Genomic DNA, 278,007 nt, shown 5'->3' with positions numbered 1-278,007 from the left:
AGAAATATCAGGCTTCTGAAAGGTATGTTCATTTCTATGTTTCAATACTTGGTTGGGCCTCCTTTTGCATGAATTACTGCATCAATGCGGCGTGGCATGGAGGCGATCAGCCTGTGGCACTGCTCAGGTTGTTGGAAGCCCAGGTTGCTTTGATAGCGGTCTGGTGTTTCTCATCTTCCATAGATTCTCTATGGGGTTCAGGTCAGAATCAAGCACAGTAACTCCATGGTCACTGAACCAGCTTTTGGTACCTTTGGCAGTGTGGGCAGGTGCCAAGTCCTGCTGGAAAATGAAATCAGCATCTCCATGGTGCTTGTCAGCAGAAGGAAGCATGAAGGTCTCTAAAATGTCCTGGTAGATGGATGAAAACACAGTGGACCAACACCAGCAGATGCCATGGCAGCCCACATCATCCCTGACTGTGGAAACTTCACACTGGACTTCAAGCAATGTGGATTCTGTGCCTCTCCACTCTTCCTCCAGACTCTGGGACCTTGATTTCCAAATGACATGCAAAATGTAGTTTGATCTGACAAGAGGACTTTGGACCACTGAGCAACAGCCCAGTTCTTTTTCTCCTTCTCTAACAAAAACATGTGCCTCTGGCCCGACCACAATCCCCTCAAGTACCAGAAAAATCCATTCCTTCCCCCCTCTCTTTCTCCACCTTTCAGAAAATGTGTGCTGAAACAGCCATTCTCAGATTTTCCCCTCATGATGTCATGTGGGGAGTTGGCCCTCCCCGCTTGGGAGAAGGTTATCAACATTTAAACAACATTTAAAGCCACAGGCACAAAAACAGCTCATTCTGAGCAGGGCTGAAACAGACATTCAAAATTCAATACTGGAGTGTTTGTTCAGTAACAGACTCAAAGGCATGTTTTAGGGACCTCTGAGACCAATATAAACTTGTCTTAAAAATTAAAATATGTCCCCTTTATGTTCTCAGATTGGCACTCTGTATTGGTGAGTACCCTAATACTTGGTCTGGTACTTGGTCTGAAGAAGGGTATCAGTGTATCCCTGGTAAAAACTCTGAATTTGCATTTAAGGAAGAAGTGGGCAATTCCCTTTACCAGCAGTTATCTTAACACTTAAACTGTGTTGAAACTGCAGCCAGCTCACTGAAATCACTCACTGCAGTAATAGTAGTAATGTTACCTTTGGCCTCCCTCAGTAATTATTATAATCCTCTGAACAAAGCCATGAACTGTCAGTTTCCATCTACATGCTCTGACAAGCCAACAGCTCTCTGCTGGAACGGACGAAAACATCAACAAGGAGACTTTAGAGCAGTGATACTCAACCTGTGGCTCTGGGGCCACATGTATTTTTTATTCCCCCAGAAAACCTTAAAAAGGTCAATTTGACTTCAGAATTATCCATTCCAAGTCACATTATTCAGGTTGTTTCCACACTTACACAGTAGGCTTTACTTGTCAAACTTAATCTTTTATTTCCCTTATTTTCATTTTTTTTGCTAATTTTATTCCATTTTTACTGCTTTTAGCCCATTTACCCCTTCTTGCCTACTTGTGCTACTTCTTGCCCATTTAAGCTGCCTTTTGCAATTAAATGACACTTTTTCCTATTTTACCACCTTCATGTCTGATCTTTGCCCATTTTCCCCTCCTTTTTCTGATTTTTGCCACTTTTTGTCTGATTTTTGCCCATTTTTTTTCATCTTTTTATCTGATATTTGCTCATTTCCCAACCTTTTTTTCTGATTTTGGCCACTTTTGGACAATTTTTGCCACCATTACCTTATTTTTTTGGGCCACTTCCCACCCATTTTTACCACTTTTTGCCACTTTTGGAGTATCATAAAAGGAAAAACCCAGCAAAGAAGACACAGGACTGTTGAGCAGCTAGAATCCTGCAACAGACAAGAATGAGACAACATTCCTCTCCTAAAACTCCAGCAACTGGTCTCCTCACTTCCCAGTTGTTCACAGACTGGTGTTAAAAGAGGAAGGGATGCTACACAAAGGTAAACATGGCCCTGTCCCTACTTTTTAGATAGTTGCTGCCATCCCATTAAAAATGAGCTAGTATTAACATTTCACACAGTGGCACAACTTTTTTGGCAATGGCGTTCTAGCTTGTCATTTTAGTGGACCACAGTCCTTGTCCTGGTATGAAACCACCAGGGGAGGATTGAGTTCTTGACGAAGGATATCCAGCTATGCTAAGCTAAGTGGAAATGTTCCCCTCTACAGCGTACTAACAGAGCTTTCTCTGGTTGATTTAGCAAACATTTATAAAGAGGAAAACTGGTTTTATGTTGGCAGTGAAAACATTACAGCTCAGCATTTTTGGACATATTTTGTGTTTTACTTCTGGAAAGGATGATGCATGATATCCATCTTGTTTTGGCAATATGTACTTGATGACAGTGCAACTACTGCCACGCTCAATGTTGTTCAGTTTCTTTTGTTTGTAAGATGTCCATGCATGATTACTAAAACCCAGAGCCACCCAAAAGTGATTGGTAAATGCTGAGGTCTACTGCCAATGATTAGAGATGAATTCAGCTGGCATTTAAAGAGGGGGCTGCAGGTTTACTCACGTAAGTGGTTATATAGTGAATATCTAATGCAGTGTTACTCAACCCTGCTTAAAGAGCCAAATTGTTAAAAAATACCTCTGCAAGAGCTACAATCTAGTGGTGAAAAGTGCCAAAAATGGGTTAAAGTGGCAAAAATTGATTTAAGAATAAGTTACAGGTGGCAAAAATGGTCAAAAATAGTAAAATGTGGCAAAAAATGGCAAAAATGGAAAAAGGTGGCATTCCATGGCAACAGGCAGCTCAAATGTGCAAGATGGGGCAAAAAAAAAGGCAAAAAGAGGAAAAATTGAAAATGGCATAAAGCAAGATCAACAAGGCAAAAAATGGGTGAAAAATGGCAAAAACTGATGACAAAAAAAGTTACGGATGGATGGCAAAATCGGTCAAAAATGTGGCAAAAAGTGAGTGAAAAGAGACTAAAGTTGACCAAATTGACAAAATGGTCAGGAACTGGCAAAGAAGTGGCAAAAAAATGGGTAAAAAAAATGGAAAATTTGGGTAAGAGTTGGCCAAATTGATAAGAAAACAAATGAGTTACAGGTGGAAAAAAAACTGTCAAAAAACTGTAAAAATGTGGCACAAAAAAAGTGAAAAGAGATTAAAATGGACAAATGTGACAAAATGATCAAAAGCTGGCAAAGAAGTGGCAAAAAATGGGTGGAAATTTGCAAAAATGGGGAGGAAAAAGTGGCAAAATTGATTTAAAAAAAATGAGTTACAGGTGGCAAAAATGGTCAAAAAACTGTAAAAATGTGTCAAAAAATGAATTTAAAGAGACTTGAATGGACAAAAGTGGCAGAAATTGGAAAAACGTGGCATTCAATGGAAAAAGACAGCTTAGATGGGTGAGAAGGGGCAAAACATGGCAAAAAGTGGGGAAAAAAATGCAAAAAGCAGGACAGAAAAAGAAAACACTGGTAAAAGGGGCAAAAAAGTGACAAACTTCGGCTGAAAAAGCTGTAAAATTAGATTAAAAGTGTCAAAAAATGGGGAAAATTGCAAATAAGGGCAATTAGAATATATATAAAAACATAAAAGTTGACAATTTAAGCCAACTGTACAAGAGTTAGAAACAAACTGATTAATGTTACTTAAAATGTATAATTTCTGAGGTTAAAGTTGACCTTTTTTAAGGTTTTCTGGGGGGAAAATATTTCAAATGAAGACATTAAAGAGACACAAATCATCACAAATGAGCCACATGTGGCTCAAGATCCACACGTTGAGTATCACTGATGTAATGCAAACACATGCAGCAGCCCTAAATCCCTGCTAGAAATAACTAAGTCAGAAAGTTTCAGACAAAGCCTTTTCTTCTACCAGGTTTTATCACAACACTAATTAAGGATGATCCTCATACAAAGAGCAGCTGATGGGTCAGGTTAACTGTGAGTCTTCAGCCTCTCAATCAGGTTAAATTGACCCTGCTGCCCCCAATTATCGAACCAAGATCGCTGGCTAAATTAGCTTAGTAACCATATAAATCAAGCCAATTGGCTGTATCTAATGTGAGCTGTGGTGATACAAACAAGAGTTTAGTTTGTGCTTCAGGTCACTGTGAGAGGTAAAACTGGTTTGGTGTCTGCTGTTTGAATCACGCTCCTCAGTAAACTTATCAGACCAGCTGCAGCTCTTCGCTCTAGGCTCTCCTCTCCACTTAATCCTCTAACCCCAGCCTCTCTTTGTTTCTCACCTGCTCTGACTTTCCTGATAGAGAAGTAAAAAGCATCAATCCACTTCCCTATAAAAGCTTCCTGTGCACCTAGAACACAATAATTCCCTTAACCACAGTTTAATTGTCTCAGGTCGGTGGGGAAAAGCATCTCAATGCATCAATTTTGTAATTCATGATGAAAAAAGCATCAGGTGGGAAAATATCAGATTTACTGGAAACCTAAGGGTACTCAGTCTTTAGTAGAGTCACCTTTGTCTGCAGTCACAGCTCTGAGTCTGTGTGGATAGGTCTCAGTCAGGCTCACACATCTGGACTCTGGAATTTTACTCCATTCTTCTTTGCTAAAACTGCTCAAGCTCTGTCAGGTTGCATGGGAATTAGGCGTAAACATCCCTTTTCAAGTCCAACTACAGATTCTCTGTTTGATTGAGATCTGGGCTTTGACTCAGCCACTCAAGAACCTTTTTGTTGTTAAACCATTTCTGTGTAGCTTTCTCTGTATGCTTCAGCTCCTTGTCTTGCTAGAAAATAAATCTTCTCTCAAGCTGTAGTTGTCTTACAGTCTGAATAAGATCGTCCTCCAGGATGCTGAGAAGCATCCCCACAGCATGATGCTGCCACCACTGTGCCTCACAGTGGGGATGGTGTGTTTGTGGTGATGTGCAGAGTTTGGCGTCTTGTCTGATGACCAAAAAGCTCCATTCTGGTCTCATCAGACCAAAGAACTTTCTTCCTCTTGACCATGGAGTCTCCCTCATGCCTTCTGGTGAACTCTAGTCCAGACTGAATCTGAGTTTTCTTCAACAGTGTCTTTCTCTTTGCCACTCTCCCATAAAGCTCTGACTGGTGAAGAACCGGCCAACAGTTGTTGTCTGCAGAGTCTCTCCATCTCAGCTGCTGAAGCTTGGAGCTCCTTCAGAGTAGTCATAGGTGTCTTGGTGGCCTCTCTCACTAGTCTCCTTCTTGCACGCCCACTCAGTTTGTGAGGACGCTCTGATCTAGGCAGATTAACACATGTGACATATTCCCTTAATTTCTTGATGATGGATTTAACTGTTCAGTGACTTGGATTTATTTTGTCTCCATCCCCTGACTTAACCAGCGACTGGACCTTCCAGACACAGGCGTCCTTATACTACAATCACCACAGACACACCTCTATTGAATAAGTCCTTTATGACCTACCATACAACAAGTCCGCCAGAGCATATCTTTACATTTTTACATGCTGTAATGATATTTTTTGGGGGTATTTGAATTGGCTATACATCAATTCAACCCTTAGAACCCAGATTTTAATTATATGTATGTGATAAGTCCATAGTAACAAATTAAGTGCAAGAAAACACAAGAAAAGTGAAGTGATTTTTTTTTACATATTTTCCTAAATACAGCGATGTCACAGCTGTATCCCTCAAAATTGGGATTGTAAAAATGTTCAGAAGATCATTTCAAACCATGTTAAAACAATAACAGGTGTGACTCAAGACCTGCAAGAAAACAACACATTTATAGCCTGGATTATATTATGTTAGACTGTTTTTGATGTGTGCGCTTTGTACTACATTTCTGCAATAGAATGAAGGATATTTCTAGAAGGAAACAGAACTCTGGAACACATTGAATGTGTAATATGTTAGAGCTACTCCTCTGGTTTTATATGCAAAAAGAATTATTGCTCTATCTCATTTGGTTACAATTCTACGTGCGGTTAAAAATAGACATGCAAATGGGAGTGCTGGCGATCCTGTAGGTTTTAAAGGGTTAAAGAGGTTGAATATTTATGCAGGGACTTATTTTACATTACATGTTTCCTATCAAATTGACATTCCCTTGTTGAAAACTGTTTCACTCTGACATTAAGGAGGGTTTTTGGGTTTTATTTATTTAAGAAGCCATATTATATTGGCTTCGTTTGATTTTTATAATCAATTAAATGGTTAAAAGTCCAACAGGTGGATGTTTTTCATAGGTGCTGTATTTTAGTGTTAAGGGCCAGGTGGAGGAAACATCCTCTTGTACATTCAGTCTTCTTGTTTGTATTTTTAACCTCAACTTTTATTATTTTTATTTTTTTGCACAAGATAGAAATGAGTTTGCTGATGTAGTTGTGTTGAGTTTATCCTCTTGGGATTGTAAATTTCAATTTCACAGTCTGCATCTGCAACCAAGTTATGAGAAGTTTTTCCAAACATAATCGATGTATTGGGAGAAATCCAAACACCAGCTACCAAAACAACAACAGATTCCTCCACTGGGGACCATAATTATCCAAAACAAGCATAAAGTCATTTGTTTGGGGTGTATTAAGTCAGGCGCTGTTGGTCACAAGTGGTGTTCAAACATGTAGTAATACAAGATTCTGCTTAAATAGTCAAATGTTGATGTTTGCTGTTTAATTGATGCAAATTTATCTTAGCAAATTACCAAAATATTAGAGGGGATTTTGCTTTTTTCTCAGGCTGTAGCAGGTTTGGATGATTGTGAGCTTCTTTCATTAATGGACAGTTATTAAACTTTGATGCTGTGTAAGATCTGCTCAGAAATAAAACCACTCAAATTGGTGTGATGATCAAATTAAGAAGAACTACCTTCTTATGAATACTTAATTATCTGTCTGTGTTTATATGAAAGTGTTTTATGGAGGATTTTAGCAGTCTTTGAGGAGCTGTGTGTTTCTGACTTCAAACATGTGGACTTCATTATAACTTCAGCTTTAAAGAACGCTGCAGCTCTCACTGCAGCTTTGGTTTCCTCCTCAGCCCGGACCTTTTCCCCCAGGGCCCTGTGCACATACTCAAACCCACGGATAAGACCAGTCAGATCATCAATAAAAAATCTGCATTAATATTACCTCTTTTATGTGCAAATGTGTGCCCATATCTGCCTTTAATTTTAATCGCACTAAAGATCTCTCCTTCATTTAAGAGTGAATCAGAGGAGGCTGAATGTACAGGATAGAAGGGATATGTGACAGATTAGGAGCCAGACTTATCTGCTATTGAGAGTAATTCCTCTAAATCCTAATTTCCAAGTGACAACCAGGCACCAGACAAGCAAAAGTCATAAATTATGTTGATCCAGCAGACTTCAGAACAGGAAATGAATTTTACTCTGAATCTCCAATCTGCAGACTGAAAGCCGAGTGTGCGATACTCATTCCTGCGACGAACTGCCACTAAATAACCCGGCCCTGTTCTCCAGCCCTGCATCTGTGAAGAAGCATGTTGATGGGAGGTAAAAGCCTGGATTACATTAGCTGCAGTTAATATAAATCTGACAGGCCAATATACAGTATAGGCCTGTATCACTCACTTTATCATGAGCTCCTGTAGCAACGTTATGCTGCTGAATAGTCCTTGAAAGCACTGAGGCACGGCGGAAAATATGCCAGACCTGACAAAAATTAAATGGATTATGATCATAAATTCATGTAATGCATACTCTCACATCTGTCATTTTCCATATGAGAGTAGCGGCACTGCAGCCACAGATGTACTAATATGTCTGTTAGTCCTGCAGGCATAGGTATTAGTTTATAATGTGACGCATGCATTCAGTATATAAAGTTGTTTCTTATGTCTAGAAAAAGTCCATTTTAATTGCTATACTAAATGCAAACTGATCTCAAAGCATCACAGTCATCCTTAAGAACTTCTATTAGTTTAATCAGTATCCAAACTGAAGTTATTTACTTTAAAGCAGGCCTGTAGAATAATTTTAAACTACTCGCTGAATTTCAATAGATTTGCACGATTACTTGCATTCTTAATTGCATGTTAAATAATTAATTAGTTTGAATTTCAAAGGAAGTTTTCGAGCCCATATTGAGAATTGGAACCAGTGTATTGATTTGTGAATCAAAGATGTATTATTTAGATTAGCCCTGCTCTGCTACTGCAGCATTGTTCTGTCAATTAAAGTGTTTATCACTGTTAAGAAATATGCAGGAGTGCATGTACAAAATGACTCTCTAAAATCTATCATAAGAGCATTTACACTATTCAGAAAATCAAGTACCTTGCTGCAGTCAAGATGGCCGACATACATCCAATCCATACCGGAAGTCTCAACTGGAAGTCCGTTCGTCTAAGGTTAGGCTTAGGCATTAAAACCCGAGTGGTGAGGTTCAGGGTAAGGCAGTGGGGAAGGTGATATATTTGAGATCCAGCACCAAGGGTTAGGCTTAGGCGCAAAAAAGACTGACAAACACTGGCAGCTGAGTCCAACACAAACAAGAAACTTCTGCTTGGGACTTCAGCAAGACAGCAAGAAGGTCCCTGGTTCACTTCCTGGTCAGGGCCTTTCTGTGCAGAGTTTGCATGTTCTCCCCGTGCATGTGTTTTCTCCAGCTTCCTCCCACCACCAAAAACATGCTCCTTAGGTTAACTGGTGACTCTAAATTGGCTGTAGGTGTGAGTGTGAGCATGCCTTATTGTTTGTCTCTATATAGGCAAATAAAAAGCCCCAAAAAATAATTTTTAAAAAACATTTTAACACTGGTACTTTATACTAATGTGTAAAATACAGATATGGACCAAAACATTAAGTACAGGACATAAAAATACAGTGCAAACCAGGATAACTTAGTCTGTCTGCCAGACAAAGGGCTTTTTAAAAATGCAATGACTCAGAACAGGCTTCCTACATAAAAGACTGGTGTGTCTGTGAAATGACTAGGACGGTGTCAGGGCTTTATTGTTAGACAGTGATATCACAGCCATTCTTACTTCCTGCAGCCAAACAGGCAGGTTTAGAGCTGCCCAGCTAAAGTGTTTGGTAGTTGCAGCCGACTCATGTTAGTCTTGTTGCCTGCTGGTCTTTCTATATATATATATATATATATATATATATATATATATATATATATATATATATATATATATTTTTTTTTTTATTTTAAGAGGAGGTGAGTGTTATTTTGAAATGAAAGACCGGCATAGCAAAAAGAACAGTGGTTTTGGTATGCAGTTATAAACAACACATCATCTGAAAACACATGCATTGAAATGTTATTGTCACAAATAATATCATTAGCTGATTATTACTGTTGTCATTCCATCCCCCGCCTTTACTCCAAGTTTCCGTGACCGCCCTACGGAGCAAAGTCAGTCATTGTGGAGAGCCCCATGCAGCCGCTTCTAACCATTATTATTATCTCCCCATGACCAGCCACTCTAGCTTGTCCGTAGAGAAATTAAACATGAGATTTCAGTGGGTATTCCACAGTAGTTCTAAATCAAAGCTCTTATTTGTATTCTTTGCTACATTCACATTTAAAACCACATGGGAACTAGGCTGCAGATAGACTATCTTGCTACTGATGTAGGCTACTCATCAGCATGCACAGTAAATACACATAGCATTGCACTGCAAAAGGCAGGGTTATACATTATTCAGGCAGCTCCAGTCGACTCCTCCAAACAAGGGACCAAATACTTTAATTTCACTGGACCTTTTCTTCTCTTCTTGTAAACATAGAAGAACCTCATTGTTGGAGGGGATTAATTGGTACTGATAAGAAAAGACAGTAAAACATAGCAATATTGTGAATTATCCAACACAGTGTATAGCTCTAAAACATCAGAGAGGGTCATGTAGCTGTTGATACTGTTTATTTGTGGGTGAGCGTTACAGTACGTTTGCGTGTTTAATCACATTATGCAGTCAGCAGGAAAGACAGTACTGGACACTTGGAATGACACAATAACAGTGTTTTCCTTCTCTGTTGTCCTTGTTAGCTTTAAGAACTTTCATTTCTGATTCTGATTTGCAGCTGCTGACTGGAGAGGCAACAGTTGTATACATAACCTCTAATGCATATGTGGTATGCCCAACAACAGGTTTTAAATCAATAAGATATCTCTGTGAAGTTACTGAACCACCAAGCACTTAGAGGTATTTAAATTCATATCCTTTTAAACCCAATATTAGCTGGCAGAAACAAATTGTAAATGTGAGGTAGAATTTACTTTTAAGAAATTTTTCTAGTCTTTTGAGCACTCATAGGACATTTACACCATTCACACAAACATCCATACAGGTACAGCAGAGGATGTCATGAAAAGTTCTATTAAAATTCATCTATTTAAGCAAATTAACATGAATACTGTAGTTCTAGTACATACATCCAACCATCCATCCATTCATCCATCTATTCGTGCATGCAACCATCCATCCATGCATCTATCTGTGCACGCATCAACACATCTTTATTGGTATAGTTCCAATCGTAACCACTATTATCTCAAGACACTTTACAAAGAGGGAAGGTCTACACTGTACTATCTGCATCCATCCTTCCATCCATCCTTCCATCCATGCATTCATTCATCCATGCATCCATCTATCCATGCATCCATCCATCAATCCATCCATCCATCAATCCATCCATCCATACATTCATTCATCTATGCATTCATTCATCCATCCATCCATCCATACATTCATTCATCTATGCATTCATTCATCCATCCATCAATCAATCCAACCATCCATGCATTCATTCATCCATGCATCCATCTATCCATGCATCCATCCATCAATCCATCCATCCATCCATCCATACATTCATTCATCTATGCATTCATTCATCCATCCATCCATCCATCAATCCAACCATCCATGCATTCATGCATTTATGTATTTATTCATCCATGCATCCATCTATCCATGCATCCAACCATCCATCCATCCATCCATGCATGCATTCATCCATCCATCAATCCAACCATCTATGCATTTATTCATCCATGCATCCATCTATCCATGCATCCAACCATCCAGCCATCCATCCTGATAAGATGCCTGAACCACCTCAACTGGCTCCTGTTGATGCAAAGGAGCAGCGGCTCTACTCCTCATTCTCTGTTAATGTCTTAACTCCTCGCCCTATGTCTAAAGGTGCGTTCAGACCAAAAGCGAATTTTGCCTTGTCCCGCGGCGATTTTACATAGAAAGTCAATGTAAAGACGCGAATTCTCACCGTGTGGCGTGACAGACTTGCCGACAGTTAAAGACAGGATGCTTAATGTGTTTTTTTTTTTTTTTTTTTTTTTTTTTCAAAAGGTATGCTATGGATATATTTCAACTAGATTATGTTTCCATTTATAAAGACTGCATTCATTTAGCTGTAGAAAAGTAATATTAAATGACCTTGTATCAAAAGTATTGGGTGTTTGAACACTTGGGATGGCATGGGACAGCTCTCTCTGCAGAGGTAGGATGTGAAGCTCTCCCTCAACCAGATGACCTCCTTTATAAGTTGTGGCAAAGAGTGAAGACCCTTTTGCATGATTGACCAGGTACCTGCAGCAGAGGAAACAAAAAAATTGACTGATAGTGATTAGAAGACAAGGAGTTATTGGTAGTTTATAGGCTACAGTATATTTGGTGTATTTAGTGCACCTATAACATAAATAAAGGACTAATTTATCCAAAATTCGTTAGAAAATAGGATAAAGCGGGGAGCGCAGATGGTCCAGTGGTTTAAGGCGGTACCCATGTACGCGGGCGGCCCGGGCTCGAATCTGGCCTGTGGCCCTTCACTGCATGTCTCTCTCCCCACTCTCCTCCCTGTTTCTGAATCCATCCACTGTCCTTCCTCTATCAAATAAAGGCATGAAAAGGCCCAAAAATAAATCTTAAAAAATAAATAAATAAATAAATAAGGATAAAGCACGTTGAGTAATCTTCCCACGGACGTAAAAAAAATTTTAATTTTTATATTTTTATGCCAACAGATGAACAGTAAAACAGAGTAATTTCGGCATCATTATGACTCATTTTCGTTGTATTTTAATGCCACTGTGTGAGATGTTGTGTGTGTCTCTCTGAAGGTCAGTGAAACTTAAACTCACCGTTAACAGACAGACAGGTGTCCTGCAGCTGTACAGGACCGTACGAGGGTGGTTTGTGTCCGTCAGAGAAATCCTGGCTCTGATCCGAGTGTTAAAATGAGATGTGAAGGCACACATGACGGGAATCCCTCACATATATATAGTTAAAAGACAGAGATACAGGGCTCTTTTCTGTTATGTTTGATCACAGCAATGAATGGGAGAAACAAACGCTGCGGGTATCTAGGAGACAAGTCATTCCCCCTCTGTCGCTTCCCGGTGTGGGGGCGAAAATTCGGCCCACTCAATTTGAGGACAGGGAAATATTTGCGTCGCACAATCAGGTGAGGCAAATATTTTTTTCACACTTGGTCTGAACGCTCAGCAAGGCTAAGCCCAGACACCCTCTGGGGAAAACTCTCATCAGCTGCTTGTATCAGTCTCACAGGTGAGGGTTGGGAGGTTGATCGACCAGTAAACTGAGAGCTTTTCCTTTTGGCTCAGCTTCCTCTTCACCGTAATGGACTTGCACAACGGCTACAGTACTGCTGACCGAAAGAACAAGATCGCCGGTTCAAGCGGTTGAAATGAGATAGTGTGGGGAGCTTGGACATCTGGGAGGATCTCGAAGTAGAACCGCTGCTCCTTTGCGTTGAAATGAGACAGTAGAGGTGGTTCAGGCATCTGATCAGGATGCCCTCTGGTCACCTCACTGTGGAGGTCTTTCAGGCACTTCCAACTGGAATGAGACCCCAGGGAAGACCCAGAACTCACTGGAGGGATTTTATATCTACTCTTGTCTGGGAGCACCGTGGAATCCTCGTGGAGGAGTTGGAAAATGTTGCTGGGGAGAGGGACGTCTGGGTTGGCTTGCTTAGCCTGCTGCCTCCGTGACCCAACCCCAGATAAGTGGAAGAAAATGGATTGGATGGAACAGCAGAAGACATTCATGTTTTCATTAAAATGGTAAAGAAAATGGGGACAAACGGGTTGACTAGTCCTATTCTTTCAGGGTTCAGTGTCTCGTCCAGGGACACTCCAACATGCAGCCTGCAGGAGCTGGAGATTGAACCCTTGACATTTTACTTTGAAATGACTGGCTCTACTACTGCATGGCTGAGTAAGCTGGCCCCGTTACCCTGCTGATGGTTCACCAGCTCGTCATTCACGTCATCTCTGTCCTTGAGCCTTTGTTTAGGGTTACAGCTGGGGATTAGCGGCTTTAGGTTACCCAAATGTGATTACTTGATCAGTTAAGGGTCAAAAAACAAACTATTTAAAGATTTCACCTTGGACTTCCAGTTTGGGACAACATCCTCTTAACATTTACCTAATGATAGATTGTGCTAGTCATGATTTCATCAGGAAAAATACACACAAGGAGCAGTACAGACATGCATTGTTCCCAGAAACACAAGTTTGTAATCGTGTATTTTTGGGATAACCCCTTGAGATAAATCATACAATTACACAAATATAGAGATAAATTCAAGATGGCACCACGTCCGGATGGTTTGGCCTCCCTGCTGTGAGTCACCACCCACCACAGTGTACCTACTGTACTCTAAAACAGGGTTTCTCATCCTTTTCGAACTTTCGAGGTGTTACAGTGTTGAGAATCCGTGTAGCGGTCTCGTGATACTTCTGGTTTTTTGCTATGAATGCCTATGTCACATGGTTGCAAGTACTGTAATGAACCATATATGCGTGCATGCCCACAATTCTCAGCTTTCCAACATCATTGGAATTTTTCTGATCGGACAAACTTTGACAGAGTTACAGTAATAATACTCCGGACATATAAAACACAGGGTTAAACTAGTAATTATGGGAATATCAAATGGTGAAATGTGATTAAAATGTCAAATGCCAAAAAAAAAAAGTGGTGGAAAGAGTTTAAACTGACAAAAATCTGGGTTAAATGGCAAAAATGTCTTAAAATTGGTTGGGAAAAAAACAAACAAAAAAAAGGGGTAACAATTGTTGTAAAGTGGCAACAGAGTCATTTTAAAAATATTCGTATTTTTTTTATGGCAACTGAGGGAAACTGATAACTCAGTGTCTCGTGACCCCAAGGTTGAGAACCGCTGCTCTAGACTGATCTATTTGGCTTTCACCTCTCTGCATAAACTGCCATTTTAAACTTAAGTATTAGAATCACTAACCAAGGGCATTGTATGAGGCCCGGGAATCCTCCGCTTTACTCATTTAGCTTCCAGGGCGTGTGCGTCATTCACCTCCCCCTCATCCCCTCGCCCAATTGGAGCTCAAGGTTCTGTCATGCAAACTACTTTTTGCCAAATCAAATTTGAATGGATTGGAGGGATGACAACCATTCCCAGTGAATGGATTTGCAAGGGACTTAGTTCCTTCTTGGCACACATCCCTGCCTCCAGGAGCAGCCATAAGACAGAGTGCCTATACAGCTGCTGCAGCACATCTCTGCTATCACAGCTGAAATAATTAATATTCCTGCAGTATATTTCATACATAATGTGATTGGATACATCCAGTGGAGATCTGGCAGACCTGCCTCTAATCTAGTTACTTCAGCATCTGGATTAAATGAGCAGCGAGCCAAGGAGATAGGATGATGCATTGTCTTTACACATATGTTATTATCAGAGCCTGTTTGTCTGACGAATGGAGGTTGTTTTCTCTGGAGAAATGGCTGGATGACTACCCTACAACATTACTTTGGACCTCAAAGGCAAAAAGGTTTACCCCAGATGCAATCAGAGAAAAGAGCTGCTGCATGAGTGATTTTTCTCCTCATCTCTAACAGTTTATGGAACGCAGAGTGTGATTGCTTCTGAAGTCAAAGCTTTGGAGACAGCCAGTCCTGTCCGGTCGTTCACGGCTGGTACTTTTAGTTGGAGCGAGCTGACAGCTTCACTACAGTTCTGCTGCACGACATGACAGCAATATGTTAGGCCAGCTTAGCTGTCACATTTCCAGATCCCATAAGCAAGCGGCTGCCCCACAGCTTCCTTCGTCTTTCAGGACGTCCCTGCTGCATCCTCTGAGTTCTTGTTAAGTGTAGCTGGAGGAGGTGCCCTACAAATGCTTGGCTGGGAACATGATGATTTTTTGATGCCCTCTGCTGGTGCCTTGTTGTTGCTAATTGATGCTTGTGGAGTTGTATGAATAATGCTGTAAGTGATTTCACCACTGAGTATCCCATCACAGCTGAACCCCCAAACACACAAGAAGGCCTTCTTATCACAGATTTCCACATCTTTCAGTCACAGATTTCCCTTTTTTATTCACAAAAGAATCAAACAGTAAAACTGAAAACTTAATTCTCAATGATCGGCTCAATAGGAAATAAAATAAGGCTTTGTCATGTTAATATTACTTAAGGACTGAATATTTATAACTCAGTTATGAACAGAAGACTCAAAAATGTAGCTTTCATTTTACTCAACACTGAGTCAGATTTGAGCTGAAGATAAAATCAGTCCTGTTGCCACAGAGCTGCTGCCTGATAAGATGAGAGGGACCTGGATGCATCGGAGGACCTCCACTTCACACCAGAAGTCGGATAAGCGCCCCCATTTCTTGTCTTCTAATACCGGAAGTCACTTGAACTGAACGGCTTCTTTGTTGTTTTCTATGGCGGTGTATTGCATTCACTAGAAGATTAAAAAACATACTCCTGTTTTATGACATAACTATCTCGTAAAAACAGGATTCCCCTGACGCTCTCCTGTGTGACTGGTTGCCGCATTTATCAGCCAGTAATTAGAGGTGCGGGGTTAAGAAGTAGTCAGAATCTTTCAAATCCTGGAAGATGTTGATCCAGTGCATATTGTTTCCTCAAAAATCCTCACCAGTCCTCTATGCGTCGGTTATGATAGCCTGAGCCATACAAATAGCATCTGCATAAAAACTCATCCACATGATCGTGTCTCAGGAATATCTGCATCTGCTCCACGTAGCAGTTCTCCGTCCCTAGGTCTGATCGAATTCTGTTTTTACCAGTTATCTCATAAGAATTCATTAAAATTTCATTAGCTTTAGATTTAGCTGTGTTAGCTACGTAGATACATTACCTACATTATCTACTTAGCTAACCTAGCTTCTTGAGCAGATTTACAGTGTTTTCATTTTTTCCCTGTAAGCACTGTTTACTCTGCTTTGTTAAAGGTTTTGTAGTCCCGGTCAGGTTCTTTCCTCTAACATTTGGTAGCCTAACCTAGGGTGACCAGAAATCACAGAGACAGTCCCTGTTTTTAGAGACCTGATGGAGTAAAATACCTGCCTAGATATCAGTCGTATGTTATTACATTGCTCAAATAAATCCAAACTGGAACCTAAATGAAGAGCCGTTTGGAAGCCAAAAGAGCCGACTCTTTTTGCTGAGCCGAGCCAAATGAACCGCATCACTGATAAGAGCTGAAATTCTCATCAATGAAATCTTTGTTTAGGCCAGAAGTAAGGAGCTAAACTAAAAGCTGGTGACTCCATTTAAAATAAAATTTACTACAGGAGTAATAAAGAAATAAAAAATTACAAGATTACAACTGGTGGCCCGGGGACCACATCAGGCCCCCCAAAGCTTCCTGTCTGGCCTCCGAAAGATCACTAAATTCAGAAAAGAAGATTTTAAGAGTATCCTTTTGCTTTAAATGTCTGCAGCTGTTAAATCCATCCCACAAACAATTAACACTGAAATAGTGTTAGAATGACTAACCATTTGATCTATTTTTACAGAAATTTACAGTCAAAATGGGGCGATATTTAAAAAATGGTTAATGTCGGCAGAAGTGTTGCAAAAATTGGCAGAAAAAAGTTCTGAAAAGAGGTTAAAATGTGTCAAAAATGGTAAAAGAGGAAAAAAGGGTGAAAACATCAAAAAGTGGTTACAAATGACAAGAAATAGTGCAAGAAAGTAAAGAAAAGGGGTTAAAAAGTGGCAAAAATTGAAGAAAAGTGGTAAATATTGATGATAGAGTGCCATAAAGGGGATAAAACATGCAGAAAAAGTGGTTTAAAAAGGGTTAAAATCTTTCAAAAATTTGGTTAATGAGGCGAAAAGGGGCAGAAAGTATTAACAATAGGTTAAAAGTGGGAGAAATGGTTTTATAGTGGCAAAAATTGTTGAAAAAAATGTAATAAAAGGGGTTAAAAGTGACAAGAAATAGACGAACGGTGGCAAAAATGATAAAACAGTGCCATAAAAAGGATAAAACATGCAGTAAAAGTGGTTTAAAAGGGGTTAAAATCATGCAAAAATTGGGTTAGTTAGGCAAAAAGTATCTAAAAGGGATTAAAAGTGTCAAAATGGGTTAATATTGGGGCCAAATAACAATCAGGGAGGGCCCATTCTCTTGGACTTTCAGGGGTCTGGCCAATCCTGTTGTCAGGCCTGTCTCCTTGTGGCCTGCTGCATTCTAGATAATAGAGATAGATCTCACTGGTAATGACTAGAAATGTCCTGTAGTTTAAAGGAAAATATAACTACTACTGCAATAATATTTCAATCAGACCAAAATGTTCATTTAACTTTTGTGTATTCTAAAGTCCGGCCCCCAGAGTTTCTGTTGAGACTAAATCTGGCCCTGGTGCAGATGGACTTGATGAACCCTGCCATAAAGCTTACGGATACGGGCCAAACGGAGCAGTACCACCAGAAACTGTGGGGGCAGTGTTGCTGTCACTAACCGATACACAGCTCTAGAGAGACATGAAGAAGAAATAACGATGGCAGAACTTTTTGATGAAAAGTTGTACGAGTTGGTTAGAAAGACTGCCTCCGTTTTTGTCTTAGTGCAAGAGGTACATTATCAATACCTCCTCCACAGTCGCCATGTTTGTTGTAACATCCATGCCAACGTAAAGGACGCATGGAAGTATGTGAGCGATGACGATCATCGTTTGAACAGGACGTATACATTTTCATACATAAAGGGAGTATAAGCCGACCTTTAGGAGCTGCCGTCCATCCCCCTCTTCTAGTCTTTTCTTGTTGTTGAATCCAGTATTAGTAAAAAAATATCTTTGGAAATCTGCTCTGTTATCTTGTTTAGTCAGACTATTTTAAATCATGATAAAACTTTGTTTAATTTGATGTTTATGACATCATATTTATCCTAAAACCATCTGTTTGTCTTGGATCACCTAACGTGACCCCATCAGTTCAGTCCTCAGCCCTTTTTTGCACCGCCTTTGTTTTGCAGAGGGGATTTTCATATCAGTAAGTGGGGACCGAAACAGAACACTAAATCCCTATTGTCTTTGTGATTTTATGCTTTTACACAAAAACAGCTGAAAAAGTAACAACACAGCACTTTCTATCACAGTGATGGATGTTTGCTGTTTATGCTGGACACTGCCAAGAGCATTTCTCAGCTCTTACACCATCTCTTTTATCAAGTACTAGTGCCTGAATAAACAACTAAAACAGGCGAATGAGTAGTTTATTTAAGACCAACCTAAACTCATGTTCTTATAAAAACATACAGAGAGATTGCGTTCAGTGTATACGGTTTTGCGTATAGTATGATGACATTATCTCTAAAATCTGCTGCGATTACTGGGCACAAACACCTCACTGCTTTGGTTGACTCTCTGCATAAAATCCCATTTCAGTGACAGCAGGCAGCTGTTCTCAATGACAGGCTGCTGATAAACTCACTGTAAGCTTCCTGTGCCAAACAAAGAGCAGACAAAGCAGCTCGCAGGTGAACACGGCGGAAAATAAAGCTGCTTTAGAGATGGATATTTGTCACCAATCATGCTTTGTGTCGGCTCCATGTGTCACTAGGCAACTGCTTGGCAAAAGAAGACAGAAGCTAGTAAAATGCTTTTTTTTGTCTTTTAAGTTCAGGACAGATTTAATACCTCAGGGGGGTCTATCAAAAATAAAGACACAGTAGTAAGGGAGTACACATTACTCTCAAATCACAATTTAATTGGCACAACTAAATAAGGTTTTTATCATGGGGCTGGATCCCAATTCAGAAACGATTATCAATTTATTTTAAACAACATTTGTTGGAGCTTTTCACATTATTTCATTCAGTTTGATCATTTTACTTTAATTATGTGTTTGGGGAGACTCAAGGATTAATTTTTGATATTGCTAATGTTATTGTATAGAGTATTTAGGTATTGATCAGGGATTTTGTTTAGATATATTTGGTGGTTTGGCAGAAGGTGACGTCTTTATTATGGGCAGGTAGGATAGGATGGGCCACAAGTTAGGAGCACACCTTTGTGAATAAACACCTAAGAAGCGGTATGTTCTGCATGGACATTAAAATTTTTAATCCTGAGTAAGAGCCGCTGTCCCCGGGCCTCAGTGGTCGGTTTGATTTTGAGTTTGATTGAGAGCAAATCGCCACTACAGTATTTTTAAAACAGTTTTTTGAAAAAACCATTAAAAAGTCCTTAACAATTTATGGGGCAAGGAACCATATATGGTCATTCAGGTCAACTTCCTTTGTGGCCTACCCCAAGCTCTATGGCAGTGATACTCAACAGGTGGCTCCCATGTGATGATTTGTGGCTATTTTATATCTTAATTTCAAATATTATTCACCCTGAAAACCATAAACAAGAGAAATTTTGACTTCAGAAATTATCCATTGCAAGTCACATTAATCTGTTTGTTTTCCACAATTATAATATTGTACTATTAGTTGGCTTTAATTGTCAACCAAATTTTCCCCTTTTGTTGCCACTTGTAATCCATTTTTATTAACCTTGCAAAGCAGATGGACACGCCCGTTTCCGTGTTTTTCCACTGTTGAATCCATCTTGCAAAGCTCCCATCTGAACCGTTTGGGCCCAGTTAGAAAGTGACAGGACCAATCAGTGACGAGGGGCAGTACTTTCAGGCACAGCAGAGTCGTGACGTAAACAAGCAGCAGCAAGAGGCCGGTGCAATTATGGCAGAAAACCTTAGCGTGAATGCTGCTAAAGCCCCAGTTTTATCAGAACTTTACGGCATTTCTTCTTTAAAAGAAGAACAAAGAACAGCAGTGAGTTGTTTTCTTTTCAAAAACGACAAAAGTCGACATGTCTATAGTTGCCATGTTTCTGTGCACGCGTGTAGCTGTGCACGCACAGCTTGATAGCGGCTACATCACGTGTTTTGTTGCTCTTATTGGTCCGTAGAGATATGACAGACAGAACGTTCATCCAATCACACTTTGAGTTTTTTTCAAAGCCTCTCCCTTCCCAAACGTTTCCTATTGAAGCTTTCCCAGATGGATGTGTGAAACACATCCATCTGGCGTGTCAGGTTACATTTTTACTGCTGTAAGCCCACTTTGGAAACTTGTTTTTGCCACTTTCATCTTGTTTTCGCCATTTTTCACCAGTTTTTGCCTCTTTTATCTTGCTTTTGCAAATGTTTGCTCTTTTTAGCACTTTTTCACCCACTTTTCACTCATTTAAGCTGTATTTTGCTATTGCTATGAAATAATCAAGGAACATTACGAGACAGAGTTGTTTTAGAGGCAAATGCAAAGCTGGTACTACACTCCAGACATGGCTGCTGGGCGGAGTGATATCAAAAGCGCACACCCAGTGGTTTACTCAAGAAAGTAGTTCTGAGTATTTGCTTCATGTGTCGTAAGTTACATAATTATACATTATTATCTCATAGCGTGGTAAATGTGCAGGTCACATCTTGTCCACGAGAGTGTTTTGGAGTTGTTGGATTGTGTATTTGATGAGTTTGATGAGAGAAAGCTGCAATACCATAAGACTCTGTAGCATTAGCTGAGCAGCTGACACCTCAGCCCCGCTGATCTAAAAACAGCTTGCACCAACAACTAAAGGTAATGAACCTATTACTAAGACTATGGGGATTATGGCAATAGGTGAATTTGCCAAAATGTTGCCAAAAATGGCAAAAAAAAATAGCAAAAAGCACATTAAAAGTGGCAAAAATGGGCCAAAAGCTGTAAAAATTGAGTTAAACTGGTTTAAAAAAGATTAAAAAGAAAGAAAAGGGGGATAATTGCAAACATATATGTTGACAATCAAGTTTGACAATTAAAGCCCACTTTTTAAGTGTGGGAAACAAACTGATTAAAGTGACCTGAAATGGATAATTTCTGAGGTTGAAGTTTCCCTTTTTCTAAAGTTTTCTGGGGGAATAATATTTCAGATTAAGACATTAAAGAGCCACAAATCATCACAAAAGAGCCGGATGTGGCTCCAGAGCCACGTGTTGAGTAAAGGCCGAACATACTCGAGCGTAATGTGAGCGAAGCGGTCTCCGCGTGGAATGTCCGCAGTCATCAGAGCTTCCATAGTCAAGCGCACCGCTGCGTAGTAGTTTCCTGTGAAATGTCGGTAAAATCCTACATTTCCCACAATTCTTGTGCGTTGTTGACATTTTTCTGTCATGGCGTCCTACACTGGTGATGCGGAAGAGGAGCTGCTCTGCCTGCTGGCTTTGCAAAGCAATAAAATTAAGAGACGTGGTATGTTCGACCATTAAATGCCACAGGAGACGAGGAAGTGGAGTATGCCATGTTGGTGAAGGACATGCGAAGTATTGATGTGGAAAAACAAGTGCGAAATGCAGGTCACTGTCACATTTAATGCGGGTCGATGTGAAAAATACATGCCGAGCAGTGTTCTGTGTGACACCAGTATGAGTAAAATTTGAGCTTTGTGCGCATGGACCTTGCGGATCTGCACTATGAATCTGCAAGGTCCGTGCAGCGTATGTTTCGCCCAAGTATGTTTGGGCCTTTACACTGCTTTAATGGCTCCCTAATACACTTGGAAGGTAATTATCGATTAAATTGCATAGTTGCCTAAAGTCACACAGTAGTCAGGTATTTGCAGAAGGTCTATGAAACATTTATCACTGTGCAGAAAAAGCAAAATAAGTCAGAGCTTCTGAGCTTTGGACTGCTGGTATGGAGAAAAACATCACTTAAATGAGTGATCTCTCATTTATCTTCATTACTGACACATTGTTGATGGCTAACGGACAAAATACTAAAAGATTAATTAATATATAAATAAAAATTGCCTGTTGTAATTGATCTCCCTGCGGCGTCAGTGAAACAGCCATATTTAATGCAAGGTTAATGGAGATGGAGAGGTTTACGAAAGGGCAGTCCAGTGTATTTTTGTTAAACCTGTTTGCAGTCTGAAGGGCGTTTTCACACTTTAAAATCAAAGCTACAGACTGTAATTCTTCATATAAGCATCTCTTTATTACTGACAAGAAAAAGTAAGGCAGAAAACTTTTCAAAGGCATGAAACAGTGAGACGCTTCATTGTTGTATCTTTATTTGCTGTCTTGGTGAACCTCAGTGAGGGTAATTAATGAAAACACTGAAGTCACATTTCCACAATAGGGATGACTAACAGAGCGAGATCATGAACAAAGAAGTGTGGGGGCTGAAGGACATATCTGTATTACACCTTTCATACCAGGGAATAATACTCCATTTCTTACTCATTCACAGATTTATGCACAATCTGTAAGTGAAAATATTAAATTTGACAAAGGTTTGACGGTAAAATCTTCTCCACTTTTCAGGTTAATGTGAGAAAATCTTTCTTTCACACCATTATGAATACATGTTCAAGGTTTGTCATGCATAATCGAAGCGCTGTCACACACAAATTATGGCTGAATTGCTGTTTCACTGCTTTTTTGAGATTGTTTTTAGCTTGCAAAATCACAAATGCGCCATGGGACTGCAGAGAAGCAGCTCTTTCTCGAACAATGACTCCTTGTTGCTACTTCACTTGCAAATATATGCAAATCCTGTAGACACATTATATTTGTGTAATTTCAGCTCAAAAGAAAATGTCCACTTTGTTGTGTTTTGGATTGCATTGTTTGCCCTACTTTCCTCCACACCAACTTGGCATGCCAGAGCTCCCACTCAGCATTAGCCCACGGTGTCTGGCATGAGACATGTCTGCTTCACGTTTTCTTTCAGCCTCCCTGCCATTATGCTTTCTAGGGCCCCAGTCAAACACGAAAGGCACGGGGCCCTCGCTGTACACGCTCACAGCCGGATCTGGAGTGTGATCCGCGCCGAGTCCACCGGGAGCAGATCACACTCCATGCATGTTTTTTAAACTCTTGAATTAATGAGTCTGCAGCAGGATTCATCATAGAGCGTGTTTGTGTCAAGTATCCTATAATAGCTGCCTTAGACCAGCTGTTCCATGAGCATGTAAACACTCACGGAAGTCAATTAACTTTTGCATATTAATAATCCACATACTAAGCCCATATTCCATGTGTCTTCATTTAAATGGCAATAATGAAGAGCAGCAGTAGCCTTCTACGACAAAGATGAGTGCTTTATTATTATTCTAGGAATGAGCAAACATCTCTTCCTGGCTGTATAATGTAGGCCAGCTAGGTAGAACCATATGAAAGTGTGAGACTTTGACATTAAAAGGGTGCATGTTGAATCATGAAGCACACATGCTTACATATTCTGCAGCAATGTGAGTGGGGGTAAAATATAAATGGCTTCTACAGATGTCATTGCTGCTCTGCAGTGAACAGAAAGCTGAAGAGAGCTCCAGGCTTCCTGATTGAAGGACCGAAACTACCTTTAAGACATTAAGATATTATTTTAGCATACCTGCTAGACATTGTTACATTAGTCTGACATACATTTTCCCAGTTATTATCATTAAAGCCTCTGGAAACCAGCCCGCCGATTTTGACCTTAACCCATAAGGACCCACCGTAACACAGGTGTCACATGACCTTTAACCCTCGGATCCTAGTATGTCCATTTTGAGGACATTCATCATTTTTATCATCATTATTTTGAGTTGATAGTCACATTTTTATAGGTTAAGGTGTCAAATTTGGCCAAAGTTATTATTTTTCTTCATATAAAAAAATGTGTTGCCCATTGAACGCTACTGATGCCAAATAGCTCCATCCATCCTTGCTTGTCCGAAATCTGGACAATAGACTTCCTTTAAAAACACGTTTTTTGACTGTGTGTCTATGGCACCAAAACAACATATAGCAACCTTTTCTATGCAGTCACTCAATCACCAGGGCTCTAAATTTCACCATTCCACAGTGATCCAGCAGATTTTAACCCCTGCGGCAACGCACATGCAGGACTTCTTCCATGGACTCAGTGTTTGAAGCACTATTTCACCCACTAAACATCATCAGAATTAAATGAAACGATTCGTGCCACTAGATAAGCCGTAAGTGGCATGCTGTAAGACAATTTCAACTTTGCCCCCACTTCACAGCAAGTGGATGGACATGCATGGGCATTCACAGGTCCTTTTGATCAATAGGAGAGAATATATCATATCTCAAATATGCAGTAAATTTATATATGCACATAATTAGCGTAGCTGCAGTCACATTTTGGTTAGAGGTGGAAATGTGCATGTTTGTGATTCATATCCTACATATTTCCTCTGATTTTTTTATGCCTGTACATAAAATAAACCTAACATGAACAAATGCATTCACTTGCATTTGATTTGGTAGAGGAGGAGGCTGGAGAAAAGGATGGTAAAACTGGCTTGTTTTTCATTCCGATCTCACTGAACCCAAGTCATCGGCATAGTAAACAATAACTGGCATAAACAGGGTGTAACTTTGTTTTTTGTTTTTTTGTTTTTTTGTTTTTTTTTTTGTTTTTTTTTGTGGTCAGAGTTGAAGTTGTTGAATTTGAAGAGATTTGAAGCAGTGAAAGTAAAAAAAAAAAGTTGAAAAATGATTCTTTTATTAACTTAGGTCCAATTTCTGGACATACTGGCCTCAACCATGCTTAAAATAACAAGGGAATATTCTGATGTGGTCATGTGATTGGTTTAATAATTTTTTTTTTTTAAGATTTATTTTTGAGCCTTTTCATGCCTTTATTTGATAGAGGAAGGATAGTGGGTAGACTTGGAAACAGGGAAGAGAGTGGGGAGAGACATGGGCAAAGGGCCACAGGCCGGATTCGAGCCCGGGCCGCCCGTTTACATGGGTAGCGACTTAAACCACTCGACCATCTGCGCTTCCCTTGGTTGAATAATTTAAAAGTGCAAAGAATAAATTAGGTGCAGAAAAAAGTGGAATAACTTGTGAAAGCAGTGCTGTAAAGGGTTCGAGAAAGGCAACAATGAGATTAAAATGGTAAAAAAAAAAAAAAAAAAAAAAAACTATCAATATGCAACAAGAGAAAAAATGTGAAGAAAATTGTTAGAAGTGGTTAAAAGTGACAAAAAAAGGGTTGAAGAGGCAAAAAAATCCAGATAAACTTGTAAAAACAGGTCAAAAACTGGCAAACATGGGTTCAAAAGGGAACAAATGGCTAATATACAGTAGCAGATTTTTTAAAAATAGGCAAATATGTGGAAAAGTGGCAAAAATTGGTTAAGGAAATGCAAAAAAAATGTGCCAAAATGGGTGTAAAATGGTGAAAAGCTGTTAAAAAGTGTCAAAACGGGTAAAAAAATAGATCCCCTGCTGGAGAGCACGGTGGTGGCAGCATCATGCTGTGGGGATGTTTCTCAGCAGCAGACAGAGGTCAAAATGAGTGTAGCAAAACAGGAAAATCCTGGAGGACAATCTTATTCAGTCTGCTAGAGCAGGGGTTCTCAACGTTGGGGTCTGGACCCCATTTGGGGTCGTGAGACACTGAGAGGGGGGTCTCCAGATGCCTTAAAAAAAACTAAGAACAATTTTGAATCACACTGTTGCCACTTTTCATTAATTTTTCCCAATTGTAACCAATTTTTATCACTTTTTCCCACCATTTTTTGCCAATTTTAACATATTTTTGCAACTTAAAACCCTTGTTTTTGGTCAATTTTAAACCCTTTTCACCACATTTTCTGTCTGTTTTTGCCACTTCTAAACCAAATCTTGCAACTCTCTGACTATTGTTGGCTCTGTTGACACATAATTGCCACTATTTAAGCCACATTTTTTGCCTGTTTCTGACTATTTCGGCCTCCGTTAACCCTTTCTTGCCAGTTAATATCAATTTTCATTCCATTTCACCAAATATCCACCTATTTTTGCCACTTTAACACCATTTGAGCCACTTTAAATCTCCTTTAACCACTTGATATGCCCATTTTTGGCAATTTAACCCATTTTTGCAATTTTTATTAAATTTTTGGCATTTCTGACCCATTTCTGCTACTTTTTTTCACCATCTTTACCACCATTTTTTGCCATTATTAACCAATTTTAGCTATTTTTAAAGTATTTTAATTCTGTTTTTAATGTGCATGGCTGAGGTACAGTGGGGGTCCCCGGGCTCTGGCACCTTTATTTGGGGGTCGCAAGCTGAAAAGGTTAAGAAACAGTGTGCTAGAGAACTACGGCTAGAGAGAAGCATTTTGGCCTTTAAGAGTTTTTAGTTTTTATTGTTTTGATTGAAAACAGCCAAATCATGTTTGATTCATAAGATCAATACCAAAGTAAAACCTTCAAGTTGGTGAAAACTTTTTATCGGCACTGTAAAAGTTCAGGAAAGACGCTGTCCTATTGGTACATTATTTTTCAGTTTTAACACTGTACATAACAGCTGCAGGTCTGCAGGTATTTATTTCAGCTCCCACAGACGTTGGATGATAAAAACAGCCTCATGAGCTCACAGAGATCTGCAGCTTTGCTGGAATAACACAAAAACCGAGCTGAGCGCTACAAATGCCTCCCAAAGCTGAGGTAATAATTTAGACGTGCCGCCAGAAGACAGGTCTTACTGAGCTCTTAGGAAACCGTGACGGCACCTCATCCGTCATCTGTCAGCCTGCCTTCAGCCCATCTCCTGGGCCCCGGCTGGAGAGCATCCTCCGTCTCTGCTCGGCCACATAGAAAGACACACACACACACAGGCTCAAATATGATGGATGAGAGGAGCGTGCACACAAGCCTGACTCTCTCAGCAGAGCACGACTCCATTTACACCTACAACATCGCGGCTGAGCGCTGTCTGCCTGCTGGACCGCACCGCTGTCCTCATCCTGACTTTTATGAACAAATGCAGACAGATGTAGGGCAGGCTGGGCTCCATTTTCACCCTTGTTCAGTGACTCGGTGGAGGCAGACATTTTCAAACAGCGAGTGCCATTAAGAAGGAAAACATGTATTAGCATACTAAAATGTTCCTTCCGGCATGAGAATAGAAAAGTTAAAAATAGTGAGTCACAATGAGATCTGCATCACTGTTACTTGACTGTAATCTGTCGAGTGGAAGCGTGTGCTCAACACTGAGTTTAATGCTGTTAAATTTAGACGAGTTTAGGCTGACGACTGTCTAAAATATTTAGAATCCTTTTTCTTTAAATGAAAAAAGTGGAAATGGCCTGTATTCTGCTACTTTATAGTCTTGGAAGCTTTTGTACTGAGTTCTCTTCGGCACTGTCAAACTGTCAAGATGACTTGTGTTATAATTTCACTCTTAAGTAGCTGTGATTTCCTCTCCTCTTTCTATTTTAACAGTGTATGGATTTGCTCTGAGGAAAATGTGCATTAAAAGTGCTTCATACTTCCTTAGCAGTTTGCGATTTGTTAAATGTCACAGCTCTTCTATCTAATATGCTTGAGTTTTATGAAACATTTCACAGCTACTTCTTTATGTAAAAGATACTGAGAGGAAATGTGACTGGAGCCAGATGTACTGAGTGAGGCTGAGTCACTTGTATGAATTTAAAGACCCTGTAAAGTGAAATCCAAGGTTTTTGTCTCAACAGTCTATACATGTGAAATATCTGAGATCTACATGTGACTGAATTCTGGATTTAGACTGTTAGAAAGTTTTTCACCTCTTTCCTGGCTGGGTTTAATGTGGGCGGGGCCAATGATATACAGAATTATATGGGATTTATTACACTCAAATACATGTCGGCACCTTGCTTGGCATCTGTGTAGCCACGGCAACACGTTGTCGTTGGTGCTGATTTATACGTCTCATGTAAAGAACGACATGCTGGACAGCTCACCGCCTCACTGGCTGCTCATAATGCCGCAATGCAAAAGCAGAAACCCTAAAACTGCATAAATTTGTTGTTTTTTCATTGTTTATGTGGAAGAAAAGACCGGCAGAAGGAGATGGATTTCTGGTTTCGTCTTCTTCTATGCCTCCTTTTCCTCTTGATTGCCGTTTGTTTGTGACGACAGCGCCCCTAGTGGGTCGAGGTTGTAGGTGTTCAGACCGTTTGGTCTGTTTGACCAAGATCAATGTGAATGAAACCAAACCAAAGGAAAGTGCAACAATGCTGCAATTTCCATTCAAAACAGACCGAGTCCCCCGGACTATCAGGTGTGAAAACGACCTCAAGGTGTTTTTCCACTGAAGGGAGTTTTGGACATCAGCCTTGCAATTCTCGAAAAATCTCATCTCGCAACACTCAAGGAGGCCGGACGCTTCAAGCCTGTTGGGTGTTGGTACGGTCATGATTACATCTACAACAAACAAAAACACAGAAGAAGACACACATAATAATTCTAAAATGGTGCAGAAAATACAGATATTAGTTCCAGAAAAATAGATCAGAATATAGGAGAACAAATATATGGAACTTATATTGTATAGAACTTACACAATATATTATGGGAGAAGGAATGATAGTTGTTATTTTTAAATATTTAACGCATTGGTGTTTGACTATTAAACTCACAACTTCTAATTTTATCTCATATTTTGATGTTTTAAACTCATGATTTCTTTTTTTATCTCATATTTTGATGTTTAACTCACAACTACTAATTTTATTTCATATTTTGATGTTTTAAACTCATGATTTCTTTTTTATCTCATATTTTGATGTTTTAAACTCATGATTTCTTTTTTATCTCATATTTTGATGTTTTAATGTCACAATTTCTGATTTTGTCTCAAATTTTGACCGTATTAAACTCAGGATTTTTTATTTTATCTCATATTTTGATGTTTTGAAGTCACGATTTCTAATTTCATTTCATATTTTGACTGTATTAAAATAATAATTTTTAATTTCATCACATATTTTGATGTTTTGAAGTCACGATTTCTAATTTCATTTCATATTTTGACTGTATTAAAATAATAATTTTTAATTTCATCACATATTTCATCCGTAGTAAACCCAGGATTTCTTATTTTAGCTCATATTTTGATGTTTTAGGTCACGATTTCTAATTTTATCTCATATTTTGACCTTATTTAACTCACAACTTCTTATTTTATGTCATATTTGATGTCTGAATAATTTAATAGAAATAAAAATTATTATTTTTAAATATTTAATGCATTTCCCGACAGGTTGGTGCAGAAGAAAAAAAAGACACCTGATTTGTTGACACGGCATTTGAAAAATTGTACAGAGAAAATGATGATTTTGTGTGTGTGTGTGTGTGTGTGTGTGTGTGGTTTCTAATCTTTAAACTTGAATGAAAAATAGTGATGAAATGGAGATCATGATCCAGCCATAAAAACAACCTGATATGTTTATTTGTTTTTGTTTTGTTTTTTTTACATGCCCACCCCTACATCCAAACAGGAAGAAAGTGAAGTGTAAATCAACCCTTGGATAGACACAGTGACACCCTATTTTTGAGTTGCTGTCCTTTATCGTGGGCTAAGTAGACGAAGGCGTACGCCGTCTGTCAGAGTAAAACCACGCTGCAGACAGAACCCTGCAGGCATGGAGGCTGCAGAAACGGTGGCATCATGTAAAGCCATCTGTCATGACTGGATGCACCAAGATCGTTTGATAGGAGCTGTTGGTGTAGCACAGAAAAGTCATATTAAGAACAATTAATGCTCTATATGTGAGTGTACTGTTGATCTTTAGAGAGAAATATCTCAATTTTAAGAGGTTAGCTTGGTTTTTAGGGGTTCGAACAAACATCCATTGCCGTTATTTTTATAGGAAGGATAAGCAGAGCATCTTCTGACCACAAGCTCCAATGTTTGTCCGTATAGCTGGAATAATCAGTTCATAATAAAGGAAACAGAATGGCAACCATCCACATGTTACACTAGAGGCTCCCCATCACATCCTGAGATGATGAAATATTAAATCTGTGGATTTATTCATCCAGAGTATTGTTTGTTTTCTACAGCAGGCACTGTAGAGGAAAAACAACATGAAGACAACAAAACAGAAACCTCATCAGAGCCTCACAATCCGTGTCCAAGCCAAGACCAGAACCAGAGACGTGAAGGATTACTTCAAAACCACCTTATTATGCAACATTATTATGATTTTTAGGAAAGTGGCTTGAATTTTATTCTATTTTTTTCATGTTTGATCCATTTGTCAAGTAAAAACTCTGGATATTGTGATCCTTGCTGACTGGCTGGGCTATATGACACCCCCAGTATAAAACATTCATGTTCCACCATCAAGCACCAGTCCTTAATGTGTGGTGCGTCTGTCTTAGAGGGGTACCTAATCTGTCAGCTACAATCCAGATCTTATTGTTCACTTTACTGAAGTTTTCTGGGGGAATACTGCTGAATGTTGTAGTGAGAGGCTATGACAGACCAGCTGGTTGGAGGGCAAAAGAGCAGCAGAGCTGTGGAGGTCCTTGTGAGACTGCAACTTCTTGTGGATTCAAACAAAAGAAGAGCGTGAGTAAGTAGGTAGTAAGAACTGTATTTTCGAAGCAGAAGCCAAAGGTCACCTGCAAACCGCAACCTCCAGTCCTGAAAAATGAAGCTGTTGCAGAAGTGCAAAAAAAAAAAAAAAAATGCAATACCACGAGTGTCCACTGGAGGCTGGCTGCAGGAACAGAAGTCCTGTATGATCACCTGTCAAAAAGTCAGTTCTTGCACTGACTGGTTTACAAAAAACCAAACGTGTCTCATGTGCTCTTACTGTAGGGGAGGGGGGATTTTTTTCATACCACAATTATTTTGATTATATTTTGGAAAAACCTTGCTTCACACTCATTAATTCATATTTGACCTTTTGAAGTCAAGATTATAAATTTATCCCAATTTTTGAACTTTTCAACTCTGAACTTCTACTTTTAAACTCATGATTTCTAATTTTATCTCATATTTTGATGTTTTAGAGTAATGTTTTTTTTAATTTCATCTCTTATTTTGACCTTTAAAACTCACGATTTCTGATTATATCTCATAATTTGATGTTTTAAAGTCATGATTTTTGATTCCATCTCATATGTTGACCTTATTAAACTCATGATTTCTGATTTTATCTCATTTCTAACGTTTTCAAGTCATTATTTCTGATTTGTTTTTACATTTTCTGACCTTCAAAAGTCATGATTTTGAATTTTATTTTATATTCTAAATTTTTATGCTCATTATTTTGAATTTTAGCCCATATTTTGTCCTTTAAAATTAATTATTTACACCTTGCCTTTAAAAACGGTATTTTGACTTAATTTCATGTTTTGACCTTTGAACTACTAAGTTTAACTGCTTTCCCCCAGATTGTTTAGTTTTCTTATCATTTTTACTTTTTTAAATCTCAGAATCTTGCATCATCAGTGCTCTTAGCGATGAAAACAAGGTTGACAGATTATGGTGTCATGTTGACCCTGTTAGGCTCTCAGGTCAGGTCTAAATTTAGAATCCGGCTCCTGCTGTGATTGAGGTCGACGCCCCTGTCTTAAAGCACGCCATACTGCCTCAGCTGATCCCGGAGAAAGACGTTTTTTGTGAGAAATGTGTGACAGTTTGTATTTGCATGCTGTGACATGTTGGTGAATCAGCACCACCTCATTTTACGAGGTGTCATTAGTAGGAGAGTCGCCTAATAAAATAAATATAAATGTACGGAGTGTAGTAAGACATTTCTGTTGGCTAATGAAAACATCAGTGAGGTGAAATTAAAATCTCTATGTAAATAAATGACTGATACACAGCCGTGACTGAGACTGACTCAGAACTCGGCTGGCTCACTTCCAGGATAAGATCTAATTAGATATCAGACTGAGATCATGACTGAGAGAAGGAGTATTTACACCGTTATGCTTACGGAGGATGTGTGGAGGAATGTGCTGAGACTTCAGCAGGAATATCACATGGTGTGGTTATGTAATCTGGACTACTCGTGTGTTTCAGCAGAAGGAGATATAAATATCTGTCTTTAAAACTCTACATTGACCTTTTCTCAAGACTCTCTCTCAACAGGAAGTGACCCTCTGATAAGCCCCACCCTCCTTGGTTACTGTTACTAGGTTAGACAAGATGTCTGAGGCTCCTTCATATTTCAAACAATAGAAAATAACCCATGATCCAACTGCTTTTATCCATCCTTAATGATTGAATTCATTTAAAAACTTGGCCTGAGTGAAAGATGATTCAGCCAATCAATTAATCCATAATCTAAATTAATTTATAATCTAAAAACCCTCTCTAAACCACAACCAAAAAAAAAAAAAAAAGTACAAAATAAAGTCAGTATAAAAGTATGATGTATGGCAGTGGTTCTCAACCTTTTCAGCCCGTGACCCACAAAATTAAGGTGCCATAAATCAGGGACCCCCACTGAACCTGAAGGTGGCTGAACACAGACGTGCACATTTAAGAATAGTCATGTGCAGAAAAGGCTGCCCATAAAGGGCAGATAAATAGGAGAGCTTTCTGGGGCCCAGCCAAACTGGGGGGCATGGTGGTCAGCAAAATCCTGGTCTACTGCAGTGTTACTCAACCCTGCTTAACCAAAGAGCCAAACTGTTGAAAAATACATTTGCAAGAGCCACAATCCAAGTGGTGAAACGTGGAAATTAAAATAAATTAAAGGTAGCAAAAGTGGTCAAAAATCAACAAACACTGGGAGAAAAGTGGGAAAAATGGGAAGGTTCCAAAAAAATAACTTAAAGGTGGAAAAAAAATCAGAAAAAAAGGTGGGAAAATGGGCAAAAAGTGGCATTTAATTGCAAAAGCAGCTTAAATTGGCAATAAGTAAAAACAATGGGCAAAAGGGGCAAATGCTAGAAGAAAAGTGGCAAAAAAAGGCAAAAAGTCTTAAAAATGGGAAGGAAGTGGCCAAAAAATTAAGTTAAAAGTGGCAAAAATTGTCCAAAAGTGGCCAGAATCAGAAAGAAAGGTGGGAAAATGAACAAATAGAAAAAAAAGATGAAAAAATGGGCAAAAATCAGACAAAAAGGTGGAAAAAAGTGGCAAAAATCGGAAAAAGATGGAGAAAATGGGCATAAAGTGAGACTTAGAGGTGGTAAAATGGGCAAAAGTGGCATTTAATCGCAAAAGTCAGCTTAAATTGGTGAAAAGGGGGAAAAAGGGTGAAAAAAAGAGGCCAACAATTGCAACTAAGAGCAAATGAGAGATTAAGTTTGACAATGAAAGCCTACTGTGTAAGTGTGGGAAACAAACTAAATAATGTGACTTGCAATGAATATTTTCTGAAGTCAAATTGACCGTTTTAAGGTTTTCTGGGGATTAAAAAAATGAAGACATAAAAGAGCCACAAATCATCACAAAAGAGCCACATGTGGCTCCAGAGTCACATGTTGAATATCACTGGTCCGTTGTAAAGTTAAGCTGTGATATCTATACTGTATATTTAACCTGAAAAATAACCCCTCTTATCTAAGGAACAAATATCTTTTTTAATCATTGTGTAGTAAATGGCCTTCTTAAAAATGTAAAAAAAAAATTATATTAAAATTACAAAAAAAAGGAAAAGGCAAAAATGGGCACAAATAGCGGTAAAAGGGAGTTAGAAAGTGGCTGTAAACGCTTCACATTAGCAAAAATTGGTTGAAGGTGGATGAAAAATTGATTTAAACTCACATAAAAATGTTAATCGAGAAAGAAAAAAGCAGATATTGGGAGAAATTTGTTAAACTAGCAAAAGTGGACATATTAGTGAAATGTGGTTAAAAGTGTCAGTAATGGTGTAACAGTGGCAACATTAAGCTTCAGTGGCAAGAATTGGTTTAGAGGTGGCAAAAACAGGAAGAAAAAGTGGTGAAAAGAGTTTAAAAATGGACAAAAACAGTTAACTGGCAAAAATGTGTTCAAATTTGTGTCGAAAAAGTTGACAATGGGTTCAAATTAATAAGCACAAAATATGAGACAAAAAGTCAAAATAATAAATTAAAAATGGTTGAAGTAAGAGATAAAAAGAATAAATGTAAAAGGTCAAAATAATAAATTGAAATCATAATGGTGCAATGCAAAATTGAAAATATGGAATGAAAACATATTAATTTCTTTTCACACATTTATTTTTATTTACTTATTTTTACTCTTTATTTTGTTCACTTTTTTTGACTCAAGAATATTTGATGTCATCAAGGTTAAGTTTACATTTTTATACTGGAGGAAATCTGCAGTCATATTTTAGGGCCAGTTATATCACCAATAGGATATGATCTTGCGGGCCGGGTGTAAGGGTGCTTTCACATTAGGGGCCCGGTCCTGAATCCGAGTGCACTTGAGCCCAGAGTCCGGTTCGTGTTCTTAGTGTGAATGCAAACGAACCACGCCCGGGCACTGGGCCGGGCCCAGGCCCAGGCCCAGGCCCACTTGGGAGGTGGTCTTGTGCGCTTTTCAAGTGGACTCTGGCACGGTTCGGATGAGATGTGAATGCCTGGATACGGGGCAGAGCGTCATATCAGCTTTATGATGTCATCGTAAAAACAATTTATTCACATTTTCCATTATAAAGTGTGGAAATCATCAGAATCCAGCCAAAAAACAGTCTGTTGTGACCAAGCGGCAACCTCCGGTCCTGAAAAATGAAGCCAATGCAGAAGTGCTAAAAAATTGCTATACTGCGAGCGTCCACTTGAGGCTGGCTGCAGGAACACCAGAAGTCCCGTCTGCACACGTTAAACAGCCGGTTTTGACACACAGAATAAACTGGTTTACAGCCTGGTTCAAAACACCAAACGTGTCTCATTAGCTAGTGTCTTATTGTGCTCCCACTGTACGGGGGTGAATTTTTTTGTACCACGATCGTTTGGATTATATTTAGGATGAAAGCTGATTGGCACGTCTCATTTGATTGACAGATAGCTCGGCAGGCAGAGGCTCTGTTTCTGTCAACTGGAATGCTAGCTAGCAGGCTGACAGTCGCGCTTAGTGGGCGGGCCGTTAGGTTGATCCAAACTTCGGTTGAGACCGCGATTTTAATATGGAAGCCTCCATGGATTGGCTTCAAGAGCTGTTTGAGTCCCCCTATTGTAAGCAGACAACTGATGTCACACAGGGTTTGTCCAGTTCTTTCTACAGTCTATGGTTGTGACTCACCTTACAGATGAACACAAGTTGGAGTCAGTGAGAGGAGGTGCAAAGGCAATAAAAGTCTCCTGTCACCTCAAAAAAACGCTGTATCTGCGCAACGTGAGCCCATTTATTCCTCTTAGCTGTCCTAGATGTGCAGAGATGAAGAGCGAAGTTGCTGGCATCTTTAAAGTGATTTTAATCATCCATGACTGCAGGATGGACTTTTTTGCTGGGTCAAAACAAAAACAATCTTCGCTCAGGTCATGACCCCAGTGCTTGCCATGGTAGCTTCTTCTTCTTTCTCCTCCTTTACGGGGTTGTAAACCAGCTACGTGCATACTGCCACCTGCTGTTTCAGACTGAGTAAATATGCAAGTGGGCCCGGGCACAGTTTGATGTTGCTAGTGTACAAGCACATGAGGGTGGGGGGGGGGGGATTGCGCCGCAGCACAGTTCGAAACAACTGGGTCTATTGTGAAAGTGCCCTAACTGTACCACAGGCCGGATTTGGCCCCCAGGCCTTGAGTTTGACACCTTTGATTTAAGACGAGGCCGATGAAAGATGAACAAATCTCTTGCAGCTTAGATAATCCGCTGAACTGGGCGGATGCCTGTCAGGTGTGAAATCAGTGCAGTGAAGTAATCTTCAGGAATATTCATATTTACTTAAATATGTAGTCTAACAAACATAAATGTGACTTAATTGAATTATCCGACCTGCTGAGGTCGTCAGATTTAATGTGTGTACAGAAATATCTTAAACGTAATATCATAATCCGTCCCACGCTCTCTAATAATTCCTTTGTAGCCACCTGAGTGAGTTTAGCTAATCCTCCTACTATTAATCTGCAGACGGAGTGCCACGCTTATTTAATTTGAAGATCTGACATTTTCTCTTCTTTCATATCGGGGATATGCAGGAGTAAGCTCCTAAAGAACCCAACCTGTTTTCTCTCAGCCGGTTACATAAACTGAAAAAAATGCCAAATCGATCTTAATGGGATCAGTTAGGATTTACTTAACAGCCCTTTAAACATTTTTTCCCTCTTATTGATCCTGGGAAACCGTATTCTGTCAGTTAGCCGTCACACATTTGATATAATTCTCGTGAAATGCTCCTTTTTTTTAACCCCTGGTTCCTTGTTTATTTAGATATTTATTCCTCCACTGGTTTTTTATTTCTTTATTTTTTTGCTGATCCTGCTCTTATCGATTGGCTGCACTCTGTTGCTGCTGAGAGAGATGGGTAGGTGGTGCGTGGGCGTTTTATGATCCGTCCTCATCCTCTTTCCATCCTGTAAAGTGCTTAACGACAATCAATCTTAACTCCCCTCCTTAGGAGATAACGTCGACCATGAGGTTGGTATTGATTTGTGAAGAGGCCTCCAGGTGGTCTTTAGTCATTCCACAAACCTCACCTACCGGCCGACGGAGAGAAATACTGATCAAGAAGGGATAGAGTAACCCAGGAGACATAACCACGATTAATCAAATTAGTTGGCCGGTGAATGGAGCCGTTAGATTAGTTGGCTACATAATGAATTGTGCCGCCCGTCTGATTGTCACGTAGATTTATGCTGCAGTCACCATTTGCAGGTGAGTATATCCTTCTTCTGACATCCTTACCAGGCTCCAGCTGCTGGATGAAGGCACAGAGGACTGTAACATCAGATCCCATGTATTGATTAATGCAACCATCTGATCATATCTGTCATCCATCAGCCGCTTTATAGGATTTCAAAGGAGAGAAACGCTCATGTAAAGGAGACAATTTTATCGCCAAGAAGCATTCATGAGCGCTGGCTCTGTCCCTTTCCCCCTAAACATTGATTTTACCAATGTGTCTGGCATTCAAGATGATTTTTGCTGAAAGATATGACTCTAAATTCTGCACATGGGTGAGTGATCAATGTTGCAGTAGACCGGGTTGTTAGAACCAATCCTACAAATGGAAGGTCACTGCTTTGGGTGCTTTATGACACCCGCTGTCCATTCTGATTAAGAAAGACATTGAACCGCCACGGCAGAGGCACCGGCAGTATCTTAACCTACCATTCTGGCCTTGCTTCAATAAATACACACGTTCTTTTGACTCTAATGAGTGTGGAAGGAAGATATTCCCTCTTCATGCATGATATGGGAGATTACAGTCCTCCAGCTGGTGAATTCATAAAAATTAAACCTGCAGACGAATATATCACACACACATCTCCAATCTGAAGCAAATCAAATCATTAAAAGCATTACTGAACAGCCTCTCATTATCATTCCTAATAACTTTAAATATTTCTTGCTTTGAAATGATGAATATATCAGCAGGGTAGCCGCAGGGTAGTAAAAGGTAGTTAAAGGTAGTAAATGAAATTAGCTCAAATAAAGGCCATTGAAAGGGAGTAAAAGGTAACAAAATTCATTTGACTTGGTAGTAAATTTTTCACCACCCCTTCAATATATTATGACTTTTGCATTGATCCTGAATTTTTGTTTTAAGTTCGTTTAACTGAAAAAAATCTAAAATAAAATCTGTGTGTGAGCAGGACAGCAGGACCTGGGTCAGCGTTGATAACCTTGATTGGTTCCGCTGCCCGATCTGTTGTGCGCATGCGTGGTGTCGGAATAGCATCGCAATGGGAAAATGTAAGTTTTCACAACTTTGGCTTGATGACCCGGCATTTAATACTGGCTTAAGCCGTTGTGGGGAATGACCGGGAAGCTTTTTGTAAAGTGTGCAAAAAAACATAAATGTAGGGCCCTATGATTTCAGCGTTAACGGAATCGCAGACAGAATCGCGGGATTGGTCAATCAAAACGGAATTTACAATTTAATGTGGAAATCGCGGAAATTGAATGAATTTGACTGAAATGCTGTGTTTTTTTTGTTTGTTTGTTTGTTTAGAAAGAGGAACGTACACTAAGGGAATATGTTCCCGGGAAACACTAAAGCGGGGCACAACTTGTCCTTCACTTACACTCACCCCGCCTCCTCCTAAACAATAACAGCGTGTCAAAGCGGCTTCATGAAACATCGGCGAACATCACGTAGCCCCATACGGAGCAGTACCATGGGACATAATGTTACACCTTCAAGAAAACTCATCCATGCTTCGAGTTATTTTACCTCACCACATCACCTGAGCGGTATGCTTCACCTCGTACGAGGCACACCGCTCAACCCTCAGAGGCTCAAAATTAAGTCGGACGGACTCGAGATTTTATGAAGTCTAAACGATGTTAAATTCGAGTAACAGTTATCTCAATAATTCATCCAGTAGATACTGTAGTTCCCTTTGGTTGCTTGATGAGACAATACGTGTCGGCATTAATGTAGCGGTCTGATATGAGGCAGACGGACAGACAGCGAGGGAGATGAGGAGAGAACCATTACAGTCAGGAGTAAAACAATGCAGCATCAAACTGCATGGACGGTTACAGACTGAGAGAGTAAAGAAAAGTTTAGGTAACAGGTTTACTTTAACCATTTAACTTTAATGTAACCTTCTTATTAAGTTACTATCACTCTGTGTTTGAGAGAACAGAAGGATTTCTTCATTTGCATTATAAACATGAGTTAGGATGTGATCATACGTGTGAATGTGTCTTGAAATGTTGGAATTAACTGACTGTTACACTGGTTATAGTTATTTTCTATCAAGGTTATCCAAACAACAGCTCCTGGGCCAGTTGTGGCCCTTTTTCAATAAATTTAAGGTTATTTCTATTTAATTAGTGAAGATTTGATTCATTGACATAAACAAGACTCTCTTTTTATGGTAAAAATTAGTGGAAAGGTTAAAAAAAAACGGAATTCCAAAAAAAAAATTAAAACGGAAAAAAATGGAATTTGGAACAAATAAAACGGAATTTGGCAAAAAAATAAGACGGATTTCAGCGGATTCGTGCACGGGGGGAGCAGCTCCCTATTTCGTTTTTCGGTGCGTCACAGAGCAGTGCAACTGCAAACACAAGCTCAGCTAAGAGCACAAGTATTGCGTGTTGGTAGTAAAAAATATTATAGAGGTAGTAAAAGGTAGTAAATTTAACTCTAGGATTCCTGTATAAACCCTCACACACACATCTCCAATCTGAAGCAAATCAAATCATTAAAAGCATTACTGAACGGCTTCTCATTATCATTCCTTATAACTTTAAATATTTCTTGCTTTAAAATGTTTTATATATTGGGCTCAGGAGTGCACTCTGTAGATTAAATATGACAGCATGCATGTAATGACCTGATTTGTCGTGTTTTTTTTTTTATAGCCGTATGAGCCGAGCGCACAGGGATGCATCATAACTCAGTGGGATCTGCTTTGCTTTATTGTGACGTGCTGCAGGGTTTATGTCAAAATAACAGGACACACTAAATTTACCTTAACTGCTGTCCCCCTGCAAGCTCCCCTCTCTGCTTAAAGCATTTGCATTAATCGCCATCCTCGTGCATTTTGCTCCGCTGTGGGTTGGCATGACGTGGTAAAACTGTCGAGGAAGTTACGTGAAGAGCCGTGAACACCTCAGCCCATTTTTAGAAGCTTCTCTCATGTTTATGCTAATGAGGCTCATTATAAAGCTTTTAAAGGAATCTGGGCCTGCACAGGAAGTCACACGACCACGACTTGGTTCACTCTTTTTGGAGGTCATTCAAATGGAGCTGGGACTCGGTGTAATTAATCAAAATAATGTATTCAGGAGAAACAAGGCCCATTGGACAACACTGTTCAACATCAAGGAGAGTATTTTCACTGCGTGCCAACATTTTTATATTGGCATGCAGGCTAAGACAGGTTTAAATAACTCTTAATAGTTTCTTTGTACACTTAATCTGGAAGAGCAATGATATTTTATGGTTTCATATCAGGTCCATCAAAATCTCAAGAGTTGAATAGTCACCTTTGATTTCTTATGACACCAATTTCAGACCTGAGATTCATCACAACATGACTTGAAACTTGTAGAAGTTTGCGACAGGCTGCTCTGCATCATTCTGAAATCTTCTTAGTTCACACCACTGTGACTGGAGGAGATGATGCATTGTTGCCATAGAAACAACTCTCATCTTTAATGGAGCACAGTTTCTGCTCATTCTTCAGTCACCACTCAGTCACATCTCTCTCTTTTTCATTCTCTCTTCCCGCTCTGATGATCAGCTGATCATGGGTGTTGACTCTCCCAAATTCTCAGCTAATCAGATTCGGCCACAACCCCATATGACCAATCATCATGCACCTGTCAGATTTTAAATCTGTCATTCTCTCTTTCACAGTCAGCCAGTTGTTCTGTGCAGATGCTACAACCCTCCTCCATCCCAGCCACCTCCATTCTCTTATTTAGCATCTAGTCCAGATCCTCACAGGTCTCCTGCATCCTGGGTTCCTGGGCAGCTTCTCAGAAGTCTACTCCTCATCTGATCCTGCATCTCTCAACACCACCACCAGTGTCTAGACTCCAAAGGGGGTATCCTATTCCTGCAGTTGACTTCACTACCCCTCCAAATTCATGATATCATCACAGTGGAGTCTAATTGCCAAGGACTTTGCACAATCCTCTTTCATTCAATTTGTAAAATAAATTATTGTCAAACTCATATTTAGTCTCTCCTGATTGAATTATCTTTACACCCATTTCAGAATGGCTGCACGCTTTCCTGCTCGCGTGTGTCGGGCGTGTCTGCCCTGGCTCCTGCCAGTGTGACTTTCACACACTAGGTGCATGTTTGCTGCATGCTAGCCACAAGTTAGCCACATCTCTCTGCTGTCAAAGCTGTCAATCTTTGTGAATCATAACTTAGTAAACCCCCCTACAAGTGACTAGATTCAGTGTGTAGTGGAAGTGTGTTGGGTACTTTTCAAAATAAAAGTATTCTGTACAAATGAAAGAGGTTTCTCTAAATAAATGCTAAACCGGGCTTTTATTTTGAAAAGCAAAAACCAGAAGTGCACTCATGCTGTGTTTATCTGACAGATATCTAGAGAATTATTTTATTAAACAGGTGCATTTAAGCTTGTGGCCTTCATCTAAGTCATCAATAACCTGACACGCCAGAGCTTCAGACCTCCAAACTTCATGTGGCCTTCAGATTAGCTCAAGAACAGTGGTAGAGAGCTCCATGGAATGGGTTTGCATGGACGAGCAGCTGCATCCATGCCATACATCACCAAGTGCAATACAAAGCATCGGATGCAGTGGTGTAAAGGATGCCGCAACTGGACTCTAGAGCAGTGGAGACACGTTCTCTGGAGTGATCAATCGCCCTTCTCCATCTGGCAATCTGATGGATGAGTCTGGGTTTGGCGGTTGCCAGGAGAACAGTACTTGTCTGACTGCATTGTGCCAAGTGTAAAGTTTGGTGGAGGGGGGATTATGGTGTGGGCTTGTTTTTTAGGAGCTGGGCTTGGCCTCTTAGTTCCAGTGAAAGGAACTCTGAATGCTTCAGCATACCAAGACATTTTGGACAATTCCATGCTCCCAACTTTGTGGGAACAGTTTGGGGATGGCCCCTTCCTGTTCCAACATGACTGTGCACCAGTGCACAAAGCAAGGTCCATAAAGACATGGATGAGAGAGTTTGGTGTGGATCAACTTGACTGGCCTGCACAGAGTCCTGACCTCAACCCCATAGAACACCTTTGGGATGAATTAGAGCGGAGACTGAGAGCCACGCCTTCTCGTCCAACGTCAGTTTGTGACCTCACAAATGAGCTTCTGTGAGAATCTTCAAAAATTCCCATAAACACACTCCTAAACCTTGTGGAAAGCCTTCCCAGAAAAGTTGAAGCTGTTATAGCTGCAGAGGGTGGACCGACGTCATATTAAACCCTATGGATTAAGAATGGGATGTCACTTAAGTTCATATGCGAGTCAAGGCAGGTGAGCCAATACTTTTGGAAATATAGTGTATGTTTATCTAATGGCATTATCACACTGACCATGACCGTTATAAAACGGCTGCACGGTGGTGCAGGGGTTTGCCTCACAGCAAGGTTTCCAGTTTGCTTCCCAGTCAGGGACTTTCTGTTGTTCTCTCCAGCTTCCCACCACCACCAAAAACATGCTTGTTAGGTCAACTGGTGACTCTAAATTGCCCGAGGTGTGAGTGTGAGCATGCCTGGTTGTCTGTCTCTAAATGTCAGGCCTGCAATTGACTGGCGACCAGTCCAGCCCTCCACAACCGCCAATGGGATAAGCGGTATAGAAAATGGATTGATGCTTTATAAAATCAGTTAAAGGGTTGAACATCTGAGGGGGTGAATACTTACTGTAGACAAAATGTTGGCAAGCAGCCATCACTGACGGCATCTGCAGGTTTTAATTTCCACATTTAACAAGACTATATATATTATCCTCATCAAAGATCTCAGAGAAAACCTTCAAAGCCCTCAGCTGCTCTACCAGTCGTTACAAACTTCAGCCTTGGAAAAAAAAGTACATGAGTCACAAGCTTTCTCTTTGTGAAGGACCCTCCTGTATAAGAGCAGACACTTGACTGGGACTGACGAGCTGCACAGAGGATGGAGATATTCTTTAGAAGCGCATCACCAGAAGGAAATACTTGGTGATATCTGGCCAGACTCAGTGACCTGTAGATGGCACTTAGTTGTTTATCATCAGATGAAGAATGACATTCTCTTGCACATGACTTTCTGTAATGACTACCAAAAGAAATGTCACAGTATGGCTTGTCTGTCATGGTTAAATGCAGCTGTTATTGATGAATGCTAAAAAAAACAACACAGCCCTTCATCACAGATGTTCAGCAGATTTTCTTTTTTCCATGTTTTTCCAGTATGCAATGAAGTTGTTGTAAACAATGGTTATAGTTAATATAAGAAAAAACATGGAGAAAGTCTGACTGACTTTTAACCCTACTATCCACACAGCTGTCACAGTCAGCAGGCAGCAACAGGGGCTCAGTTGCAACACCTGCTGAATATCACTAATTTCTTCAGTTTTATCTGAATAAACAAGTGTTTTTCAAGGTCATATTACTTGCTTGTTTTTTCTTCTGAAAACCCTCAAATGTGCTTAATGCATAAAGACTTTTGCGGAAAAAGAACACACTGAGTGTTTTTTATTGTCCTATATTGTTCAAACAGGGCGGGTCCAGGGTGGGGTTGGTGTGGGCATCCTTAAGGCAGCGGTAAAAAGCAGAGTTCTTCCAGGGAGGGCAAAGTGCAGCTGGTGACTTTCTGGGTTGTGTTGATAACCCTCCAGAGCAGTGATACTCAACGTGTGGCTCTTTTAGGTCTTAATTTGAAATATTTTTCCCCAGAAAACCTTAAAAAAGGGAAACTTTGACCTCAGAAATGTATCCCATTAATTAGTTTGTTTCTCAGACTTGTACAAAAGGCTTTTATTGTCAAACTTATTGTCCCATTTATCCCATTTTTGCCCTTTTGCACATTTTTTGCAACTTTACACCCAATTACACTATGCCATTAAACACCACTTTTTTCAATTTTTTTGCCCATTTTTGCCACTTCTTTTTGCCACTTTTTCCCACTGTTATCCTTTTTCACCTTTTTTTGCCACTTTTCTCCCATTTAAGCTACCTTTTGCCATAAAGTACCAGTTGTTTCCTATTTTTTGCCCCATTTTGCTATTCTGACTGCTTATTTCCCATTTGAGTCACTCCTCTCTCATTTTTTTGCCACGTTTTTGCCACATTTGCACCATTTTTGCCCCTTTTCACCAAATTTTCCCCCCTTTTCACCCATTTAAGCTGCCTTTTGCCATTAAATACCACTTTTTTGCCTAGTTTTGCAACTTCTTCTATGACACTTTTTTTCCCATTTTTGTCCTTTTTTGCTACTTTTCTCCCATTTAAGCTACCTTTTGCCATAAAGTGCCACTTGTTTCCTCTTTTTTGACCATTTTTGCAACTTTTAGCCACTTTTATCCCATCTTCCCTCTTTTCACTTTTCACTTTTAAGCAACCTTTTGCCAATAAATACCACTTGTTTCCTATTTTTTGCCCTATTTTGCCGCTCTTGACTGCTTTTTGCCCATTTTAGTCACTTTTCCCTCATTTCTTGCCACATTTTTGCTACTTTTGGACCATTTTTGCCACCTTTAACTTATTTTTATTGCTACTTCAAGCCGTTTTTGCCACTTTAAACCACTTGAGGCCAATTTATATTCCCTTTACGTACGAAAATGTATGCGTCCTTTTCAAACAAAGTTACCATCATTGTTCACATACTTCCATGCGTCCTTTACATTGGCATGGATGTTAATCAATACATCCACCAGGGGGCAGCCCAGAGTCAAAAGTTTATGACAACAACAAACTCAAAAACAAACATGGCGACTGTGGAGGAAGTGTTGATAATGTACCTCTTGCATAAAAAACAAAAACGGAGGCAGTGTTGTAGGAGGCCAACTTGCACAACTTTTTCTCAAAAAGTTCCGCCATTGTTATTTCTTCTTCTTTGTGTCTCACTAGAGCGACGTATCAGGTAATGACAGCAACACTGCCCCCACGGTTTCCGGTGGTACTGCTCCGTTTGGCCCGTATCTGTGAGCTTTATGGAAACGTGCAGAAATACTGACGAAATGAATGCAGAGCACGGACAGAAGGCTCCATCGGTATTGGATTCATATTTAACGTTCAGCATAAATGAGCCTTTAGTGGTTCTTGTAAATGTATTTTCAACAATTTGGCTGTTTGTATAAGCAGGGTTGAGTAACACTGCTCCAGAGCTTTTTTTCTCTCTGTGCAGAGCTGCAGTAGAAGAACACAAACAGCTTCTGAGTCAGGTTGTTCTTCCTGAAGATCCTCAGGAAATGGAGCCTCTGCTGCGCCTTCTTCACCATCACTGTGGGGTTAATGCTCCAGGTCAGGTCCTCCTCCACGTGGACATCCAGAAACCAAAAATCTGGGCCGAATGTCCGTTTTATTCCTCCTGAAGTCAACAATCAGCTCCTCTGTCTTGGTGGCGCTGAGGATCAGATTATTATCTGTTATTTGTCTAAAAACCAACTAATTTGCATAAAAGGCTCTTAGCTTCCAAAACACCCAGGGAAGGCCAAACAGATATTTCTCAATTTGCAATAAATAAGAAAGTCAATGCCTAAATATTTTCCTCTGAACTGCTCCTTGCTGAAAATATAACTAATTCAGAGTGCGTAGGTGCTGTGAGAGGAATTGGCAAACAGACTGAAGCTGTCAAGCCTCGATATAAAGATATATTCTTCATTCAGGTTGGCCGCTTATCTTTTCTTCAAATTAATTCACTGCATAAAAGAAATGATCAGCCGGAATAAGGCTTTTGAAGCATAGCATGGGAAGGTCAAAAAGTCAATGTGAAAGCCGTGCCCTGCTTTAATGGCAAAGTATGTCAGGAGATGATTCTCTTTGACCCACATACAGATAACTTTGTAAGAAAGAACAAGATACAAGATGTGCTTATCATGCTCCTCCGAAGAGCACAGGCACTCCAGATACTCTGTCTCTGACACCGGTGAAATACTGAAAAATTACACACCTTTCACAGGATTGTTTGGCTTCACATTTACACTATATTGCCAAACGTATTCACTCACCTGCCTTGACTCACATTTGAACTTAAGTGACATCCCATTCTTAATCCATAGGGTTTAATATGACGTGGGTCCACCCTATGCAGCTATAACAGCTTCAACTCTTCTGGGAAGGCTTTCCACAAGGTTTAGGAGTGTGTTTATGGGAATTTTTGACCATTCTTCCAGAAGCGCATTTGTGAGGTCACACACTGATGTTGGACGAGAAGGCCTGGCTCTCAGTCTCCGCTCTAATTCATCCCAAAGGTGTTCTATGGGGTTGAGGTCAGGACTCTGTGCAGGCCAGTCATGTTCATCCACACCAAACTCTCTCCTCCATGTCTTTATGGACCTTGCTTTGTGCACTGGTGCACAGTCATGTTGGAACAGGAAGGGGTCATCCCCAAACTGTTCCCACAAAGTTGGGAGCATGGAATTGTCCAAAATGTCTTGGTATGCTGAAGCATTCAGAGTTCCTTTCACTGGAACTAAGGGGCCAAGCCCAGCTCCTAAAAATCAAGCCCACACCATAATCCCCCCTCCACCAAACTTTACACTTGGCACAATGCAGTCAGACAAGTACCGTTCTCCTGGCAACCACCAAACCCAGACTCAACCGTCAGATTGCCAGATGGAGAAGCGTGATTGGTCACTCCAGAGAATGTGTCTCCACTGCTCTAGAGTCCAGTTGCGGCATGCTTTACACCACTGCATCCAATGCTTTGCATTGCACTTGGTGATGTATGGCTTGGATGCAGCTGCTCGGCCATGGAAACCCATTCCATGAAGCTCTCTACGCACTGCTCTTGAGCTAATCTGAAGGCCACATGAAGTTTGGAGGTCTGTAGCCATTGACTCTGCAGAAAGTTGGCAACCTCTGCGCACTATGCACCTCAGCCACTGACACTGCTCCATCATTTTACGTGGCCTACCACTTGGTGGCTGAGTTGCTGTCATTCCCAATGGCTTCCACTTTGTTATAATAGCACTGACAGTTGACTGTGGAATATTTAGGAGCCACGAAATTTCACCGCTGGACTTGTTGCACAGGTGGCATCCTATCACAGTACCATGCTGGAATTCACTGAGCTCCTGAGAGCGAGCCATTCTTTCACTAATGTTTGTAGAAACAGTCTGCATGCCTAGGTGATGATTTTATACACCTGTAGCCATGGAAGTGATTGGAACACCTGATTTCAATTATTTGGATGGCTGAGTGAATACTTTTGGCAATATAGTGTACATTTACAGCCACTGCAGCAATTTTGCCAGCTGAGTTATTTTGTCTTTAATCCACAAAGGGGCTTTAGTGTAATATGCATATGCAGAAATGCCACTTCAATTATCTGGAGCTGCTGTAATGAGAGGAAACGCGGTCCATTAAAGTTCATCCTCCTACGCTGCTTACTGTGATCACTGAGTACTAACAACATACAATGAAATGAAGATCGGAAATTAAAGAAACGGCCTCGCTGGGGGGAGTTAGATTGAGTCACAGGGGCTAACAAATTGCATTGGTATCAGAATACATTTTCCTGCCGTCCTGTAGAATTTGCATCCATAACACAGAGAGATGACATGAATAAAAGAGAGGAGAAACATGAAAAATTGAAATGCTTCTATACAGGGAACTTGGGGACACTGAGTGGTCTGCTAACATTAACAGTCACCTGATTTCAACCCATGAACGCCTTTGGGAAATTTCCTAGCCATGCGTTACACTCCCAGACAGACACGGTGAGTTATTTTTAACACTGAATGTAAGCTTTGAACCCCAGGTTGGTTTGGTCTGTTGAAAATTTCAAGATTACTCAAACAAGACCACCTTGTCTCTGCTGTGTCAACAACCGGGACTAAGACAACTGTTTTGTGTGATTGTACTGTGACATGAGAGAAAGAGAGAGGAAATTTAAGGCTTCAAGTCCCTGCAGGATGACTGCAGTTTGCTGTCATTTCAGATTCAGGTTAAATTTATGCGCTGACATGTCCACATATAGAGAGAGATATGTATAATCTGTACATGCCTCTCTCTCTATATATATAATTATGTATGTATACATGTGTGTATAGGTGTACATATAAATGTCTCCCCTAACCTTGCAAAGCAGATGGATACGCCCGTTTCCGTGCTTCTCACTGTTGAATCCATCTTGTTAAGCTCCCATCTGAACCGTTTGGGCCCGGTTACAAAGTGACAGGACCAATCAGCGACAAGGGGCAGTACTTTCAGGTGCAGCAGAGTCGTGACGTAAACAAGCAGCAACAAGAGGCCAGTGCAATTATGGCGGAAGAGCTTAGCGCGGATGCTGCTAAAGCGCCAGTTTTATCAGAACTTGACGGCATTTCTTCGTTAAAAGAAGAACAAAGAACAGCAGTGAGTTGTTTTTTTTTCAAAAACGACAAAAGTCGAGTACTGACATGTCTATAGTCGCCATGTTTCGCGTTATTCGTCAGTAGCTGTGCACACGCAGCTTGATAGCGGCTACATCACATGTTTTGTTGCTCTGATTGGCCTGTTGAGGTGCGACAGTGTTCATCCAATCACAAAGCCTCTGCCTTTTCTCAAACGTTTCCTATTGAAGCTTTCCCAGATGGACGTGTGAAACATCCATCTGGCGTATCAGGTTACTATACTGGAGGAAATCTGCAGAATCTGTGGGACAGTTCTAAGTAAAATATGATGTGACCCTGCAGGCCGGGTAAAACTGCACCACGGGCTGGATTGGGCCCCCGGGCCTTGAGTTTGAAACCCTTGCTCTCCAGTTTCAGATCAACAGATCAGTCCAACAACCCTGAGACCATTTAAAGTTTGAGCTGGAAGGCTGACCAAAATTTATGATGCGCTGAAATTCATCCAACCATCCAAGAGCCAAATTGTTGTTCATTTAGGCAATTTAAGTGACACCCTGACTCCTCTTAATGCTGCTTGTCATTCTGGGAAAAATGTGCTCAGTTCCTTAAATGAGTCAGGGTGGACCCATCTGGGGGTAAATTTGGGACTAATGCATTCAGACAATGATCCTATTCACCCTCATCTAAACACTAAATGAGGGGATTTCTCCTTGATTCATGAAGTTGATCCCTCCAAAAGAGCCACAGACACTCGGAGAGTCTGTGACTTTTTTATGATGGCACACTGAAGTGAGACATTAACCCACGTCTCTAAGTCGTACAAATGTTGTCCATTTAATGACTCCACCTGGTTTACCTTGGGTATCTCTTAGTTTCTCCTACAGCTCCAGGTAACGTTAGAGGCAGAGATTCAGGGTCTGTGTCCATTAATCTGGCAGTGCTCACAGGCAGGCATGCGTTTCTTTATATATATATATATATATATGTAATATAAAAGATGACCCCCACTCCTCATTGAAATGCCCATCAGATCTGTCCACATTTGTTTGTACTCTTAATGCTCACTGTTATTCAAAAACGAAGAAACAACTACCTAAACATTTATTCTCAAAAGGGCAGATTTCCCTGAGAGTTTTTCCTAAGAAACATTGTCTTTAAAAGTGTTCATTTAAGGAATTTTATAAATCTCTGTGGTCAATATAATGTGGCTTTTTTGACCAAAAAAAAAAGAATGCTATGTAAAATAAATGACTGCATGAATATTCACCCCTTCTAGCCAGTATTTAGTAGAGTCACCTTTGTCTGCAGTCACAGCTCTGAGTCTGTGTGGATGGTCTCAGTCAGGCTCAAACATCTGGACTCTGGATTTTACTCCATTCTTCTTTGATAAATTGCTCAAGCTCTGTCAGGTTGCACGGGGATCAGGGTGAACAGCCCTTTCCATGGCCAGCCACTAATTCTCTGTTAGATTGGGGTCTGGGCTTTGACTCGGCCACTCCAGAACATTCTCCTTGTTTGTCTTAAACCATTTCTATGTATGCTTCGGCTCATTGTCTTGGTGTCTTGCTGGAAAATCGAACTTCTAATAAGCCAGGGGTCATCAAGTACATCTACACGAGGGCCAGATTTAGTCTCAACAGAAACTCTGGGGGCCAGACTTTCAAATACACAAAAATTAAATTAACAATTTGGTCTGGTCTCTTTTCACAACTTTTTTCTGCCAATTTTTGCAACACTTCTGCCAACCTTAATCATTTTTTTTAAATGTCGACTAGTTTTGACAGTAAATTTCTGTAAAAACAGATCAAATGTTAGTCATTCTAAAACTATTTCAGTGTTCATTGTTTGTGGGATGGATTAAACAGCTGCAGACATTTAAAGCAAAAGGATATTCTTAAAATCTTCTTTTCTGAATTTAGTGATCTTTCGGGGGCCAGACAGGAAGCTTTGGGGTCCTGATATGGCCCCCGGGCCGCCAGTTGATGATCAGTGTAATAAGCCATAGTTCTACAAGCCTTCCAGGGCCAGCAGCTGAGAAGCATCCCCACAGCATGATGCTGCCACCACCGTGCTCCACAGTGGGGATGGTGTGTTCGTGGTGATGTGTAGTGTTTGGTGGCCTAAGGGCTTTCTCCCTCTTGACCATGGAGTCTCCCACAGTCCTTCTGGTGAACTCTAGTCCAGACTGAATCTGAGTTTTCTTCAACAGTGTCTCCCATAAAGCTCTGACTGGTGAAGAACCCGGCCAACAGTTGTTGTCTGCAGAGTCTCTCCATCTCAGCTGCTGAAGCTTGGAACTCCTTCAGAGTAGTCATAGGTGTCTTGGTGTCCTCTCTCACTCATCTCCTTCTTGCACGCCCGCTCAGTTTGTGAGGACGGTCTGATCTAGGCAGATTTACACATGTGACATATTCCTTTATTTCTTCATGATGGATTTAACTGAACTCTGGGGGATGTTCAGCTCACCCCTGACTTCTACTTTTCAATAACTTTTTCTCTGGAGTGTTCATTTGTCTCCATGGTGTAATGGTAGCCAGGAATACTGATTATCTGATTTAGACACATTCACTTCACTCCGGTGAGTCACTTTAAAGGGGTGAATATTTATGCAGTCACTTAATTTGCATTACATATTTCTGTTTAGTAAACTTGTAGAAGTCTGTTTACTTTGGCATAAAAGAGGTTTTGCATATTTTTCTGTCATAAAAGCCAAATTATACTGACCTTGAGTGATTGATAAAATCCATTAATGGGTAAAACGTCCAAGAGGGTGAATTATTTATAGGCACTGAAGTTTCAAATGACCACATTGGTCAAGGTTTATCATTCAGAATGTATGACTCTAGATAAAAAAAAGTTCTACCTTACTATCCAATGCTAAATTAGATATAACAAAAATGCTCACTGCTCTCTCTCTTGCTGCTTTATTCCTGAGATTTTGTTCATTTTGATAATGGATAACTGCAAAAACTTGCATTTTTACAGTCTCCTGAACTTACTGGATGTTTCCTGCCTAAGTTTTCAGGCAACTCAACAATCTTACAGCATACCAGATGACAAAGTGAGACCACCCCGTGGGAACCCTGTTGATTTCTATCAGGTCCAGCAGCCGGGGGAGTAAAAAACAAGCAAGGATGCTGGTGAGGCTTCCTGGTGAGCCTCAGAAAACAACCGCACACGCTTCCTCTGCGTAGTATGTCCTCCATCATTTCCATATCCATGAAACACAAAGTGGACAAGCTGGAGCTAACGGCTAAAAATCACTTTTGTAACCTGGAATACTCGAATGTGTGTCGTTTGTGTTTCTGTTTTTGTAACATGGCAATAAGGGCTTTTCTACCATGATTAATAATCAAACACTAGGAGGGGCTGTGCTGCTGAAGGCTGAGAAATAAAGGCCATATTTGTGTCTGTACACAGTAATGACAGATCTTTTAGCTGGAGCAGAACTAATGGCAGAAAGTAAACCAATGGTAGCTTGTGATCAGTTCACATCAGAAAATTCTGGATCATCTGGATTTATTTCCAATCATTTTAACAGAAAACAAGCTGACTTAACTGCAACAAGCTGACATGAGCAATGGGCTGAGATTTCCCTGAGCCGTACTGACAGGTCAGTGAGAAAAGGGCCAAAGTTACAGGAGAATAACCCTCGTAGAGAAGCAGTAGCTATGAACACCATGTCCTCACAGCATGCACATGTTAAAGGGGACATATTTCACCCCTTTAAGACAGGTTTATATTGTTTTTGGAAGTCCCCAAAACATGCCTGTGAAGTCTGTTGCTGAAAAAACACTCAAGTATCAGATTTTTACACGTCTAAAACCCCCTCTGTCTCAGCCCTGCTCAGAAGAGCTGTCCGACTCCACCCCTGACTCCGCCCCTCTCAGGAAATGTGGCTCTCCTCTCAGCTGGCAGCTTTGAGGAGGATCAGAATGAAGAGGGCAGAACTTTCTTCCAAGTGGGGAGGACCAACCAAACCAGGGGGGCGTGGCTAACTCCTACATGACATCATGAAGGGAAAATCTGAGAACGGCTTGTTTTAGTGCACGTTTTCTGAAAGACATTTCTGGTACTTGAGGGGATTGTAGAGAGGCCAGGGGCACATATTTTTGTTAGAAAAGCCTGAAAAAGGGATTTTTGCATAAAATGTCCCCTTTAAATACCATTTAACATCCAGCAGCATGTCATGCTAGCTACACACACTGCCTCCTTTAAGCCGTTTTTCCTTTGAACTCATCTTTGCCAGTTTTTGACCTGTTATCACAAGTTTATCTGGCTTTTTTTCAACCTGTTTTTTGCCTTAAAAACCCATTTTTGTTACTTTTAACTGCTTCACAATTTTCTTCACATTTTTTCTCTTGCATTTCTTTAAGATTTTTTTTGCCGTTTTAATCCCATTGTTGCATCTTTTAATCCCTTTACACAACAGCTTTCACAAGTTATGACACTTTTTGACACCTATTTCATTTTTTCCACCTTTAAATTATTCAATCAATCACATGACCACATCAGAAAGTTCAGTGTGCTTCAATCAGGGACTTTATTGGTTTAAGTCAAGAAAAAATCTCTGCAAGGTCTCTTAAAAGACATTTAAATCATGTGACATGTGACATTGCAATATGGCATGCTGCAATTTTGAAATCCGAAGAGGTGCAATATTTTTCCGTCCTGAAATTTGTGTCAAAATAGCAGTTTTACTTTTTTTTGCAGCAGCAGCAGCAGCAGAAATGCTCTGCATGACATATCATGCAGTCATTCAATTTTTTTTTGAATAGTGTAAAATAATCCTTCTTTAATTTTTTTTCTTAATAAATATGAGAATTACAAAAGCCCTTCAAGCACCAATTATATCCAGTTTGCATCAAAATCAGATAACTTTTAAAGACTTTTAAGCCCTTGTTTAGGAACAAAGAGATAAGAAATTATCGCATATCAAATCACAATATTGAAGAAAAAAAATTGCAACTAGATTATTTTCCAAAATCGTCCAGCCCTATTAATATTTATGCAGACACTTTTTTTATAGCACTTATTTTAATTAACTGGCCCTACTTTGTAGCAATTTGTTTTCACTAAAGAGGGTTTTTTTGTCAAATGTTTTAAAGCATATTGACTATGGTTGATTTATAAAATCAATAAAAATGTAAAACATCCAACAGGGTGAATATTTCTATAAGCAAATTTAAGCACGCTTGTCGGTGCAGGTAAGGTCAATTGTAATCGTCCATGGAGAATTTTGCCACAAACTCTCTTCAGACTTCACAGACTGGGCCGACCGTGTACTTAAGGGAAGAGCGGGCCCTCCTCGCCAGTGGAGATCCAGGTATCATGCTTCTCTAGATTTCATAACGCAGTCCCTCCGCCTGTCTTTAATGGTATTTAGGCCAAACGTGACAAGAATACTTCCCTCTTCAAAGTCAGTTGCACAGATCGTCTCCCGTTCATCGACTGCTGTGGTGGGGATGCAAAGGAGTCAAGCGCACTCAGCCTTTGCTCTCTGCGTGGGCTTCATCTTCTGGATATCTGTCTCTTTGGGGGCGGCCATTTTAATATTCAAACCAAGCAGAGAGAACAAGTGCAGAGGGACAGCGGCCATTTGAATAATTGAAGAGGCTCCGTAACGCTAGAGGATCCTCTCTCTCTCTCTCTCCACCATATTTTCCCTTCCATCTTTTTCTCCCCAGCCTGTCTTCTTGAAGTTTGTCCCAGAAAGCAGTCTGGGACATGCGCTACCACAGCAGCAGATCCAACGATCCCAACAGGCTGATGGAAGAAGATAGACAAGAAGGAAGACGAAAAAGGAGATGTCTCACTGCGAGAGGGGGAGAAAATATAGAGGGCAAATGCATTTTGACAGGAAAGTGGCGACAGACCAAAATGGCAGATAAAAAGAATCAACTGAAGCCATCTCAGCCCATAATTTGTTAAACACTTACACATAGCTTCCCCCATGTGTGTCCTGTAATTTGTTTCACAGCTTTGAAAGCTGAGCCGTCTGAATAAGTCAGTGAAGAAGAATCTTTTTCCTCTATAGCACTGAGCAGCTCTCACTATTCTGACTCACATTTTTCACCACTCAGGCAGCTCAATGGAGGAAATAAAGAGTGAAAGATATTGTGATTTTTGTCCGTCAGAAAAAGCTTTTGTGAGGATGTTTCAGAGTTCAAATTAATCTGCCTGAATTTCATTTAAGAAACCGAAGAAAAGTCAGAAAGAAAACAGATAAGATGATTTTAAAACCGTGCACAATTGTTCAAAAGTTGGATGCCATGGACAAAAGGGCAGCATCAAACAGTTTCTTATCTTTAAATCCTCCAAATGCAAACTCTAGAGCAGGGGTTTCCAACCTTTTCAGCCTGTGACCATAAAATAAAGGAGCCAGAGACCCCTACTGCACATTCAAGAATATTGTTGTGCAGACGAGGCTGCCCTTAAAGGGGGGGGGGGGGTGGTGGCAAAGAGGAGACCTTTTTGGGGGCCCTGTCAAACTGGGGCCCCAAGTAGTGAGAGACATCCTGGTCCACTGTTAGGTAAAGCTGTGATCGTGGTGATTTCGTTTGCACTGATCTTATTTTGGTTGGTTCCAGTTCCAGTGTTTTGGTGTTTGTGGTTAACTTCACTCTGCTACCTCTTACCTCCGATTTCCATATACAGCGTGTGCGCCGTGCACCAAAGCGCCGCAGGTTTGCTCCGACCGAAGGAGAGTGACCTCGCACACTGGAAGCAAGTCTAGAGAGCAGCGCCGCGCAGTCCTGATCGGCAGGAAGAGATCATGGGAGAACTGCGAGTTCATGCACATTGGCCTATTTTACCCTCTGGGGTTAATTTATCATCCTTTCCGGTATAAGTCCATGATATTGCTTCTGCCATTGAGTGAATACATTAGGAAGTTAAAAGGTTAAAGTTTGCTTAAAGGATCTGTGGTTTTATGCAAAATTCTTTGACTAATATCCCCAAAAATTAACTTTTCCTTGTCAATGGCGCCGTTGTAGCTCTGTGACCCACTGACCTCTCGGTGACCCTTTGCTCTCACTGATGAGAGCGTAATATTGATATAGTGATCATTTAGCATATCTGAAAAAAAGCTGCGCGAAGCGTTGGTCCAGGCACATGCCGCTGCCAGTCTGGAGCGCCGGCTATGGAAATGCTCTAATAGACTAGAGAGGGAGGGAAGTGCAGTACAATTCGCCGGCGTTCCGCGGTGCGCACGCTGCATATGGAAATTGGGGGTGAGGCTGCTCCCTCCCCCCCTTGCAATGAGGCTGATTGATCACACCTGAGTCCGCTCTGCAATCAAGCTCTCCTTAACACGACTGCACTGACTCGCCTCAGTGCCAGAGTATTGCCTGCTTCTCACAGGTGGTACCTCGGCTCCTTCTCTGGTTTTCTCTATGTGATTTTTATTAGAAATTCTAGTGACTTTTCTGTGTACTTGAGTCTAACCCTGCCTTGTCCTCCTTCTCTTCCAGTGCTTCACTCCTTGCTTCATGTCAGCCCAAACCCAGCGCACTCTCTCCCTGGAGCCCCTCACTACCTCAGACCTGTGGATCCCGCCTCCTCCTCACAAACCTTCATATTCAATAATAACTTTAATTAATAACTTTGTCAGTCTGGTTTATATTCTGGGTTCAAAAATCCACACCCACCACAGTGATATCCATATTTTATTTTTAACCTGATTACTAACCAATCTTATCAAAGAAACAAGTATCTTTTCATTCATTTGTGTCTCAGTATATAGCCACCTTGAAAATGTAAATCCCTTTTCTTAAAAACAGAATTATAATGGGTTAAAAATGTCAATATTATTAGAAAAGGTGGTAAAAATGGATTTTAAAAGTATCATAAATGTTATAAAGGTGGCAAAAATAGCCATAATATGGGTTAAAGTGGCAAAAAATGATGTAAAAGTGTTAACAGTGGCAATATTGCCTCAAAAGTGGCAGAAATTCATGGAAAAAGGTGGTGAAATGGGATTAAAACATGGGAAAAATTAGTTTAATAACTGGGATGAAAGAAATGGGTTAACTGAGGCAGAAAGTGGCAGAAAGAGGAACGTGACAAGAATAGGTAAAGAAGCGGCAAAAATTTTCAGAAAAAGTGTGGAGAGGGTTTTGAAGTGACTGAAAATGGCTCAAAATTGGTATAAATGGGCATAGATGTGGCAAATTTGGATTAAAAAGTATCAAAAGTAGGTTAAAATGAGGGAAGAATTAACAAAAAGGAATCAGATTATGGAACAATCTTGACAGAGAAACCAAAGAGTCGAAGTCAAACATGTTTAAAAGAAATATTAAAGCAAATATGATGAGAAAGTACCATAGACTGTAGAAAGAAGTGGACAAACCCCGTGTGACGTTAGTCGTCTGCTTGGAATAGGCGGTCTCAAACGGTTCTTGAAGCCAATCCATGGAGGCTTCCATATTGAAATTGCGGTCTCAACCGAACTTTGGATCAACCTAACGGCCCGCCCACGAAGCGCGACTTCCTGTCAGCCTGCTAGCGAGCACTCTGGTTGACAGAAACGGAGCCTCTACCTGCCGAGCTATCTGTCAATCAGTGAGACGCACCAATCAGCGTTCATCCTAAATATAATCCAAACGATCGTGGTACAAAAAAATTCACCCCCCGTACAGAGGGAGCACAATAAGACACTAGCTAATGAGACATGTTTGGTGTTTTGAACCAGGCTGTAAACCAGTTTATTTCTTCTGTCAAAACCGGCTGTTTAACATGTGTCTAGGGATGGCACAATTACCCGTTTTCATGATTAATTGCGGTATTAAACTTTACGATTAGTTAATCGTAAAGTTTCCTAAATACCATCAATTTCCATAATAGATTATGCCGGGAACTATATTGGTACGACAGCACAACTCTCCCGGAACAAAAACAAAGCTACACAACATCCGCGTGTCACCGCCTCCTGTTGCTTCATGCAGTTGCAGGAGGAGGCGTGTCACAGTCCCAAACACGCTACAGCATGGAAGAGGAAGAGCTGTTCTCTCCGAAAAAACTGTTGACGTCAGCCGTGTGGGATTTGTTTGGATACAAAAAAATAACCAGAGCGTCACTGTGGAAGACGGCTGGCCTAAAACATGCCACAAAAAAGTTGCCGTGAAATCAGGCAATACTTCAGCATCTGCAGGACAACCACCCTGCATTGTACGCCAAAGTAAAAGGTAAATAGTAACTGGGTTAAGTCATGTCAGTGTTAGGGATGGGGATCAAAACCCAGGTCCCTAAGGACCCGGTTCTGTGTTTTTGAAATACCTGAAATCAACGTGTTAGCTTATCGATGCTGCTATCGAGTCTCACAGGCTCTTTGACGTAACGTCATTGTAAGATAAGACTGGTGTAAAAACATACAGCAGTTCTTTCAAGGGGAACATAAACTAGAAGTGTCATGCATCACATCAAACAAGAATGTACCTTAAACTGTCGGCTCGAGGAAAAAAGACGCTGCCTGTGAGGCAGGCAGGCTCACATATCCCTCACTTCAGCTGCTCCAGGACAGTTTTCTTCTTCAGCTGCTCAGATAAATGCTGATAAATGCTCCAACACTTTGAGACAGTCCTGTTTGTTAGAAATAATAATCCAGTGTAGAAATCTGTGGTGGAATCGGCAGAATTGAAGTTAAATAGCGAACTTTACGAGCTGAAGACGGAAAATATGATGCGTTCAGGTAACCTCAGTAAATTAGACAACTGTATTATATATGTTATGATGTGTTCAAATGCCACATAAAAATGGAAAAATTTCGTTTTTGAAGAGAAACTTTAATAAATACAGTTGTGAATATGAAGAATGTGTTTATATTTGAGGGATATAAAATAAATTATGGCTTTTTAACTCAAACACGACTCAGCTAAGACCACTCGAGTGGTCCATTGAACTGGGATTATTATCATTTTTCTGGTAATTATTGGTTAGTTTACATTGTTGATAGGTTATTTTGTTGAGAGCATCCTAAGATAGAAATAAATTAAAACACAAGACCTATAAGGAGTGCTCATGTGATTTTACTTATTCATGGTCATGTGAAATTAATTGATACAAAAATAATTGTGATAATCATAAAATCACAATTCTTTCTCTGACAATAATCGCACCAAGAAAATCTGTAATCGTGACATTCCTACATGTGTCCAGATGGGACTTCCGGTGTTCCTGCCGCCAGCCTCAAGTGGTATAGCACTCGCGGTATAGCAAGTTTTTGCACTTCCGCATTGGCTTCATTTTTCAGAACCGAAGGTTGCCGCTTGGTTTCTCCTGAGTGGGAGTGGCTTCAGCTCATTCTACAGACACGCCCACACCATCCTCGAGCAGATTTTACTGCCTCGTTTTTCAGGATTTTGAAGCTTAATTTTAAATTTGACCTGGGGCTTCATAACACAGTGACCTGTCATATAACAAACCTGAATACAGATTTATTTCCACTCTACAGGGTCTTTAATCTTGACAAAAAATGTCTAATTTCTGCATTAATATTCAATTAATCATACAAATTCCACAAATATTTGATGGAAAAACATTGTAAAAGCCATGTGAAAACCATTTCCACTTTTCTGCTCATGCATTTGAAAAAAAATGTAATGGAAGCTGTCAAGCTGTCAAAAATGTTTCGAGCTCTCTGTGTTGATTGTCCCGCCTAGAAGTCATTTGTGGGCTGAAAATCTTCGGCAGTGACACCGAGTCTCTCTGCTGTATGGCTTCAAATTGGGCTAAATCAGACATACAGTATATTTATATTGTCCTTGTATGACAAACATTGTAATGAGGGAGTGCTTTGTCGAAGCTGCATGCGGTTGACGTTGATTTGATGGTGCAGATCTGCTGAGGCTTTCATTTACAGCAACACAAGCTGTGCATCCCCTCCCCTTGTTCTTTTATTTTTAATTTTCCTGCTCAGGAGATCTCGAGGAATTAAAATTCATATTTCATCAAAGCGTGAATAAAATGCTGATTACAGGAAATACATCAAATGCATCTGTAGTGTTTGCAGGAGAGGCTGGGAAAGTCTCTCTCTCTTATGTAACTGTTATCTCATTAATATAAGTGCAGCGTATGAAAAATGTTATTGAAGTTAAGTCCAATTAGGCGTCCGTATATGTTATGTGAAATCCACAGGGGCCCAGTTCTGTACACCTGGATCTGACTCCATCCAAGGCGATGAAGACTCACTCAGATGAGATTTCCACTGATTTAGCCTCTGAAAGCAGGATTATATTTAATCTATGTGAAATTGGCTCGTGTTTTGACAAGCTACCCTTTTAGTTATGCATGAGAGTAGGAAAGTTCTGACTCGCACACATGTAGGAGAATTTTCTGTGAGAGTGTGAAGATTTTTTTTCAGTTCAAGGCACTAAAACTCAAATTTAAACTGGAAAAATATTCATCTTCTCTGTTCTTGTCTTTGCTCTCGCCTTTCTTCCCTAATTAAATGAGGGATTGGAGCAACAGCTTGGTCCTGTAGGGGTGAGTGCTAGCCAATCAGGGGCCCTCATCCCGGCTCCTCTTCTCTGTCTCCTCTCTAAAGCTTGGGTTATTTTCTGCATTAAATCTTTGCTACACTGTATATTCGTGCTTTGCTTTGCAATACTCTGCCTTAATGCTGACCCATCAGGGTGGTTTCAGTGCCACTGCCCGGTCACGCTGACACGTCTGCTGCTTGTTTGTGTTCAGGAAACCATGGCTACTGAAACCACAGCGTCATGCTGGAGTTGAAGCCGATAAATATAAAGCAGCAGATGAGGAGACATCAGAGTAGATGAAGAATAGCTGCTGAATCAGCTAAGGAAAAAGACGGGGGAAATATTCTCTACTTATTCAGCCACAGTGTGACAACATGTGGATGAGGATGAGTGGACTCAGGATGTTTGAGGGGCAATGAGAAAATGACCTGAACACTAAAAGTTCTCTGAACATTTATGGTGAAATAGAAAGACAAATTTAAACTTTTTTAATCAAACCTCTTACACTTCCGTGATGAATAAGATGATGAATAATTAACTATTCAACCAGTTATTTCACAAATATGTACAGGTAAGATTACGGATGAAAATGATCTCCATAACTGCATTTTCTCTCCAGAACAGTGTTCGTCAACCCTGCTCAACCAAAGAGCCAAATTGTTGAAAAATACCTTTGCAAGAGCCACAGTCTAAGCAGTGAAGTGGAAACAGCCTGAGGTAGCTCTGGCAGTAGTAGTAGTAAAATGGGTGAGAAGTGACAACAAATGAGCAAAAAGCAGTCAAGAGTGGTAAAAATGGGCAAAAAATAGGAAGCAAGTGGTATTTACTGGCAAAAGGTAGCTTAAATGGCTGAAAAGTGGATTCAGTGTTTTGTGCCCGCCCCCTCCAATGTGGCTAATGTTATTATGCTAGTAGTTGAAAACTTTGAATGAACCGGTCCAACTGAGTAAAATATGGCGAATTTTGATATACGCCCATACGTGTTAGACCCGGAGTCTGATCCTGATAGTTTGGGGGGGGGGGCAGCAGCAGCAGTGAGGATAGAGCAGGACGTATCTGTTTGGTAAGTGTTTAATTACTCTGTTGCTAAGTGGCTAATGGCTAAAAGGCCTGGTGGGGGGGGTCTGTGCCACATGTTGAGTATTACTGCTTTAAAGGGTCCTTTATGAATCTTGCAGGCCACCTAGAGGGCACTTTGTTATTCCTGTCCACTTAGGGTGTTCTCACACTAGGCCATCCGTACCGTGCCTGAGCCCGTTTCAGCCTAAAGTCCGGTACGTTTGGCCAGTGTGAGTGCAATTGTTCCGTGCTTCGGCGCGGCACTTCGCGGCCCCGGCACGGAAGGACGAGGTGGGCCTAGGCACGTCACGGATGCAAATGAAGGAGCACAAGCACGGGAATGTGACATAGCGTAAAGTAACAACAGGAGGAAGCCCACACACAGCAGCATGCTAGAGACAGCAGGATCAAACAGCAGCTCACAGGATAACAAACAGGGGAGGGGGTCAAATGGGCTTCAGCACGGTTAGAATATGGCATGGTACGGATGGCCTAGTGTGTGTGTGCTCTTAGAGGGTTCCCTGTTCCAGTGTCCTCCCCACGTACCTAAGAAAAGCAGAGCCCGCCCACCCTCATGCTGGTGATGACACGGCTGGAGGAGTTACGTCCACAGGTTATCCATGCATCTGTCTGGACCATTCTTGTGTGCTAAATGTCTCAGGGATCCTGTTGGATTTTCTTCAGAGTTTGCACAAACATCCATGCTGACTCAGGGACTTTTTGTTTACATTTAAAGGTCAACATCAAGGTCACTGGTCCTTCTATTTACCCTGTAAGATTACTATGACCTCACCACCGCAGAAACTGCTCCAGCCCTTCTTCTGTCCCACCTTGCAGAGCATAGAACCATCTAGCAGTTCTATTTCTCCTGCTTTCTCGTTGCTTTTTCACGTGTGATGTTGGCACCAGGAATAGCTGTTTGGTGTGTGGGGCCCATTAGGGACCATGGGTAGTACCAGCAGTGTTACTACCTGAGGCTATCATGTATGAAGCTTGTATGAAGAGACTTAACAACCCTGGCAAAGTGCTGGCTTCTTCCTGCCCATCAGCCTACGTGCTTCAGTTGTTGGGGGGCATAACTGGTTTAAGGGTTTTCTCCGCTGCTTTAGCAGTGTGTGTTTATCTCAAATGGTGATAAAGCTGATCTAAAAACTGAAGAAAACAGGTGCAGATTCTTCACTGTCAGCCAAATCAAATATTATGACTAACCTGGCTAAGTCAGGAAATCTGCTCATAAACATTTAGCATTCAACTCTATACCGGCGCTTTTCTTAAAAGAGTCAGAACAAAAACAAACAGAATCAAGGACGGCTGAGACTTTAATTTAGACACAAATCAAATTTCTTAGGTATTCACTATAAATCTCCCACACACATTTTTCATCAGAGCTAAAACTCTGATCTAAATCAACACACTTTATCTGAAAGGAACAAACTTTGACTTCCACAAACTTTTATAAATGTTTCATTGAACATTAGAATTATGTTTGTTAATGTGATTGATAGATGAGAGATGAGACATTACATCAGGGTTCATCAAGAACATTTGCACAAGGGCCAGATTAAGTCTCGACAGAAATTCAGTCAATATTTTGGGTTTGATCTGGCTGGACCCCTGAAAATCCCAGAGAATGGGCCCTCCACAATTGTGGTTCAGTACTAGTATTAACTAGTTTTTGACACTTTTAACCCCTTTTTGCCTCTTTGACCAAAATTTTTGCAAGATTTTAACCCCTTTTGAAACCACTTTTTTTTTGCATTTTTTATCCCCTTTGTGCCACTTTTTAAATCAATTTTTGCCACTTTTTTCTATTTTTGACACTTTTGAACCCCTTTTTGTTACATTTTTTCAACAATTTTTGCAACTTTAAAACCAATTTTTGCCACTTTTAACACATTTTTGCTACTCTTTGCCTCTTTAACCCATTTTTTGCCATTCTTTAACCCATTCAAACCAGTTTTTCTGCATGCTTTATCCCTTTAGTGCCACTTTTTTATCAATTTTTGCCACTTTTTGTCTATTTTTTCCACTTTTTAACCCCTTTTCATTACTTTCTTTGCACAATTTTTTGTCATTTGTATCCAATTTTTGATATTCTTTACCCCTTTTTTGTCTTTCACCAATTTTTGCCACATTTGAACCTCTTTTCACAACTTTTTCTGACAATTTTTGTCATTTTTGCGACACCTCTGCCACCTTAATCCCTTTTTAAATATCTAATTTTGACAGTAAATTTCAGTAAAAACAGATCAAACATTAAGTCATTCTAAAGTTATTTCAATATTAATTGTTTGTGGGATTGATTTAACAGCTGCAGACATTTAAAGCCAAGAGATACCCTTAACACCACAAAATCTTCTTTTCCTCCTTCTCTGACTCCAATTATCTTCTAGGGGCCGACAGGAAGTGTTGGGGGGCCTGATATGGCCCCCGGGCTGCCAGTTGATGGTCAGTGCATTAGATAAAAGCAGAGCTTCAGTGTCTACATTAAAGACCCTGTAAAGTGAAATCCAAAGTTTGGGGGCAGTGTTGCTGTCACTACCCGATACGTAGCTCTAGTGAGACACGAAGAAGAAATAACAATGGCAGAACTTTTTGAAGTTGTGCAAGGCCTCCTACAACACTGCCTCTGTTTTTGTCTTTTATGCAAGAGGTACATTATCAATACCTCCTCCACAGTCACCATGTTTGTCTTTAAGTTTGTTGTTGTCATAAACTTTGACTCTGGGCCGCCCCCCCGGTGGATATATAGGTTAACATCCATGCCAACATAAAGGATGCATGGAAGTATGTGTGCAGTGACGGTGACATCGTTTGAAAAGGATGTGAACTTTTCGTACGTAAAAGGAGTACAAATGGGCCTTAACAGAGATATGAGCCAGAAAACGGCCTTTGTCTCCAGGAAGCTGTGCTCTGATCATGAGGTTGACGTAAGGTCAAGGGGCGGGGCTAATAGTGAGAGCTTTCATCCAGTCAGATTGTAACATTTTTTAAAAATGAGAGGATCGTATTTCTACTGAGTGGGCGTGGCTTGAGGAATCAGAAAAATCCCCCGTCTCTTTCTCCACCCCTCAGAAAATGTATGCCGAAACCAGCCATTCTCAGATTTTCCCCTCATGATGTCACGTGGGGAGTTAGCCCCGCCCCCAGGTTCAGTTGGCCCTCCCTGCATGGAAGAAAGTCCTGTCCTCCTCTCCTGATCCTCCTCTGAGCTGGCAGCTCAGGAAAGCCACATCCATTTCCTGAGAGGGGTGGAGTCAAGGGCGGACAGCTCATTTAGACAGCTCATTAACATTTAAAGCCACAGACACAGAAACAGCTCATTCTGAGCAGGGCTGAAACAGAAGGGTTTTTAGACGTGCAAAAATCCAACACTGGAGTATTTTTCAGCAACAAACTTCACTGGCATGTTTTGGGGATCTCTGAGACCGATATAAACCTGTCTTTAAGGGGTAAAATATGTGATCTTTAAAGTTTCCTTCTGAGGTAAATTTACATAATTTTGTAATCCTGTCTTTGCACCTGTTCAATAACTAAAGGTCTGCTTTGTATTGATAGCTTTTCAAACTAAAGGCGAGATCATTTTTCAGACCAACGAAAACAAAAGTTGTCCAGTGAATTGAAGTTTGCAAGCTGATAGACTGTAAAGATGTGGAGATTTACTTTAAAGGGAGTTTCTGTAATGTTTTAGATGCATTTATAATCAGGATTGGTGGGGAATGAATTTCTTGGTGTGTACATGCATATCCTGATGCGTTTACCAGGGAACATTGTGTGCTCATCTGCAGCCTCTGCCTTGCTCCTCTCTGCTTCTTCCTGTTTCTACTCCAGCTAGCATGGATTTAGATGAGCAGCCAAAAGTGGGTAAGGATTTATCTTTGTCAAAAACTACCTCTGCACCTGTATTTGGATTCATATTTCACTGTTTTTCTGCTGTTCTGAGCATAGTTTTTGCTGGGTGATTTCACATTAGAGACCTAGGCTGGGACAAATGATCCCAGAGTCCAGTTCATCTGATTGGTGTGAACACAAGCGTACCAGACTCCGGCGCTATGCCCAAGTCTGCTGGAGGGGGTGGGCATGAGTCACGCTCATGCATGGTCTGCAGGAGATGTGGACCATGCTGGTAGGCAAGCTGTGAAGGTGATTCTTAACCTCTCCTATTTCTCTCAAACTACCATATCTGTGCAGTGCCAAGATTATACAAGTAGATTTTTCAGAAGTTTTTATTTTTATCTAGTGTTGGCTTTTTGGTTTACTTTTTTCTGCTTGTGGGTAAGTTTAGTTTTTATTTTGCGAAAAAAATCAGCAATACAGTTGAGTTATTATTAGAGCATCGTGTAAGTTAAACAGGCTGGAGTCTGAACTGCTTGAACAGGAAGTAGTTTTTCTCCAAAATGACGTCTTCAATCTGCAGAGGGTCCTGCTGAAAATACGTCAGAGCAAGAAACTGACAAAGAGGCAGGTATGATGACGTAGTCCTGTTTCTGATTATGATGATGAAGAACCACAAGCACCAACAAAATTTCCTCTACAAGTTCTGAATTTTTGGGAAATTTTCCATTCCAAGATCCACTCAAATTCTCTAAATTTCCAGGAAAATTCTTCAACATCGAAAAGCTTAAAGCAAATTCCCCAAAATATCCAAACAAATTCCATGAAATTTCAATGGGCTCTATACATGAACTGCTTCTGCATTTGGCATCAGACCGCTCCCACACTTCCAGTTGGGAGAAGAGAAAGGCGTATGATGGCAATTTCGTTGCGGTTTACTCGCTGTTTGCATGAGTTACCTGAGCTGACTGTCAATGATGAGTTAAATTTAGCTGAAGATGTACATTGCAGCACGCAGCAACGATGCCCAGAAGTGCTTTTAACCTGTTTTTGAAACATCATTTTAGCATGTTTGGATGCCAAGGGATGATGGTAGAGTAAACACAAACAACAATCGAAACAAAAAACCCAACGAAACAGACAAATTAAGGCAGTAAAGGAGGGTTTAGATTCCGTTTTGGCTCAGCACATATCGTTGGACAGAAGTTGTAAAATGGTCTTATTTTCCACCGGAAATACGCCACCCCCTGCCGTGCATAGAGCCCATTAAAATATCTTGAAAATTTCAAAGGTCATTCCTTCCCAGAATTCCCAGTCAAATTCCCAAAAGCTGACAGATTAAATCCTCGGATTTCCAGGAAAAGTTTCTTTATGTGATATCTGGTTGTAGCTTTTAGGCAGTATCGCAAATAAAATGCATATAAAAAGTATTCACCCCCCGGATGTTTTACCCGTTTATGGAACGTATAAATCAGTCATGGAAGATATTATATTTATGCAGTCACTTATTTTACATTTATCTGTTTAAGTGACATTCCTTTGTAGAAATATGTTCATGACATTGATGCATCTTTTGTCAAAAAATGAAATTATATTGACACTGACATAACTGATTTATAAAATCAATAAAAGGGTAAAAACATCCATGAGTGTGCATACTTTTTTTATTTATCATTTTAAGCCCAAAATTGTCTCCAGCCAGGTTTCTGTCATGGTCATGGTGTAATGTTTCATTCTCAGTCTCCTCACATCGCTCCGACCCTCCCACCCAGCGTGGTTCCATCTGTGTTCATTGTGTTTCCTCTGTAATAGATCCAGGTGTTTCCCACCACCCTGCTGCAGATTGACTGTAATCACTCACACCGGGTACTTCACAGGCCCTCATGCTCGCTCTCATTAGATTTTTTATATGATCACAACAACATGTAATGCAGTACCATTATGACTGATTTATATTCATCCTCGTTCTCTCTCTTTCCCTGTCTTCATCTCTCAAAGCAGCGTGGCCCCAGTGACCACGGGCCACTCTGTCACGAAGCCGACTTTGCTCCATTATGTCATCTAATGAGACAGGCTGTTAGTCCCAGATTAAATGAATGCAAGCTCACTTCTATCTGCAGGATTCAAAGTCACTTCTAGCCCTGTCTTATCTGGAGCGGCACTTTGATAAACAGGCTTTGAAGGAAATTATCTCCTAGTTCCCTTTATGTTTATCTTTTTTTTTTTTTTTTTACATCTATGATGTTTCCATTCATATCCCTGATACTAAAGACACTGACACTAACTAACACTAACTAACACTTACTCCTGATACTAACTATCAATTAGTATTCTAATCTACCAATTTTAAACCCTATGCTTCTGTTTTGAACAACGCAAGCCATTCTGATGTGGAGCTAACCTGAAAACCTTCCATAGACAGTGTTTGGGAGAGGGCAGGATAAAAAAACTGGGAGGGTGATTGGTTGAACGTTCTGTCCGTCACATCTTTACGGGCCATTCAGAGCAACAAAACATGTGACATCGTAACCGCTACCGAGCAGTAAACTCCATAGAGAACTGCATAATGTGAACCATGGCGACTGTAGACATGTCAGTACACGACTTTTGTCATTTTTGACAAGAAAACAACTCACTGCTGTTCTTTGTTCTTCTTTTGACAAAGAAATGTCAAGTTCTGATAAAACTGGCGCTTTAGCGGCATCCACGCTAATCTCTTCTGCCATAATTGCACTGACCTCTTGTTGCTGCTTGCATACATCACGACCTTGCCACACCTGAAAGTACTGCCCCTCGACGCTGATTGGTCCTGTCACTTTCTAACCGGGCCCAAACGGTTCAGATGGGAGCTTTGCAAGATGGAACTGCCAGTAAGAAACACAGAAACGGGCGTATCCATCTGCTTTGCAAAGTTAACGTCTATTATTGTTGCAAAAAATTTTGCAAATGCGTACAAAGATTTGCAAATTTGTAAAAAATTTAGAACTAGAACTGGAGCTGGAACTAAGGGGCCAAGCCCAGCTCCTGAAAAACAAGCCCACACCATAATCCCCCCTCCACCAAACTTTACACTTGGCACAATGCAGTCGGACAAGTACCGTTCTCCTGGCAACCGCCAAACCCAGACTCATCCATCAGATTGACAGATGGACAAGCCTGACTGGTCACTCCAGAGAAGGCATCTCCACTGCTCTAGAGTCCAGTGGCGGCGTGCTTTACACCACTGCATCCCATGCTTTGCATTGCACTTGGTGATGTATGGCTTGGATGCAGCTGCACGGCCATGGAAACACATTCATGAAGCTCTCTACCACTGTTCTTGAGCTAATCTGTAGGCCACATGAAGTTTGGAGGTCTGTAGCCATTGACTCTGCAGAAAGTTGGCCACCTCTGCACACTATGCGCCTCAGCATCCGCTGACCCCGCTCCGTCACTTTATGTGTCCTACCACTTGGTGGCTGAGTTGCTGTCATTCCCAATGGCTTCCACTTTGTTATAATACCACTGACAGTTGACTGTGGAATATTTAGGAGCCAGGAAATTTCACCACTGGTCTTGTTGCACAGGTGGCATCCTATCACAGTACCACGCTGGAATTCACTGAGCTCCTGAGAGCGAGCCATTCTTTCACAAATGTTTGTAGAAACAGTCTGCATGCCTAGGTGATGATTTTATACACCTGTGGACATGGAAGTGATTGGAACACCCGATTTCAATGATTTGGATGGGTGAGTGAATACTTTTGGCAATATAGTGTACAATGGTAAAGCCATTGTCTCTGTCTGCTGCTATTACAGTTTGGTCCTGCTGATATATGATAATGTGACTGATAAACACTATAGAACCTATAAAACTAGTAAGGAGAACCAATCAGAAGGTTTCAGCCACATTAATGCTCCAGTTTTCCTGTTCTGCAGTATTTCTGAGAGAAACTCTTTGGCTGTGTTGAACTTGCTAGTTTGAAATAGCAGGTTTACAAAATGGTGTTATGAGCATTAATCATCATTTATTTTCAGCTGATTTTAGACGTGTGGGCTCGCTCTATCTGTGATAAAACCTTGGCATGTTCAATGTGAATTCATGAAAGTGTAAATTAGTTAGCATTGGTGCTCCAACTAACATGTGGTGTATGTTGAAGCACATATTGAAACCTTTGATAAGCTGCTGCTTTATTATCAGCCCTTTACTGGTTTGATTCACATTCATACTGTCATGGCTTCTAAACTGAGGTCTTGTTCATACTGCTGTAACGGGCTGTGTACATTTATGGAAGTGTTTCTGCAGGGCATCAGGTCAACAGCAGCTGCTATATTAAGCCTGCAGATTCTGGAAAACCTCCAGCTCATCAGAACTGCCGTGGTTGAGTACCCAAATATCCTGGTCAGAATTAAGTTATTTGGCATTTTTTCAAGCTAATGAGCAAGTTTGCTGGTTTCAGCTTCTCAAATGCACCATCTCTTTTTCTTTTTGTAATATTTTGATGAAAAGTCTTGAGTTTTTATCAACAAATTTCACAGATGAAGCGCACGTGTGATGCCAGGTTGGCTACTAGAATGTCGTGACAAGTGTTTTTCTGCTACTAAATGGAAAAATCAAGAAAAGAAAATGTTATTTTTGAGGTCCTAAAAACAATGTTTTGCATTTACAGTTCAACATTTAACTTTGAAAGGCTGTCAGCTGCATAGTTTGCCTGGTTTCTTTTGTCTTTCTATCAAAGGAATTAGGTGGATGCACGCGCAATGTGTATAAAAAGTATTCACCCCAGGCGGCAACCTCCGGTCCTGAAAAATGAAGCCAATGCAGAAGTGCAAAAAAATGCAATACCATGAGTGTCCACTGGAGAATGGCTGCAGGAACACTGGAAGTCCCGTCTGGACACGTGAAACAGACAGTTTTTACACTAGAAATAAACTGGTTTACAGCCTGGTTCAAAACACCAAACATGCCTCATTAGCTAGTGTCTTCATGTGCTTTCACTGTACGGGGGTTAATTTTTGTATGTCAATAGTTTAGATCAGGGTTCATCAAATATATCTGCACAAGGGCCAGATTTAGTCTCAGCAGAAACTCTGGGGGCCGGACTTTCAAATACACAAAAACTAAATGAACATTTTGGTCTGATTCAAACATTAGAATACAATAATACAATAAAATAACTTTATTCATCCCCAAAGGGAAATTCATTAATTCATTATTGCAGTAGTATTTGTATTTTCCTTTAAACTACAGGACACTTTTAGTCATTACCAGTGAGATCTATCTCTATTATCTAGAATGCAGCAGGCCACAAGGAGACAGGCCTGACAACAGGATTGGCCAGACCCCTGAAAACCACAGAGAATGGGCCCTCCCTAACTGTCATTTAGCACCAACATTAACCCATTTTGACACTTTTAACCCCTTTTTGATACTTTTTGCCTTTTTGACCCAATTTTTGCATGATTTTAACCCCTTTTAAACCACTTTTCCTGCATGTTTTATCCCCTTGGTGCCACTCTTTTATCAATTTTTGCCACTTTTTAACCCTTTTATTACATTTTTTTTTCAACAATTTTTGCCACTTTAAAACCCTTTTTCCCCCACTTTTAACCCATTGTTGGTACTTTTTGCCTCATTAACCCAGTTTTTGCATGATTTTAACCACTTTTGAACCACTTTTTCTGCATGTTTTATCCCCTTTCTGCCACTCTATTGTCAATTTTTGCCACTTTAAAACCATTTTTCCCACTTTTAACCAATTGTTCATACTTTTTGCCCCTTTTTGCCTCATTAACAATTTCTGAAAGATTTTAACCCCCTTTAAACCACTTTTTCTGCATGTTTTAACTCCTTTATGCACTCTGTTATCAATTTTGACCACTTTTCTTCTATTTTTGCCACTTTTTAACCCTTTTTCTCTACTTGCTTGCACTATTTTCTGTCATTTCTAATCAATTTTTGATACCTTTTGCCCCTTTTTTCCTCCTTTACCATTTTTCATCACATTTTAACCTCTTTTCACAACTTTTTTATGCCATTTTTTGTGCACTTCTGCCAACCTTAACCATTTTTTAGATATGGACTAATTTTGACAGTAAATTTCTGTAAAACAGATCAAATGGTTAGTCATTCTAAAACTATTTCAATGTTAATTGTTTGTGGGATGGATTTAACAGCTGCAGACATTTAAAGCAGAAGGATACTTTTGAAATCTTCTTTTTTGAATTTAGTGATCTTTCGCAGGAAGCTTTGGGGGCCTGATGTGGCCCCCGGGCCGCCAGTTGATGATCAGTGACCTAAATCTTGATTACTTGAGGTTCTTACACCGTAGTTTCCCTGTAGAGGTCAAGATTTCAGCTTCAGAAGCTTGTCGGCAGGCTTGTTGGTGGAGGGAGTGAGCTGCTCTGCTTTCATGGGTCAGGAAATGCTCGTTTGTCTGGCTGCTGTTGTCTTGTTCTGTTAGTATCCGGTAGATGCAGGTGAATCAGCATCAGATGCATTAATCTTCACGTCTTTCCTGCTGTTTCCTGCATGGCGGACTGGCTCTGTCTGTGCAGAGAAGTGCTAAAACCTCGACATGTTGAATGTGGATTTATTTGCGGATGCAGAGTGTGGAAATGGTCTGTTTTGGATGACTGGAGAGGGACTAACGCCTGTAGGTGGCAACCATACCTCATCAACAATTGAGTCATCCGCGCACGCGCGCTGACACGCACACGCTCGGAGCCATGAGATCTGCTGCTTTTATGCGTTAATGCCATTGATCCCTGATAATTAACGACCGCTGGGGTGATTTAAACGGGGCAGATGGACGCGCAGGCAAAGTGGTCAAAGTTAAAGTGGTCCCTGGGCGCGCTCACGCCTACGCACGCGCGCGCCTTACAGTATACCTTCTTCTTTCAGCCACACGCGCAACAGCAGCGCGCGCGCTCGCGGATCTGTGCCTGGAGACCGTGATTTTCAACGTGCTCGCTATTCAAGTCATGGACTGCAGCGAGCGGGGGAACCATTAGGAGCCGGTGGCAAAAAAAAAAAAAAAACCCGCTTTATTTGCAACACACGGACGATGCTGCTGCTGCTGCTGCTGCTGGGTCGGACACACGCTCCATGACAGGCGGGATTACTGCTAATAATCAACACGATCGGACGGCTTTGGAGGGGGGACAGCATCCCGAGGATCTACTTGACTGAAGATACTGTATGTGCCATATACTCTGCGATTTTTAGAGCAACCTTCTTCGTCCTGATGCGACGCGTGTGATGGTTGCAGTGGGACGGATATCCTTAATTTTGATCCAATAGGCGTTCTCAGGGTTTTGGTAGGACGCTTCTTTCTACGCTGACCTTAACACTGCTTTAAATAGGAGATTGTTAAATGTCTTGTCTGCCTTCTGATCCAGTTTTAACAGAGGATTAATCCGCGCGTAAACCCCAAAATTCAAGAAATAGTCCACTTTGGTTTGGTGGATTCTACACAGAGGAAGACCACCAGTGGGAGTCCAGAATCTGACTGGTTTGGGGGCCTGATACAGCACCCCAACCCCCCCACCCCCCCATCATTTAAAAAAAAACTCTGCAGGATTTCCTCCTCCTCACTCCAGAGGAATATCTTCCAAGTCCAGGGGGGTTAGAGAGTCCTGCTGGTTCCTCTAAGGGGGGGTGGTTTTCATCACATCCGAGGGAATGGTGCCACGCAACTCTTTCTGAATGTTTGGCGTTTTTTCGCAGGCGAGCATCTTGACTTGTGATCGAGAGAGACGCGGACTGCAGCAGCCCTCCTTTTTTCTCTCACATGGAGATTTGTGCCTCGGTCGTACTGCAAATCTTCCAAACGGGGACTGGGGCCCTGCTGGTTTTTCCTTCACTGCTGCTCTCAAGCCCGAGACCATTTATTCGAGAAAATGCGTGAGTATCCCACCGAATCCAGCCTCATTTGAGCCGTGATTTTCCTGCTGTCTGTTCCCATGTAGAGCGATTATTCATCGCCGTTTAATTGACTGGGATGCGCGCGTGGCTCACACACTTCAACGTTGAGAAATACTCAACCCTATTTCTCCTTATAGGTAGGGTTATGGTGTCTGTCGCATCCTCTTGAGCGCGTGAGAGTGTGTGGATGTCTGTGTGTGAGATGCACAGAGAGATATAGATGGAGATAAAGATAGACGGGGGTAGAGGGGGTGTAAGGGGGGTGACTGGTGCAACAAATAGTGCGTTCGAGCGCTTGCTGGAGGACTGGATGGTCTGTGGTAGTCCATGTTGCCAGCAGGACATTACTGCTAGAAAAGGGCCTACGTCATATGGTAATTCAAATTCAGTTCAGGTATTCTCAGCATACACGTTTGCAGCAAAAAAGAGCGCCGGATTGGCCAGGTGGGCACGCTGGCCCACAGGAAGGGCGCTTTGAGTTGGAAATGAGGAGAAGCAGAATCCTCAGGTCAAGCTAGGGCTGGGTAATATATCCGGTTTTTAAGATTTATCCATGTAGTTACAAATGACCCACAGGGGAAGGCAATCCGCACTGCTTTCCACATTATTATGCAAATGACATTTTTCTCTTATTTCCGGAAACATTAATGCAAATGACAGTCAGAGTATTTTTCAAGTTATCAGCCGTTAGAGCATAATTCAAATGTTTTTGAATAAAATTCATAATTATAACCATCATTTTTTAAAAATAAAACCTCAAAATGCACTGTTCCACATTATTAAGCACGACAGAGTTTAAAACTTTTTATAGGTTGTAAAGAAGTGAAAATGGTCATGTGTTGAATCTGCAGCATTAGGAGGTCATATTTACTGAAATCAAAGCTATTTCAATCAAAAACATCTGAACAGGCCAAGTTCCATGTTAACATAGGAGCCCTTCTCTGATATCTCCTTCACTATTCTTGCATCCATTGAACTTGTGAGTTTTTGGAGAGTTTCTGCTTGAAATTCTTTGCAGGATGTCAGAATATCCTCCCAGAGCTGCTGTTTTGATGTGAACTGCCTCCCACCCTCATAGATCTTTAGCTTGAGGATGCTCCAAAGGTTCTCAGTAGGGTTAAAGGTCAGGAGAGGATGGGGGCCACACCATGAGTTTCTCTCCTTTTATGCCCATAGCAGCCAATGACACAGAGGGATTATTTGCAGCATGAGATGGAGCATTGTCATGCATGAAGATGATTTTGCTATAGAAGGCACGGTTCTTCTTTTTGTACCATGGAAGAAAGTTGTCAGTCAGAAACTCTAGATACTTTGCCGAGGTCATTCTCACACCTACAGGGACCCTAAAGGGGCCTACCAGCTCTCTCCTCATGAATCCGGCCTAAAACATGACTCCACCCCCTACTTGATGACATCACAGCGTTGTTAGGACATGGTGGCCATCCACCAACCATCCACTACTCCTCCATCTGGACCATCCAGGGTTGCACGGCTCTCATCAGTCAACAAGACTATTTGAAAATGAGTCTCCATGTATTTCTGGGCCCACTGCAACCGTTTCTGCTTGTGAGCATTGGTTAGGGGGGGCTGAATAGTAGGTTTATGCACGACTGCAAGCCTCTGGAGGATCCTACACCTTGAGTTTGGTGGGACTCCAGAGGCACCAGCAGCTTCAAATACCTGTTTGCTGCTTTGTAATGACATTTTAGCAGCTGCTCTCTTAATCTGATGAATTTGTCTGTCAGAAAACCTTCCTCATTATGTCTTTATCTGCACGAACCCGTCTGTGCTCTGAATCAGACACTAATTTCTTCACAGTACGATGATCACGATTAATTTTTCACGAAATATCTCATGTTTTCATTCCTTGTCCAAGGCATTACACTATTTGACACTTTTCAGCTGCAGAGATCCTTTTCCTTTCCCATCTACCTGAAACCTGTGGCCTGCTTAGTAATGTGGAACAATGCATTTTGAGATTTTTATAAAAAAAACAAAAAATAACAGTTATAATTATGAAGTTTGTTCAAAAACATTTGAGTTATGCTCTAATGGCTGATGACTTGAAAAATATTCTGTCATTTGCATAAATATTTTGGAAAATCAGAGAAAAATGTCATTGGCTTAATAATGTGGAAAGTGGTGTATTGAACTTTCTCATCAAAAACTACACTTTCCCATTTTTATGTGACATTTGAACACATCATAACATATAGACATATAGAGTATATAAGAAAGGATGACCGTTGCTATGCAGATGAGCTGGGTCACCTGACAACCATTAGCAGAGTTGTTTTGTCGGGGGTGTGGCTAAGTGGGCATTTCCTGGGTTGTTAAGGTCACATGTTCTTTGGTCCATTGTTCTCTGGTGGGGGTGTTTGGATCGTTTGTGGGAGGAATCCGGCACTGCTTTGTATGCAGGTGATAGGAAGTGGGGACCAAGGACCAAGGAACATGGAACAATGTGCACTTTATCAATCTTGATGGATAAAGTGGACGTTGTTGTCCCAACAAGGGACTCCATGAGCTACACATGCTTTTCCGCCTGAACAGAAGAATCAACAAGTCAATAAAATAACAGAAACAAACACAATCCATTACTTAGCAGAAAGCACAGGAAAAATCTAAATTCATTACCAATACTGCAGAAACGATACGAGACAAGACAAGCTGAGACGAGGCAATGCAATGTGACAATACGATGCAATAGGAGACGATGAGACGCAACGATACGAGAAGATAAGAGACAAGATGACTGAGATGAGACAATACGATAAGCTTTATTGTTCCCCTGGATAAATTTGTGGTAGACTACCAATGCTGCACACATGCAGCTGCCAATGTAGAAAATTTGTACAAACTTAGTAAATGGAAATGTTTGGATGTCGTCTAGAACTTTGTTTTGCAATTTTTGATAATTGAACTAAAAAAATCAAAATCGGGTGTCCTACCAGCTCATGTGCAGACAGGTGTTGCCAGCTTTTATCATCATAGAGCTCACATTTTTTCAGAAGTATATTTCTCAGTCAAAAAATCAAAATTGGGTGTCCAGTGCCTCTACTTTTGTTAGCTATATGGCTTGATTTCTACTTGAATTATATCAAAATATATAATTCTGCTCCTGGGGAAACCATTCCTTTCTTTGCAGAAAAAGTGAAGGCATATATCACCATTCAGCCAAGAACACTGAGATATGATTTCAGATTCACATCATCCAGCCTAAGTTTAACAGAATATGCTCATGCACATGCCTCATGCACGCTCCCCCTTCTCTGCATGTTGACCCAGTGTGTCTGCAACCCCCCACAGCAAAGCCACCCTAGGGTGGTGTGCAGAAACAAGGCTGTAGCCCCAGAAGTGCAGGCTGCATTTTAAAAACCAAGATCTCCAGTTGTTGCTCTCGCCTTTTGAAAAGAAAGTGAATAGGAGCTGTCCATCAGTGGGAGGTGCTGAAATGCCCTGATGCTGAAAATACTCGTGTGTTGGCTGAAGTGGGTAGAGGGAGCTGCATTCTGGAGCAGACATCACATCTGAAATTGCTCGGTTCAGCTGCAGCCAAAAAGAGTTTTACACTTGAACCTGCACCAGTTTTGTCCTCAAGTGAACACTTTCACATTCACATCTGCTGATTTTACTACTTGCCTCTAAAATGAAGGACGTGCTCGGTCGCTTTAAGAACGGCTCTGGCATTCAGGGTTGGTTACAATTTCTGAGCCTATAAGATTATATCTGCCCATTATATTTCACCTACGGCCTGCTTGATAGAGTTGGGAATTAAATTCTGCACAGACATCAGCAAAGGGGTCAGTCCATAGTAGGAAGGTTAGTGTCTGTTACACATCTGCTTTATATTCCTTATTATCAGTAAAATGTCTGACAACTGTGAGAAAAACTGACTTTTTTAGTTGGAAACAAATCTTTTTCCAGATTAAACATGCACGTCTGTGGTTATAGAGTAGTGCTGTTGATCAATTTGGTTCCAGATCTTTACATTTGATGACAAAGTATTCAGATTCTATCACTGTGCTATTACTATGAAGAGCAACAGCCTTGTGCAGGTTGAACCCCCGTGTGGTTGATTCAGGGTTCAAGAAACTTCATAATGACATAATGATGGAGCAACCAACATAATTAACATTCATCCACATTAGACTGTCAGAAACATACATCTAAAGATCCAGAAGTAAAAGTGTAGCCTTATTTGTAAAGCATACTGCAGCGGGAATAATTATTCTACAGCACTGATCATCAACTGGAGGCCCGGGGGCCACATCAGGCCCCCCAAAGCTTCCTGTCTGGCTCCTGAAAGATCACTAAATTCAAAAAAAGAAGATTTTAAGAGTATCCTTTTGCTTTATATGTCTGCAGCTGTTAAATCTATCCCACAAACAATCAACATAGTTTTAGAATGACTAACCATTTGATCTGTTTTTACAGAAATTTACTGTCAAAATTACTCCATATTTAAAAAATGGTTAAGGTTGGCAGAAGTGTTGCAAAAATTGGTAGAAAAAAGTTGTGAGAAGAGGTTAAAATGTTTAAAAAATGGTAAAGGAGGAAAAAAGGGGCGAAGTGTATCAAAAATTGGTCACAAATGATAAAAAATAGTGCAAGAAAGTAAAGAAAAGGGGTTAAAAAGTGGCAAAAATTGAAGAAAAGTGGCAAAAATTTATAATAGAGTGGCACAAAGGGGATAAAACATGCAGAAAAATTGGTTTAAAGGGGGTTAAAATCATGCAAAAATTGGGTTAATGAGGCAAAAAGTATCAACAATTGGTTAAAAGTGGGAAAATGGTTTTAAAGTTGCAGAAATTTTAGAAAAAAGTAATAAAAGGGGTTTAAAAAGTGGCAAAAATGGATAAAAGAGTGGCACAAAAGGGATAACACATGCGGGAAAAGTGGTTTAGAAGAGGTAAAAATCATGCAAAAAATGGGTTAAAGAGACAAAAAGTATCAAAAAGGGGTTCAAAGTGTCAAAATGGGTTAATATTGGTGCTAAATGACAATTAGGGAGGGCCCATTCTCTTGGGTTTTCAGGGGTCCGGCCAATCCTGTTGTCAGGCCTGTCTCCTTGTGGCCTGCTGCATTCTGGATAATAGAGATAGATCTCACTGGTAATGACTAAAAATGTCCTGTAGTTTAAAGGAAAATACAAATACTACTGCAATAATATTTCAATCAGACCAAAATGTTCATTTGGTTTTTGTGTATTTGAAAGTCCGGCCCCCAGAGTTTCTGTCGGGACTAAATCTGGCCCTCGTACGAATGTTCTTGATGACCCCTGCCATAGACCTTAGTAGTGACCACAAGAGCTCAGTTGTCCCATTCAAATCCTCTATTATTAAAGTAATGGCCAATAATTTCAGTAGCAGCAGTTAAAAGCTGAAACTTGTGGATAATGGTGGTCTCCAATAATCACTGATGTTGCTTTTAAACTCTAGGACTGTGAGAAGTGCAGTTCTTTTCATTAGATTGCAAATAAACCCAGTTTCCTTTCAAACGAAGTTGATACAATACACTCAGGTAGACTGTGGTAACCCTTGGATGGTTGTGAAATTATGGCTAATAATCAAATCTGAAACAGCAGCTCAGTCTGAATGAGTGTCGTGACACCACAGAGGAGTGAGGAAGCGTGTCTTCTGCAGACACCAGAGACTGTGGAAAATATTAAATAAAGCTTGAGTGACGTCAGCATTTGATTACTGAAGAAGGCTGAAGAGGTGAATGTTTCTTATTTAAAACCATAGAAATGAGTCATAAAAATATTCAGCCCTGCAAAGACAAGAACTATTTCACCCAGGCTTTTGACATGTTTATGTCTGCTGTAAAAACTGGAATGTTATCATGGGGTGTATATATGAGTTGTTGTGCTTCTACAGCCACAAGTGGACACTCAAGGAACTTTATGGGTTTTTTTTTTTGCACCTTCATTGGCTTCATTTCTCAACCATGGAGGCTGCAGCTTAGTCTTATACTTCCCCCTCTCAGCCCTGTCCATGATGTTCTAAAGCAGGGGTGTCAAACTCAAGGCCCGGGGGCCAAATCCGGCCCGTAGTGCAGTTTTACCCGGCCCGCAGGATCACATCATATTTTAATAAGAACTGGCCCGCAGGTCTGAGGTCTGCAGATTTCCTCCAGTATAGAAATGAGAATTTAACCTGGAAGATTTAAAATATCCTTTGTTAAGTCATAAAACGGTGAAAAAGTAAAGAGTAATAATAATAATAATGAGATAGAAAATAAGGAATGAGGGAGAGAAATCAATTTGTGTTTTCATTTATTTTCAATTTGCATCTGAAAATTCTGACAAACTGTTTTTTTAGACTTTTTTTTTTATCTCATATTGTGAACGTTTAGATTACAATTTTAAATTTCTAGTCCTTTTTTGAGATTTCAAGATCATAATTTCAAATGTAATCTCATATTTTACACTTTTAGCCCTAACTTTGACTTTTAACCCCATGTTTTTGACTTTATAGACCCACAACTTAGAATTTTATCTATTTTGAGCTTTCAGATTCACAATCTTCAATTTTAAGTTCTATCTCGACCTTTTAAACTCAAAATTTTGTTTTTTTTGTCATATTTTGACCTTTCTAACTCCTAATTTTGATTTGTAATCCTATATTTTGACCTTGTAAACTCATGATTTTTTATTTTATCTTATATTTTGCACTTTTAAAGTCCTAATTTGGACTTTTAACCCCATGTTTTTGACTTTTTAGACCCACAATTTAGAATTTTATCTTACATTTTGAGCTTTTAGATTCATAATCTTCAATTTTAAGTTGTTTCTTGACCTTTTAAACTCAAAATTTTGTTTATTTTCATGTCATATTTCGACCTTTTAAACCATGATTTTGTATTTTATCTCATATTTTGACCTTTAAACTCATGATTTTTTTTTTGTTTTTTTTAAAGGTTTATTTTGGGCATTTTTGTGCCTTTATCCGATAGAGGAGGACAGTGGACAGAGTCAGAAACAGGGATGAGAGCGGGGGAGAGACATGCGGTAAAGGGCCTCAGGCCAGACTCGAACCCGGGCCACCCGTGCACACAGGGTGCGCGCCTCAACCACTTGGCCACCTGCGCCCCAAAACTCATGATTTTTACTTTTTATCTCACATATTTGCCTTTTGAAGACATTATTTGGACTTTTGATTTTGTGTTCTGACCTTTTTAACTAATATTTTGACTTTTTATCTCAGATTTTGAGCCTTAAACACATCATTTTGACTTTTTAAAATCTCAAAATCATCTATCATAAGTTTTTCTTGCCCTTAATGAATTACCTGTGATCTGATCATTTGAGCTTTTTTATTCCAAAAACTTGCACAGTCCTTGTCTACTGTATTGAATGACTTAGCGGACTTGCCTCTGGCAACATGGTGGCGACATCGGCGTCCGGCCATCCAGCCATTCTCCTTTTGCCATATTATGTCTGTGCAATGTGATACTTTAATTTGGATCATAAATTGATTTATTCAAATTAATGTTATGTAATCGCTGTGCTTGTTAGTCTGAAGAGTCACATATTTTTCGTCTACTTGTATTTCCTCATGTGGCGGACTTGCCTCTAGTAATATGGCGGTGACACGCGGAGAAAACAACGAAGAACACAGTAGTCACGTTCAAGTGACTACTGATATTAGAAGACGAGATATGGGGGTGCTTGTCTGACTTCTGGTGTGAAGTGGAGGTCCTCAGCTATGTGGGTCCCCAGTCATGTGATCCTGATGGGTCAGATGGGGGGACTGGAAATGAAGAACACCAGTTAGGAATGAATGGGACTGGAGAAAAGTTAGAACATTGATGTTCTAGGTGGACCTGCATGCTGTAGTAATCATCAGAAAAATTTCTACATACTCTGGGCATGAAAAGAGGGATATTTTTAAAAAGGTTCACCAAATTACATGGTATGGAGGCCATCAGTATCACGTATAACTCAGTCCTTCAGTCCTGTATGACAGGAGACAAGGGTCTTAAGGAGTCTTGTTGTGAGCTAAGAGGCTAGCTGTGCCCTGTTGACAGCTTCTCTCCCTCTCCTCTAGTCATGAACATGCTTTTAGTGGAAGGGGTGATATATTATTAAGCAAATCAGCCTTGTCGTTTCTACGAAACAGCTTTTTATGTGAACCACATGAGCTCGCTCCTGTGTGAAAGCCTGTTTTCTTCCCTCCATTTTTTTTGTTATTTAATACACATTTAAAAAGCCAAACTGGACGTAAATGAAGAGCTGTTGGGGAGTCCGTAAACCAGCTCTTATTACTGAACTGAGCCGATTCATCCAGATCTCTAAAAAGAGGCAGATTTCCCATCGTTGAATGGACATCAGCTGTTCAGGCTTGAAGTTCCACCGGCTCACACATGAGCGTTGTCTGACTCGGCTCCCCCAGGCTTTTAGACGGGGGCTCTAAATCCGTGTCTGCTGCCATCCTGCAATTTGCATGGTTGGTAGAGACACTCATTCATTCAACCTTTATTTAAATCTGGAGGAGTCACTGAGAGGGATGTTGAGAGTGCAGAAACAAGATGAACAGCACAATAGATTAATACAAAGTTCAAGTTAAAATATATTTACAACTTAGAAACAGACACACAAAGGCAGAATGATCTAAACTCATGTTAATAAGTGATTACAGTTTGAATGTTTATTGTAAAATGTTCCATGTTATTACAGCAGAAAAGCTAAAACCATTTTTTCCAGTTTAAATGTTCATCCTAGAACTCTGAGCATCAGCCAATCATGTTGAGTATTGATTATGAGACTGATTTAACAAAGATGTGATGTATGATGGCATTTTCCATCAAGGCTTTATAAATAAACAAAAACTAATGGCTATCACATCTGCCCAGCCCACTTTTTCATATATATATGAGTAGAGTAACTGTCACCAGTAATAAAACTAAGGGCTGAGAGATGAATGGACTTTAGGGGAGCCAGAGCGGAGGCAGAGGCATTCCTGTAAATAACGTCACCACAGTCTAAGACGGATAAAAAGATGGCTTCAATTGTACTTTTTGCTGAGCATGGAGATTTGTTTCTGTAATGGAATATGATTTTCTGATGTTATTCGAGTTAGACACCAAGATGTTTGTATTTAGAGACTCCTTAAAGCGGTGGTGCTCAGCCTTATTCTACCAAAGAGCCACACTGTCTTAAAGGGATACTGTGCTATATCCCTATAGCACAGATCATCAACTGGCGGCCTGGGGGCCATATCAGGCCCCCAAAAGCTTCCTGTCCGGCCCCCAGAAGATCATTAGTTTCAGAAAAGGAGGAAAAGAAGATTTTGTGGTTTTAAGAGTATCCTTTAGCTTTAAATGTCTGCAGGTGTTAAATCCATCCCACAAACAATAAATATTGAAATAACTTTAGAATGACTTCACATTTGATCTGTTTCACTGAAATTTACTGTCAAAATTAGATATTTAAAAAAAGGGATTACGGTTGGCAGAGGTGTCGTAAAAATGACCAGATAAAATGGAGAAAAGGGGTTAGAGAGTAGCAGAAGAGGTGATAAGTGGCAAATGGGTTTTGGAGTGGCAAAAACAGACAAAAAATGGCAGAAAATTTTGTGAAAAGAGGTTCAAATGTGGCAAAAAATGGTAAAAGAGAAAAAAAGGGCAAAGAGGATCAAAAATTGGATACAAATGACAAAAAATTGGGCAAAGAAAGTAATGAAAAGGGGTTAAAAAGCGGAAAAAAATTAGACGAAAAGTGGCAAAATGGATAAAAGATTGGCACAAAGGGGATAAAACATGCGGGAAGAGCGGTTCAAATGGGTTAAAGAATGGCAAAAAATAAGTTATAGAAGCAAAAAGTAGCAAAAATGTGATTAAAGTGGAAAAAATTGGTTTTAAAGTTGCAGAAATTGTTGAGAAAAATGGAACGAAAAGGGGTTAAAAGTGTCAAAAATTACTTAATACTAGTACTAAATCACAAATGTGGAGGGCCCATTCTCTGGGATTTTAAGGGGTCCAGCCAGATCAAACCCAAAAAATTGACTGAATTTTTATGTATTTGAAAGTCCGGCCCCCAGAGTTTCTGTCGGGACTAAATCTGGCCCTTGTGCGAATGTTGTTGATGACCCCTGCCCTATAGTCTCAGTAATAAGTTCGTTACCTTTAGTTGTCGGTGAAAGCTGTTTTTAGATGGGCCGTGCTGAGATGCCAGCTGCTCTGCCAACACAATGGAGTCTAACGGTATTCCGACTTTCCCTCATCAAACTCATCAAATACACAATCCAACAACTCCAAAACGCTCTTGTGGACAAGTTGTGACCTGCACGTTCACCATGCCATGAAATAATCATGGAACATTACGAGATGGAGATGTTTTAGAGGAAAATTCAACTACACTCCAGACACGGCTGCTGGGCGGAGTGATTTCAAAAGTGGTAAAAGTGGTTTACTCACGAAAGTAGTTCCGAGTATTTGCTTCATGTGTCATAATGTTACATAATTATACGTCATTATATCAGTGATGAATGTGCAGGTCAGCATAAAGGTGAATATTACAATTTGTAATAGCAGATGTATTGTATGTAATGTTAAGAAAACTGGACCAGTACAGAACAATCTTTTCCTAAAACAGCATGCCATTTACAGGAGTTCCACTTGAACACAGTATTTCCTTTTGTCCACTGCACAAACAATATCATAGGTAACAGATGCAAAAGCAGTCATAGTGCTATTTTTCCTTTTTGCCCTAAATGTAATTGAAATGATTGTGGTACAAAAAAATCGAGCCCCTGTACAGTGAGAGGACATGAAGGCATTAGCTAATGGGCTAACGGGACTGTTTTTTAAACCAGGCTGTACACCAGTTTATTTCTAGTGTAAAAAAACAAAACAAAACCAAAAAACCCATCTTTTTAACATGTCTTGTGTATGTCAGTGGTTCTCAAACTTTTCAACCCGTGACCCCCAAAATAAAGGTGCCAGAGACTGGGGACCCCCGCTGAACCTGGAGGTGCCATGCACAATCAAGAAAAGTCATGTGGAGACAAGGCCGTCCATTAGGGAGCCTTGTGGCGCCCAGCCAAACTGGTTCCCCATGGAGGTCAGCAAAACCATGGTCCATTGTAAAGATAAGCTGTGATATCCATATTTCATTTTTAACCCGAAAAATAACCACTCTTATCAAAGAAGTGTAGTAAATAGCCTTCTTAAAAATGTAAATCCTCTTTGTTAAAAAAAAGAATAAAAATGATTTGCTACTATGGGTTAATAATGGCAAAAAATGGTGGAAAATGTGGTGAAATTGGATTTTAAAAGTAGCAGATATGGTTTAGAAGTGTGAACAATTTGATAAAGATAGCCAAATATTTGTTAAAGTGGTAAAAATGGGTGTTAGAAGTGGTAAAAGGAAATAAAATGTGGCTGAAATTGATTTGAACTGGCAAAAAATAGTTAACAGAGAAAGAAAAAATAGGCAGACACTGGCAGAAATGAGTTAAACTAGCAAAAATGGGCATATCAAATGGTGAAACTGGGTTAAAATGGGAAAAAATTGGCGTTAAAAAGTGGTTGAAAGGCAGAAAAAAGTGGTGGAAAGTTTAAAAATGACAAAAATGGGTGTTAAATGATAAAAATCTGTAAAATTGGTGGGAAAAAATGATGAAAAGGGGTAAAAAAATTGGACAAAATTGGTGTAAATTGGCAACAGTATAATTCAAAAAATATTCTTTTTTTTATGGCAACTGGAGACCCCTTCTCAGTTTCTCTTGACCCCCAATGTGGTCCCGACCCCAAGGTTGAGAACCACTGGTGTACATGACTTTTGGTGGTTCTGCAGCCAGCCTCAAGTGGACACTTGCCACATGGCTTCATTTTTCAGGACCGGAGGTTGCCGCTTGCTCACAGCACAAAAACCTGAGCATTTTGATATTGCATCTCTGCAGAAACCACTTAATACCCCTGCAAACTGCAAATATCTGCAAACACGAGGAGTTTTTAGGCGGCATCATCATATTTTCGGATGAGATCTTGTTTAACCCTTAGATGCATAAGTGGGGTCAAAAATGACCCCAGTGGTTGTTTTTTTGCGATATGTTTGAAATTTTAATTTTTTATTGTTTAAGCTTTCATGTATTCCTCAAACAGGTTGTCTTTGACATGAGGCCATTTGGATTTGTATCTAATTGTTTTATTTTTGAAGTAATTGCATTTTTTGTATCAGTACCACATTTTTCCATACGTGGGGTCAAACATGACCCCAAGAATTTTTTTATGGAAGTTCAAAGGTTAACCCTAGGAACCTTTGATTTTTATCAACTGTGACAATCAGGTATACATTTACTGTCCATCCACACATCTAATTCCATAAAAACCATGATCTTCCAAGGTAAAAAAAATTCAAAATCAAGGTTTATAATGGCCAAAATATTAGATTAAATTTGAAATCATGAGTTTAAAAGTGTGAGATAAAATTTTAAATTGTGAGTCTAATAGGTAAGATATAGGATTAAAAGTGAAAGTAAGGTTTTAAAGGTCAAAATATGACTTAATATTTAAAATTGAGACTCTATAAGCTCAAAACATGACATAAAAACTTAAAATTATGAGTTAAAAAAGTCCAAATTTGAGATAAAATTCAAAATCATGAATTGAAAAGGTCAAAATATGACTTAATATTTAAAGCTGTGAAATTAAAAGGTTAATATATGAAATAAAAAGCCAAAATCATGAACACAACTTATTTTTTTCCACATTCCTGACTTTTTATCTAATTATTCTACTTTTTCTACATTTTATGACAAGGATATTTTAAATAATCAAGGCTAAGTTTAGGTTTTTATACTGGAGGAAATATGCAGACCTTACTGGGCCAGGTAGAACTGGACCAGGTCCTGAGGTTGACACCTCTGTTCTAGAGTGTCAGCCTCTAGTTAATGACATTTATGGACCTTGCTCTGATCAGTGAGAAAGATTTAGTTATCAATAACATGCTTCATTGGTGGTTAAACAGTTTGAAATACCTCTGAACATCTCATCATTTCCTGTAGTTTATGAAAATGATTCAATAATGTATCAAACCAAATCTTTATAAAAGACAGACTTATTATTATTACTAATCATTCTCCTGTTGGGATCATTTTTGGATGTTTTCCTTTTTTTACCTTTCTCAAAGCTGTTTTGTGATAAAATGTTAATGAAAGTGATAAATGAACATGTCAAACATGAAATAATTCTTTTGTTGACCAAAATATAATAAAAATAATAATTTTTAACCAAAATGAAAGAAATTTCTTTAGTTTACAGCATAAAACGCATTCATTCTAATTGGGGTCATTTTTGACCCTGCTCATGGAAGCATGGAGGTTTTTGGTAGGTCATGCATCTAAGGGTTAAGACAATGCCATTTATGTCAACATAGTTTAAAAAGTGCATCTAATTGAAATGTTGAGTCTCAACTGGGAACGGTTTATTTTTAGATCATCTACATGTTGACACGGTGCAGCTGGCTGTTTGCACAAGTGCCAATGTGACATTTGGTACATGGCTCATGCGGCTTTGACTCTGAACAGACTTATCTGTCATTATCTCTCCCAGAAAAGAATAGAGCGATGCATGTTGTGCAGCTGAAAAGATTTTTGGACCGTAACGCCCAGCCCTATCATGACTCACAGCTCAGTTCTTCTATTCAAACATTTAAAAGATTGTCAGAAACATTGTCAGTGTGCGGCTCGGCTTGTTTAGAACTGGTAACCACTGCTGTCAGACTTGTAAACAGGATTTCCATACAAGTCAGAGACCTGTCATGGCCTGTGGATTTAGAATTTGTCACCTTGTAATATTCCTGGGTCAGCGGGACAGAAAGACCAAGCAGAGGGAATGTGATCACTCTGACAGGCGTGGTAGGTTTTGGCACTTACCTGCCTGATGAGGGCCTGAATGGACGTGAACCGTGCCAGCACGGCTCACCAGAACAGCTCTGACAGAAGCCTTCACTGTGGGAAATAAGCACTTGGGCGAGTACATTTCTTTTCATGCGTGACACCCGTGTACTCAACCACTGGTTCAGAACAGGGTGGACAGTGACTCATCTAACCATCCAGGATTTTTTTCACTCCAGTAAACAACTGCTTTTGTTCTGCTGCAAAAAAGAGGTAATTTACCTGGGATAAGGGCTTTATGAGATGCAATTCCACCATGATATTACTCGCTACATTTCTCCAGCCTTCCAACACCTCAGACATGTAGTGAGCTAATTCATAATGCAGTGTCCGTTTTCACTTGAACCTGCAAATGATGCACAGATCTTTCAGTACAGGACTTCATGCATGAGGTTGAAGTTTCTGCTTATTTCCAGCACAACTGCTTCTGTGGAGCTTTTAGTGTGGCAAAACTGTTTGCAATTGCATAAATAGGCCTGCAGATGCATACACAGATCTACAAATGTGCATGTAATACGATCTTTGTATGTGTTCGTGGAGCATTTGCAAGTCATTTTGCAAACAAGCTGCACACCCTCTCAATCACCGTCATCAATCATTCCTCTTTAAATTCTTTTCTCCTTTCGTCTGTGAGCCACAGCCGCCACAGCAAGAAGAAACTAGGTCTGTTGGGGGGGTTCAGACACCACACGGAGCATGGTGGGATGTTAATTATGGATTAATTTTAAGGAACAGCCAAACATCTCTGTGGAGTAAACTCTTGCTGACCCTTAAAACTGGAATTATCATTGGAGGGGACCCTGAGATGACATGCATTTTGTCAGTTTAATCTCTGCACTTTGATTTTTAGCTGCATCATTGTAGACTCAGCGAGCAGCGATGACAGGCTGTAAACTTTACAGAATAAGTCTCTAAATGATTGCATAGTCTTTATTGTTCACAGGGTTTTTAACAGGAGCCAAATTACCCACGGAAATGTTTTCTATTCCAAAACAATTTGGCAAAACAAATCGGCAAAAACATTGAATAAAGCCGTTTCATGTCACATCGGTGTCTCCGCTGCCAAACAGGAGTCAAAAGAGGGAGTTGAGCTGTTGACGGCTTGTTTGTATGTGCCTGCGTTGTTTAGAGGTTCTTTCTTCTGTAACGGGGTTTTTAAAGTGTGGAAGAGTGAGCCTCCCCTACGAAGACCTTTTCCATTCAGTGGACCCCCATCCACAAAAAGGATTCAAATAGCAAAAAAGATTAAACAACATTTCAAACATTTACGTCTAATCTTTAAACATTTTTAACATTAGTATATTTTGGATATTTTGGTTTGCAAATGTCATTAAACATCTGCCTTCCCCTCTTATTCAGTTAGAATGCCATTAAATACCCCTTTTTCATATTTTTTTGGCCATTTTACAACTTCTTTTAACCTTGTTTTCCCCATATTTTCCACTTTTATCCATTTTTTGCCCATTATCACCTTTTTTTCCCTTTTAAGCTACGTTTCATCATTGAATATCCCTTTTTTCCAATGTTTTTCTAATTTCTGCTACATCTTTTTGCCACTTTTAAGCCATTTTTGCCCCTTTTTGAACCATTTTTTGCCTCTTTTCATCCATTTAAGCTACCCATTGCCATTAAATTCCACTTGTTTCCTTTTTCCCAATTTTTGCCTCTTCTTTTTTGCAATTTTTTTCCCAATTTTTGCCCTTTTTCACATTTTTTCCCACTTTTTGCACATTTAAACTACCCTTTGCCATTACATACCACTTGTTTCCTCTTTTTTTTGCCCATTTTTGCCAATCTTGACTGCTTTTTACCCATTTTAGTCAATTTTCACTTATTTTTTTGTCACTTCTCACCCATTTCTGCTACTTTCTGACCATGTTTTCATTTTTTCTCCCCATTTTTGCCCATTTTTTGCTGCTTTTTGGACATTTTGTCACCTTTAACCTATTTCTATTGCTACTTCAAGCTGTCTTTGCCACTTTTCACCTCTTAGATTGTGGCTCTTGCGAAGGTATTTTTCAACAATTTGGCTCTTTGGTTGAGTAACACTGCTCTATAGCATAGTCCCTATAGTAACTATAAGTCTATCCATTTTGCTCAATGCACAGCAGAGGTTTGTAAAGCAAATCAAGATATGGTTTATGGTCCCGCGCCTCCCCTGAAGCTCTGTGGTGCCCCCCCAGAGGAGGCCCATCTCACACTTTGAAAACCACTGCTCTGTAATTCTCTTTCACAAAGTTATTAATGGTAGCTGAATATCTGCAGAGGTCTAATGCTCTCTGCAGCAACCAAACATGTTTAACATGGAATTTTACGTTGAAATTGATGCGTCTTTGTGGCACTCTGGGTCCAAAAGCTTTAATTCCATAATCCTGATGCAATAAAGTTTTTCCAGGCTCACCCTTTATGGTGCAGAGAACCAACAATATTTGCCCCCTTTTCTGATTCCTGATTTGTTTTTTTGCATATTTATCACACTTAAATATTTCACATCATCAAACCAATTTTAATATCTCACAAATACAACCCAAGTAAATAGAAAATGCAGTTTCAAAGTGATTATTGTATTTATTATGGGTTAAAACAGTGGTGTCAAACTCAAGGCTCGGGGGCCAAATCTGGCCCGTGGTACAGTTATACCCGGCCCATCAGATCATATCATGTTTTTATTAGAACTGGCCCACTGGTATGAGGTCTGCAGATTTCCTCTAGTTACCTCCACCAAGGAGGTTATGTGATCGGGTGGGTTTTTTAGTTTGTTAGTTTGTTTGTTAGCAACATAACTCAAAAACTTATGGATGGATTTTGATGAAATTTTCAGGAAATGTCAGAAATGGCATAAGGAAGAACGGATTGGATTTTGGGAGTGATCCGGATCCCCTTCTGGATCCAGGAATTTTTTTAAAGGATTCTTCACTATTGGGAGATAGGGGCTAATGGCAGAGGTCAGCGCTCTCCGAGTGCTTTTCTAGTTTAAAAATGCAAACTCAACCTTGATGATTTTAAATATTCTCGTTAGGTTATATAAATGAGAAAAAGTAAAAAGTTAATATAAGAAAAAGTCAGGAATGTGGGAAAATACATTTCTGTTTTCATTTCATATTCTTCATTTTGCATCTCAGTTATAATGCAAGGTTATGGTTTTGACTTTTTATTTTATATGTTGATCTTTTTCGATCCACAATTTTGACTTTTAGTTTTTTTGTAACCGTTTAGATCCTCAATAATAATTTCTAAGTAATATTCTGACCTTTGAACTTGTGATTTTTATTTTGTGATTTTTTAATTTTCAATTAATTGCCCAGCCCTAGGCTATGGTGGAACCTTCTTCCAAGTGGGGAGGGCCAACCGAACCTGGGGGTGGGGCTAACTCCCCACATGACATCATGAGGGGAAAATGTGACAACAGCTTGTTTCAGCACACATTTTCTGAAAGGTGGAGAAAAAGAAGGAGGGATTCTGATTCTCGGAGGGATTGTGGACAGGCCAGAGGCACATATTTTTGCTAGAAAGCCTGATTTAAGTGTATTTTGCATAATATGTAATCTTTAAAGATAGTACAAAAAAAATCAATGAAACAGAAACAGTTTAAATGCGAAATAAGGGAATTTCAAGATGTGGAGTATTTAATCTTTTAAGTGCTAATATACTGAAATGTTAGCTAACACTTTTTAAAACTCCTAAAAATGTGCATCTCAGGTAGACTCATGTAGGTTTTCTGTAACTTCAGGTGGATTGTTTCACACATCCATTTGAGAAAGCTTCAGTAGGAAACGTTTGAGAAACGGCAGAAGCTTTGAAAAAAACTCGGAGTGTGATTGGATGAATGTTCTGTCCGTCACATCTCAACGGGCCAATCAGAGCAACAAAACATGTGACCTAGCAGCTATCGAGCTGCGCGTGCACAGCTACTGAGGAATAACGCGAAACATGGCGACTGTAGACATGTAAGTACTTGACTTTTGTTGTTTTTCAACTCACTGCTGTTCTTTGTTCTTCTTCTGACGAAGAAATGTTGTCAAGTTCTAATAAAACCGGCGCTTTAGCAGCATTCACGCTAATCTCTTCCGCCATAACTGCACCAGCCTCTTGCTGCTGCTTGTTTACGTCACGACTCTGCCGCGCCTGAAAGTACTGCCCCTCATCACTGATTGGTCCTATTACTTTCCAACCGGGCCCAAATGGTTCTGACGGGAGCTTTGCAAGATGGATTCGCCAGTGAAAAACACGGAAACGGGTGTATCCGTCTGCTTTGCAAGGTTAGGTTTTCTGCAGGCTTTTCAAAACCAAAGCAGACAAATCTGATCAGACGGGGAGAAAATATGGAGCTGTGTACAACCCTGGAACAAACCAGATGCTTCTTATTTCTTATTTTTTTCTTAAATGCCAAATGACCTTCTCAGTCAAAGCAGGATTTATTATTTATTTCCCCAAAACTCCTCGGGGTTACTGGTCAGCCAGAGGTCAGCGATGCTGCAGCCAAGTGTCAGTGATTTCAGAGTGACACGAAAATCTGCTTTTGATTTTTCACTTTTAGTTCCAGTATGTTCAGAAGTCATTCAGGGTTTTGAATTTCATCTCTTTACTGCGGCGTGAACAACCCTCTGACAGGCTCTTTCTATAATGACGGTGTTCGTTAAACTATAGCTATAGAATATGTGTCTGTGTGGATAAATGTCTGCTTTTCAAAGCCTTGGCTTCTCACCTGTCATCTGCAGAAATGCTGATTCATTTTCAGATTACTATCTTCTCTATCGCACTTATACTTTTGGAGATTGATGGCGGCAGTCAGTGTTTTTGAGGGATACGCTTTTCCATACAGGGGCACCGTTTTGTTGTTTCATCAATTTATACTGTCGCCTCGGCCTTCTGCATACTTCTCTGTGTGATATGAGGATTGGTGTTGGGAGTGGCGATAAATTACAGCTGAGGTTGTGTCAGGATAAAGTGAAAAACAACACAGTCCTTCCAGGCGTGTGCTATTTTATCTTAACTAAAACAGAGGCTGTTGTGCGCCCCCCCCCCCCATACGTATATGTGCTGTGTGTTTCTGTGCGACGAAAATAAGAGAGGCAGGAAGCAGCTTGAGATTAGAGCGACTTCCAGCCGGCTCCATTTTGATAGATAGCGCTCCGTATCTTACCAGTGGTACCTCCGCAAAACACGTGTTTGTGTCGAGTCAAGACACAGGCCCATCTAAACGAGTGAAGCTGCTCGGGTGTGAAAGAGACCAATGCATGCCAGGCTGGAGAGACTTAGTGTTCACTGTGGCAGCTTAAGTTATGCCTTTGTGCACCAGAAAGGGGATTATTCAGTGAATCCTGCTCTGTGTCATTCACCAGTCTGCATTTCCAAATCAACAAATATTAACGTAGTGATGTATGAAGAGGCTGCATCTGTCTGTGTGTGCCTACCGCTGTTCATTACCGCCGCGTGTCTTATCTAGACTGACAGCGTAGATGCCTGCAAAAAATCATAACTTATGGCACAAATGTCATCATGACACATTCACTGTTTTGACTGCAGCCGTTGGTGCCTTATTTCACCATCTGTGCATGTGTACTATGTGTCTGCTGTGGCCTGCAGCTATAACCAGCCATCAAATCCAGTGAGAGGCTCTGATAGGAAGAGTATGTTCAGGCTACGGGTGCCGTGTTTCTGCCTTTTCAGCATCCAGCCTCTTTCTCTAAATGCCATAATGCCCTTTATAGATTCCTCCACAGATCCCTAGCAACCTACACATCCACACTTGAGCAATAATGCTACAGTCAACATTATTTTCCGTGATTATAGGTATGGTGTTGCTGTGATGTGAGGCAAAGCTGAGTACCGCCCACCGCTCTGAACAATGCATAATCACAGTAAACAATGTCCTACAGGCAATCATGCCATTAATACAACACTTTCACTGCATTTTTGAACCGTTTTAAAACTTTTTCCTCTACAGTGAATATGATTAGAATGAAGGCATGCACAGCATGGTGCCAGTTCACAGGAAAGCACAGAGAGCTGAGCATCATGGGAGTTATTCCTGATAACGTGTAGGCTGGAATTGCATCTGATCCCAGGTCGATAAAACACTCTGAGCTGAGAGGCAAAAAATCTATGATTGTTACGTTTTCGCTCTCATTTTATAGGGAAATCAGTGAGCACATTCTCGAAAGATACGGTTGTTTATTCAGGTGTTTAATTAGAAAAACAGCCTGTGATCAAGAGGAGCAAGCTTTCTAGAAACATGCAGGTATAAGATGCTTGTTCATAGTTTATAGTTGCGGTATACATTTATAGGCATGCACAATATTATCAGTCTGGTATCAGTATTGGCAGATATCACAATTTAACACTAACACTCCAATCTAAAATCACAGAGCAGTTAATCTCAGTCCAGTCTGTTGTTAGCTGATGTCACTGCCTTTACTGAAAGTTAACAGTCAGTTAAATGCTGTTTTTTCTTTCATTGTGAGATAAATTTACCAAATCTATCAGCCACAGTGGTCTATGGATCATTTAAAGCATCATAAAAGAGATTTGAGACAGAAAACAGACTTTGTCTCTTCTCTGACACAGAGCCAGGCAGCTGCTCTCATCATAAGGTCAATGTAAGGTCAAGGGGTGGGGCTAATATTGATTGCATTGAGTACATTTTTTAAAACCTGACAGGATGGATTACTCCAGAGTGGGCGTGGCTCATTCAACAGACGCGCCCACACCATCTTGGAGAAGTTTTTTCCACCTAATTTTTCATTATTTTGAAGATTTAATTTTATGAACTTAGAGATGTTTTATTTGACTGAAATTTGACCTGAGGGTTCATAACGCTGTCGCACAGCAAACCAAAATACGGATCTATTTTCGCTTTACAGGGTCTTTAATTTGATTCTATATTGTGGGGATCTGCAGTACATTGAGAACATCTGTTAGGCTACTCAAAAATGCGGACTCATGGCAACGTAGACACTTCGCTGATTCATGGTGGGGTTGAAAACTGAATTTAATACAAGGACAGTAGCTCTAGTTGATTAATGCACTATTACCAAAGCTAGACAATGCCTATTCTTCATCAGAATATAGACACAGCTAATGTAAAATTAGACTTAAACAGCTTTTTATATGTTTATCTGATCATAGTGATACAGCCAGCACACCACCCTTTACTAAAGGTCGTACTCTGCCACAGACAGGTCACCAACTTACTGGACAACTTCCCCCATGGTGCAGAAGTTTTTAACAACAAAAACAACAATAATCCACCTGAGACGTGAGCAGAGGACTCCGGTGCCTGCTTGGCTTTCACATGGAGTATTTTGCCAACTCCGAGTGGGTTTTCATGTGTTTTGCACTGAAGACAGACTCACATTTATCCTTTTCAGACCAGTGGAGGGCTGCAGTGATGGTTCTTGGTCACCTCTCTTAGTAAGACCCTTCTCCCCCGTCTGCTCAGTTTGGACTGATGACCAGCTCTTGGAAGAGTCCTGGTTGTGTGAAATTTCTTCCATTTGAAAATTATGGCGGCCACTGTGCTATTGGGAACCTGCGGTACAGGATTTTTTAGAACAGTGTCAGGCTGCAGCAGAACATAATTGTAAAAAGGGAAGGGGGTCTGAATGCTTTTTGAATGCACAGTGCAACCTTTGACCCCCAAAATAAATAAGTTTAGCCTGTGGTTCTGTGTGCTGTAAGTTTGTGCCAATGCAGAAGAAAATCCCTCGATGTATTCTTGAAATTTTCTGCTTACAAGACTCGAGGCATGATGACCTTTGACCTCAAAAGTCTAATCAGCTTTTAAATGCAAGTCCATGATGGAATACAAAGTTTTCCTTTGTTCTCTCTGTAATCTAATAAGAAATAAATCATTAACCTTTGGCTAAAATCAAACTGTGCCCCAGTGCAGCATAAAGGTGGCTCTTACTCCATCCTAGAGGACAGCAGCTTGGATTCACAGCTGGTACAAACTGAGACATGGGAGGGAAAAAAAAGTATCAAAATGCCTGTTGAGACTTCAGAACTCATGCAGCCTAATCTGTTTTTGCTCTGTCCATCTGTGTGGTCAGTATGTTCCAAACAGGCCGATGTTTGCCAGGATATGGAGCTAGCAGCAGTTTGGAGCATAATGAGAACATGAATGGACAGAGAGAAGTATGTCGAGCTGCAGGAGACACTTTGAAGGTTCAGTGGACAGTTTGGTGCTGAGCTTTTACATCAAATGGTCTAGCTAGTGGGAACCACAATATTTATGCAGAAAAATCTAGCCCATGGTCCAACATGAACAAAAATGTCATCTTTAAAGAAGATAACATATCCAAACCCACGCTAGCATCCCTCTGAGGTCGTGTTTAAAGATGACAGTGTGTCTTAGGTATGAGCAGCACAACAGAAACTGAAGGTATGAAATAATCTTCAGCTGTGGACGAGTTGTGCACTAAAGACGATTCAGTAAAGCAGGATTATGATATGTTTAGTCACTCTGAGAGTTGTCACTGCATTCTGCTTAATCCAGAATTGTCAGGCTCATGGTTACACTGGAAGAGAAGTCAGATGTTCACAATAATGGTATTTGTCATCTTGAAATCATTAAAGTCCCTGTAAAGTGAAATCCAAAGTTCTTGTCTAAACACTCTAGATATGTTGGCTTTCAATGACTTTCAATGTCTTTTATTGAAAGTCATTGAAATGCTGTTTTTTGTTCATTGTGAGGTAAATTTACCAAATCTATCAGCCACAGTGGTCTATGGATCATTGAAAGCATCATAACAGAGATTTAAGACAGAAAACAGACTTTAGCTGGGTTTCCATTACACTTGGAAATGCGCAATAAATAAACAGCACATCTAAATATCTAATCTAACCTAAATAGAGCAATAAAAAAACTAGGAATGTAACACCTGAATTTTGAAAAGCCCTAAAATATCACTACAAAGTTTTTATGCTTTCATGAGGAGGTTTATCAGGCGTTTCGATATAGAAATATATCACGAAAGTGTAATGGAAAACACTTTTTCCGCATTTACAAGTCACGAGATATGACGTAGGGTGTCACATGACCAGTCACTCCGAGACAACACGGCGCTGTACGTGTGGGCAGAAGAGGAGACGAGACTTTTCTTGACATCACACTTAAACCCTTATATGTAGCGTTTGCCGTACGTATGGACTTCACCTCTGAACTATCATCCGTTGCCTTCGTCTTTTGTTCAAAATTATCAAGGCAACCGCTGTAGATGTGACCAAAACCCTACCAACACGCAACAGGTTTTAAGCGTCAAGCTTCCCTGCAGCTGATTCACGCGAGATGAGATTTTATGAGAATTGCAAGGCCTATGCCCAAAACTCCCTTCAATGGAAACGCATTCAAAGCGCAATTGTACTTAATCGAAATTTAAGAAATATCGCTTTAATTTTTGGAAAAACACCATCCTGGAGCAGATTTTACTGCCTCATTTTCATGATTTTGAAGCTAAATTTTATAAACTTAGAGACGTTTTATTTGACCTGGGGGTTCATAACACAGTGAGCTGTCATACAACCAATCTACAGATTCATTTTCATTTAACAGTATCTTCTTCTACTTAAAGACGTAGTGAACACTTTAACCTTTTTTTTCATCTGTACACTGAGGAATCTGTTTGAACTATGATAAAACACATCAATGTTGGTGTTTTATTATTTAATCATAGTTTAGAAGTATCTATGGCAGCTTAGACAGTTTATGCAGAAAATCTCAATCCAGTCACTAGCTCTATTCAGATATTCTCGACTCAACTGAAGTGACAAAGGCAGTGTACTCTGGTATTCATAGGGGTAATCCAGTGAGCGCTACAAAACATTGCACAGCTTAAATGTGAATCATGGTATTGCTGCTTCCTCTGTGAATAAAAAACAGCTTAACACCATAAGGAATTTCCTGGAGGATGTCCCGATGCGATACGTTACTGTTCTTTAAACTTTTTTTGGTTTGACTCAAAGCACTAATTAGAGACTCACAGATGGCAAAGAAAAAAAGAAACACATCTTTTCCCCTGCAAGGACCACAGGCTGCTTACACGTGCAGCACAATGAATCTATATTGTAAACCACCCACCAACAAAGTTTGCACAGCATCTGCTCATGCCGCCACAGAACACAACCGCACAGCAGAATCCCGTTTACACCAGAGGGAGCCATGGAAATGTGCCGTCAAGTTCAAACCTAGCGTAGGTGAAAGCAAGCCCTTGGAAAGGCTTTGCCTCAAAGCCAGGGCAAATCTCATTGTCTGCTTATCAGCCTCAAATTTACTCCGCCTTACTGAGATATTCCCTTAGAGAATTAGGGATAATAGCAGAAGTGATGACTGCCATGATGAGTCTCTATCTCTCTCATGTTCGATGCCTCCCCTCCTTCTTCGTCTCTCCAGCTTCCTCCTATTTATCGAGCTCCCCACATACTAATATACATCTTATCTGCCGCCAGTTCATTTAGCTTGGATGTCTTTGATGCCATTTTCTTAGCATTGCTGAGAGGCATGCATGCATGGACTTTCATGTTGCAGCTTACAAAGAACAGTGACTCATGATACAATGAAGGGAGCCACCAGATCAGCGTAAGAATTAAATTAATATCTAGTTCATTAATGCTTTGGCAAACAGTTCAGATTCTTGTTGCTGGAATACGTTGGATTGGCTTAATGGGCAAAGATGAAACCCTAGAAACTGGCTTCAAGTCAAACACTACTAAACCGAGAGGAGAATCTTGTAAAGCTGACAAGATTGCCTCTTTAGTGTGTGGCTCAGAGTCGCCTCTGCTACAAGTTTCCCTTTATGACAACACTTTTCCTTTAACCACAGCGTATTCTGGGCTCCAGAAATGCTGTTAGAACATCTTGTTCCCTCACTGCCATGCACTAATGCATTAATGGTGAACATCATTGTTTGCCATAAGAGCGTTTTGTCCTTCAAACTCAAAGGAAACAGAAAGAGAAAAGCTCTTATGATGTTTTTCTTTGTGTCTGCTCCCCTTAGTCATAACAAGAGAAAGCCCATTTTATTTGTTGTTAAATGTATTTACTTTTGTTAAAGTATCGTCTGCAGATGTACATGAAGGACCGCTACAACACAGTGTGACCTTTAACACCAGGGGTGTCAAACTCAGTGCCAGCAGGGGCCGGATTCTGAATTTTGGTCTACCCTGAGGGCCTAACAGGGTCGATATTTAACCTAAATGATTCTGAGACTAAAAGGTCAACATGATAAGTTAAAAACTCAAACTGTGAGATAAAAAGTCAAACATAACATGACATTTAAAGTCAAAATAATGTTTTTAAAAGGCAAAATATGAGGTAGAATACTGAAAGCATGATTTTTAACAGTCAAAATGTGAGGATTTAAAATGTAAAATTATGAATCTAAAAGGTAGAAATATAAAATAAAAAGTCAAAGTTACAAGTTTTAAATGTAAAAACATTACATTTAAAGTCAAAATAATGTTTTTTAAGGCAAAATATGAGATAGAATACTGAAACAATTATTCTTAACTGTCAAAATATGAGATAAAATTCAAAATCATGAGTTTTAAAGGTAAAAAATTAGATAGCATTCAAAGGTAGGAGTTGAAATGGTCGGCAAAACTGAGATAAAATTTAAAATCATGATATTTAACAATAAAAATATGAGAATTGCATTGAAATCATGAGTTTAAATTGTCAAAATATGAGATTAAATTTCAAATTCATGCGTTTTAAAAGTCAAAATCTGAATTAACTTTAAAAATCATGACTTTAAAAGGTCAAAATAGGATTTAAAATGTAATATTATGTATCTGAAAGGTTAAAATATGAGAGAAAAAGTCAAAGTTATGAGATTTAAAGGTTAAAATATGAAATAACTGTCACAAACATAACTTTTAGTCTGAGATGTGGAATTGAAAATATAGAGAAAACACACATTTCTCCTGTGTTCCTGGCTTTTTATCAAATCATTTTTACTGTTTACTTTCTCTTTATGACTCATCAATGATATTATAAATCATCCAGGTTAAGTTTAGATTTTTATACTGGAGAAAATCTGCAGACCTCATACTGGTGGTCCAGTTCTGATAAAAATATCATATGATCTGGTGGGCCGGGTATAACTGCACTACGGGCCAGATTTGGCCCCCGGGCCTTGAGTTTGACACCCCTGTTTTACACGTTTCCTGTGTCCTCTGTCTGATTAAGAAGTAGATGTCACCATCACACTGCAGCAGATCTGTGCTGTCTTTAGGAACCACAGAGAATGAACTAAATGGAGAGCAGGGGTTAAAAAGGGCCTTGGCAGACCAAGTGGCTCCTTGTTCACCAGCAGTGCATACTCATAAATCTGTGTAAAAACCAAAAGGAGCAAACCTTTTATACACACATTCAGGATTCATCAAAATTTACTCATCTGAATTTATCTCCAGTCTTATTTTTTAACTTCTATGACAGTGTGTTGGCTAAAAGAGGGTTTCATAAATCATCAGGCTGAAGAAACACCAGGAAAGCGTCCCTTTCTCTGCTGCACCTCTGACACTGTTGTTTGACTGTCTTCGGACGTCTTTTTTCTGTAGTTTCAGAGGCCATACTTCTCTCAGCACTACTTACAGCTCATTATTGCTCCCTTTGTTCAGGAAAACAGATCTGCAGGTTGATAACAATAAAACTGTCAGTATCCAGATCCTCACAGTGAAGAGACTGGCCAGATTTCATGTCCATCATCAGATCCATCTTGCCAAGTTTCAAACTGGTACACCTGTTCCTGGTCAGAGAAAGACCAGACCAGCCAGCATTATTAAAGAGAAACAGGCAATAGTTTCAGAGCAGCAGAAAATATAAAAACCACCAAAAATTACTAGACTTTTTTTGAGGCGTGGCACATTTTTAGATTGAGGGTGCTTTCACACTAGGGGCCTGGTCCCGGATCCAAGTGCACATGAGAAGTCCGGTTCGTTTTGGTTAGAGTGAATGTAAACGAACAGCGCCCAGGCACCACGCCTGGGCCCACTTGGGTCTGCCCTTAGGTGCAATTCAAGCGGACTCTGGCATGGTGTGGATGCAACCATTCAAAGCGCAATTGTACTTAATCGAAATTTAAGAAATATCGCTTTTATTTTGCGAAAAACTGTAATGAAAACTCAGCTTCTGTCAGGATGGATCCGGCGGGATTTTAATGGAGAGACAGAGACACAGGCTCGAAACTATTTGCCACCTTCTACGAATTTTGGCAGTGAAGGCAAATAAAAAAGTATCAGACCCAGTGTAAAATTTCCGAGTGCGTGACGTTTTAAAAATGCATCTGAAAATAACGGACCCAGTGTGTTAAGACCTTTACAGTGTGTAAAATAGCAGGCAGCATTACTGCAAAAATTATACAAGTAGACAATACATAGCCCAAAATATTGAAATATCTGCAGCGATTAAAAAATAACCGACTGTTTATATTTTGGACTAAAAGTAGAGTATTTCATGCTATTAATACCACTTCTCAGTGTAATAAATAATATTCCATTTAGCATTTATTTTGGACTAAAAGTAGAGTATTTCTGTGTGATTGAATGAAGCGAAGACAGAGGTTTTTAAACAACTGTAAAGATCGACAAGCCTTCAGTGTTTATTTATTCTTGATTATAACCACTAGAACCTAGAATTCTACGCGTCACTGTACTTTGTTTGTGTTGCTATTTTCTGTGCTGTCTTTTGTTAAACTGTAATCTTTATTTCACTGATCATCAACTGGTGGCCCAAAGCTTCCTGTCTGGCCCCCAGAAGATCATTAGATTCAGAAAAGGAGGAAAAGAAGATGTTTTAGAGGTTTTAAAGTATCCTTTGGCTTTAAATGTCCGCGGCTGTTAAATCAATCCCACAAACAATTAATATTGAAATAACTTTAGAATGACTTCACATTTGATCTGTTTTACTGAAATTTACCCCTAATTAGTAGATATTTAAAAAAAACAAGGGTTAAGGTTGGCAGAAGTTGTTCCAAAAATGAACAGATAAAGTGGTGAAAAGGGGTTAGAAAGTAGCAAAATAGGTGATAAGTGATGAAATGGGTGTTGGAGTGGCAAAAAGGGACAAAAACTGGCAGAAAAAGTGGTGAAAAGAGGTTAAAATTTGGGAAAAATGAATAAAAGAGTGGCACAAAGGGGATAGAACATGCAGGAAAAATGGTTTAAATGGGTTAAAGAATGGCAAAAATTGGAATAAAGAGGCAAAAATAGATTTAAAAAAAAAAAGTGGCAAAAACTGGTTTTAAAGATGCAAAATTTGTTGAAATAATGCAACGAAAAGGGGTTCAAAAGTGGCAACAATAGACGAAGAGTGGCAAAAATAGATAAAATTGGCACAAAGGGCATGAAACATGAAGAACAGTGGTTTTAAAGGGTTAAAGAACGGCAAAAAAAAGTTATAGAGGCAAAAAGTAGCACAAATGTGTTCAAAGTGGCAAAAATTGGTTTTAAAGTTGCAAAAATTGTTGAAAGATGTAACAAAAAGGGGTTAAAAGTGGCAAAAATGGATAAAATTGGTATAAAGGAGATAGAACATGCAGGAAAAGTGGTTTAAATGGGTTTAAACCTTGCAAAAATGTGGTTAAAGAGGCAAAAAGGGGTTAACAGTGTCAAAAATGAGTTAATACTAGTACTAAATCACAGATGTGGAGGGCCCATTTCTCTGGGATTTTCAGGATAATAGGGATAGATCTTACCGGTAATGACTAAAATGTCCTGCATTTTGAAAGAAAATACAAATACTACTGCAATAGTATTTCAATCAAACCCAAAATATTGATTTAATTTTTGTGTATTTGAAAGTCCAGCCCCCAGAGTTCCTGTCGGGATTAAATCTGGCCCTTGTGCGAATGTTCTTGATGACCCCTGCTTTATTTCCTTTAAGATTAATCTGCAGATTAATGGTAACAACCATTAGATGGATCCTTTTTGTTTAAAGATAATCTTAAAGAACAAAAACGCCTTCCTGAGTATTCGTCACACATGGAGCTCTGTCTTTCCTTGTAATGTTTCTGAGAACACAGCTGAAGCGAAAATGTGCAAGCTTGCCTAACCAGCACCTGCTGCTCGGACTTTAATTATCCAGGCGGGGGACACAGACACAAACCAAGGGGGAGTCCCAAGTCTTTATCTCATTCACACCTTGGTAATGAAAAGGACCAACAATAAGGACCGGTTAATAATGTTAGAGACTGTAGAGCTGCTTGTTTAACCTACCTACCACTTGTGGTGCAGCAGTATGTAATTAGCAGCTCCTGTCGTCTGATTGGATAAGAATGCATCACTGTCCTGGATACAGAAATACACACATTGTTTCTGCGTCCCATCGGGCTGCACAGTCGCTCTGTTTTTCTACTTTTCTTTCCGACAGCGTACAAGCGAGAGGGACAAGCAGGTCAGACAAAATTTAGTGCCATTATTCCTGCTTCTAAGAATAGAATCCGACCGAGGTTTTAAGAGAAAACATTTCTTCTCCTAAATGTCAACTTTTGGGCTCTGAAAAGAAGAAAAGAGCCTTGTTTTTAGCTCAGCTGCCACATATTGTTGTGTCAATATAATGGGTTTGGAAATGCTTTAAAGGGAAAAAGTTCAGCTCAGCCCAGAGAGACGCATGTACCTGCTCACACAGAAAAACATAGAGATGGTGGAGCTGCAAGCCTTTTTTATAACGCCTTCTCAAAAGATTTTCACTGTAGTTAGGTGTTCAAAAGATCTATTATTGATGAATTTGTTTCTCTTTCCTGACATACGCTGGCTTCAAATGGAACTGGTGCAGAAATGCATGAGAAAGGCTTGTCATATAAGAGGTCAGTGTATGGAACGTTTGCTAGGCAACAGCAACATGGACGTCTAAAGAGTGCTTGACCTGCTTTTAGCAGACGTGTTTTCATGATGACCTCGTCGGCCACAGTATATGGCAGATGGATGGCCGTTCTTCTCATTAGGCTACTGGACATTTCAGTGGACAATGGGCTCTATGCACGGCAGGGGGTGGCGTATTTCCGGTGGAAAATAAGACCGTTTCACAACTTCCGCCCAACTACACATGCTGAGCCAAAACAGAATCTAAACCCTCCTATACTGCCTTAATTTGTCCGTTTCGTTGTTTTTTTTTTTTTTTTGTTTCGATTGTTGTTTGTGTTTACTCTATCATCATCGCTTGGCATCCAAACATGCTAAAATGATGTTTCAAAAACAGGTCAAAAGCACTTCTGGACATCATTGCTGCGTGCTGCGATGTACATCTTCAGCTAAATTTAACTCATCATTGACAGTCAGCTCAGGTAACTCATGCAAACAGCGAGTAAACCGCAACGAAATTGCCATCATACGCCTTTCTCTTCTCCCGACTGGAAGTGTGGGAGCGGTCTCATGCCAAATGCAGAAGCAGTTCATGCATAGAGCCCATTATGTTCTGACATTTTTATTGTCAAGTTGACTTGTCTTTGTACAGCACTTTGACTGAAAGTGCTTTATAAATAAATGTATTATTATTATAATTATTATTGTTATCATTATTATTATTAATATTATTGATTATGCTCTAAATCAGGGGTGTCAAACTCAATCACAGCAGGGGCCAGATTCTGAATTAAGGTCTAACCTGGGGCCTCACAGGGTCCACATTTAACCATGAACTGTTAACCTCATTTTCACAGGTAATATATTATCGGGGGGAAAAACTAGCACTGATGATAGATGATTTTGAGATTTAAAAGTAAAAATGATTAGTAAAAAGGCTCATCATCTGAGATAAAAAAAAGTTACTTGTTCAAAAGTTGAAAACACAAAACTAAATGATAAAATAATGCTTTTAAAAGGCAAATATATAAAAAAAGAAAGTCAAAATTATGTTTTTAAGACAAAAATATGACTTAAAATTTAAAATGGTGCACTGAAAAGGTCAAAATATGAGATAAAGGTTGAAATAATAAACTGAAAAGGTCAAATAATTAGTGGAAAAGTCAAAATTATAAATCGAAAAGGTTAAATATGAGATTAAAAATCATTGTAATAATTGAAAAGCTCAAAATATTAGCAAAATAAGTGAACATTAAAAATTGGAAAATCCAAAATTATTAGATAAAGTCAAAATTATAAATTGAAAAGCTCAAAATATGAGATAAAAAGTTAAAATAATAAATTGACAGTCAAAATACGAGATAAAAAAAAGTCAGAATAAATGTAAAAGGTCAAAATAACAACTGACTGAAGTCATAACTGTACAATGCAAAATTGAAATATGAAATGAAAACAAATTAATTTTGTTTCGCACATTTCTTTCTAATTATTTTTACTCTTTTTTGTTTTTGTTTTTTTTTTCATTTCTTTGATTTAAGGATATTTCATATCATCAAGGTTAAGTTTACATTTTTATACTGGAGGAAATCTGCAGACCTCATAATTTAGGGCCAGTTATAATAAGAATAGGACATGATTTTGTGAGCTGGGTGTAACTGTACCGTGTCGATTTGGCCCCTGGGCCTTGAGTTTGACACCTCTGTTCTAGATGTTTCTAAAAGCATTAAGAGTAGACCAAAGTGAAATAATAGTCGTCACCTACTTAAAACAAATGTCACTGACTGTCTAATGTAGTAATTCACCTTTAGGGCGAGCACAAAGAGGCGTTAGACAGGACGAGATCTGAAGGCATGCAGAAGCCTTGATGTCTACCTCTCTGTCCAAATGAAAACCTCTTTTAAGCATCTGTGGCTACTCTTCAGCTGCATTTCCACCAGTTGGTCCGGTTTGATGGAGTACGGTTTAGTTTGGTTCGACAAACTAAACACCAAAATAGTCTGGATTTGTTTGACACATCCATCTGGAAAACCTTCAATACTAAGCGTTTGGGAAAAGGCAGAGGATTTGAAAAAACTCAGTGTCATTGGATGAACGTCCTGTCACATCTTTACGGGCCAATCACAGTAACAAAACATGTGACGTAGCCACAACTGGGGAGTAAACTCCATGAGGAGCTGCATGACATGAACCATGGTGACTGTAGACATGTCAGTGCATGACTTTTGTCATTTTTGAAAAGAAATCAGCTCAATACTGTTCTTTGTTCTTCTTCTAACAAAGAAATGTCGTCAAGTTCTGATAAAACTGATACTTTAGCAGCGTCCACGCTAAGCTCTTCCACCATAACTGCACTGGCCTCTTGTTGCTGCTTGCATACATCACGACTCCGCCCAAAAGTACTGCCCCTCACTCCTGATTGGTCCTGTCACTCTCTTACGGGGCCTAATCTGTTCAGATGGGAGCTTTGCAAGATGGATTCATTGTGGAAACAGTCCTCCATCATCCATCCATTTTCTATACCGCTTATCCCATGGGGGTCGCCGAGGGCTGGAGCCTATCCCAGCTGTCATTGGGCAAGAGGCGGGGCACACCGTGGCACACTGACTGCCAGTCAATCACAGGGCTGACATATAGAGACAGACAACCAGGCACGCTCACACTCACACCTACGGCCAATTTAGAGTAATCTAACGAGGGAGTCGGAGTACCCACACATGCACGGGACATGCAAACTCAACACAGAAAGGCCCTGACCAGGAAGGTCAGGCTTTTTGCTGTGAGGCAACAGCGCTAACCCCTGCAACCTCTACATTTAAGAATTCTGTTTGAATCTAAATCAAACCTCCACATTGAAGAACTTTTCATAAAACTTCATGTTCTTCATCCACTGCAACTTTCTTTTACTTCTTTGACGTCCTTTATTCTGGAACATTTGTGTCACTCATGGCAGGTCAACTTCAGTGACAATTAGAGTGAACAGTTAAGCCGTGTTTCCATCAGGAGGTCAGGTTTGATTCGGTTCGGTTTGGTATGGTTTGGTACGCTAAACCCCAAAATAGTTTGCGTTTCCACAGACACCCTTGCTCTCACTTGGTGGGCGGGCTGTAAAAGCATGCATGTCACAGACAGCGTGAGTCTGCTGGTCCAGCTGCAGAGTTATAGAAAGGATGAGAGACAGATATCAGTAGAGAATAAGCAGTAAACAGCTTTATTTCAGCTGAAAGTACTTTTTAAAAAAATAACTACATTTTAATGATGTTAACCGCTGTCAGTACAGATCATCAGCTGATGGAATGAGTGTACAGAGACGGTTTGAGTCGTAACGTTATGTTAATATATGAATTTATCTAGTCTAGAACAGTATATAGACAAAATATGAAAGTTTAGAGCTGTACTGTGAGAATTCGCCGTGTTAGAAGTGAAACAAATGTTCAGCTGGTGTTAAAATCAAGCTAGATTAAGTCAGAAGTCTGGGGTGCGCTGATCTCCTTTTAAAATAGTTTGCAGCCCGAAGTTTTACAAACACATTCACCAACCACAGAGCGATATTTTCACAGGTTACCTAACGTAAGAAGTAGATTATTAACTAGTTACAGAAGAGAATGAACTGTTCTAAGGCTTCGTATTCACAAAACTTAAGCATTAATTTAGGTTCTCATCATCACGGATAGACCAGGCTGATGTGAGCCTTTGGGCTCTGCTTTGTGTTCTTAAAATCAGGTCCAGATAAACACCAGGAAACTTGATTTGTGGCCAAATACCACTATCTATAGATTAGGAAACAGTTTGGATCTCCGTCGAGTCCAAATAATTCACGTTTGCAGCCCGGAGGCGAGCAGCTGAGTCGCGCGGTGAAGTGACGTCAGTGCAGCCCCTATTGTTGTGTGTTTAGCTCCACCTTTTTGGTACAGATAGGTAAGACTGGCCCCCCTACGGAAGGGTGCCGAAAAGTGGGACGGTACAGGTCGTTTTTTTGGGATCCTTTCCAACTTTTGCTCTATGGAAATGCAAAAAAAAGCGTGCCGTTCTGCACTGAACTGAGGCGGACTGCTTGGTGGAAACGACCTGTTAGAGGCCCTCCTCCATCCAATGTGTACTGTGGCTATCCTGGCCAGGTGGGACTTCTCTAACTGAGTCAGTAACTGCACTCATGGTGCAATAGTGTCTAATGCCCAAAGGCATTCTGGGAAAACTCTGCAGATTAAAGGATGATTGTCAAAACATTTGAGAAAAGAAACACTACTGTATTTCTTATTCTAAAATACTGTTAACTTAAATAAAACTGTGTAGTAACTCAGAAAAATAGAGCTGATATAGCTATTTTGGAATTTTAATGTAACACAACTCATGTTTTAACAAGCTTGGACTGTTAAGGCTCATGGTGTGGATATGAATTTTACAAGAATGGGATAAGCAGGCAGGTGGCTGTTCAGAGGGTTAACAGATGGACAGTCAACCTGAAAACCTGCCTCAGGCCATTGCTTTGGCTGGCACGGAGGCATGAAAAGACAAACAAAACCTTTGATTCCTCTCATTTTTGAGACTAAAGGTAACAGACATTCATTGGTTGCTAGATGCGAGGATATTAATACTTTCCTTGCTCAATTTTAATTGCAAATAGAATTTTTAGGTTTCAAAATTGTTGATCAGATTGAGTAAAAGGCTCATTTTGCATCATTGTTTTATAATTAAGAACAAACTCACTGACCCATGCATTATTACGTGTAAATTCTGCTGGACGCTGCCGTATACATGGCTATTGTGCCAGTTGCGGTCATGAATTTTCACAGAAACGATGAGTTGACCCCAGAAAGCATCAATATTTCTACTCACTAGATTGCCCTCCAGTGTCCCCCAGTCCTGTTTTGTCATCTTCGGGTGATGACATGTAGACTATGTACCATGAGTCATTTAATATTGCGTGTAGCAGCGGGGCTGAGGGGCATATGGCCACATTGGAGCCGAGCCATGCGGCTTAAGGCGGGGTAAACGGATGGGCAGACATTGCTGGTGCATTAGCTGTTCGACTCCGCATCATGTTTCACTGTTGTCTCTACAGCGAGTGCACTGTTTATCCAACTGCAGTAAATAAAACATTACAATCAGATTTTTTTTTTGCTCCATGTTAGAGAAACTTGGTGTTCTGAGGAATTAGGGCTGTTGCACTGTAAATACCATTTGTCAGTGCGTGAAGAGGAGAGAGACAGAAGGCGAGGGAGTGTGTTCGTATGATCCACTAAAATATCCTTGGCGACTCAAGACGATGCATTCACACATTATTCACGGACATTTTGTACCAACGCTAACATTCTGCTAAGGCTATGATCGGCCGTGATTGGCAAAATGCACCAGAGGAAATGCTGCTGCAGAGCTAGAGAGCTGACGACGGACTGTGTGTGTCGACTGTTGATTATGGGGAGAGCCTGTGGTTCCATCTATTTCATATTCATGAGCCAAATGGTTCACGTTGTATAATTCATGAACAAATTAGACGTTCAAAAACACCAGTGTGAGTGAGGCCGTATGCAGAATGACTCAAATATCCTACTTTAACCTGAATCTCATCCACCATTTTTGGTCTGATGCAATTATTTGTTTTTATTCTTTCTTTAACTGATCTTAAGGTGGCATTTCCTGCAGCAATGAGCTGCTGCAGCTTAATATAGCCCTCAGACTGAAGAGTCTTTCAGGTACTTCATCATGCATCTGCGTCCTCACAGCAGTCCCAGGCATCTACAAGCAGCGGTGAAGCAAAGACACTGAGTTTTCTAAAAAAGATATTTCCTGTTTACTGTATGAGAGCTTGAGAGACAACTGGCTTGTAAGAGAGCGGCTTTGTTCTGCCTCTCTGATCAGCTGGCTCGCTCGCAGTCGGGACGGAGCAACAGAAGTGTGTCCAATCAAGCTGAGCCCTGTTTTAAAAGGCCCTGCAGTCCTTGGGCAGAGGCCGCGTTTATGACCCAAAATCGAGGCAACGAGCCTGGCCTGCATCCAAGCCCTCCAGCTCATATATTCTGTTTGAGCATATCCAGTGGAAAGTGCAGCACCGCAAGGAGGCCTCCTGAGACACCTGAGCATGTGCAGCCCAGTGTTTGTGTGGCTAAACAGTGTGTAGTATGAGAGAAAACCTGGTTAACCTTCAGACCTTCAATGATTTTTTTAAGGGCAGACATGGATGGAAGCAGCAACAACAAAGAAATCACGTTAGGTGTACTGATCTGAGAAGGTGCACAACAGAGATGCCTCAGTTGATCGCCAGTAAACCCTTACCTGCAGATTTTCATTCAAATCAATATTTCTCACCATTGATCACCAAAACAGATCACCAGAAACTCTGTTTGTACAATTATATAATCTAGTTTAACAGCTAATGATTAAAGACCCTGTAAAGTGAAATCCTAAATTTGTATCTGAACACTCTAGAAATGTTGGAATATGGTTGCTGTAAACACGTGAAAACACTGAGATCTTCATGTGACTGAATTCTGGATTCAGACTCTTTCCTGGCTGGGTTTAATGTGGGCGGGGCTAAAACGTGGGCTGGTGATGTCACCAGCTTGTTTCAGCTTCTTGCCTTCATAAGGGTCATCAACAAACACAACGCAGAAGGACATATTTGCCACGTAGCTTGCATAGCTGCTTTGTGAGCTTAGCTTAAGCCATGATAGCTACGTAGCAACTTAGCTGCATTATCTTTTACTAAAATCTTCAGCAATGTGAGCTTTAGCAAATGTAGCTAAACCTAACATAGCTATGTAGATAACATGACTTACATAGCTGCTTGTGAGCTTAGCTTTAGCTACATTAACTAAGTAGCTGCAATAGCTACTTAACTCCATTATTTATAACCAAGTCATCTTTACCAACATGAGCATTAGCAGCGTGAGCTTTAGCAACATGAGCCTTAGCAAACGTAGCTACATACATAACATAACTTATATGAATGCTTTGTAAGCTTAGCTTTAGCTACATAGCTGCAAAAGCTACTTAGCTCCATTATCTATAACGAGTCGGCTTTAGCAATGTGAGCTTAAGCAACGTGGGCTTTAGCAAACAGCTACATACATAAGATAACTTACATAGCTGCAATAGCTACTTAGCTCCATTATCTATAATGAGTCAACTTTAGCAAACGCAGCTACAAACGTAACATAACTTCCATAGCTGCTTTGTGAGCTTAGCATCAGCTACATTAGCTATGTAACTATGGTAGCTACTTAGCTCCATTATTAAAAGATAAGTCAGCTTTAGCAAACACAGCTAAAACTAACATAACTACATAGATAACGTAACTTACATAGCTGCTTTGTTAGCTTAGCTTTCACTACATACAATAGCTTTTGCTACAAACATTAGGAACATAGCTGCAATAGCTACTTAGCTCCTTTATCTATAGCCAAGTCCGTTTTAGCAATGTGACCTTTAGCAAACGTAGCTAAAGCTAACATAGCTCCATAGATAAAGTAACTTACATAGCTGCTCTGTGAGCTTAGCTTTAGCTACATTAGCTACAGAGTTGCAATAGCTACTTAGCTCCATTATCTATAGCTGAGCCAGCTTTAACAAAGTGAGCTTTAGCAAACACAGCTAAAGCTAACATTGCTACATAGATAATGTAACTAGCTGCTTTGTGAGCTTAGCTGTAGCTAAGTTAGCTGTGTAAGCTGTGCAGCTATAGCTATGTGGCTTATGCAGCTAACGGAGCTACGTAAGCTGTGCTTGCTGCGTTACAGTGTTTTCTTGGAGCTGACTGATTCCTTGGCTTTAGTAGATGTTTTGTGAAACAGTGTCTCAGATGAATGGTCTGTGAGAGTGGCTGTCAGAGATGAGTGGTCTGCAGCCAGAACGTCTTGTTATTAATTCTTCGTTGGTGAATTAATATTCAGTACATACAAATTAAAAGGATGCATAATCATCGTCCTTTGCTCTTACGGTAGGATGTTTGTTCACTGGGAGGTCTGAGGTCTGTTGAACAAAGTAAGTTAAAGCATGCAGCGATGGAATAAGGATGACTTTTGAACTCTTTTTATGAGATTACGCTGCCACCTGTAGGAGGTCCCAGTACTCTACAGAGCTAAATAGACAGACCAGCCACAAAACCAGCTGATATGTCAAAACATGGAACATGATCAGCATCAGTCAAACTCCTTTATAGATGATTTTTAGCAGCAGCTAAAAGCTGACCAGGGCATCCTTAGAGTATTGCCACCATCTCATCTGCTTTCTGATCTGGTGATAACGGAGAGAAAGAAATAAATGTGCATCGCATTCACCCAAAAATACCCCTCCAGAGGAATTCTGTCACTCCCAGCCTTATTAAATACAGTGTGCTCAGTGTGGCTGGAAATTACCTTTGACTCCGTTTAACGATCACATTAAAAGCACCTCATTTACATTAGCCAAATGGGAATCTAAAGTCATTTTTTAGATTACAATGCGGTCGCTCAATTACTGTAATGGTTTGGATTTATTGCATATTTTTCCCATTCAGAGATCAGCGTTACACTAAACTGGGTCGTATCTCAGAGATGATCCCTCACCTGAAGGTCACAACCACAATTCAATGGCTTTGTTCACCGCAGATCTATAAGCAGAAATACTCTGGTTTCAATTGACTGTGAAATTAAGACCTTACAATTCCAAGGAGTGGCAGAACTCAATGTTTGAGGAAATCTGCAGAACAGTGAAGGTACTTTTTTTTTTTTTTTTAATAATTCAGAAGGTGAATGTCTGGAGATGTTCTGAGGCAAACTTTTAACCCGTGTTACAGATTCAAATACCAGCACTGGAGGACTCACGGATACCTGAAAATCTAGGAAAGTCCAAACAGCTGATCAGGATTCCTGAACCTTATCCACTGTTTGATTAACAAAGATGAGTGACTTTTTTTTAACACTTCCAGGCTGTTGGCACTGCTGTTATGTTGTCCTACATTTGAAAGGAGGTGGGTCACGACTCATAAGTGGGTCACAAATGTGTGCCTGGAATAAAAATTGTGGTTTATTTAATAATTTTATGATGATTTTGTACTGACTGTAATGGAACAATCCTTAAACTTAGGGCGAACATTGGACATTTCTTTTGTTGCTTTGCTTAACGAGTCTGATCACTCAGAGGCTTATTTGAAACGATTATCGAGTTTTATCAATACTGAGTGTGGAAGCTGTAGAGCTGTTTACCTCCCTGACTGCGATGCTAAAGGCAGCCTTACAGCTAAAGAATTTTCCTCCGACTTAGAGACAAAATTACAAAATTCCACTGTCAGAGTAAAATCATGGGAGTCTTGCTAAAGTCGCAGCTCGCTCCCATTGTCTTAGTCGTTAAATGTAAGGTGGTTATAAGACTCGATTTTAGCTGTTTTAAGGCGGTCTTTCTTCAGTCTTGGCATTACAAAAATATCAAGCGTGTTTGATATTAGCTGCATTTCCATTACCCTTAGAAATGAGCAAGATCTAAAAAGCGCAGTAAAAACTGTTACGGAAACACCTGAATTATGAAAAAACCTCTCAAATATTGCAAAAAAGTTTTTGGGCTCTCATGAGGAGGTTTCTCTATGGAGCCCGGGAGGTGACAAGAACTTTTTTTTTTTGTTTTAAATGATTTAGTATTGTACGCTTGAGATTCTGAGAAATTGCACGCACAAGATATGAATAAAATGCACTCTCAAGATAAAACGCACGTGCGAGATACTAATTCGTGCATGCATATTAAAAAAATAAACACGTTCATGTCCCCTCCGGGGCGCCATAGTTTTTCAGACATTCTGATACAGCAATATACCACAAAAGTATAATGGAAACACTTTTCAGTAGTATTCTGAAGTATCATCCGTTGTCTTCGTCTTTTGTTCAGAATTTTCAACGCAACCGCCGTAGATGCAACCAAAACCGTACCAACATGCAACAGGTTTGGAGCATCCAGCTTCCCTACAGAGGATTCACTTGAGATGAGATTTCGTGGGAATTGCAAGGCTCATTCCCAAAACTCCCTTCAATGGAAACGCATTCAAAGTGCACTTAGTCAGTATTTAAGAAATATCACTTTTATTTTGCGAAAAACTGTCATGGAAACCCAGCTATTGTCGTAAGTCTTCAGTCTGGTTGTATGCAAATTGTGTTTCTCAGTAACGCGACTGTCATCCACAAAAGGAGCTGGTGTTATGCACAAGCACATTAAAGGGATACTTTAACATTCTGGCAAATTCACCCATTGCCATAATTCCTATAGTCTGAGTAATGGGTTCATTACCTTCAGTTGTCGGTGCAAGCTGTTTCTAGATCGGCGCTGCCGAGTTTGGACCTGCTGTGCCAGCTCAATGTAAGCAGACGGTATTCCGGCTTTCCCTCATCAAACTCATCAAATACGCAATCCAACAACTCCAAAACGCTCTCGTGGACAAGATGTGACCTGCACAATCACCAGGCTATGAAATAACAATGTATAATTATTTAACATTACGACACTACTCTTGAGACTACTCTTGTTTTCATACGGTACTTTTATTCTGAAGCGTTACCGAGATAGTTCCTTGGTTGCTGCAGTAACAAGAAAAGTAGCTTCTGTGTTTAACTTTCCTTTCATTTGTACTTGATGTAAATGATTTTATAAATAAGATATATTAATCATGAATTTCCACCAGCTGCATGATGGGAAATAATCCCCAAAGGAATTGTATTCTAGTCTTGTAGTTAGTGGCCACCAGTCTTTGCAAAATCTTAGTCCGAGACTAAAAACTCAACAACTTGCTGACAAGTTGTCTCTAGATGTGTAAGAATCTCAGGTGTCAGTCTTTTTAGAGTTTTTTTAAAGAGTTTTAGCAAAGTCCTCTGGTGTAAGGCCGGCATTAGATGAACTACAGACTTGGCCTCACCTGGGGCGATGGGCAAGTGTGAGGCCTAGCTGCTGACAGATGGCCGGAGGCACTCTGCGGTGCATATATGAGTATCGATGGCAAGACCGTGTGAATAATACTGACATGCTCAGGACAGCAGGGATGGGGGGTCAGCTGTGCGATATTGAAATGGTCAGCTGCACGTCTAGAGGCACCTGTCGCACTTTCACAGGCCTGGGACCAGGTTTTTGTGGGAAAAATCACCAATTTTTGAACAAATCTAGCCATTTATAACATCCTGCAGACTCCACAGGTAGTCATGTTTTGTGTGATGGCTGACAGATTTTTGGACTTTTAACATCCTCAGACCCTGCATGCATGTATAAGGACATTATACTCTGTAGTAACACTTTCTATTGTTAGATTTTTGAGAAAATTGTCAGGCATACTACTACTACTAATACTACATACTGGCAAAATTTGCAATGAAAATGTCAGAGATTTCTATGGATAATTTGGAGATTATTTCTTTGACATTTTCATGGATTTTTTGAGATTTTGTATATAATTTTGTATATTTTTTAGATTTTAATTTCAATTTTTATTGCGCTGACATTTTTGAGTACTTTCATGAAATTGTGGACTTTTTGGGGGGGCATTTTTGTCTGAATTTGAAAAATGTACTTGTATTTGGGTGGATTTTTTTTTATTATTTTTGAATGATTTTCTTAAAAAATTTTTGTTTACTCACAGAAACTTAGGAAATTTGTTCTTTAATTTTTGGAATTTGACTGGGAATTGGGAGGCAGGGTATCTTTTGATATTTCTAGAATGTAATGGACTTTTCAGAAGAATTTGTTGGCATGTTTGGGGGGAATTGTCCATCATTTTTCTTGAAACCTTGGAAATATATTCGTTTTGGGGGGTTCGATTTGGGATTTTGGGTATTTTTCGAAAAATTTTAGAAATTTTAATTGAATTTTTAATACAAATTTAGGCTTTATAATAAGTTTATTTAGTACTTTTTGTGGGAAATTTAAAAATATGCTTAAGAATTTTTCACATAGATTCTGGTATTTTCTTTTGTGTCAATATTTGACGTCAATTTTTATCAGTATTAACTCCTGTTAAAAGACCAGGATGAGCTTTTCAAATTTATGTCCTAATTAAAATAAATAGGTGGAAGAATTAAAAATGCATTCAAACAAAAGCCCAGGTCTGAGGAGGTTGAAGACCCTGTAATGTCCTGCTCACCACACGCTGGCAGCCTGGGACCAATGGACTGGACCGGACAATGGGGAGGCTGTGGTGGGGTCAGAGACCTGGAGAGGTGGGGCATGGGGCTGGTGCAGGCCTGGATGATGGCCATCAGAAGGCCAGAGCAGAACAGGACCAAGGTTTTCATGGTGAAGTGCCAAACTGGCATCCTTTTCTGATATTGAGTCCTGCAAAAATACTGTAATACTGTCTTTGAAATGTCTGTTGTGCATGCTTATGAGGTACATACCCAACATATGAGGGTACAGTAATATGAAATCACACCAATATGTAGGACAAAGCCCACATTACATAATAAAGTGCATAAACAGGCCAGCTATATTTAGTCGTTGAAACAACTGCAGCTTTCAGCCAGCACTTCCATTATTCTAAGATTAAGTACATTGCACATACACACTAGAATGACTTCAGCACTAAGCTTCTTTGCGTTATACAAATTTCACTTCAGACTTTAGAGTCTTCTACTCTGCAAACTGCATCATCCATCTTCTGGATTATATTCTTTTCAAATATGTTAAAATCCAGAGAGTAAATATATTTATATATTTATCCTATTAGTAGTGAAACTTAAGCAGGCTTGGAGCCTGTTTGTGGAGGAGCTTCACTGTGATGGTTTGTTTTCCTCAGAGTGGATCTATGCCAGCATGGCCCACAGTTTTGCCTTCCTCATTGTGATCAATAGGTATTAGATTGAGACAAGTGTTTTGTCAAGTAGGTTGTTCTAAGAGTGACTGGCAGTTTTCGGCTTCACTCCGACATCAACATGAACCTGTGCTTCACCTGACTGAGCCAGCACACTCCTCAAACTGAATGAATGCACACGCCACTCACTGAGCTGTCACTGCTAAGTGCTTATGACTCTCAGATTTTTAAAAACAGCCTCTCTGGAGCCCTGGAGTTATACATCAAAACCTGTATCCGGATCAATCTGAGGAGGTCAGCTCAGCTGTTGGCAACAAGGTCCAGGGATCAAACCTTAGCCTGGGGTTTTATTTTTAATACCCTACATGATGTCCTTCTGTTTGCCAAGCTTTACATTTGTCACCGAAACTCCTGCACTTTAGATTAGCCCAGTCACTGCTTTATTAACTCAATGGGCACCAGTGCCAGTCGTTCCTGACAGGCCTCTGCTTTTGCACCGTTTCATCAAGGAAATATGTCAAAAAACTGTTTTCTTTGCAGCGGCAGCACCAAAACTCAGTTTCAGAGCACTTCTTACCAACAACTATTCTTGCAAGGCTACAAAAGAATTCCCTTAGTGTCCTTCAAGTCTTTTTAAAGACCCTGTAAAGTGAAAATAGATCTGTGTTTAGGTTTGTCGTATGACAGGTTACTGTGTTATGAACCACCTGGTCAAATTTCATTCAGGTAAAACATCAAAGTTTATAAAATTAAGCCTTTAAATCATGAAAAATGAGGCGGTAAATTCTGCTCCAGGATGATGTGGGCATGTCTGTTGAATGAGACACGCCCACACCATCCTCTCAGATTTAAAAAGCTACAATCTGGCTGAATGAAAGCGCTCGTGAGATCACGAGCCCACATATTGGCCTCGCCCACATGAAACCCAGCCAGGAAAGAGGTGAAAAACTTTCTAAAGCCGGTTACACGCCTCCTCCAGTCATTCTAATGAGGGGAGGGAGGCAGATGGGAAGCGGTTTTAACCGCGGTGGTAAGGACCCAGAAGCGGTTGCTGCCCATGTGAACGCGCACAGATTTTGCCCTGCCGCTTGGAGTTCAGCATGTTGAACTTTCTGGCGGCAGCCGCCTTGCAGCAGCCAATCGAATTGAATGAGGGAGAAAACCCGGAAATAGCAGGCTTCGCGGGTCAAAGCAAACAATGGAGGAGCTCATAATGTTGGTGTGGGAATATGCTGAGCTCTACAACACGTTCAACGCTCAATTTAAATATAAATACACATTCAACAATACATTAAATGCATTGTGATTTTAATTGTACAGTGTAAAAATGTGTGTGTGTGTGTATACACACACACACATTTCAACTTTAATGTAAAATTGTGGAACCAACCATTGAAACTTATTTTCTAGGGGGAATTATTTTGATGACGGAATAGTACATTATACATGTTAATATACAGAGGTTGTGAGGTACTCTGTGTTTTTGGGGAGGGGGCTTTGATGGACTTGTGGGCGGGCTCTGCTGTGACGTACATCGAAGCACCTCTACGTCATTGCCACCTCATACAGTGGCGGCAGCAGCCGCTTTAAAAAACGCTCTGCATTTCAAGGGTCTCCTCCGGCAGGAAGGTAGTTTTCAGGGTAGTTACCGCGTGGCGGTGTGTCACCAGCTTAACAGTCTAAATCCAGAATTCAGTCACATGTAGATCTCAGTGTTTTCACATGTTTACAGCAACCAGATTCCAGCATTTTAGGGTGTTAAGACACAAACTCTGGATTTCATTTAACAGGGTCTTTAATGTTCTTGTATAGAAATTTCCATATGGATTTCTAATATCAATTCAAGGAGCCAACTGATTGTCGATGCCATCTCTCTGGCACCCACAACCCAAATGAATGAAACACCCAACCTGCTCCCTATGTAGCCTCCCAGACTAGCTAATTAGCAACAATGATCAGGTGGGAGCAGCCATCACAGGTGCACCAAGTTTTCTAATGAGCAGGGTGGACTGGGACCAGGTTTTTGTGGGAAAAATCACCAATTTTTGAACAAATCTAGCCATATATAACATTCTGCAGACTCCACAGGCAGTCATGTTGTGTGCGACGGCTCATAGATTTGTTTACTTTTAACTTAAGACCCTGCGTGCACATGTAAGGACATTATACTCGGTAGTAACACTTTCTATTGTTAGAATTGTTGAGAAAATTGTCGTTGAAGTATTAGTAATTTACTTTAAATATTGGGAAAATTTGCAATGAAAATGTCAGAGATTTCTATGGATAATTTGGGGATTATTTCTGTGACATTATCGAGGATTTTTTAGAGATTTTGTATATCATTTGTATGTTTTTGAGATTTAATTTTATCTTGCATTGAAATTTTGGAGTATTTTCATGAAACTGTGGACTTTTTGGGGGGAAGAGGGGTGGCATTTTTGTGTGAATTTGGAAAATGTACTTGCATTTGGGTGGATTTTTAAAATTATTTTTGTGAACTGTTTGCTTCAAAACTTTTGGGTTTACTCACAGAAACTTAGGAAATTTGTTTTTTAATTTTTGGAATTTGACTGGGAATTGGGAGGCAGGGTACCCGTTGATGTTTCTAGAATGTAATGGACTTTTCAGAGGAATTTTTTGGCATTTTTGGGGGGAATTTTCCATCATTTTTCATGAAACCTTGGAAATATATTTGTTTTAGGGGATTTGCTTTGGGATTTTTCAGCTAACAACAGACTGGACTGAGATGAACTGCTCTGTGATTTTTGATTGTAGTGTTAGAGGGGCGGGGTCATTCTCTACTGTGACCAGCCTACATGTCTGCTCCGCCCACGTGAAACCCAACCAGGAAAGAGCTGAAAAACTTTCTAACAGTCTAAATCCAGAAATCAGTCACATGTAGATCTCAGTGTTTTCACATGTTTACAGCGACCAGATTCCAACATTTTTAGCGTGTTAAAACACAAACTTTGGATTTCACTTTACAGGGCCTGTAAGAGTAGGATCTCTAATATCAGCCTGTAGCTATTACAAAGATGAAAACTGTTAAATCCATGGTGTTTAAATTCCTCTGTGTGGGGACTCTTAATTCAAACTATGACAAAGTTGGATGTTGAAGGTAGCAGGGAATCATGGGAGTGATTCCCCACTGAAAACAAACTCTAAAGGGACCGTAGTGAAGACAAATGAGGGGAACATGGATGACAGAACACGGCTGATGGCAAAGAATGACTGTGGTCTATCAAAAGAAAACATTACAAAGCATCAAGGAGATGCAAGAACACAAAAGCAGCTTCCCTCGTGCTTCCTCATGTAGCAGCCTTTATGTAACATCCACTGTTTTCATGACAAAGACACACATGTGTCTGTCACAGCAGACAGGACACATCCTGTTACAACCACAGGAATAAAAGATTTCTCTGGCTCTGAAAACTGTTGAGGTTATGTAAGCGCTCAACTAGTAAATATATATCAGAGGATGAATCATGTTTTGTATTAACTTGGGTTGAAAATTCTACATACTGTATATCGGGGTTCATTAAGTACATTTGCACAAGGGCCAGATTTAGTCTCAACAGAAACTCTGGGGGCCAGACTTTCAAATACACAGAAACTAAATGAACATTTTGGTCTGATTGAAATATTATTGCAGTAGTATTTGTATTTTCCTTTAAACTACAGGACATTTTTAGTCATCACCAGTGAGATCTATCTCTATTATCTAGAATGCAGCAGGCTACAAGGAGACAGGCCTGACAACAGGATTGGCCGGAGCCCTGAAAATCCCAGAGAATGGGCCCTCCCTCACTGTCATTTAGTACCAATATTAACCCATTTTGACACTTTTTGCCCCTTTTTGATACTTTTTGCCTCTTTAACCCAATTTTGCACGATTTTAACCCCTTTTAAACCACTTTTCCTGCATGTTTTATCCCCTTTGTGCCACTCTTTTATCCATTTTTGCCACTTTTTAACCCCATTGATTACACTTTCTTTGACAATTTTTGCAACTTTAAAACCATTTTTTCCCACTTTTTGCCATTGTTGATACTTTTTGCCCCCTTTTGCCTCTTTAACCCAGTTTTTTGCATTATTTTAACCCCTTTTAAACAACTTTTCCTGCATGGTTTATCCCCTTTGTGCCACTCTATTATCAATTTTTGCAACTTTTTTCTATTTTTTTTCCAATTTTAACCCCTTTTATTACATTTTTTTCAACAATTTTTGCAACTTTTTTCTATTTTTTTTCCAATTTTAACCCCTTTTTATTACATTTTTTTCAACAATTTTTGCAACTTTTACACCATTTTTTCTCACTCTTAACCCAGTGTTGATACTTTTTTGCCCATTTTGCCTCATTAACCTAATTTTTGAAATATTTCAACCCCCTTTTAACCACTTTTCCTGCATTTTTCATCCCCTTTATGCCACTATTGTTTGCCACTTTTCCTCAATTATTGCCACTCTTTAACCCCTTTTCTTTACTTTCTTGCACTGGTTTTTTTGTCATTTGTAACCAATTTCTGATACCTTTTGCCCCTTTTTTCCTTCTTTACCATTTTTTGACACATTTTAACCTCTTTTCACAACTTTTTTTTCTGTCAATTTTAGCAGCACTTCCGCCAACCTTAACCATGTTTTAAATATCGACTAATTTTGACAGTAAATTTCTGTAAAAACAGATCAGATGGTTAGTCATTCTAAAACTATTACAATGTTAATTATTTATGGGATGGATTTAAGAGCTGCAGACATTTAAAGCAAAAGGATACTCTAAAAATCTTCTTTTCTGAATTTAATGATCTTTTGGGGGCCGGACAGGAAGCTTTGGGGGGCCTGATGTGGCCCCCAGGCCACCAGTTGATGATCAGTGTTGTAGCTTTAAGAGTCTGTGGCTATTTCCTCCATTGTGCAGTCACTTTGTATTTCTAAGGGAAACGGTGAATCCATTTGGGATAACGGCTGCCCCAGATGTTGTCTAGACATCTGTGTTGGTGGTATTAATGGTAGCATGCTTGATGTCCTGAGGGGTGTACTTCTGAGAGCTCAACCTAGATTCTGGATGTGATGAACCGGAGGTGAACTGAGTGGATGAGGGTTTGTAATGATCTGGACTGATATGAGAACTGACAGCAGGAGAGAGCCGGACATTTAAATTTGACATCAGCAACGTGATTGGCCGCCCCACGACTGTGGCAGACTCTGATTGGTGAAGGAGTAAACAGCAGTAATGTGCAGATGAGAGAAGCAGTGAGAGAGAGAAAGGTTTGAATGAGTGAGTCATAAAGACGAGCTTCCTGCTTGAACTTGCGCTGAGCTCTGAGAGCGTATGAAAGTAAACGAATCAACTTCTGAGGTTATTGAACTCTTTTTGAAGCCTTGAGTTTGGCATCGGTTTTCCTGGAGCAAGAGGTGAAGATATTTGCGGTGTTTTCAAAGTTCACACTTAAAAAGAGCCAGCTCTAAGTTCTGTTCACAGAGATCAAAATGAACTCGTTCACATTCATAGTTCACAATTTCAGCTAAACTCACAGTCCAAATAGTAGTCTACCTCACGTGATTATTCCCCTGCTGTGTCTTTGAAAGCGTTCTTCCTTGCAGGCGTCTTTACCTGAAAGTTTTATCAAAATGAAGGCCAAAATTTACTCTAAAAATCTCCTGGTCTGAATACCTGAAAGAGTTATCAGTTATCTGCAATTTTACTCCATTCTTCTTTGCTAAACTGTTCAAACCCTGTCAGGTTGCAAAGGGATGGGGTGTGTGCAGCTCTTCTCTAGTCCAGCCACAAGTTCTCTCTTGGATTGAGGTCTGAGCTTTGACTCGGCTTCTCCAGAACATTCCCCTTGTTGTCTTTGAACCATATCTGTGTAGCTTTCTCTGGATGCTTCGGCTCATTGTCTTGTTGGAAAATATATTTTCTCCCAAGCTGTAGTCCTCTTGCAGACTGAATAAGATTGTGCTCCAAGATTTTCTTGAGATTTTCCTTTGTAAGCCTTCCAGAGCGGGCTGCTAAGAAGCATCCCCACAGCATGATGCTGCCACCACCCTGCTTCACAGTGGGGATGGTGTGTTTGTGGTCAGTCACTTTAAAAGGAGGTAAATATTTATGCGGCCTCTTATTTAACATTACTGTCTTTTGTTTCATTGACTGCTGTGAAGAAATCTGCACTCATTTTAACATCAAAGAGATTTTTAAAACTTTTTTTGGCAAAAAGCCAAATTATAGTGACCATGATTTATAAAATCAATAACAGATAAAACAGCCAGAGGGGTGAACACTTTTTATAAGCACCGTACATCCACTGTTATTTATGGTTCATGCTTCATTGTCTTAAAGCTGTGTAACTCAACCCCGCTCAACCAAAGAGCCAAATTGTTGAAAAATACCTTCGCAAGAGCCACAGTCTAAGTGGTGAAAGTGAGTTAAAGTGGCATTAAAAATGAGTTAAACATGGTTAAAATGGTCAAAATGTGGCAAAAAATGGGTGAAAGGAGCAAAATAGGCATAAGTGGCATAAACTGGGTGAAAGGGGGCACAAATGGGGAGGAAAAGTGGAAAAGGGGTGTAAAGTGGATAAATGGGTGATAAGTGACAACAGCATGAGTTACAGATGGAAAAAATGGTCCAAAGGCAGCAAATATGTCGCAAGAAATGAGTGAAAGTGACTAAAATGGGCAAAAAGAAGCAGCAGAGTGGCAAAAACACAGGCAAAAATATGAAAAGGGGCATTTTAAAGCAAAACTCAGTTGAAATGGGTGAAAAGTGGCAAAAATGATGAAAAGGGGCAAAGGAGAGAGGTAAAAGTGGTGAAACTGTTGAAAAAGGGCTAAGAAGCCAAAAAAAAAGGTGAAAAACGTAGAAAAAAGGAAAACAAGAAAGATAAAAGTGGCGAAAAATGGTGAAAAAAGGCAAAGAAGAGAGATAAAAGAGGCAAAAAATGGTGAAAAAAGGCAAAGAAGAGAGATAAAAGAGGCAAAAAATGGTGAAAAAAGGCAAAGAAGAGAGATTAAAGTGGTGTAAAATGGTGAAAAGTGGCAACGAAGAGACATAAAAGTGGAAAAAATGGTTAAAAAAGGGGCAAAGAAGACGGATAAAAAGTGGCAAAAATGGTGAAAAAAGGAAAACAAGAAAGATAAAAGAGGCAAAAAATGGTGAAAAAAGGCAAAGAAGAGAGATTAAAGTGGTGTAAAATGGTGAAAAGTGGCAACGAAGAGACATAAAAGTGGAAAAAATGGTTAAAAAAGGGGCAAAGAAGACGGATAAAAAGTGGCAAAAATGGTGAAAAAAGGAAAACAAGAAAGATAAAAGTGGCAAAAAAATGGTGAAAAAAGGAAAACAAGAAAGATAAAAGTGGCAAAAAAATGGTGAAAAAAGGCAAAGAAGAGAGATAAAAGAGGCAAAAAATGGTGAAAAAAGGGGCAATGAAGACAGAGAAAAGTGGTGAAAAATGGTGAAAAAGGGCAAAGAAGAGAGATTAAAGTGATAAAAATGGTGAAAAGGGGCAAAGGAGAGAGATTAAAGTGGAAAAAATGGTGAAAAGGGAAAAAAAGAGAGATAAATGTGGCAAAAATGGCCAAAAAGTGGCAAAACAAGCTCCAACAAGGGCCTAAAGCAGCAAAAAATTTACAGACAAACAATAAAGGTTTCTAATGAAAGCCTCCTGTATAATTGTGGGAAACAAACTGATTAATGTGAACTGTAATGGGTAATTTTTGAGGTCAAAGTTTCCCTTTTTTATGGTCTTCTGGGGAATAATATTTCAAATTAAGCCATTAAAGAGCCACAATTCATCACTGAAGAGCCACGAGTTGAGTATCACTGTCTTAAACTTTATTTCCAAAGCATCAGTGGTAGTGGGGACAGAGATTGAGAAGCTATGCTCTTTTCAGATTTCTTTAACTTGAAAATAGACCAAACAGATTCCAGATAATTTTACGAGGATATTTTCCAGCCTAGATGGAACAGAGCTAGATATTTTAACAGATTTGATGGCAGTTCTCCCTCAAATTCTCATGTTTTTTTCTTGGTCTTTAACAGTTTTTGAGTAAAAAAAACAAAATTTGGGTGACAATAAATGCCATCACTGAGTTAAAGCTGCTGATTTGTCTGACATATTCTAAAGACGATCATGATCTGCTTGATAGTTGTCGGTTTTGCTCATTTTTGACGCATGTTGATAGAAAGACGTCAGCATGAGCGCGTTTGCACTCCTGCCTCTGTTTCCTTCTCTGGAGTGTTGGATTCGGTCGGGTTGAGTTGGATCCCAGTAGGTGTTGATTTTCTTTCACACATCTCTGAGCGACTGTTACACCATTCAGACTGCAACGCCATTAGTGGTGTGGAAAGCGTTCACTTTAATTACTTCACAGGAAGGAAAATTAGCAAAACACACAAGCTGTCAGTACTGCAGCACCGTGGATACACTTCAGTGACGTCTACTATTCACTCCAACAGGTCTGCCTTCATGGGTTATAGAGCGTTAGAGAAACGCAGTGTTACGCTCAGGGCTGTGTTTAAAAATCACTGAATTTAGCAAGTGAATCACGTGATTGCATTTCTAAATGCATGTTAAAATTCTATTATTATACATCTGCTTTTAGGATTGCTTATTCTGTCAAATACAGCATTTATTACTTTTATGAATTAACCCTTTGAAACCAAGGGGATCACTCCCATTTGCAAAATTTATTTTCAACTAACAAATGAGATAATAAGAGCAATAATTCTTTTTGCATATAAAACCAGAGGAGTAACTCTAACATATCACACATTCAATGTGTTCCAGAGTTCTGTTTCCTTCTAGAAATATCCTTTATTCTTTTGCAGAAATGTAGTACAAAGCGCACACATCAGAAACAATATAATATAATATAATCCAGGCTATAAATGTGTTGTTTTCTTGCAGGTCATGAGTCACACCTGTTATTGTTTCAGCATGGTCTTCTGCAAACACACGTCTGCTCAAAGTGTCTGGCACACTTAGAGATTTGATTTCACTTCTGTAAATAGTTTATTTTTTTTATAAAGATGCTGTTTTTCTTGCAAATTGAGCACAAGTTCATTTTATTTTTGTTCTTGCCACAGTTCATATAGATAAGTGTTTCAAAACTGAAGTTATGAACATACTCAAAGTATTTTGTGGGTTGAAATGAACTTGTGCAACTTTTTTACAATCACAGTTTTGAAGGATACAGCTTCGTATTTAGGAAAATGTGGAAAGAAACAAAAAAACGCTCTTCATTTGTCTTGTGTTTTTTGTGCTTTTGAGCAATTTAATTTGTTACTATAGACTAATCACGTATATATCATTAAAATAGCCTAATCTCATATATATCATTAAAATTTGGGTTCAAAGTGTTGTATTGATATACAGCCAACTCAAATAGTCAAAAAAAAAATGGCACTACAACATGTAAAAATGTAAAGATATGCTCTGGCAGACTTGTTCTATGGTAGGTCACAAAGGGTTAAGGTGGTTGCTCTCGACCTTTTCAGCCCTCGACCCCCAAAATAACAGTGCCAGAGCCCAGGGACCCCTACTGTACTTGAAGGTGGTTGAAAACAGCCATGAACATCCACTTTTCACTCATTTTTTGCCATGTTTTTGCCACTTTGGGACCATTTTTGCCACTGTTCACTCATTTTTTGGTCACTTCCCACCCATTTTTTGCCACTTTCTGCCCTTTTATGACACTTTTTCTTCTCATTTTTGCCACATTTCTCTCAGTGTTTGCCGCTTTTGACCATTTTTGCTACCTTTAACCTATCTTAATTGCCACTTTTCACCAGTTAGATTTTGACTCTTGCAAATGCATTTTTCAATGATTTGGCTCTTTGGTTGAGTAACACTGGACTAAATGAATCAGTCAACAGACTGAAATCTGCATAAAATAGAGTAAAATACAATACTGCTCCTCCCTTAAAAATGTCCAAACGGTATAGTACAGGGCTGCGAAATATTGCAAGTAAATTTAATTTAACCATAGAAAAAAATGTTGCTCACAAATGGAGAAATTATGTTTCAAAAATACATTAAAATGCATAGATATTTAAGAAAAAAAAAAAAAAAGAGACTCAACATATGTTGCTTGTCTCACCAGTTAAGGGGGGCTCTGTGTAAATTTTTCCATAAGTGTCATATCCAGCAGCTGCCCTGCTACGGTAGCTTGACTATAATGCATCTGAGAGGAGCAAAATAGCACAGGGCTAATGCATTTCATTCATGTAATGAATGTGTTTATTTCTTATGTTATTCTCATTGTGATAACAGGATGACAGCCTTCAACTTTGTCATGGCAGATGATTTATATGCAAGGAATCCAAACAGAAATGGTTTTACATGTAGAGTTCAGTCTCAGTTACCCCTGCAATAATATCTGAAGAGTTTCAGACCCATTTGCATCGTATTTTATTCTTCATACAAAGACGTACAATCATAGAAATGTGTGCTGTTCCCATGCTGCCGCCTTTGCTCCACTCTGTAGTGGAACAATGGATAACAACTCACTTTGTGTGTCAAATTTACTTAATTATTAAGAAGCTGCATATTCATGTGGAGCTCTGTATTGTGAGGTAAGACACAATGAAAAGAAATTTGCACAACAAAGGCCTGATCCATCAGCATCTATGGAGGCAGAGAATGTGGCAGTGGGCTCAGAGATGTGCAACAGGAAGGATAATTTAATTATTGAAAATCTTGTGGGCTCCTTCCTCCGCTTTCCCCTTGCGGTGTTCAAGGTTAATTGTCATAAGTTCAGGTCGATCTACAACCACAGCGTGAGGGAGGAGACATGAGCGGAGACCAAAAAATGTGATTTTATTAAGATTATTGTGCACTCAAGCGATATGTTCCATTAAGCATTGATTCTGCTGTGGAGGCCTCAATGTGCAGCTCTTTCTTTCTTTCTTTTTTTTTGTAAAAGTTGCAGCTTGTCCTCTTCTTTCACTGACATCACAGAGAAGAGTAAAAGCAATAGGACACATCTCCTGAAGAGTCTAAGGTAATCTGAAATGCCCCTTCAACCGTACTCTAATCGGAGGCGTTTTGCCGTGAGATTAACGAAGGTGTTTGGCATTGCAGAGGCGCTGCAGATAGATGCAGGCCATTCCAGACACCAGCATGTTAGCGTGTCTCAGCCGTTTAGAGGATTGCTTGTGTAATGCCATCTGTATTCAGGGGATGAACACCCACTTTTACACCAGGGCAGAGAGAGAGGAGCAGCAGCGACTTCAGCCAACATCTGTCGCTTTCCCTCTATCTTCCATTCACTCATCCGCTAGTCGCTTTCATCCACTTATAAATGGTGACACAAGACCGGATATGTTAATTGAAGAAACAGCTCACTCCTCAGAATGAATATGAAGGATAAAAGAGTTTGGGAACATGGAACATGAACTGCGACAAAACGGAACAATGATAGGCTGTTGACATCAAACACTTAGTAAATAATTTTTCTTCTGATTTATGGAGTGGGTTTGATGAAGTACAGGAAGTCTACTCAAAAAAAAAAACATATACAAGAAATATTTTATGCAGACATGAATTATTAAATAAAAGATGATACCATTCAGTCCAAGGTTCAAATAGAAAAAGGTGCAAACAGCTTTTTACTGTCTGCTCAGAAAATCCTCCTGTTTACCCCCACCCCTCCCATCTAAAGCTCTGGACGTTATCAGGAAGTAATGTCATGTGTTCAAAAACGGCTCCATAAATATCAAACTTCTTAGGAAATGAAGTGCAAACTAGAGATGCATTCAAGTCAAACAACAACAGAAATCACCTGTTTGGATTTCTATTTCTTTTTTGAAATAATCACTTCAGCAGAAAACCATAAACCAATAAAAAGTATTCACTCCCTTGGATGTTTTACCCTTTTATTGATTTTATAAATTAACTCATTGAGTGCCATAGACGTATATATACATCAAAGTGTTTTTTCAGCGGCTGGCACAAGGGGGCGCTCTCGCGCTCCCTGTGAGTAATTTTGGGGCTTCTGGGATACGTAGTCGGAACACTACAGTTGGAAGTGACGGTAGATCAAACGTCAGAGGTGGAGACCCTGGGGTCAAAGAGCAGAGCGATCGTTACAGAGGTAATCTAAGCTAAAAGTTCTAAAATAGACGCTGGAAGAAACTTTAAACTTTTGCCTAAGAAATTGCTGGCTCACTGAAACCGACACTGAACTTAACAACAGCGAATCCAGGGATCAGCGCTTTAATTCATCTGTCTATGCGGTCAAGAGACTAAAGAATGCTGCGAGGTCTCCCCCCGTGCGTCAGAGAAATAAGATAGCCTCTCGCCAGCTGGATGCATGCAGCAACAAGCAGGAGAGGACGTGGGCGTATCGGGGGTCCCGTGGAGGCCGTCCAGTTCCAGAGTGTGAATGACAGTGACTGGAAGCATTGTTATTTATTTTACAATAAAATAACATTTGTAATACAATCTTTAGATGTATTTTATGTCACTGAAGGCAAAATTATAACATTGAAATCACTGTTCTGCTTGACAGACTCTCTTTCACAAAAATGCATTTTTCTCAGCTTTCTAGGAAAAAAGTGGTCTTTTTGGTGAAACTAGCCTCTATTCAACTTCAGATAAATCAAAAATGGAACAAGCTTCAAACAAATGTTTTTTTCCATGATGAAATAGAGAGATTCTTCTTTCATTTGAGCTATTTGGTGTTTTCAGAATCATAGTACAAAAACTTTGGTTCAGTATGTACCTCGGTTTTGAAGTCACGGTTCAGTACGTTTTCGGTACGGTGATTGAAGAAAATAAATAAAATGTAATTTTAATTTTTAAATTAAATTGTATTGAAATAAATAGGCTGAATAAATTACATTTATATTATTAATAATGCTGTAACCTCCTTCCAAAAGTTCTTCAATGATTAAAAATATTAATAAATAAATACATTTTTGAGTTACTAGGTTATTTTCATTGATATATTGACATATTTATACCCATTCTTTAAACACCAAAATTTCCCAGCCCACTAGAATGCATCATCACACTACTGTGTTAGCTTGTTAAATATGCTAATTAGCGTCTTTCCTGCCGATTTCAACACAAACTTCAGCAATGGATTACTTTTTTAATCAGTGGGACCTTCTACAAAGTTTAGGAGAACTTTTGACAGCCCATCTTGGTGGATAAAGAGGTTAGAGCTGTGTGAAATCTGAGGATATCTCTACCTAGGACGCAGCTGCAGAGTCCGTCTCTCCCTCCTTTGAGGCTGACACATGAAGGTAAAATTAATTTGATTCACAGAGCCAGAGCACCAGTGTTATAATAAAAACAATCTTAAAGAACAGGAAATTCATAACCGGCTGGTAAGACTGCGGTTCCTCCTCTTTACAGTGACGTTCTTGTTTGAGTGGAGTTTTTTCAAATGCTTTGATTGGTCTGCTGGACAACGTGCTTTTAGCGTCACAGCTGCAGAATAATGTCAGCGCTACTGTTGTTGTTATGGTCCAGTGTTGTATTTTACTGAGAAACAAAGTGCTCCTAAACAGGACGCCTTTATCTGGGAATATTCAGGCTGTTGCTGTCGTTTGCTGTGGTTGTGTGGTTGCCAGGACAGTGTGACAGTGAGATGTTTTCTGGTTTTCCTTCTGTGTATGAGCTTGGCTCCACATGTATTCGTTCGGTACACGTCTGTAACAAATTGCAAAAAAGCTTCATAGTTCAGTCTTTACATTTTAGAGTTTGGTAGGACAATCTTTTGATTGCACATAGTTGTGCATTTTCTCACCTTTCTTCTGCTTGGAAATATTTTTTGTGCAGAATCTGGATCATTGTTGTCTGGATGCTGTCTTGAAAAGTGAAGTGTGTTATGTTGGATCTTACTGTTGGAGTGACTGTTATATTTTCTGCTTATTCTTCATAGAATTATGAAAAACAGAATAGCAGCAGAAGCATTTTGACTTGAACCTTATGAAGCGAACACTGCATGGTGTGACGTAAAGAAACTGGCCATTATATTTAGATCAGGCCTGCAGCAGAGACCCTACCCTCTCGTTTGATTTTGTCTTGACCTTTTGTTATCACGACATCAGGCACAAGATGAAAACGCTCGGTCTGCAGGAGAATCTGTACAGGAAAAATGTGCCCATTACAAAAAATTGCTTGTGTGCAATCACACCAGAACACACACATTTTTCTGCAGCTCTTAAGGTCGAGCGGTGGTGCTGGCGGTGACATTAATAACAGGGGCGAAGGTTGAAAACGTCCAGGAGTCAGGAAAGGTGCGACAGCCGTCAACATTGAAATAGTAAATGATCCATTATGCAGATCCGGATGATGCAGCCGTACACAAACTGCTGTCACTCGTTCCTACGTAAGGGATTTGTTTGTACAGCGTGTCTGTTATCGATGCTAAATAAGCTTAGGCAGCAAAAGGTGTGATGCTGGGAAATACAGCTTTCTGTTCACACATCAGGCACTCGCTCCAGTTGAGTATCTGAATGTGATGAGATTTTTTTATTTTATTTTGGCGGCAGCTTAAAAGACAAATCATCAGTGCTTTGCTAGACTGTTTTGCTGCTTATTGTCCCCCTTCATCCTTAAGTGCTTTCCATCTTTGGAAGGCAACACCAGTCTTCACTCTGCCTCGGGCTTACAGACGGTTATTTTTATCTAAAGTAATTTATGTTTTTTATGTCTGAACATTTTGCGTTTGTTAAATTCATCTGTGGGAGTTTGTTCAGTCAAGTAGCTGTTGGTGCTCACGCTCACTGCCCAGGTTTATCCCAAACCTGCTGCTGTCTGCGCTCCAGGAGAAGCAGAGGCATCGTTTTGTGTGCTGAACAGGAGTTTTTAGTTTCTACGAGACCTTTGAGATGCTGAATGCTGAGAGCAGCAAATGGGAAAGATTCCATGATCTCGATCCATTTTTATATCTATAGTGAATGCATTATACCTTCAAGTGTTGTACATTTGGGTTTTTGTGCAGCCTCATAGGTAGTTTCACAATGAGGCAAAGGTATGTTTGTCCCGGGCCTTGTGCTGCAAGGGGCCTCAAAGTATAGTCATTATAAGTGTGCATTAAATGTAAGGCAGGTCCATCTAAAAAACATTAGAATAGCATGTAAAAGTTCAATTTTTCCCTGTGAGTCACTTCAATATGTGGAACAAGTCCAGAAGATCAGAGAGGAACCCAGTCAGTAGGTCGCCATGTCATCTAGCTGTTGGCCCAGTGTGTTTCATCAAACTGACACTGTCAGCCGTCTAAATGCAGCTCAGGTTCCTCTCATTTCTCTTAGTCATTGCTGAGCTGCTTCTTCACCTTGATTGGAGTCCACCTGTGCTAAGACATGATTTGGAAAGGCACACAGTTCTTTACAGAGGGCCTCACAGCTGACAATGCACATCAGCGCAAAACCCAAGCCATGAGGTCAAAAGAGCTGCAGAGCTGCAGATCTTAGAGACAGAACTGTTGACAGGTACAGATCTTCTCAAATGGAAAAGGTTTGGCCCAACCAGGACTCTTCCAAGAGCTGGTCCCACAACCAAACTGAGCAATCTGGAAAGAAGGGCGTCAGTAAGAGAGGTGCCAAATAACCCACTCTGACTGAGCTCTAGAGATCCTGTGTGGAGATTAGGGATGCACCGATCCACTTTTTTTTCCGATAAATATGTGTCGATACCAATACTGATTCCGATATTTTTAACAATTATTATTGTTGTTGGTATAATGTGTAATGTGTGAGGTTACATGAGGCTGTAGTAAACCACCCAGCTCCTCTTATTACAAAGCAAAAAAAAAAAAAAAAAAGAATTTAAATGTATTCCAAACAAATTTATTTGAGATACTACTAAATATTGATTTACTAGTCAGTTAAACTAATTACCTATCATTTTTTATGAACATGGGCTTGAAATCCCTGTATATAATGCTTCTTAATGAACCTGCCGCCACTAGAGACCGCTGTAGCTTCAGTTAATGGCTGCAGCCTTCCTCTCTGACCCTTCACAGGATGTAAAAAATCAGAAGGTCATTGGTGGCTAACGGCTAAGCAGTTAGCGTATAGTAGGAAGACCGCGGTACGACAGTTTTCCAAAGTAGTAAATGGAAATAAAGTGGTATGTGGGCTGTCAAGGGTTAAGGCCCGAACATACTCAAGTGTACTGTGAGCGGATCGGACTCCGCAGGGAATGTCCGCCGTCATCAGAGCTTCCATAGTCACTGACGCGTAATAGTTTCCTGTGAAATTTCCGTGAAATCCTACATTTCCCACAATCCTTGTGTGTTGTTTACATTTTTCTGTCATGGCGTCCTACACTGACGAAGCCTGCTGGCTTTGCAAAGCAATAAAATTAAGAGACGGTGGAATGTACGGCCATTAAATGCCGCAAGAGACGAGGAAGGGGAGTATGCCATGTTGGCGGACATGCGAAGTACTGACGTGGAAAAACATTTTCAATACTTCCAAATGACACGTGAAAACTTTGATGATCTAGTTGGGTGCCTAGCCCCACTCCTTCTCCACTCTGGGACTCACCCCTCACCTGTCAACGCTGCACAGAGGAACAAAATGCAGGTCGGTGTCACATTTAATGCGGGTCGATGTGAAAAATACATGCTGAGCAGTGTTTTGCGTGACACCAGTACGCGGAGCGGAGTCCACGTGGTCTTAAATTTGAGCTTTGCGAGCACGAGCCTTGCAGACATCTGCTTTGAGTCCGTGCGGACCTCTGCAGAGTCACTTCGGCACCCAAGTATGTTTGGGCTTTTAAGCTCACGTATGACTACTCACCCGAAGTGAAAAGAGGCCAAATATCAAAGCACGATATTAATCTGCAAAGAGGAACGAAGGTGGCGGTGCTGGTGCTAGCCACGCTGTATTATCAGGCTAACGTCACACCCACTCTTCTTTCAGTCAGTTTTGACTATTCTAAGTATAGATTTACGTTTAATCAACTAGGTAATTATATCACTAAGAACATCCCTAACTAATGGGCTCTATGCACGGCATAGAGGCGTATTTCCGGTGGAAAATAGGGCCGCTTCACAACTTCCACCCAATGATACATGCTAAGCCAAAACGGAATTTAAACCCTCCTATAATGCTGTAATTTGTCCGTTTCGTTGCTTTTTTTGTTTCGATTGTTGTTTGTGTTTACTCTACCATCATCGCTTGGCATCCAAACATGCTAAAATGATGTTTCAAAAACAGGTTAAAAGCACCTCAGGACATTGTTGCTGTGTCATTTAACTCGTCATTGACAGTCAGCTCAGGTAACTCATGCAAACAGCGAGTAAACCGCAAAGAATTTGCCATCATACGCCTTTCTCTTCTCCCGACTGGAAGTGTGGGAGCGGTCTAATGCCAAATGCAGAAGCAGTTCATGCATAGAGCCCATACTAGCTCAGTTACACACAGACTGTCTGGTGTTAGACTGCGGTGCATTCATGGTCTACCACAAACTGTAGGATGGATTTGGATCGGTCACTTGGATCAGCGCCATCAGTCAGATATCCGATCTATTAATTACATTCATATTGGACCCAATACCGATATTGGATCGGATCGGTCCCATCCCTAGTGGAGATGGGACAAAGTTCCAGAAGGACAACCGTCCCTGCAGCCCTCCGCTGATCTGGGCTTTATGACAGAGTGGGGTCGGTGCAAAACACAAGATAGCCGGCTTGGTTTTCATTTGCAATATTCATTTGCAGCAGTTTATTTTAGATTCTAATGAAAAAGTAAAGAGTCATTCATGTGCACTCTCGCCATTTCAACGTCTGTTGAATAATAAGGGCTGCATTGAGTAGCCTGATGGAATACTTGCCCTGAATCCTGCTTCGTTTGCAGGCAGTAAGTTTGCATCATCTAATTAGTGATGCTTCCTCATCTGGTTATAGCGAGTAGTAGTCCACAAGCAGTAGGGATGGGTTTCTGTGTTTTTGAAACACAGATTGTTTTGGGAACGTGTAAATCAGGTCCCAAAACATGTTGTGCTTGGTTTTAGTCGGCCCAAAGGTAGGAAAACAGTTTAGTTAGGCAATTAGGATGATGAATGAAACTTCTGAAATAAAAATAGTGCATTAGTACTCAGTATAAATGCTGCATTGGGACCATTTGAGATCATTTTTCTTGATTATTTTATTTAGTAATGTTTAGTTTTGTGTTTTAAATGCATCTGCATTTGTGTAAACCTCTACACATGCAGTTATGTCAACTGAAAACGTGCAGTCGACGTGCACAGCTACGTCACTCCCCATAAAAAACAGGGCCACATTCATTTGATCCTGGAAAACGCCACGGGAACAAAAATACTGTCATGTCAATTAATTACAAACAGAAATAGGCCGTGCTGATCGCCCCCTGTTCAGTCTGCATGCAGGAAAAAAGAGGTGCTTGTTTGAGCTATATTTGAACAACAAAGTTGCTTGTTTTGGCCTTGTTCTGACAGCAGTGGGAAAGGTTGGAGTCAAAATAATTCTGGAGTTAGCGTGTGCCTGTGATGTGCCTGTTTATTCCAACCAATAGACTAATTGTCTCCCTGGCAGGTGGTTCAGATCAATGGCTGTAACCTCCAGCTCCTTTTTCTCCCATTATATCTGTTTACTACAGTTAAATATCTTTCTCTGGGTAGCTGCTGTGCATGAGGGAGGTATTATTCAGGCTCCTTATTTATAAAAGAAGACGGAGCGTGTGTGAGAATCAATCCTGAGTCAGACCAGAATACAGATGTGAGATGAGCCCCATTAAGAGACTTAAATCATTCCAACCATCTGTACTTACAACATGAAAGTTAATCCATAACTTAATGGTTTTTTAATACAAAACCAGTTTGCATTAAGTCAATAACAGCCTCTGGTTTCAGGCTTAGACGGCACAAGGCTGGTTTTTAGTAATTAGAAGGCCGCAGACAAAGACAGATACGAAGCCTCTCTCCATTCAGCTAAAAGCAATCATAGCTAGCAAACAAATATTTTAAAGCATCTCTTTTCAGGCAGAAAAGCCAGAGAACTGCAAGATATAGCGCATTCAGCCTGATGCTACAGTCGAAAAAAAATCTTTTTTTCATCCTTACTAATGTGAACTCAGTATCCCATCACGACAAAGACTAAACAGAATTTTAAAAAATTGTTCCTACATATTGATTGGAGTCCACCTCTACTAAATCAAATTGACTGAACATGATGCACATGGAGGGACGGTGAGATCGACAGGCGGATTGGTGCAGCTTCTGTGGTATTGCAGACGTTGTACCGCACCGTCCTGGTGAAGAAGGAGCTGAGCCGGAGAGCAAAACTCTCAATTTACCGGTTGATCTTTGTCCCAACCCTCACCTATGGCAATGAACTCTGAAAGAATAAGATCGCGGGTTCCTCAGGAGGGTGTCTGGGCTCAGCCTTAGAGATAGGGTGAGGAACTCGGACATCCGGAAGGATCTCAAAGTAGAGCTGCCGCTCCTTCACTTCGAAAGGAGCCAGTTGAGGTGGTTCAGGCATCTGATCAGGATGCCTCCTTGTAGACTTGTAGACTCCTAGGTAGACCTAGAACTTGCTGGAGGGATTATATATCTCATCTGGCCTGGGAATGCCTCAGAATCCCCCAGGAGGAGTTGGAAAATGTTGCTGGGGAGAGATCTGTCCAGGTTGACTTACTTATCCTTGCTGCCACCGTGACCCTACCCTGGATAAGCGGAAGAAAATGGATGGATGGATGATGCACAATGCATGCAGAGCAAAAACCAAGTCATGAGGTGAAGTAAACTGCCTGCAGAGCTCAGAGACAGGACTGTTGGCAGGCACAGATCTGGGGAAGGCCACAATTTTAGTTTTTGTTGCACTGAACGTTCCCAGGAGCACAGCGGCCTCCATACTTCTCAAATGGAAGATGTCTTGCAGAAACAGGACTCTTCCAAGAGCTGGTCAAACTGTGCAGTCAGGGGAGACTGGTCTTTGTCAGAGAGACCATCACACTCTTGGTCACCTCTCTGACTGAGCTCCAGACATCCTGTGTGGCGATGGGACAAAGTCCCATCACGGCGGTCCTCCACTGATCTGGGCTTTATGGCAGTGGTTAGATGGAGCCTCTCCTCACTGCATATGGAGTTATTTTGCAAACTCAAAGTGGGCTCTGGTCCACTAATAATGAGTCTCAGACAGTGGCTGGGCTTCCATTACAGTTTTTCGCAAAATAAAAGTGATATTTTTTAAATTTCGATAAAGTACAATTGCGCTTTGAATGCGTTTCCATTAAAGGGAGTTTTGGGCATCGGCCTTGCATTTCTCATAAAATCTCATTTCGCGTGAATCCGCTGCAGGGAAGCTTGACACTCAAAACCTGTTGCAGTTTGGTACGGTTTGCTTACATTTACGACGGCTGCCTTGATAATTTTGAACAAAAGATGAAGGCAACGGATGGTAGTTCAGAGGTAAAGTCCATATGTATGGCAAACGCCATGTATAAGGGTAGAAGTATGATGTTAAGAAAAGTCTCGTCTCTTCTTCTGCCCACACGTACCGCGCCATGTTGTCTCGGAGTGACTAGTCATGTGACACCGTACGCCATGTCCTGTGACTTGTAAATGCGGAAAAAGTGTTTCCATTACACTTTTGCAATATATTTCTATATTCAAACGCCTGAAAAACCTCCTCATCATAGCATAAAAAATTTTTAGCGATATTTTATGTTTTTTTTTCGAAATTCAGGTGTTTCCATTACCAGTTTTTTATTGCACTATTTAGGTTTTGCGCATTTCCAAGTGTAATGGAAACCCAGCTAGTGATGATTTTTGTGAGGGAATTTTGGGAGTGATTACATCAAACTGAGATCAGTCATCACACATTTTTAATCACATTTTCCCTCTTCTGACATCACTAGTAATGGGTGTTCTGCTTTTTAATCTGTGAAGCACTTTGAATTATTTTTTAGCATGATTTTTCTCTTTAAGCCACATAGCCTCACTCTATCCTAGACCATGATCTCCTAATCTCCCTCTCTGCCTACGATCTAGAGCAGTGATACTCAACATGTGGTTCTGGAGCCAAATGTGGCTCTTTTGTGATTATTTGTGGCTCTTTTATGTCTTAATTTTAAAATTTATTCCCCCAGAAAACCTTACAAAAGGAAGCTTTTTTTGCAGTTTTCTCCATTTTTGCCACTTTTCATCCATTTAAGGTACCTTTTGCCATTAAACACCCCTTTTTTCCTTTATTTTTTTTTGCCATTTTGCAACTTGTTTTTGGCACTTTTCAAATTTTTGCCTCTTCTTTTTGCCATTTTCCCCCATGTTTGCCATTTTCCAACATTTTTTTTTGCCACTTTTTGCCCATTTAAGCTACCTTTTGCCATTATATTCCACTTGTTTCATATTATTTTCCCCATTTTTGCCACTCTTGACTGCTTTTTGCCCAGTTTTGTCACTTTTCACACATTTTTTGCCACAATTTTACCACTTTTGACAATTTTTGGCCTTTATTTACCATTTCTTTTTGCAACTTTTCATCTAAATAAGCTACCTTTTGTTATTAATACCACTTGCTTTCTTTTTCCCAAATTTGTGCCTCTTCTTTTTCTATTTTTCCACCATTTTTTGCCACTTTTTGCCCATTAAAGCTACCTTTTGCCATTGATTATCACTTATTTCCTTTTTTTTTTTGCCCATTTTAGTCACTTTTCACTCTTTTTTTTGCCACGATTTTGCCACTTTTTGAACATTTTTGCCACCTTTAACTTATTTTTAATGCTACTCCAAGCCTTTTATTTATCTTTACTTTTCACCACTTAGAATTTGATTCTTGCAAAGGTATTTTTCAAGAATTTGGCTCTTTGGTTGTGCAGGGTTGAGTAACACTGAGAGTCAGGGTAATCTCTACCTGAAGAACATCTACAGTCTCCTCATTTTGGTGTTATCTGAGCATGCTTTAATTTGCAAACACATTCTGACTCAATTAATAAACCGAGTGCAATAAAACAGGTGGAAATCTCTATAAAATATGTGACAGTGTAACCTGTGCTTAATTATTCACTGTACATCCGCCTAATTAGCCATTTCCTCTCATATACAGTCCGATAAATATTCAAAGGTTTGTTGTTTATTTATAGGTCATGTTTCACATTTCCATATTCCTGTTTTGGATTCATTCCGGTGTCAGAGAGATCTCAGCCCACGTGCTTACTGCACCACAAGACTCCTGACAGCAAGTTGCACACTTTAAACGCGATTTATAAAACCCTGAAGCATGAGTACTGAAAAACAAGCCTCCTAAATATTATACACAGAAAACCGGTCTATCATTGCTCTTTCCATTTTGGAGCAGGCCCTGATTTTAATTACTATACATGGTGAATTAGCTAATGAATAATGAATGGATTCCTCACACTAAGTGCTCTGACTGCTAATGCTCTTGCAATTCTCTCCTTCACTCCAGAACCCCCCCTAACTCACACATAGTGCCAATGTTGCTTTCTGATTCTGTCTTTTTTTAGTGCCCCCCCTCCTCCTCCTCTCCGACTCCGATTCACACACAAGATTTCCTCCCCACATCTGCTTTTTCTCACTCTCCCTGAGATTTGATTAGATTTTCCTCTGTAAGGAATTATTTAGTGATGAGAGTAGAGAATGAGATGGGGACAGAGAAAGGCTCCCGGATAGAAGGGAGACAAGATAGCGGTTCTCGGGGGAGCGAAGCAGAGAAGGAGAAAGGTGCTTCGAGGAAAAAAGAGGCAGGAGGATTAAGGTGCAGTGGAGCTGCAGACATGCAGAGTGAGATGGAGAGACACAATGTACTCTGTGTGCATAACTTCAATTTCCACTGAGTTAGGGCAAATTTTTACAAACATACATCTACAATATGCTAAAATATATGTAATACAGGATTATACACGCAGATGGCTGCGTTTTTTATCCTGCTAGCCAGCTTGGAAGAAAATTTAAAGGCTCTGTGTGGATTTTTTTTCATGTCTGCATTGTCTGCCTCCAGTTCCCTCCCTCACTGCCAGCACGTTCAGGTTAGATGAAGTGGAAGCGCCTGTAGGTGTGAATGTGTTTGCCTGTCTATACGTGTTAGTGCTGTGACACACTGGTGACCTGTCTAGGATGGTTCCCACCCAGTGCATGATGGGATAGGCGCAGGCCCCCTAAGGCACCGCATGCAACAAGTCCCATATAAAAAATGGATCGGCTGACAGTATCACTATACATTATGTCATGTATGGTTAATAATTTAAAGCTGCTATGATTTATACATCCATGTAGCCAGCAGCTACTTTGCGAAAGGAACTTTGTGTTGCATGTAATGACAGCAGTTTTTTCAGGGGGTAGTGAAAACACAATCGTTATGCATATACTGATTTAGCTAATTTCTTCCTAAATAGTCTATCTAATTGGCACTCAAAAGGATTTTCCATTCCTCTACAACTATTTTTTAATCCAGGTTTCATTTGACAAAATTTCCAATGGCATTTTTTCCATCCATCCATTTTCTATACCATTTATCCCATTGGGGGTTGCAGGGGGCTTGAGCCTATCCCAGCTGGCATTGGCTAATAGGCAGGGTACACCCTGGACTGACTGCCAGTCAGTCGCAGGGCTAACATATAGAGACTGACAACCAGGCACACTCACGGACAATTTATGCCCCGTCCACACGAGTCGGAGTGTGGACGGGTGATGCAGTGATGCATGCACTGACGTTTGGTCTCAGGGTTGTAGTTAAAGGTCCAGGTTTCATTGCATGTAATCAGTGTAGGTTTTCTTCAGTTTGCTTGTGTTTTCCCTTTGATCAGGAGTCAGAAGTTTTGGCACGACTTTAGCACACACTTTTGTCATGATTAAATGCTGATCCAAAATTTTCCAAACTGTTCCTTTATCAATGGCGACCATTTCTGCTCTCATTCTTATCCTGAGTAGTTGAACATTTAGAATGATTTATTTGGAATTTGTTGAATGTTTTCAGAAGTTTTTGGTAGTTATGGGAGCCCAGAATGTTTTTTGTCTTGGACATTCTCTCTGCCTTCACTACATCGTTTGTTCCATTCAAACACACGTGACCAGGACGTGCAGAGCTCCTCATACACCTCAGTTAACGGACCAAAAGAGTCGGACAATTATTTTCTGACACTTTAGGAAAAACGTGCACTTCTAACTAGCTAGCTAGTGAAGTAAAGACGCCACTTATTAGAAAATTACAGCAGCTGTGCATGAATTCTCAACCTTTAATATAAAAGATTCAGTATGAACCAGCTGGTTTTACCCTCAAGAGCAGGAATGTTATTCCATAGCCATACCTCATAGATGACATGTCTTCACTCAGAACTAGATCTGCTCTACCATATACATTTATATTTACAAAAAAAAAGAGATCTGATATTTAGTAGATTTGTTAACTCACTGAAATAAAAACCAGAATAACAAACGCATGTGTCGGTTGTTAACAGGCATTCTTACGTTGGCCCAGTTGTGAGGGATTTTTATAAACGGCTGCAATGACTGGACTAAATCCCCTTTTTGATGCGTTTAGCTCCATCTAGACACAATAAAACATGCATGCATGCTCTATCATTCAATAAACCATAAAACCATTAACCGCATGTATGCAAAAGCAGCTGCAGCTTTCCTTGCTGCACATTTTGCATTAAACAACCATAAACACAACACGTTCATGTTTACAAATGTGCTTCAGCTAACATTAGTCTGAAGGACATAATCGATTCATGAAACCTAACAGGCCATTTGCATAATGCCTCACACATTCTTCATATATGAGAAAACATGAACACAACAGCTGACTTCTGCTAGCTTAAGGCCAAACATTAACTGTGTAATTTGTATTAAAAAAACTCACCAGTAATTGATGTTAAGAAGCACACATTTCTGGACGAACACAAAAGCATGGCCTTGGGTCAAACATGCTGAGTGTTGGACTTGAACGATCTTATGTGAAAGGGGAGAAAACAAAAGGCAACCTCAGATGAACAATAATCAGCAGCATGGCGGCCGGACAGCCCCGCCTCCGGCTAACCACGACTAAATATAAACAGTGTCAAACATGTAAAGATATCCTGGGGTTATGTTAACTCAGGATTAAAGCCTAAGGTTAGCAGGTTCAAGTGTGGAAGCAAACATGCAGTGTAGCATGAGCATCAGATTTAATGCATATTAGCAACCAGAGCGGGATCCACAAAGGGAAAATGCATGTCAGAGGTAAAATATGTGTCCTTATCCATGGAGAAAAATGATAGAGGCCTCTACTGCTGGAAATAAATACATAAAATCCAGTGTATTATTTTTCTTAACCAGGTTAGTCCCTCTGAGACCAGAGATCTCTTCCCAATCAAGAAGCTGCAGATTGACAAATCAAAACACTTAAAAACTGAAGTGTGCACACTTAACAAAAAAATACATAAATAATTAAACATCAGCTAAAATTTTAAGATCAGTCTGTTCCAACCAAAAGGTGCAGAAATCCTCAAGCCTTCTGTCTGAATTCAGTTCAGACTTTGGGAAAAAGAGGACTTTCCACTAAGTGAAATCCAAAAAGGAAGATCCACGAGGATTTGTGCACCGCTTTAACAGTGCAGACTCTAGCGCCGGATTGGAACCCCTTAATAGCGCATCTTTTGCCACGAATCCACTAAAGCAGCGGTGTCAAACTCATTTTTGAGTACTTTTAAGGCCAGGATTGTGAAAGTCAATCACGGATTCTGAATTCAGGCCTAACCTAAAAGCCAAACAAGCTCAGCATTTAACTATAAAGTGTCAACCTCATTTTCACTATTAGTAAAATATGAAAAAAGTATAAATAACACTGATAATAAATCATTCTGAGATGAAAAAAGTAAAAATGATAAATATAAAGGCTCAAAGTCTGAGATAAAAAGTAAAACTTGAGATTTAAAGGCAAAATAATGTTTTTAAAAGACAAGTAAATGAGATAGAAAGTCAAAATCAGAAGTTTCAAAGGTAAAAATATGACGTAGAATTCTGAATTGTGAATCTTGAAAGTCAAAACATGAAAAAAGTCAAAATCATAAGTTTGAGTCAGATTGTGAGATGCAAAATTGAAAATATGAAATGACAACATTAATTTCTCTTCGCACTTTCCTGACGTTTATCTAACTTCTTTTACTCTTTACTCTTTTAATTTAACAAGGATATTTCAAATCATGAAGGTGGAGGAAATCTGCAGACCTCGTCCACTTCAAATAGAAAGATCTTGTGATCTTGCCAGATTTGGCCCCCGGGCCTTGATTTGGACACCTGTGCACTAAAGAATTTGTCCTGATGAGATGGTAGCACTACAACTAGGGATGTTCTGATACCATTGTTTGCTTCCCGATACGATTCCAGTACCAAGGTGTTGGGTTTTAGCTGACACCGAGTCCTGATCTGATACCAGTGTGAACTTTTTAGACTGACTGTGCAGACTAGCAAACTATTTTAGACCTATATTTGACTCAGAACATGGATCAACAATTAGAATCATGATGTACAGCATCTCTGTGAGCCTAAAGTTGTTTTTCTGCTGATTATTGAGTTTTACTGTTAAATATTAAAATAATAATACAGGGGGCTGAATCACAGGCTCTCTCTCTCTCTCCTTTAAGCTCTATTCCGGCAGCATGACGTGATTATGGAACAGCCTGCTATTGGCTGACAGACCCTCACAAAGTGTGAACAATATGTAGGTTAAAATTCAAGTTAGCATTTGAGCTAGCAGCTGGATAAAAGATATTCAGTTTTGGGTTTACTGGTGTGCATTTCATCATTAAAATCCCCAAAAGTCTCACGAGTTCCAGGCTTGCTGAAAATGCTGCTGCAAGGGATTCAAAGGCATGAATATTAACTACTACAATAAATTGCTTAAAAGTGCAATAAACCTAAAAAATGAAAATTGTTTTTGTTTTTTCACATATATTTCAAAATACAGTAATACACAGCTGTATCCCTCAAATTTGTAAATGTAAAAAAGTTGCACAATATCCTTTGGAACCACAGGAAATTTATTTGAAGTCTGTTCATAACTTGCTTTCTGAGATATAGTCAATTTTGTAACCTGTAAAAAAAACGAGCCAGATGAGTAGTTGGACTCTTCATCTGATGCTGTAATTTGTTCGAAAGCTTCGCACCAGCTGTAAAACCATTTTGCGCGACCAGGTTTTTGCAGCTCCATAACTACAGATGTGTGGAAGTGTGTCAAAGGTGTGTGTGATGGATGTCTGGTGTGTGAGCTGTGTGTCTGAGTGTTTCAGGGGTGAAATGAGAGTGAGGGCGAGTATGTGTGCAGGCTAATTTCTTCTGTGTATTCCGCGGGAAAAAACTACTACCCGTGAAAATACACCACTTCCTGTTGTTGATGGGGGGAGCCTGTCAGGTAGGGACATGTAAGAATCATATGACAGGTCATGCCCACAACGTGAGGATGTTTATTTCAATGTAGGAGGTGCTGCACATACCTGTGGTCTCGTTTATGAAGATTTTAGTTATGTGCGCTTTATTGCATTTTTTTGCAAACCCATCACTGCAAGGAAAAAGCGCTCTGAAACATGGTGAATGTGTGAAATGTTAGTGTAACTCCCCAGATTTTATATGCAAAAAGAATGATCGATCTATGTTATCCGGTTTACAATCTACTGCCAATCAAAAATGAACATGCTAATCGTAGCGCCGGCGCTACGCTGGGTTTTATAGGGTTAAGAAGATCCAGGAAGATGCTGTGATCCAGGTTCAACAGCCTTGGAGAAGATTTGAAAACACAAGGTCTTAGAGGTTTTTCCTTGAGCATTGGAAGAGTTTGAGTCTGTAAAATGTATCTGAATGTGAGAGTGAACATCTTCCTGGCTGAAATTCACATTACCATCTGAAAATAGAGAAAAACGCTTGGACAAATATGTCTCTACCGTGTTTCGTTGAAAGGCTGACACTAGTTTGTGATTTATTGTGGCATTACAACATATTTCTGCTGTTGTCAAGTAGAATAATTTGCTTGTGAAGTGTAAAAAACCTTTAAACAAATGCACGAATAGAGAGAAAACCCAAGGACAAAAGAAGGACAATCCAACTGGGGAACACATTTTTGAGGAGGAAACAACTTCTGGCAAAACACCAATCTTTAACAGCTTATTAGCATGCCAGCTGAGACTCCTCGCTGTGAACAAATAATGAAAGAAAAACAAGATGGACTACCTACTGTAAGCTGTCAAAACTAGATGGAAGCAATCAATCAGCCATCAGCGTTGAGGAAACGAACACGACCCCATACCTAACACAGCCACAGCTAGTCGCCGGAGCAGTTGGCAGATAATAAAACATCATAAAACTTCCCTCAACACCATCAAGATAAGAGGTAATGATCATCAATGTACAACGCAACGTTAGAAAAGATCATAATGTTTGTGCTGCAACAAATCCCAGGCCTACTAAATGACCTTGCACAAGCAGAACAACAAAATGGCTCTGAGTGATGATTTGTGATCCTCATGGTAGATCTGAGCCTTTATGAGAGACCGTGTTTACAGTGTACATCCATCTTTTTACAAAATTGTTGACTGTCACTTGAATAATTGCATTTCCTCCGCTTTGATTTCTGACTGACTTTAAGACGCTCTCCCACCGAGCGTCATGCATTGGCTGCCGGAGTATCAAAGCAGATTAACGGAGGGAAAAAGGAGAGGAGGAGGGAGAGGAGAGGAGAGGAAGAGAAAAAAAAAATCAAAATCACACCGCTGAGAAAATGTCTCCTCTACGGCTTTCATTTATCGAGTCCAAATATATTTGATGGTGGTTATTTTTACACAGACCTTAATCCTCTGCTCACCCTTCATCGTGAGGTAGATAATTATAGTAATCTGGTCCAAAGGAATTTAATTTTCAAGCTGTGAATCGCTGCAGTGGGATGGACTAGGTACATTATGAAAGGAATGTTTAATGTCCTACAATATCAACAGTTAGGTGACAAAACATGCAGCATGGAGCTAAGCTTCGACTATAGCACTTCTTAAGATGATAATTAGCTCTAGTGGCACCAGAAGTGTGTACAAGCAAAGGATTATTGGGAAACTGAGGTATGTAAAGCCTAAATCCAGAGTTTTCTAAGTCACACTTCCTCTCTGTAAGCTGGTTGGTGGATCGTAATGGTTGCATATGCTGCACGCTCATACTTCAGAGAACACAACGTATCTTCACCGCGTTCCAAGTTATTATGCAAATGATCATTATCTGATTTTTCCTAAAAAGTCGATGCAAATGACCGTCAGTAGAATTTTCACATCATCAACATTATTATGCACAAGAGTTTCAAGGAGACAGGCCTGACAACAGGATTGGCCGGACCCCTGAAAATCCAAGAGAATGGGTCCTCCTTAATTGTAATTTAGCTCCAATATTAACCCTTTTGACACTTTTAACCCCTTTTTGATACTTTTTGCTTCTTTAACCAAATTTTTGCATGATTTTAACCCCTTTTAAACCTTTTTTTCTGCATGTTTTATCCCCTTTGTGTCACTCTATTATCCATTTTTGCCACTTTTTAACCCCTTTTCTTACATTTTTTTCAACAATTTTTGCCACTATAAAACCATTTTTTTCCCACTTTTAACCCATCGTTGATACTTTTTGTCCCTTTTTGCCTCATCAAACCAATTTTGAAAAGATTTTAACCCCCTTTAAACCACTTTTCCTGCATGTTTTATCCCTTTTATGCCACTCTATTATCAATTTTTGCCACTTTTCTTTTATTATTGCCACTCTTTAACCCCTTTTCTTTACTTTCTTGCACTATTTTTTGTCATCTGTAACCAATTTTTGATACCTTTTGCCTCTTTTTTCCTCCTTACCCATTTTTTGACACATTTTAACCTCTTTTCACAACTTTTTTCTGCCAATTTTTGCAACACTTCTGCCAACCTTAACCATGTTTTAAATGTCAACTAATTTTGACAGTAAATTTTTGTAAAAACAGGTGAAATGGTTAGTCATTCTAAAACTATTTCAATGTTTAATGTTTGTGGGATGGATTCAACAGATTTCTTTTCTGAATTTAGTGATCTTTCAGGGGCCGGACAGGAAGTTTTGGGGGGCCTAATGTGGCCACTGGGCCACCAGTTGATGATCAGTGATTTAAGATTTATTGCCAAGAAGCATTGTTACAACAAAGAAATAATCTACCAAACACAACTTTCCTTACTTTTTTTTCTGCTATGTCTAGATAAACCCATTTTAAAAAACAAACAAACAAAAAACAAAAAAACAATGAAATGTAGGTGTTAGAGTTTGGGACAGCCACCTCTAAATGCAAAGTGACACAGAAAGAAGCAATTTTTATATATTTAATTTAATGCCAATTGAACTAATGATTTTTGATTGAACAGAATATATCTATCTTTTAAAATATGTTTTTTAGAGTGGGACTGCGTTTTGCAGGAATTCGGTAGAATAGCTCATACACAATAAATAAAAATGCATTACAAATAAATGAACATGCACAGCAAACTAGCATGTGTGTCAATGCTGTTAGTGCTGGGTGATTCATTGAGTTTGAATTTCAATTACAGTTTAAGCTTCCATGATCATAAAATCAAGATAATCAACCCTGATGCATTCTTTTTTTTTCTTCATGTCTAGTAAACAGAACATAAGATTTACTCCATTTTTAACACCATCTCAAAAAGAAATCCAGGACTTGGTTATAAAGTTGGGAACAAGAGGAGTCGTGATATCATCATCTTCATTGAAGTCAGTCGTGCAAACTAAGCCTGGCTGTGCCGTATAATAAACCCAGGCAGGGATGTAGTTAAAGAAGAATTGTTGAAATGTTCCCATTGTTCTTTCTGCTCCAAATAGAGGACTAGGTGAATAGATTACCTTACAAGTAGGACACTCTAATGGTTCTCTCCTCATATCCTCCTCAAATGAAAATCCATCCCTACTTCTAGAGGCTTTGTGTCTTGTGTCGGGCATTTCTTTTGAAGATATTCCAAGTAGGAGAGATTTAAGATCCTCTCATTGTAGGCACACAGGAAACAGCCTGTGATGGGCACACTGCTCTTGTCCTGCCCTTGAGCAAGCCAGTGATTCCCTCCTGACTCAGTGCAGAGCTCAGGGGACGCCCTGTGTGAAGATGACCCATCATCTGACCTCCCCAGAGGGAGCAAAGTGAAAAGAGAGTTTCACTGCGGGGATCAATAGAAGTATCATATTGTTATCACTTTATTCAAGTCGGTTAAGCGATTTGGGAAAGAAGGGTTTAGCTTGTATTTAATCCTTTGGAAAGATATGCAGCCTTCTACTGTATGCAATTCTTACAGTGTGTGTAGCTATTGCAGGATTAAAAATAATCCTAATGGGAATATATGTGCATGATCATTTCCCAGTGTAAGTTGTAATTAAGAGTCTCACCTTAGACCTTCTTTTGCTGCAGAGTATTTATGTTTGAGAAGTTGCACAATATGAAAACATCAGCCTCCTTATGCTCTATTTACAAAGCATAATGGCATATTAATTCATCCTGGTGCTTCGTATATCTTTAGTGCACTTTTAATGCTTTCTGTTGCTGTTTGCATAAAGGCAATTATGCATAAACAGCCCACTTAAATTCTCACAGGTGCACACTTATAGAGGCATAACTAGATGATTGGATGCTGTGTGCTTTTTAGACTGTATAGGACAATTCATATGGCGAGGTCCATTAGCTATACAGAGGCTGTTCTTTCTTATAGCATTCATCTTTTTTCAAGGCAGCTTTTCCAGACTCCAAACAAGATTATGAGAGCTGGAGCCTGGCCTCGGAGTCGATACACATCTGAACTCAACCTGGCGTCTCAGGCTTTGTAATCCATCACTGTTGCATGGAGACAGTAGGGTCCACTTTTAAATTAAAGAAGCTCGCCATTACATATTAATACGAACAGTCGGAACAAGGCTTGCTAAGCACGTCGAGGAAGAGTCTTTCACTTTGTTTTAAAACAGTGGTTCTCAAAGTGTGAGGCGGGTCTCCCCTGGGGGGCGCCACAGAGCTTCAGGGGAAGCGTGGAACCATAAACCAGAAAAAAGGTGATTTGCTTTGCGAACCTCTGCTGTGCATTGAGCAAAATGGATAGACTTATAGTTACTATAGGGCACTGATCATCAACTGGCGGCCCGGGGGCCACATCAGACCCCCCAAAGCTTCCTCTCTGGCCCCCGAAGATCACTAGATTCAGAAAAGAAGATTTTATGAGCATCCTTTTGCTTTAAATGTCTGATGCAGTTAAATACATCCCACAAACAATTAACATTGAAATAGTTTTAGAATGACTAACCATTTAATCTGTTTTTACAGAAATTTACTGTCAAAATTAGTCGACATTTAAAACATGGTTAAAGTTGGCAGAAGTTTTGCAAAAATTGGTAGAAAAAAAGTTGTGAAAAGAGGTTAAAATGTGTCAAAAAATGGGTAAGGAGGAAAAAAAGGGGCAAAAGGTATCAAAAATTGGTTACAGATGACAAAAAATAGTGCAAGAAAGTAAAGAAAAGGGGTTAAAGAGTGGCAATAATAAAAGAAAAGTGGCAAAAAATGATAATAGAGTGGCACAACGGGGATAAAACATGCAGGAAAAGTGGTTTAAAGGGGGTTAAAATCACGCAAAAATTGGGTTAAAGAGGCAAAAAGTATCAAAAAGGGTTTAAAAGTGTCAAAACGGGTTAATATTGGAGCTAAATTACAATTGGGGGGACCCATGCTCTTGGATTTTCAGGGGTCCGGCCAGTCCTGTTGTCAGGCCTGTCTCCTTGTAGCCTGCTGCATTCTAGATAATAGAGATAGATCTCACTGGTAATGACTAAAAGTGTCCTGTAGTTTAAAGGAAAATACAAATACTACTGCAATAATATTTCAATCAGACCAAAATGTTCATTTAATTTTTGTGTATTTGAAGGTCTGGCCCCCAGAGTTTCTGTTGAGACTAAATCTGGCCCTGGTGCAGATGTACTTGATGAACCCTGCTATAGGGACGATGCAACAGAGCAGTGTTACTCAACCAACAGCTTGAAGTAGCAATAGAAATAGGTCAAAGGTGGCAAAATGGAAAAAAAAACAGCAAAAAATGGGCAAAAAGGGTGAAAATGGGAAGAAAAAGTGAAAAAAAATGGTCAGAAAGTAGCAGAAATGGGTGAGAAATGAAAAAAATCAGTGGAAAGTGACTTGAATGGGCAAAAAGCAGTCATGAGTGGCAAAAATGGACAAAAAAGAGGAAACAATGGGTATGTAATGGCAAAGTGTAGTTTAAATGGGCAAAAAGTGGGAAAAAACGTGAAAAAGAGCAAAAATGGGAAAAAATGGTAAAAAGAAAAGGTACAAATTGGGAAAAAGGAAACAAGTGGTATTTAACAGCAATGGGTAGTTTAAATGGACGAAAACTGTCAAAAAATGGTAAAAAAAAAAAGACAGGAAAAAAGAGCAACAATTGGAAAAAATGGATATTTAATGATGAAAGGTAGTTTAAGCGGGCAAAAATGGGGAAAAAGAGGCAAAAAGAAGTTTTAAAATGGCCAAAAAATTGTGAAAAAAGGGGTATTTAATGGCATTTTAAATAAAAGGGAAAGGCAGATGTTTAAGGACATTTGCAAACCAAAATATCAGAAATGTATTAATGTCGAAAATGTTTAAAGATTAGACATAAATGTTTGAAATTCTGTTTTTTTTTTCAATTTGAATCCTTTTTGTGGGTGGGGGTCCACCGAATTAATAATTTCTTCTTAGGGGAGGCTCACTCGTCCACACTTTGAAAACCCTGCTTTAAAAGACTTCTGTAATTTTTCTCCCAGCCAAAAATAAAGCTTATGTTAGCTAAAGCCTGGGTGGGCAACTTTGTAGCAACCAACCAGAATAAGCCAGATAATGAAACTATCCAACCAGAGAAATGTGTAAGCAGTTCCGTCCAAAACAGAGCAACATGCTCGATGCCTCTCTCATGGTGCAGGACCGGTCCAAGAGAAAGTGTGAGCAGAGAATTGCAGTTATGGTCGTCATTACTGAGTGGATCTGAATCGAGCTTCTCTGCCATTCTTGTGCTGCCGACTTGCCAGCTTTAGCTTGTGCAAACATAAAGTTCTGGCAAACAGATCAGCCATCAAATCATTACCTTTATGCTAAATCATGTGATTGGCAGAGGACGGATGGATGCTTTTCATTTCTGTCTAAAGGCGTGATGAATTGGTTGCTGTCAGAATGTAAAGAGAATTCAACACTGATCAACTGCCAATCATGTAATACTACTTGGTTTGATGTCTGCACACCAGGTTTTTTTTCTTACTTTATAAAAGACAACCACTAACGGTTTTAATTTCAGGCATTTAGAATCAGATTCAGAATTTAGCTTTATTGCTAAGTATACAGTGCCTATAAAAAGTATTCATCACCTTCGGTGTTTCAGAACTTTGTTGATACCATAAATCAATCATGGCAAATATAATAGAACTTTTTGCTAAAATACTTTTACAGTCTGCAGTCAGCTCTGAGTCTCTTTGAATAAGTCTCAGTCAGGCTCAAACATCTGGACTCTGGAAGGCCTGATCAGCCCTTTTCAAATCCAGCCCAAAATTCTCTATTGCAGGGGTGGCCCGGGGGGCCAAATGTTGCCCCCCCCCCCCCCCCACAAAATGACATCATGAGGGGAAAATCTAAGAACGGCTTGTTTCAGCACACGGTTTGAATTTTAACGGTACTTTAGGGGACTGTAGACGGGCCAGGGGCACATATTGTTGTTGGAAAAGCCTGAAAAAGCGATTTTTGCACTATATGTCGCCATTACATGATTGGTCGCAAGCATTCTAGATGGATATGCCTGAAAATAGTGTGAAAAATCCATCTGCTTTGCAAGTTTAAGAACATGTCTTTGAGAGAAACAGACTAAAGGGAGCGCCGTGACTTCAGAATGAACACAATGCTGAAAACAACAAACCCAGAGAGAGTTTGAGTTTACTCCTTTTTCAGAAAGGCACAACAATCTCAGACTCTAAACAAGATTATGAGAGCTGGAGCCCAGCCTTGGAGTCTTTGTTGACTTTGTTACAAAGGCTTTATTTTTTGTTCCTATATTTTTGTGTTTATATTTCACTGGATTGGATTTGGAGAGGAATAAAGAATAAATCAGTTTCATCAGCCCACATGTTTTCAGCCTTGCTGTACCTATTTGGATGTGTTGAATTGAAGTTTGTTGCTGTGTTGAGGTGTTTTTTTAGCCTTTGCTGTGAGTGTTGCTGGAGTGTAGATACACTATGTTCCCAAAAGTATTGGCTCACCTGCTTTGACTCACATTTGAACTTAAGTGACACCCCATTCTTAATCCATGGGTTTAATATGACGTGGGTCCACCCTTTGCAGCTATAACAGCTTCAACTCTTCTGGGAAGGCTTTCCACAAGGTTTAGGAGTGTGTTTATGGGAATTTTTGACCATTCTTCCAGAAGCGCATTTGTGAGGTCACACACTGATGTTGGACAAGAAGGCCTAGCTCTCAGTCTCTGCTCTAATTCATCCCAAAGGTGTTCTATCGGGTTGCGGTCAGGACTCTGTGCAAGCCAGTCAAGTTGATCCACACCAAACTCTCTCCTCCATGTCTTTATGGACCTTGCTTTGTGCACTGGTGCACAGTCATGTTGGAACAGGAAGGGGTCATCCCCAAACTGTTCCCACAAAGTTGGGAGCATGGAATTGTCCAAAATCTCTTGGTATGCTGAAGCATTCAGAGCTCCTTTCACTGGAACTAAGGGGCCAAGCCCAGCTCCTGAAAAACAAGCCCACACCATAATCCCCCCTCCACCAAACTTTACATTTGGCACAATGCAGTCAGACAAGTACCGTTCTCCTAGCAACCACCAAACCCAGACTCATCCATCAGATTTCCAGATGGAGAAGCGCGATCCATCACTCTGGAGAACGCATCTCCACTGCTTTAGAGTCCAGTGGCGGCGTGCTTTACACCACTGCATCCTATGCTTTGCATTGCACTTGGTGATGTATGGCTTGGATGCAGCTGCTCGGCCATGGAAACCCATTCACGAAGCTCTCTACCACTGTTCTTGAGCTAATCTGAAGGCCACATGAAGTTTGGAGGTCTGTAGCCACTGACTCTGCAGAAAGTTGGCCACCTCTGCGCACTATGCACCTCAGCATCCGCTGACCCCGCTCCGTCATTTTACGTGACCTACCACTTGGTGGCTGAATTGCTGTTGTTCCCAATGGCTTCCACTTTATTATAATACCACTGACAGTTGACTGTGGAATATTTAGGAGCCAGGAAATTTCACCACTGGACTTGTTGCACAGGTGGCATCCTATCACAGCACCATGCTGGAATTCACTGAGCTCCTGAGAGTGAGCCATTCTTTCACAAATGTTTGTAGAAACAGTCTGCATGCCTAGGTGCTTGATTTTATACAGCTGTGGCCATGGAAGTGATTGGAACATCTGATTTCAATTATTTGGATGGGTGAGTGAATACTTTTGGCAATATAGTGTATGTAATATGTGCAAATGTCTGCACATGCAATCATTTATGTTTTACTTTTCTAGGAATAAGCCACTCCATAGTCTCAGCATGCCACATACTGTATGTGTTAATGACTTCTCACATATTCATACACGCAGGGCAGAATTCAGAGGAGGGATTTCCAGTGAGAGACAGAGGCACACTGGTGGGCAGAAATCTTCAACAAAAGAACAAAAGACTGCACCACGTTTGGTGCCATCTGTTGTCAGTATCCCGTCACCCCAATGTGAACACAAAAGCTCCAGAGAGAACCGCCTCCAACTTCTTCTATCCAGTCAATTTGCAAACTAGAATGGCCAGAATTCATTGGCAAATAGCTGTGACTGAACAGGGGACACTCCAGTGAACTAATCCCTCCGAGCACTCTGCATTTTGCAGGGAGCGGCAACCTGCCAAGACTGGCCATTGAAGCTACATAGCTATTGTGTCATTTTTAATGCAGCGCTGTTGTCTTTCTGTATACGGACAATGAATGACAGAAAATTTGGCCTTTTGGAGGTATTACCAACGCGCCAGTGATAGGCCGCAGGAGGGCAGGAAACTAAATGGCTTCTACAAATTGCAAACTAAAGTAGTTTTTATCCCCAGTCATAAAAATGTGAAACTCACGTGTTATATCATTAAAAGACGACTCTCTGGCCCACTTTATGCAGCCTGTGAACCTGAAAGAACTCGCCTTTAATATGTTAAGACATTCGGAGAGAGCTAAGTCTCACTGATGAGGCATAAAATGTAAGAAAGGCATCCCTAAAATGTGCAGGCTTTTTTAGAATTAAAAATTTAATAATTCATCTTCAAACAAGACAAGTGTAACAAGTCCTTCAGAACCTTGCCTTGGCAGTGCCACATTGCAGCAGCTTGTTCACCTCCTTCACCTATCAGAAATCCACAGCTAAAGCAGTGATCTGTTTAACTAGTGTAGGAAGGCAGCTTATGGGGTCTGTGCAGCTCATTATCCCGCTGCTGCTGCTGCCGCCTGTGTGTACTCACCTACCTAAGCCCGAGCTGCCACCTGCTCTATGAAATGAATTTGTTTTCACAGTTTTTTAATCACCAAAGCAGAAAGGTTTTGCAGTGAGAGCATTAGTCATTATCTGTGTAACCAATTAAGATTCCCCCACGTGAAAATAGACCTCACTGTGTTCCTTTCAGCACGACTAGCCTCCACACTTCCAGGATAACCTTCAACGCAGGATTGGAGGATCTTGCAGATCTGTTTTTAGGAAAGGCAGATTGGTGAGCTTCACAAGTGACACGAATACTAAGAGCGCCCTCGCATTCAGTCAGTCTGCCACCCAGGGCATCCTGTCTTAATCCCTTTGCAGGGAGCAGACAGAGCCTTGGCAAAGCAGAGTGCATTTGAACATGGAGGTCCCTGCAGATTATTTAGCCCATGCAATTATCATAATGGAGGCAGCATAAGGTAATACGTGAACAGGAATTGAATTATCACTTGAAAGGTGTCTCCTTACCCTCCCGCTTTCCCTCTCCCCCGGAACTGGCACAAGATAGCAACCTTCCTCTGCTTACCTTGAAATTAAAGCACATGAAATGGCACATGGGGACTCTACACTTCTATAATATGATAATGTCTAACAGCATAACACAAGAGGTAATACAAGTGCAATTCCTTGAAAAGCTGCAGCACCAGGTGTTCTAGTTTGACACACAAACTTATTCTAACTACAAGAGATGAGCCATCTCTGAGAGGTGACATATTATTGCCCTTTCACTCCTTTAAACACAGTCTCCTGTGGTTTAAATGAAACATCTGTGCTGTGCATTGGTCAAAATGTACCATGAATCAAGCACCAGCCTCCTAAAGGCCCGAACATACTCGAGCGTACTGTGAGCGGAGCAGACTCCGCGCGGAATGTCCGCAGTCATCAGAGCTTCCATAGTCAAGCGCACTGCACAGCAGTTTCCTGTAAAATATCCCTGAAATCCTTCATTGCCCACAATCCTTGCATGTTGTTTACATTTTCTGTCATGGCATCCTACACTGACGAAGCCTGCTGGCTTTGCAAAGCAATAAAATTAAGAGACGGCAGTACGCATGGCCATTAAATGCCACAAGAGATGAGGAAGGGGAGTATGCCATGTTGGTCAAGGACATGCAAAGTATTGATGTGGAAAAACATTTTCAATACTTCGGAATCACACGTGAAAAGTTAGGTGTTCTACTTAGGTGCCTAGCCCCAGTCACCGCTCACCCGTCAACGCTGCACAGAGGAACAAAATGCATCTCAGTGTCACATTTAATGCAGGTCAATGTGAAAAATCCATGCCAAGCAGTGTTTTGTGTGACACCAATACGCTTTGAGTCTGCGCGGACCTCCACGGAGTCCGTTCCACCCGAGTGTGTTGTCGTGAAGACATAAGCTTTTATGTATCATGCATTATTGATATTTAATACTTAGTCTGGATCAGTAGGTCCTGATAAGTGTACTGACTCAACATTTTATATCAAAAAGAAGGAAAAAATTATGTCCTCATATCAGGACAGTGGATCTATTTTACCTTATAACACAGTAAAAACCCCTGTGTGTGACACAGGGGTGTCCAAAGTATGGCCTGGGGGACAAATAAGGCCCACAGTCCAATTTTAAAGCAAATTCCACAAATGAAAATAAATATGCCCACAGTAGATCGACTGTACCATATGCTTTAGTTTCTATACTGACAAGAAGAATTTCTTTTTTTTTTTCATGACTACATTGAGATACTGGGTATCATATTGACAGTCCAAAAATTTACACCACGATTCATAACACCCTGACGAATGAAAACAAAAAGATTACAGCACCCAACTAGAAAAGCACTCAGAGAGTGCAGACCTCTGCCATTAGCCCTATCTCCTAATAGTGAAACATCCATTTAAGAAATTCCTGGATCTGTCCCCATCTGCCCCCACCACGGCATTCGCCGATCACTCCCTCCCTCCCCGGTGAGGTGGAAAACATGGCGAGGCAAAGCATTGGTTTCGCTATGTGTGGACTGTCATGGTGTACGCATTGCCTGCTGGTGCCAACAGACGCACTGACAGTCTCTCCCATTGTCTCACTGGATGACTGGAAGTCATGTCAGAGGGTGAATATTCCTCTATTCCTCCCAGCATTGTGAGTGTTCTCGCTACAATTCGCTGTCTTTCTCTGTTACCCTCCAACTCATCTCCTCGACCGGGCATGAGTCTTTCAAACTCTATAAACTCTAAAACTTTGAATAGAAACATACCCAAAAATGCTGCTGGGATTGAAGTTACTCATGTCTGCTATCTCCTGGTGTAAAGTGGTAACAGCGCAGACCTCCACCATTAGCCCTATCTCCCAATAGTAAAGAATCTTTTAAAAAATTCCCAGATCCAGACGGTGATCTGGATCAGTCCTAAAATCTAATCAGTTCTTCCTTATGCAATTTCTGACATTTCTTGGAAAATTTCATCAAAATCTGTCCACAACTTTTTGAGTTATGTTGCTAACAAACAAACAAACAAACAAACAAACAAACAAACCCTGCCGATCACATAACCTCCTTGGCGGAGGTAATAACAGCATTCCTTTGCTTTTCTTTCTGCTTTGTCTCAAGGTCCGATTAACTGAGCATTTCATGCTAATCTTCATGCACCAACACTGCTATAAAGTTTGGCAGCTTTATGCAGTTTGCTCTTGAGGCAGCAGCTGTAAGACAAGTCAGATCGTTTTTTCTTCCGCCAGTGTCAGAAGTCCCGCCCCTTCTTGATTTTGATTGGCAAGTGAGGGAGAAGTGACACTGATGAGCGCAACACTGTTCCAAAGTTGAATGGTTTTCAACTGAGCGCTTTAAGTGCAAATAACTGTCTGTGGTCTCTCTAGGTCAGGGGTGTCCAAACTTTTTCCACTTGGGGTCACATACAGAAGTATATGGAGGGTGGGGCCACTTTTGTATATCTCACCTCGATAATAAAGTTAGTAAAACTAATCTAATGTTGGTTAGGATATGCTCAGTAATCGGGTACGCTTAAATGGCTCATTGGTGGCTGACAAGCCAAATTGCCAATCATTTTAAGGATTTTTGGGAGACCAATCAGATTTCTGGGTGCTCAGGTCAGCTCTGGCTTCCACTGGCCCCGCCCCTGGAACATCATTGGTGCATCTATTTGCTGCTTTAATCCATTAGGGTGATATAAATCAAGATATTTTTATTATTTTGAATGCCAATATTTTTACTATTTATAGTGTCATCTCAATCAGGTCCTGAAAAATAAACAGCTATAATCCTTGTCAAAATGTTTGTTCACAGTCTAAGCATGGTAGCACTGCCTTGTGCTGAACAATATAGTTCAGCAGAAGCTTCGTGCTCTATTAAGGGCCATATTTAATGCAATGTAAAGAATTTTTGGGGGGCCAATCAAAATGGGCCACGGGCCACATTTGGCCCCCGGGCCATAGTTTGGACACCTCTGCTCTAAGGTAGAAGTGGTTGTAGTTTGTTTTCCTTTTGTGGAATTTGTTAAAGTAACAATTTAAATTAAAATACAGAGACGTTAAGGAAATGTCAGGGACCAGCAGCATTGTAATTTATAATTTAGCAAAGTTGAATAAATGTGAAAGCAGTAAAAATGACTGCCATGGTTACTCTACGGTTAAAGTCTTGGATCAAAAATACTATCAAACAATCAAAAATACACCTATTAGTCATTTTCCTTCACTGTTTAGCTCTGAAAGTATTCCTTCTTATTTACTAACCAGTTACTGTTCTACTAAGCTTAAGGCAAAAAAAGGTCCCAACTAGCTTTTATCCATCAACAAATGGAGGTAACCAGACATCCATCTACTTCTCTTCATCACTAACTGTGAGGAAAGATGTGATACAGCTGACCCTCTGACCTGAGCTTAACCTTCGCCATCCCCTCAGGGCAGCGGCGCTCCCAGATGGTACGATCATATTATTGAAAATCATCACAATTTTAGATGACCAGGCTCATTTTCCCCAGCCTGCGATGGAATGAGATTAAATTAAAAAGAGAGGCAAAATTGAGAGCAATCAAACTGCCATCTGGAGTTATGTTCAGGCAGACAATCACAGCCAGGACCAAAACCTATAGACACATTCTCATTTATGTTCAGGCAATCAGCGACGGTATGATGCTCGAAAGCAGTACAAAAGACATTACTTTTAATCAATCCCTTGTTTCTGCAGAGGGATGTAATGACATTACCAGCCATCCAGAGGCAGGCTCTTTAACCTGAAGGATGACGACTGCAGCCTTGACTGTTCAGTTGTGACAACTCTAGTTTGTTTGGTTTTGTTTATTTTAAATGGTGATCTGACTTTATCTGACCTGAGAGAGATTCAAAGGTTCAAAACACACTATGAGAATTACAAAGATGTGCATGCATTTTTGAAGGGGTCATACTATTGAAACCCATGTTTTTCTGTTATGTCACAAACTTAATTCAGGTTGAGTGGGACAGTTAAACAAAAACAGCTTAAAGACCCTGTAAAGTGAAAATAAATCTGTATTTAGGTTTCTTGTATGACTGGTCACTGTGTTATGAACCCCCAGGTCAAATCTCAAGCTGGGTTTCCATTACACTTGGAAATGCACAAAATCTAAATAGCACAATAAAAAACTGGTAATGGTAACACCTGAATTTCGAAAAAACCATAAAATATCACTAAAAAGTTTTTACACTTTCATGAGGAGGTTTTTCAGGTGTTTCGATATAGAAATATATCACAAAAGTGTGATGAAATAACTTTTTCTGCATTTACAAGTCATGTGACGTGATGTACGGTGTCACATGAGAGACAACATGGTGCGGTACGTGTGGGAAGAAGAAGAGACGAGACTTTTCTTAACATCAAACTTATACCCTTATACGTGGCTTTTGCCATATATACGGACTTTACCTCTGAACTATCACCATCGTCTTTTGTCCATAATTATCAAGGTTACCGCCGTAGATGTAACCAAAACAGTACCAACACGCAACAGCTTTTGAGCATCAAGCTTCCCTGCAGCGGATTCACGCGAGATGAGATTTTATGAGAATTGTAAGGCCTATGCCCAAAACTCCTTTCAATGGAAGTGCATTCAAAGCGCAATTGCACTTAATCGAAATTTAAGAAATATCGCTTTTATTTTGCGAAAAACTGTTGATGTCATAAACTTTTGACTCTGAGCTGCCCCCCCTGGTGGATGTATTGGTTAACATCCATGCTAACGTAAAGGACGCGTGGAAGTATGTGGGCAGTGACGGTAACGTCGTTTGAAAAGGACATATACCTTTTCGTACGTAAAGGGAGTATAAATGGGCCTTAAGACTTCACACAGTGGTAGTTTTATGTCTGGAGTTGTACTCTAACATCATCTTTACAAAGATAAAATGATAAATGAAGAGTCGCCTGTTTGAATATGTTTTTAAAAATGTATGAGGCTCACTCAGCTCCAACATCTATCCATAAAAAACTAAAGATAATAAACACCTAACTAAAATGAAGCATTTTTGCAAAACAAAAACTAAACTAAACTAACAAACCAGCAGTCAGAAGGAATAAAAACTAAACTGAAATCGAACACAGAAAGTGAAACGGAATAAAAATAGAAACTAATGAAAAATCCAAAACTATTACGACCTTGAAACCAACACGATGAATGTCCTTCTGTCACCATCGAAGATAACAGATAGCAGTTGAGCTGAGAGGGACCCAACTGCAGTCAAGATGGCCGACATGGGCGTCGCTATACATCCAATCCATGCCAGGAGTCCCAAGCGGAAGTTTCTTCTTCGTGTTGGACTCAGCTGACAGTGTTTGTCAGTCTTTTTCATGCCTAAGCCTAATCCTTGGTGCTGGATCTGAAATATATCACCTTCCTCACTGCCTTACCCTGAACCTAACCACTTGGGTATTAATTCTTAAGCCTAACCTTAGACGTACGGACTTCCGGTTGAGACTTCCGGTATGGATTGGATGTATATCAGCCATCTTGTCTGCATCAAGGTACTCTTGGTTGAACCTGATAAGCAATGATCCAAAGCTTAATCAATATTTCACAATAAATAAGCATTAAATGAAGTGATTCAGTGTAAAATGATAGCTCAGATAAGGCAGGGATTGTGGAGTGTTTATGGCTAACTGTGCCGTTCCAGACCTTTTTAGCCTTTGTAGCTCATTGTTTAAATTTTATAGCAAGCTGTATGATCAGGTCAATATATCACTAGGCTTGATTTTGTGCCCCCTAGTGTCCAAAAATCGATAACCAAGCTTTAACATCAAGGGGTCCAATGGAGCAATTATATGACAGCATTCAGAAAAATCCAATTACATTGTTCTTGTACAATGTTCTATTGAACCGGCTGAAATGACTGAGAAATTGCATAAAATGCAGCATATGGAATCAAAACACTCTCAGGCTCATGTGGTCTTGAGTCCCTGCAGTTGTCATAGCATTATGGACCCTATAGTCGAGATCCATTCCCCCTTATACTGATGCCCTTGGCAGCCATCCATTCATGAAGCACTTTATCTCCACAGAGATGAGAGACCACCATAGCATGACCTCGCTTATATGTTTGCCTTTCCCCCCTGTGCAGCCGTCTTTCCGCATGGCGTGATAGAGCGTTTCATGGATTGTGTCTCCTGTACAATCAGAGTGATGTTACCTTGCAGCTGCTAAAAATGAAATATTGTGGCTTCACACTGTTGTATTTCAGCAATTTTGCCGGGATGGCTATAGTACATTCATTACCTTGAAGATGAAATATTGTCGCTTCTGCCAGTTGCACCTGAATGATCGCGTTGAGGCCACAGAAATTATTTAAATTGGTCTTCATTCAGAGAGGGAATCATGTTTCTCCATTTTCCTTTGGGTATCCCACTGTGTCACAGTGTGGCTACAGAAATGAACAAAAAAAAAGCTGGTTTGCATCATCTTTCCTGTGTTTTTGTGTGTGACCTACACAGAGCGCTGCAGCAGCGTCCTGTCATTCTTCTCACAGAGGAGAGCAGAGCGAAGAGAGGCCAGGCTGCCAACACACCTTGTTACAAACGCTCACTAAATGTGACTTCTGCCAAAAGTCTTTTGTTTCAAAGCATCTTTTCCACAACAACGCTCCCAACCAAACCACATGATAGAGTCAGGGCAAATAAGAGCACGTTTCAGGTGTTAACAGCGAGAGGAGACGACAGATGTGATCATAAGGTCCCTTCAGACATGATAACATACCAAGTGAGGCTGCAGCCTACAATTTTATATCAGTGATTTAATTTCCCAATTAACTTTGATATCAGTATTTTCATGTTTGCGCCTAAAAATAAAAGAAAACTGAAAAAGAGCACATCATAGTTTCCAGTGGTGGCTGGTCCATTTTCCTTCTTGGGGGGGGGGCTACAACAGAATCCCAGTTTGATATGTTATGGATGCAATGTTTATAAAAAGACTCTACTACACTGAGAGTTAAGTTATATTAATATGCCTTTTTACCTCCGCCAAGGAGGTTATGTGATCAGGAGGGTTTGTTTGTTTGTTAGCAACATAACTCAAAAAGTTATGGACAGATTTTTATGAAATTTTCAGGAAATGTCAGAAATGGCATAAGGAAGAACTGATTAGATTTTAGGAGTGATCTGGATCACTGTCTGGAACCAGGAATTTCTTTAAAAGATTCTTTACTATTGAGAGATAGGGCCAATGGCAGAGGTCTGCGCTGTTACCACTTTACACCAGGAGATGGCGGACATGAGTAACTTCAATCCCAGCAGCATTTCTATTCAAAGTTTTGGAGTTTATAGAGTTTGAAAGGTGCATGCCCGGTCGAGGAGACGAGTTGGAGGGTAACAGAGAAAGACAGCAAATTGTAGCGAGAACACTCACAATGCTTGGAGGAATAGAGGAATATTCACCCTCTGACATGACTTCCAGTCATCCAGTGAGACCATGGGAGAGACTGTCAGTGCGTCTGTTGGCACCAGCAGGCAATGCGTACACCATGACAGTCCACACATAGCGAAACCAATGCTTTGCCTCGCCATGTTTTCCACCTCACCGGGGAGGGAGTGATCGGCGAATGCCGTGGTGGGGGCAGATGGGGATGTGGTGGGGGTATCTGGGGGGTAGGGCTCAAAATGCCGCAAATAGTGACGGAGATCGGGAATGACAAACACCGCGGAGGTAGACACGTGGTAGAAGCCAATGGAGAAAAAGCACAGTCAATGGTGGTGGAGGCTGCCTGGTGATGTCAGAATATGCAAATTAGATGAGTAAATTTACTCCCAGAGACGTGGTAGAAGCCGTAGGAGAAAACTCACAGCCAATGGCGGTGGAGGCCGCCTGGTGATGTCAGAATATGCAAGTTAGATGACTAAATTTACTCACATCACAAAGTTTGGGTCATACTGAAGATTTTTTAAAGGATTGTTGACTATTGGGAGATAGGGCTAATGGAGGCCTGCACTCTCCGAGTGCTTTTCTAGTTTACACCTGCATTTATTTGGTTGGTGAACAAATTAAAATAAGATGGCTGTAATAAGGGAGGGACATCAGCAGCCACAAGTAGCTAACTCTTATCACAGTCAACTCAAATTTTTAACTTATCACACATCATCAACTCAATACATGACAAAATTATCTTGGTTTGTTTCCATTCTCAAATTTCTCATAATGAAGGAGTAATGCACTAAAAAAGCCACTTCCACATTCAAGCTGGAAATGGCCCCAGAATGCACAACTGCAGTGCTAGAGTGTATGTATTATATTGTGTGACTGTTTTGGTTAAGAGCCCCCTGCTGGTGGAATTTTGCATGCTGTGCGTTGACATGGCTGATTGACTAATCAGAGCCGTGGCTGCAGCTCCTTTCTCTCTTGCTGCATGTCTTCCCTCACTCTCTCTCCACATGTTCCCTGTCTCTCTTCAGCAGTCCTATCATAAAACAGGCAACAAGAAAAGGACTGATTTGAAGTTCTATTCTCTCTCTCTTCTGTTTGGCTCAGCGCCATGATGCAGGAGCTCATGCAAATAATGTGAAGGTCTCTGTCAGGATGGATGGACCCAGTGATTTCTTTTCTTTTTCAAGGAGCTTAGAAATCATTGTCGCTGCATTTGTTCTTCACAGTAACAGACCGTTTTTCCTCAAAATTAATACAAAAATATACAAGGTGTGCAACATTTAAGCACCTGATGGATTAAAGAAAATAGACTCCATGTGCAAAGACCTTAACAGTGTGCGCCACCAGTCATTTAGGCGATGCTGTGACTTTCAGGGTAGTGCAGGTCAAAAACATGGTTGGTAATATACAAAGTTGTGTCTTCTGCAGAAGTGCATCATTTTAGACTCAGCTCATGGTAAGTCTACCTTGATAGTTACGAAATGATGGCTTACAATCAAATATGGAAAACAGCATAGATATGATGTTTCAGCCAATGGTGATAGCAATTCAGAGCTAGTGGGCATGTCTTCAAGGGGAAATATTTTACCCTTTTAAGACAAGTTTATTTTGGTCTCAGAGGTCCACAAAACATGTGAAGTTTGTTTCTGTAAAACACTCCAGTGTTGGATTTTTGCTTGACTGCTCAGAACAAGCTGTTTCTGTGTCTGTAGCTTTAAATGTTACTGAGCTGTCTGACTCCACCCCTGACTCCGCCCCTCTCAGTAAATGGATATGTCTGTCCTGATCCTCCTCCCAATCAGGAGAGGAGGGCGGAACTTCCTTCCAAGCAGGGAGGGCCAACTGAACCTGGGGGCGGGGCTAACTCCTCACATGACATCGTGAGGGAAAAACTGAGAATGGCTTGTTTCAGCACACATTTTCTGAAAGGTGAAAAAGGGGGGGATTTTTCTGATTCTTAAGAGGATTGTGGACAGGTCAGGAGCACATATTTTTGTTAGAAAAGCCTGAAAAAGAGATTTTTGCATATGTCCCCTTTAACCCCTCTCCTCAAGCCTTGCCCATGGCTTTTCATTTAAGAATAGGGCATACCTCAGCTTAAATTACTCTTTAAGAATCTGAAACCAGCAAATGTTTCTTTCATTTCTGCTTGAAAAGGGAAGTTGTTTTATCTCTTTAAAACCTACCATTGTGCAAGTCTGCCAGGACATATTCTTACATTTTTACATACTGTAGGGCCATTTTTGGGAGTATGCTTATTTGCTTTACATCACTATATCCCTTATACCCCAAGTTTTAATAATATGAATTGACTTATGTACTACTACAATAAGTTGCTTATAAGTGCAATAAACAAAAAAAAAAAAAAAAAGTTTTTGTTTTTTTCACATACATTTCAAAATACAGAAATTGCACAGCCGTATCCCTCAAATTTGTAAATGTAAAAAAGTTGCACAATATCCTTTGGAACCACAGGAAATTTACAGACTGGGAGCATAACTTGCTTTTTGAGATATAGTCAATTTTGTAACCTGTAAAAAACAAGCCAGATGAGTAGTTGGACTCCTCATCCAACGCTGTAATTCGTTTGAAAGCTTCACGCCAGCTGCAAAACCGTCTGGTGCGACCAGGTTTTTGTGGCTCCATAACTACAGATGTGTGGAAGTGTGTCAAAGGTGTGTGTGATGGATGTCTGGTGTGTGTGTGGGTTGTGTGTCTGAGTGTTTTTGTAAAAAAGTAGGGGTGAAATGAGAGCGAGGGCGAGTATGTGTGCAGGCTAATTTCTTCGGTGTATTACGCAGAAAAAAATACAACTCTGGGGAAAATACGCCACCTCCTGTTGTTGGGGATGGGGAGCCTATCACGTGACATAAGAATCATGTGACAGGTCATGCCCACAACGTGAGGATGTTTACTTCAACATAGGAAGTGCTGCGAATACCTGTGGTCTCTTTTATGAAGATTTTTGTTATGTGCATTTTATTGTGTATTTTTACAAATCCATCATCACTGCAAGGAAAAAGTGCTCTGAAACATGGTGAAAGTGTGAAATGTTAGTGTAACTCCCCAGATTTTATATGCAAAAAGAATGATCGATCTATCTTGTCCGGTTTCAAATCTACCGCCAATTAAAAATGGATATAGTTTCTGAGTGCCGGCGCTACGCTGGGTTCTATAGGGCTAATAGTGGTGGATTAATTATTTCTCTAATATTATAATGCACATAACAGCTGCAGTGCTTTACAGTCTAAACATACCCTAGTTACAAGCAGAGATGTAGTTTAAATTTGGCTGCAGTGAGCAAGCCTGGGACAGTACTAAAAGATATATTTTACACATAACACCATCCTAAAGAGACAGAAATGTTTAAGAAATACCTCGGTTCTGCTGTTCTGAGGCTCGTCCGAGGCCATCATTCCTGCTCCCGTTAAAAGAATAGACTTTGGCTGATAAGTCAGCAGCAACCAACAGCCATGGAGATTTATTTCTCTCACACCAGCACTCTGCGCACTGAGGCCAAGATGGGGGAGGGGAGTCAGTCGCCCTTTTTGGGTTTTTTTTTCAGGTGGAGCCGTGGCGGAGAGTGAGCCTCTCTCCGTCTGTATGTCAGAATGAGACAGCAGCGGTGGTGGCCTCTGGTTATGATGTGCCCAAGTGAAAGATTTTAACACTGCCACCCCCGATAAACCCCCGAGACACACGCTAACAAGCATGCAAACACGCTCGCTGGCTGCAACAAAGAGGTTGATTTTTTTAAGCGTTGTATTTAAAGTCTGCTTTTTCTCCTTTGAACATGGAGCAGCACAAAAAGGAGGTCACAGCCAGGGAATCAAATTACAGATGAAACAAATGAAGTAATTATTGGTCATACGTGTGCATATGTGTGGACTACTAATGAGGAAATGACTAAAGAGCACAACACAACCCTGGTTTAAGCCCAACCCAGCATTGTATGGAGCTCACTATACCGTGCAGCTGCTGCTTAATTGAACTGATTATTTTCTTCATCGCAGTAATTATACTGCAGCGTAAAAGTTCATTCATCCTGTTGGGCCACAAATAACAATTTTCTCCATGCAAGACTGCCATTTCTCAGAATGAAAAATGAAACATGCTACTTGTTTGTTTAATCTGCTGTGTCTGATCTGCAAAGACCTTTCCTTCCTCTATGAGGCAATTATTATTTTTAATAATAAAGCCAATTTTCTTTTTGATTAATTATCCATACATAGGTACATGCTGTGATCTGTTATAAAAAGGCCTCTTTCATTTGACCCAGAGGCAAATAAACCCCCTAAATATGAGTTTTAATATCAAATTCAACCAAGTAGAACAGGAAAAGATCATTTTTTAGAAGCTAAACCACTTTATGAAATAGAGTGCTGCAGTGATGATGTATTTTTATAGGTCTTCTTGGTTTCATTGGCCAGAAAGTGTAATTTAAAGGCCCTGTAAAGTGAAAATAAATCTGTATTTAGGTTTGTTGTATGACAGTTAACTGTGTTATAAACCCCTAAATCTCATTTCAGTCAAATAAAACATCTCTAAGTTTATAAATCAAGCTTCAAAATCATGAAAAATGAGCTGAAGCCACGCCCATGAAATATGATCCTCTCAGGTTTAAAAATAAAAAAATCATAAAACAAGGGAAAGACTCAGGATGAAATCATGGCTGAAAAAAATAATTGGCAAAAATTGGTGGGAATGTGGCAAAAGGCAGCATAAACGTGTAAAAAGTGGCAAGAAAAAAAAAATTAAAATGATAAGAAAGGGGGAAAAGTTGCAAAAAGCAGGATAAAAGATGCAAAAACTGGTGAAAAATTGCAAAAGTGGGATAAAAGTGGGAAAAATTGGCAAAACGTGGCCAAGGTGGGCTTAAAGCAGTAAAAAATTGATTAAAAGTGGCAAAATTTTCAAGTTAGGGAAATGGAAATATGCTGACAAAAATTTTTGGCTGACTATTAAAGCCAACTATAACAGTGGGAACGAATGGATTCATGTGACTTGAAATTGACAACTTCTGAGGTCAAAAATAGCCTTTTTATGTTTTTCTGGGGGATTATATTTCAAATTAAGATATAAAAGAGCCACAAATCATCACAGAAGAGCCACACGTTGAGTTTCACTGCTTTCAATGATCCATAGACCACTGTGGCTGATAGATTTGGTAAATTTACCTTACAATGAACAAGAAAACAGCATTTAACTGACTGTTAACTTTCAGTAAAGGCAGTGACATCAGCTAACAACAGACTGGACTGAGATGCACTGCTCTGTGATTTTAGACTGTAGTGTTAGAGGGGCGGGGTCATTCCCCACTCATGACATCATCAGTCCACATATTGGCCCCACCCACATGAAACCAAGCCAGGAAAGAGGTGAAAAACTTTTTAACAGTCTAAATCCAGATTTTACTGCCTAATTTTCATGTTTTTTAAGCTTAATTTCATAAACTTAGAGATGTTTTATTTGACTGAAATTTAACCTGGGGGTTCATAACACAATTACCTATCATACAACAAACCTAAGTGCAGATTTATTTTCACTTTAAAGGCTCTTTGAGCTTATTTCTACCACTGACCTTATTTCAGACATCCCAGCGAAACTCATAATACATCCTGCTAACACTCTTCTGAGTTGTCATACCTGTACGTCTCTATAGAGATGGGTTGTTTTCATGCACTCAGTCAGCCATTGTTTTATTTACGGTAATGGGACTGTTTTTAGAATTGGACATTTTTGTCCTTAGCATGTCTAACATTAGAAAACCACACAGCAAAATACACATCTCTATGAAGTACTGTACTTCCTTTTTGAATTATTGACTGGCTGCTGAAGCTCTTTGGTGATATTCACAAACCTTTTTTATCTCTAAAAGATCATTCTGCTATTACTTTAAAGGTCAGTGAAACCATCAAAGACTAAACAAGCTCTCCATCCTTTAATCAACCAATGGCTATAGAGCTTTAGCATTTCCAGTCAACATCAGTGCACTCAGTTAATGTGTCTGGGGCTATTTTTAGCTCAGATTTTGGGTACTTTGAGTACATAACATACTGTGCTGATAAAAAAGCATTCCCCCCTTGGAATATTTTACCCTTTTATTGATTTTATTTGATTAATCATGGTCAATATAATCTGACTTTTACATTTTTCAAACTCTTCAATGTCAGAGTGAAAGGAGATTTCTTCAAAGTAATGCCAATCATATACAAACTGCAAAAATATTTCCCCTTCTAGCCAGTATTTAGTTGAGTCTCCTTTGTCTGCAGTCACAGCTCTGAGTCTGTGTGGATAGGTCTCAGTCAGGCTTAAACATCTGGACTCTGGATTTTTACTCCATTCTTCTTTGATAAACTGCTCAAGCTCTGTCAGGTTGCCCAGGGATGGATCATATCTAGCCAAAAATTCTCTGTTGAGGTCTGGGCTTTGACTCGGCCACTCCAGAACATTCCCCTTGTTGTCTTTAACCCATTTCTGTGTAGTTTTCTCTGGATGCTTCCGCTCATTGTCTGGCTGGAATATAAATCTTCTCCCTAGCCATAAGTCTCTTGCAGATTGTCCTCCAGGATTTCCATTTTACCCTCTTCCTATACACGCCTTCCAGAGCCGGCTGCTGAGAAGCATCCTCACAGCATGATGCTGCCACCACCCTGCTCCACGGTGGGGATGGTGTGTTTGTGGTGATGTCAGTGTTTGACATCTTGTCTAATAGCAAAAAAAGCTCCATTTCAGAACTTACCTCTACTTGACCATGGAGTCTCCCACATGCCTTCTGGTGAACTCTAAAAAAAAAAAAAAAAAAATAGGGTAGTAGAACAATGAGATCTGGTGGAAAAAAACAAGTATTTCCTGCTCTTGGCCATATATGGTAAAAGTGACACCAGAAGTTAAAAAATGGTTCAGGTACAAACGTAAAGCCCCAACTCTCAAATGAAGCCCAGACACCAGAAAATGCTTGATTCCTGCCTTATTGGTGTATGGATCAAAAGAAGTGGTTTGAATGGGTTTCAATGAGGACTTTATGCACACCAGGGATATCAACGCTATAAAAGAGATTTACTTTATTTATGTTGGACTCATTGTTGTGGCTGGGACAGAATTTTGGAAATTATGCAAAAATTAACGAAAAATACAATACATGATAAAATAAATTGTGAAAGAGGGCAGAGCTATTTCAAAAAACAACAACAGAGTGTGCATTTTAGGCTCAAGGGGTACCAGAGGGTTAACCAAACTGCATTGTTTTTTGTTGTCAATAGCAATGATTTGGTCCTGGGCTGAGTGCCACAAAAAACAACAGGAAAGTCAGAAAGTCTTTGAGATCCCCTGACATACTTTCTTGCCTAATGTCGTCTGTTTGGTTCTCGTTGGCTGTACATAACACTGTAAATTAATTAGCACCCAGGATCTGTGTCATAACGTCAAACACTGATGCAACAATCCAGCGATCCATCTGCCTCTCTGGGGCGTACAGTCTGCGTGTTAGACCCAGATGGCCTGTGAGGTTACAACATCAGCAAACACACAGTAAGGAAAAAAGTGCAGCAAACATATGCAAATGTAATGAATCAGTAATGTGCCGACTGAATTAGCAAGATGGCATTCAGCTCCTCAAACAGTCCTCTTAGAGGCTACAGCCTTTCTTCTCTATTGTTGTGACTGGATTATCAGATTTCCTATCACCCACTTTATCAAGATCTCAGTCATGGGATGAGCAGCAAACAGCTTTTATTTTCATAGAAAATGTTTCTGGTTGCTAGGGATGGGAAATATATAGCATTCATAAAGATATAAATTAAATATAGAACAATTAAAGACCCTGTAAACTGAAAATAAATCTGTATGTAGGTTTGTTGTATGACAGCTCACTGTGTTATGAACCCCTAAATCAAATTTCAGTCAATTAAAACATCTCCAAGTTTATAAAATTAAGCTTCAAAATCATGAAAAATGATGCAGTAAAATCTGCTCCAGGATGGTGTGGGCGTGTCTGTTGAATGAGCTGAAGCCACGCCCACTCAGGAGAAATACGATCCTCTCAGATTTAGAAAAGTTATAATCAGAGCAGCCAGAGAAGGGACAAAGTCTGTTTTCTGCCTCCAGTCTCTGTTCTGATGCTTTCAATGATCCATAGACCACTGTGGCTGATAGATTTGGTAAATTTACCTCACAGTGAAAGAAAAAACAGCATTTAACTGACTGTTAACTTTCAGTAAAGGCAGAGACATCAGCTAACAACAGACTGGACTGAGATGAACTGCTCTGTGATTTTAGATTGGAGTGTTAGAGGGGCGGGGTCAGGGCTTGACATTTACACCTGCCAACTAGCCAAATGCAGGTGGATTTAGGCCGTGGCAGGTGCCAGATTGACTCCAACTAGCCACTTTGGCCGGTGGAATTTATCAGTGCCGCAACCTGATAATTAGAATTTATGAAATCAGCTGCATTTCTGATTTTTTAAATAAAGTTAATTAACAGTAAGTGCTTTAATATTGATATAAACTTAATATCAATTAAAAAGGCAAATGGAGCATGTGTTTTATCTCATACCAGACGTACCCAATTTGGCGAATAGCACATAGTTTCCCAACAACAAATCTGTGGCTAGTGGAAAGGCTCAGTGGCTAGTAACTTTTCAAAAACAAGTGGCCACAGTGGCAAGTGAGCAACAAAAGTTAATGTCAAGCCCTGGGCAGGGTTATTCCCCACTGTGGGCTTGTGACAATATGAGCCCACATTTTAGCCCCGCCCACATTAAACCCAGCCAGTAAAGATATGAAAAATCTGCTAAAGGTCTAAATCCAGAATTCAGTCACATGTAGATCTCAGTGTTTTCACACGTTTACAGCAACCATATTCCAACAGATCTACAGCTTTAAGACACAAATTTTGGATTTCACTTCACATGGTCTTTAAAGTCAACTCAAAGCAAGCCGAATGGTGTTGACACACACACAACCAAACTTAACTGAGCATCAACCTGCTCCCTGTATAAGCTCCCAGAATGGCTGATTAGTAACAGCCATCAGCTAGGAGTGGCCATCTCAGGTGCACCAAGTTTCCCTAATGAGCATGGTGAAATTTTACCAGGAGTGTAAACTTCAGACTGAAAGAGCTGTGCAGCATCCACATGTCCTGAACTTTACTGGGTGCAAAAGAAGTCAGCACACAGGAGCAAAGTTTTGTCAAAGTTTTGATTGTATCTTATACACTGCTGCAACCTGTTATTGATTTTATGGTGATATTAGCATCTTCTACTTTTCTGAGGTTTATTAGTTGGCTGGACCCGTGTTGAATTAGATCAGTCACTTTAAAGGGGATAAATATTTTTGCTGTCACTTATTTTATGTTAATATTTTTCTTGAATTGACATTACTCTTAAACCGTTTTCAATTTGACATTAAAGATTTCTTTTTGTAAAATTTTTGTGTCCAAAAAGCCAAATTATATTGTCCATGATTGTTTTATAAAATCAATAAAAGGTTAAAACATCCACAGGGGAGAACACTTTCATTAGCACTGTATCAGATGCTTTACAATCAAGTTCTACACAGGAGACAGCCGTGCTTTCAGCTCAAAGCTTTGTCTGACAATGAACGTGAAAATTGAGATGTTGAATTCATTGCCACTAGGTATGAATAATGTTAATAAATCAGTTCCTTTTCATTGTCGGAGCTCTGTTGAGACATCCAAAGCAAGCCAACAAGCAAATATCAAAATAAAAATGTGACTGCAAAACAAGTTGTTCAATAATGCAACGTTTCTTGTTTTGTTTCATCCTCATTGATGTGTTTTCTCCCTCAAATTGACTTGTTTGGAGCAGTGTTAACATATTCCTCTCATAATTATACCATCAGATTATCAAACGGAGATTCTTTGTGAGTTTTGCAGGTGCTGCTTACATTCTTGATTGATAAACACTTGATTATTCAGGTCTTTGTACTGCAGACCAGGGTTTCTCAACATTGGGGCTGGGACCCGATTGGGGGTCACAAGACACTGAGAGAGGGTCTCCAGATGCCTTAAAAAAATAAGAACATTTCTGAATTACAGTGCTGTCACTGACACCAGTTTTGCCGAATTTTAACCCGTTTTCATCACTTTTTTCCCTCTAATTTTACCAATTTTAACACAGTTTTGCAACTTAAAACCCATTTTTGTCCATTTTAAACCATTTCCACCATTTTTTTCTGCCTGGTTTTGCCACTTCAAAACCAAATCTTGACACTCTGCCTATAGTTGGCTCTATTGGCACATTATTAGTGGGGATGCTGATATTCCCGTCGGCCATTTTGTTTATTATTATTCTTCCGCGCTGGCTCTCTCCTCCTTCATACTTTGTCGTATCAACACCGTTTCAACTTTAAAAAAATTCAGTTTTTTCGTCATTCAACTGCTATGACTTTTCTCATTTCTAACTTTTATAATTTCTAAAATGTAGCTATATTCATGCTATTTTCAGCTATTTCTATGCTTTCTCAGCCATTGAATGCAACTTTCAGCTACTTTTAGGCCAAAAATCAGCTATTTTAAGGCTACTTTCAGCTATTTTAGGCTATTTCAGCTTGTTTTAAGGCTACTTTCAGCTATTTTTTATCCTTTTTAAGCTATTGAATGCCATTTTCAGCTACTTTTATGCAATTTAATGCTATTTTTATGCTGTTATTAGCTATTTTTGTGCTTTTGGCTATTTTCAGTAGTTATTCCACAAGTCAGCTCTCAGCTGAAATTGCAATTTTGATCTAGTTGCCACTATTATCCACATTTTAGGCCACATTTCACATTTTGAAAGGCCCATTTTTTTCCAGTTTATGACTTTTCCTGCCTCAGCTAATCCTTTTTTGCCAGTTTGTATCAATTTTTTACCAAATTTCCACCCATTTTTGCCACTTTAATGCCATTTATGCCACTTTTGAACCCCATTTTACCACTTCATATGCCCTTTTTGCCACTTTTACCCATTTTTGTCATTTTTTTGGGTGATTTTTTGCCAACTTTATCTAATTTTGTGCATTTCTAACCCATTGCTGCTACTTTTACAATCTAATTTCACCACCTTTCTCACCATTTTTTGCCATTATTAACCCATTTTAGCTATTTTTAACATATTTTGATGCTATTTTTAACAAAGGGATCGTTTTTAGGAGGTCTACTTACTGCAAAAATGAATTAAAATGTGTTTCTTTGATTAGAGTGATTATTATTCAGGTTAAATATAAAATACCACAGCTAAACTTTACAATGGATCATGATTTTGCTAGCCCCCATTTTGGCTGGGCCTCAGAAAGCTCTCCCTAATGGACGGCCTTGTCTGCACATGACTATTCTTGAATGTGCATGGCTGTGTTCAGCCACCTTCAGGTTCAGTGGGGGTCCCCGGTCTCTGGCACCTTTATTTTGGGGATCGCGGGCTGAAAAGGTTGAGAACCACTGCTTTAGACTGCCAAGTGTAGTTCCCCTGGTGTATGGGAACGTCCATGCTAACACATTAAGCTAGTCAAAGTGGAGTCCTCATTGCACAACGCTGACAAGACTCGAATCTCTAAGATTGTAAGTCAAGTGCTCTGAAATGCTTTATATTACACTTCCCTTGCTGTGCAACCCCTGATTCAGACATATGTTACTCTAGCACTTCCCTGACAAACTCATTATAACAAATGAATCTGGCAAATCACAGTAGTGTCAGACGTAATGCCAGCGGCTGCCGGTGCAGGAGAAGGGAAAAAAAAAAAACTAATGGTGGGTGTGTTTTTATGTTTCTGGCAGGATTTTAGATGTAGGCAGTGAGCGCTTTCAGTGGCTCTGATTACATGTGGAGTGTGCCTAGATGGAATAAATCCACACAGTGTTGGACCAACAAATGGAGAATGGATGGTTGTTATTCCTGCGAAAATGTGCCATCTTTTGAGGTAATGAGGTAAATTACATCTAAATGTCTTTAATGAGAAATGCATAAGGCCAGAGCTAATTACTCTGACTGGTAAACATGCATCATCATTGCAGAAAGTTTTCCTTAATGCTTCAAGTGGAAATGTGGCTTTTTACAGACTTCTGGTGGACTCCACCAGTGTGTTTGTTCTCAGATGTTTGGACTGCAGCACAAGGTTGTTGTAACGGTGCAAATCAATCCAGACAAAAATGCTTTCTGCTCGTGGGAGGTCTCGTTCGATCTGACCCGCCAGCACAAGCTCGTCTCTCGGTATCTCCACGTCACGGCTGGCGCGGCAGCTCGGCTGGTGCAAACCCAAGCCACATGTAGAATCATTCCTACTGATTAAGTCAGGCACTCGTCCTCAGCGGAGAACATTTCCGACTCAGTTCACAATTTTCACAGTTTAGAAAACACCTGTCATAATACACTCTGTCCTCTTGCTCTCACGTTGACTGAGAGAGAGATATGATTAGCAGATTACTTGAGCTGGAAGAGTTGAACAGAGACAAAGAGAATACTTAGATCTAAGGACCCAGTAGGCGAGGATAATGCTTTTTGCGCCAGGCAAGAGTGCTTTGCTCTTGGCAAAGGCATTGAGTGCACCCAAGAAGGGTGTCTGCATTATATTTAATAACAGCGTGATGCACTGCTGGCATGTCTTGTGATTTTACAGCATGTTTTCAGTGTGTGGTGTATATTGATTAATTTGTAGGTTACCATATTTATGGGTAGAAAATAACAAGGGTTGACAGCAACACATAGACAATGCTGTGTGGAAGTGGGAGGTTCAGGCTGTGCGGTATGTGGATGAATGTCTTGGTCTATTTTTATCTTGAGCACACACGGGCATATTCCTAGACACTTGGGCTGCATGGGCTGATCTAATCGTATCTAATCTAAGATAACTGAGTAACGACTTTCTTGTTAGCCACTTGACTGGAGGGATAATGAATTCTGCTGAAGTTATGCAAGGACAACAGCTGACCTCTTCTCACTCTAGATTCACAGCATCCGATGTGATGATAGATCGGATTTTAATAAAAGTAAACAGCAATGCTGTGACTAAAAGAATTATTCATGAATCGATGAAATCAACAGGAAATGAATCGCAGATTAAAACAATTTCAACAACAGTCAATATTTCTGACACAAGGCGGTCATTGTGTTATCAGTGAGAATCATTAATCAGTGAGATTTATTGGATAAAATGCTGGTTTACATTAGGATAATGTCCCATTGAATTTATAAGGGTCTGTCTGCATTCTGAGCAGTTTTGAAATATCCAGCTTCAAAGATGTGGTGTTTAAAGACCCTTTAAAGTGAAAAATAAATCTGTATTCAGGTCTGTTGTATGACAGGTCACTGTGTTATAAACCCCCAGGTCATAATTCAGTCAAATATAACATCTCTAAGTTTATAAAATTAAGATTCAAAATCATGAAAAATGAGGCAGTAAAATTTGCTCCAGGATGGTGTGGGCGTGTCTGTTGAATGGGTTGAAGCCACGCCCACTCAGGAGAAATACGATCCTCTCATATTGAAAAAAAATGCTACAACCTGGATTGAGGAAAGCACTCACACCATTAGCCTGCCCCTGACCTTTTGTTGACCTTAGAAGAAGAGACAAAGTCTGTTTCTGTCTCAGATCTCTGTTCTGATGCTTTCAATGATCCATAGACCACTGTGGCTGATAGATTTGGTAAATTTACCTCACAATGAAGAAAAAAACAGCATTTAACTGACTGTTAACTTTCAGTAAAGGCAGTGACATCAGCTAACAACAGACTGGACTGAGACATTAAAAACAGAGCAGTTACAATCACAGAAAAAAAAAAAACAAATCTAGAGTCACAGAGCAGAAAGTCATCAGTTATAACTTTTACAACCTGATACATCATCCCCCAAAGCTTCAATCTACCTTAAAAAAGATATGGAGAGCCACGCGAATCAAGACATATATCTATTCTAATTCAATAGGCTGTTTGTTAGGGTGCTTAAAGCAGTAGATTTATTTCTTTTAATATTTTACTTTCATTTTCCAAGTAACAAAAATTACACAGACAACAACAGAAATCTATGTCTTACTAGTACAGCATTCTGGTACTCCCTGTTGTTTGTGTATGAATTGTCTGTGCTGATGATGGAGTATTTTTTTTTTCAGTAGGTTGAATCAATAGCAATGCCTGATATATAGAAATTTATATGAACTGTTCAGAGAGATGAGTATTATAGTGATTAAAGTTATGATAAAGGACATGAAAGGAGGAAGTTGAACATAGTTTTATTTTATCATCCATGCTGATTGGCCGAGAAGCCCCTCAATGCAGTGCACAATAAGGGGGCGGAGCCCGATGTGGGAGATGCCCGACATTAGACATCGCCCACTCAACGCTGCCTTACCCCTCCTCAGTGCCAAACGGCTCTGTCCTTCCTATCAAATGTTAGCGGCCCGCAACGTTTTTCCTTACTTTAATAATAAAAATCTGATTAATCAAACATTTTACGGTTCGTTCTGTCAGGTTTCAGGCAGGCAAAATCGAAAACAAAAGGAGAAGGACCCAAAATGCAGGATGAAACAAAAGACTGATTTAATGAAACCAAACAAACAAAAGAACTTACTTACAACTAAAACTCTAGGAATCAAAACTCAAAGTCCAAAAACCAAAGCAAAATCCAAAAGGAGCATGAGGAGATAACACTGGGAGTAGCAACAGGGAAGACATCTGACGAACCGACGCAGACACAGAGAGACACAGAGCTTAAATACACAGGGACTGATTAACAATGGAGGACAGGTGTGGACAATCAGACACAGGTGAACCTGGTGAAGGTAATCAACGAGGAGGGAAACTGAAGCAGGAAGCACAACTGAAATCACACACAAGGGAAGAAAACTACAAAATAAAACAGGAAACATGGAACATAATAAAAGAGGCAGACAAAGACTCAAAACTGGACTCAAGAAGCTAAACTACAGAAACACTGAAAACAGGAGAAAACAAAGAGCCAAACACAGGGAGGAAAACTGAACGTGAAACACAGGGGGTAAATCTAAACAAGAAGCACAGGGAATGTAAAACTAAACATGAACATAAGGCACAAAATACACAGAAACACAAGGACTACAAGAAACACCTAAGAACTATAACCAGAAACCTACAACCTAGGAAACCCAAATACAAAAGTAAAAGTTAGAAACAGAGAAATCACAGAACAAACAAAGGAAAACACAAGGAATCAAGAACTAAACACAGGAAATACACTAGAAAAACTCATAACCTGACAAATCAGAACCTGGATCATGACAGACATGATGTAACGACGTGGGTCAGTGGGTGATGATGACGCAATGACGTATAGCAAACGTCTGATTGGACAACATTGAGTGTCCAACGCTCAATAGTGGGTGGTGCCCAATGCTCAAAACTGGGCGGTGTCCAATGAGCGTTAACCTATGACTTTATGGATAGAACTTTTAAATTTCAAGATCTAAACCCCAAAAGTTCATAAAACTTAAAAGAAAAACTGGAGTAGTGTTTGGAAGTAGCCAAATAAAGAAAAATCCAAATAACTCAATTGGACAGAAATGTGAGATAGAACCTTCTAATTCCAAGGGGACACCGAGATCTAATCAGGCTGAGATAGCCGGTCCTTCTCTTTACTCCCCAATGAAAGCATTTCACAGGTTTGATAGCTTTTTCAGCACAGATATGTATTCTGAACAGATTTCTCATCGGCACTGAGGCAGCTTTTAAGGCATTGCAGAGCTTCTATCACTGAGACTCGAGCTCCGGTGTCAGGGACTTTTCTCGCCCTCAAAATATTGGTCCAATGACGCCAACAGATTGCACTGCCTCTATAGGGCTTTGTGTGTTTAATAACTCCAGGATCAAGGATTCCAATGAGTAAGGGGCTTACGAGGAAATCACAGGTCCTGTGCGAACGGGTGGCAGATGCTTAGTTCTCATTTTTCATTTTCAGTCTCCAGTGTCGACGCATCAGCTTCTGTGAAGTCTGGAAATCTGGGACAATCCAGGGTTAGGGAGTTAACAAAAAGCTTGTTATACTGCACAGATGGGCATTACTGACAGTTAATTGGAGCTGTTAATTTATCTTGCTCTTGTTCTTGGCGTTCTCTTGTATACTGTACTCAAAAGATCGCTTTCATTATCAATTAATCTCTTTTGATTATTTCTGATGAACAGTTGTGTCGATCGCTGAGCTAAAGATGGTCCAAAACTGCCTCTAGATAATTCCCAGAGCATTTTTTTCCTTTAAATTCTTGTTTAATTACAGCGCCAAAAACGGCCAATTTAGTATCATAGGAAATCTTCAGAAGCAGAAACTCAGATCATTCTTTATTCTTCAGACCACCAACACTTCCTTTAGCATACGGCTGAAGACACACGACACATGACCATGGTTAAAACATAATGTTAGGAAGCATATTAAAGGAAAATTAGGAGGATCCAGAGACTTTTGAGCAAAAACATATTTTTGGTCAAAGATATACAATTTTGTGATGATAGTTTACAAGAAAATAAACTCTGAATTTTAGAGTTAAAGTTATACATTAACCAGAAAAAAATCTCAAAATATCACAGTTTAAAAAGTCTTGAATTTAGAAATTAAAATCTAAAAGTTTTCAAATCATAAGTTTACAGCATTGTAAGCAGGCTCATAAACTACATTTTCACAAGTGCCGACATTTTCCTAAAGTGGAAATTTGGATGCTGAACTTTCATTTTTTATTTTATCTATTTATTTTTAAATTTACATTTTTTATTTTTTGATGTTCTGGTATTTCAAATACATGGGCCAGATGTGGCCATCGGATGGGCCAGGTGGATCTGGCACTGTGTAATTTCTAGAGGCTCTAAAGCCAGTTTTATGCTTGACACACTCACGAGGTTGCGAGTGTCTGTGCGTCGACTGTGACATCAAATATTAAGACACGCCCCTTCGCGGGGGTTCCACGCAGCCAATTTTTGTCTGTGCGTGCACATCCCCGAAATTTTTACAGATGCAGCGCACGTCAGAATGGCTGATTTTGAGGAGTTTTTGATGACAGAAGTCAGAAAATATAAACACCTGTATGATTGTTCTTTAAAAGATCACAGAGACTGCCATGTACTTCCTCATCTACCTCTTGTGTTGGGCGTACAATAATACTGTACTCCCCCTCGTCCTTCCTGTCTTGATTGAATGGCCGTATGGACCGTCTCCTCTCTCTTTTATGCTGTAACAACAACAGTAAACACAGCAGCTCCTCTTTGTGGTTCTCCATGATCAACAAATCTTCCTCTATGACTTGCATTAAACACGCTACAGACGTGATTCTTGAAGACACTGCTCCATAGCTTTTGGGAGATTATCAGTTTGCCGCAAAGAGGAAGGTATAAATACACCAGATGTTTCTGCACCATGATTCCACATCAGTTTTTGTCCGTGTGGCCGTATGCGCGGAAAGCATAACTGAGCCTTAACAAATAAGTCATTTCCACCAAGCGGCCCGGCTCAGTTCAGTGCAGAACGGCACGCATTTTTTGTGTTTCCATAGAGCAAAAGTTGGAAAGGGTCCCAAAAAACCAACCCATACCGTCCCACTTTTCAGCCCCCTTCCGTAGGGGTGCCAATCTTACCCAGCCATACCAAAAAGGTGGAGCTACACACAACAACAGGGAATTGTACTGATGTTACGTCAGCGCATGACTCAGCTGCTTGCCTCTGGGCTTCAAAACACAGAAGTCTGCACTGTGAGGAGCGGGCGAAAACGGGAGAAAAACAGACTAATGTCTGCCTAAATGGGAAATATTTGGACTCAATGGAGATCCGGACTGTTTCCTAGTCTGTGGATAGTGGTATCTGGCCACAAATCAAGTTTCCTGGCGTTTATCTGGACCTGATTTTAAGAACACAAAGCAGAGCCCGAAGGCTCACATCAGCCTGATCCATCCATGATGGATGAGAAACTAAATTAATGCTGAAGTTTTGTAAATACGAAGCCTTCTGTAACTAGTTATTAATCTACTTCTTAATTTAGGTAACCTGTGAAAACATCGCTCTGTGGTTGTTGAACGTGTTTGTAAAACTTCAGGCTGCAGACTATTTTAAAACGAGATCAGTGCACCCCAGACCTCTGACTTAATCTAGCTTGATTTTAACACCAGATGAACTTTTTTTTACTTCTAATACGGCGAATTCTCACAGTACAGCTCTAAACTTTTATATTTTGTTGTATAAACTGTTCTAGACTAGATATATTCACATATTAACGTAGCGTTACGACTCAAACCGTCTCTGTACTCGCATTCCATCAGCTGAGAATCTGTACTGATAGTGGTTAACATCATTAAAATGTAGTTATTTTTTTAAAAAGTACTTTCAGCTGAAATAAAGCTGTTTACTGCTTATTCCCTACTGATTTCTGTCACTCATCCTTTCTACAACTCTGCTGCTACAACAGCAGACTCGCGCTGACTTCACATTCATCACCTTTACAGCCCGCCCACCAAGTGAGGGCACAGGTGTCTGTGGAAATGCAAACTATTTTAGGGTTTAGCGTACCAAACCATACCAAACCGAACTGAATCAAACCAGACCTCCTGATGGAATAGAGAGATCAGTTCCTATATCACAGCCAGCCACTAGGGGGCAGTTGAAATATTTTAACAGATAATTCTGTGGCTGTCATATTGTCTATCACTGGGTGTGATGCTATTTGCAGAGTAGTGATAAGTGAAAAACCCAAGCAGAAAAATTGCACTCCAAAAATGGCTGAAGCCTAAAGTGGACACAGAAAAACCCAGCTTTTATCAAGAATTTACTGATAAATACATGTTTAACATGCTTTGTATTTGCTAGTAACAGCTGGCAGGTGGATTTCTGAAAAATGAATGGAACATGAAGCCATTCTGTTGAAACTGTTCCAGATGGCTTTCACACTAGGGGCCCGGTCCCGGATCCGAGTGCACTTGAGCCCAAAGTCCGGTTCGTTTTGTTAGTGTGAATGCAAACAAACTGTGCCTGGGCACCGGGCCGGGCCCACTTGGGGAGGTGGTCTCGGGCACGATTCAAGTGGACTCTGGCACGTTTCGGATGAGATGTGAATGCAACCCCGCTCGGATACGGGACAGAGCGCTGTATCAGCTTTATGACATCATCGTAAAAACTAAACTTCTTTTCACAGCGTGGCAGTTTGTTCACATTTTTCCTCAACAAAGGGTGGAAATCATCAGAATCCAGTCAATAAACGGTCTGCTGTGACTCACCTTACAGATGAACACAAGTTGGAGTCAGTGAGAGGAGGTGCAAAGGCAATAAAAGACTCCTGTCACCTCAAAAACCGCTGTATCTGTGCAACGTGAGCCCATTAAATCCTCTGAGCTGTAGTAGATGTGCAGATACGAAGAGTGAAGTTGCTGGCATCTTAAAAGTGATTTTAATCATCCATGGCTGCAGGATGGACTTTTTGCCAAAAATAATCTTCGCTCAGGTCATGACCCCAGTGGTTGCCATGGTAGCTTCTTCTTCTTCTCTCTCCTCCTTTGCGGGTTTGTAAACCAGCTACATGCATACCGCCACCTGCTGTTTCAGACCGAGTAAATATGCATGTGTGCCCTGGCATGGTTCGATGTTGCTAGTGTGAACGCAAGCCGGAAGGAGAAGGGGAGGAATCACGCCGCGGCACAGTTCGAAACAACTGGGCCTCATGTGAAAGCGCCCTCAGTCTCAGTTGTTCTTGGAGTTTTTTGGATAGCTGTCAGGAGTTTGGAAAAAAACATGATGTGACCCCCAAGCTGCCAGTTGATAATCAATGTTGTAAGGAAATAAAATTACAAGAAACCAAACAGAAAAAGTGGTTAAATGTTCAACTTTTCTACTTTATACTCTCAAAAATTCCAAATTTTGGTGCCTAGACATTTATTACTTTTAAAGTAAGAAAAATTTACTCATTTTTTTTGTTATTGTTGTTTTTTTAGTTAAGAACTTTTATTATTTTCTTGAAAATTAACAGATCATCTTTATTCTTTTTTTTCTTCTTGTATACACCTTGTCCAGTGTCATAATAGTTTAAACATAGATCTTTTTTTAAGGAGAAGCGTCTGTAGGTTAGGATTTTGTCGATGAAAACAACAAAAAATGAATGTGTACTTTATTCAAGTGGGTCCTGGGGGGGCTTCCATCTGTAGCAAAAAAATCACAGTGAAGATTCCCCACATGAGAATTTGTTAAAACTTGCACAATCATACATGACTTCAGAAGAAAAACAAACATGGAGGACGAGTGGAATCCTTGACTGGCTGTTCTGGAATGTTGCAGCAAAAGTCCAAAAAATGATGCAAAGTATAGGGAGAAATCTTGGCTGTGATGAAGGTATAGCTTTATTTTTGCAAACTACATAACAACTGGTTGGTGATGCAACCTCATCTGCTTGCTCTCTTGTGGATACTCAGTCAGAGGCTGTCAGACCTAGAACCAGCTCTGACAAAATAACCTTGTGGGCACCACACATCTGAGGGATGAACTCGGACTCGAAACACACAATGACACACAAATCCCAGAGAAGCAAATCCAGCCTAAAGTTGGAGTTATCATGAAATCCAATGTCAGCCTATTAAAGATCTTGCACTGAGCCATGATAAATACTAATATTTGTCATTTTTTTCCCCTTCTTTTGCAGAGAACACAACCAGCAGATGAACTATGAATGCTGAACACAATGATCTCCTCCCTCCAGCGCCAGACAATGAGAGGTCGTAGGCTGAAGGGGGCGCTGTCCAACCCCCTCTTTGTGCTGCTCTTGGCCCTTCAGATCCTGGTGGTGGCTGGGCTAGTTCGGGCTCAGACCTGCCCTTCTGCCTGCTCATGCAGTAACCAGTTCAGCAAAGTCATATGCACCCGCCGCAGTCTACGAGACGTCCCAGATGGCATTTCCACCAACACTCGCTACCTGAACCTCCAGGACAATCTAATCACGGTCATCAAGGTGGACAGTTTCAAACACCTACGCCATCTGGAGATCCTCCAGCTGAGCAAGAACCACATCCGCACTATTGAAATTGGTGCTTTCAATGGGCTGGCCAGTCTCAACACCTTGGAACTTTTTGATAATCGGCTCACGACAATCCCCAATGGAGCTTTTGAGTACCTGTCCAAGCTGAAGGAGCTGTGGCTACGGAACAACCCCATTGAAAGTATACCGTCTTATGCCTTCAACCGGGTCCCCTCGCTTCGAAGGCTGGATCTAGGGGAGCTCAAACGTCTGTCCTACATTTCTGATGGGGCCTTTAAAGACTTGAGCAACTTGCGCTACCTGAATCTGGGAATGTGCAACCTCAAAGAGATCCCAAACATCTTACCTTTGGTCAGGCTTGAAGAGCTAGAGATGTCAGGAAACCAGATCACTGTTGTCAAGCCCAGCTCATTTACAGGATTAAGTAACCTCCAGAAGCTGTGGATGATGCATGCCCAGATCCAAACTATCGAGAGGAATTCTTTTGATGACCTTCAGTCACTGGTGGAGCTCAACCTGGCTCACAACAACCTGACCTTTCTACCACACGACCTCTTCACCCCGTTGCATCGCCTAGAGCGGGTCCACCTCCATCACAACCCTTGGAACTGCAACTGTGATATCTTGTGGCTCAGCTGGTGGCTGAAGGAGGCGGTGCCTGCCAATACCAGCTGCTGCGCTCGTTGCCATTCTCCTGTAGCCCTTAAAGGTCGCTACATTGGGGAATTGGATCACAGCTACTTCCAGTGTGATGTTCCTGTCATTGTCGAGCCTCCAAGTGACTTAAATGTGACTGAAGGCATGGGGGCAGAGCTTAAATGTCGTACAAGCTCACTGACATCCATCAGCTGGCTGACACCAAACGGTTCATTGGTGACACACGGGGCTTATAAGGTGCGTTTATCTGTGCTCAATGACGGGACTCTGAACTTTACGAGCGTCACAATGCAGGACACCGGGACATACACGTGTATGGTGAGCAACACAGCGGGCAACATTTCTGCCTCTGCTGTGCTTAATGTCACCTCTGTGGAAAACAGCGGGGTGACCTATTTTACCACAGTCACAGTGGAGACCATCGAGACCCCTGGAGATGATAGCCAAACGCCACTTCCCCCATTTGGCTGGGTGTCATCATCAACAACAAAAGGAACTCCAGTTTCCACAAGGACCACAACACAGTATACCATTCCAGTTCTTGATGTGGATGGCGAGGGAGCCCTCAATGGCCTGGATGAGGTGATGAAAACCACCAAGATAATAATTGGCTGCTTTGTGGCCATCACACTCATGGCTGCTGTATTGCTGGTTATTTTCTACAAGATGAGGAAGCAGCATAACCAGCAGGATCCTGACGGGCCTGCCTCTTCCATGGAGGTTATCACTGTCGAAGAAGAGCTCGCAGGTGTCGCTGCCATGGAGAGACACCTATCTCTGCCCCCTCTAGAGCACTACAACCACTACAACACCTACAAGAGCACTTATCACCACCCGCCCATGCTCAGTACCATACACAGCTCAGCTACACAGGAACCTTTACTGATTCAAGCCTGCTCAAAAGACAATGTACAAGAGACCCAAATCTGATCTTGAGTTTGACTCAAATATACAATATCAGCAGTTTCATACTTGGAGTACAACGGACCAAAACATGAAGATAAAATAAATCAATGACATTGACTTGACGCAGTTAATGTCGATTATGTCGATAATACAGCATTTGGCAAAGGGACGACATATGATACTTTAACAAGTGTCTTTACAAAAACAAAGATTATTTATTAAAAGTATGTCTAGTGGCTAAATGAAGAAAAACAATTTGTGATAGCTTTTTAGCTCATTTTATTTCTCTCTATCTGTGTAATACTGCACAAAGGGAAAGAATGGTTTACTAAAAGGAAAATAATGTGTAAGATGCAGCTCATGTGAATCTACAGGACATAGTAGGATTTGGCAGTGTGCATTTTTTTAAACTGTTCAAACGTCTCAAAAAAGTTATCGCCAAGTGATAAAAAAAAAAAAACATGTTGGACCAAGCGCCTCTTCTCGCACTTTAACCACTCCTTTACAAAATGCTTCAAGTCTAAAAGATAAAACAATGAGGACATTTAATACAGGGGTGGTGGAAGTGATTACTCTTTGCAGTATTTTTTTCAAACTTTAAGGTAAAATGAGTTACAGGATCAAATAAAGTTTTGTCTCCTTTTTCTCACTCAATCTCTCTGCGAAAAAGGGTATGTGCTCTCTTTCGGTCACTGCACTTTCTGATCCATATCCTGGTTAAAACCAGACTGAAAAACAGGAGAAACTCTCGTTATTCTGTTTTTCACGAAACTTGGAAAAAAATGAAAATATTAACTTTTTTTCAGTTTTTGACCAAAAAAGGAAAAAACAAACACAAAAAAATGAACTGTTATTCCGTTCTTAACTGAAAATGAAAAAGTGGAAAAACAAGCCATTTTTCTTTTTTTTTCCTTCATTTTGGTCACAAAAAGGGAAAAATGAATAACAACATTTTTAAAAAAGGGGTCCATTTTTTTTCTTTTCAATTCCATTATTTTCTTTATTTAATGGAATTCTTGAGGAAAAGGAAGTCATGTGGCCACTGGGAAAGGTGAGCATTTCAAAATAAAAGTCTCCATGTTAAAACAAGAGCCAACCGTGTTTTACAGTTTTATAAAAGGCCAAAATTCTCTTTATACACTGTATGACAAATAATTTAAATTGTAAACGTACTGGCAATGTAATGTATTGTAATTTATTTACATTTTATTATCTTTTATTCTCAATTCAGGTCCATATATAGCAGGCCTTTGTCAGCATGCATTTGCTGATACATATGTGTATGTACAGTGCTTAACAAATTTATTTGACCAACCTAACCCCAACCAAAGTAAGGTTTATGCCATAGCTACCCTAAATTAACAGCATTAGTAATTACTATTCAATCATTTTTTAAGTTTCTGCAATGGTTAATACACCAACATGTGGAAGCTCTTTAACACAAATGATATTTTTAATGCTAAAACAGAATTATTATTGTTATCCATGAATTTTCAAATTTACTGATTTAGAAAAAACTGAAAAAATAGTAAAGCACATTATTATTTCTTGATTAGTATGTCAGATTATAGTTATTTACTTGCATTCCTGAACAGAAAAATTAGTTTTAGTGGTTGAATGTTATGCTTGATTCATTTCTGACTCTCAGAGAAGCCCAGTGAGCCGGCTCAAATTTGGGTGAATTCAGTTTGAAATTCCTCATTCCTGTTCAAAATGGTAAAACATAGAGAGCTCACTGAAAATGAAAGAGTCCGCATTAAAGCACTTCATGATGCTGGATGGTCTCTGAGACAAACATGACAGGTAGTCTAATAAATTTGTTAAGCACTGTATATATATATATATATATATATATATATACACACACACACACATATATAATTATACTGTTAAACACAATAGATGGCTCTTGATTTGACATGAAGGCTTTTATTTTGAAATGCTCACCTTTCCTAATGGTCATATGACTTCCTCAAGAATTCCATTAAATGAAGAAAACAAAATAATGGAATTGAAAAGAACAAAAAATGTACCCAGTTATTAAAAATGTTATTCATTTTCCATTTTTGTTACCAAAATGAAAAACAGAAAAATGGCTTGTTTTTCCAGTTTTTTTCTTCTTTGGTCATGAACAGAAAAACTGAATAACAGCTCAGTTTGTTTTTTGCTTTTTTTTTCCATTTTTGGTCAAAGACGTCTTGACGTAAGCAAGCAGCATCAAGAGGCCGGTGCAACTATGGAGAAAGAGATTAGTGTGGATGCTGCTGAACTTGATGACATTTCTTCGTTAAAAGAAGAACAAAAAACAGCAGAGTTGTTTTCTTGACATGTCTATAGTCTCCATGGTTCGCGTTATTCCTCCGTAGCTGCACACGTGCAACTCGGTCGTGGCTATGCCACGTGTTTTGTTGCTCTGATTGGCCTGTAAAGATGTGACGGACAAGGCGTATTTTTTTTTTTCCAAATCCTTTCCCCTTTCCCAAACACTTAGTTCTGAAGGGGTGACAGGTTACGTTCATATGTCATGCTCCAAAGTGTTTTGGATACTATATTTTGAGAGAAAAAAATATTCTGTAGCTCATTCATTTCTAAACCCTGGCTACGGCCCTGACAACAATCCTCAAAAAAATACTATTTTGTTCGAACTGTTCGCATATCAAAAACATGTCTGGTGTTCAAAGGCCTTAATAAGAAAATCAATGCAGTGCTTTTAATGAAATTATTCTATTAGACCATGACATTTCGTCGAAGGACGTTGCTTTAGTATTTATGGGTATTTGTTGAAAACCCTGTCATTTTCGATGCAGTTTATGAGGCACAAATTGGGTTTGTTTTCATTGCCGTCAAATTCTAGCTGTCATTCAACCCAAAATGAGATCTTTTAATGACACAGCTCTGGATGATATTGCAGTGAAGCCAGCATGCCTGAGGAGCACAGCAGCCAAATGAGTAAATGTGCATTTCCCCCGTGGCTCCAAAACAGCCATACATCGCTCACTTTAATTAAGACCAAGTTCCTGCTCCCACTCCTCCTTCCTACCCTCTACCTTTCCTTGCCTTCTATCTCTGAATCCTCCATCATCCCTGTCTCCCCTCCTCCGTGTCCTCTTGTGTCTTTGATTGCCTCCCTGTCACTTAGCTCAGGCACGTTCCTCACCCCTCGCCATGTCTCATTTGTCTCGCTTTATCTGCCGGCATGTGCCACACGACGGCAGAATATTGCTTGAGAAAATGAAGGGGAGCATAAGGCTGCGGTCCGTAGCCTCCTTCTTAACCCAGTAATGATGTACGTCCACTCAGTGTCGCGTTACCTTGCCATCACCCCAGGGTCACACGAGCTTGGGCGCTGATAGTCCATCTGTTACACAGATAAAGAGGCAAATGAGGCTGCTTTGTAATGTAGTGTGACCCTGTCAGGCTAACAGGGCCAGTGAAGCAGCTAGGATCCTCCTGCAACAAAATAAGGAGAGATGGGTTATAGCTCATTAATCTGTATCAGCAGTTCATTTGCAGACTAACAGAGGAAAGCTGATAACAAAACAGCATGAGACTTTTCCACTCTCTGTGTGCCTAACATCTAACGGGGGATAGAGGCCTTTGATATTGAAGCGACCCCTGCTCAGTCTCATTTTTGTCGGGGAAAAACACACAGACTTTGATGTTGCATCATTTATAGACCATCAAAAAATTGTCTCTCCTGTAGTCTGTTTACGCTCTGGTTTTTCATGTAGTCCTTTCAAAGCGGGAGGCTTAAGGACGGGGGAGGCAGGGATGAAAAGTGAAGAACAGTGGGTGGGGAGGGGGGGCTGGACCCACAATGGTCATGAAGGGTCTTCAAACAGAGATATTGCAGATATGAAGGCAGAGGAGAGAAAAAAAGATAAGGAATAAGGAGGCAAAACTAGCCATCAGACTGTCGCCATGGAAACAGTGACCTTGTGCAGAAAGTAAGAAGAGGTAGATATGCCTTTTGCTTTGGTCTCTGTGCAACAGGCATATTTAATTTCCCACCGAAAAGCGGATGATAATCGATGAAGCTCTGATATCATTACGAATGCTTCAGATGAGGTTTGACCGACGAGTGACGTCACCTCTGCAGCGCCGTTTCGCTTACTTAAATGAAATAAATCACCACATGGAGTGAGAAATTTTGTAATTTTACTGTCCAGCAGTTCTGCTCGCCTTATTGATTTCCATCTCTGTGAGGACAGCCGCCATAGCTTTTAGCACGAGCACGTTCAAGCGTCGTTACACACTAAAGTGAGCCCCTGTTTTTCATCTCTTAAATGTATTTTTCTCATTTTCCACAATGACGAACGAGCATTGAGCAAAGCTGGTCCAAACAAAATACAATCACGTAAGACGAGGCTGTAAACGGAGCAGGAGGAGAGATCTCTTCGGCGTTTCTTCAAACGCCAAGATTATCAATAATGAGTAAACCATTCTTTCCCTTTCCACTGTTTTCTTTTTCAATGCTCAATTCCTTTTCAATGCTTTTGGTGGCTTAATGATTCAATGTTGACGCTGGCTACAGTGAAAAAAAAGGTTGAGATTTTTTATATATATATTTGGGGATGAGGCTTTCTCAGAGTGAATGGGATATCTCTGTGTTGGTATTGAGCAGGATGGCTTTATTTGAACACCAGTATGAAATTAAGAGCGAGCTACAGGAGGTTGGACTTGAAATACCAGCAGAGTGAGCTTGATTTTTGTGCAAAAACCAGAAGCCAAGGTGATCAAATTCTTGTGTGTTATTCTGCCAACTGTCTATGTACGGGGGAGGGTTACTGTATGTGGGACAATTCTCTCTCATTTTTGGAGAGAATAATCATCAAATGGTTAAATTTCTACAAAAAAATATTTTCAAAAACATAAAGCAAAAAAAAAATCTTCAGATCATAATTTTACATGTGCTTCAATTGTTAAAAAAAGACAAAAAAGCAAAACAAAAAGAAGAAAAAAAAAACACAAGAGACTGTGCTTGTAAGGAGTCCAACTAATTTCTCTGAGGATGATGTTCAAATATTGATACCTGAGATTGTAGTTCATACTGTACATGAATACAAATAAAAATTGCAATTCTTTTTTCCATTAGATTCCCGTGAATGTCTGAGATGTCGTCACCATCTTTGCCCTCTGTGCACATAGCAAGGTTATAATAGTTTGGGATTTTTCAGTAGTTTTTATTTCTATTTCATTTTCAATTTCTGTGTTCGATTTCAGTTTCGTTTTTATTAGTTTTGAATGTAGGTTTGCTAATTTAGTTTTTATTCATTTTAGTGTTAGTTTTAGTTTTCTACAGATAGATGTCAGGGCTGAGTGACCGTCATACATTTTTAAAAACATATTAAAACAGGCCACTGTTCACTTATCTTTTTTTTAACTTAAAGACCCTGTAAAGGGGAAATGGATCTGTATTTAGGTTTGTTGTGTGACATGCCACTGCACATGCACAGAGAAATTCAAACATAAAGGATTACCAAGCAGCTCCCCGAATGCTGAACTGGGGGAAGCACGCTGTAAAGAAATGCACTGTCGTCTTTTTTACCAGGTCAGAGGAGGGAAGACGATTTCTATACGAGGAAAAGGAAGTGATCCGTCTGTATTAAACATGAGAAGTTGGATTCTTTATCTCATATGAATCACTCCATCTGTCTACCAGAATCATTTCATGCATCCAGGGCAATTCTGAGAATGTCATAAACAATGGCACAAAAGCTCTCTGCACTGACTGCATATGATAAACAAAGAGCCTCACAGCAGAACATTGGAGAGTATTACATCAAAATACAAGAGAAAGAGTAGAAAATGCACTTTTCAGTATGTAGTAAATATTGAATAAGAGATGCACAGATTGCAATTTCTTTGGCTGATGTACAGTTCTGATGCTTTTCAAGGTCTGGCCTTGTTTATTTAAAAAACATATATATAACTGACATCAAAACTAGACATTAGTGATGCACAGATGCATCAGTTTAACATTGACATCAAATCAAAACAAATACGTAACCCAATTTGTATTGCACATTTTAAAAACAGATCCACTAACGAATAGTGTGGCTTTTTACATGTTTTAAACTCCAAAAATGACAAAAAAAAAAAAAAGATTACTACAGATACTCTGAGCACAAGCAAAGGGGAGATCCATGCTAACTGCACAAAAAAATGTACACAAACTAGTGACGGGTCGTTTGTGGAAGAGCCGGTTCAAAGAGCCGGCTCTTTTACTTGAACAACAGAGCCACATCTTGTTAGAGAGCCATTTTTATACCTCCGCCAAGGAGGTTATGTGATCGGGTGGGTTTGTTCGTTGGTTAGTTAGTTAATTAGTTAGATTGTTAGCAACATAACTCAAAAAGTTATGGACAGATTTTGATGAAATTTTCAGGAAATGTCAAAACTGGCATGAGGAAGAACTGATTAGATTTTGGGAGTGATCCGGATCACCGTCTGGATCCAGGAATTTTTTTTAAGGATTTGTGACTATTGGGAGATAGGGCTAATAGCGGAGGTCTGCGCTGTTACCACTTTACACCAGGAGATGGCAGACATGAGTAACTTCAATCCCAGCAGCATTTTTGGGTGTGTTTCTATTCAAAGTTTTGGAGTTAATAGAGTTGAAAAGATGCACGGCCGGTCGAGGAGACGAGTCGGGGCGTAACAGAGAGAAAGACAGCGAATTGTAGCGAGAATACTCACAATGCTGGGAGGAATAGAGGAATATTTACCCTCTGCCATGACTTCCAGTCATCTGGTGAGACCATGGGAGAGACTGTTAGTGCATCTGTTGGCACCCATAGCTAAGTCAATGCTTTGCCTCACCGTGTTTCCACCCCACCGGGAAGGGAGTAATCAGTGAATGCCGTGGTGGGGGGCACATGGGGACAGATCCAGGAATTTTTTAAAGGATTCTTCACTATTGGGAGATAGGGCTAATAGTGGAGGTCTGCGCTCTCTGAGTGCTTTTCTAGTTATTATTATTATCATTATTAATATTTTTAAATAAATTGTGTGTCTGTGTGTTATTTGATTGGTTTAGTAGGAATGATTTTTGATCCCCTACTATACACACTGAGCATTAAAGACCCTGTAAAGTGAAATAAGATATTTCTCTAATAGTCCCACGAGGGAAAAATTCTAATTTTCCAAATCGAAAGTTTGTGTCTTAACACTCTAGATATGTTGGAATATGGTTGCTGTAAACATGTGAAAACACTGAGATTTACATGTGACTGAATTCTGATTGGGTTTCATGTGGGCGGGGCCAAAATGTGGGCTCATGATGTCACCAGCCCACAATGAGGAATGGCCCCACCCCTCTAACGCTACAATCTAAAATCACAGAGCAGTTCATCTCAGTCCAGTCTGTTGTTAGCTGATGTCTCTGCTTTTACTGAAAGGTAACAGTCAGTGAAATGCTGTTTTTGTGTTCGTTGTGAGGTAAATTCACCAAATCTAACAGCCACAGCGGTCTATGGATCATTTAGAGCTTCATAACTAAGATTGGAGACAGAAAACAGACTTTGCCTTTTCTTCTAAGGTCAACAAAAGGTCAAGAGGCAGGCTCATGGCATGAGTGCTTCCCTCCCTTCAGATTGTGGCAATTTTTAAGTCTGAGAGGATCTTATTTCCCCTGAGTGGGCGTGGCTTCAGCTCATTCAACAGACGCACCCACATCATCCTGGAGCAGATTTTACTGCCTCATTTTTCATCATTTTGAAGCTTAATTTCATTATCTTAGAGATGTTTTATTTGACTGTCATACAACAAACCTAAATACAGATTTATTTTCACTTTACTGGGTCTTTAACAATAATGCACTGTGAGACTGGTAGGAACTCAGCATTATCTGACTCTGCTGCCATGTGTGCCTCTCATCTCCTATCAGAAAAAAATAAATTATTTTGTTAAAAAAAAAAATCAAACAGAAAGTGAGTGGAAGTATTAGAGGAGCAGTTGTGAGTTTGAAATATTATTCTATATTTTACTGTAAGTGATCAAACATCTGTCTATTCTAATTATAGACAATGTCGGTGTAAACGTGTGGTGTGAAGTTGGTGGTCTGTTTTAGTCTGAGCTGCTGTTAATTCTCACCGTAAGAAAAAAATGTTTAAATTAATCAATTAATAAAATATTGATTTACACAGAAGGAAATGTAATGGCACACAGAGTGGCTTCTCTTAGCTCTAACTGACCAGTGACTGATTTCCAAACATATCCAGTCTCTGAATACCACAGCCAGCTAATAATCATCTTATTTACCAACAGGTGCATCTGAGAATTGTATTTTCCTTTTTTCTATCTTTCCCTGTGCCGGTGGTGAAGGGGACCGTCGCACACAGTCCACGGAGAAGGAGCCAACAGAATCACATCATCTGCAACAAGCTTTTTGACAAAGTGTTCCTGACTGAAATAGGTATCCATATCATTTAACTAGTGTTATATTAAAGTTCATAATTCTAGGATTGTAACATCTGTGATACAAGCAGCATGGTTGCAAAACAGAAACTGGAAAAGGCAAGAAGAGAGAGGCCAGGGAACAGCCTTTGCATATCCTCCAGTACAGTGTTACTTAACCCTTCTCAACCAAAGAGTTAAACTGTTAAAAATAACTTTGCAAGAGGCACAATCTAAGCGGTGAAAAGTGGCAAAAAATGCTTGAAGTAGCAACAAGTTAAGTTAATGGGGGCAAAAAATGGTCAAAAAGCAACAAAAATGTGTGAAAAGTGTCAAAAGTGGGGAGGAAAATGTGGAAAAAGTGTCAGAAAGTGGCAAAAATGGGTGAGAAGTGACATAAATAATGAGTTACAAGTGTCAAAAAATGGTCCAAAGGTGGCACAAATGTGGCTAAAAAATGAATGAAAAGTGACTAAAATGGACAAAAGCAGTAAAGAGTGGCAAAATTAGCAAAAAGTAGAAAACAAGTAGTATTTAGTGGCAAAAAGTAGCTGAAATGGGTAAAAGTGGTGAAAAAGGGCAAAATGGGATAAAAGGGGCAAAAAGAAGTTGTAAAAATGAGCAAAAAAAGAGGAAACAAGAAGTATATAATGTCATAAGGTATCTTGAATGGGTAAAAAGTGGCAAAAACAAGGTAACAAAGGGCATACATGGGATAAAAATGGCAAAAACAAGTGGTTTAATGGGAGAACTAGGAAAAAAGTGGTATTTAATGACAAAATGTAGCATAAATGGGTGAAAATGGGGAGAAAAAATGGTGATACAGGGCAAATATGGGATAAAAGTGGGAAAAAAATGGGTAAAAGTTGCAACAAAAGTGTCAAAAATGGGCAAAAAAGTAGTATTTAATGGCAAAAGATAGCCAAAATGGACAAAAAAATGGCATAAAAGTGGCAAAAATTGGAAAAAAAAGTAGGAAAAAGGTGGTATGTACTGGCAAAAGATAGCTTTAATGGATAAAAAGTGGCAAAAACAGTGAAAAAGGGCAGAAAATTTTCCCTTTTTAAAGGTTTTCTGGGGGGAATAATATTTGTGATTAAGACAGAAAAGAGCCAAATGTGGCTCCAGAGCCACACGTTGAGTAGCCTATCCCTGCTCTAGTAGGTCCATGCTTGTGTGCCTCCATGGATGGCTATCTTAAATCCACATCTCTCAATGTTATTTGCGTCAGTTGCTGTTTGCAAGGCATGAAACTTGCAGCTCGTGTTCGACTGAGTCAGGCATGGACTCTGATGAATTCTGACTACTGGCTGGACACCGATTGTGACCAAAAAGGCAGAAAATTCCGGTCACCAGCAGGTCAAACGCTGCACTTGAAATTAAACTGAGTCTGCTAGAAACAATAATGATTTGTGCCAAGATTACAACAATACATTTTAAATGGCTGCTTTTCATTATGACAACCCGATAGCCACAATGGCGCACGGCCACAATTGCCTTTGGGATTGCTTCATTTCACCCTCAAAGTGCTTCCCAGAAAAACGTTTTCAGGCCATTGGTGCAGGCGTTATTAAAGCATTTATTGGTATGTAGTCAATCTAGAGCCCTGGGTTGTCCTTTGTAACAAAGGGATCATTAATTCATTTAGTAACTGATCACTTTATTCAGAAGGTGACGCACTTAGCTTCATTGAAATGATGCTGATTCAATAGTGAGCCTGAACAATGCAGGCAGTTATAGTATATTTATGCCGTATGTGGGAGATTAAAGTATTCTCGCAGGCGCTGAATCCGATGATTTGTGGGACAAGGTGTAGGTTTAGAATTAAATGTGCACATCATTTCACATTCCTTTATTTTTCAGTACACCATCTTGCGTCAGTGCGGGTACGTCATTCGGATCCAGCTCCACATCCAGAAAAAGCAAGTCCCATTTTCTGTGAGTATAATCTGACAATGTGGGAAGAAAAGACCAAAAATAAAGAACCCAGACTGCTTTTCTCTGGCAGGGCTGCTGCGTGTGCTGCAGTCACATGCCTGGATGGAGCACCGGTCAGCCACAGCTTACCAATCAGCTGCAGAAAAAGAGATGTGGACATTTTTCTCTCTGAGTTTGGTCATTTTTTTTAGTATGATTGTAATCTCAAAGACTGCTATTTATCAGTCAAGCCTTAGATGTTTGAGCTTGCTGTGGAACATTAATGCACAACATGTGAGCTTAACAAAGAGAGGAGCGTACTTTCAGAGCAGATAAGAGGAAAACAGGGCTTTTCAGAAATACACAGCAGGCTGTGACACAACAGGCTCCATTAGTGTTCCTATGTTGCTACAGGAAACAGGTAACCAATTGATCAGAATCCTGCATTCATACTTGAAAATGCATCCAAGGCCTGAAATCTATGAAAATGATTTGAGACAGAAAACAGACTTAATCTCTTCTCCGGCACAGAGCCAGGCAGCTGCTCTGATCATAAGGTCATCGTAAGGTCAAGGGACACGGCTAATAGTGAGAGCTTTCCTCCAGTCAGATTGTAGGATCGTATTCCTCCAGAGTGGGCGTGGCTTCAGCTCATTTAACAGACACGCCAACACCATCCTGGAGCAGATTTTACTGCCTCGTTTTTCATGATCTTGAAGTTACATTTTACAAACTTAGAGATGTTTTATTTGACTGAATTTGACCTGGGGGTTCGTAACACAGTGAGCTGTCATACAACAAACCTAAATACAGATTCATTTTCACATTACAGGGTCACTCATTGAGTGCCAGCCCTTTTATAAAATGGAAAGTGGCTTGTGCCAGGGTTTTTGGTCATTTTGAGTCATTTTTCAAAGACCAAAAGAATATTTTGTACTTTGATTCTCAAAACACCAAATAGCGAAATGAAAGAAGAAACTCTCTATTTCATCATGGAAAAAACGTTTGTTTGCAGCTTGTTCCGTTCTTGATTTATCTGAAGTTGAATAGAGGCTAGTTTCACCAAAAGACCACTTTTTTCTAGAAAGCTGAGAAAAATGCATTTTTGTGAAAGAGAGACTGTCAAGCAAAACAGTGATTTGAATGTTATAATTTTGCCTTCAATGACATAAAAGGCATTTTAAAAAGTGTATTACAAATGTAGTTTTATTGTAAAATAAATAACAATGCTTCCAGTCACTGTCATTCACACTCTGGAACTGGAGGGCCTCCACGTGACCCCCGATACGCCCACATCCTCTCTTGCATGTCCCCTGGCACTGCCTGTAAATTATAGAATTAATATAATAGCTATATAATATGTTTTTTTATATATAATATAGAATTTTTTTGTTCTTACCTCTTTTTCTGCCGACGGTGTTGTAGAACTGCATGGGGCTTGCTCTTCTCTCAAGTCTGCTTCTGAAATCACAGGAGCATGAGTGATGGTTTCATTAGATAAATTTGGCTGAATAATCAGTGGGTTCCTAACGTTAACTTACCTCCATCGCTCTGGGATGGAGAACAAGATCTACTCTGCTCACTCAGCAGCCATTCCTCAGAGTCTGGGTCGGAAAAGTTCGTCACTGAAATGTCGTCGCTGTATGCATCCAGCTGGCGAGCGGCTGCCTTATTTCTCCGACGCACGGGGGAGACCTGGCGATATTCTTTAGCCTCTTGGACGGTGAGGATTTGCTGTCGTTAAGTTCAGTGTCGGTTTCAGTGTGTAAGCGATTTCTCAGGCAAAAGTTTAAAGTTCCTTCAAGCATCTACTTTAGAACTTTTACCTCCGTAACGATCGCTCTGCTCTTTGACCCCAGGGTCTCCACCTCTGATCTCTGTCGCTCTGATCTACCGTCTCTTCCGACTGTAGTATTCCGACTATGTATCCCAGAAGCCCCAAAATTACTCACAGGGAGCGTGAGAGCGCCCCCTTGTGCCAGCTGCCGATAAACCACTTTGACGTATACATACGTCAACCGCACTTAATGAGTTAATATGTATGAAATATGACATTTAGAGTCTGTGAGTTTATGTAATTTTGAATTGCCATTGCTAAAAGTGGTCAAAAGAATAACACTAACTCAGGTGAGTGCTCACAAGACTGATCTTCTGACCTTTGAGCGTTGAATTAAAATTCTACTGCTAATTTGCATTCCCTTCTGAAAGCATGAAAAATGGCTGTTACAAGGCGACATGACAGAGTGATGAAAAACTGCAGAGAAGAAACACATTTGTCAGCAGCTCACCCAATCTGTCTCAGTGAGACGGGTTTGATAGACGGGGCGATTTGTTTGGTTCTAGTTTATAAATTCTTCTGCTTCTATTTTTACTGTCAGATGGCAGCAGAACACAAAGCCCAACTGTGCACCTGTAACTTAAATTAAAAGGAGGTTTTTATACAGAGCACCATTCATGCATTAAAGTAGGGCTGCTCACTTATGGTGAAAATCAATCATGATGGTTCTGATTGAAATTAAGGTTGAGATTATTATTTGTGCATGAATTGCAAATGATTACATAAATTCATCATTTTCAAATTCATCAACACACCTATGACTACTCTGAAGGAGTTCCAAGCTTCAGCAGCTGAGATGGGGGAGACTTTGCAGACAACAACTGTTGGCCGGGTTCTTCACCAGTCAGAGCTTTATGGGAGAGTGGCAAAGAGAAAGACACTGTTGAAGAAAACTCAGATTCAATCTGGACTAGAGTTCACCAGAAGGCATGTGGGAGACTCCATGGTCAAGAGGAAGAAAGTTCTGAAATGGAGCTTTTTGACCATCAGACAAGACGCCAAACACTGACGTCACTACAAACACACCATCCCCACTGTGGAGCACGGTGGTGGCAGCATCATGCTGTGGGGGTGCTGCTCAGCAGCTGACCCTGGAAGGCTTGTAAAGATAGAGGGTAAAATGAATGCAGAAAAAATATAGGAAAATCCTGGAGGATGAGGCTGCAAAAGAAAAACGGCTTGGGAGAAGATTTATTTTTCAGCTAGACCACAGGTGTCAAATTCAAGGCCCAGGGGCAAAATCCGGCCCATGGAACGATTATATCTGGCAAAGATCATATCAAATTTGAATTATAACTGGCCCACCGGTATGAGGTCTGCAGATTTCCTCCTGTATAATAATGTAAACTTCAACTTGATTATTTAAAATATCCTTGTTCAGCCATAAAAATCTGAAAAGTAAAGAGTAAGAACGATTTCATAAAAACTCAAAATGTGGGGAAAGAAATTAATTTATGTTTTATTTCATATTTTCTATTTTGCATCTCAAGATTGCAACTCAAACTTATGATTTTGACTTTTCATTTCATACGTTGACCTTTTCAACTCAGAATTTGGACTTTATATGTCACATTTTTATCTTTTAGATTCCATATTTATATTTTAAGTCACATTTTGACCTTTTCAACTCCTTACATTGGCTTTTTAATCCCATATTTTGACTTTCAAACTCATGATTTCAATTTTTTCTCATATTTTGACATTTTGAATGATTAATTTCTACTTTTTATATCATATTTTGACCTTTTACACTCCCAATTTAAAAATTTAGTCATATTTTTAACTTTCTGTCATCATTTTAAATTCTAACTCCCAATTTTAAATTTGAGTAATATTTTTATTTTTTTAGTCATCATTTTGAATTCTAGTTTACATTTTGACATTTACAACACCTAATACTGGCTTTTTCATCCCATATTTTGACCTATCAGACTCACAATTTAAATTTTAAGTCATATTTTGACCTTTTTAACTACTTAATTTATTTTTAATCCCATATTTTGACTTTAAAACTCATAACTTCAATTTTTCCTAATATTTTGACATTTTAAATTAATATTTTAACTTTTATATCATATTTAGACCTTTTAGACTCCCAATTTTAAATCTGAGTAATATTTTAAATTTTTTAGTCATCATTTTGAATTCTACTTTACATTGTGACATTTTCAACACCAAATTTTGTCTTTTACATCCCACATTTTGACCTATCAGACTCACAATTTAAAATTCTAAGTCATATTTTGACCTTTTCAACTCCTTATTTTGTTTTTGTAATCCCATATTTTGACTTTTAAACTCATGATTTCAATTTTTTTCTCATATTATGAATGAATAATTTGTACTTTTTATATCATATTTAGACTTTTTGGACTCCCAATTTAGAATTTCAGTCATATTTTTAACCTTTTAACTCATATTTTCAAATTTTCAACTCCTAATTTTTGGCTTTTCATCCCATATTTTGAACCATCAGACTCACAGTTTAAATTTTAAGTCATATTTTGACTCTTAAACTCATGATTTTCAAATTTGATCTCATATTTTGACCTTTCAAACTTATAATTTCAACTTTCTACTCATAAAAACATTGTTTTTCTATTTTTAATGTCACGTTCTGATCTTTTGTACTAATAAGTTGGAGTTTTTATCTCAGATTTGAGCCTTTTAACTTATCATTTTTACTTATTTTTGAATTTCCAAATGATTTATCAACAGTGCTGGGGTTTTTTTTGTTCATATTTTATTACTGGTGAAAATGAGGTTGACAGTTATGGTTAAATCTTCACCCTATAAGGGTCTCTAATTGAGTTTGACACCTTTGAGCTAGACAATGAGCTGAAGCATACAGAGAGAGCTACACAGAAATCATTAAAGCGTGGTGTTATTCAGAAACTTCCACACATTTTTCCTCTGAATGATCCTACAGGAAAACTGAAACATAGCTCACAACTTAGACGAAGAAGTGTGACAAGTTCACAGGCTCATCAAACTTTAAATCTCACTCAGCAGCTTTTTCTGCTCCGAGGCAGAATCACAATTCAAGGAAGTAAAGATGGCAAAGATTATTCTATATGTTCTGCTACATACCTTGTCAAGCTGTGAGTTTAAGTCCTTAAGGTGATAGTTACGGCACTGAAACTTTCCTGTAAACATTCCAGGAGGAAGAAATGGAGAATGTATCTTTCTAAGCTAGGAGTTTATAACACTAAACACTATATTTCCTGCTGCTTACACTTACATAAATGTACTGTTATAATCTGCAACTAATGCAAAGTCACTTACTGTAGAAAAGAAAATAAAGATGCAGCTGCTAGGCGAAACATCAGTAGAAATGGGAATGTGAGTGAAGTGTAAAATAAGGTGATCTGAAGTTAAAATGAGCTGGGAAAAAAAGAAAAAAGAGCAAAGAAATGCAAAAGGAAGTTTCTGGTGCAGGCAGGGAACAGAGAGCTGCTCTTGAAGCTGGGACTTTTATGTGCTATCTGGGCCCAGGTGCTCCAGATGTGGCCAACACTGCAACCGGGCTCCTCTGGGACTTTAAAGACAACACACACTGAATACAGAAACCGACTCAGCAAACAAGCAGACCAGGCAGGGGCCATCACTGTTTGCCATTGTATTTAAAGAGGAACTGAACAACAGCTGAGGCGCATTGACCCTGGAGTAAAAGCATGCCTTTAGAAATTCATGGACAGAGCCAGGAAGGCTGAAACACAGCCGCATGCTCTCTCGAACCATCACTTTCAGCACTAAAATCATATCTGTGCTGTTTGTGGATTTGATTATTAGACATAATGCCATGACTATGCAGGGTAGACTTAGGTGGCCTTCACACTAGGGGCCCGGTCCCGGATCCGAGTGCACTTGAGCCCAAAGTCCAATTCATTTGGGTAGTGTGAATGCAAATGAACTGGGCGGGATTCAAGTGGACTCTGACACAGTTCGGATGAGATGTGAATGCAACCGTGCTCGGATACGGGACAGAGCGCCATATCAGCTTTAGGACATCATCGTAAAAACTAAACTTCTTTCCACAGCATGGCAGTTTGTTCACATTTTTCCTCAACAAAGGGTGGAAATCATCAGAATCCAGTCAATAAACGGTCTGTTGTGATTCACCTTACGGATGAACACAAGTTGGAGTCAGTGAGAGGAGATGCAAAGGCAATGAAAGTCTCCTGTCACCTCAAAAACCGCTGTGTCTGCGCAGCACGAGCCCATTAAATCCTCTGAGCTGTAGTAGATGTGCAGATATTAAGAGTGAAGTTGCTGGCATCTTAAAAGTGATTTTAATCATCCATGGCTGCAGGATGGACTTTTTGCGGGGTCAAAATAAAAATAATCTTCGCTCAGATCATGAGCCCAGTGGTTGCCATGGTAGCTTCTTCTTCTTTCTCCTCCTTTGCAGGGTTGTAAACCAGCAACATGCATACCGCCACCTGCTGTTTCAGTTAGAGTGAATTTGCAGGTGCACCCGGGCACCGTTCAATGTTGCTAGTGTGAAAGCAAGCCAGGGGAGGAGAGGGAGGAATCGCGCCGTGGCACGATTTGAAACAACTGGGCCTATTGTGAAAGCGCCTTTCCTGAGTGTGACACAACAGCCAAGACAAAGTCAGCACCGAGGGGAACGCCAACAGAATGCCACATCTACTTTTTTTAAACAAATTTTTGTAATGGAAAATTGTGTCTTAATCTTGTAACCTTGTATTTACCCAACCTAAATCTTTGCCCTAGCTTGAGAGTAATGAAAATAATGGCTGGGTTTCCATTACACTTGGAAATGCGCAATAAAAAACTGGTAATGGAAACACCTGAATTTCGAAAAAAAACATAAAAAAAAGAGATATCGCTAAAAAGTTTTTATACTTTCATGAGGAGGTTTTTCAGGCGATGTAGAAATATATCACAAAAGTGTAATGGAAACACTTTTTCTGTGTTTACAAGTCACAGACATGACGTACGGTGTCACATGACCAGTCACTCTGAGACAACATGGCGCGGTACCTGTGGGCAGAAGAAGAGATGAGACTTTTCTTATAGGGGCTCTATGTAAGATTTAGAAAAATATCAGCGTAGCAACACCGCCGGCCATTAGGCGAACTACAACAACACTGTGTTGCACGTCCACGACTGCGCACTCCTTGCTCATGAACGATCCTCCGGTTTATCAGCTGATACACACGCAGACCAAGGTGATTTACCGGCATCATGTCTACAGAGGAGGTAAGTGACGTAACACTTGAAAGTTCCACGAACTAAAAATGAAAAAAGTATATCTGAACCTCTAGTGTGGACACAGCACAAAATTAAATATTGGTTCATATGAGGCGATTAAAAAAGGACGATATTTTCGCGACCATTTCTATGAATGAACAACTTCACTACTTAGTGCAGCATTGACCAATTTTATTGTTTTTTTATGTGTGTAATGTGTAAAGTGTATTGAATGGGACACGTTTTAGAGCAGAAGCAACAGGGCTAACATTGCTTAGCTCTGATAATGGTGCCTCGACCACGGATATCAGATAGCTGACATTATGTGTTGAAGATATTTTACAAACTAAGTATAAAATAATAAACTCAGTAAGTTGAGTCCAGTGCCAGGAAGCAAGAAAAAGATGCAATATTATCCGGAAAACACTAAATGAGCAACGTGACATTCTGGTTGTTTGAATAGCATCTTCGTAAGCAAGCTAACGTGATGTAGCATATGGTTTATACAACATAAAACACTACATTGTATTTCATGGTCCAGAGTGATGCCTTACCTTTTCAACAGAAAGACGGCCATCTCTGGATCGGTATTTATCCTGAACGCCGAGCGAAGCTCCCTCCATTTCTCAAATGCTCTACCGATATTTATCCTCGATTTCCCCCTGCGTCGGTCACACTCTCTTTTAGCTTGGCGGGCTTCAGCAGATAAAACTATCTTAGTTTTTTATGTTTTCGCGGAGTTTGTGTGGGTGTTTGGGCTGAGCTAGCCAGTCGTTTACTCGCGGAAGCAGCCTTCTCCAGTCAACACACCATTGTCAGGTATAAACAGAGCAAGGGGGTGCACGCATTACGTAGTACCCAACGTCACTTCCGTTTAGATTTCACGGAAAGAGAGTTCTTCACAGAGAAATGACTCCACAGGCTTTTACAGGCAAACAAGGAAGACATAAAGAGCCTCATTCTTCACATCGGGATAAAGTGTGCACCATTATATACTCAAAGTGGGAAGTTTTAAAGCAAAAATTTTACAGAGAGCCCCTTTAACATCCTTCGCTGCAGCAGATTCACAAAAGATGAGATGTTGCAAGAATTGCAAGGCCTATGCCCAAAACTCCCTTGAATGTAAATGCATTCAAAGCACAATTGTACTTGATCTGAATTTAAGAAATATCGCTTTTATTTTGTGAAAAACGGTAACGGAATCCCAGCTAACGTCTGACCAGGTGTTCTCTCCTAGGGGAAGTTTTGGGGGCAATCAAGTGTGGTAAACAAAATGATCTTTGATCTGAGGGTTTCTAGCCCAGGAGGGGATAAGCGTGGAGATACGTGTTGGACGAAAGGTTCGAGGCACTCTGTGGCCACTCTGTGGTCATGGTTGGTGTGTCCACCTGCAGGTGTCAAAATAAATCCAGAAAGTTTTCCCCTGCCGATGGTTGTTGGCATCTTAATTTTGCTGTCTTTTCAGAAATTCCCACCACAAATTTGCACTCATTTAACCAAATAAAAGCAAAGGAAGAGTAGGAGAACACTGTGGCTTCTGGGCATCTAGAGATAAGCTCAGCTTTGTCTGACCAGGATCTGTTTTGAGCTCAGGACTGATATTTTTATTGCTGATTTTTATGTAAGTTGTTCTTTTTATTGTGTTATTTCTATGTCTGACTTTTAGGCTATTGAACTGGATCTTATTTCACTGTCTTTGTGTGCTCCTGCTGCAAAGCTAATTACCCCTCGTGGGGCATTAAATCTGAATTATGTATCTTTAACATCATATTCACCTAATGCAAACTGTTAAACTGTGTCACGGGGAATAAATGTGGATAAATTGGCATAATTCTTCATATCCACAGTAATAAAAGTGATTATCTCTTACCAGGTGATTTAACTAGGCAGCTAAAGATAACTGGGTAAGATATGTCACATCTTAAAGTGGAATCCCAAAAATACATGAAGACTAATTTTCAAACAGTGACTGATCAGTGCTGTGCAAGGCTGCAACATCAGCAAGGAGGGGGCAGAGTCATTTTTTGGGCCAGAATCATGGGGAGAGACCCCTATAGGCTCCCTGAAGGTGTGAAAATGACCTCCGAAAAGTACATGGAGTTTCTGACTGTTTTCTTCTATGGTACAAAAAGAAGAACCATGCCTTAAGTGGCAAACTTATCTTCATGAGTGGCAATGCACCATCTCATGCTGCAAAGAATCCCTCTGTGTCATTGGCTGCTATGCGTATTAAAGGAGAGGAACTCATGGTGTCTGTTTAGCTACAAGAGCAAATGTCCCCTTAAAGAAAACACTCTGTTCTAAGAGGAGTCACCCAGGTTAAATGGACCCCGAGCAAGCTGTGAAACAGATGGTTTCTCACTTGACTGCTGTAGTCTATAATCGAGCGTCTAATAACACCTGTTACACATATAAAAGGTGGACACACAGAGAGGAGAGGTTACAGAGCTGTAGGGCACTCAGACTAAAAAGGTTTGGGGAGAAAAATCGTGTCTAAATGGTAACTTCTGCTCTGGCCCCGTTGCCTCAGGCACAAACAGTGTAACTGCAGCATCTTGAAGGTAATCAGGCCTGGAAGCTGCTCAGCTGTTTGCTGCTTTCCTTCTCTCATTTACTGTAAATGATGGAAATGTTCGAAAAATGTGGTTTGAAGGGAATAGTACAAAATTAGAGGGAATCAGCGCACTAAAATCGGTCATTTCTATGTGGTTAAAAATTGCTCATATTTGGAGAAAGTGCATACTTGTCATTAGAAGTTAATAATAAACTGTATTACAGAATTAGGAGCTGCACGGCGGCGCAGGGGTTAGCGCTGTTGCCTCCCTGGTTCGCTCCCCAGCCAGGGCCTTTCTGTGAAAATCAAACCATATTAAGTCAGAAATCCTGGGTATGCAGATCAGGTTTTAAAATAGGCTGCAGACCAAAGTTTTACAATTATGTTCAACAACCATAGAGCGATGTTTTCACAAGTTACACAACTTCAGCATTAAATCCATGTTCTCCTTTAGGCTCTGCTTTGTGACCGTCAAATTAGATCCAGATAAATTTCAGGAAACTTGATTTGTGCCCACATATCAATACTAGATTAGGAAATAGTGCGCATCTCTGTCAAGTCCAAATATCCTTGACATAGCCCAGATAAAGTAACCTGAACCTGAACTTTGACCTCAGAAATTATCCATGAATCAGTTTCTTTCCCATGCTTATACAGTAGGCTTTAATTGTCAACTTTTAAATTTGTCTGTATATTACCATTGCCCTTATTTGCACTTTTCCCCATTCTTTGTCACTTTTCACCCATTTAAGCTGCCTTTTGCCATTAAATGCCATTTTCCCCCCAAATTTTTGACACTCTTTACTGCTTTTTGCCTGTTTCAGTCACTTTCCACTTATTTTTTGGTCATGTTTTTACCACTTTTTGACCAGTTTGCTACCTGTAACTCATTTTTTTGGTCACTTCTCACCCAAATTTTTCCAATGTCTGTCCCTTTTTGCCACTTTTCAACCAGTATTTGGCATTTTATGCCTATTTTGCCCATTTTCACCCTTTTTTGCTGCTTTTTAACCATTCTGCCCCCTTTAACTTATTTTTTATTGCCACTTGAACCCATTTTTTTGCCACTTTTCACCACTAAGGTTGTGGCTCTCGGAAAGGTATTTTTCAATAATTTGGCTCTTTGGTAACCTGACACGCCAAATGGATTTGTTTCACCCATCCATCTGGGAAAGCTTCAACAGGAAATGTTTGAGAAAAGGCAGAGGCTTTGAAAAAACCAGAGTGTGATTGGATGAACATTCTGTCTGTCACATCTCTACGGGCCAATCAGAGCAACAAAACGTGACGTAGCCGCTATTGAGCTGCGCGTGCACAGCTACTGAGGAATAACGCGAACCATGATGATTATATATATGTAAGTACTTGACTTTCGTAGTTTTTGAAAAGAAAACAACTCACTGCTGTTCTTTGTTCTTCTTTCAACAAAGAAATGTCACCAAGTTCTGATAAAAGTGGAGCTTTGGCAGCATCCACGCTAATCTCTTCCACCATAATTGCACCGGCCTCTTGTTGCTGCTTGTTTACGTCACAACCCTGCCGCGTGTGAAAGTACCGCCCCTCATCTCTGATTGGTCCTGTCATGTTCTAACTAGGCCCAAACAGTTCAGATGGGAGCTTTGCAAGATGGATTCGCCAGTGAAAAACAAGGAAACGGATGTATCCATCTGATTTGCAAGGTTAGCTCTTTGGTTGAGCAGGGTTGAGTAACGCTGCTCTAATTATTGACCTCAATCACACCAAGATTGATTCATTAATGCTGACAGTCCTTTTTTCACGAAAAGTCCTTATTAAAACTTTTTATTGACCAACACTAAACTGTCGACTACATCTAGAGATTGAAATGAACTAAAAGTCCCAGCCTAAATCTGACAAAGCTTTCTAAAACAGCCTTCTTCCACTGGATGAACGCTGAATCTGATAAAGACCAGTCTTTCTGGAGTTAAATTGTTCGTCTCACAGCTGTTAGCGAGATATTCTGTGTTTAAAGGAGATAAGAAACAACAGCATTCATCGTGGTTTCTCTGGAATATTATAGCTGCATTCCTCACAAACTATCTGGATTTGTATTTGCTTATTGAAGTTCTATCAGTGAGCGTCAGAGAGAAACAGATGTAGGCCAAGGCCTAAAATTGTGTTTCCGGCTCTGATAGTTTCCTCTCAGTATAGTTTGGCATCTCTCACAGTTTTGGCAGCTTTTATGCCCAAAGAAGCTCCAGACATTTGTCTGCACAGACTGGATAAGAAAAGGAGCCAAGTGTCTTATGATTTCACGGAGACGAGAGGAGGAAAGCGTTCATGTGGCCTCATTGCTCACTCTGTTACTGTGTGTAGTTTGTGTGCAGGCCACCAGATGCTTTTATATTTGGTTTGATTAATATGCTAGTTAATGGATAATTTATCACGATATTTGACAGGAGCAAACAGCTGAAAAACTGTGAGGAAAATAAAACATTAAAGGATGACAGCATTCCCGCTTCAAAGGCTCGTGTCACTGCAGAGACTTTGAGGTGTAGTGTTTTTATGCCACATTTAAAAGTCTGTTCCCTTACAGTTAAAAAAGGAGCATATTATTTCTGTTAGCATCTCAACACAGGGACCTATAATTGGAACATATATGGTCTAGCCATACAATGCTTGTCTCTAAGGGACTGCAATTACAAGGCAGAACAAATTGCTGCATGCTGCCTTGACAGCAGCAAATCAACATCCACCTACTGCAAAGACAACGGGTGCAGCCGCGAACGATCCAAACGTGGGATTTGAGCAAGCTGGCAGAAGCAGCGGGCGGCGTGTGGTTTCTGCGTGAAAGTGATACACGCTCAACATGCCTGTTCGACTCATGTGGGCTGGAAATCTTAAATATGTGTTGCAGCTCCAGAAATGAGAGACAGGGCTTATAAAACGGCATGCTGATGTCAGCCAATGTTGCCCTTTGGGGTGGAAGAAGACATCTGCTTTCCTTAATCTGTAGCACTCTGTGTGGTTGTTCCTACAAAAACCACCAGCAGGCAAAATCTGACAAGTCGAGAATCATCTGATGAAAAATAATTATTTTATTTATTTAGTTCTTTTAAGTGATAGTACAAAGTGCCTTCCAGAGGAGGGGGAGGAAAGATGACAGTTTGTACATATTGTAAGATACTGTGCCACAAATGTCTTCCTCTAAATCAGTGTTACTCCACCAAAGAGCCACATTGTTGAAAAATACCTGTGAAAGAGTCACAATCTAAGTGGTGAAAAGTGGCAAAATGGCTTAAAGTAGCGATGAAAATACATTAAAGGTGGTGAAAAAATGGTCCAAAAGTGGCAAAAAGGTGGCAAAAAAATGAGAGAAAAATGACTAAAATGGGCAAAAAGCAGTCAAGAGTGGCAAAAAAAATAAGAATCAAGTGGTATTTCATTGCAAAAGGTAGCTTTAATGGTTAAAATTTGGTAAAAAGGGGCAAAATGGCTTGAAGAAGCGAAAAAAAAAAGTTCAAGATGGCAAAAATGGTCCAAAGGTGGCAAAAAAGGTGGCAAAAAACACGAGAAAAATGACTTAAATGGACAAAAAGCAGTCAAGAGTGGCAAAATCTTGTAAAAAAAAAAAAAAAAAAAAAAAAAAAAAAAATAGGAAACAAGTGGTATTTCATTTCAAAAGGTAGCTTTATTGGGGAAAATATGGTAAAAAAAAAAAAAAAAAGGGTCAAATGGCTTGAAGTAGCGAAAAAAATAAGTTCAAGATGGCAAAAATGGTCCAAAGGTGGCAAAAAACACGAGAAAAATGACTTAAATGGACAAAAAGCAGTCAAGAGTGGCAAAATCTTGTTAAAAATTTTTTTAAAAAAAATAGGAAACAAGTGGTATTTCATTACAAAAGGTAGCTTTATTGGGGAAAATATGGTAAACAGGGGCAAAATGGCTTAAAGTAGCAATAAAAATAAGTTAAAAGGTGGCAAAAATGGTCCAAAGGTGGCAAAAGCATGGCAAAAAAATAGGAAACAAGTGTTTTTAAATGGCAAAAGGTAGCTTTAATTGGCGAAAAGTGGTTAAAAAAAATGGTGAAAAGTAGCAGAAAAGTGGCAAAAACTAAGAGAAAAAATGACTTTAATGAACAAAAAGCCATCAAGAGAGGCAAAATAGGGCAAAAATAGGGAAAAAAGTGGTATTTAATCACAAAAGCTAGTTTTAATGGGCAAAATAAAGTGAAAAAAGGTTGAAAAGTGGAAAAATGGCTTGAGGTAATGATAGAATAAGTTAAAGGTGTCAAAAAAATGGGCTAAAAGCAGTCAAGAGTGGCAAAAAAAAATAAGAAACAAGCGATATTTCATTGCAAAAGGTAGCTTTAATGGTTAAAATATGGTAAAAAGGGGCAAAATGGCTTGAAGAAGCGAAAAAAAAAAAAGTTCAAGATGGCAAAAATGGTCCAAAGGTGGCAAAAAAAAAAAAAACAAGAAAAATGACTTAAATGGACAACAAGCAGTCGAGATTGGCAAAATAGGACAAAAAACAAGGAAACAAGTGGTATTTAATTTCTAAAGGTGGTTTTAATGGGGTGAAACGTGGCAAAAAATGGTAAAAAAAAAAAAAAAAAAAGCAGGAAAGGGGACAGAAATGGGATAATTGGGAAAATGAAGTTTGACAATTAAAGCCCTCTGTTTTTTTAGTCTGGGAAACGACCTGATTAATGTGATTTATTTCTGAGGTTAAAGTTTCCTTTTCTAGGGTTTTCTGGAGGAATAATATTTCAAATTAGGACACAAAAGAGCCACACGTTGAGTATCACTGCTCTGAATCTTTCGTGTTACTTTTTCATATTTGAATTCATTCTGAATCTAAATTTGTCAGCTCTTCCTCACTCTTTATATACAGACACACAAAACAAACAATGCATAATGTGAAACGGCCCATAGAGCACATTATGGCAGTTATTTCCCCAGCTTGCACTGAAATCAGAATTGCTTTATCTCACAGAGAGCAAGCAGGCAGGCGCAGTGTGACCCGGTTAATTGGTGCTGAAAAATTGGGAGTGACTTCTACTAGACAAGATTGTCGCATTAGGCCGGGTACAAACTGTTACAAGGCCTCATGTGTGGCGCGCACAAGTCAAGGAGCAGATTAAACATTAGCACATCCAATATAGCATATACAGGAAGGACTGAAATAAGTCTCATTGTGCCGCTGCTGCAGCCCTGGCAGAGTGTCAAGCAGCGCTGGCACAGTCATGAAAGTGCACTGTGCATCCAGGTTGACATGTGGGAAAAGCTGCAAAGGAAGAGTGCAGATATATCGTGTATGTAGGTGGAAGGGTGAGTAACTGTTACCAAAACAGCCAAAAGAAAATGTCAGAATTTCATCTGTTCCCAGCTTTTAAAATTAGATTTGCAGCTTTATTTCCTTCAGTCTTGTATCAGTGAAAAGTTAATATTCGAACAAGAACAAGCTGTTTCAGGCAATCAGTTTTGTCCTCAATGAACTGCCATGAGTTGCACAGCTATGAGGCTGTAAAAAGTTGTTTCCTTCTCCCTCCCTGATTTCCTATTTTTGCATTTTTGAAAACATTTTAATATCCCAAAGGTAATCTGGTTGAACACAAAATGCAGCTTTTAAGGGATGATTTCATGTTTTACCCCTTTAAGACAAGACATTATCGGTCTCAGAGGTCCCCAAAACATGTCATTCCCAAAGGGAATGACTCTTCTATTTGGACGAGGTGAGTTTGTGTGGCTTTTTCCTGTTTATAAATGAAATCATTATTTGAAATCTGCATTCTGTATTTGTTCTGGTTATCGATGTCTAATATTTAAATGTGTGGAAAGAAGCAGAACGTAGCCCAGAGAAACTGGGTTTGCCCGTTGACTGAGCGGCGGGCTTTGAGACTGGCTGTCTGTACCTTTAGTTTTATTTTGAAATGGACTGGATAGTTTGTCCCTTCCTGACTTCCTGTCTTCTCTGTGAAGCTGGACACATTCACCAGAGGCCTCACTGGGATAATAACAGCCATCCCCAGAGGAATTTGTCTATGAATTATGATTGCCGAAAGGTTCAGGGATTACATTTTTATATGCTCTAGTACTGGGATGTCCTTTGTTTAATTCAAAGTTCTTAAGCTGGTATCTGAAAGTAAACAAAGAGGCTGAACTATCTCTGGATGAATCACATCATACAGCATTAATTCATGGATTACTAAGAAAATTGTCTTAGTATCAGCGTTTATTTTGTCCACAGATCTGCAGCCTTAAATGCACTCTACACCCTCTGGACTTCCTGGTTGTGCTCCGTCAGAGTCAGAGGAGCGTGTCTGCTGCTGCAGTGGCAGCTGCTGTGAGCTCAGATGCACCACGAGTGTCTTATGCTAAACATGTGGTTACCTGCGTTGGCAGAGACCGCTGGCAGTGGCAGCGACAGTCTGCCCTTTTCCACGCCTTGATGAGCTGGCAGGCCTCTTCCTGACTGTTCAGCCGTTTCAAATGACAGGCAGCTCCCTCGCTGCTGCTCCTGCAAAATAAGAGGGCTAATGTAGCGGCAACGACCACCAGATCCACCGATTGTTTATGTCGTTATAACTGCAAAGACAAAATGATTTATTGATCAGCTCTCTTGCTCTTACATACTTGATAAATGCCTGAGTTGGTTCAGTAAGCTGTATACCGATAGGTCAAATGCTGGGTTAGCAACACAACAACACAAATACTGACTTACAACCTCGCTGAGTGCAGGCAAGGCTGATACAGAGGTCACAGTTCTATATTTATCTTTTTTCACATTAATGTTGTATTATGTGTCCTAAATGTTAGTGGTGAAGACGGCATTAGAAAATAAAATTTTTAAAAAATAACAGACCAGGGATACTCAACGTGTGGCTCTTTAGTGATTATTTGTGGCTCTTTTCTGTCTTAATTTGAAATATTATTCCCCCTTTGACCTCGTTTCCCAAGTTTATACAGTTGGCTTTAATTTTCAACATTTATTTTCTGTCAATATATGTTCATTACCCTTGTTTGCAATTTTTGGCCATTTTTTCAATTTTTACTGCCTTAAGCCCGCTTTGGCACTTCTTTTTGGATCTTTCTGCCTCTTTTATTCTGCTGTTTGCTATTTTTCCCCTTTTTTGTACTTTTTTTGCACAGTTTAACTGCCTTTTGCCAGTAAATGGAATTTTTTGTCCCTTTCTGCCATTTTTCCCCACCTTTTTGCAGCTTTTTGCCCATTTTCCTGACTTTTTGCCTAATTTATTCGTTTTTCCTCAAATTTCTTTGCCACGTTTTTGCCTTTTTTTTTTTTTTTTCATTTTTATTGATTTCTCACCCATTTTTGCCTCTTCTTTTTGGATCTTTTTGCCTCTTTTATCCTGCTTTTGCAACTTTTCTCCCCTTTTTGTTGTTTTCTTGCCCAGTTTAACTGCCTTTTGCCATTAAATGCTACCCTTACCCCCATTTTGCCAATTTTTTCCCACCTTTTGCAGCTTTTTGCCCATTTTCCTGACTTTTTGCCCATTGTATTCGTTTTCGCTCGATTTTTTTGCTACGTTTTTGCCATTTTTTTCATTTTTACTTTCTTAAGCCCACTTTTGCTGCTTCTTTTTGGATCTTTCTGCCTCTTATATCCTGCTTTTTGTTATTTTTTCCCCCTTTTTTTACTTTTTTTGCCCAGTAAGGCTGCCTTTTGCCAGAAATGGAACTTTCCCAGAATTTTTGCAAATTTTTTCCCACCTTTAGCAGCTTTTTGCTTATTTTCCTGCCTTTCTGCCCATTTTATTTGTTTTTGCTCTTTTTTTTATTGCCACGTTTTTGTCTTTTTTTTTTTTCTTTTTTTAATACTGCCTTAAGCCCACCTTTGGCTTTTCTTTCGAGATTTTTTTTCCTCTTTTTTCCTGCTTATTGCTATTTTTTCCCCTTTTTGTACTTTTTTTGCTCAGTTGAGCTGCTTCTTGCCAGTAAATGGAACTTTTTTTGTCCATTTTTGCCATTTTCTTGCCACCTTTTACAGCTTTTTGCCCATTTTATTCTTTTTGCTCAATTTTTTTTGCCATGTTTTTGCTGTTTTTTTTTTTTGTTTTTTTTTCCATTTTTACTGCCTTAAGCCCACCTTTGCCTTTTCTTTTTGGATCTTTTTTCCTCTTTTATCCTGCTTTTTGCTATTTTTTTTCCCATTTTTTTAATACTTTTTGGCCCAGTTTAACTGCCTTTTGCCATTAAGGGGAACTTTTCCTCCCATTTTTCCCAATTTTTACCCACCTTTTGCAGCTTTTTGCCCATTTTCCTGACTTTTTGCCCATTGTATTCATATTCGCTCAATTATTTTGCCATGTTTTTGCCGGTTTTTTTTTTCATTTTTACTCTCTTAAGCCCACTTTTGCTACTTCTTTTTGGATCTTTCTGCCTCTTTTATCCTGCTTTTTGCTATTTTTCCCCCTTAAATTTCTTGGCAAATTCTAGACATTTTAAAAAACATTCTCCAAAATTCCACGAAAATGACGGAAATATTCCAATCCCCTTAAGTTTTCTAAGAAAAATCCTAAAAATTCCAAAGGACAGTGCTGAACACCCAAATTCCCAATGCAACTTCCCAAATATTTGTAATATTTTCCTCATATTCCCATGAAATGCATAAAAAATTGAAATCAATTCAAGGCAATGAAACCTTTCAAAATATACAAACATATCCTGCTAATTTCCATAAAAATACTTTGATCATGTCCAAGCAAATTCCCTTAAAATATTCAAAAAGCTTATAATCCCAGCATTTCAAGCAAAAACCTTAAACTTAAAGGGACATTTTGGACATTTATGACATCAATTCTAACACCAAAAATGACTGCTATAATGTAGGAAAGCCAAAATGTAATGTCCTCATATGTGGATGCAGGGTCTAAGGAGGTTAACTTACTTTTATTACCACTTTAACCATTTTTTTGCCACTTTCATTACCAAGATGTGGCTCTTGCAAAGATTTTTTCAACAATTTGGCTCCTTGGTTTAGCAGAGTTGAGCAACACGGACTTAGACAAACCAAATTTGCATAAAAGAAATAATGAGATTCAAATTAAAACTGCAGAAAAGCTCAAACTTAAAAGCATAAAAACTCAAGGGACATTAAAAGGATTAAAATCCTGCATTTTCAAATGTAAGAGTTTAAAGATGTTTTTTTTTTTATCTCCCCTGGCAGGACTTCCAGAGTCATTTGGTCCTGATGGCACAAACCCAATCACCTATACTGTACATGGACCCGCGCCAGGAATTTCAAATATCCAGGAGGGGGCTCGGCTTGACAATCTCAGATCACAGCTCGTCTTTTAAGGGAATTAAAACATTGGAGAAATGGCCCATCCTTGTCGAGACTTAAAAGGAATCTGTAAAATCTCCGAAATCTATTGAATGGCTGAGAGGCAGCCAGTGTTCAGACGGGGGACAGTGCTAATATGGTGCTTGGAAGAGCGTGCCTCACAATCTACAGCTACAGCACAGCAGGTGGGATGGAGAAGAGAGGATTACAGCAGTAAAGACAAGATGATATCCATTTAAAGCCACGCTGGGTGTCGAACATTACTGAGATAAAAAATAATCTTTGTACTATTCTTGGGTTGTTAAAGGAAACATGGCTGAATCAGCCTTTTAGCAGATCAATCTGGCTTCACATATTCAACTTAATGTAATAATCTCAGAGATTTTCATTAAAATAACTGTCAATTAAGTCACTATCTCTCTCCAAATGCTGTAACAGAGGAGTGATGGAGTCTATGGTGCATTTGCATTTTTACAAACGGAGTATCGGGTGCATTTGCAGCTGTCCGCAGACTTCAAGAAAGCCTTTAAATGCACTTTGGGCCCTTCATGTTCAGTGTTACTTTTATCAACTAAGAAAAAAAGACTAAAAACAATCACTAACAACCCTTTTATGATGAGGAAGGCTGGGCTTAGACAAGTAAAAAATAGATTTTTGATGCTTAACTCTTAGAAAAATGGGGTTTAGTCTTCATCAAGGAGACAAAATGAGATCAAATATTGGTGCTAGACTGTCAGGCATTCACAAATCCATGGTATTTCTCTACTGTGCATAAAATCTGTCAAAACATAACAAGATAATACATGAATGTAAGTGTTTCACAGCCATATCAGTATGGGAAAATTAATTCAGCTAAACCAAATCTTAAAAGAATAATGTGGAGTTCCACAAGGTTCAGTTCAAGGACCTCAGTTATTTATAAGGAATAATATTGACACTAATTGATTTTACTCTGGAGGTAATATTCAGAAATAGTTAAATGACTTACGATGACGATAAAAAATGTTAAGGTAAAGGGGCAGACTCTGACGTATTGAATTTAAATGATGTTGAAATTTTTGAAATGGATGTCAGAAATCCAGAATCAAGTTTTTGATTTGTGGAAACAACATGAGTGTTTTTATCTGTCCTAGAAAATATGGCGCAGTAGAACAAGCAGAGGAAATGAATTGAATCGATCAAAAGTCCTAACTGGTCCGTCCAAATAAAGAAAACAAAATCCTTTCAGTTGCCACTGAAGGACCGTGGATTCTCTCAGCCTTGTCATCAACACTTCCATGTGATTTCTGCTGAATAAACTGTAAGCCATTCTCCAAAAGTACAAAGTGTACCAAATGTTTGCCCACTTGCATGGAAACTTCAAATGCTGATGGTTCTATATTTTTACCTCCGCCAAGGAGGTTATGTGATGGGAGGGGCTGTTAGATTGTTAGCAACATAACTAAAACTTAAGGACGGATTTTGATGAAATTTTCAGGAAATGCCAGAAATGGCATAAGGAAGAACTGATTCAATTTTGGGAGTGATTCGGATCACCGTCTGGATCCAGGAATTTTTGAAAGGATTCTTTACTATTGGGAGACAGGGCTAATGGCGGAGGTCTGCGCTCTCTGAGTGCTTTTCTAGTTTGAAGAGTGAACCACATTTCACCATGCATGCCTCACTCTGCACTAAACAACATTTCTCAGTCCTTCAGCAACTGTCTCCTCTGCTTTAGAAACTAGTTAGCTTTTGAAAAGTTCTCCTTACTACAGCTAACAGGTTTTCACTGTAGGAGTCCTGAGAGAGCTCGGCATATGAAAGGGCACAGACACGCCTCCTAGGGCGGATATATATGGCTATGGAAATTAACACGCCATTCATTTTCTGCAAAGTGGATTTCATTATATGCAATTTGTCAGAAATATCCAAGGCAGACTTCCCATGAGCCACCTGAGTGTGTAAGGATGGTATGTGCATCTGTAGGAGACAAAAGTTCATGAGACATCAACCTGAGTGGTTGGGTCGGCCCCATTCATCCATCCACTTTCTTCTGCTTATCCAAGACCATGCAGGTCGCTCTGGCAGCAGGTGATGCAAGTCCACCCAGACATCCCTCGCCCCAGCCAGCGTTAATTTTGTTGATTAATTATTTTCGTTAATAGCCTTTTTTCCCCTGATGAAAACGAGACAGTAACTAATAAAAACAAGTGCACATGGACAAAAAGTAAAACGAAATTAATTGACACTTTAGTCAACAAATAAAAACAAGATGAAAATGTGTGACAGCGACTTTATCCAATCAGACCTAATTTCGTCATGTAGAAAGTAGGGGCAAGTTAGGCATGTATCCAATCACAGCTACTTTGGCTGTGTGGAAAGGGGGGATGAGATACGAGGGAGATCCAATCACAACTGCTTTTGCTGCATGGTGGCGGGGTAAGTTGGTGAGAGATCCAATCAGTTGACTAAATTTACTGTAAATTTCATCGTTTAAAATGTTGGGAAGTTTCATCAACTAAAACTAGACTAAAACTTAAACAATTTAGATGACTAAATTATGACTAAAACTAAAAGATATTTTGGCAAAAGACTATAACTAAAACTAAATTAAAAAGTGCTGTCAAAATTAACACTGGCCCTAGCCATATTTTCCAACTCTTTGTGGGGGATTTAGAGGAATTCCCAGGTCAGATGAGATACATAATTCCTCCAGCCAGTCTTTGGTCTCCTCCCAGTTGGGTGCGCCCCAGGACCTCCACAGGGGGGCAACCAGAAGCCATCCTGATCCGATGCCCCAAAATTTCGCCTCAAAAGCTGAGCCCCACTACCCAGCATAGGCTGCGTTGCACCCTTTTGCACCACTCTGCCTGTAGATCTCACGGTCCCATTCAACCCTCACTTGTAAATAACACCCAAAGATACTTAACCCTTTACCTACTGAGTCTAAAAATGTCAATTTGGACACATTTTGTTATTATGGCTGTAAAATAGTCAGGAAATGCTTTAAGTCTGAGAGCTTTGGTCCCTTTTTGCAGGAGTACTTCAACTTGACTTTTCAACATCTGGTTAATGATTATTGCACATTATATGGAATTGTCAGCAGTTTAAAAGAAGAAAAACAAAAAAAACTGATTTGTTTTTAATGGCTTTTATGAGAAGAAATGTTGTTATTGCTCATGAAGTTTTGATTTGACATTTGAAATGTGAACCTATACATGTTTAGGACAATCAGCAGTCATTTTTGGAGTCTAGGACTCTGGGTGTGCAAAACACAGAGCAAAAGATAACTATATACATAGGCCACAATTAGTGCAAATAAAGGTGGAAAAATGCATTTTCAACATTCTCAGTAACATATTGTTATTGCACATGACAGACACGCACAAATGCCACTATCTAACGCTTATACAGAGCTTAACAAATGTATTAGACCACCTGTCATATTTGTCTCAGAGACCATCCAGCATCATGAAGTGCTTTAATGCACACTCTTTCATTTTCAGTCAGCTCTCCATGTTTTACCATTTTGAACAGGAATGAGGAATTTCAAACTGAATTCACCCAAATTTGAGCCGGCTCACTGGGCTTCTCTGAGAAGTCAGAAATGAATCAAGCATAACATTCAACCACTAAAACTCATTTTTCTCTTCAGGAATGACAGTAAATAACTATAATTTGACATATTAATTAAGAAATATTAATGTGCTTTACTATTTTTTCTGGGTTTTTTTTTTTGTAAATCAGTAAATTTGAAAATTCATGGATAACAATAATAATTCTATTTTAGCATTAAAAATATCATTTGTGTTAAAGAGCTTCTACATATTGGTGTATTAAAAATTGCAGAAACATCAAAAATGATTTTGGTAATTACCAATGCTGTTAATTTAGGGCATCTGTGGTATAAACCTTACTTTGGTCAGGGTTAGGGTGGTCTAATAAATTTGTTAAGCACTGTATATACCACACATCATATATTGCAGGAAAGCATATATTCTCAGCTCCCTGTCAGTGTTGGAATTTTTTAGATTGAGCAAACTTTCGAGGAGTTACAGTGTTGAGAATCCATGTAGCGGTCTCATGATACATCTGGTGTTTTGCTATGGTGTTTTGCTATGAATGCCCACGTCTTATGGTTGCGAGTACTGTAATGAGCCATATATGTGCGCATGCCTACAATTCTCAGCTTTCCAACATCATTGGAATTTTTCTGATCGGACAAACTTTGACAGAGTTACTGCAATAATACCACAGACAGATAAAACACAGCACCGGCTCAGTAGATAAAGGGTTAAACTCCTTCACTTGGGCCAAAGACACCCTCCTCACCTGGAGGGAGAAATCTATTGTTATCCAGCAGAGAACCATGGCCTCAGATTTGGAGTTGCTGACCCTCATCCTGACTGCTTCCACTCAGCTACAGTCCCAGTGCCTGCTGGAAGTCCCAAGCTGAAGAATCCAACAGAACAACATCATCTGGAAAAACCAGAGATGAGATTCCGAGGTCACCCATCCGAAAAACCACCTGGCTGCACCGAGAGATCCTGTCCAGGAAATTCACAAACAGAATTGATATTGATACTTAATTTTAAATACTTAGAGATTTTTCTTGACTCAAATGTGGCCTGGTGGTTTTTAGCACAGCCATCTGTCATACAAGAAACCTGAAATACATTTTTTGTTTAGTTGCACAGATGTTAAGAGCAAATTCTTAGAAAATGCATGGTTCTGAGAATTTTCTTTCACTAAGAGCTCTTTGAATTTTGCTCCAGCTTGCACTGCTCTGTAATAATCTTGTCTTTTACTGCTGCCAGCGAGGCTAATTCCAACTACTCTCGATAGCTCACACGCCATAGGAGTCTTTGTTTGTATAGTTCAATCCTACGTCATCAGGGAGTAGAAGGTTTAAAGGTTGCAGGCCTAGATTTAATCATGAATACTGCATGCATGTAGGGGATGGAACCAGCAGGAAAGATGTACTGCACTGGAAAACAAAAATGACATATTTCATATTTGCATTAACGATAGGTGATACATTAAACGACACAAACCAAATGCATATAGGGACTTCTCACTCTTTCATTATTTCTTCAGGAAATTTGTGATTCAAGGCTGTTTCACCGTTATAATTAGAGTGTATGTTATTACTATGAAACTGCGCTGCTGCCAATCATTTTTCCCCCTTTTCCAGTATGCCATACTACTGAATATGTGGTAATGTATTCACAGTAAAGCCAGTCGGAGGTTGTTTAGGTTTTGATAAAAGCATTACATTTAGTGAACTGCTGGGTAATGTCCTTGACAGGCCTGCAGACTGAAATTCCTCTATATTAGTCCATAATACAGCCCATATATCTAATGGACTATTCACAGACTATCAAATATTGTTTTTATGTAAATATTAATATCCTAATGGAGCCACGAGCTGTTGCCTAGCAACAGCTGCTGTAAGTAGAAGAAGACAGAGGAGTGGTGGGAGGACAGACGTTGGACAGAATTTTTAAAAGGCAGTGGAGGAATACATAGAATATCAAATAAAGTGTTCACTTTTTTACAGGGAGGTTTTGCAACAGAGTTACAACAGTGGGTTCAAACTCCAACAGGATTTAAGAGGGGGGAAACGGTCAACTCTAAACGCAGGGGAAAGGCCAGAGCAGTTGTTAAATGTAGCTACTGGACTAGAACGGGAAAACAAACATTCAAAAATTACTAGGCTAATTTACATGGGTCATCTTTACCTCTGTCACAGTGCTATAGTAGGGATCATCAATATATACATATACACATATACCAGGATGGTTGCAGTGTTTACATTCTGTTGGTTCACATTCATGATTATCACACAAGCACAAACAGGATCCTATGGACATGCACCAGTGAAGAGATGTCAGAGCTAAGGCCTTTGCACACTGAGTCTGTTTATTTCCTCCAAATTTTTCACGTTAAAAAAGAAAATCGAGCTCATGTTGTTATAATCACGTTTGCACACTAAAGCTGAAATTTTCACCCGTCATATTTTTTCGGAACAGGTTCGATTTCATGCAAAATTGTCACTTTCTAACCAGGCCCAAACTGTTCAGACGGGAGCTTTGCAAGATGGATTCACCAGTGAGAAACATGGAAATGGGTGAATCCATTTGCTTTGCAAGGTTAGAGCCCAAAACCCCACTGCACTGCCAATGATCCCACGTGTTGTTCATAGATCTCTATGGAACAAACTGTGATCAGACGCTGACCTTCTTCCCGATCTACAGACAGCTCCTGGTGTTTATATCCACTCCAGAACATTTTTTATCCAGGTGCAGAGAGCGTTGTTTATTCAGAGCTCCGGTACCACAAATCCACATTGCTGAATCCATCATAACATGACTCTTTATTATGCTACTCACGATGAGAAAATGAGCTGTGTTGTTATCAGTCTTCTATTCTGACACCCAAAGACAAACTTTCCTGTCGGACAACATGATTATCTTCCACTATCTGCTTTCCTTGAGGCCTCTCGTCTTCAGTGATGTTCATGGATCTGCAGTCTTTGGAAGCCCATTTCTTTATTTGATTAGCTAGCTTAGTTGTGGTTTAGTTGACAAACCCAGGTCTGCTGCACTCCGGCAGTGTCGCTTGAAGACTACAGCTTGGTCTTGGCCTGTGGTAATGTTAGCATGTTTGCTAATGCACAACTTTGGTTTTATGTAAGCGATGAGGCCTGTGTCTGCGTTTTCACTAATATTGAGTAATCCCTTTATTAATCATAGATGTTACCTGGGATTAACTTGCTTTTATTCTGATGTTACATTGATGTATTAGCCTGTTTAGCATATTTTCATTTCTGATTTCTTATATTCTGTTCATGAGTTCAGAGAAAAGGCCGGTATGAGGGTTGAACAGTGCAGCACTGACCTATGACATGTATGACAAAACAGAAGCATCAGATGTTTATTAAAGCAGCTTTTTCTGAAGTCTGAAACATCAAATCTGTGCTTATCTACATTATTCCTGTAAATTCACATTATTAATCTGCAATTTAATTCCTGTAACTATTAATTAAGGCCTTTTATTTTGAAAATATAATGGCTTCTGGCAGAGACTTTTCAAAATAAGTGTATTTTCTGCACTTCTACTTGATATGTTGTGAACTCACCTCTGACAATAAGTTAGTCAGTCAGGACAGTGAAAACTCACCATGACACTTACCTCTCAACCAGTGGTTCTCAACTGGTGGGTTGGGACCCACAAGTGGATCGTGGAGCCCTTTCGGTGGGTTGCAAATGTGTTCCTAGAAATAAATTTGCATCAAAACTGTAAAAAGAAACCCCTCTTACAAAACAAGCTTTTTTTTGCCCCTCATCTTTGATTTGTAGCATGCTTTGCACTTTTTCATTAGATCTGGGCTTTCAAACTCAATCACAGCAGGGGCCGAAATCTGAATTTTGGTCTAACCTGAGGACCTAACAGGGTCAAGATTTAACCGAAAACTATCAACCGTGTTTTCACAGGTAATGAATTAAACAGTGATGATAAAGGATTTTAAGATTTCTAAAAAAAAAAAAAAAAAAAAAAAAAAAAGGCAACTTTATAAATCCTAAAGGTCAAAATACAAAATTAAAAGTCAAAATAAGGTTTTAAAGGCAAATATATGAGATAGAGACCTAAAATCATGAGTTTAAAGGTCAAGATATGATATAAAACACAAACTAAAGACTTTAAAAGGGCAAAATAAAAGATAAAATTCAAAATTGTGACTCTTAAAGGTTATAATATGAGATAAAATTCTAGATCAGGAGTTTAAAAAGTGAAAATATGGGATTAAAAGTAAAAGTTAGGAGTTTAAAAGGTCACAATGTGAGAGAAAAGGTCAAAATTATTAATTTAAAAGGTCAAAATATGAAATAAAAGTCAAAACCCTAAGTTTAGGTCATAATCTTGGGATGCAAAATGAAAATATGAAATGAAAACTCAAATTAATTTCTTGCCCTCATTCCTGACTATTTCTACTCTCTACTTTTTCAGATTTTTATGACTTAACAAGTTTTTTTTTTAAATCTTCAAGGTTAAATTTACATTTTTATACTGGAGGAACAAGGGAACGTATGTAACATTATGTGACATTTTGGCCTGCTGGGGGGACGAATCCTCCCCAGTCCAGCCCTGCCTACAACACTCTGAAGACACAAACCCTGCAAACAACGTTTGGTTCGGGTTGATGGCCATGGCGGAGGTCTGACAAATGAATATGGCATTTTTAAAAAAGCTTTTATTTGGAAATCTTACAACAGATTGCTTTGTCACTGCGCCAGATATATTGTGGGGTCTCCAACTATCCCTCTAAGGTGGAATGAGTTTGTGGTAACAGGGAGTTTCTTAAATATTTCAATTTAAATTTTGGCAGTTATTACCTCCGCCAAGGAGGTCGTGACCTGTAGGGTTTGTTAGTTTGTTAGCAACATAAATCAAAAAGTACTGGACAGATTTTGATGAAATTTTCAGGAAATGGCATAATGAAGAACTGATTAGATTTTGGGAGTGATCTGGATCACCGTCTGGATCCAGGAACTTTTTAAATAATTCTTCACTATTGGGAGATAGGGCTAATGGCGGAGGTCTGTGCTCTCCGAGTGCTTTTCTAGTTTTAACAGTTATTTGCATAGTTTAAAGACTTCCTGATTAATTGAGACAAAAAAAAATATGATCATGCTTGATTTAAGATTATACTTTAAAGTTACACACTAAAAATAAGAAATTAACTTTTAAAACAAGATAAATTATCTAACGCTTCTGCATCTAAGTTTATAAATCTTGGTAAGCACCAAATGATTTGCAGACAGACTGTTGAAATGGCTCTTCATGGCTCTTTTTTTAACATGTGTGGATAAGATTATTATTTGAGATGGGAAGCATCTGTCTTTAAAAATACCCTCCTACATATGGCCTCAATGTCAGCCCTGAATAACTGGAAACCAGTCTCGGGTTTACCATCCTCCTGTGACTCTGAATGGGGTATGCAGTTTGCATGGCTGATGGATGGAAGGATTACATTAACATTCAGAGCAAAGGCTCTCTTTTTTAAAAAGCCTTTAAAAGTCTACTCTTGGATGTGTTTACTTTCACTGCATTATTAATAAATGAGATAAATAAATGTACCAGAATCTATGTGACTGATGTGCTTAAGTATCACTGAGGAAATGCATTATGGGTAAATGTGTTGAGAATTTGCAGTGATATGACCTAAACTGCAGGGTTTCATATCTCCTCAGCCTCCACACATCCTGCCAAACATGCTCTAAACTGTGCAGCAGCATTTATAAAATGGGAAATGCCACTCAGGATGTACTGTACACCCCTACTGTAAATCCATACGTACTGATATCAAAATAATCCCTTCAAAGCCACAGAGAGAGAGAGAGTGAGAGTGCACAGGAGAGTGAGAGGCAGAGGAGAGGTAAGTGGGATCACAACTCAGCGTTCACCTCCAGAACTTGGAGTAAGCACTTTTGTGGTGTTAGAGTCTGGAGCGTTGCCAAGCTCTAACCGAAGACCTCAGCACCTCTTGAAAGGATTACATGCTTTGACATTTTGACATTTGTATACATACAAATTACATCTCCCCTTGCTTTCTTTGTGGTTTTGTTTCCTGCCAGGTGCACATGCGAAGCTGAGCACCTTGGGAAAACTATGCAGCCATGAATTCCCGGCCCTTTCCTTGTTTAGCAGAGGAGTCTGGGATGGACTGGCGTCACTGTGAGCCGGATTCTTTTTAGTGGTCGAAGCGGTATTAGCAAGCTGGTCTAGTGTGCTTCTGTTTTATTGCCACTGGGATGTTTAACTGTTTTCATTTCAATGTGTTTGTTGTTGGTTTGCAGGAACTCTTTAATGAAAATGGTGAGGCTAGAGCCAGGCCATGAACTCAGAGTTTTAACTGTGGATTCAATAACAAACCACTAAAAACAAGCCTTTATGCTTCAGTCTCTCCTAATGTTCTCTGTTCCTCTAGGTCAGTGGTTCTCAACCTTTTCAGCCCCCAACCCCCAAAATAAAGGAGCCAGAGACCGGGACCCCCCCCACTGTACCTGAAGGTGGCTGACCACAGTCAAATACAATTTGGAACAGTCATGTGCAGACAAGACCGTCTACAAAGGGGATAAATGGGAGAGCTTTCTGGGGCCCTGCCAAACTGGGGACCCCTGGAGGTCAACAAAACCATGGTCCATTGTAAGTTTAAGCTGTGATATCCAAATTTCATATTCAACCTGAAAAATAATCACTGTTATCAAAGAAAAAATATCATTTTTTAATTGTTTGTGTAGTGTATATATATATATATATATTTATATATATATATATACAGTGCTTAACAAATTTATTAGACCACCACCCAAAGTAAGGTTTTTGCCACAGCTGCCCTAAATTAACAGCATTGGTAATTACCAAAATCATTTTTTATGTTTCCAATGTGTAGAAGCTCTTTAACACAAATGATATTTTTAATGCTAAAATAGAATTATTATTGTTATCCATGAATTTTCAAATTTACTGATTTACAAAAAATAGTAAAGCACATTAATATTTCTTGATTAATATGTCAAATTATAGTTATTTACTTGCATTCCTGAAGAGAAAAATGAGTTTTAGTGGTTGAATGTTATGCTTGATTCATTTCTGACTTCTCAGAGAAGCCCAGTGAGCCGGCTCAAATTTGGGTGAATTCAGTTTGAAATTCCTCATTCCTGTTCAAAATGGTAAAACGTGGAGAGCTGACTGAAAATGAAAGAGTCCGCATTAAAGCACTTCATGATGCTGGATGGTCTCTGAGACAAATATGACAGGTGGTCTAATACATTTGTTAAGCACTGTGCGTACTCCACTTTTGTCGTTTTTGAAAAGAAAACAACTCACTGCTGTTCTTTGTTCTTCTTTTAACAAGGAAATGTCATCAAGTTCTGATAAAACTGGTGCTTTAGCAGCATCCACCCTAATCTCTTCCTCCATAACTGCACCAGCTCTTGCTGCTGCTTGTTTACATCACGACTCTGCGGTGCATAAAAGTACTGCCCCTCGTCACTGATTGGTCCTGTCACTTTCTAACCAGGTCCAAACGGTTCAGATGGGAGCTTTGCAAGATGGATTCGCCAGTGATAAACAAGGAAATGGGTGTATCCATCTGCTTTGCAAGGTTGGGGGGGGTAGTGTGTTTGTGGTGATGTCAATGTTTGATGACCAAAAAGCTCCATGTCGGTCTCATCAGACCAAAGAACCCATTTTTACTGGATCGTGGAGTCTCCCACATGCCTTTTGGTCAACCAGTCAAGGTTTAATAAGAGTTTTCTCCAACACTGGCTTTCTCTTGCCATAAAAAACACTAAAAAGCCATCCATCCATCTTCTTCCACTTATCTGAGATCAGGTTGCAGGTGCAGCAGCCTAAGCAGGGAAGCCCAGACTTCCCTCTCTCCGGCCACTTCGTCCAGCTCTTCCCAGGGGATCCCAAGGTGTTCCCAGGCCAGCCAAGCAACATAGTCTCTTCAGTGTGTCCTGGTCTTCCCCGGGGCCTCCTCCCAGTGGGACTTGCCAGGAACACCTCACCGGGGAGGCGTCCAGGAGGCATCCGGACCAGGTGCCCGAGCCACCTCATCTGGCTCCTCTCAATGCAGAGGAGCAGCAGCTCTACTCCGAGTCTTTCCCAGATGGCTGAGCTTCTCACCCTGTCCTCAACTTCGCCTTTTGACTCAGCTCTTTCTTCACCACGACAGGCCGATGCAGAGACCTCATCACTGCCGACGCCGCACCGATCCGCCTGTGGTTCTCCCGCTCCATTCTTCCTTCACTAATGAACAAGACCCCAAGATACTTGAACTCCTCCACTTGGGCAGGATCTCTTTCCCAACCTGGAGAGGGCATTCCACCCTTTTCCAACTAAAAAGCCAAATTATATTGAACATTACTGGTTTGTAAAATAAAAATAAGGATAAAACAGCTGAGGGGGTGAATACTTTCTATAGGCACTGTATACAAACACTGTTATTAAGTCTTTAATCATGTTAATTATAGCACCTTTTAAATAAAAAATACACCATCTCCATCTTTAGGAAAAAAGTCCACGTCTTGTGGCTCACACATACTTCCAGGAACTAAGAGAGTAATAACTGTAATCATGTCTAACTGAGCCAGCTGGTCAGGGCTAAAGGAGGTGATCTACTCATAAAATAGTAGCATTATCAAATGTATGTTAAATAGAGGGGGAAAGGAGACCCAGCATTTGGTAATGACACAGCAATGAGGGAATGTAGACAGGTGAGTCGACTCCAGAGATGATCTCCTGTGAGAGAGAGAGGAAAAACAAGTCAAAGCCGTACACTTAATTTTTGGCACTTCTTGTCGAGTCATGAGAAATCTGGGGGGGGGGTGTAATTGAAAGGCGTGCCTTGTTCATCTCCACTGGTCTGTACACACAGCGGCATTGTAATTTATGGGACCTTTGCCCTGTATGTGTGTGCACCTCTGAGTGGCTGCGTCTTTGTGTGTGCTCCTTGTTATCTCTGTGATGGATGGCTGGTGGCCCACACTTAATTATTTTGGTGCAATGTTAAACGTTAAGCAAGCTAAGGCTTAGTCGGTGCATGGTGACTCCAGATGGGATCACAAGGACTAGAACATTCCATTTATCATTTATTCTGAAGGATCTGTTTATTATAGGAAATATTTTGCAATTAAAACCTCGACTGTCTGTTTTTGCCGCTGCCCTGAAGGTGGGGGGTGTACTGCACTATAAGAGATGTGTGATAATTCTGCGTTAATGAAGTCTTTTTATCGTACTGTGTTTAAAACATCCTGGCTTCAAGACAAGCAGCCGAACGAAGAAAAATCCCCCTACATCTAATGCAGCATTAAAAACACTCAGTTGCTTTCTGAATCTGCCAGACTCCTGCAGATCTTGGTGAGAACCAATTTCCAACATCTGTGGGATGTGAAAAAGACAAAAAAAATTAACCTGTAGGAAGCCAGTATGAGTGAAATACCTTTCTGAGATCTAACAGTCAGAAGTTAACTTTTACTGAAATCTTAACAGTGGAAAATATTGCATGTTGCTGCTCTTGATGCAGCTTTATGGATATTCAGATGCGGTTGACCCTACAGAGTTAGGGTTGCAAAAAAAGGTAAGCATGGTACAAATATTACTGCTGATTCCAGAGAAAATCCCAGAATGCAGAGCAAGATTTCTGTGATTCTCTATGTAGAGAATACAATTTTATAATTGAAAAGCACTTCAGTAGGAAAACCTCTTCCTTTCATATAATACAATATAAATATATAAATAATCATCAATACCTGTCTGACATTAGTGACAGAGCACCTTAAACACTGATTAACATTTCAGCAAAGTTAGGATGATTAACTATGGATAGAACTCCTGCTATTATACACTTACATGCATTAAGATCCATCCATCCATCACTCCATCCATCCATCCATCCATCCATCCATCACTCCATCCATCCATCCATCCATCCATCCATCCATCCATCCATCCATCCATCCATCCATCCATCCATCCATCCATCCATCCATCACTCCATCCATCCATCCATCCATCACTCCATCCATCCATCCATCCATCCATCCATCCATCCATCCATCCATCCAACCATCACTCCATCCATCCATCCATCCAACCATCACTCCATCCATCCATCCATCCATCCAACCATCACTCCATCCATCCATCCATCCATCCATCCATCCATCACTCCATCACTCCATCCATCCATCACTCCATCCATCCAACCATCCCTCCATCCATCCATCCATCCATCCATGCATCCAACACTCCATCCATCCATCCATCCATCCATGCATCCAACACTCCATCCATACATCCATCTTCTTCCTCCACTTATATGGGGTCAGGTTGCGGTGGCAGCAGGTGCAGTTAGTCAGTCCAGACATCCTCCTCCCTTGCAATGTTTTCCAGGCCAGATGGGATATATAATCCCTCCAGCAAGTTCTGAGTCTGCCTCGGGGTCTCCTACCAGTTGGACGTGCCCGGAAGACCTCCACATGAAGGCGCCCAGGAGGCATTCTGATCAGATGCCTGAACCATCTAAACTGGCTCATTTCGATATAAAGGAGCAGTGGCTCTACTTCGAGATCCTTCCAGGTGTCTGAACTCCTCACCCTATCTTGAAAGCTGAGCCCAGATAACCTGACATGCCAGATTGATGTATTTCACACATCCATCTGGTAAACCTCCCATAGACGGCGTTTGGGAAAGGGCAGAGGCTTTGAAAAAAAACTCTGAGGGTGATTGGATGAACGTTCTATCTGTCACATCTTCACGAGCCAATCAGAGCAACAAAACACCTGACGTAGCTGCAATCGAGGAGCAGAGCAGTTGAGCCGAGGAGTAAACTCCATTAGAACTACATAACGTGAACCATGGCGACTGTAGACATGTCAGTACATGACTTTTGTCGTTTTTGAAAAGAAAACAACTCACTGCTGTTCTTTGTTCTTCTTTAAACAAAGAAATGTCATCAGGTTCTGGTAAAACTGGCGCTTTAGCAGCATCCACGCTAATGTCTTCCACCATAATTTCACCGGTCACTTGTTGCTGCTTGCTTACGTCACGACTCCACCGTGCCCTAAAGTACTGCCCCTCGTCGCTGACTGGTCCTGTCACTTTCTAACCGGGCCCAAACGGTTAAGACGGGAGCTTTGCAAGACGGATTTTCCACTGAGAAACACAGAAATGGGCGAATCCATCTGCTTTGCAAGGTTTGCAATGTTGTGCTGTGACCAACACAACTACACTGCCTGACTTGTGACAAATGCTGGTTGAAGAATGCAGAGTGTGACCTACTGCCTTATTTTGCCCCCATCTGCCAGATTTAGTCTTTCATGCATTTTAATCAAGGTGTTCTAAATGATCTGAATGACATTTTTGCCATGTGATAGAATGTTTGATTCGTGTATTTTCAGCAAAATTATCCAAAGTTTATCACTGTTATCTTTTATCAAGATTGTTTGATGATCAAGCCAAACTCTGGCAGCTAACTGAACCTTTTTTACTAAAATGCTTTGTCCCTATTTTCCCACAAAATTGGAGGAAGTCATGGGGTACAGCGGCATTGTTGGTGAGATAATAATCATCACAAGTTGTTGTCTGTCATAGCATGGTGCACACATCAGGGTGCACACAGTCAGTGTAAGTAAACAGCTTGGCATGCTGCTTTAACCGCTGATGTGCAATGAGAGGATAAACTGTACATAATAATTATTCCGCCTTCCATTTTACGTTTTCAATCAGAGCCAGTGGTTAAGTGCTTTGTAATCATGTGCTTCCTTCACATTAAGTGTTTTTTTGCAAAGTGTTTTGTCATGATAATCAAAAAGCAATCATGCTTTCATGTTTCTTACAGTTTTGTTTTTAACTGCATGGTACCAAAACTTAATCTGCAGACGCAAGTGACATTTTCCGCTTTCCCCTCATGCAAATCAGCACATGAAAGTTTCAAACTTGAAATGAAAGACAGATTTCTCCATAGAATTAATTAAATGTGATACTGCAGTTTCCTAAGAGCCCACATGCAAGTAATAAAGCAAGTTTGAACCAGCTAACAAGCACTTCACTACACTTGACTTGCCCCTGCTGAACAAGCTGTCTGAGCTTTAACAGCTGCCACATCTATGACACCGCCGTAAGTGTCCATAAAGGTCGTCTAAAGCAGGGTTTTCAAACCCAAGGCCCGGGGGCCAAATCCGGCCCGTGGTGTAGTTATACCCAGCCCACCAGATCAAATGATAATTTTATTTAAACTGGCCTACCAGTATGAGGTCTGCAGATTTCCTCCAGAATCAAAATGTCAACTTAACCTTGGTGATAATATCCTTGTGAAGCCATAAAAATAGAAAAAGTAAACAGAAAAAATTATTTGATAAAAGGTCAGGACCGTAGGAGAAATTTGCGTTTTCTTTATATTTTCAATTTTGCATCTCACACTAAAAGTTATAGTTGTGACGGTTTATTTCATATTTGAACTTTTAAATCTCACAACTTTGACTTTTTCTCTCATATTTAGATTCATAATTTTATATTTTAAATCCTATTTTGACCTTTTAAAGTTATGATTTTGAATTTATCTCATGTGTTGACCCTTTTCAATTCATAAATGACTTTTATCTTGTTTTTTTAACCTTTAAAACTCATGATTTTAATGTTATTTCAGATTTTGACTTTTAAAACTCATTAAATTGGAATTTAATCTCAAATTTGACATTTTAAACTCACGATTTTGATTCTTAAAATAATGATTTTGATTTTTTTTTCTCAGTTTTAACGTTTCTCTCATTTTTTTACCTTCAAAGCGTTTAATTTTATTTAATAATTTGAATGTTAAAAATCATGATTTTTGACTTTAATCTCATATTTTGACTGTTAACCCTTTACCTACTGAGTCTGAAAATGGCGATTTGGACATATTTTGTTATCATGGCTGAAAAATAGTCAGGAAATGCCCTAAGTCTGAGAGCTTTGGTCCCTTTTTGCAGGAGTACTTCAACTTGACTTTTCAACATCTGGTTAATGATAATTGCACATTATATGGAATTGTCAGTAGTTTAAAAGAAGAAAAACACAAAAACAGATTTGTTTTTCATGGCTTTTATGAGAAGAAATGTTGTTATTGCTCATGAAGTTTTGATTTGACATTTGAAATGTGAACCTATACATGTTTAGAACAATCAGCAGTCATTTTTGGAGTCTAGGACTCTGGGTGTGCAAAACACAGTGCAAAAGATAACTATATACATAGGAGACAATTAGTGCAAATAAAGGTGGAAAAATGCATTCTCAACATTCTCAGTAACATGTTGTTATTGCACATGACAGACACGCACAAATGCCACTATCTGACGCTATTTTTAGAAAACTATACACCACTCTGGCTCGCTCTCCTTTTACTCTCTCCTTCAGTCTCCTTTCTCGCTCGTCTTCTGCCAAAGCTGCCGTTTTCGCGATGCTGTTCGACATTACCGTAATATATGTACCACACATCAAATATCGCCGGAAAGCACAGATTCTCAGCTCTCTGTCAGCGTTGGAATTTTTTAGATTGAGCAAACTTTCGAGGCGTTACAGTGTTGAGTATCCATGTAGCGGTCTCATGATACTTCTGGTGTTTTGCTATGAATGCCCACGTCATAAGGTTGCGAGTACCGTACTGAACCATATACGTGTGCATGCCCACAAGCTTTCCAACACCGTTGGAATTTTTCTGATCGGACAAACTTTGACAGAGTTATGGTAATAATACTCCAGACATATAAAACGCAGCGCCGGCTCAGTAGGTAAAGGGTTCAAATCATGATTTTGACTTTTAGTTCATATTTTGACTGTCAAAAATCATGGTTTCAGTATTCTATCTCATATTTTACCTTTAAAAACACTATGTTGACTTCAAATGTGATGTTTTTACCTTTAATATTTTTAAGTGTGATTCTTTATCACAGATTTTTAGGTTTTAACTTATCATGTTGACCTTTTAATCTCAAAATCATTTAGGCTCAATATTGACCTTATTGGGCCCTCAGGTTAGACCCTAACTCAGAACCGGGCCCCTGCTGGGATTGAGTTTGACACCCCTGGTCTAAAGCCTTCATCAAACCCGGTCTCTTATGCTTAAAGTCCTGGTCTTTCCACTCGGATGTGCTACAGCTAACAATGTTTGCCTGCAATGAGAAGATAATTAACACCTGAAGATGGATCCACCAGGGATCAACATCATTTTTGTGATAAAAGCTTTAAAAACAAAAATAACAAGCTTGTTTTTGTAAAGAACACATTAAAAATTTGGCAAAACAGCCATTAGGGGCACGCTGATCTTTAAGAAATTCCAAGTAAACACATTAAAGTGCTGGTTTAGAGCAAGAGGCCGGACCACTGAAGTAGCAGCACCTGCTTGAGATCAACAAGGATCCTTAAAAATATGATTATTAATATTTTGACATTCAAACTTTGACAGAGTAGAGCACCCATAAAAAGAGTTTGAAACAAAATGGGATCAGTGTGAAGTAGTGCTTTGACGTTTACCATTTGATGCATGATTCACATCCCACTCCACTGTTTCTGCCCCTTTGTCTCCATTCACAGTTTCGGGACAAAAAAGTCTGATAAGAACCTTTTAGAACATAACAAAAGCAAAGCACTAACAAGTTTAAGCATACAGCAAAAGCAAGCCCAGAGAGGATAATCTGGAGATAGCCTGGGCTGGCCTGTAGAGAGGGGCTGTTGAGCAGCCTGGGATAAAAAATGTGTTTTATTTATTTCAGTATCATCATAGAATCAAAAGAGGCCGGATAAATTAGTGAACAGACTTCAACAGGATGCTTCCTAAACACTTCAAATCAGGTGTCCAATAAATATAAAGAAGGACAAAGGAGGCAGGATGAGGGGAAACAACTCCTAAAATGTTATTTTCAAAGAGAGATGGGTTCATGTAAGAAAAGAAAGCAGGGACAGAGAGCAAGAAAAGAATGACGGTGAAGAAAAAGTTGGAAAAAGAGCAAAATGAGGATGACGGGGAAGAAGAAAGCAGGGACAGAGAGCAAGATGAGGATGAAAGAGGAGAGGAAAGCAGGGACGGTCTAAATCAAAAATTCAGTCACATGTAGATCTCAGTGTTTTCACATTGACACCAACCATATTCCAACATTTCTAGAGTTTTTAGACAAAAATTTTTGATTTTACTTTACAGGATCTCTAATGTTAAAAAAGTACATTTTAAACCCTTATGATTTAGGCATATGTGAATAAAATATTTCTTTATTATTTTTCATGAAGGCAGGGCTTTAAAAGAACAGCAGACTTGAACAACTGTCCTTAAGAAATGGATAAGAAAGTCCTTGTACGTCATGACAATGACACAGTCAACACTATGAAATAAAAAAGTAGGTTTATTCTTTTTGATAGTGGAAAATGGCTTTCATTGACTCGAGAAAAATAATTATTATACTTAATCGCAGACCTGGACGATGGCCATCAGGAGGCCAGAGCAGTTCAGGACCAAGGTTGATGTGGCGAAGTGCCCGACCTGAATATTATTATAATGAACACACTTAACCCACAATTATAAATCTTTTGTAAAAGGTTGTGAACTAAGGTGGGCTGAAAATGAGTCCCACTGCAGCCCTAAACGTAGGTGTCTGTTTTGTTGTCTCTGATTTATTCTATGTATAAACTTGGTGCAGAGCTGAAGTTAAAGCGTTACCTTGCCTTGCTTTAGCTCTGGTGGAGCGAGTGGGATGCTGCAGCAGAGGTCATCTGAGGTAACAGAAAGGAGACATAGGTTAATGGATGCCTTGCTGAGAGTGTGACCTGCTCTTTTGGTTTAAAATGTAGCTGTCAATTCTCTAGAGATCCCAAAGATTCTTAATTTAACAAAGTCATTGACCCCTAAAGTTCTCCGAACTTCCTCACTTAGTGTAACATCCTGTCTGTACACAGGGAGATCCTGCAGAGGATGAACTATATGATCCTCCTACAGGAGCTGAGGTCTGCCCTCTTCAGGGATATTATAGTGGTATAATTCTACACAGCCAATACAGCACAATCAATCACCACCTCCTTCATAACTGCCTGAATCCCCCGCTACTTCTGCCAGAGCTGAGAGCAAACTGCAGTGCATCATGATGTGAGAGGAGAACTGTGACGTGGCCCTGCACTAGAAGCGTACAATACCTCCGAGCATGCGGGGGAGATCTTCACTGATCTCGTCAAGATGTTCAGGGAGCTACCAATGAGAACACGGCAAAAATAAACATGTTTAGAAGTGCTTTCAATAATCAAAGTCTTCAAATTGTGTTCTTGTTCAGTCTTAAATCAATGCTATAAAAAACTTGAGCAACAAAAAAAGATAAACAGTTGAAACATGCACCCACTTTTCCACAGCTTTGGACCTTTGCCCTGTTTTGCATTTTCCTGAGCGGAGATGCAGGCTGTGGATGTACATCCACGTAGGAGGATTTTGTTGAGAAAACTTTGCTGGAATGAGTAACAGGCCTGGAAAAAAACCCTCGTTCCACAAAGATAAAAGAAAAAAAGATAGATTTTGAAGCAGACTGTTCATTAAAGAGAGAGGAGTGTGCCTACTGTACGTAAAATAAGCACCTTGGCTGGAGGATGAAGTGTAATATATTAGTGATTAGAGGTTAATAGTGTCCTCCCGGGAGGCCAGACGCAGACTGAAGGTGAAAACCAATTTAAGGGCGTTGCTGTGAGCTGAACCGCACGTGTCTCTATTAAATGATTCTCCTCTTAATGTACAAATCTTCAAGATAAAACCCAGAGAGTAGGTATTTCTTAGAAATATAGAAGTCTGAAATGATTCAGCATATGAGGAAAATGAGCTTAAAGCGCTGTAGGCAGAAGACCTTGCTCTCTGCAGGGTGACCTCTCGCCTTTAAGAGAAGTCTCAAAAGGGTTTTTGAAGATTCTTTCAATCTGCTTTCTTGTGACCAAGTTGAGCATGCACTGAGAGTAAAAGGGACCGATTTAACACTGTGCAGGATGCATTTAGGACGGAATAATGGAAGTGCTAGGTAAAGTTTTAAACAGGGAAATGCAATATCAAAGTAGTAGTAGTAGATTATAAAATTGAGCTTCAAAATGATGAAAAATGAGGCAGTAAAATCTGCTCAAGGATGGTGTGGGCGTGTCTGTTGAATGAGCTGAAGCCACACCCACTCCGGAGAAATACGATACTCTCTGATTTAAACAATGTTACAATCTGAACAGAGGAAAGCTCTCATTATTAGCCCTGGCCCTTGATTTTAGAGGCGGGGCCATTCCCTGCTGTGGACTGGTGACATCACCAGTTCACATATTGGCCCCGCCCACATTAAACCAAGCCAGGAAAGAGGTGAAAAACTTTCTAACAGTCTAAATCCAGACATCAGTACCATGTAGAGCTCAGTGTTTTCACATGTTTACAGCAACCATATTCCAACAGATCTGGAGTGTTAAGACATACATTTTGGATTTTACATTACAGGGTCTTTAATTTGGCAGTGGAAACGTATCAAATCATGGACTTTTTCCTACAAGGGATGGGGTTGCACAGTGGTTTCGGTCCTTAAGTACTGGTGAGACCTAATGAATGAGTACTTGCTAATCATAAAAAATAAAACTGATCACACATAGACCTGGTGACCTGCTATGATTCTGTATCTGCGGTTTGCTGCTCATCAGTACTTCAAATCTCATCTCTGTATTAAATAACACGCTGTAATGATGGAACTGAAGGTAAAAGATCGACACAGAGCTCAGGAAACGCTCGCTGACAGGCCTTACCTCTGATATCAAAGTGGCCAGTCAGCTCGCAACCGCCAGTGCTGCCCACTCAGTGTGGCCCGAGCAGTAGTAGGAGTATCTGCCCACACTAGTCTCGCCAGTGCCAGGGCGCCTCACATCAGACAAGGCAGTGACGGCAATCCCAGCCAGTGCCCTCGACACTAGGTAAGTGGGAGTTGGGTGCCGGCCCAGAAAAACTGGCTCAAGTTGAACCGAAACAGCTGAGAACTGGTAGACCTCAGCACCACCAGCACCGTTCAACCGTCCTGATCTACACTTGTTGCGCAGGGATTTTCCAGCAGCAAGGGTCCCAAGGGCTTTGCCCCGCCACCTTCATGTGGCATGCAGCTCATCTAATGGCTGCAGCATCAGGAGCACTGCCCCCCTTTGGAAGTGTTCTTGCACATTGTAGTTTAAAGGCAGGGTTACGGAAGTAAGGGAAACCGCCCCCTTTCAGCTGTGTTTGCAACTGCCCTCACCTGATGATGCCAACTATTAAATGGCAAATAATAGGTATTATTAAACAATGAGACTTCTCTCATGAGGATAAAACCAGCTGGTTCACAGTCACACAGAGTGTTCTATGTGAAAGTTTGGGTATTCACACCAAACTGCTGCAAGTTTCCAGTCAGTGACGTCTTTAGGTGACTGCTACTGACTGAAGTGTTTTTGCTAAGGCATCAAGACAAGGCAAGGCAAGGCAAGTTTATTTGTATAGCACATTTCAGCAACAAGGCAATTCAAAGCTCATCAGAAAGTGATTAGCTTAAAAGTTAAGTTGCATTAACTTAAAATTGTTGGCGAATTGAAAAAACAGCAGCTGACTCTTTGGGTTCATTAACTGAGGTGTAGGGAAACATTGCATGTCATGGTCACGTGTGTTTTTAAATGGAACCAAAGATTTAGTGAAGACAGAGAGGATGTCCAAGACCATCAGCACTCTGGGCGTCCATGCAGATCAAAAACGTCCAAAAACATGGTTTGAAATGATCAACGACTCAGGATAACAATGATAGCAGAAATGCTATCAAGAAAACTTCTGACTCTGCATGTTTCCTGACAGAGATTATCTGGAGAACGGGGCGCTCGGAGTCTGGAAGGAGGAGGACGCGGAGGCAACACAACGCCTACAGGGGGAGGCGGCAGAGACGGCGTTGTGCGAGAAGGCAGAAGTGGGGCAAACGAGTCGGGCTGTAGGCTAGGCTAAGAGCTGCCCCACACAAACCAGACGTACCGAGCATCTTTCTCATAAATGCCTGCTCCCTCGCCAACAAGATGGACGACACAAGGCTGTGGATATCTTATCACTGCTTGGACAACTGTGTCTTGATCATAACTAGATATGCATGATATTTGATTTTTGCCGGTATCTGATATGCTGATATTTACAGATTCATTTTAGCCGATACAAATATTGATACTAATATTTAAATATGTTTACATCATTAAAAATGCAGTCATTTGAACACAATTTAAGGTTAGAGAATAATAATAAAAAAAAAATTCTTAAAACACTTTAAAGTTTAAAGAATGAAGATGAATAAAGAAAAAGATCTCAACTGACAGTATGCCTTTTGGTCCAGCCTAAAACTCCACTCATTTACCAGATTTTATGAACCATATATACTAATATTCACAGCCACAATATTCGATGTAAATATCGGCAGAAATTTTGAGATCTGCCAATACCGATATCAGGGCAAAAATATTGTGCATACCTAATAATAACAGAGCCCTGGATGCACGAAAACATTCCAGACCTAGCCGTGGCACTAGTAGGCCGCACAATGTGCAGAGCGGACCAGATGTGGGGTACCTGAAGAGGGGGTTGTTGGCTCTCCCCTCTGTCCCCTTAAAGACATCTACCAGAGTTGTCTTCACAAGCAGGCCTCCAGGATCCTGATGGACCCCTCGTATTCTGGACGCTGAGGCTGTGTCCGAAACCACGCACTCATTCCCTACTCCCTATCTACTCTACAGTGAGCTTCATAAAGTGGACTATATAGGGGACTCAACTAACCTTGCAAAGCAGATGGATACATCCGTTTCCTTGTTTTTCACTGGCGAATCCATCTTGCAAAGCTCCTATCTGAACCGTTTGGGCTCGGTTAGAAAGTGACAGGACCAATCAGCGACGAGGGGCAGTACTTTCAGGGGTGGCAGAATTGTGACGTAAAAAAGCAGCATCAAGAGCTGGTGCAGTTATGGAGGAAGAGATTAGCATGGATGCTGCTAAAGCACCAGTTTTATCAGAACTTGACCACATTTTTTCATTAAAAGAAGAACAAAGAACAGCAGTGAGTTGTTTTCTTTTCAAAAACGACAAAAGTCATGTACTTACATGTCTACAGTCGCCATGTTTTGCGTTATTCCTCAGTAGCTCCGCACGTGCAGCTCGATAGCAGCTCTGTCATGTGTTTTGTTGCTCTGATTGGCCTATAGAGAATGCCAAACAGAGCATTCATCCAATAACACTCTGAGTTTTTCAAAGCCTCTGCCTTTTCCCAAACATTTCCTATTGGAAATTCCCAGATGGACGTCTATCTGGCGTGTAAGGTTACACTGCAAAACACAAAAAATGATTTCGGACACTACTCTGGCCGCAGGAAATGACATCTCACAATGAAAACGTTTATCAATAACAGCTCGTAGATTTCCATGACAACAGCCGAGGATCAAAATTAACGGTAGAATTTCACTGGAAACTGACGCTAACGTAACGTTTTTTCACAAAAAAATAAAAATACTAATAGATAAAAAAGTGTTGTCATTAGTGGTACAATAGTCTGCATTTTTGTGTGTATTATCACTTATTTTTCCATAAAGATGAAGGTCTCATGTCTTGTCATCTTCATAGGGAGAAGAAAAGTTACTCCATTGTGACTTTATAACATTTTCTTACTGATTAAATACTTAAAACCAACCAAACAGAAAAGCTTTAGAGAAGTTTTCATGTGTTCCTGTGCTCCTCTCATGTTTGACAGCAGCAATCATGATGCATGATGGGAAATATTGCTAGGCTAGTGACCATCGGTCGTTCAGAATGTGTTGTGTGATAGAATGAGTGCGCTGTATAGTGAATAGTGAGTGATTTCAGCAGCCTGTCTGTTCAGCATCACCCACACTGACCTGCAGCACCAAGCATCTTTCTCACGGGTGCCCACTCCCTCGCCAGTGGGATGGACGACGTGGGGCTGCAGTTTTCTAACCACCGCTTGGACGACTGAGTTTGTGGCAAAAGGGGAGACTGCCAAAAGAAATGTTGTTGTATTTTTACCATGCAGTAACAGTAAACTATTTATCTATCTGATCAATGAAGACCTGAATGCAGAATTGACATATTTTAACCAAGAATGGACCAACAAATTTGTGTTTAACATGTATTTTATTTGCTAATACTGGCTCGCAGGTGGAATCCTGAAAAAGTCATTCCTGATTAAATTGTTCCAATCTCAATTATTTTGGAAGTCTATAAATAGTTACAGGGAGTGACCCTTAACCAGCTAGGCAAGCGACAAATGCTGCGTCATTCTTTCAAATATCTGTGCATTTTAATGTATTTTTAATCATAATTTCAGCATTTATGTTTTCACTATGGTTAAACTGAATTTACTTCCATTATTCCGCAGCACTGGACTTCACCATTCGGATATTTTTAAGGAGGAGCAGAGGCCCCCCAGTATTTTATTTGATACAAATTTCAGTCTGACCGATTCGTTCAGTCACTTTTGATTTAATAATGACACTTGTTACTAAGAAAAATGAATAAAAACACTCTTTCATTGCAGGCTTCTCAGGGTCCCGGTTAACCAGTACCCTTTTCCCCGTGCTATGCCCATGCAGGCAGGGAGTATTTGATTTTAGAGTTGATGTTTGTCACTGTGTGTAATTCGGTCGCCGTCACAGACCAAAGCCAGTTCTCTGAATATGTAAACAACAGTTGGGGACTGTAGCTTTTAGCAAATAGTGCTTGATACTGCTCTTGGCTCTGACTTCTTTTTCCCTCTGATCAAACTCACATTTGGAGCATGATAGAACAAAAAGCCTGCATGTTTGCAGTGACTTAAAACAAACGTCTATACATTAATCTAGACCCAGTGACAAGTGTCGTTGAGTGTTCTGAAGCCGTTTGTGTTTCCCTCCTCAGTGAGCATGCTTATAAAACTTTTTTTTTAAACTTTATCAAATTCAGGTTTAGTTTTCATAGTAAAGAGCTGAAACAGCCACATGAGTTTAGTTAAGCCAGTGATACTCAACCGAATGGAGTTAGACCATGCAAAACCTCCATGAAAAATCACTGGTCACTGAACCAGGTTGCCTGACTAGTAGCTGCAGTGCACAGGTGTCTGAAGGCTCATCACCAGGTGTGTCGATCTTGATGGCCAAAGATAATCTGCAGCTGGGACAGCTAACGAGCTGCAGCTGTGACCGCCTGCTAATCTTAGCTGGATTAAAATTCAAGAAGTGGACCGAGTTAGAGTTTTACTTTTAATTTGACTTTTTTGAGTAAAATATTTTTACTCTGGGTAAAACACACCCCAGATTTTCCTGTGTAGAATCCAGAAATCCCTGAAATAGAACCTGTCTGAAAAAGTGAAGTAGGATAAGGCCTTAGACCAGAGGTTTTTCTTCATTCATATTAAAAAAATAAATCCAGTCCACGAAAACTGCCCAGGAATTTATTGGCAGTAAATTTATTTATCACTATGATCATCTCTTGATGGGTTGTGGCTCTATTAAGGCTTCATTTTAAATATTATTTCCCAGAAAACCTTAAAAAAGGGAAATTTTGTTGCCCTTTTAACCATTGTTTGCCACTTTTCATCCGTTTACGCTACCTTTAGCCACTAAATGCCACTTTTTTTGCAAGTTTTTACCCATTTTTGCCATTTTCTTAAATAACATTTTTTGCCACTTTTATCCCATTTTTGCCCATTTAAGCTACCTTATGCCATTAAATACCACTTTTTCCTACTTTTTTGCCCATTTTTTCCCTTGTCTTTGCAAAGTTTTTACGCATTTTTTAACCACTTTCATCCCATTTTTGCCCCTTTTCACAATTTTTCTCCCCATTTTCACCCACTTAAGCTACCTTTTGTCATTAAATACCACCTTTTTCCTAGTTTTTGCCCATTTTAGCTACTTTTTTGCCACTTTTATCCTGATTTTTGCCTTTTGTCACCATTTTTCCCACCACTTTTCACCTATTTAAGCTACCCTTTACCATAAAATACCACTTTTTTCCTATTTTTTTGCCCATTTTTGCCACACCTGACTGCTTTTCACCCATTTTAATCACTTTTCACTCATTTTTCTGCCATGTTTTTGCCACTTTTGGAACTTTTTTTGCTACCAGTAACTCATTTTTTGTCACCTCTAACCCATTTCTGCTGCTTTTTGACCCTTTTTGCCACCTTAACCTTATTGCTACTTTAAGCCGTTTTTGCCACTTTTCACCACTTAGACTGTGGCTTTTGCAAAGGTAATTTTCAACAATTTGGCTCTTTGGTTGAGTAACACTGAGTTAAGCCAATAGAGAAAACACAGTAAACTGTGTCAAGATTAGAAAATAAAAGTAACAAAACCGTTAGAAATGCCTCAGAAGTAAATGTTTCATAACACTTTTCTGTGTGCAGCTGAGACTCGGCAGCGTTGTGATGTAAGACACATTTAGAGGCAGGCAGAGGGACGGCCGTGGTTTGAGGAGGCAGACATACCTGCTGTGCTGCTGCAGCCTAATTACAGTAATGCCGGCATTACTGCCGTCTGAATCCTTTCACCTCAAACTGTGTGATTTCTCTGCCTGTTTCCCTGTGCTCCTTTAACAATGCTGCACCATTAAAACCTCCAGAGGTCAGCTGACAAGAATCATTTGTTAACAATGGATGTACTGCATAATTAACCTCCTAATGCACTAATGTTTTAAATCATATTTTCATTCCGAGGTGCTGCTGTGACTCTAAACTCTAAAAATAAAGCTCAACAGCAGATGTTTAGTGTGCATATTCTCTTTTACACTGCTGAACTGAAGTTTAATGACTTTATTATCATCTATCTGGAAAAAGTTGGTTGGTGCAGATGTTGATGGCATCTGTACACACAATAAGTACAGACCAGTGATTCTCAACGTGTGGCTCTTTGGTGATGATTCGTGGCTCTTTTATGTCTGAATTTGAAAGATAATTCCCCCAGAAAACCTTAAAAAAGGGAAACTTTGACCTCAGAAATTAGCCATTGCAAGTCACATTAATCAGTTTCTTTCCCATGCTTTTGTCTGTATATTTTCATTGCCCTTATTTGTAATTTTTTTGCAGCATTGAATCCATTTTGACTGCTTAAGCCTACTTCTGTCACTTCTTTTTGCCACTATTATCCAGGTTTTACCCCTTTTCCCCAGTATTTGACCCTTTTCTCCTGTTTTTTTTGCCACTTTTCACCTATTTAAACTACCTTTTGCCATTAACTACCACTTGTTTCCAATTTTTTTTTTTTTTGCCCACTTTTGCCACTGCTGACTGCTTTTTGCCCATTTTAGTCACTTTTCACTCTTTTTTTGCCACTATTATCCGGGTTTTGCCCCTTTTCCCCCAGTATTTGACTCTTTTATCCTGTTTTTTTGCCACTTTCCCCCATGTAAGCTGTCTTTTGCCACTTTTCCCCCATTTATTGCCACTCTTTGCTGCTTTTTGCCCATTGTCCCACCTTTTTGCAGCCTGTTGCCCATTTTAGTCACTTTTCACTCTTTTTTGTCATGTTTTTCCACTTTTTGACCATTTTTGCCACTTTTTCTCCACATTTTTGTCATTTTAAGACAGTTTCTGGCATTTCATGCCTACTTGACGCCTTTTCACCCTTTCTATAGCCACCTTTCATCCATTTAAGCTGCTTTTAGCCACTAAATACCAATTTTTAGCAGGTTTTTACCCATATATGCCACTTTTTAAAAATTCTTGCCGCTTTTGTCCAATTTTTGCAAATTTAAGCTGCCTTTTGCTATTAAATACCACTTTTTTCCCTACTTTTTTGCCCATTTTTGACACTTGTTTTTGCAACTTTTCACCCATTTTTTATAACTTTAATCCCATTTTTGCCCTTTTTCACAATTTTTTTCTCCCCATTTTCACCCACTTATGCTACCTTCTGTCAGAAAATACCACTGTTTTCCTAGTTTTTGCCCATTTTAGCCACTTCTTTTTGCCACTTTTATTCCACTTTTGCCTTTTGTCACCATTTTTTCCCACCACTTTTCACCTATTTAAGCTACCTTTTGTCATTAACTACCACTTGTTTCCAATTTTTTTTGCCCACTTTTGCCACTCTTGACTGCTTTTTGCCCATTTTAGTCACTTTTCACTCATTTTTTTGCCACTATTATCCTGTTTTTTTGCCACTTTTCACTCATTTAAGCTGCCTTTTGCCACTTTTTTCCCCATTTTTTTGCCACTCTTTGCTGCTTTTTGCCTGTTGTCCCACCTTTTTGTAGCCTGTTGCCCATTTTAGTCACTTTTAACTCTTTTTTTGTCATGTTTTTGCCACTTTTTCACCATTTTGCCCACTGGGCTACCCTATGTTTAACGTAATTGTTTCAAGGAAAATGCGGTTGGCGGTACACACAGAGACAAAATGGTAAGCGTTTACAGATCTGTACACTCTTGGACCTGGTTTCAAGAAGTTGTGATTATGGCCTCCCAAAACACCGTGTCCGTGTGGATGAAACAGCGATAAGACAAAAAAACGTATGCGTATACTCCTGTATTTGTCCCGGCGTGGACAAGGCCTCATTGCCTGCTGAAGGTCCCCAGCTGTGGAGGCCAACTAAAACCACATCATCTGCAAACAGTGGAGACGAAATTCCGAGACCCCCGAAACCAGGAACCTTCCTCCCATTGACTGCAGCTTGAGATGCTGTCCATGACTACCACAACCAGAATCAGTGATTGCAGAATTGCCGGGAATGCACAGAGAACTCTCCCTTGGGACCTGATGGCTCACTGCAGCGGCGCCTATGCCCACGGAGGAATATGCCACGGATGTGTAAAACAATCCATCAGGTATCAAAACGCTTTGAGTTTTACAAGTACAACATTAAGTTTAGAATTCTGGTGTTGTTCTATCCCTTGTTAACATCATTAAAGTTGTTATGAGGGTGTCTGGGACAATGAATTTTTAATTTGCTCTTTTGTTTGCAGGATTTCTTTTTGTCTTAGAGCCTGTTTATGAAAATGTCTGCTGTTCCATAACATTGCAATCTATACAAAATAGCTAGAGGACAATTATTTGAGTATTTGCTCTGACAATGCAAACAGAATCTTCAATTTGACTTTCCCTCAGTGATTTAGCAAAGTTTGTCGCCTTTTCTTTGCTCTGTTAAAGTCAAACAATTGTGTCACTGTGTTGACTAAATGATTCAAAATGTGCACCATGCTGAGACTCTTTCCCTCGGTCATTTTGTCAGCCAAATTCAGCATTTTAGCGTTTTATGTTCAGGGACATTGGAACAGCTTGTTACTCAGTTTTAAAGAGGCGAGGGAACAAAGTGCTGTAGTGACACAGGGTCTCAAATTGGGGAGTATTTTGAATAAGTTTGCAGAATGCAATGGGATGAAATAAACATTTTGGAGCCAGAGGATGCCGTAGCTTTCTGAATGAGGGGTTTACATCTGACTGCAGCAGTCTCCATGGCCTGAAAGAGCCGGTCTGAGCTTTTCCTGGTGGGCTCTACTAACTAAGATAAGGATATAATGTTGAAAATGGCTGACTTCCAAGAGATGAGTGGAGTAAGCTCCAAGCCAGAAGATGTGATTTAACGGGGAAGTGTGAAACCCAGGGAGTCACTCACTCACAAGGCTGCCTCATTCTGTTGCACTCAGAGGACAGCGAGGGAAACTGGAAATAATGCTTTTTGTCATGCGACGCGGTGCAGACGCACTTTGACAATTTGCATGGCATTAAAATACTTGAAGGGGAAACAGATTTGATTTTTGGCAAAGCAGATGTATGTTTTGGTACAAAGCTGTCCATGTTCCGTCTCATCTCTGTCTGCTGAGAATCTCCTGGTATTTTCATTATCAGATATTTACCCGTGAGCACCAGCGTCTCTGAAAAAACACAATCAGGACCCAAAGGCTTGCTAGAGAAAGATTCAAACAGACTCAGAGGAAGCTATTATGTCGGCTTGTAGGTAAGCAGCCCAAAAACACAGTCAAATATCCTGCTGTGTCTATAGTGTGATGGGGATGGGGATGGGGGTTATGTGAGTCTGCATAGCACACTTGTCAGGATTGGCAGATGAATAAGGGATTGCAGATAAGTTGTTCTGAGTTGAAGGGAAAGCTCTTATTTTGTAAGCAGGGTTAGATGAGGTAAAGTCAGTGCATTATCTACAGCAGTACTCAACCATGCCCTGCTCAGGAGCCACATGGACATTTCTGCAAGAGCTGCAATCCAAAAACACCCCTCTCCTCTTTGGAAAACTGTATTTGAAAATAGGTTTGATAGTCTTGGTTTATTAAGGAATGAAAAGTTTGATGCAGAGTGCACTAGAGGTGTGGATCCTAGATTGAATCAATATTGATGCCCTTATCTGTACTTAATAATCCTTATTGATACCACTATAACGCTGGGCCACCTTAAATTAATTGGGTATAATTATGACAAGTGTCTTTACCCGACAACTGTAGTTTTTCAAGTTTGTCTCTGAAACCAATGGACCACAAAATTCTTTTAAGCAGACTATGTAATTTTTTTGACCTCTCCAGCACTGTTTTTAAAGGTCACATATTTGACCCCTTTAAGACAAGTTCATATTAGTCTCAGAGGTCCCCAAAACATGCCTGTGAAGTTTGTAGCTGAAAGAAACACTCCGGTATTGGATTTTTGCGTGTCTAAAAACCCCTCTGTTTCAGCCCTGCTCAGAACGAGCTGTTTCTGTGTCTGTGGCTTTAAATGTTGAGCTGTCTGACTCCACCCCTGACTCTGCCCCTCTCGGGAAATGGGTGTGGCTTAATGCAGGGGTATCAAACTCGATCACAGAAGGGGCTGGATTCTGAATTAAGGTCTAGCCTGAGGGCCTAAAAGGGTCCACATTCAACCAAACTGTTAACCTCGTTGGATTGGTCTGTAGATGGCTCTAGTTGCAACAGTTAAACAGATAAAATCAAGCTAGCTTAAGAAAGACATTCTAGTTATGTTGACTTATTTTAGAAATACACCCTAAATTTTCCCAAACAAATTTAACAGATAAACTTGAAGAAAATAAAGGAAATGCATCGCTGAAATATGTAGATATAACAGATCTTAAGCTTCATAGTTTCTCTATGTAATAGTTATGTTACAGCCGCCATCTGGGGATTTTACCTCCTCTCCTTGTTGAGTGTGTGTGTGAGTGTTTCCGTGTGTGTACGCACACGCCTGATTGGCCTGGAGATCCTGCAGCCCAATCCACCAACCAGAGGGTAGCGCAAAGGATAAAAGGAGCCGGCCACCAGAAGACAGCAGCAAGCTGTAACCAGCCATGCTCGCGTGCCTCTCGCTTGTTGACATTGTTGTTAAACTATTATATCTCTGTAACCTTGTTGAGGCACTAGTTTTGTGAATTTCTGGTAGCTAAATTAGTTCTGTTACACACCTAGTTTTATCTGTTGGTTTGGGTGCTGTTTTGTATTTCCTTTTGTAGTTAGAGCAAAGGTTTTTGTTTTCTTTTTTTGGTAAAATCAGTAAGTTCTAATAACTCTAGGTTAGAGTCTCTTTTAGTTGTCATTTTGTCACTTTTACACAGCACTCTTTAGTCCTTAGTTGCCTCACTTTTGTTTATTGTCAAACCAACTTTACTTTTTGTTAATAACTTTATTTAAACCTTAAACGTCTGGGTTTTTATGTTACTTTCCTTTCCCCGCACGAGCTGGTCGTTACATAAATGGGGGCTCGTCCGGGATCAAAATCCGTTAAAGGAGACCCTGAAACTAAAAGTTATTGTTAATTAAAAAGGTAAGATTGTGTTTGATTAAAATTTTTGCGTGTGTAATTCAGTAAGTTCCAAAATGGCGTCCCTTGATCTTGAAAGTTTCTTGGCAAACCCTTCGCTTGATCAAATTAATAAATGAAGGAAAGATCATTTGATCGCGATAGCTTCCTACTTCAATGTCTCTTTTTCTAAACCAATTCTAAAGAAAGAATTAAAATCCTTAGTCATAGGTAAGTTGGTGGAGTTGGGTGTCATTTTGTTGCCGGTGCTTGATTTACCTGTGTGTGCACCTGGGTCTGAGGGGGATGGTAGCCTCAGACCTGCAGCTGAGGAGAAAGCTGCTGATTATGCTGTCCAAAGAGAGACTGGTGAGGTGAGTGAGTGGCCCAAAACTCCGTTTACCTTGCCTCGCTACGACCCTCTCTCCAGCACTCATTCTCTGGGTGAAGCCAGATTAAAAATCCGCCTGGCAGGACTCCAGATGGAGGCTGAGAAAAAGCTGAGAGCCGGCAAGCTCAGCTTAAACTGGAGATCTGGAAAATGGAGATCGAGGCCGACAAAGCAGTCCGCCTGCATCAGCTGGAGCTGGAAGCTCAGCAAAGAGAAACTCCAACACTGAGTGCATCCATGGATGCAGGTGTGTCTCCTCCTTCCACCAACTTTACCTGTGATTCATTTGATATTGGTAAAAACATTTCTCTTGTCAGTCTCTTGTCTTGTCGGTTTTGGTATTAGAATTGGTAAAAAACAGTGTCCATTCAAGTTTAGCGTATTTGTTTGTTTAAGGGAATTGGCTTGGAAGGTATCGGGTTTTTTTATGTCAGTTTAGAGGATATTGTATATTTCAAAGCGTTTCTTTTTCTGCATCTTTTTTTTTTTTTTTTTTTTTCAAAATATGGGAAATTTATTACCAAATTTTTGGGGAACTGGGACTTTGGGTTTTGGGATTGTCCTTTGATATTTTCAGGATTTTTTTTGTTTTTTTTTTTTGTTTTTTTTTTGTTTCCATCATTTTCATGGAAATTTGGAGAGTGTTTTTGAACATTTCTCAAATTGACCCCGCCCCTCTAACACTGCAGTCTAAAATCACAGAGCAGTTCATCTCAGTCCAGCCTGTTAGCTGATGTCACTGCCTTTATTGAAAGTTAACAGTCAGTTAAATGCTGTTTTTTTATTCACTGTGAGGTAAATTTACTAAATCTATCAGCCACAGTGGTCTATGGATCACTGAAAGCATCAGAGTAGAGATTTGAGACAGAAAACAGACTTTGTCTCTTCTCCGGCACAGAGCCAGGAAGCTGCGCTCTGATCATAAGGTCAATGTAAGGTCAAGGGGCGGGGCTAAAAGTGAGAGCTTCCCTCCATTCAGATTGTAGCATTTTAATTTGAGAGGATCGTTTTTCAGATGAGTGGGCGTGGGTTCAGCTAATTCAACAGACATGCCCACACCATCCTAGAGCAGATTTTACGGCCTCACTTTTCATGATTTTGAAGCTCAATTTTATAAACTTAGAGATGTTTTATTTGGCTGAAATTTGACCTGGGGGTTCATAACACAGTGACCTGTCATACAACAAACCTAAATACAGTTTTATTTTAACTTTACAGGGTCCTTACCTCAGTTTTACACCTATCATTGATTGAATTAGGCTGATGTGCCTTTAGACTCTGCTTTGTGGACTTAAAATCAGGTCCTCATAAATGTTAGGAAGCCGGATTCATGGCCACACATCAATGCTAATCACTCACAGTGTTTGTATTGACCAGTTGAGGTCAATTATCCCTAATTTAAGCAGATAATAGTTTTTTTTCCTCACACTTTTGTCTGTTTCCTCTAAAGCAGACCTGTGCATGCCGCCTATTCTTAAATCCTACCCCTCCATCATAATCAAAACTCAAAGCTGACTCAATCATTTGCAGCACAAGCCTGCTCTCACTATTAGCCTCTGATAAACAGAACAGGCCTAAGACTTTAAATAAAAGAAACCTAATCTTATCTTTTGTTTTAGTGTTTCTGTCTGCATTTGAGTCTTTGTAAAGTGGCCACTCGCAGGCTACAGAACCTTTTTTTCTCTAATGTGGGTGGTGAAGAGCAAGTCAGATTTTCTATTATCTTCAAATCAAAAAGGCTGTTTACTTCATGGTCCATGTTTGCTTTTGTTTGAAGGCTGCAGTGCTTCAGTTTTCCAGTCCAGTGCTCAGCGAGGGATGAAGAGCTTATCCATCAGAGTTCACAAATATCTGCTGCACTTGATCACAACATGAAAGACTGAAGAGGTCTCCAGGCTCGGAGAGGTAGAGAAACTTGTGTGTGAGGGAGGGTGAACCCTGTCTTGTCAGCACTGGTTAAAAGTCTGCAGCTTTATAGGAGTGCAGTGTCAATCATTGTGAGGCACAGCTGACAGGGTCAACTGATCTGTTATGCAGTATGTGCACTTTTAAGGCAGACCCACGGGATGTGCCAAGGGTAACTTAAGTACAGCCTGGCTGTTTGAGGGACTACGGATGACCTCCAGATCTCATCTGTTGTTCCTACAGGACTTCATACCTACACAGAGCCAGGTGGGTGTTTAGCTTTCACCTGAGGTAAGCGGAATCCAAAAATGGTATGGAGTTTAAAGCCCAGTCAGACCAAAGATTTACAAAATGAAGAGGCTGTTGTAGAACATCACATCCATCCATCCATCCATCCATACATACATACATACATACATACATACATACATACATACATACATACATGTATCCATGCATACATACATACATACATACATACATACATACATACATGTATCCATGCATACATACATACATACATACATACATACATACATACATACATGTATCCATGCATACATACATACATGTATACATACATGTATCCATGTATCCATCCAGACATCCATCCATCCATACATACATACATACATGTATCCATACATACATACATACATACATACATACATGTATCCATGCATACATACATACATACATACATACATACATACATACATACATACATACATACATACATGTATCCATGCATACATACATACATACATACATACATACATACATACATACATACATACATACATACATGTATCCATGCATACATACATACATGTATACATACATGTATCCATGTATCCATCCAGACATCCATCCATCCATCCATACATACATACATGTATCCATACATACATACATACATACATACATACATGTATCCATGTATCCATCCAGACATCCATCCATCCATCCATACATACATACATGTATCCATACATACATACATACATACATACATACATGTATCCATCCATCCATCCATCCATCTATCCATCCATCCATACATATCACGGGTGTCAAACTCAAGGCCCGGGGGCCAAATGCGGCCCACAGTGCAGTTTTACCCGGCCCATAAGATCATTTCATATTTTAATTAGATGTGGCTCACCTGAATGAGGTCTGCAGATTTCCTCCAGTATCAAAAATTAAATTTAACCTTAAAGATTAAAAAAAAAACAAAAAAAAACTTCTTCAGTCATAAAAATCTGAAAAAGTAGAGAGTAGAAATAGTCAGGAATGAGGGAAAGAAATTAATTTGTTTTCATTTCATATTTTAATTTTTCATCCCAAGATTACGACCTAGACTTTGGATTTTGAATTTTCATTTCATATTTTGACCTTTCCTCTTATATTGTGACCTTTTAAAGTTCACAATTTTTCATTTTAAATCATATTGTGACCTTTTAAACTCCTCACTTTGACTTTTAATCCCATATTTTCACTTTTTAAACTCCTGATCTAGAATTTTATCTCATATTTTGAGCTTTTAGAGTCACAATTTTGAATTTTATATTCTATTTTGACCTTTTAAACTCTTGATTTTTGTATTTTATGTCATATCTTGACCTTTAAACTCGTGATTTTAGGTCTCTATCTCATATTTGCCTTTAAAACCTTATTTTGACTTTTAATTTTGTATTTTGACCTTCAGGACTTATAAAGTTGGCTTTTTATCTCAGATTTTGAGCCTTTAACACATTTCTTTATTTATTTAGCATTTATTTGACATGGACACACAGTAACATTGATGCTGTGATATTTAATCATTTTGACTTTTTTTTTTTTTTTTTTTTTTTTAGCAGTCTTAAAATCCTTTATCATCACTGTTTAATTTTTCCTATAATTTCCTATAATTCATTACCAGGAGTTGATAGTTTTTGGTTAAATCTTGACCCTGTTAGGCCCTCAGGTTAGACCTAAATTCAGATTTCGGCCCCTGCTGTGAGTTTGACACCCCTGACCTAGATAGTAAAAACTAAAGCCCTGCATCATCGTGCATTTTAACTGTCTTTGTGCAGTCTATAAGTCAAATTGCTTATGGGATTTGGTTTGAAAGAAAATAGAAAAAATAAATCAATATAGAGTAAATGTTCTCAAATATAATATGGCTCAGGCTGGAAGGCTCACGTGATCTCATCTAGAGGAAATGAGGAAGGGGTCAAATACCTGAAGGTTGAAATTACATAAAACTCCTGCACCAACAAGGCAAATTATTAATGACTAAAATATCTATACGGTTTTTAAATATCGATACTATATCACACCACGAAGTATTTTAGTGTATGGATATTTCCCAACACCCCCTATCTTGATGCCATCCTCATCAGTTCTCCATGTTTACTTGTCTCCTTCAGAGCAGCACCTTTACCTGTCTGATGACATCATCATCAAATCCACCTCCGATTGGTCTGAAATGGTTAGATAGCACAGGAAATGAAGGTTTATAAAAACCTGCTGCAGTAAATAAAACTGCACTTACACACTAATAAAGAACAGTTTAAGGCACTATCTGACTTTAATAATACAAAATATAAAAACAAACAATAAGAGATTTAAACATTTTATTCTGGTAGGAGACACTGTGCATGAGAAGTTTCCCTCCGTAGGCCAGAAATTTTAGGTTATATCATGTAACTGTTTCATCAGTGAAAATCTGAGTGCTTTAACTTGAAGTTTAATATCTGGGCCCTTTTCTGCCATTAAAAAGAGATTTAGGGGTAAGAGGTATTTCTATGAGCACTACCTCCACTGGAACCTGTCGTTCGCGTCTCTGAGAGTCTGTGCTGTGTCCCTCTGTGTCCTCCAGCTCATGAAATGTGGCCTTGTACCCATAGTAAACAGCACGTCGTTGAGTTGAAAGCCTGCAGACCCAAACAGCTGAAGAACCTTTCTGGGTTAAACACAAAATACTTTGACATTTTTATATATATATTTTAGCCAACATTGTGTTTTTTTCTTTTTCACCTAAAAACACAAAGTTAAGGAGAAAAACTATACCTGTCTGCAGCACTGACAGGTACCTCACTTCCTTGTCGGCACCCTCAGCAGGCTTTCCTTACAGCGGCAACGCTTACTGAAATCTGTGGAGGCTAATGCCAGTACTATTGACAAATCAGGATATATACAGAAAATCTGGCATTAAAGCTGATACTTTATAAGACCCTCTTCAGACACTGTAAGCCTCTGTTGCATCTCCACCTATTAAGGCAGTGTTTTACAATGTTAAAATGTCATTTAGTACAGTGGTTCTCAACCTTTTCAGCCTGCAACCCCCAAAATAAAGGTGTCAGAGACCGGGGATCCCCACTGTAGCTGAAGGTGGTTGAACACAGCTATGCACATTCAAGACTAGTCATGTGGGGACAAGGCCGCCCATTGGGGGGGGAAATGGGAGAGCTTTCTGAGGCCCAGCCAAACTGGGGTCCAGCAAAATCATGGTCCATTGTAAAGTGAAACTGTGGTATTTTATATTTAACCTGAATCATAACCACTCTTATCAAAGAAACACATACTTTAAATTCATTTCTGCAGTAAATGGCCCTCTAAAAATGTAAATACTTTTGTTAAAACATATTAAAATACATTAGAAATAGCTAAAATGGGTTGATAATGGTAAAAAAGAAAAATGCTACGATTTTTTTTAGGTGGTGAAATTGGAGTTAAAAAGTAGCAGATTGGGTTAGAAATGCCAAAAATTGGATAAAAGTGGCAAAAATAGGTGGAAATTTGGTGAAATGGGATGAAAAATTTATATAAACTGGCAAAAAGGGTTAGAAATAGGCAGAACTGGGTTAAACTGACAAAATGGGCATATTAAATTGTGAAATGTGACGTAAAAAGTGGTAAAGAGGGATTAATAGTGGCAATAATGGGTCAACAGAACCAACAATAGGCAGAGAGTGGCAAGATTTGGTTTAGCAGTGGCAAAAACAGGTAGAAAAAATTGGTGGAAAGGATTTAAAACTAAAAAAACAGGTTTTCAGTGGCAAAAATGTGTTAAAATTGGTCGTAAACAATTGATGTCAACAGGTTGAAATCTGGCAAAATTGGTGTAAAGTGGCAACAGTGTAGATTAAAAAATATTCCTAGTTTCTTTAAGGCATCTGGAGAGCCCCCCTCAGTGTCTCGCGACCACCATTTTCATCGATTTAGCAGACACTTTCATCCAAAGCGCCGTACATCTGACAGGTAGACAGGTGTTGCAGGGGACCTTCCCCAGGTATCCCCTGGATGCTGATTACGCCCTGACTTGGATTTGAGCCATTGAGGTCCAGTGCCAAAGTCAACCCACTGAGCTATTATTCCAAAACTTGCATGTTCCTTGTCTGCTTGTATTGCATTACTTAGTGGACCTGCCTCTGGCAACATGACGTCCGGTAGGGCTGAACGATTAGCAAAAATAATCTAATTGCAATTTTTTTTCTTTTTTTTTAAACTGCGATTGCAATTTAAAGGGATATTTCAGGATTTTTGAAGTTGGGTGGTATGAGGTACTTGGCTATAGTAGTGGCATTAGCCTCCAGTGCTTTCTGTGTAATTTGATCCTGTTGTTATTACGAGCTCGGAGAGAGCTGGCGCATATCGGCTGTAGATGGGAACGTTTTGTCCGTGTAAATTAATGAGTTTTATGAAAAATGGGCCAAGAAAGTATGTTGACTCGCCTGTGCGCTGTGTCGAAAACGTACACAGCCATTTATTTCTCCCAAAAAAACCCTCTGTGTCAGGCACTAATTTACGATGCAGCTTTCGCCATTTTGTATCCTCCCGCCTCCGACACTGTTCACTGTTTACACATCCGCCGGTCAGCTGTGAGGGTCTGCAGACTTCTTCAGGAATGATAACAACTGAGGTCTGCGCTCTCCGAGTGCTTTTCCAGTATTTCTTTATGTGGCGGACCTGCCTCTATGAATATGGCAGCCATGCACAAAGAAAACAACGAAGAAGATGTTCAGTTCAAGTGACTTCCGGTATTTGAAGATGAGATTTGGCGGCGATCGTCCGACTTCCGGGTCGAAGTTGAGGTTCTCTGCTGCATCCAGGTACTCTTGGAAAGTCCTGCCCTTCCCAAACATTCCGGAGCTTTCCCAGATGAATGTCAAATACATCATTGCAATGGATGTAGTCTATAGTCTGTCAGGTTACGCACACCCTGCCACTACCTTGTACAAGCCAGCCTCACAAATACAGAAATATCCCTTTAATCGACAAGCTATTCTGGTACTGACAAGAGAGATTGATAGTTATTCAACCAAAGGAGCACTTCCCTCTTTGACTCTGCTTTGGAGCCTGATGTAGTGTTGTAGGACCTCCATGTTGGCTTCATCCTTCAGCCGCTGAGGTTAAGTTTTGATAAAAAAGGTTTTTCTGGAATTATGATTATCTCGTAAATTGGAGAGAATTTTCTTTTTCCTTGACCTTAGTTATTTAGAATTAATGAAATGGACCTTAGTAAAAATTCTGCCTTGATAGTGCATAAAAAGATGTCTCATTACTGCAAACATCTGAGCTTCAGCAGCAGCTGAATACTACAGCAACCTTGTCTACCCACAGATTTATTCGCATTCTTCCCCCCTCTACTGTACAACCCAGTTTGTGGGTTTACAGTAGCATTTAAGTGGGTCAACACAAAAAATAAAAATAAGTTTGGGAACTCAAGTTACCAAAGGCTTAAAGCGACACACAGGCAGAGGAGGAAGGCAAACAGCTTACTCTCCTATCTTTTTCCACTTTCTCCCACACTGGATTAAAGAGAGATAGGAGGAAGCTGGGCATGGAAATGAAATGATTTATTTAAGACAGGTCTCTCCTCAGGGAGTCAGTCAGCACCGTCCCTGGGGGATACCCTATTTTCTGTACACTGCTTTCTCTGCACACTCTCATGCTTCGCATTTTGCATCGGCATTCCAACAGGAAAGAAGCAATAAAGATGCAATAGCGTACGACGTGGCATCTCGTGATAAATGTGTCTGCAGCGTTGTTAGTCATTCCAAGTCTGACTTATTTGCTGTCATCATGATTCATTTTCATCCACTCCTCAGGTTTCATCTCTTTGAGTGCATGTAGCTTAATGTGCTTCTAATCCAAATGACGCCTGTATGTGCATGTATGCTGACACTTCATTTGGGCAGAAGATTAGATGATATTCTGTGCGGTCTCTTGGTGAAGCACCACACAGCTAGAGGGGAACATTTTTACCACGGTATGTTTATTTTCACAGAGATTATTTTCTCTTCGGGACCAGGAAAGAGCCACAGATACAGTAATGTAGGGTGTACACAGTTCTAACTGACTCTAACGGGCAGTATCATTTGCATACAAACATTTAACAAACGGCAATGTGGCGTTTCAGTTTGTGCTTCACTGGCCGTGCCGCAGTTATCCAGATTTCAGGTTTGGATGTTGGGGATGATATTTCTGCCATATAGTAGGAAGGGGCCCGTGAGAAGCCCACAGTGAAAAGTGTGTTTTATTTACTTTCCTGAGCATTTAGTGCAGTGTTACTCAAACCTGCTCAACCAAAGAGCCAAATTGTTGAAAAATACATTTGCAAGAGTCACAATCTAAGTGGTGAAAAGTGGCAATTAAAATAAGTCAAAGGTGGCAAAGTGGTTAAAAAGCTAGAACCACTGGGAGAAAAGTGGCATAAAAGGGTTGGAAGTGAGCAAGAAATAAGTTGAAGGTGGCAGAAAAATTGTCAAAAGTGGCAAAAACCTCAAAAAGTTGGGAAAAATGGCAGAAAAAAGGGTGGGAAAATGGGCCAAAAAATGGCATTTAAGTGCAAAAGGCAGCTGAAATGGGCAAAAAGTGGCAAAATTGTGGAGAAAAAGTGACAAAAAAGGGCAGCACGCTGTAAAAATTGGTGAGAAGTGGCAAAAAAAAAAAAATGAGTTAAAAGTGGCAAAAAAGGTCCAAAAGTGGACCTATTAGAAAAGTGGCAAAAATGGGGAGAAAAAGTGGCAACATGAGTGGGAAGGGACCAAAAAATAAGTTATAGAGGGTAAAAAAATTGTCAAAGACTGGGCAAAAATCTGAAAAAAGGTGGGAAGATGGGCAAAAAGTGGCACTTAATTGCAAACAGGCAGCTTAAATGGGCGAGAAGAGGAGAAAATGGGCAAAAGGGGCAAACGCTAAGGATTAAGTGGCAAAAATGGGCGAGAAGTGGCAAAAATATGAGTAACAGGTGGCAAAAATTGTCTAAAAGTGGCAAAAACATGGTAAAAAAAAAAAAAACAGATGAAAAGTGGCCAAAATAAGCAAAAACCTAAGGGGAATAAAGTGGAATTTAACCACAAAGGCAGCTTAAATTGGTGAGAAGTTGCAAAAAAAATTGTTGCAAAAATTGTAACAAGCAGGATGAAAGTGTCAAAAATGGGTGAAAAGTGACAAAAAGAAGTGGCAAAAATGGGCCAAAAGTGGTAAACACTGTGGAAAAGTGTCAAAAAAGGGCTGAAAGTGGCAAAATTGGTGGGAAATGACCAAAAAATAAGTCATAGGTGGCAAAAAATTATCAAAGAGTGGCAACAATCTGAAAAAAGGTGGGAAAAATAGACAATAATCAGAGAAAAATGTGGGAAAATGGGTAAAAATTGGCATGTAATTGCAACAGGCAGCTTAAATGGGTGAGAAGTGGCAAAAAAGACCAAAAAGGGGCAAACACTGAGGGCAAAGCGGCAAAAATGTGGAGGAAAAAGTGGCAAAAAGGGCAGAATGCTGCAAAAATTGGTGAGAAGTGGCAAAAATGGTCCAGAAGTGGCAAACATGGCAAAAAAATGTGTGAAAAGTGACTAAAATGGGCCACATTAAGTATCACTGATTTAGAGTCATTATTGAATGAAAAGTGACTGAATGAATCGGTCAGTGCAGGACTGGGGGACCCTGCTCCTCCCTTATAAATGTCCAAATGGTATAGTCTAGCACTAAACAATAATACGAGTAAATTTAGTAAAAATATTGCTCATAAGTGGGGAATTTACAGTTCAAAAACACATTAAAATGCAGTTCCTTGGCAAGCCGGTTAAGGGGGTCCCTGTGTAATATTTTTTCTAGGGGCCCTAAATCCCACAGCCATGCCCCTGCATTTAGTCATCAGTTACAAACAGAAGAGTTGCACGGAAACATCCTGCAGATAGAGAAAAGAACATAAAAACAGATTTCATAAGCTACTTCAGTCTAATGTGAATTATGTTGAAGTCTTAAAGCAGGAGGCAAAACCGTCGAGAAAGCCCTTCAGGTTAAAATTGAATAAATTGCTGTATCAGTGTCACTCTAATTCAGTGCCAGGTACTAGTCCTAAACGGCATAAACGGCAACTTAAACCTTTAATATTCAACTTTACTCTCCCCATGGCTCTAATGCCTCTAAAAACTGTACTTATGCCACCTTCAGAGACCTAATTTCTCATTTTTATTTATTCACAGATGACCTCTGAGAAGAGGATTCTGGTGTAAATGTGTTTTAATCTCACCACAAGTGTCACCTCTGGCTTTGTTATTGGTAATAATTGTATTAAAGAACTTAAGAAAGGAGCGGTTTGTCCCTGGCGCTCCCCTAAGACACTCATGAAAAAAGTACTTCACTGTTGTCAAATCAACATTATTTTTCATTCATCAGTCTTTTTCTCTGTTATTATCCCAACAGAACTTGAGCTCGGGACTCTGTCTTAGGATTTTGGGCAGGATCCAAGCAGCCTGAGTAGGTCGGAATGATGTGATAGCAAAATGGCACTCAGTGAGAGGTAAACAGAGTCACTTTCTCCTCAACTTTTACTTCTGTGTGTCGTCTAGTTTGGTATTTGTGTTACTACAGTACAGGCCTCTGCACAGCTCACTTCCATGCCCATATAAGTTCAATGGCCCATGCAAAACACTAATTTCTTTTTCCACATTCCTGGCTTTTTATCAAATTATTTTAACTCTTTACTCTTTCTAATTCTTTTGACTTCACAAGGACATTATAAATCATCATGGTTAAGTTTACACTTTTATACTGGAGGAAATCTGCAGACCTCATACTGGAGGGCCAGTTCTAATAAAAATATGATACGATCATGTGGGCCGGGTGTAACTGCACTATGGGCCGGATTTAGCCCCCGAGCCTTGAGTTTGACACCCCTGTGGTAGACAAAGCACCAGACTCAGTCGTGGTGGAACGTCCGCTCACACTACGCAATTGAATCACTTACGATACACGACCGTTGCTCACAGTCTATGAACTCGCACTGACAACAACCAGGCATGTCCTGAGTGCTCACACCGTTTCAGTGAAGTCGGGACAGACTGACACACACACACACACACACACACACACAGAGACAGAGGCTGATGCCATAGCTATTGTCTTGTTTTTATGCTAGCTACAAACCGCTCTCACCATCTCGCACGCATGCATCGCCATCAAACACAACTAGCAGCTAAATAATAAATACTCTGTATCAGCTGGAGATCAGGTAGGCCTATTTCCTGCTCATGTATTCCCTGTGTTATAATCTGAGAAGGTGCATAAGAAAAATTATTACCTCCACCAAGGAGGATATGTGATCAGCACAGTTTGTTAGTTAGTTAGTTTGTTAGTCAGCAACATAACTCAAAAAGTTAGGGACGGATTTTGATGACATTTCCAGGAAATGTCAGAAATGGCATAAGGAAGAACTGATTAGATTTTGGGAGTGATCCGGATCACCGTCTGGATCCAGGAATTTTTTTTAAGGATTCTTTCCTATTGGGAGATAGGGCTAATGGCGGAGGTCTGCGCTCTCTGAGTGCTTTTCTAGTTCTTGCTGTTTTCATGGTGATTTAAGAGTCTGTCTGCAAGTTTAATCTTTTTTCAACCAAATCTTCTCGTGGTTCTGCTCTCGCTGATTGAGTGTGCAGCTCAAACTATCAGAGAAGGAAGAAATCAAGCCCACCAGTCGGGAGCAGCTAGTCAGACCATGGTGGGCCATCCTGTTCTCCCTGTAAGACAAGTGATGCCAATCAGACTGAAAGCCTGAAACTTCCAAGTGAGTCGGGGACTCTAAATTCTTGTTAGAATTGTCTGAAAATCACACAGTGGCTTGAGTCAATCCTGTGTTTTTGTTTGGATTTCTCTCACCCTGTGTGTGTGTGTGTGCGTGTGTGTGGCAGGTCTGCCACTCCTCTCCCCTGCTTCACTTCACCACACCGCTGAGAAGAGCTATGCAGACACCCGAGGCTCATTGGAGAAGCTGCAGAAAAACTGATGTTGTATTTCTGAGGCAGACTTAATTGCAGAGGTTATCTTACTAGAAATGCATTCACAAGCTGTATGATTAACCGTTCTAAATCTTTACTAAAATCTTTAATGTTGGGGGCTTGTCCAGGTTAGTTATCTTTGGACAGTTTGGATTAAAACTTTGTCTGTTTGCTTCACACCTCTAGAACTTGAGAACACTTTTGTGCATCTCTGAATAAAGCTTAATCGATGGTAGTCGGCTCATGAACTGTAATTCTTCCACAAACATTCCTGACATTTACTCTTCTAATTTCTGCCAACTCGTAAAACCTGAGAGATTTGTATTTGTAGCTTCCTTTTGCATATTAACATCATCTCTCAGGCCTGTACTAACATTATTTTTCTTTTTGGCAAGCTGCTGGTATCAGACACAAGCCTAGAGGAGGCATTAACATTCACTATCACTTTCTTAAGTTCGTTTAGTAAACTTTCAAGCTGGTGGATTTATTTACAGCAGTAAGGGGCAGCTTGGTGGTCACTGGATGGATTCAAGCCCAAAATTCAATCACCTTTTCACTCTTAACAGCTCTCCACAAAGTCTGCAGGGACATTTTCAGATCTTAAGCTGCCAATTACTCACCAGCTAGTAGCTATTTTTTCTCTGGTCGTTGTCTGGTGCATGACCAGTGCAGTATGGGTTTTTGTCTTAGACCTTTTTTATTGGAAATGCCAGCTGCTGCTGAGGAGACGATGCTTAGAGCAGAGAAGGTGAAATACAGTAGAAAAGACAAGTCTCTGCCTTGAAAGCTAAATGATTCTAAACAATTACTTTAGTGCACATTTAGATTGTTTGACAAAATTATAATTATTTTTTGGAACCATAAGAATTTATCATTACTTACCAAATAATAATTTCTTTCAGATTTTAAGGGATTTCAGCTCTCTCTGGAACGGTTCACAAACCGAGTGTGAAGTGGCTGGGACGAGAATCAGCACCTCCAAATCTGAGGCCATGGTCCTCAGTCGGAAAAGGCTGGAATGCCCTCTCCAGGTTGGGAATGAGATCCTGCTTCAAGTGGAGGAGTTCAAGTTTCTCGGGCTCTTGTTCATGAGTGAGGGAAGAATGGAGCGGGAGATTGACAGGCAGATTTGTGCGGCGTCAGTGGATCGGTCTGTCGTGGTGAAGAAAGAGCTGAGTCGAAAGGTGAAGCTCTCCATTTACCAGTCCATCTACGTTCCTACCCTCACCTATGGTCAACAGCTGTAGGTAGTGACCGAAAGAACGGGATCACAGAGTTTCCCTTTGCAGGGTGTCTGGGCTCTCCCTTAGAGATAGGGCGAGAAGGGACTCGGAGTAGCCGCTGAGGAGCCAGATGAGGTGGCTCGGGCATCTGGTCCGGGTGCCACCTGAATGCCTATCTGGTGAGGTGTTCCGGGCAGGTCTCACTGGGAGGAGGCCCCAGGGAAGACCCAGGACACGCTGGAGATACTTTGTCTCTCGGCTGGCCTGGGAACGCCTCGGGATCCCCTGGGAAGAGCTGGACAAAGTGGCCAGGGAGAGGGAAGTCTGGTCTTCCCTGCTTAGGCTGCTGCCCCCGCGACCCAACCTCGGATAAGCGGAGGAAGATGGATGGATGGATGGAAACATTTAAATATTTGAACGTGAAAAAGGTTAACATCTAAAACCTGTCAAATGTCCAGTAACAGATGCGTTGTTAATAATCTTGTGATCTTTTCCTTTAATTTTAACATTACCTAACAGTAACAGTAATGAAAGACAGGGACCAGTTGAGTTGAGTTGGTATAGCAGGAGCCGTTCAGAAGCTACGGTCCTTACAGCGCTGGTCGTAGGATCGATTCTTGATCCCAGCACTGTTTGGCACGTCTTCACCCTCTGTCTCTCCCCATATCCTCTCTCTCTTCAGCTGTCTCATTGAATAAAGGCGAAGCCGGGAAAGAAGACATACAGTCACACTTTCAACCCAAAGCTGTGGCGAGTGAGAGACAGAGGACACGGGGAGAGGGAGGATGCAGCGGTGAGGGATCAACAGAGATGAATCAGAGAAAGGGATCAGCGGTTTTTAGAAATGAAGCACTGATAAAGAAATGTCGAAGGTTATTTTTCTGTGTTTCCCAGCAGTGACACTTAGAAATAAAGAGAAAGACATCAACACAAATGTTCTGAAGAGTGCAGTATGTCATTGAAGCTCCCTCCTGCTCTATGTTCATCAGCTCAGCTTTTATTGTGATAGCGGACAGAGAGAGAGCTGTGGAGGGAGACTGCAACGTCTCCTGCTAAACATTGTCTCTACATACTTGGACCCCTGCATGCTGTCTGGACTTATTCACAGACGGTTTACTGATGATTACATCTGAAGGTTATTACTAACTGGGAGAACTTTACTGTGGTTATCATAAGGGTAACCATCTACGAGGTTTAAAAACAACACTAATGCTGTAAAGCAACGTTACTGACTGATCAGAGCAGTGCAGTCGGCCTTCTTCTGTCTCAGAACCTCTGTGGTTCTTTTCTTAACTTCTCACACGGACTCTAAACGTTCCTCTGAGCTCAGATTTGATCTGAGGAAAAAAGGAGAAAGTCCCACAGTGCTAGATCAGGAGAAAAGGGAGGACAATTTATCCCAACACTTACACAGCAGGCTTTAATTGTCACCTATATTTTTTGTCCGTATATTTCTATTGCTGTTATTTGCAATTTTTTGGCCTTTTTTTTTTTTTTTTTTACCCTTTTTTGCCACTTGGATCTAATTTTTACCTTTTTCACCAGTTTTTGCCTCTTTTATCCTGCTTTTTGCAATTGCATTTTTTCCTTTTTTTTTGCCAATTTTTGCTCATTTTTTGCCATTATATGTCACTTTTCCCATTTTCCCCCAACTTGTTGCTGCTTTTTACCAAATTTAGTAACTTTTCACTCATTTTCCCCCCACCTTTTTGATGCTTTTTACCAAATGTAGTTACTTTTCACTCTTTTTCTCCCACCTTTTTGCTGTTTTTTTTGCCAATTTTAGTCACTTTTCACCCATTTTCCCTCAACTTTTTGCTGCTTTTTTACCAAATTTAGTTACTTTTCACTCATTTTACCCCATCTTTTTGCTAGTTTTTGCTGAATTTAGTTACTTTTCACTCATTTTCCTCAGCTTTTTGCTGTTTTTTTTTGCTAATTGTAGTCACTTTTCACCCATTTTCCCCCAACTTTTTGCTGCTTTTTACCAAATTTAGTTACTTTTCACTCATTTTATCCCATCTTTTTGCTAGTTTTTGCTGAATTTAGTTACTTTTCACTCATTTTCCCCACCTTTTTAACAAATTTTGTAACTTTTCACTCATTTTCTCCAAACTTCTTGCTGCTTTTTACCAAATTGAGTTACTTTTCACTCATTTTACCCCACCTTTTTGCTGAATTTAGTTACTTTTCACTCATTTCCCTCAGCTTTAACTTATTTTTATCGACTGTTAAAATCATGATTTCGACTTTTATCTTATATTTTGAACTTTAAAAATCATGGTTTCAGTATTCTATCCCATATTTACCTGTTGACCTTTTAATCTTAAAATCATTTAGGTTAAATACTGACCTCGTTAGGCCCTCAGACCCAAATTCAGAATCCGGCCTTTGCTGGGACTGAGTTTGACACCCCTGAGTTATGCAAGGAGTAAAAAATTACTGCCATTTTATAAATTTGAGGTCAGATTACCCAGCAGCAGCAGTTAGGCGTTGAAATGAACATTGACTGCTGATATCTGTTTATGCCACATTAAAGGCTGATATTTACTGAGGTTAACCCGTCTTTAAAGGAACTTTAGGAAACAGCAGAGTTTCTAATGAAGACGTGTGTGCTTCCTTTTAAGAGTTCTAATTAAGTCTGAATTCATTTAAATTGTAAATTTGTTGATTTGTTGATACTTTTGAAGCCTTGAATTTCTAATTAAAGATAACATTTTCAGAATTTATGGGTAACTTTATTTTTGCATTATTTTAGTGTTTTACTTCACTTTTTAAAAGTCATTGACAGTTTTAATTAAAGTAGCAGAAACAACACTTTTTTTCACACGTTTGTATGTTCACTCTCCTCTTTAGTTAAAAGCCTTTTGTTTACACAGTCAATTTATTTATTAGCGTGCATGTTTCCTCCCCCCAGCTGTCCTTGACATCTCTCAAAAGGACATTATTAACATGTAAAACCCTACCAGCAATCTGCACGCTGCGTGTGCTTTGGTAATTGCTCATTGCAAAACATTAATTTTAACATTATTACCACGGAAAACGTTGAGACGGAGAGAGAGCTGAGTCTGCCAGACGTTGAACCCTGCTGTGTTAAGTCTTGAAGTTTGGCAGCTCCACTGGTATGTAGCATGTAACTGTTCAGTAGTTTCTGCCCCTAGTTTCCAGAAAATCCTCTGCTGTCACTCAAGTGATAATAGTGATCTTTTTTTTTTATCTTCACGCTATAATGCTGCTGAGGCCACAGAGTCTTTGCAATGCACAAGTTTTGTTATCAAAAGGGTGCAGCACTGTGGATGCATATGTTGGAGGAACACATCTAGTTTTTCTAATGCATGAAACACATCACATGCCAAGACAGATTGCATTCCAAATAAGCAGGGATGTGTATTTCAAGTGAAATTACTGCTGCAAAGTCACCAGCAAATATTGGAGTCAAATTCAGATTTCTGGCAGTGTCTCATTTTCCCACAAATGGACCGGGATGCACATCTTAGTTTGATGTTAAACATAATGGAATTGCCATTTAATGGCTTACAGACTGAGCGTTGAAGAGCAGTAGTGATTCCACCACACTGAGGCTCAGGGAATTATATTTCAGGGTATCCGTCCGTCCATTTGGACTTGTGTACCTGATATCTCAAGATCGCTGTCAGTTTTGCTGTTCATTTCAACTCATAACTTTGACTTTTATCTCATTTTTTTACCTTTAAAAAACATGGTTTTGAATTTTATTTCATATTTTGACTGTTAAAAATCATATTGTCAGTATTCTTTCTCATATTTTGCCTTTCAAAAACATTATGTTGACTTTAAATGTAATGTTTTTTTCCTTTAAGTTTGACTCTTTATCTCAGATTTTTAGTTTTTAACTCATCATGTTGACCTTTTAATCTCATCTTGACCCAAATTCAGAATCCAGCCCTTGCTGGGACTGAGTTTGACCACCCTGGTGTAAAAGATTGCAGAGAAGGCTATCGGTTTACTCTACAGCACTGATCATCAACTGGTGACCCGGGGGCCACATTAGGCCTCCCAAAGCTTCCTGTCTGGCCCCTGAAAGATCATTAAATTCAGAAAAGAAGATTTTGAGAGTATCCTTTTGCTTTAAATGTCTGCAGCTGTTAAATCCAATTCACAAACAATTAACATTGAAAAAGTTTTAGAATGACTAACCATTTGATCTGTTTTTACAGAAATTTACTGTCAAAATTAGTAAAAAATGGTTAAGGTTGGCAGAAGTGTTGCAAAAATTGGCAGAAAAAAGTTGTGAAAAGAGGTTAAAATGTGTCAAAAAATGATAAAGAAGGAAAAAAGGGGCTAAAGGTATCAAACATTGGTTACAAATGAAAAAAAATAATGCAAGAAAGTAAAGAAAAGGGGTTAAAAAGTGGCAACAATTTATAATAGAGTGGCATAACGAGGATAAAACATGCAGGAAAAGTGGTTTAAAGGGGGTTAAAAACCTTTCAGAAATTAGGTTAATGGGGCAAAAAGGCGCAAAAAGTATCAACAAAGGGTTAAAATGTTTCAAAAAATCGTTTTAAAGTGACAAAAATGAATAAAAGACTGGCACGAAGGGGATAAAACATGCAGGAGGAGTGGTTTAAAGGGGGTTAAAATCTTTCAGAAATTGGGTTAATGAGGCAAAAAGTATCAACAATGGGTTAAAAGTGGGAAAAAATGGTTTGAGAGTGGCAAAAAATTGATAACAGAGTGGCACAAAGGGGATAAAACGTGCAGAAAAAGTGGTTTAAAATGGGTTAAATTCATGCAAAAATTGGGTTAATGAGGCAAAAAGGGGCAAAAAGTATCAAAAATGGGTTAAAAGTGGAAAAAAAATGGTTTTAAAGTTGCAAAACTTGTTGGAAAAAAATGTAATAAAAGAGGTTAAAAAGTAGCAAAAATGGATAAAAGAGTGGCACAAAGGGGATAAAACATGCAGGAAATGTGGTTTAAAAGGGGTTGAAATCATGCAAAAATTGGGTTAAAGAGGCAAAAAGTATCAACAATGGGTTAAAAGTGTCAAAATGGGTTAATGTTGGTGCTAAATGACAATCAGGGAGAGCCCATTCTCTTGGATTTTCAGGGGTCCGGCCAATCCTGTTGTCAGGCTTGTCTCCTTGTGGCCTGCTGCATTCTGGATAATAGAGATAGATCTCACTGGTAATGACTAAAAATGTCCTGTAGTTTAAAGGAAAATACAAATACTACTGCAATAATATTTCAATCAGACCAAAATGTTCATTTAGTTTCTGTGTATTTGAAAGTCCAGCCCCCAGAGTTTCTGTTGAGACTAAATCTGGCCCTTGTGCAGATGCACTTGATGACCCCTGCTCTACAGTGCACCTCGCAAGCTGATCACGGAGCAAGCAGAGTATGTGTAAATTGGAGGTTAGTGTCTGAATGAAACATGCTGCTGACTGGACAGAGACTGAGCTGTAATATGGGGTAATGTGGTTTTGCAAAAATCCATTTAAAAATACTATTAGTGATAGTAAAAATACAAGTTTAATGCTTACCACTAAAAACTGCTGAAACAAATGTGAGATGTTTTACTAGACAGATCACCTGGAAAAGAAAAAGTTGGCGTATTGTAATTCTAAGGTCTCATGGAAACATGCTGTATCTATGAGCTTCAGGGTTATATTAAATACTGGTATTGACCCTTGTTTTCACACACATCTTCTCTGTCTCCATGCACAGATTTCTATGTGCTAGGAGAAAGCGTTCATTATGCAAAGGCGGCATGTTGAGCCCACATACTGAATGGCTTCCCAGCACAGCTCCAGCCTTCCTCGCATCAGTGAGCTGCTCCACTGTAACACTCTCAGAGTCCTCAAAGCCTTTTGTGGTATTCCTTATTTATTAGCTATTCTAAGAATTTTCAGCTTTCCAACATCACAGGGGAGTTTTTTTCTTTTCTTATCTCTGCAGAGCTTTTGATTCTCACCCTCGTTGCATTCAGACCTGACCCTGCAGGTTCATGCCAGGTCAGACTGCCTGACTTTTCCCAGGATCCCTTTCTAGATCAGACAGCGTGAACAATGTGATATGCACATCTGTCCCCTACCTCCAGCCCTGCCAACACATTCTGTGACATTTAAGTGCCTCTGAGCTACTTGGTTATGCATGTCAGGGCTTTAAACACAAAGTGAAGCGGGAATTAGCATGACTTTGTCCTCACAGACTGGAAGATCTGAGCTGTGACACACCTCTAATGTTATTTTCACTGACAAGATGTGCTTTGCTTTTGTGAAACACTGATGGTGCGAAAAATCGGTTTTAGGTGTTTCTTGGTTAGACTGTAAAACGTGTGAAGACAGAGCGATCTGACTCATGTATACGTGGATTTGAAGTCCAGAATGTAAGGTGGGTCAAGCATGGGTCTGTTTAAAGCAAAGCCGACAACCAATCAGGTGGAATCAATCTTAGATTTTTCCTGGCTTTTAAACCTCTGGCCATCTTTGTCCAAATTATTACACCCCCTAAAAGTATGAGTCAAGCGCAGCGCCTTTAACACACTGCTGCTCTCCTTAATCTGCATTAAGAGCACTAGCAAACCACATCACCATGCGACAGCCCAGCGGCCCGTCTCAGCCTGCTGACTCATAGCTGCAGAGCGGGCCGAGCTGCAGCACAGAGGAGGACAGCTGTATGACAATGCCAGCTTGTACTTGACAGATGACAGTTAATATCATAAAGAGGGGGCTGAGTAGCATGTGAAATAATTTTATGAGACTATTGCCAGTGTGACATTTGTGATACTCTCCCCAGATGCCTTGCATTTTAGGAAATAAACCATTTTAAATGGAAAAATAAACTACTTTTAATTCTATTACTGTAAGAGAACATTAAATCTGTATCTGGGGAACAGATGAGAAACATTTGACCCAGATTTAGAGTAATAACTAGAGTTAGAACATGCACATCTAAAGGATTTTAGGTGCAAACTTAAAGACCCTGTATGGTGAAAATAGATCAGCTCTCATTTAACTTATGACACTGAATGTAGCTTCTACCATTGCACATTTCTTCTTTCTTTTTTTTTTTTAACCCTTTACCTACTAAGTCTAAAAATGGCGATTTGGACATATTTTGTTGTCATGGCTGTAAAATAGTCAGGAAATGCCCTAAGTCTGAGAGCTTTGATCCCTTTTCCCAGGAGTACTTGAACTTGATTTTTCAACATCTGGTTAATGATTATTGCACATTATATGGAATTGTCAGCAGTTTAAAAGAAGAAAAACAAAAAAAAATTGATTTGTTTTTCGTGGCTTTTATGAGAATAAATGTTGTTATTGCTCATGAAGTTTTGATTTGACATTTGAAATGTGAACCTATACATGTTTAGAACAATCAGCAGTCATTTTTGGAGTCTAGGGCTCTGGGTGTGCAAAACAGAGCAAAAGATAACTATATACATAGGAGACAATTAGTGCAGACAGACACGCACAAATGCCACTATCTAACACTATTTTTTGAAAACAAAACACCAATCTCGCTCACTCTCCTTTTACTCTCTTCCTTCACTCTCCTTTCTCACTCGTCTTCGGCCAAAGCTGCCATTTTTTGCAGTGCTGTTCGACATTACCAGAATATACAGAGCTTAATAAATCTATTAGACCACCTGTCATGTTTGTCTCAGAGACCATCCAGCATCATGAAGTGCTTTGATGCGGACTCTTTCATTTTCACTGAGCTCTCCACGTTTTACCATTTTGAACAGGAATGAGGGATTTCAAACTGAATTCACCCAAATTTGAGCCGGCTCTCTGGGCTTCTCTGAGAAGTCAGAAATGAATCAAGCATAACATTCAACCACTAAAACTCATTTTTCTTTTCAGGAATGACCGTAAATTACTATAATCTGACATATTAATCAAGAAATATTAATGTGCTTTACTATTTTTTCTGTTTTTTGTAAATCAGTAAATTTAAAAATTCATGGATAACAATAATAATTCTATTTTAGCATTAAAAATATCATTCTACATATTGGTGTATTAAAAATTGCAGAAACATCAAAAATGATTTTGGTAATTACCAATGCTGTTAATTTAGGGCAGCTGTGGCATAAACCTTACTTTGGTTAGGGTTAGGATGGTCTAATAAATTTGTTAAGCACTGTACATACCACATGTCATATATTGCCAGAAATCATGTATTCTCAGCTCCCTGTCAGTGTTGGAATTTTTTTAGATTGAGCAAACTTTCGAAGAGTTACAGTGTTTAGAATCCGTGTAGCGGTCTCGTGATACTTCTGGTGTTAGGAATGCCTGCGTCTTATTGTTGCGAGTACTCTAATGAACCATATATGTGCGCATGCCCTCAATTCTCAGCTTTCCAACACTGCTGGGATTTTTCTGATCGGACAAACTTTGACAGAGTTACAGTAATAATACTCCAGACGTATAAAACACAGCGCTGGCTCAGTAGGTAAAGGGTTAAAATGATCCATAGACCACTGTGGCTCAGTACAGTCTGTTGGACTGTACTGAAATGAATTGCTCTGTGATTTTAGATTGTGGCAAACTGTGATGAGGGGTGGCTCTTAGATAAGTTGAATGAGTTTAACAAGCTCTCATGCAGTAAGCATGGGCAGCTATCTTTAACTTAGAACCACAGATAAAGACACATACAGGCAGGGTAGTCTGCAGCATTAACCCCCTCACTCATGGTGTCACACTTGGAAAAACACTTTCCCCTAAAAACATGAACCAATAAACAAAACATGCATAACTATAACTTTGCAATGAAACATGAACATTATAGAACGGTACAAGAGTGAATTCCTTTGCACAAAATGAACCCAGAAGTCCCTGCTTCAGGTGACTGCTTCCTTCCACAATACTGTAGTGTTAGAGGGGTGGGGTCATTCCCTACTGTGGGCTCATGACATCATGAGCCCACATATTAGCCCTGCCCACATGAAACCAAGCCAGGAAAGAGGTGAAATGGCCTAAATCCAGAATTCAGTCACATGTAGATCTCAGTGTTTTCACATGTTTACAGCAACCATGTTCCAACATTTCTAGAGTGTTAAGACACAATCTTTGGATTTGGTCTTTAAAAAGTCCACTGAATGTGTCTGACACCCCCATACAGCCCCTCCTGAAATAGCCTGAATTCCCAACCCCAGAATCACCAGAAACATCTGAAAGAGCTGAAGAATCCTCCTACACTGGCAAAAAGTCAAATCAGAACTAACAAGCAGCTAACGACGTGTCAACACATCACATTTATTTGAGTTCAGGTTCATGTCAGCGACTGAAGCAGACGACTTTATGAGAGCGGCCCTGTGGAGTTTGACATAAACAAACAAAAGTTTACATCTTTGTTACTCATCACAGCACCGTTTGAAACCTGGAGCTCCTACAAATGTCTTAAATGCCTTTCTTTCTCATAGAAAATCGTCAAAGGAAACGGCATGCCATCAACTGAGACCATGAAGATCTGCTGTTGTTAGCCAATCACAGCTGGCTCTCACTCAGTGACCTCGTAGGCACCTCTCTGGCATCGTTCCTGAGGCTGTCTGTCGGCAGATATATTACAGGAAAGATGAGGGAGACTTTCACGTACACCAGCTGTTTCACAGTTTTGATCCGACCAATGGCAAGCGACCTCACACACTGGAAGCGTGAGTGCTGTGGGAGCTTGACACAGAGATATAAGGACTGTTAGTTCACTCAGACGTTGATGTCAACAGTGAACTATTTTGCTTTTTTGGGGTTGTTCCGCCATTCATTACGACGTGTTTCCATGATTTCATTGCTTCCGCCTTGATGTTTGCTACAAAGGATGTGTGGTTTAAAATTCTTCCTTCTTTGGCCACATGTAGGCTAAATCATCAGCATACCCTTATTTATAAGGGTATCTGCTTCCATCAAAACTGTGTGATTTCATTCATGTCAAAAGTTCACTCTTCGCTCTGTGACTCAGTCACAAAATTTACTTTTGCTCTCTTTGCCCAAAGTCGTTTTAGAGATGGCTAAAAAGAGTTTCACGTTGGCTGCTGAAATCTACAGGAGGCCTTGTGGCTTGAAGTGCAGGTCCCCTTAAATCTTTACATGATGGTGCTTCAGGTTGTAGATTTTTTTCACTGATGACTTTCTGATCTGTGACTCAGGATTTGGTACCTCTGTGATTGTAACCGCCCTTTTTCTGTTTGTGTCTTTGTTAAATGTGCTGCTGCCTGCCTTGGCCAGGACCAGTGTTAAGGACATTTTTAATCTCAGTATGGTTTTTCCTGGTTTGTATGAAGTAAAAACAAAGGAAAAGTTCACTTTTCCTCATCAGTGGTGCCGTTGTAGCTCTGTGATGCACTTACCTTCTGATGCCTCTCTGCTTGTGCTGCAGGATGAGACGTGATGTTGACAGTGATGATGCATTATTCTGCTGCTGGACTGATGCGGTTTGGCGCTGAATAATCTGCCGAGTATCTCAAGCAAAGTGATGCAAAGTGGCGCTTAGGATGCGCCAGAGCTGACTGGAGCACTGGCATTGGAACAGCTTTTATCCAAAGCGACATACAGCTGGGACTGGTGTTAGGGCAGTGATACTCAACGTGTGGCTCTTTTGTGAGGATTTGTGGCTCTTTTATGTCTTATTTTGAAATATTATTCAACCAGAAAACCTTAAAAAGGGAAACTATGACCTCTGAAATTATCAATTGCAAGTCATACTGACCAGTTTGTTTCCCCCACTTAAACAGTTAGCTTTAATTGTCTACCTTTATTTTTGGTCTGCATGTTTCCATTGCCCTTATTTGAAGTTTTTTCCCTTTTTTGCCACTTTTTGCCCATTTTAGTCACTTTCCACTAACTTTTTTCTTATGTTTTGCCACTTTTTGACCATTTTTGCCACCTGTAACTCATTTTTTGTCACTTCTCACCCATTTTTTCCATGTTTTCCTCCATTTTTTGCCATTTTATTCCTATTTTGCCCCTTTTCCCATATTTTGAGCCATTTTTGCCACCTTTAAGTTATTTTTATCACCACTTAAACCCTTTTTTTGCCACTTTTCATCACTTAGATTGTGGCTCTTCCAAAGGTACTTTTCAACAATGGTTGAGTAACGCTGTGTTAGGGCCTTGCCCTTAGGGCCCTCTCTGCATACTCGCTTTGCCATGACTGGGGTTGGGTGCAGTGCAGTGCAATGACACAGGGAGAGAAAAAGAAAAAGGACACTGACCTCTTACCTGTGTGTTCTGGTGCCGTTACACTGGAGGAGAGAGAACCATAATTGTGCGTGTTTGCAGGTGCATCTAAAAAAAAAAAAACAGTTTGTTTTAGTAATTCAACTCACAAAGAGAAACTCATAAATCACACAGACTCATTCTATAAAGACTGATGTATTTCAAGTGTTTTGTTTTTTACTCTGATGCTGATGATTATGGCTTACAGCTAATTAAAAATGCAAAATTCAGTATCTTAGAAAAATAGCATATTGTGTAAAAGTTCAAAATTGGAGCCCAGTGGTGGCTGGTGAAAAATGTCACAGGTGGGGCCATCCTAAATCTATTCAACTGCAGGGCGCATTGTCTGTTTTTTAAAGTCAAAAAGGGAAAAAATTAAACAACAATTCATCTTTGCAACAATCAATTTATTCAAACATAAAACTGAGTTAATACTACTTTTAAAAACTGATCAGGATACATTATCAAGGGAAGATATAGAAAGAGACATGCAGCATGTAAGTGCATATGTGGTACAATTACCAATAATGACGTCTAAATGGACAGTAGCATTTATCTAAGAGCTTTGACAAGCAGAGATCCTGACCTCAACTTTACTCTGCTTCAGAAATGTTTCTCCTTTCTCAAAGACGATCTGCTGTCCTGTGGCTTAATCAACAGAATATTCCATCAAAGCACCTGAATCTACACTATATTGCCAAAAGTATTCACTCACCTGTCCAAATAATTGAAATCAGGTGTTCCAATCACTTCCATGGCCACAGGTGTATAAAATCATCACCTAGGCATGCAGACAGTTTCTACAAACATTTGTGAGAGAATGGCTCGCTCTCAGGAGCTCAGTGAATTCCAGCGTGGTACTGTGATAGGATGCCACCTGTGCAACAAGTCCAGTGGTGAAATTCCCTGGCTCCTAAATATTCCACAGTCAACTGTCAGTGGCATTATAACAAAGTGGAAGCCATTGGGAATGACAGCAACTCAGCCACCAAGTGGTAGGCCACATAAAATGACAGAGCTGGGTCAGTGGATGCTGAGGCACACAGAGCGCAAAGGTGGCCAACTTTCTGCAGAGTCAATGGCTACAGACTTCCAAACTTCATGTGGCCTTCAGATTAGCTCAAGAACAGTGGTAGAGAGCTTCATGAATGGGTTTCCATGGCCGAGCAGCTGCATCCAAGCCATACATCACCAAGTGCAATGCAAAGTGTAGGATGCAGTGGTGTAAAGCACGCCGCAACTGGACTCTAGAGCAGTGGAGACGCCTTCTCTGAAGTGACCAATCGCACTTCTCCATCTGGCAATCTGATGGACGAGTCTGGGTTTGGCGGTTGCCAGGAGAACAGTACTTGTCTGACTGCATTGTGCCAAGTGTAAAGTTTGGTGGAGGGGGGATTATGGTGTGGGCTTGTTTTTCAGGATCTGGGCTTGGCCCCTTAGTTCCAGTGAAAGGAACTCTGAATGCTTCAGCATACCAAGAGATTTTGGACAATTCCATGCTCCCAACTTTGTGGGAACAGTTTGGGGATGACCCCTTCCTGTTCCAACATGACTGTGCACCAGTGCACAAAGCAAGGTCCATAAAGACATGGATGAGAGAGTTTGGTGTGGATGAACTTGACTGGCCTGCACAGAGTCCTGACCTCAACCTGATAGAACACCTTTGGGATGAATTAGAGTGGAGACTGAGGGCCAGGCCTTCTCGCGTGTGACCCCACAAATGCATTTGTGGAAGAACGGTCAAAATTCCCATAAACACACTCCTAAACCTTGTGGAAAGCCTTCCCAGAAGAGTTGAAGCTGTTATAGCTGCAAAGGGTGGACCCACGTCATATTAAACCCTATGGAATAAGAATGGGATGTCACTTAAGTTTATATGAGAGTCAAGGCGGGTGAGTGAATACTTTTGGTACTATAGTGTATCTACAATAAAGAAGATGCAGGGTTAAGGCTGGGGTTAGCCTACTTACATTGCACCGGCCTCTTGTCACAGCTTGCTTACGTCACGACTCTGCTGCACCTGAAAGTACTGCCTCCTACTCCTGATTGGTACTGTAACTCTCTTACATGGTCCAGTCTGTTCAGATGGGAGCTTTGCAAGATGGATTTGACAGCTAGAAACATGGCAGTTGGCAACTTAACTGCTGATGTATTTTAACCAGCAGAAGATATGGAGCTGAAGAGGTAAACTGCAAAGTTACACAGTCCTTAAACACACTCTGTGGGAACAACCGGGCCTAAAAAAAAGTCTAATTTGATGCAATCTTGAGTGCCGATCAATAGTTAGAACTCAGCGCATGAACAAATGAGACTGAGATCCCCGTCAACATCAAGTGTCCTCCATTCCAGGTTTCTACCACTTGCTGGGTTTCCAATCTGTGCACTCCAGTGCTACGCTAAGTGAGTGCTCCCTCACCAGGAAAAGAAGCCTGTAGGGTGTGTGTTTGTGTCTGGGTGTGTATGAGAGTGCAGACAGGGTGCATTTGTTTGTGTTGCACATGAGGGAGCATGCTCGCTCTCTAAAAAGACCTCACAGTTTAATGGAATTGTGTGCGGTGAATGTGAGACAAGACCAAGAAATGAGCCATAAGCAACCCCACGGGTATCACTTTGCTTTTCACTGAGCTGTATGTGGAGGGGAGACCAAATATGAACACCAAATACTGCTTTTGTAAAATGGCAGCGAAGCAAGAGCATGCTCATTTTCTGTCAAAAGAAGAGAAGAAAATCCATGGCATCTGTGAGCAGTAAATAGGCCACTGCTATTATGCTGCTAAAAGGCAACATAAAAGTGTCAGGTACAATGTCGAAGCTCATTATCCAGAGAGCACCACAAGCACCACTTTTACTTTTCATCTAATGGTTTAGGTAATACAAAAACCCAGCCTGCAAACATGCATTAAGTTAAAAATAACTGTTATGATGCTGAGAAGTGTCCACATGATCAAATCAGAGCAAAATAAAACAACACAAGAAGTACGGTGAGTTTTGGGTGACTAAGGACAATATTTTCTTTTCAGAGCTGCAGAGGAGAACCAGGAGAAGTCCCAGTGGGTCAGTCTGGTTATAGGGCTGCAAGGGCCGGTGTGCAATGGCAGGAAATAGATCATACAGGTTGTACTTGCTCAGAAACGGCATGAGCACTAGTGGTTTAAAATGTTCCCTCTTCTCTTGCATCTCCCAGCAGCAAGATTCTTAAACTGACAGGCTGTTCGCTCGGTCAGGGAGGTCGGTCTGTGTCTGTCTGACTGGAAACACAAGCGTAACACTGGTTCCTTATAAAGGTTAATCCTCCCACCCTGGGGAAAACAAGAGAAAAATATATATCACTGATTATCAACTGGCAGTCCGGGGGCCACATCAGGCTTCCTGTCCGACCCCCGAAAGATCACTAAATTCAGAAAAGGAGGAAAAGAAGATTTTAAGAGTATCCTTTTGCTTTAAATGTCTGCAGCTGTTAAATCCATCCTAGGAACAATTAATGTTGAAATAGTTTTAGAATGGCTAACCATTTGATCAGTTTTTACAGAATCTTCAAGGTTAAATTTCCTTTTTTTTACTGGAGGAAATCTGCAGACCTCATTTGGGTGAGCTACTTCTAATTAAAATATAAAATGATCTTGTGGGCCGAGTAAAACTGCACCGTGGGCCACATTTGGCCCCCGGGCCTTGAGTTTGATACTTGTGCGTTACTAGATGATGAGGTTGACAGTTTATGGGACCCAGTTAGGCCCTCAGGTTGGACCCAAATTCAGAATTCCGCCCCTAGTGTGATTGAGTCTGACATCCCTGTTTTAAATCCACAGTATTATGGCTCTCTGAACTGGGCTGGTCTGAGCCATGAAGCTCCAGGACTGAAATAAGTCCCACTCCAGCCGTGGAAGTGCCACTTTCTGTCTTCACAGAATCCAAACACATGGAGGAACTCCACGGGAGAGGAGGCAGGAAGGCCAATTTCTCCGCTGACAGCAGCTCCAACAGTGGATAATGCAACGCAGCCTCTAGACTTCTTAGCAAGACACCCGACTGCAATCACAGGCCAGCCCTCGTCTTCAAGAATCTCACTGGTGAGACATTTATATTCATGTACGCCCACCTTTGATTCAAAGTAATAAGTTCATGCCCTGTTCTCTCCAGGTTGCTCAGTCACTCGAGGTGACAAAGGAAATCACAAACTGAAGTAGAAGTGTATCAGCTCCGTCGAGGAGGAAGTGGGCGTACTAGAGAATTAAATTACAAATTTAGATCCAACACTTGATCACAATTAACTCCTGAACTGCTCTAAGCTCTAAGTGATATCAGTCAGACTCTATGAGGGATGATTTCTAATGTTTCAGGCAAATTGGGGCTTTGCTTATGGATTAATCAACGCCCCTTTAGGGAGGCATTATTGAGAGAGGAGTGATGGCAGCCTTGTAGTGAAATCCTGCAGTCAACAATGGAGTGTGAAACCACTGGAAGCTATTGCAGAGAGCCCTGAAAGGAACAAAAAATGCTTTTCAGAGAATGTGTAGGTGTGGAAGAGTTTGGAGCAGTGATACTCCAGAGCCACACTACTCTTTTGTGATTATTTGTAGCTCTTTTATGTCTTATTTTTAAATATTATTTCCCCAGAAAATCTTAAAAGGGGAAACTTTATGCCGTTTTTATCATTTTTGCCACTGTCTTTTGCCATTAAACACCCTTTTTTATATCTTTTTGGCCATTTTACAACTTCTTTTTGCCACCTTTTCTCTATTTTGTTCCACTTTGTTGCCCTTTCTCACCATTTTTTGCAACCTTTTGGCCATTTAAGCTACTTTGTGCCATTAAACTCCCCATTTTTCCTATTTTTTTTACATATTTTTTCAAGTTCTTTTTGACAATTTTCCTCATTTTTGCCACTTTTATCCAATTTCTGCCCCCCCCCCCCTTTTTTTTTTTTTTTACCTTTTTTGCCACTTTTCATCGAAATGAATAATAACTAACTATTTCAATTAAAAACACTTGTTTCCTTATTCCCAAATTTTAGCCTCTTCTTTTTGCCACTTTTTTTTTTGCCTATTTTTTCCCTTTTTCACAATTTTCTTTTGCCTTATTTTGCCCATTTAAGCTACCTTTTGCCATTAAATATCACTTTTTTTTCCCTATTTTTTAGCCCTTTTTTGCCAATCTTGACTGCTTTCGCCCATTTTAGTCAGTTTTCACTCATTTTTTTGCCATGTTTCTGCCACTTTTGGACCATTTTTGCCACCTGTATCTCATTTTTTTGTCACTTTTCACCCATTTTTGCAATTTTTCAACTTATTTTTATTGCTACTTTAGGCTTTTTTGGCCACTTTTCACCACTTAGACTGTGGCTCTTGCGAAGTTTTTCAACAGTTTGGCTCTGAGCAGGGTTGAGGCACTTTGGTTTGAAGAATCACACATTAAAGGCACATTACACCCACTTTTGTACAACTCTCTCTATAAATGACTTATTGAACACAAAAAGAGAAACCTTCCTGAGCTGGCATGTCAAAAGAGAACATGTTGGATGTACTGAAAAACCGTATAATTCTTAACCTCCTGAGACCTGATGTTTTTTTTTAATATATATCATTTTTTTCTCCCATTATTAGAAATGACCAGGATCTGAAAAGTTTACAGTGTTTTTCTACTGCAAAAACACTAAAATCAAAAGTATTACAAAATTATTAAAACCTTACACTCAAGGAGCAAAACATCGGCTCAGATTTGCACCACTACAAGCACAATATCAGCCTCACACTTTTTGCAAAACAATACACACAGTGATTTGCAAAACACTAAACACACTTGTATACATTAGACACAGAAGTATATCATGATGTCACTTCCTTGCAATTCCAAAGCACTGACTGTCAAATTACCACACCAATGAGTCATTGGTTAAACACAGCCATCAGGTGCACAAACACACGATTGCTTAATTGTAGACACACCAATCAGGGTTAAACACTATAAAAATGCAGCAGGTGAGTTCATCTGGATCTGAATAGAATTGCTAAAAGTGTTTTATGTTTGCAACAGCAGTGTGTAACTGCTTCAAACAGAATTAAGTCATATGAAACGTGTGTGTTTCATATGGTAACAAAATATGTTTTTTTATAAATTAGTGTATAGTTTTTACAAGAGTTTGGCATTTGGCAACGGATCTGAGGTGTTCTGCTACTTGTGTGTGTGGTTGTGTAAATTGTGTGTAGTGTTTTGACAAAGTGAGCCCTCTTTTCAAAATCGTGCTTAAGCAATCGAAAAAAACCTGTAAAAGCTCAGCCTTGTCTTTAAATAAATGAAGTCCAATATCAACACAGACCCCCTAAAATTCCAGAGAAAAAAACTTACATTTCTATGAAGAATTCTTTAACAATTTTTTCCCCACAAAAGTACCCCAAATTTCTTCAAATTTCCCTAAAATGCTTCACTGAAACTTTACCATATTGAATGAATTTTAATTTTAAAAGACCCCCCAAAAATCCTGTTTAAATTCCTGAACATTTTAAAATAATTTGCCAAAATCTTAAAGAAAATTCCCCAAAATATACAGAAATATTCCCAAGGGTTTCCAGAAAAAAGTGACAGAAAATTCCCCCAAACATGGTAACAAATTCCTGGAAAATTCACCCAAAAGTTAGAAATTTCAAAGGATACCCCCCAACCTGATTTCTAAACAAAATTCCAAAGTTAATGATCCTTTTCCCAAGTTTTCATGAGCATACTTGAAAAAACTGAAGCATAAAAAACTTTAAAAGAAAATCCCCCAAAACTCACAAATACATTTCCTAAATCCACACAAAATGACGTAGAATTCAAAAAATAACCCCCAAACATTAAAAAAATCATGCAAATAATCTCTAAAATTTTCCCTGCAAAAAAAAAAAAAAAATTATAATGAAACTCTTTAAAATACACAAAAATATCCCCAAATTTCCTTTAAAATTCATGAAAATTACCAAGTTACAACCATTAAAATATCAATGATAAATCCTTAAAATTTCACAGTAAATTCTCCCAGGACATGAGTGATTTATTTAAACTTTAATGGACGGTCCAGACAGATTTCACAAACATTCTATTAGTAGAATATTTTATTATGCTGTAGGAGAGCCAGAATGTGATGTCCTCATATGCGCACAAAGACGGTAAGAGCTGTAGGTCTGTTCAATGAAAACTTTACTGAAGTACAAGTAAAAGCCGCGTTTCCATCTGTTAACATGGGATCTGTGTGAATGTGTGACAACCAGCACTGAAGAAGAACGGTAAAAGACAAGAATAGATGGAGAAAACGATCAGCAAACCTGGAAGCCGATGTCCCTGAGCATGTCAAAAACTGAAGCTGAGGGGAGAGTGAACAGAGAACAGAATGATCCTTTCATGCTTTAACACAGAAACAGCAGGTTCATGTTCTACAACAGTCCACTCAGTCTGCAAGAAAGGATCTGATCAGAAGTAAGGCACCAGGAAACTTTTTCAATGTCTGCCAAATGAGATAGAAAATTACACCATGCTTATCTGAGCTTTTATTAGGAATTCAATTGTATCTTTTTTTCTTCTTTTGTGGAAAGTAATCACATCATGTTATCATGTAGGGCTGGATTGATTTCTTTTTTAGCTTATTTTGGTCATTTTCCAACTTATTATACTTAAAAACACTACTACTGACAACAAATTAACGGTAAAAGAATAATTTCAGCACTAAAAAACAAAATACAGGAGAAAAGGGACAGAAATAGAGCAGGCTGAAGTCGCTACTTATGACAAAGCCTGCAACCATAAAAGGTGATATGCAGGTGCATCTCACAAAATTAGAACAACCTGCAAAATTTCATTTTTTTTCTTGTGATTTAATTGAGAAAGTAAAACTTTATGAACTGATTACAGCCTACAGCTCACAAAAATCTGTAATCCACGATCTTAAAATATTTTAACTAGTGCTGTAACTCAATAAAAAAAAAATAATCGTGATTAAGCTGTGATTAATCATGATCAATCACAGCATTTTTTAAATATTCTAAGTACGTTTTATGTTGTTAGATTTTTAAAGTTTGTTATTGTTAAAGTTTTTTTTTTTTCTGTTAACTCTATGTACAGACATTAAAGTGCTGATCTGAGTCCTTATGGATACCACCATCAATACTTTCTATAGTTTGGTGGAAAGACAAAATAAGGGCAAATATTTAAACTAAAGTGGTCTTAGCTGAGTAGTGCTTGAGTTAACCCTTTACCTACTGAGTCTAAAAATGGCGATTTGGACATATTTTCTTATTATGGTTGTAAAATAGTCAGGAAATGCCCTAAGTCTGAGAGCTTTGGTCTATTTTTCCCAGGAGTACTTGAACTTGATTTTTCAACATCTGGTTAATGATTATTGCACATTATATGGAATTGTCAGCAGTTTAATAAAGACATGGACGAGAAAGTTTGGTGTGGATCAACTTGACTGGCCTGCACAGTGTCCTGACCTCAATCCCATAGAACACCTTTGGGATGAATTAGAGCTGAGACTGAGAGCCAGGCCTTCTCGTCCAACATCAGTGTGTGAGACCTCACACTCCTAAACCTTGTGGAAAGCCTTCCCAGAAGAGTTGAAGCTGTTGTAGCTTTGGACCGACGCCATATTAAACCCTATGGATTAAGAATGGGATGTCACTTACGTTCATATGCAAGTCAAGGCAGGTGAGCGAATACTTCTGGCAATATAGTGTATCTCCTTTGCTTTTCCTTTCAGCACAGTTGTGTAAAGATTGCTGCCATGTTTGTAAGCTGAAACAATATGCAACATCTGGTAAGTGACATTTCCCGATTTGCTCGTTGGGAATTGCGAGTGTCTCGTCAGGAGCAACAAGATCTCGGATCACAAATATCAAGCATGTTT

General features: G+C 39.9%; 1 protein-coding gene across 1 annotated transcript; it reads left to right on the top strand.

The window, feature by feature from the left end:
* Nucleotides 1–72,085: 72,085 nt before the first annotated feature.
* On the top strand, nt 72,086–182,708 carry lrrc4cb (leucine rich repeat containing 4C, genome duplicate b). The gene is made up of 2 exons (XM_041792691.1): nt 72,086–72,341; nt 180,789–182,708. Exon 2 carries the CDS (start codon nt 180,816–180,818, stop codon nt 182,706–182,708), a length of 1,893 nt encoding a protein of 630 aa, XP_041648625.1. The 5' UTR covers nt 72,086–72,341; nt 180,789–180,815.
* Nucleotides 182,709–278,007: the final 95,299 nt, after the last annotated feature.

This window comes from Cheilinus undulatus, linkage group 1 (genome assembly GCF_018320785.1).
Source record: "Cheilinus undulatus linkage group 1, ASM1832078v1, whole genome shotgun sequence".
Taxonomy (NCBI): Eukaryota; Metazoa; Chordata; class Actinopteri; order Labriformes; family Labridae; genus Cheilinus; species Cheilinus undulatus.
This window is presented reverse-complemented; position numbering and strand designations above follow the sequence as displayed.

Coding starts and splice junctions, on each gene's coding strand:
- lrrc4cb (XM_041792691.1), top strand. CDS start 180,816: ATGCTGAACACAATGATCTCCTCCCTCCAGCGCCAGACAATGAGAGGT.